The sequence below is a fragment of the Phyllobates terribilis genome, unplaced genomic scaffold (assembly GCF_046119375.1).
Source record: "Phyllobates terribilis strain yellow unplaced genomic scaffold, ASM4611937v1 Scaffold_7__3_contigs__length_470593459, whole genome shotgun sequence".
Classification (NCBI taxonomy): Eukaryota; Metazoa; Chordata; class Amphibia; order Anura; family Dendrobatidae; genus Phyllobates; species Phyllobates terribilis.
This window is the reverse complement of record NW_027362767.1, coordinates 17,281,292-17,569,649: the sequence shown is the minus strand read 5'-3', so window position 1 is coordinate 17,569,649 and position 288,358 is coordinate 17,281,292. Positions and strand designations below refer to the sequence as shown.

General features: G+C 50.0%; 3 protein-coding genes and 1 long non-coding RNA gene across 9 annotated transcripts; all 4 read right to left on the bottom strand.

Moving 5' to 3' along the window:
* Positions 1 to 51,873: 51,873 nt before the first annotated feature.
* On the bottom strand, positions 51,874 to 175,743 carry LOC141152825 (exosome complex component RRP41-like). Of its 6 annotated transcripts, none has more exons than XR_012247157.1 (3): positions 175,143 to 175,743; positions 58,477 to 58,748; positions 51,874 to 52,402 (listed from the first exon to the last, which is right to left on the bottom strand). XR_012247157.1 is itself a non-coding variant. In XM_073637475.1 (2 exons), the coding sequence occupies exons 1-2, from the start codon at positions 175,230 to 175,232 to the stop codon at positions 52,028 to 52,030; spliced, it is 465 nt and encodes a 154-aa protein (XP_073493576.1). In that variant the 5' UTR covers positions 175,233 to 175,720; the 3' UTR covers positions 51,874 to 52,027. The 6 variants fall into 6 exon arrangements, 1 of the variants encoding a protein (XP_073493576.1); XR_012247158.1 differs by having other exon boundaries at positions 58,477 to 58,685; positions 175,280 to 175,742; XR_012247156.1 differs by having other exon boundaries at positions 58,477 to 58,685; positions 175,143 to 175,741.
* A 70,858-nt stretch (positions 175,744 to 246,601) lies between these two features.
* Positions 246,602 to 249,002, bottom strand: LOC141152824 (uncharacterized). Its single transcript, XM_073637473.1, has 7 exons — positions 248,884 to 249,002; positions 248,537 to 248,741; positions 248,337 to 248,462; positions 247,569 to 247,699; positions 247,328 to 247,493; positions 247,129 to 247,245; positions 246,602 to 246,715 (listed from the first exon to the last, which is right to left on the bottom strand). Exons 1-5 carry the CDS (start codon positions 248,961 to 248,963, stop codon positions 247,424 to 247,426), a joined length of 612 nt encoding a protein of 203 aa, XP_073493574.1. The 5' UTR covers positions 248,964 to 249,002; the 3' UTR covers positions 246,602 to 246,715; positions 247,129 to 247,245; positions 247,328 to 247,423.
* LOC141155340 (uncharacterized) lies at positions 248,980 to 262,075 on the bottom strand. The gene is made up of 5 exons (XM_073642222.1): positions 262,037 to 262,075; positions 258,274 to 258,557; positions 257,923 to 258,114; positions 256,855 to 257,178; positions 248,980 to 249,025 (listed from the first exon to the last, which is right to left on the bottom strand). The coding sequence occupies exons 1-5, from the start codon at positions 262,073 to 262,075 to the stop codon at positions 248,980 to 248,982; spliced, it is 885 nt and encodes a 294-aa protein (XP_073498323.1).
* A 425-nt stretch (positions 262,076 to 262,500) lies between these two features.
* Positions 262,501 to 269,868, bottom strand: LOC141152823 (uncharacterized). The gene is made up of 3 exons (XR_012247155.1): positions 269,657 to 269,868; positions 269,014 to 269,078; positions 262,501 to 262,889 (listed from the first exon to the last, which is right to left on the bottom strand). It is a non-coding gene; the product is annotated as an uncharacterized lncRNA (long non-coding RNA).
* Between the last annotated feature and the right edge of the window lie 18,490 nt (positions 269,869 to 288,358).

Sequence of the window (288,358 nt, the reverse complement as noted above, 5' to 3'; positions counted from 1 at the left end):
GAAAAACTTTGGGGCCTGATCCTAGCTCGGAGTAATCCTGAACTTTGTGGCCAGAGCTGGATCAGGGGTGGCGGGATAGTTAGTGTAGGTCTGTGTTTTATATATATATTAAAAAATTACAAAATTAAAAAATAAATAAATTTAAAAAAAAAATGCAAAAAAAAAAATTGTTCATGTCACTATTGTATATATTGTTATTTTTGGTTTTCTGTGGTGTGAATGAGGTGCGGTAAGGGTGTGACTAAGGTCAGGCAGTGGGGCCAGTAGGTTAGTGTTAGTTCCCGGTTGTATATACGTTATATTAGGTTTAGTGTTTTATTGTATGTAATCTTGTATATAGGACGGTGTTTTATGTGTATATAGGACGGTGTGAGCGTTGTGTGGGATTGTATATAGTAGTATGAATGAAGCTGGGCCGGGGGTTTATAGGTTTTATAATATTTATTTCTTCTCTATGTATATATTCCTGGGGGGATTTATTTTGTTTCTATTTTCTGTGATTTGTCGTCTTGTTTTGTTCTTATGTTCGGTGTCCTGTAATGTATTATTGTTCTGTCATGTACTGTACTTATTCTATCAATAAAAAAAAGACCTGCAGTGTATATATACAGGACAGGAGGAGTGGTACTGTGCAGTGTATATATACAGGACAGGAGGAGTGGTACTGTGCAGTGTATATATACAGGACAGGAGGAGTGGTACTGTGCAGTGTATATATACAGGAGGAGTGGTACTGTGCAGTGTATATATACAGGAGGAGCGGTACTGTGCAGTGTATATATACCGGAGGAGCGGTACTGTGCAGTGTATATATAAAGGAGAAGTGGTACTGTGCAGGGTATATATACAGGAGGAGTGGTACTGTGCAGTGTATATATACAGGAGAGGAGGAGTGGTACTGTGCAGTGCATATATACAGGACAGGAGGAGTGGTGCTGTGCAGTGTATATATACAGGACAGGAGGAGTGGTACTGTGCAGTGTATATATACAGGACAGGAGGAGTGGTACTGTGCAGTGTATATATACAGGACAGGAGGAGTGGTACTGTGCAGTGTATATATACAGGACAGGAGGAGTGGTACTGTGCAGTGTATATATACAGGACAGGAGGAGTGGTGCTGTGCAGTGTATATATACAGGACAGGAGGAGTGGTGCTGTGCAGTGTATATATACAGGACAGGAGGAGCGGTACTGTGCAGTGTATATACAGGACAGGAGGAGTGGTACCGTGCAGTGTATATATACAGGACAGGAGGAGTGGTACTGTGCAGTGTATATACAGGACAGGAGGAGTGGTACCGTGCAGTGTATATATACAGGACAGGAGGAGTGGGACCGTGCAGTGTATATATACAGGACAGGAGGAGTGGGACTGTGCAGTGTATATACAGTTACAGGAGGAGTGGTACCGAGCAGTGTATATATACAGGACAGGAGGAGTGGTACTGTGCAGTGTATATATACAGGACAGGAGGAGTGGTACTGTGCAGTGTATATATACAGGACAGGAGGAGTGGTACTGTGCAGTGTATATATACAGGACAGTAGGAGTGGTACTGTGCAGTGTATATACAGGACAGGAGAAGTGGTACTGTGCAGTGTATATATACAGGACAGGAGGAGTAGTGCTGTGCAGTGTATATATACAGGACAGGAGGAGTGGTACTGTGCAGTGTATATATACAGGACAGGAGGAGTGGTACTGTGCAGTGTATATACAGGACAGGAGAAGTGGTACTGTAGCGCCCCGAGGGTTTGGCCGCTACAGGGGTATTGCACCTCAGACCAGAGGTGTGATATTCCACTCCCAGGTAAGGATGGAGTATGGACCAGGGCTCAGTTAGCTGCATAGAGCACACACACCCCATTTCTGAGGGACAGCTCAACGGTGCTCCCACTAGACAGAAGTGCAGGCACGACCGACTATGTCCCTGGCTGGAGTGGGGAGGGGGGTGGAATACCCAGTGCTGTAGGGGCAGATAGGGGTTGGTTCCTGAGCGTAGGAAGGAGCCCATTGGTTGCTGGTCACCTGGGCTCATGGTCAGAGGGAGGTATAAAAGGTGGGCACCATCTTAGATCTAGGTTCTGTCCAGAGAGAAGAAGACAGGGAGTAGAGGCTCCGTAGGAGCTCTACTCCAGGAGGGCCTAGTGAGAGTCCGAGGAGGAGGTGAAGGAGAGCTGTGGTGCCACCTGAGCCCAGCTCCACGAGAAGGGAGGATAAGAAGGAACAGGAAAGACGGAGGAGAGACAGAGAAACAGAAGGGCTCAGGAACAAAAAGGTGGAAGGGACCCTAAGAACCCACGAGAATCCAGGGTGAAGGGTCAGGCAGATTAAGGGTACCGGATCCCAAGTTGGTGGAGGAGAAACTACCCTCAGCCAAAGACCGGACGTCGTGATCATTTATTGGTGCGACACCTCATCAAACCTGCTAGGAAGGCACCATATAGGACAGCGGAGGACGGGGCCCACGTTTAACCGCACAAGTCCGCGGCAGCTGGACAAAAGTGGGTCACTGGTGAGGCAGGCCAGAGAAAGGACAAAAGGGGGTCCTGAGCCATACTCCTGAACTGCCTGGGAGTTGACCGAGCCCCACACCAGGTGGACGCAGCGCGGCTCGGGATGTCACTACGTGTACAGAAGTGACCCGGAGTACCTGAACTGTGAGTAAAAGACATTGGACTGCAGTACGTTGTCTGTGTGCTCTTTCGCTCCTCCAGCACTAACGGTACTGGGACTCTCACCACCATCAGTCCCACCATCCACCACACTGCCCTGGGGCCGCACTCTTCCCGTGGGGAGTCACACCATCCCAGCTGCGCACATTATCGGCCCCAGCGGTCTGCCCTGCAGCGGCGGTTCCTAATAACCGCAATCCACGGGTGGCGTAGTCGGACATTATCTGAAACATCTAAAAGGCTGCCACTGGTCTGACCACCCTGAGCCACGGGACCGGGTCGCCACTACTACCCCCATCGTCTCCCTATCGCCCGGTTCCGAGTGCCCCACGGCCCAGGGGGCGAGTCAGTACTGTGCAGTGTATATACAGGACAGGAGGAGTGGTACTGTGCAGTGTATATATACAGGACAGGAGGAGTGGTACTGTGCAGTGTATATATACAGGACAGGAGGAGTGGTACTGTGCAGTGTATATATACAGGACAGGAGGAGTGGTACTGTGCAGTGTATATATACAGGACAGGAGGAGTGGTACCGTGCAGTGTATATATACAGGACAGGAGGAGCGGTACTATGCAGTGTATATATACAGGACAGGAGGAATGGTACCGTGCAGTGTATATATACAGGACAGGAGGAGTGGTACCGTGCAGTGTATATATACAGGACAGGAGGAGCGGTACTATGCAGTGTATATATACAGGACAGGAGGAGTGGTACTGTGCAGTGTATATATACAGGAGGAGTGGTACTGTGCAGTGTAAATACACAGGACAGGAGGAGTGGTACTGTGCAGTGTATATATACAGGACAGGAGGAGTGGTACCGTGCAGTGTATATATACAGGACAGGAGGAGTGGTACTGTGCAGTGTATATATACAGGACAGGAGGAGTGGTACTGTGCAGTGTATATATACAGGACAGGAGGAGTGGTACCGTGCAGTGTATATATATAGGACAGGAGGAATGGTACCGTGCAGTGTATTTATACAGGACAGGAGGAGTGGTACCGTGCAGTGTATATATACAGGACAGGAGGAGCGGTACTATGCAGTGTATATATACAGGACAGGAGGAGTGGTACTGTGCAGTGTATATATACAGGAGGAGTGGTACTGTGCAGTGTATATATACAAGACAGGAGGAGTGGTACCGTGCAGTGTATATATACAGGACAGGGGGAGTGATACTGTGCAGTGTATATATACAGGAGAGGAGGAGTGGTACTGTGCAGTGTATATATACAGGACAGGAGGAGTGGTACTGTGCAGTGTATATATACAGGACAGGAGAAGTGGTACCGTGCAGTGTATATATACAGTACAGGAGGAGTGGTACTGTGCAGTGTATATATACAGGACAGGAGGAGTGGTACCGTGCAGTGTATATATACAGGACAGGAGGAGTGGTACCGTGCAGTGTATATATACAGGACAGGAGGAGTGGTACCGTGCAGTGTATATACAGGACAGGAGGAGTGGTACTGTGCAGTGTATATATACAGGACAGGAGGAGTGGTACTGTGCAGTGTATATATACAGGACAGGAGAAGTGGTACCGTGCAGTGTATATATACAGTACAGGAGAAGTGGTACTGTGCAGTGTATATATACAGGGCAGGAGGAGTGGTACTGTACAGTGTATATACAGGACAGGAGGAGTGGTACTCTGCAGTGTATATATACAGGACAGGAGGAGTGGTACTGTGCAGTGTATATATACAGGACAGGAGAAGTGGTACCGTGCAGTGTATATATACAGTACAGGAGGAGTGGTACTGTGCAGTGTATATATACAGGACAGGAGGAGTGGTACTGTGCAGTGTATATATACAGGACAGGAGGAGTGGTACTGTGCAGTGTATATATACAGGACAGGAGGAGTGGTACTGTGCAGTGTATATATACAGGACAGGAGGAGTGATACCATGCAGTGTATATATACAGGACAGGAGGAGTGGTACCGTGCAGTGTATATATACAGGACAGGAGGAGTGGTACCGTGCAGTGTATATATACAGGACAGGAGGAGTGGTACCGTGCAGTGTATATATACAGGACAGGGGGAGTGATACCGTGCAGTGTATATATACAGGAGGAGCTGTACTGTGCAGTGTATTTATACAGGAGGAGTGGTACTGTGCAGTGTATATATACAGGACAGGAGGAGTGGTACTGTGCAGTGTATATATACAGGACAGGAGGAGTGGTACTGTGCAGTGTATATATACAGGAGGAGTGGTACTGTGCAGTGTATATATACAGGACAGGAGGAGTGGTACTGTGCAGTGTATATATACAGGACAGGAGGAGTGGTACCGTGCAGTGTATATATACAGGACAGGAGGAGTGGTACCGTGCAGTGTATATATACAGGACAGGAGGAGTGGTACTGTGCAGTGTATATATACAGGACAGGAGGAGTGGTACCGTGCAGTGTATATATACAGGACAGGAGGAGTGGTACTGTGCAGTGTCTATATACAGGACAGGAGGAGTGGTACTGTGCAGTGTATATATACAGGACAGGAGGAGTGGTACTGTGCAGTGTATATATATGTGACACCCCAGGGGTCTGGTTGCCACAGTGATAGAGATATTACGTCTGAGAGCAGGTGGGAGGTCTCTTGGTCAGGAATCCTATGCATGCCACACCTCCTGCCCAGTCCTGGGAGGGGAAGAACTTCCCCTATATAAACCTAGGGCTGAGGCAGGGTTAGTGAGTAGAGAAGAAGTAGAGACAGAGAAAAGAAGCAAATATAGGAACAGAACATCAGGAGCTCTGTGGGAGCAGTGTTACAAGGAGTCAGGGGCTGGCAGCTGCAGAGCTCGCCCTGACTGAGAAGATTTCTTACCGGACCCGGAGTCCGAGGCTGTGGGGACTAACTCCTACCCAGCAGCAGAATCCGTCAGGCAGGGGATTCCAGGTCCTCTGGCCAAGAAACCCGAAGGCACGGTCACACGCATGGGACCAGCACCGCCGTCGTGGAGCGGAAGCTACTAGAAGGCCCCGAGTCACCGGCCATACGGGTGAGCACCACACGGTACACTCAGGGACGTGGGCTACTTATACCCGCCTCTAGCAAGGTAGCCAGAAGAGTACAGTTAGTTTGGGAGGCCTACAACTCCGCCTGGCCAGGGGAGATCCCATCTGTTCAAGGACTGACCAGGCCCCAATCGCTAGCCAGTACTCCGGGAGGGTCTATCTTTGTCACCAGTAAAGACCCTGAACTACTCCGTACCGTCTCCGAGTGGTTCCTGCTACCCCCATCATCCACGTCGGCTGCCCTGAGGCCATACCCCTCCCGTTGGGGGTTATACTATCACGCTGCACAATCCTACCACCGTCCTCAGCGGTCTGCCCTGCAGCAGCAGCTCCTTAGCTGTACTCAACGGGTGGCGTAGTCGTCCAACATCTACCGCTGATACATCGCCGCTCAGTTTGACTCCCTGGGCACGGACCGGGTCACCGCCACGAGACTACAACCCTCAACAGATCCGGCTCCGGGTAAGCTCCCGCGTGCGCAACGCAGCGCGACACAGGCCCAGGGGCGCGTCAACTTTTGGCGTAGTCGGCAGGATTTCGTGCCCGCAACCACCGGGTACTGCGTGCCTGAAAAAGACTGTTCAAACTTACCTGTGGTGAAGATTCCCGCCATCCGGCGCCATCTTCAGCCTTCTTCCCGCCATCGGTGAAGATTCCCGCCATCCGGCGCCATTTTCAGCCTTCTTCCCGCCTTCCGTGGAGTTTTTCCGCCGTTGGACGCCATCTTGAAGACGTCGCGCGGGAAGAAGAGGGGCGTGGACTCCGAAAGCGCGCGAGAACTGAAGCCCCGCCTCACGTCCGGACGTCGCGTAAGGTCCTGGAAGGAGCCCAGCAGACGCCGACGTCACAGGAGCGCGACGGAAGGTCCTCAACCCTGACGATCTACTGCGGAGCCGCGGCCTACGGAAGAGGATCATCGCAAGGTAGGCCACGGTCCACTAGGGGGGAGGAGGATGTCGGATACGGAGGAGAGCTTCACTGCCTCAACCCCCGCCAGCGCCACCGCTGCTGCAGTCATGCCTTTCACCATGCCCTATATCCCGGGAGCGGCCTGGCTACCCCAGTACTCAGGGGAGTCACATACCCTGCATGACTTTAGAGAAAAGCTGGATAGCCTCTTCCAGGTGTACCCCCTCACAGAAGAGCAAAAAGTGAGCATCCTGGTGGCCCAATTAACTGGGGCAGCCCGAAGGGAGGTAAAGTCCTGGCCACCTGGGGGGAGGACTGTCGCAGGGATACTAACCCGGCTGAGGGACACCTTTGATACCCGCACCTCAGCCGAGATCAAGCTTAGATTCTACGGGTGCAAACAGCGGGCACATGAGAGTATAAGGGACTATACATTAAACCTACAAGAAGCCCTGAGAGCCATTAAGCAGACCGACCCTGACGGCGTGGGAGACGAGGACAGGCTGTTGACTGAACAATTTATAGAGGGTTTATATTGCAATGCCCACCGAACCCAGTTGCGGGCAATGGCCTTACAGGACCCTCATCTGGGATTTGCACAGTTCAAGGACAGAGCCATCCGGGTGCTCCGAGAACCGGCACCAGGTGGCGTTGTGACCCACAGACGCCCCACTACTACTTACCACCAGGAGGCGGCGCCCTTGTCGGCAGGGCCTGTGGGAGCTGATGCGCAGGCTTTGAGCAATGACCCGGCTCCAGACCTGCACCATCAGGTCCAAGAGCTAGCTAAAAGCGTTGCTGCGCTAACCCGAACTGTGCAGTCTTTACAGGTTTCTACTCCAGGGAAGATCCAGCTGGCATCCGGACCGGAGGACATCCCGTGGCGTCGACCAAGGAGGACCCCACCGGCCAGAGGAAGACCCAGCGACCGATACAACGAGGACGGACGACCCATCTGCCGCCGCTGTAATCAACCCGGACATATGGCAAGGTACTGTCCTTTAAACTGGCACAACCTAGGGTAGAGGGCCAACCCCTAGGAAAAGGATCATCAGGCCCATCGAACTGGCGCGACAAATATGTGGGAGGACGCCCAGTCTTGCCTGTGGTACTGGATGGCATTCCTATGAGTGCCCTACTGGACACCGGGTCACAGGTCACCACCATCCCGTACGTGCTCTTCAAGCAGTACTGGAATGACTCGGATATTACCCGCTACCCTGACGACGACTTGAGTATCATCGCCAGCAATGGTCAGCCTGTGCCACAGATCGGATTTAAAGAGGTGACCATTAAAATTGGTAGAGTTGAACTGGCAGCACAGGGACTGATCATTGTAGACATTGACAAACACGAGAGTCACCCAAAGATAACTCTAGGAACTAATGTAAATGAAAATTGTCTTGCAGAGGTGATTTTCCATTTACAGCAGGTTGCCAAGAACGCCAGCTCCGGCGAGCAGCGAGTGCTCCAAAAAGAGATCCGGGCACTGATGCGACGGCAACAGGTGGAACTCTCCGGCGGTGAGATTGGTAGCGTGAGAATGTGTGACCCTTTCCCTATTGCCATGCCCCCAAAAAGTGAAATGATGATTTGGTGCCGGGCAGCTATTGGTCTGAGAGGTAGAGATTACCAGGCAATGGTAGAACCAGTTTACTCAGACAGTAGGCCCACCATCTTGACAGCACGGGGGGTGGTTAATGTACGCCATGGGAGGGTGCCCGTTCGCATAATCAATATCGGGAAGAGGGAAGTGTACCTGCCCCGGTATGCCACGCTAGCCAAATTATATACCATTAACCAAAATGCTATACAATCTGTGGAACCCTTGCCTCCATCTCACCCGGAGGAAGGTAACGGCTCTAAGAAAACAATGGAGGACTGGTGTCAGCAACTACATTTGGGTACTGACTCCACTCCCTCACACCAGAAACAGGGAGTCTATCGGGTGGTTCAAGAGTACGAGAGAGTGTTTAGTAAACACCCGTTAGACTTCGGGCGAGTCAAGGGGGTAGAACACCACATCCCCACGGGAGACCATCCTCCCATAAAAGAGAGGTATCGACCCGTACCCCCTGCACACTACCAACACGCCAAGGGGATGCTTAGAGACATGAAGGAGGCTGGGGTGATCAGGGATAGCTGTAGCCCCTGGGCAGCTCCACTAGTCTTAGTCAAAAAGAAAGACATCACCATGAGGATGTGTGTAGATTACCGGAAAATCAACCGTATCACACACAAGGATGCGTACCCCTTACCAAGGATAGAGGAGTCTTTGGCTGCTTTAAGATCTGCTAACTTCTTCTCTACCTTGGATCTCACTAGTGGGTACTGGCAGGTTCCTGTAGCAGAGGCGGACCGGGAGAAGACCGCATTCACCACCCCGATGGGACTTAGCGAGTTTACCTGTATGCCGTTCGGACTCTGCAACGCACCAGGAACCTTCCAACGATTAATGGAGTGCTGTCTGGGCCACAGAAACTTCGAGACGGTCCTGTTGTACCTGGACGATGTCATCGTATATTCTAAGACTTATGAGGACCACCTGAAACACCTGGCGGAAGTGTTCGAAGCTCTGGCAAGCTACGGCCTAAAGGTGAAACCCTCCAAGTGTCACCTCCTGAAACCAAAGGTGCAGTACCTGGGACACGTGGTGAGCGCTGACGGAGTGGCTCCCGACCCTGATAAGATCACCGCAATTAAGGAATGGCCAAGTCCCTCCAGTGTAAAGGAAGTGCGGCAGTTCCTCGGGTTGGTAGGCTACTACCGCAGGTTCATCCCCGGTTTCACCAAAAAGGCAGCTCCTATGCAGGACCTCCTGATAGGCCAGTCCCGGAAGGCCAAGAACCAGAAGCCGCCCTTCAGATGGGAGCAGTTGGAAGAAGAGTCCTTCCGCCAGCTGAAGATGGCCCTCACGGGGGATGAAATCCTGGCGTACCCGGATTACAGCCAGCCCTTTATCCTCTACACCGACGCAAGTAACATCGGGCTAGGAGCCGTGCTGTCCCAGATCCAGCAGGGGAAAGAGCGAGTAATCGCTTACGCCAGCCGAAAACTGCGACCCACCGAAAGAAACCCTGAGCATTACAGCTCATTTAAGCTAGAGTTCCTGGCAGTGGTGTGGGCAGTCACCGAACGCTTTAAGCACTACCTCGCTTCTTCCCGGTTCGTCGTGTACACGGATAACAACCCGTTGACACACCTGGACACGGCAAGACTCGGTGCCCTAGAGCAGAGATGGATGGCCCGCCTGTCCAACTACGAGTTCACCATCAAATACCGGGCAGGACGCTCCAATACCAACGCGGACGCCCTGTCCAGGATGCCAAACCTACCGGACGTAGGAGAAGATCCAGAGGGACTGGAAGAAGTCGAACTCCCCGCGTTTCACCGTCATGGGACTATCCAGTATTCCCATCGGGTAAGGAGTAAGCAAGGCGCTACGCTTAACCCCTTACCTCACTACAACTGGGCGGAAACGCAAGACAGTGACCCTGCCGTCCGGCTGGTGAAGGAGATGCTGACTCGGCCAGAGGCTCGCCTTGACCCAGACGCTCCGGAGGAAGCCAAGCAACTGTGGGCAGAAAAGAGTAGACTGTTCCTTTACAAGGGGAAGTTGTGCCGCAGGATGGTTAACTCCCGGACGCATGAACTAATCTGGCAAGTAGTGGTGCCACGACGAGACGCAGCCATGGTGATGGAGGCATACCACGATGGAGCTGGGCATTTCGGATGGAAGAAGCTGGAGTTCCTGCTGCGCGGGCGGTTCCATTGGGTAGGCATGAGGGGAACCATCGAGAGGTGGTGCAGAGACTGTGGCCCGTGCAACCTGAGGAGGAAGGACCGTGCCAGCCAGAAGACTCCCCTGCAGTCCATCGTCACCCGGCAGCCGTTGGAACTGGTAGCCTTGGATCATGTAAAACTGACCCCAAGCAGAAGTGGCTACGTCTACGCGTTAACCATCGTGGATCATTACTCCCGGTTCTTGGTTGTCGTCCCCGTCAAGGACTTAACGGCTCAAACAGCAGCTAGAGCCTTCCAGCAGCACTTCTGCCGTCCACACGGGTACCCGGACCAAGTGCTGACGGACCAGGGACCTGCCTTTGAAGCGGAGGTCTTCCAGGAATTCTGCAATCTGTATGGCTGCCGGAAGATAAGGACGACACCCTATCATCCGCAAACTAATGGACTTTGTGAGAAAATGAACCAGGTGGTAATGGATCTTCTGAAAACGTTGCCCCTGGAAGAACGCAGTCTGTGGCCTGAGAAGCTGCCCGATCTGGTGGACCTATACAACCACATCCCGGTAGGTTCCACCAACTGTACCCCGGCTTACCTAATGAGGGCGAGACCTGGTAAGTTACCTGTTGACCTGGAAATGGGAGTCCTGACACCCGAGGACACTTCACCAGAAGCAGACTGGGACACAGAGAGGCAGCAGCAGTACCGGAAAGTACAGGAGAGCGTGGAGCGAAGTCTCTGTCAGGCTAGGGAGAGACAAGAGAAAACTTACAACCAGTATGCTCCCACTGTTCCCCTGGTGCCCGGAGAGCAGGTCTTGAAGAGGAAAAGACGGCTCCACAAGTTGGACGACCAGTGGGAGAAGGACCCGTACACCGTACTGCCCTCAAGCCACGAGAACCCGAAGGTCTGTACCATCAGTAAAGACGGAGGGGAGACCACAGCCATTGTATCCCGGGATCACCTGAAGAAGTGTCCTGAACAGCTACGGAACCCTGAAGAGGAACAAGAAGACCATCGACCCGTAGAGGAAAGGGAAGATATGGTTAGTACTGTGCTCGGAGACTTCCCTCGGTCTTGGACTCAAGTCAATGGTGCAGTTGTGGTACCCGTACTCACCTTCCTCCAACCAGCATCCCAAGCACCTACGGAGCAACAGGTAGAGCTGGAAGAACAGCCGGTCCAGGAGGCAGAAGACCCCACACCAGCAGATCAGGAGGATCAACCCTCTGCTTATAGTGAGCCTGCCGTACCCCTAGTGAGCCAAAGAGCCGGTAGACAGCTGCCCAGTTTACCCTTGACAGCTCCTACACCCTGTAGTTCAGGGCTAGACAGTCAGCTCCGTAGGTCCACTAGGGCCACTAGAGGCCAGTTACCCGCACGTTGGAGGATTTGAAGTGTATAAATTGTTTTATTTGTGGTTACCTGTTTTTCTTGTTGCTTGTGTATAATTATGTGTTTCTAGTTGTTTATAGGAGTCTTTGGTGGATTTACCGGGAATCCTGTGTACATAATTGGAGCGTAACCCAGGACGGACTAAAGACTGTTAAGGACTCGGGGCAGGACAGACCCCTACCTGGTTACGTCTCCCTGTTTTGGTGAAATGGACACCTTGCTTTCTTCAAAGACTGCACCCGGTTACGTACATGCCGTGACCACCTTTATGTGTTTCTTTATTGTATTGTTATTGTTATATCTTGTTATGTTTTTCTAAAATATGTTTAGTCCCGGAGTACTAAATTTCACTAGGGGGGAATGTGACACCCCAGGGGTCTGGTTGCCACAGTGATAGAGATATTACGTCTGAGAGCAGGTGGGAGGTCTCTTGGTCAGGAATCCTATGCATGCCACACCTCCTGCCCAGTCCTGGGAGGGGAAGAACTTCCCCTATATAAACCTAGGGCTGAGGCAGGGTTAGTGAGTAGAGAAGAAGTAGAGACAGAGAAAAGAAGCAAATATAGGAACAGAACATCAGGAGCTCTGTGGGAGCAGTGTTACAAGGAGTCAGGGGCTGGCAGCTGCAGAGCTCGCCCTGACTGAGAAGATTTCTTACCGGACCCGGAGTCCGAGGCTGTGGGGACTAACTCCTACCCAGCAGCAGAATCCGTCAGGCAGGGGATTCCAGGTCCTCTGGCCAAGAAACCCGAAGGCACGGTCACACGCATGGGACCAGCACCGCCGTCGTGGAGCGGAAGCTACTAGAAGGCCCCGAGTCACCGGCCATACGGGTGAGCACCACACGGTACACTCAGGGACGTGGGCTACTTATACCCGCCTCTAGCAAGGTAGCCAGAAGAGTACAGTTAGTTTGGGAGGCCTACAACTCCGCCTGGCCAGGGGAGATCCCATCTGCTCAAGGACTGACCAGGCCCCAATCGCTAGCCAGTACTCCGGGAGGGTCTATCTTTGTCACCAGTAAAGACCCTGAACTACACCGTACCGTCTCCGAGTGGTTCCTGCTACCCCCATCATCCACGTCGGCTGCCCTGAGGCCATACCCCTCCCGTTGGGGGTTATACTATCACGCTGCACAATCCTACCACCGGCCTCAGCGGTCTGCCCTGCAGCAGCAGCTCCTTAGCTGTACTCAACGGGTGGCGTAGTCGTCCAACATCTACCGCTGATACATTGCCGCTCAGTTTGACTCCCTGGGCACGGACCGGGTCACCGCCACGAGACTACAACCCTCAACAGATCCGGCTCCGGGTAAGCTCCCGCGTGCGCAACGCAGCGCGACACAGGCCCAGGGGCGCGTCATATATACAGGACAGGAGGAGCTGTACTGTGCAGTGTATATATACAGGACAGGAGGAGTGGTACTGTGCAGTGTATATATATACAGGACAGGAGGAGTGGTACTGTGCAGTGTATATACAGGACAGGAGGAGTGGTACCGTGCAGTGTATATATACAGGACAGGAGGAGTGGTACCGTGCAGTGTATATATACAGGACAGGAGGAGTGGTACCGTGCAGTGTATATATACAGGGCAGGAGGAGTGGTACTGCGCAGTCTGTATATATACAGGACAGGAGGAGTGATACTGTGCAGTGTATATATACAGGACAGGGGGAGTTGTACTGTGCAGTGTATATATACAGGACAGGAGGAGTGGTACTATACAGTGTATATATATACAGGACAGGAGGAGTGGTACTGTACAGTGTATATATACAGTACAGGAGGAGTGGTACTGTGCAGTGTATATATACAGGACAGGAGGGGTGGTACCGTGCAGTGTATATACAGGACAGGAGGAGTGGTACCGTGCAGTGTATATATACAGGACAGGAGGAGTGGTACCGTGCAGTGTATATATACAGGACAGGAGGAGTGGTACTGTGCAGTGTATATACAGGACAGGAGGAGTGGTACCGTGCAGTGTATATACAGGACAGGAGGAGTGGTACCGTGCAGTGTATATATACAGGACAGGAGGAGTGGTACCGTGCAGTGTATATATACAGGACAGGAGGAGTGGTACTGTGCAGTGTATATACAGGACAGGAGGATTGGTACCGTGCAGTGTATATACAGGACAGGAGGAGTGGTACCGTGCAGTGTATAAATACAGGACAGGAGGAGTGGTACCGTGCAGTGTATATATACAGGACAGGAGGAGTGGTACCGTGCAGTGTATATATACAGGACAGGAGGAGTGGTACTGTGCAGTGTATATATACAGGACAGGAGGAGTGGTACCGTGCAGTGTATATATACAGGACAGGAGGAGTGGTACCGTGCAGTGTATATATACAGGACAGGAGGAGTGGTACCGTGCAGTGTATATATACAGGACAGGAGGAGTGTTACCGTGCAATGTATATATACAGGACAGGAGGAGTGGTACCGTGCAGTGTATATATACAGGACAGGAGGAGTGGTACCGTGCAGTGTATATATACAGGAGAGGAGGAGTGGTACCGTGCAGTGTATATATACAGGACAGGAGGAGTGGTACCGTGCAGTGTATATATACAGGACAGGAGGAGTGGTACTGTGCAGTGTATATACAGGACAGGAGGAGTGGTACCGTGCAGTGTATATACAGGACAGGAGGAGTGGTACCGTGCAGTGTATATATACAGGACAGGAGGAGTGGTACCGTGCAGTGTATATATACAGGACAGGAGGAGTGGTACCGTGCAGTGTATATATACAGGACAGGAGGAGTGGTACTGTGCAGTGTATATACAGGACAGGAGGAGTGGTACCGTGCAGTGTATATACAGGACAGGAGGAGTGGTACCGTGCAGTGTATATATACAGGACAGGAGGAGTGGTACCGTGCAGTGTATATATACAGGACAGGAGGAGTGGTACCGTGCAGTGTATATATACAGGACAGGAGGAGTGGTACTGTGCAGTGTATATATACAGGACAGGAGGAATGGTACCGTGCAGTGTATATATACAGGACAGGAGGAGTGGTACCGTGCAGTGTATATATACAGGACAGGAGGAGTGGTACCGTGCAGTGTATATATACAGGACAGGAGGAGTGGTACCGTGCAATGTATATATACAGGACAGGAGGAGTGGTACTGTGCAGTGTATATATACAGGACAGGAGGAGTGGTACCGTGCAGTGTATATATACAGGAGAGGAGGAGTGGTACCGTGCAGTGTATATATACAGGACAGGAGGAGTGGTACCGTGCAATGTATATATACAGGACAGGAGGAGTGGTACTGTGCAGTGTATATATACAGGACAGGAGGAGTGGTACCGTGCAGTGTATATATACAGGACAGGAGGAGTGGTACCGTGCAGTGTATATATACAGGACAGGAGGAGTGGTACCGTGCAGTGTATATATACAGGAGAGGAGGAGTGGTACTGTGCAGTGTATATATACAGGACAGGAGGAGTGGTACCGTGCAGTGTATATATACAGGACAGGAGGAGTGGTACTGTGCAGTGTATATATACAGGAGGAGTGGTACTGTGCAGTGTATATATACAGGACAGGAGGAGTGGTACTGTGCAGTGTATATATACAGGACAGGAGGAGTGGTACTGTGCAGTGTATATATACAGGACAGGAGGAGTGGTACTGTGCAGTGTATATATACAGGAGGAGTGGTACTGTGCAGTGTATATATACAGGACAGGAGGAGGGGTACTGTGCAGTGTATATATACAGGACAGGAGGAGTGGTACTGTGCAGTGTATATATACAGGACAGGAGGAGTGGTACCGTGCAGTGTATATATACAGGACAGGAGGAGTGGTACCGTGCAGTGTATATATACAGGACAGGAGGAGTGGTACCGTGCAGTGTATATACAGGAGGAGTGGTACTGTGCAGTGTATATATACAGGACAGGAGGAGTGGTGCTGTGCAGTGTATATATACAGGACAGGAGGAGTGGTACTGTGCAGTGTATATATACAGGACAGGAGGAGTGGTACTGTGCAGTGTATATATACAGGACAGGAGGAGTGGTACTGTGCAGTGTATATATACAGGACAGGAGGAGTGGTGCTGTGCAGTGTATATATACAGGACAGGAGGAGTGGTACTGTGCAGTGTATATATACAGGACAGGAGGAGTGGTACTGTGCAGTGTATATATACAGGACAGGAGGAGTGGTACTGTGCAGTGTATATATACAGGACAGGAGGAGTGGTACTGTGCAGTGTATATATACAGGACAGAAGGAGCGGTACCGTGCAGTGTATATATACAGGACAGGAGGAGTGGTACCGTGCAGTGTATATATACAGGACAGAAGGAGCGGTACCGTGCAGTGTATATATACAGGACAGGAGGAGTGGTACCGTGCAGTGTATATATACAGGACAGGAGGAGTGGTACTGTGCAGTGTATATATACAGGACAGGAGGAGTAGTACCGTGCAGTGTATATATACAGGACAGGAGGAGTGGTACCGTGCAGTGTATATATACAGGACAGGAGGAATGGTACCGTGCAGTGTATATATACAGGACAGGAGGAGTGGTGCTGTGCAGTGTATATATACAGGACAGGAGGAGTGGTACCATGCAGTGTATATATACAGGAGGAGTGGTACTGTGCAGTGTATATATACAGGACAGGAGGAGTGGTACTGTGCAGTGTATATATACAGGAGGAGTGGTACTGTGCAGTGTATATATACAGGACAGGAGGAGTGGGACTGTGCAGTGTATATATACAGGACAGGAGGAGTGGTACTTTGCAGTGTATATATACAGGACAGGAGGAGTGGTACTGTGCAGTGTATATATACAGGACAGGAGGAGTGGGACTGTGCAGTGTATATATACAGGACAGGAGGAGTGGTACTGTGCAGTGTATATATACAGGACAGGAGGAGTGGTACCGTGCAGTGTATATATACAGGGCAGGAGGAGTGGGACTGTGCAGTGTATATATACAGGACAGGAGGAGTGGTACTGTGCAGTGTATATATACAGGACACGAGGAGTGGTACTGTGCCGTGTATATATACAGGACAGGAGAAGTGGTACTGTGCAGTGTATATATACAGGACAGGAGGAGTGGTACTGTGCAGTGTATATATACAGGACAGGAGGAGTGGGACTGTGCAGTGTATATATACAGGACAGGAGGAGTGGTACTGTGCAGTGTATATATACAGGACAGGGGGTGTGGTGCTGTGCAGTGTATATATACAGGACAAGAGGAGTGGTACTGTGCAGTGTATATATACAGGACAGGAGGAGTGGTACTGTGCAGTGTATGTATATACAGGACTAGAGATGAGCGTTGTTCTACTCGAACTGTTCACCAATCTCAAAGGATAGGGATCTGGGGGGGCCATGCGTACGATGATTGGTGGGTGAGGAGACCATGCATACCAGGAATGGGGGGATGAGAGGTACCATGCATACCAGGATTGGGAGGGTGAGGGGGCCACACATACCAGGATTGGGGGAGGGGGGGCCACACATAACAGGATTGGGGGATGAGGGGGCCACACAAAACAGGATTGGTGGGATGAGGGGGCCACATATACCAGGATTGGGGGGATGAGGGGACCATGCATACCAGGAATGGGGGATGAGGGGTACCATGCATACCAGGATTGGGGGATGAGGAGTACCATGCATACCAGGATTGGGGGGATGAGGGGTGCCATGCATACCAGGATTGGGGGAAGAGGGGTGCCATGCATACCAGGATTGAGGGGTGAGGGGTACCATACATACCAGGATTGGGTGATGAGGGGTACCATACATACCAGGATTGGGGGATGAGGGGTACCATGCATACCAGGATTGAGGATGAGGTGTGCCATGCATACCAGGATTGGGGGATGAGGGGTACCATGCATACCAGAATTGGGGGATGAGGGGTACCATGCATCCCAGGTGACCGGACTGACAGCCAAGGCAGGTGACAGGCAGGTAACAGGTGAACGCTCCAGGTGAGCAGGCTGGCAGGCTCGGCAGGTAACGGGCAGATTACAGGCTGACAGGCAGTATGAGGAGTCAGGCTAGCAGCAGGACCTAAGGGCTGAAGCAAAGATCAGACACAGTGCAAACAACTTTGCTCGGGCACCACGCAGGAATAAAGAAGGTCACGGAAGATGTCGTTGACCAGTTCTTGGAAGACGGCGGGAGCATTGCAGAGGCCGAAGGACATCACATGGTACTCATAGTGTCCGTCCCCGGTATTAAATGCCGTTTTCCACTCGTCTCCTTGACGGATACGGACCAGGTTATACGCTCCACGTAGATCCAGCTTGGAGAAGATCCTGGCACCTTTAAGGCGATCAAATAACTCGGAGATGAGCGGAAGGGGGTATTTATTTTTAACCGTGATCTGATTGAGTCCTCTATAGTCAATACAGGGGCGTAGCGAGCCATCCTTTTTTTGACAAAGAAGAATCCGGCTCCAGCCGGGGAAGTAGACTTCCGGATGAATCCCCTAGCCAAATTCTCCTCTACGTACTCGGACATGGCCCGGGTTTCAGCCGCAGACAACGGATAAATACGCCCACAGGGGGGAGTGGCGCCAGGTACCAGGTCGATCGGGCAATCATATGGCCTATGAGGTGGCAAGGTCTCTGCTTCCTTTTTACCAAAGACGTCAGCATATGGCCAGTAAGGAGCCGGAAGACCGGGTAAATTAGCTGGGGTAGGTGGTGGACGAACCGAAACCAGGCAGGTCTTATGGCAGGCCGGCGCCCACCGGAGTACTTCACCGGAATGCCAGTTCAACACGGGTTCATGTGTCTGGAGCCAAGGTAGGCCTAGCAATAGGGTGTGGGAGAGTCCGGGTAGCACATGGAAGGAGATTACCTCAGAGTGCAGCATTCCCACCTGCAGGGTTGTGGGTTCCATGACGAGCAGGATGGTCACCGGAAGGAGTATTCCATCCACGGAGGCGACTGACAATGGTTCAGCAAGAGACTTGGTGGGAATACGGTATTTCTCAACCAGAGACTGGGAGATGAGGTTTCCAGCGGATCCAAAATCCAGGTGGGCGAGTTCAAAGTGACGGTTCTATCCCCAGAGAAAGAGACAGACAAAGTCAGGGTTGGAGAGGACTTACTTTTGTCTAGGGCGACCTCTCTGAGTGGTCCTAGACACTGGAGTTTCCCGGCCTCTCCGGACAGGAACGGATCAGGTGCTCCTTACTGCCACAATAGAAACAGCTCCCCTTGGCTCGGCGTGACTCTTGGCGAGATTTGACCATCTTGGTCTGGTCGATCTGCATGGGCTCGGGTGAGTGCGCCCGGGGAATGACAGAAGAGGAGACAGGTCTCTGGAAAGTAGGAGCAAGGCGGGGAAACTTTCTCTCACGGGTGGTCTCTTTGGTGTTCTCTTGAAACCGGATGTCAATCCGGGTAGCCAGCGACACCAGGTCATCCAGGGTGGTAGGAATGTCCCGACCGGCGAGCTCATCTTTAATCCGACCGGAAAGACCCTCCCAGAAGACGGACACCAGGGCCTCGTTATCCCAGGCAAGCTCAGAAGTGAGGTTGCGGAACCATATGGCATATTGGCCCACGGTGAGACTCCCTTGGCGGAGACGTAGCAGGGAGGAGGCAGATGAGATCTTACGTCCCGGTTCATCGAAGACTCTCCGGAAAGCAGTGAGGAAAGACGACAGGTCGGACACCAGGGGGTCCCCTCTCTCCCACAGGGGGTTAAGCCATGCCAGTGCCTCCCCAGTGAGATGGGACATGATGAATGCCACTTTGGCCCGGTCGGAGATAAACTGATGAGCCAAGAGTTCAAAGTGCAGGGTGCACTGGTTTATGAAGCCCCGAGCTTGAGCGGGGTCGCCTCCGAAACGAGGAGGTGCAGAAAGCCGGGGTCCGGGGCAGGATGCCATGGTATTGGTGGGCAGCGGAGCTGCCGGGGTGCGAGTTGTGCAACTAGCGGTGGTTGCTGGTTGAGCAGTCAGTGTGTCCAGGCGGGAGTTGACATTCCGCAGGTGGTTCAGGATGGACTCTTGCTGGGATCTCTGATGGGAGACTTCATGGTATAGGTTAGAAAGCGAGGGAGCTTGGGTGCCACCGCGTTCCATGGCCCGAGCAAACTGTTACGGGTCCGGGTGGTGGAACCTCTGTGCCGAGGTGCAAGGAGGGACCCAGAGGGGCGTGACTAAGTATCCACCCGAACCGACCCTGGTCGTACGGCAGCTAACGACACCGTGACCAGGGAGGATCCGGGCTGAGGGACCAGGTGCTACTCTGGGGACGACCTTGTAAGAGTGCAGGTGGCTCCCACGAGTCAGATGGCTGGGACTGACCGGTATGGCGGATGGACACGGCAAGCAGGCGGAAGTCTCTGGTAGTTGACAGGTGGTTACAGTTCGAGAAAGCCGGGCAAGTAGCAGTCTTTAGGTTTACCAGGAACGTGGTCACAGCAAGTGACGGCAGGGTCTCCAGGCAGGCTGGCAGGAAACAGGTGGGTGCTCCCAGGTGAGCGGGCAGACAGACGAGGCAGGTAACTGGTAGGTAACTGGTGGGCGCTCCCAGGTGAGCGGGCTGACGGACACAGCAGGTAACAGGCGGGTGCTCCCAGGTGAGCGGTCTGACGGACACAGCAGATAACAGGCGGGTGCTCCCAGGTGAGCGGTCTGACGGACACAGCAGATAACAGGCGGGTGCTCCCAGGTGACCGGACTGACAGCCAAGGCAGGTAACAGGTGAGCTCTCCAGGTGAGCAGGCTGGCAGGCTCGGCAGGTAACGGGCAGATAACAGGCTGACAGGCAGGACGAGGAGTCAGGCTAGCAGCGGGACCTGAGGGCTGAAGCAAAGATCAGACACAGTGCAAACAACTTTGCTCGGGCACCTCCATTTTGGAGGAGGTGCCTTATATACGGGAGGTCCTCCAGCAATTGGCCGGGGACTCCTTATGATGGCGCGTGCGGTCCCATTAAGAAAGGGGGAGCGCGCGCCCTAAGCACACTGCCGGGGAAGGAGCGCGCGCCGGCAGCAGCGGGGTGAGAAGCGCTGGAGGACGCCGTGCCAGGAGCGGGGAGGTGAGAGGGACGGCGTCTCTGCCTAGCAAGGGGCAGAGACGCCGATGCTACAGATATTAGTCCTCAGAAGGACTGTTTGTTTGATTTTGCAGGCTTTAGAGACCCTACACTACCTATTTCGCAGTATAAATCTCTCCCTAGCTCAGCAGCACTCTCCCTACACTGTCTGATCCGGAGCGACTGTTTCCAAGATGGCGGCACCCAGTTTTAAATACTCGAGGTGACGTTGTGCGGCCAGCCAATCATCGTAATGCCCACAACCAACATGGCTGCGGCATTACAGTGACTGGCTGGCGATCCCTGCATGTTCATTGACTCTGTAAAGAGCGCCAAACATGCAGGGCGGAGACCCGAGCTCCCGTCCGAGTAACCCGCAAATGCTCAGTGCTCGCCGAACATCCCGAGTAGTGAGATGCTCGGACGAGTACCGAGCAGTGTCGAGCATGCTCGCTCAACACTAGTGACTATGTAAGACAGCTGTCTTTAATGCAGGTAATGAGTCGATTAGGAGTGTCTAACGGTCTGTAGGAGCCAGAACTCATAATGGTTTGTAGGGAATCAAATACTTATTTCTCACTGCAAAATGCAAATAAATGTATCTAATTTATACAATGTGATTTTCTTGATTTTTTTGGGATATTCTATCTCTCAATGTTAAAATTAACCTACCCGTAAAATTATAGACTGTTCATGTCTTTGTCAGTGGGCAAACGTACAAAAACAGCAAGGTGTCAAATAATTATTTCCTTCACTGTATATACATATAAGGGTTATATACAAGGGTGATACATATATATATATGTATATATCTATAATATAATCGGCTAAGCATCCCTCTGTCTGAAGCCACTATAGACTGCGCATGCGCGAAGCGCAGTCTGGCTCCATACAGAAGAACACATGGAGCCGTTACAGGAAAGAGGAGTGTATGGCGCCGTAGATCTCAGTATGCGTAGACACTGAACGCATACCGCGATCTCCGGCGTCATACTTACATACTTACCTGACCGGGAGGAGCGTTGCCACGACGCCTCTCTTCTGGTCGGAGACCGGGGGCGGAATGAAGACCTCGGAATCGGCGCATGCGCATAGCGCTATCTGGCACCATTTTACCGAAGACACATTTACAGTGTGTCTTCAGAAAAATAGTGCCGGACAGCACGTTGCTCCAACACCGCACTCCTCCCCCGGCCTCCGGCAGAACAGGACACCGCAGCGCTGGAGCACAGGGAAGAAAAGTGAGTATAAGTGTTTATTTTATTTGCATGTGTGCAGCGTGAAAGGGATGAGGGGTGCCATACACACCAGGATTGGGGGATGAGGGGTACCATGCATACCAGGATTGCGGGATGAGGGGTACCATGCATACCAGGATTGGGGGATGAGGGGTACCATGCATACCAGGATTGGGGGATGAGGGGTACCATGCATACCAGGATTGGGGGATGAGGGGTATCATGCATACCAGGATTGGGGGATGAGGGATGCCATGCATAAAAGGATTGGGGGATGAGGGGTACCATGCAAACCAGGATTGGGGGATGAGGGGTACCATGCATACCAGGATTGAGGGATGAGGGGTTCTACGTATACAAGGATTGGGGGATGAGGGATACCATGCATACCAGGATAGGGATCTGGGGGGGCCATGCATACGAGGATTGGTGGGTGAGGGGACCATGCATACCAGGAATGGGGGATGAGGGGTACCACGCATACCAGGATTGGGGGGATGAGAGGTACCATGCATAAAAAGATTGGGGGGTGAGGGGGCCACACATACCAGGATTGGGGGATGAGGGGGCCACACATAACAGGATTGGGGGGATGAGGGGACCATGCATACCAGGAATGGGGGAAGAGGGTTACCATGCATACCAGGATTGGGGGATGAGGAGTACCAAGCATACCAGGATTGGGGGGATGAGGGGTGCCATGCATACCAGGATTGGGGGAAGAGGGGTGCCATACATACCAGGATTGGGGTATAAGGGGTACCATGCATACCAGGATTGAGGATGAGGGGTGCCATGCATACCAGGATTGGGGGATGAGGGGTACCATGCAAACCAGAATTGGGGGATGAGGGGTACCATGCATACCAGAATAGGGATCTGGGGGGACCATGCATACCAGGATTTGGATGAGGGGCCATGCATACCAGGATAGGGATGAGGGGTACCATGTATACCAGGATAGGGATGAGGGGTACCATGCATACCAGGATTGGGGGTGAGGGGTGTCATGCATACCAGGATTGGAGGTGAGGGGTGCCATGCATACCAGGATTGGAGGTAAGGGGTGCCATGCATACTAGGATAGGGATGAGGGGTGCCATGCATACCAGGATAGAGATGATGGGTACCATGTATACCAGAATAGGGATGAGGGGTGCCATGCATACCAGGTAGGGATGAGGGGTACCATGCATACCAGGAAAGGGATGAGGGGTACCATGTATACTAGGATGGGGATGAGGGGTACCATGCACACCAGGATTGGGGGTGAGGGGTGTCATGCATACCAGGATTGGAGGTGAGGGGTGCCATGCATACCAGGATTGGAGGTGAGGGGTACCATGCATACCAGGATTGGGGGATGAGGGGTATCATGCATACCAGGATTGGGGGATGAGGGGTACCATACATACCAGGATTGAGGATGAGGGGTGCCATGCATACCAGGATTGGGGGATGAGGGGTACCATGCATACCAGAATTGGGGGATAAGGGGTATCATGCATACCAGGATGGAGGATGAGGGGTGCCATGCATACCAGGATTGGGGGATGAGGGGTACCATGCAAACCAGAATTGGAGGATGAGGGGTACCATGCATACCAGGATTGAGGATGAGGGGTGCCATGCATACCAGTATTGGGGGATGAGGGGTACCATGCAAACCAGAATTGGTGGATGAGGGGTACCATGCATACCAGGATAGGGATCTGGGGGGACCATGCATACCAGGATTCGGATGAGGGGCCATGCATAACAGGATAGGGATGAGGGGTACCATGTATACCAGAATAGGGATGAGGGGTGCCATGCCTACCAGGATAGGGGTGAGGGGTACCATGCATACCAGGAAAGGGATGAGGGGTACCATGTATTCCAGGATGGGGATGAGGGGTGCCATGCATATCAGGATTGGGGGTGAGGGGTGTCATGCATACCAGGATTGGAGGTGAGGGGTGCCATGCATACCAGGATTGGAGGTGAGGGGTACCATGCATACCAGGATTGGGGGATGAGGGGATTCATGCATACCAGGATTGGGGGATGAGGGGTACCATGCATACCAGGATTGAGGATGAGGCATGCCATGCATACCAGGATTGGGGGATGAGGGGTACCATGCATACCAGAATTGGGGGATGAGGGGTACCATGCATACCAGGATAGGGATCTGGGGGGACCATGTATCCCAGGATTCGGATGAGGGGCCATGCATACCAGGATAGGGATGAGGGGTACCATGCATACCAGGATTGGGGGTGAGGGGTGTCATGCATACCAGTATTGGAGGTGAGGGGTGCCATGCATACCAGGATTGGGGGTGAGGGGTGTCATGCATACCAGTATTGGAGGTGAGGGGTGCCATGCATACCAGGATTGGAGGTGAGGGGTGCCATGCATATTAGGTTAGGGATGAGGGGTGCCATGCATACCAGGATAGGGATGAGGGGTACCATGTATACCAGAATAGGGATGAGGGGTGCCATGCATACCAGGATTGGGGGATGAGGGGTACCATGCATACCAAAATTGGAGGATGAGGGGTACCATGCCTACCAGGATTGAGGATGAGGGGTGCCATGCATACCAGGATTGCGGGATGAGGGGTACCATGCAAACCAGAATTGGGGGATAAGGGGTACCATGCATACCAGGATACGGATCTGGGGGGATCATGCATACCAGGATTCGGATGAGGGGCCATGCATACCAGGATAGGGATGAGGGGTACCATGTATACCAGGATAGGGATGAGGGGTACCATGCATACCAGGATTGGGGGTGAGGGGTGTCATGCATACCAGGATTGGAGGTGAGGGGTGCCATGCATACTAGGATAGGGATGAGAGGTGCCATGCATACCAGGATAGGGATGAGGGGTACCATGTATACCAGAATAGGGATGAGGGGTGCCATGCATACCAGGAAGGGATGAGGGGTACCATGCATACCAGGAAAGGGATGAGCGGTACCATGTATACTAGGATGGAGATGAGGGGTACCATGCACACCAGGATTGGGGGTGAGTGGTGTCATGCATACCAGGATTGGAGGTGAGGGGTGCCATGCATACCAGGATTGGAGGTGAGGGGTACCATGCATACCAGGATTGGGGGATGAGGGGTATCATGCATACCAGGATTGGGGGATGAGGGGTACCATACATACCAGGATTGAGGATGAGGGGTGCCATGCATACCAGGATTGGGGGATGAGGGGTACCATGCATACCAGAATTGGGGGATGAGGGGTACCATGCATACCAGGATAGGGATCTGGGGGGACCATGCATTCCAGGATTCAGATGAGGGGCCATGCATACCAGGATAGGCATGAGGGGTACCATGCATACCAGGATTGGGGGTGAGGGGTGTCATGCATACCAGGATTGGAGGTGAGGGGTGCCATGCATACCAGGATTGGAGGTGAGGGGTGCCACGCATATTAGGATAGGGATGAGGGGTGCCATGCATACCAGGATAGGGATGAGGGGTACCATGTATACCAGAATAGGGATGAGGGGTGCCATGCATACAAGGATTGGGGGATGAGGGGTACCATGCATACCAGGATTGGGGGATGAGGGGTATCATGCATACCAGGATTGGGGGATGAGGGGTGCCATGCATAAAAGGATTGGGGGATGAGGGGTACCATGCAAACCAGGATTGGTGGATGAGGGGTACCATGCATATCAAGATTGAGGGATGAGGGATACCATGCATACCAGGATAGGGATCTGGGGGGGCCATGCATACGAGGATTGGTGGGTGAGGGGACTATGCATAGCAGGATTGGGGGATGAGGGGTACCACGCATACCGTGACTGGGGGGATGAGAGGTACCATGCATACCAGGATTGGGGGGTGAGGGGGCCACACATACCAGGATTGGGGGATGAGGAGGCCACACATAACAGGATTGGGGGGATGAGGGGGCCACACATACCAGGATTGGGGGGATGAGGGGACCATGCATGCCAGGAATGGGGGATGAGGGTTACCATGCATACCAGGATTGGGGGATGAGGAGTAGCATGTATACCAGGAATGGGGGGATGAGGGGTGCCATGCATACCAGGATTGGGGGAAGAGGGGTGCCATGCATACCAGGATTGGAGGTGAGGGGTACCATGCATACCAGGATTGGGGGATGAGGGGTATCATGCATACCAGGAATGGGGGATGAGTGGTACCATACATACCAGGATTGAGGATGAGGGGAGCCATGCATACCAGGATTGGGGGATGAGGGGTACCATGCATACCAGAATTGGGGGATAAGGGGTACCATGCATACCAGGATTGAGGATGAGGGGTGCCATGCATACCAGGATTGGGGGATGAGGGGTACCATGCAAACCAGAATTGGAGGATGAGAGGTACCATGCCTACCAGGATTGAGGATGAGGGATGCCATGCATACCAGGATTGGGGGATGAGGGGTACCATGCAAACCAGAATTGGGGGATAAGGGGTACCATGCATACCAGGATACAGATCTGGGGGGACCATGCATACCAGGATTCGGATGAGGGGCCATGCATACCAGGATAGGGATGAGGGGTACCATGTATACCAGGATACGGATGAGGGGTACCATGCATACCAGGATTGGGGGTGAGGGGTGTCATGCATACCAGGATTGGAGGTGAGGGGTGCCATGCATACCAGGATTGGAGGTGAGGGGTGCCATGCATACTAGGATAGGGATGAGGGGTGCCATGCATACCAGGATAGGGATGAGGGGTACCATGTATACCAGAATAGGGATGAGGGGTACCATGCACACCAGGATTGGGGGTGAGGGGTGTCATGCATACCAGGATTGGAGGTGAGGGGTGCCATGCATACCAGGATTGGAGGTGAGGGGTACCATGCATACCAGGATTGGGGGATGAGGGGTATCATGCATACCAGGATTGGGGGATGAGGGGTACCATACATACCAGGATTGAGGATGAGGGGTGCCATGCATACCAGGATTGGGGGATGAGGGGTACCATGCATACCAGAATTGGGGGATAAGGGGTACCATGCATACCAGGATGGAGGATGAGGGGTGCCATGCATACCAGGATTGGGGGATGAGGGGTACCATGCAAACCAGAATTGGAGGATGAGGGGTACCATGCATACCAGGATTGAGGATGAGGGGTGCCATGCATACCAGGATTGGGGGATGAGGGGTACCATGCAAACCAGAATTGGTGGATGAGGGGTACCATGCATACCAGGATAGGGATCTGGGGAGACCATGCATACCAGTATTCAGATGAGGGGCCATGCATACCACGATAGGGATGAGGGGTACCATGTATACCAGAATAGGGATGAGGGGTGCCATGTATACCAGGATAGGGGTGAGGGGTACCATGCATACCAGGAAAGGGATGAGGGGTACCATGTATAGCAGGATGGGGATGAGGGGTACCATGCATATCAGGATTGGGGGTGAGGGGTGTCATGCATACCAGGATTGGAGGTGAGTGGTGCCATGCATACCAGGATTGGAGGTGAGGGGTACCATGCATAACAGGATTGGGGGATGAGGGGTTTCATGCATACCAGGATTGGGGGATGAGGGGTACCATGCATACCAGGATTGAGGATGAGGGGTGCCATGCATACCAGGATTGGGGGATGAGGGGTACCATGCATACCAGAATTGGGGGATGAGGGGTACCATGCATACCAGGATAGGGATCTGGGGGGACCATGCATTCCAGGATTCGGATGAGGGGCCATGCATACCAGGATAGGGATGAGGGGTACCATGCATACCAGGGTTGGGGTTGAGGGGTGTCATGCATACCAGTATTGGAGGTGACGGGGTGCCATGCATACCAGGATTGGAGGTGAGGGGTGCCACGCATATTAGGATAGGGATGAGGGGTGCCATGCATACCAGGATAGGGATGAGAGGTACCATGTATACCAGAATAGGGATGAGGGGTGCCATGCATACCAGGATTGGGGGATGAGGGGTACCATGCATACCAGGATTGGGGGATGAGGGGTATCATGCATACCAGGATTGGGGGATGAGGGGTGCCATGCATAAAAGGATTGGGGGATGATTGGTACCATGCAAACCAGGATTGGCGGATGAGGGGTACCATGCATATCAAGATTGAGGCATGAGGGATACCATGCATACCAGGATAGGGATCTGGGGGGGCCATGCATACGAGGATTGGTGGGTGAAGGGACTATGCATAGCAGGATTGGGGGATGAGGGGTACCACGCATACCATGACTGGGGGGATGAGAGGTACCATGCATACCAGGATTGGGGGGTGAGGGGGCCACACATACCAGGATTGGGGGATGAGGGGGCCACACATAACAGGATTGGGGGATGAGGGGGCCACACAAAACAGGATTGGGGGGATGAGGGGGGCACACATACCAGGATTGGGGGGATGAGGGGACAATGCATACCAGGAATGGGGGATGAGGGTTACCATGCATACCAGGATTGGGGGATGAGGAGTAGCATGTATACCAGGATTGGGGGGATGAGAGGTGCCATGCATACCAGGATTGGGGGAAGAGGGGTGCGTTGCATACCAGGATTGGAGGTGAGGGGTATCATGCATACCAGGATTGGGGGATGAGGGGTATCATGCATACCAGGAATGGGGGATGAGGGGTACCATACATACCAGGATTGAGGATGAGGGGAGCAATGCATACCAGGATTGGGGGATGAGGGGTACCATGCATACCAGAATTGGGGGATAAGGGGTACCATGCATACCAGGATTGAGGATGAGGGGTGCCATGCATACCAGGATTGGGGGATGAGGGGTACCATGCAAACCAGAATTGGAGGATGAGGGGTACCATGCCTACCAGGATTGAGGATGAGGGGTGCCATGCATACCAGGATTGGGGGATGAGGGGTACCATGCAAACCAGAATTGGGGGATAAGGGGTACCATGCATACCAGGATACGGATCTGGGGAGACCATGCATACCAGGATTCGGATGAGGGGCCATGCATACCAGGATAGGGATGAGGGGTACCATGTATACCAGGATAGGGATGAGGGGTACCATGCATACCAGGTTTGGGGGTGAGGGGTGTCATGCATACCAGGATTGGAGGTGAGGGGTGCCATGCATACCAGGATTGGAGGTGAGGGGTGCCATGCATACTAGGATAGGGATGAGGGGTGCCATGCATACCAGGATTGGAGTTGAGTGGTGCCACGCATATTAGGATAGGGATGAGGGGTGCCATGCATACCAGGATAGGAATGAGAGGTACCATGTATACCAGAATAGGGATGAGGGGTGCCATGCATACCAGGATTGGGGGATGAGGGGTACCATGCATACCAGGATTGGGGGATGAGGGGTATCATGCATACCAGGATTGGGGGATGAGGGGTGCCATGCATAAAAGGATTGGGGGATGAGGGGTACCATGCAAACCAGGATTGGCGGATGAGGGGTACCATGCATATCAAGATTGAGGCATGAGGGATACCATGCATACCAGGATAGGGATCTGGGGGGGCCATGCATACGAGGATTGGTGGGTGAAGGGACTATGCAAAGCAGGATTGGGGGATGAGGGGTACCACGCATACCATGACTGGGGGGATGAGAGGTACCATGCATACCAGGATTGGGGGGTGAGGGGCCACACATACCAGGATTGGGGGATGAGGGGGCCACACATAACAGGATTGGGGGATGAGGGGGCCACACAAAACAGGATTGGGGGGATGAGGGGGCCACACATACCAGGATTGGGGGGATGAGGGGACAATGCATACCAGGAATGGGGGATGAGGGTTATCATGCATACCAGGATTGGGGGATGAGGAGTAGCATGTATACCAGGATTGGGGGGATGAGGGGTGCCATGCATACCAGGATTGGGGGAAGAGGGGTGCCATGCATACCAGGATTGGAGGTGAGGGGTATCATGCATACCAGGATTGGGGGGATGAGGGGTGCCTTGCATACCAGGATTGGGGGAAGAGGGGTGCCATGCATACCAGGATTGGAGGTGAGGGGTATCATGCATACCAGGATTGGGGGATGAGGGGTATCATGCATACCAGGAGTGGGGGATGAGGGGTACCATACATACCAGGGTTGAGGATGAGGGGAGCCATGCATACCAGGATTGGGGGATGAGGGGTACCATGCATACCAGAATTGGGGGATAAGGGGTACCATGCATACCAGGATTGAGGATGAGGGGTGCCATGCATACCAGGATTGGGGGATGAGGGGTACCATGCAAACAAGAATTGGAGGATGAGGGGTACCATGCATACCAGGATTGGGGGATGAGGGTTACCATGCAAACCAGAATTGGGGGATAAGGGGTACCATGCATACCAGGATACGGATCTGGGGGGACCATGCATACCAGGATTCGGATGAGGGGCCATGCATACCAGGATAGGGATGAGGGGTACCATGTATACCAGGATAGGGATGAGGGGTACCATGCATACCAGGATTGGGGGTGAGGGGTGTCATGCATACCAGGATTGGAGGTGAGGGGTGCCATGCATACCAGGATTGGAGGTGAGGGGTGCCATGCATACTAGGATAGGGATGAGGGGTGCCATGCATACCAGGATAGGGATGAGGGGTACCATGTATACCAGAATAGGGATGAGGGGTGCCATGCATACCAGGATAGGGATGAGGGGTACCATGCATACCAGGAAAGTGATGAGGGGTACCATGTATACCAGGATGGGGATGAGGGGTACCATGCATACCAGGATTGGGGGTGAGGGGTGTCATGCATACCAGGATTGGAGGTGAGGGGTGCCATGCATACCAGGATTGGAGGTGAGGGGTACCATGCATACCAGGATTGGGGGATGAGGGGTTTCATGCATACCAGGATTGGAGGATGAGGGGTACCATGCATACCAGAAATGAGGATGAGGGGTGCCATGCATACCAGGATTGGGGGATGAGGGGTACCATGCATACCAGAATTGGGGGATGAGGGGTACCATGCATACCAGGATAGGGATCTGGGGGGACCATGCATACCAGGGTTCGGAAGAGGGGCCATGCATACCAGGATAGGGATGAGGGGTACCATGCATACCAGGATTGGGGGTGAGGGGTGTCATGCATACCAGTAATGGAGGTGAGGGGTGCCATGCATACCAGGATTGCAGGTGAGGGGTGCCACGCATATTAGGATAGGGATGAGGGGTGCCATGCATACCAGGATAGGGATGAGGGGTACCATGTATACCAGAATAGGGATGAGGGGTGCCATGCATACCAGAATTGGGGGATGAGGGGTATCATGCATACCAGGATTGGGGGATGAGGGGTATCATGCATACCAGGATTGGGGGATGAGGGGTGCCATGCATAAAAGGATTGGGGGATGAGGGGTACCATGCAAACCAGGATTGGCGGATGAGGGGTACCATGCATACCAGGATTGAGGGATGAGTTATACCATGCATACCAGGATAGGGATCTGGGGGGGCCATGCATACGAGGATTGGTGGGTGAGGGGACCATGCATAGCAGGATTGGGGGATGAGGGGTACCACGCATACCAGGATTGGGGCGATGAGAGGTACCATGCATACCAGGATTGCGGGGTGAGGGGGCCACACATAACAGGATTGGGGGATGAGGGGGCCACACAAAACAGGATTGGGGGGATGAGGGGGCCACACATACCAGGATTGGGGTTATGAGGGGACCATGCATACCAGGAATGGGGGATGAGGGGTGTCATGCATACCAGGATTGGAGGTGAGGGGTGCCATGCATACCAGGATTGGAGGTGAGGGGTACCATGCATACCAGGATTGGGGGATGAGGGGTTTCATGCATACCAGGATTGGAGGATGAGGGGTACCATGCATACCAGGAATGAGGATGAGGGGTGCCATGCATACCAGGATTCAGGGATGAGGGGTACCATGCATACCAGAATTGGGGGATGAGGGGTACCATGCATACCAGGATAGGGATCTGGGGGGACCATGCATACCAGGGTTCGGAAGAGGGGCCATGCATACCAGGATAGGGATGAGGGGTACCATGCATACCAGGATTGGGGGTGAGGGGTGTCATGCATACCAGTATTGGAGGTGAGGGGTGCCATGCATACCAGGATTGCAGGTGAGGGGTGCCACGCATATTAGGATAGGGATGAGGGGTGCCATGCATACCAGGATAGGGATGAGGGGTACCATGTATACCAGAATAGGGATGAGGGGTGCCATGCATACCAGAATTGGGGGATGAGGGGTACCATGCATACCAGGATTGGGGGATGAGGGGTATCATGCATACCAGGATTGGGGGATGAGGGGTGCCATGCATAAAAGGATTGGGGGATGAGGGGTACCATGCAAACCAGGATTGGCGGATGAGGGGTACCATGCATACCAGGATTGAGGGATGAGGGATACCATGCATACCAGGATAGGGATCTGGGGGGGCCATGCATACGAGGATTGGTGGGTGAGGGGACCGTGCATAGCAGGATTGGGGGATGAGGGGTACCACGCATACAAGGATTGGGGGGATGAGAGGTACCATGCATACCAGGATTGCGGGGTGAGGGGGCCACACATAACAGGATTGGGGGATGAGGGGGCCACACAAAACAGGATTGGGGGGATGAGGGGGCCACACATACCAGGATTGGGGTTATGAGGGGACCATGCATACCAGGAATGGGGGATGAGGGGTACCATGCATACCAGGATTGGGGGATGAGGAGTAGCATGCATACCAGGATTGGGGTGATGAGGGGTGCCATGCATACCAGGATTGGGGGAAGAGGGGTGCCATGCCTACCAGGATTGAGGGGTGAGGGGTACCATACATACCAGGATTGGGGGATGAAGGGTACCATACATACCAGGATTGGGGGATGAGGGGTACCATGCATACCAGGATAGGGATCTGGGGGGACCATGCATACCATGATTCGGATGAGGGGCCATGCATACCACGATAGGGATGAGGGGTACCATGTGTACCAGGATAGGGATGAGGGGTACCATGCATACCAGGATTGGGGGTGAGGGGTGTCATGCATAGCAGGATTGGAGGTGAGGGGTGCCATGCATACCAGGATTAGAGGTGAGGGGTGCCATGCATACTAGGATAGGGATGAGGGGTGCCATGCATACCAGGATAGGGATGAGGGGTACCATGTATACCAGAATAGGGATGAGGGGTGCCATTCATGCCAGGATAGGGATGAGGGGTACCATGCATACCAGGAAAGGGATGAGGGGTACCATGTATACCATTATAGGGATGAGGGGTACCATGCATACCTGGATTGGGGGTGAGGGGTGTCATGCATACCAGGATTGGAGGTGAGGGGTGCCATGCATACCAGGATTGGAGGTGAGGGGTAACATGCATACCAGGATTGGGGGATGAGGGGTATCATGCATACAAGGTTTGGGGGATGAGGGATACCATGCAATCCAGGATTGAGGATGAGGGGTGCCATGCATACCAGGATTGGGGGATGAGGGGTACCATGCATACCAGAATTGGGGGATGAGGGGTACCATTCATACCAGGATAGGGATCTGGGGGGACCATGCATATCAGGATTCGGATGAGGGGCCATGCATACCAGGATAGGGAAATGGGTACCATGTATACCAGGATAGGGATGAGGGGTACCATGCATACCAGGATTGGGGGTGAGGGGTGTCATGCATACCAGGATTGGAGGTGAGGGGTGCCATGCATACCAGGATTGGAGGTGAGGGGTGCCATGCATACTAGGATAGGGATGAGGGGTGCCATGCATACCAGGATAGGGATGATGGGTGCCATGTATACCAGAATAGGGATGAGGGGTGCCATGCATTCCAGGATAGGGATGAGGGGTACCATGCATACCAGAAAAGGGATGAGGGGTACCATGTATACCAGGATAGGGATGAGGGGTACCATGCATACCAGGATTAGGGGTGAGGGGTGTCATGCATACCAGGATTGGAGGTGAGGGGTGCCATGCATACAAGGATTGGAGGTGAGGGGTACCATGCATACCAGGATTGGGGGATGAGGGGTATCATGCATACCAGGATTGGGGGATGAGGGATGCCATGCATAAAAGGATTGGGGGATGAGGGGTACCATGCAAACCAGGATTGGGGGATGAGGGGTACCATGCATACCAGGATTGAGGGATGAGGGGTGTAACGTATACCAGGATTGGGGGATGAGGGATACCTTGCATACCAGGATAGGGATCTGGGGGGGCCATGCATACGAGGATTGGTGGGTGAGGGGACCATGCATACCAGGAATGGGGGGATGAGAGGTACCATGCATACCAGGATTGGGGGGTGAGGGGGCCACACATACCAGGATTGGGGAATGAGGGGGCCACACATAACAGGATTGGGGGATGAGGGGGCCACAAAAAACAGGATTGGAGGGATGAGGGGGCCACATATACCAGGATTGGGGGATGAGGGGACCATGCATACCAGGAATGGGGGATGAGGGGTACCATGCATACCAGGATTGGGGGATGAGGAGTTCCATGCATACCAGGATTGGGGGGATGAGGGGTGCCATGCATACAAGGATTGAGGGAAGAGGGGTGCCATGCATACCAGGATTGAGGGGTGAGGGGTACGATACATACCAGGATTGAGTGATGAGGGGTACCATACATACCAGGATTGGGGGATGAGGGGTACCATGCATACCAGGATGGAGGATGAGGGGTGCCATGCATACCAGGATTGGGGATGAGGGGTACCATGCATACCAGAATTGGGGGATGAGGGGTACCATGCATACGAGGATAGGGATTTGGGGGGACAATGCATACCAGGATTCGGATGAAGGGCCATGCATACCAGGATAGGGATGAGGGGTACTATGTATACCAGGATAGGGATAAGGGGTACCATGCATACCAGGATTGGGGGTGAGGAGTGTCATTCATACCAGGATTGGAGGTGAGGGGTGCCATGCATACCAGGATTGGAGGTGAGGGGTGCCATGCATACTAGGATAGGGATGAGGGGTGCCATGCATACTAGGATAGGGATGAGGGGTACCATGTATACCAGAATAGGGATGAGGGGTGCCATGCATACCAGGATAGGGATGAGGGGTACCATGCATACCAGGAAATGGTTGAGGGGTACCATGTATACCAGGATAGGGATGAGGGGTACCATGCATACCAGGATTGGGGGTGAGGGGTGTCATGCATACCAGGATTGGAGGTGAGGGGTGCCATGCATACCAGGATTGGAGGTGAGGGGTACCATGCATACCAGGATTGGGGGATGAGGGGTACCATGCATACCAGGATTGAGGATGAGGGGTGCCATGCATACCAGGATTGAGGGATGAGCGGTACCATACATACCAGAATTGGGGGATGAGGGGTACCATGCATACCAGGATAGGGATCTGGGGGACCATGCATACCAGGATTCGGATAAGGGGCCATGCATACCAGGATAGGGATGAGGGATACCATGTATACCAGGATAGGGATGAGGGGTACCATGCATACCAGGATTGGGGGTGAGGGGTGTCATGCATACCAGGATTGGAGGTGAGGGGTGCCATGCATACCAGGATTGGAGGTGAGGGGTACCATGCATACCAGGATGGGGGATGAAGGGTACCATGCATACCAGGATTGGGGGTGAGGGGTGTCATGCATACCAGGATTGGAGGTGAGGGGTGCCATGCATACCAGGATTGCAGGTGAGGGGTGCCATGCATACTAGGATAGGGATGAGGGGTGCCATGCATACCAGAATAGGGATGAGGGGTGCCATGTATACCAGAATAGGGATGAGGGGTGCCATGCATACCAGGAAAGGGATGAGGGGCACCATGTATACCAGGAAAGGGATGAGGGGCACCATGCATACCAGGATAGGGATGAGGGGTACCATGTATACCATGATAGGGATGAGGGGTACCATGCATACCAGGATTGGAGGTGAGGAGTGCCATGCATACTAGGATAGGGATGAGGGGTGCCATGCATACCAGGATAGGGATGAGGGGTGCCATGCATTTCAAGATAGGGATGAGGGGTACCATGCATACCAGAATAGGGATGAGGGGTACCATGCATACCAGGATTGGAGGTGAGGGGTGCCATGCATACTAGGATAGGGATGAGGGGTGCCATTCATACCAGGATAGGGATGAGGGGTGCCATGCATACCAGGATAGGGATGAGGGGTACCATGTATACCAGAATAGGGATGAGGGGTGCCATGCATACCAGGATAGGGATGAGGGGTACCATGCATACCAGGAAAGGAATGAGGGGTACCATGTATACCAGGATAGGGATGAGGGTTACCATGCATACCAGGATTGGAGGTGAGGGGTGCCATGCATACCAGGATTGGAGGTGAGGGGTACCATGCATACCAGGATTGGGGGATGATGGGTACCATGCATACCAGGATTGTGGGATGAGGGGTACCATGCATACCAGGATTGAGGATGAGGGGTGCCATGCATACCAGGATTGGGGGATGAGGGGTACCATGCATACCAGAATTGGGGGATGAGGGTTACCATGCATACCAGGATAGGGATCTGTGGGGACCATGCATACCAGGATTCGGTTGAGGGGCCATGCATACCAGGATAGGGATGAGGGGTGCCATGCATGCCAGGATAGGGATGAGGGGTACCATGCATATCAGGAAAGGGATGAGGGGTACCATGTATACCAGGATAGGGATGAGGGGTACCATGCATACCAGGATTGGGGGTGAGGGGTGTCATGCATACCAGGATTGGAGGTGAGGGGTGCCATGCATACCAGGATTGGAGGTGAGGGGTACCATGCATACCAGGATGGGGGATGAGGGGTATCATGCAAACCAGGATGGGGGGATGACGGATACCATGCAAATCAGGATTGAGGATGAGGGGTGCCATGCATACCAGGATTGGGGGATGAGGGGTACCATGCATACCAGAATTGGGGGATGAGGGGTACCATGCATACCAGGATAGGGATCTGGGGGGACCATGCATACCAGGATTCGGATGAGGGGCCATGCATACTAGGATAGGGATGAGGGGTACCATGTATACCAGGATAGGGATGAGGGGTACCATGCATACCAGGATTGGGGGTGAGGGGTGTCATGCATGCCAGGATTGGAGGTGAGGGGTGCCATGCATACCAGGATTGGAGGTGAGGGGTGCCATGCATACCAGGATTGGAGGTGAGGGGTGCCATGCATATTAGGATAGGGATGATGGGTGCCATGCATACCAGGATAGGGATGAGGGGTACCATGTATACCAGAATAGGGATGAGGGGTGCCATGCATACCAGGATAGGGATGAGGGGTACCATGCATACCAAGAAAGGGATGAGGGGTACCATGTATATCAGGATAGGGATGAGGGGTACCATGCATACCAGTATTAGGGGTGAGGGGTGTCATGCATACCAGGATTGGAGGTGAGGGGTGCCATGCATACAAGGATTGGAGGTGAGGGGTACCATGCATACCAGGATTGGGGGATGAGGGGTATCATGCATACCAGGATTGGGGGATGAGGGATGCCATGCATAAAAGGATTCGGGGATGAGGGGTACCATGCAAACCAGGGTTGGGGGATGAGGGGTACCATGCATACCAGGATTGAGGGATGAGGGGTGTAACGTATACCAGGATTGGGGGATGAGGGATACCTTGCATACCAGGATAGGGATCTGGGGGGGCCATGCATACGAGGATTGGTGGGTGAGGGGACCATGCATACCAGGATTGGGGGGATGAGAGGTACCATGCATACCAGGATTGGGGGGTGAGGGGGCCACACATACCAGGATTGTGGAATGAGGGGGCCACACATAACAGGATTGGGGGATGAGGGGGCCACAAAAAACAGGATTGGAGGGATGAGGGGGTCACATATACCAGGATTGGGGGATGAGGGGACCATGCATACCAGGAATGGGGGATGAGGGGTACCATGCATACCAGGATTGGGGGATGAGGAGTTCCATGCATACCAGGATTGGGGGGATGAGGGGTGCCATGCATACAAGGATTGGGGGAAGAGGGGTGCCATGCATACCAGGATTGAGGGGTGAGGGGTACCATACATACCAGGATTGGGTGATGAGGGGTACCATACATACCAGGATTGGGGGATGAGGGGTACCATGCATACCAGGATTGAGGATGAGGGGTGCCATGCATACCAGGATTGGGGGATGAGGGGTACCATGCATACCAGAATTGGGGGATGAGGGGTACCATGCATACGAGGATAGGGATCTGGGGGGACAATGCATACCAGGATTCGGATGAGGGGCCATGCATACCAGGATAGGGATGAGGGGTACTATGTATACCAGGATAGGGATAAGGGGTACCATGCATACCAGGATTGGGGGTGAGGAGTGTCATTCATACCAGGATTGGAGGTGAGGGGTGCCATGCATACCAGGATTGAAGGTGAGGGGTGCCATGCATACTAGGATAGGGATGAGGGGTGCCATGCATACTAGGATAGGGATGAGGGGTACCATGTATACCAGAATAGGGATGAGGGGTGCCATGCATACCAGGATAGGGATGAGGGGTACCATGCATACCAGGAAATGGTTGAGCAGTACCATGTATATCAGGATAGGGATGAGGGGTACCATGCATACCAGGATTGGGGGTGAGGGGTGTCATGCATACCAGGATTGGAGGTGAGGGGTGCCATGCATACCAGGATTGGAGGTGAGGGGTACCATGCATACCAGGATTGGGGGATGAGGGGTACTATGCATACCAGGATTGAGGATGAGGGGTGCCATGCATACTAGGATTGAGGGATGAGCGGTACCATACATACCAGAATTGGGGGATGAGGGGTACCATGCATACCAGGATAGGGATCTGGGGGACCATGCATACCAGGATTCGGATAAGGGGCCATGCATACCAGGATAGGGATGAGGGATACCATGTATACCAGGATAGGGATGAGGGGTACCATGCATACCAGGATTGGGGGTGAGGGGTGTCATGCATACCAGGATTGGAGGTGAGGGGTGCCATGCATACCAGGATTGGAGGTGAGGGGTACCATGCATACCAGGATGGGGGATGAGGGGTACCATGCATACCAGGATTGGGGGTGAGGGGTGTCATGCATACCAGGATTGGAGGTGAGGGGTGCCATGCATACCAGGATTGCAGGTGAGGGGTGCCATGCATACTAGGATAGGGATGAGGGGTGCCATGCATACCAGAATAGGGATGAGGGGTGCCATGTATACCAGAATAGGGATGAGGGGTGCCATGCATACCAGGAAAGGGATGAGGGGCACCATGTATACCAGGAAAGGGATGAGGGGCACCATGCATACCAGGATAGGGATGAGGGGTACCATGTATACCAGGATAGGGATGAGGGGTACCATGCATACCAGGATTGGAGGTGAGGAGTGCCATGCATACTAGGATAGGGATGAGGGGTGCCATGCATACCAGGATAGGGATGAGGGGTGCCATGCATTCCAAGATAGGGATGAGGGGTACCATGCATACCAGAATAGGGATGAGGGGTACCATGCATACCAGGATTGGAGGTGAGGGGTGCCATGCATACTAGGATAGGGATGAGGGGTGCCATGCATACCAGGATAGGGATGAGGGGTGACATGCATACCAGGATAGGGATGAGGGGTACCATGTATACCAGAATAGGGATGAGGGGTGCCATGCATACCAGGATAGGGATGAGGGGTACCATGCATACCAGGAAAGGAATGAGGGGTACCATGTATACCAGGATAGGGATGAGGGTTACCATGCATACCAGGATTGGAGGTGAGGGGTGCCATGCATACCAGGATTGGAGGTGAGGGGTACCATGCATACCAGGATTGGGGGATGATGGGTACCATGCATACCAGGATTGTGGGATGAGGGGTACCATGCATACCAGGATTGAGGATGAGGGGTGCCATGCATACCAGGATTGGGGGATGAGGGGTACCATGCATACCAGAATTGGGGGATGAGGGTTACCATGCATACCAGGATAGGGATCTGTGGGGACCATGCATACCAGGATTCGGTTGAGGGGCCATGCATACCAGGAAAGGGATGAGGGATGCCATGCATGCCAGGATAGGGATGAGGGGTACCATGCATACCAGGAAAGGGATGAGGGGTACCATGTATACCAGGATAGGGATGAGGGGTACCATGCATACCAGGATTGGGGGTGAGGGGTGTCATGCATACCAGGATTGGAGGTGAGGGGTGCCATGCATACCAGGATTGGAGGTGAGGGGTACCATGCATACCAGGATGGGGGATGAGGTCTATCATGCAAACCAGGATGGGGGGATGACGGATACCATGCAAATCAGGATTGAGGATGAGGGGTGCCATGCATACCAGGATTGGGGGATGAGGGGTACCATGCATACCAGAATTGGGGGATGAGGGGTACCATGCATACCAGGATAGGGATCTGGGGGGACCATGCATACCAGGATTCGGATGAGGGGCCATGCATACTAGGATAGGGATGAGGGGTACCATGTATACCAGGATAGGGATGAGGGGTACCATGCATACCAGGATTGGGGGTGAGGGGTGTCATGCATACCAGGATTGGAGGTGAGGGGTGCCATGCATACCAGGATTGGAGGTGAGGGGTACCATGCATACCAGGATGGGGGATGAGGGGTATCATGCAAACCAGGATGGGGGGATGACGGATACCATGCAAATCAGGATTGAGGATGAGGGGTGCCATGCATACCAGGATTGGGGGATGAGGGGTACCATGCATACCAGAATTGGGGGATGAGGGGTACCATGCATACCAGGATAGGGATCTGGGGGGACCATGCATACCAGGATTCGGATGAGGGGCCATGCATACTAGGATAGGGATGAGGGGTACCATGTATACCAGGATAGGGATGAGGGGTACCATGCATACCAGGATTGGGGGTGAGGGGTGTCATGCATACCAGGATTGGAGGTGAGGGGTGCCATGCATACCAGGATTGGAGGTGAGGGGTGCCATGCATACCAGGATTTCAGGTGAGGGGTGCCATGCATACTAGGATAGGGATGAGGGGTGCCATGCATACCAGGATAGGGATGAGGGGTACCATGTATACCAGAATAGGGATGAGGGGTGCCATGCATACCAGGATAGGGATGAGGGGTACCATGCATACCAAGAAAGGGATGAGGGGTACCATGTATATCAGGATAGGGATGAGGGGTACCATGCATACCAGTATTAGGGGTGAGGGGTGTCATGCATACCAGGATTGGAGGTGAGGGGTGCCATGCATACAAGGATTGGAGGTGAGGGGTACCATGCATACCAGGATTGGGGGATGAGGGGTATCATGCATACCAGGATTGGGGGATGAGGGATGCCATGCATAAAAGGATTGGGGGATGAGGGGTACCATGCAAACCAGGATTGGGGGATGAGGGGTACCATGCATACCAGGATTGAGGGATGAGGGGTGTAACGTATACCAGGATTGGGGGATGAGGGATACCTTGCATACCAGGATAGGGATCTGGGGGGGCCATGCATACGAGGATTTGTGGGTGAGGGGACCATGCATACCAGGATTGGGGGGATGAGAGGTACCATGCATACCAGGATTGGGGGGTGAGGGGGCCACACATACCAGGATTGGGGAATGAGGGGGCCACACATAACAGGATTTGGGGATGAGGGGGCCACAAAAAACAGGATTGGAGGGATGAGGGGGCCACATATACCAGGATTGGGGGATGAGGGGACCATGCATACCAGGAATGGGGGATGAGGGGTACCATGCATACCAGGATTGGGGGATGAGGAGTTCCATGCATACCAGGATTGGGGGGATGAGGGGTGCCATGCATACAAGGATTGGGGGAAGAGGGGTGCCATGCATATCAGGATTGAGGGGTGAGGGGTACCATACATACCAGGATTGGGTGATGAGGGGTACCATACATACCAGGATTGGGGGATGAGGGGTACCATGCATACCAGGATTGAGGATGAGGGGTGCCATGCATACCAGGATTGGGGGATGAGGGGTACCATGCATACCAGAATTGGGGGATGAGGGGTACCATGCATACGAGGATAGGGATCTGGGGGGACAATGCATACCAGGATTCGGATGAGGGGCCATGCATACCAGGATAGGGATGAGGGGTACTATGTATACCAGGATAGGGATAAGGGGTACCATGCATACCAGGATTGGGGGTGAGGAGTGTCATTCATACCAGGATTGGAGGTGAGGGGTGCCATGCATACCAGGATTGAAGGTGAGGGGTGCCATGCATACTAGGATAGGGATGAGGGGTGCCATGCATACTAGGATAGGGATGAGGGGTACCATGTATACCAGAATAGGGATGAGGGGTGCCATGCATACCAGGATAGGGATGAGGGGTACCATGCATACCAGGAAATGGTTGAGGAGTACCATGTATATCAGGATAGGGATGAGGGGTACCATGCATACCAGGATTGGGGGTGAGGGGTGTCATGCATACCAGGATTGGAGGTGAGGGGTGCCATGCATACCAGGATTGGAGGTGAGGGGTACCATGCATACCAGGATTGGGGGATGAGGGGTACCATGCATACCAGGATTGAGGATGAGGGGTGCCATGCATACTAGGATTGAGGGATGAGCGGTACCATACATACCAGAATTGTGGGATGAGGGGTACCATGCATACCAGGATAGGGATCTGGGGGACCATGCATACCAGGATTCGGATAAGGGGCCATGCATACCAGGATAGGGATGAGGGATACCATGTATACCAGGATAGGGATGAGGGGTACCATGCATACCAGGATTGGGGGTGAGGGGTGTCATGCATACCAGGATTGGAGGTGAGGGGTGCCATGCATACCAGGATTGGAGGTGAGGGGTACCATGCATACCAGGATGGGGGATGAGGGGTACCATGCATACCAGGATTGGGGGTGAGGGGTGTCATGCATACCAGGATTGGAGGTGAGGGGTGCCATGCATACCAGGATTGCAGGTGAGGGGTGCCATGCATACTAGGATAGGGATGAGGGGTGCCATGCATACCAGAATAGGGATGAGGGGTGCCATGTATACCAGAATAGGGATGAGGGGTGCCATGCATACCAGGAAAGGGATGAGGGGCACCATGTATACCAGGAAAGGGATGAGGGGCACCATGCATACCAGGATAGGGATGAGGGGTACCATGTATACCAGGATAGGGATGAGGGGTACCATGCATACCAGGATTGGAGGTGAGGAGTGCCATGCATACTAGGATAGGGATGAGGGGTGCCATGCATACCAGGATAGGGATGAGGGGTGCCATGCATTCCAAGATAGGGATGAGGGGTACCATGCATACCAGAATAGGGATGAGGGGTACCATGCATACCAGGATTGGAGGTGAGGGGTGCCATGCATACTAGGATAGGGATGAGGGGTGCCATGCATACCAGGATAGGGATGAGGGGTGACATGCATACCAGGATAGGGATGAGGGGTACCATGTATACCAGAATAGGGATGAGGGGTGCCATGCATACCAGGATAGGGATGAGGGGTACCATGCATACCAGGAAAGGAATGAGGGGTACCATGTATACCAGGATAGGGATGAGGGTTACCATGCATACCAGGATTGGAGGTGAGGGGTGCCATGCATACCAGGATTGGAGGTGAGGGGTACCATGCATACCAGGATTGGGGGATGATGGGTACCATGCATACCAGGATTGTGGGATGAGGGGTACCATGCATACCAGGATTGAGGATGAGGGGTGCCATGCATACCAGGATTGGGGGATGAGGGGTACCATGCATACCAGAATTGGAGGATGAGGGTTACCATGCATACCAGGATAGGGATCTGTGGGGACCATGCATACCAGGATTCGATTGAGGGGCCATGCATACCAGGATAGGGATGAGGGATGCCATGCATGCCAGGATAGGGATGAGGGGTACCATGCATACCAGGAAAGGGATGAGGGGTACCATGTATACCAGGATAGGGATGAGGGGTACCATGCATACCAGGATTGGGGGTGAGGGGTGTCATGCATACCAGGATTGGAGGTGAGGGGTGCCATGCATACCAGGATTGGAGGTGAGGGGTACCATGCATACCAGGATGGGGGATGAGGTCTATCATGCAAACCAGGATGGGGGGATGACGGATACCATGCAAATCAGGATTGAGGATGAGGGATGCCATGCATACCAGGATTGGGGGATGAGGGGTACCATGCATACCAGAATTGGGGGATGAGGGGTACCATGCATACCAGGATAGGGATCTGGGGGGACCATGCATACCAGGATTCGGATGAGGGGCCATGCATACTAGGATAGGGATGAGGGGTACCATGTATACCAGGATAGGGATGAGGGGTACCATGCATACCAGGATTGGGGGTGAGGGGTGTCATGCATACCAGGATTGGAGGTGAGGGGTGCCATGCATACCAGGATTGGAGGTGAGGGGTGCCATGCATACTAGGATAGGGATGAGGGGTGCCATGCATACCAGGATAGGGATGAGGGGTACCATGTATACCAGAATAGGGATGAGGGGTGCCATGCATACCAGGATAGGGATGAGGGGTACCATGCATACCAAGAAAGGGATGAGGGGTACCATGTATATCAGGATAGGGATGAGGGGTACCATGCATACCAGGATTGGGGGTGAGGGGTGTCATGCATACCAGGATTGGAGGTGAGGGGTGCCATGCATACAAGGATTGGAGGGGAGGGGTACCATGCATACCAGGATTGGAGGATGAGGGGTATCATGCATACCAGGATTGGGGGATGGGGGATGCCATGCATAAAAGGATTGGGGGATGAGGGGTACCATGCAAACCAGGATTGGGGGATGAGGAGTACCATGCATACCAGGATTGAGGGATGAGTGGTGCCACGTATACCAGGATTGGGGGATGAGGGATACCTTGCATACCAGGATAGGCATCTGGGGGGGCCATGCATACGATGATTGGTGGGTGAGGAGACCATGCATACCAGGAATGGGGGGATGAGAGGTATCATGCATACCAGGATTGGGGGGGTGAGGGGGCCACACATACCAGGATTGGGGAATGGGGGGGCACACATAACAGGATTGGGGGATGAGGGGACCACACAAAACAGGATTGGGGGGATGAGGGGGCCACATATACCAGGATTGGTGGGATGAGGGGACCATGCATACCAGGAATGGGGGATGAGGGGTACCATGCATACCAGGATTGGGGGATGAGGAGTACCATGCATACCAGGATTGGGGGGATGAGGGGTGCCATGCATACCAGGATTGGGGGAAGAGGGGTGCCATGCATACCAGGATTGAGGGGTGAGGGGTACCATACATACCAGGATTGGGTGATGAGGGGTACCATACATACCGGGATTGGGGGATGAGGGGTACCATGCATACCAGGATTGAGGATGAGGGGTGCCATGCATACCAGGATTGGGGGATGAGGGGTACCATGCATACCAGAATTGGGGGATGAGGGGTACCATGCATACCAGGATAGGGATCTGGGGGGACCATGCATACCAGGATTCGGATGAGGGGCCATGCATACCAGGATAGGGATGAGGGGTACCATGTATACCAGGATAGGGATGAGGGGTACCATGCATACCAGGATTGGGGGTGAGGGGTGTCATTCATACCAGGATTGGAGGTGAGGGGTGCCATGCATACCAGGATTGGAGGTGAGGGGTATCATGCATACTAGGATAGTGATGAGGGGTGTCATGCATACCAGGATAGGGATGAGGGGTACCATGTATACCAGAATAGGGATGAGGGGTGCCATGCATACCAGGATAGGGATGAGGGGTACCATGCATACCAGGAAATGGATGAGGGGTACCATGTATACCAGAATAGGGATGAGGGGTACCATGCATACCAGGATTGGGGGTGAGGGGTGTCATGCATAGCAGTATTGGAGGTGAGGGGTGCCATGCATACCAGGATTGGAGGTGAGGGGCACCATGCATACTAGGATTGGGGGATGAGGGGTACCATGCATAACAGGATTGAGGATGAGGGGTGCCATGCATACCAGGATTGGGGGTGAGGGTTGTCATGCATAGCAGTATTGGAGGTGAGGGGTGCCATGCATACCAGGATTGGGGTGAGGGGTACCACGCATACCAAGATTGGAGGTGTGGGGTGCTATGCATACCAGGATTGGCGGGTGAGGGGTGCCATGCATACCAGGATTGGGGGTGAGGGGTGCCATGCATACCAGGATTGGGGTGAGTGGTGCCATGCACACCAAGATTGGGGGTGAGGGATGCCATGCATACCAGGATTGGGGGTGAGGCGTGCCATGCATACCAGTATTGGGGGTGAGGGGTGCCATGCATACCAGGATAGGGATGGGGGAGCCATGCATACCAGGATAGGGATGAGGGGTGCCATGCATACCAGGATTGGGGGTGAGGGGTGCCACGCATACCAGAATTGGGTGTGAGGAGTGCCACGCATACCAGGATTGGGGGTGAGGGATGCCATGCATACCAGGATTGAGGGTGAGGGATGCCACGCATACCAGGATTGGGGGGATGAGGGGTGCCACGCATACCAGGATTGGGGGGATGAGGGGTGCCACACATACCAGAATTGGGGGTGAGGGGTGCTACGCATACCAGGATTGGGGGTGAGGGGTGCCATGAATATCAGGATGAGGATGAGGGGTGCCATGCATACCAGGATTGGGGGTGAGGGGTGCCATGAATACCAGGATGAGGATGAGGGGTGCCATGCATACCAGGATTGGGGGTGAGGGATGCCATGCATACCAGTATTGGGGGTGAGGGGTGCCATGCATACCAGGATTGGGGGTGAGGGGTGCCATGCATACCAGGATAGGGATGAGGGAGCCATGCATACCAGGATAGGGATGAGGGGTGACATGCATACCAGGATTGGGGGTGAGGGGTGCCACGCATACCAGGATTGGGGGTGAGGGGTGCCACGCATACCAGAATTGGGAGTGAGGGGTGCCACGCATACCAGGATTGGGGGTGAGGGGTGCCATGCATACCAGGATTGGGGGTGAGGGGTGCCATGCATACCAGTATAAGGTGGTGGGGACCGGATGGGGGCAGCACAAATACCAGGAGGGGGGCAGCACATACCAGCATGGGAAACCATATAACAATAAAAATGCTCGCCAACCGGGGATAGAACGGGTTCAATAGCTAGTATATATATATATATATATATATATATATATATATATATATATATATATATATATACATACATATACAGTACAGACCAAAAGTTTGGACACACCTTCTCATTTAATGATTTTTCTGTATTTTCATGACTATGAAAATTGTACATTCACGCCGAAGGCATCAAAACTATGAAATAACACATGTGGAATTATATACTTAACAAAAAAGTGTGAAACAACTGAAAGTATGTCTTATATTCTAGGTTCTTCAAAGTAACGACCTTTTGCTTTGATGACTGCTTTGCACACTCTTGGCATTCTCTTATTGAGCTTCAACAGGTAGTCACCGGAAATGGTTTTCACTTCACAGGGCCCTGTCAGGTTTAATAAGTGGGATTTCTTGCCTTATAAATGGGGTTGGGACCATCAGTTGTGTTGTGCAGAAGTCTGGTGGATACACAACTGATAGTACTACTGAATAGACTGTTAGAATTTGTATTATCGCAAGAAAAAAGCAGCTAAGGGACGAAAAATTAGTGGCCATCATTACTTTAAGAAATGAAAGTCAGTCAGTCCGAAAAATTGGGCAAACTTTGAAAGTGTCCCCAAGTGCAGTTTAAAAACCATCAAGCGCTACGAAGAAATTGGCTCACATGAGGACCGCCCCAGGAAAGGAAGACCATGAGTCACCTCTGCTTCTGAGTATAAGTTTATCTGAGTCACCAGCCTCAGAAATCGCAGGTTAACAGCAGCTCAGATTAGAGACCAAGTCAATACCACACAGAGTTCTAGCAGCAGACACATCTCTTCAACAACTGTTAAGAGGAGACTTTGTGTAGCAGGCCTTCATGGTAAAATAGCTGCTAGGAAACCACTGCTAAGGACAGGCAACAAGCAGAAGAGACTTGTTTGGGCTAAAGAACACAAGGAATGGACATTAGACCAGTGGAAATCTGTGCTTTGGTCTGATGAGTCCAAATTTGAGATCTTTGGTTCCAACCACCGTGTCTTTGTGCGACCCAGAAAAGGTGAACGGATGGACTCTACATGCCATCCGTGAAGCATGGAGGAGGAGGTGTGATGGTGTGGGGGTGCTTTGCTGGTGACACTGTTGGGGATTTATTCAAAATTGAAGGCATACTGAACCAGCATGGCTACCACAGCATCCTGCAGCGGCATGCTATTCCATCCGGTTTGCGTTTAGTTGGACTATCATTTATTTTTCAACAGGACAATGACCCCAAACACACCTCTAGGCTGTGTAAGGGCTATTTGACCAAGAAGGAGAGTGATGGGGTGCTACGCCAGATGACCTGGCCTCCACAGTCACCAGACCTGAACCAAATCGAGATGGTTTGGGGTGAGCTGGACCTCAGAGTGAAGGCAAAAGGGCCAACAAGTGCTAAGCATCTCTGGGAACTCCTTCAAGATTGTTGGAAGACCATTTCTGGTGACTACCTCTTGAAGCTCATCAAGAGAATGCCAGGAGTGTGCAAAGCAGTCATCAAAGCAAAAGGTGGCTACTTTGAAGAACCTAGAATATAAGACATATTTTCAGTTGTTTCACACTTTTTTGTTAAGTATATAATTCCACATGTGGTAATTCATAGTTTTGATGCCTTCAGTGTGAATGTACAATTTTCATAGTCATGAAAATACAGAAAAATCTTTAAATGAGGTGTGTCCAAACTTTTGGTCTGTACTGTACATGTACACGTGTATATGACGCGCCCCCTGGGCCGCGCATGTGAGAGGATACCCGGAACCGGACCCATTGCGGAAGCTGGGGGTTGTAGTCCTCGTGTGGCGGGGACCCCGTCCCGTGGCTCAGGGTGGTCAACTCAAATGGCGGTCTATTTATGTAGTTTTTATGATATTAAATATCAGACTACGCCACCCGTGGATTCCGGTCAGGATGAACCACCGCTGCAGGGCAGACCGCTGAGGCTGGTGTTGTGGGTGCAGCAGAGTGTAATACAACTCCCCACAGGAGGAGTATAGCCTCAGGGCAGTGTACGCGGAGGATGGGGGTGATGGTGCAGGGGTAGCAGTAACAACACAGAGTCAGTGATGCAGTCCAGGGCCTTTACTCACAGTTCTTATTATCCAGACCACTTCTGCAGGTAACGGCTGCCCACGTCGTACTGTGCTCACCAGGTGAGGGGCTCGGCCGACTCCCAGGTATCTCCAGAGTCTTTCACAGGACCCCCTTTGTGTGTCCTTTCTCTGGCCTGTCATACCCCGCCAGTGACCTCGCTTCTGTCCAGCTGCCTCAGGCCTTCTCTTGGTAAACTTGGCGCCAGTTTCCCTGACCCTATATGGTGCCTTCCTAGCGGGTGTAGCGAGGGGCTGCGCCACGTGAAATGTCACAGCCTCCCGTTTCTAGCTGAGGGTAGTTCCCCGCCTCCACTAGTTTAGGGAACCGGTCTCCCCCTTTTGCCTGACCCTTCTACGCAGGTAGATTTGGGCGTGCGGTGGCTACTCGCCGGTCCACACCCCTGGGGTCCCTTCGTTCCTTGTTCCTGGAGCCTCCTCCGCTCCTCTTCCTTCCTTCTCCTTCCTTCTGCTTCCTCCAGGCTCCGGCCTCTCTCTTAGGCCTGCCTGCGGAGCAGAGCCCATGCAGAGGCTCTGCTCCCTGTCTTCTCCTCTCACTCTGAGCTGAACTCCCCCTGATCTAAGATGGTGCCCACCTTTTATACCTCCCTCTAGGTGCACCCAGGAACTGCTCTCTCCCTGCTCCTGCACTATAGGGTTCCCCCTTCCTCGGTGTTCCCTCCCCCCACTCCAGCAAGGGACAGGGACTGTCGCACTCTGCTTGGAGCATATCGGTCGCTCTGCCCCCCGGAAATGTGGTGTAATGCATGCAGGTGTCGGTGTCCTGATCCACTCTCCATCCTTACCTGGAAGTGAGATATCGCACATCTGGTTGAGATGCAATACCTCTGTAGAAACCGAGCCCTCGGGGTGCTACATATACATATATACAATATGGTTCCTAACTATCAGGATGTTGGGAGGAAGTGGGGAGCAAACCTTATTGTTGCGCACGCCGGAGGTCACTGGAGCGGAAGTCACAGTGACTCCCCGGTGCCTGCGCACTAGAGCACTGTAGGGATCTGCAAAATGAAACTGCACGTCACAGGGCACTGTGGAGGGGAGGGGGGGGGGATATTGAAATGAAGTAAGTAGGCGGGGATTTCTTCGCGTTCCCCAGATGGCAAGAGTGAAAAAAATGATTTAATAAAAAGACTTTTCAAAGCAATCAAACCTCTAATACCATATTAGAGGTCTGACAAGTCCCAGGGGGTGAGAGATTCCCTTTAATTTATTTTATGTTTTGATAGTTTGTGCGTTTCTGAATGCAAATATGTGTATGTTTTATTTTTTTAATTGTTTTATTTTTAATGGGACAAAAAGTGGGGTGATTTAAACTTTTGTGTGTGTATATTTTTTCATATTTTTAAACTTTTTTTTACTTTTTCCTATATTTAATATTGCTCTCAGGGGACTTGAAGATGCGATTGATCATTTGTGTTATACATAGCTGTACATCAGCGCGTAGCAAAAATCACGATCTCCTATGAACGGGCCATGAGCCTACGTTGACAGGAGTATCGTAATGATAGGTACGGCAGTCATCAACAGACCCCCATCAGCAGACCCATCAGCGCCCCGCGAACATGCCACATCATGGGCACGCTGATGGGAGCGTGGAATGACACGCCCCCTTGTTTGCACATGTTAAATGCCGCAGCCATGTAAGGCCACGTTCAGTATTTGGTCAGAATTTTCCATCAGTATTTGTATGCCAAAACCAGGAGTGGAACAATCAGAGGAAAAGTATAATAGAAACACGTCACCACTTCTGCAGTTTTTACTCACTCCTGGTTTACAAACACTGATGTAAAATACTCATCAAATACTCAGCGTGCGCACGTGGCCTTAGAGGAACATGATGGCTGATTAAGTCGGCCGTCATGTGTGGGGATCAAAGGCAGAGACACAACTTTTCACTTGCGAGTACATCAAAGGCCGTGAAGGGGTTAATAACATGTAGATATCCATTTAGTAGCAATCACTTTCACCAAAAGCCGCATGCGGAAATGCATGTGAAGAACGCTTCACATCGGCATTTCCACGGCAGAAAAAACGCATGTACAATCCGCACGCACAATCCGCACGTACAATCCGCACGTACAATCCGCATGCGTTTTTTCTGCCAGAGAGATGCAGAAACGCTCAGGAAAAAATCCTGAGCATTTCTGCATGGTGGGCACATAGCCTTAGTGTGCGCTGCTGCTGAGCTCAGTTATAGCCCCGACTGACACACTGTCACTAACCCTCAGCTCTGCGGGCAGGAGACCTGGACAACTTCACATCCTTTAAATGTAAATCAGATCATTTCCAATCACTTACAGAAAGCAGAAATAGAATACTGCAGAGAAAATAGCTTTTCATTAGTAAAGGGCTTTTCCATTTTACCACATAAGGCATTTCCCTTTTTTGCGCAACATAAAAAACTTGAATATAAAAAACAAAAACGTTTCTTATTTATTAAAGCAAAACATAGAATATATCCCTGTGTGTCCTCAGCTCCATCCCCTCAGCCCACGCTTCTCTGCGGAGATCCAGCTTTTATGGCTCCTCTCTCCACGACTGTCCACACACAGCTCCATAGAGTCTCATCTATGCTGCCCCCCGATCTCCGACCAGCGCCGACACCTCCTGTAAGTGGTCGCCACCACCTGCTCCAGCACCGCGTACATGTCCTTACACGCCTTGCTGGCCGCATCCATCACTCGCTCCAGGTGATCCTCGTGCAGCCGCGAGTTCATCTCCAGCAGCGCGATCTGCTCAGACTTGGGTAACAGAGCTAAAGACAAGTGGGGTCCCCCTGCCGATTCCTCCACGTAGCTGAGATCCGCCAGCGGCGTGTCCTCGATGAAGCCGGCTGAGCTGGCGCACACGTAGTCCCGCATGGGGATGCCGGTGTCTATCAACGCCAGGGTGGCTGCGTTCACACACATGCAGTAATTACCATCATCTGCTTGCAGGATCTAAAAGGGATAAAAAAAATAAATCATATAATTACATTATAACCTAAAATTATGCTACACGGCCCATCCCCAGTGACAGACGGCTGACAACAGAGAGCGACAGATGACAGTCCTAGCTTGATACAAGAGGTGATTGTATTTATCTGCAAAGGAAACAAGCAGATATCAAAGGTACCGTTATTGTGTTTGGCCGATAATAGAGAACAATAGAAGTACAGCAAACAGTGGTAGGATAAAGGCCCCGTCACACTTAGCGACGCTGCAACGATCCCGACAACGATACGACCTGTCAGGGATCGCTGGTGCGTCGCTATGTGGTCGCTGGTGAGCTGTCAAACAGGCAGGCTCACCAGCGATCAGCGACATCGTGGAAAGAATCTTTCCACGATGTTCTGCTCCTGGTTACCAGCCTGCTAAAGCAGGAGCAGGCTGGTAACTATTGTAAACATCGGGTTACTAGGGGCACACGAGCACCGCAGAGTCAGCTCTGCAGTCCGCCTCCACACTCTGCGGTCCGCCTTCACGCGCTCTGCGGTCCGCCTCCACGCGCTCTGCGGTCCGCCTCCACGCGCTCTGCAGTCCGCCTCCACGCGCTCTGCAGTCCGCCTCCACGCGCTCTGCAGTCCGCCTCCACGCACTCTGCAGTCCGCCTCCTCTGCCTCCACACACTCTGCCTCCGCACACTCTGCAGTCTGCCTCCGCACACTCTGCAGTCTGCCTCCGCACACTCTGCAGTCTGCCTCCGCACACTCTGCATCCACACACTCTGCAGTCGGCCTCCACGTACTCTGCAGTCCGCCTCCTCTACAGTCTGCCTCCACACATTCTGCCTCCACACACTCTGCCTCCACACACTCTGCAGTCCGCCTCCACGCACTCTGCAGTCCGCCTCCACGCACTCTGCAGTCCGCCTCCTCTGCACTCTGCCTCCACACACTCTGCCTCCACACACTCTGCAGTCTGCCTGCTCTGCAGTCAGCCTCCACACACTCTGCCTCCACACACTCTGCAGTCCGCCTGCGGTCCGCCTCCACACACTCTGCAGTCCGCCTCCACGCACTCTGCAGTCCGCCTCCACGCACTCTGCAGTCCGCATCCACGCACTCTGCAGTCCGCATCCACGCACTCTGCAGTCCGCCTCCTCTGCACTCTGCCTCCACACACTCTGCAGTCCGCCTCCACACACTCTGCAGTCTGCCTCCTCTGCAGTCAGCCTCCACACACTCTGCCTCCACACACACTGCCTCCACACACTCTGCCTCCACACACTCTGCCTCCACACACTCTGCCTCCACACACTCTGCCTCCACACACTCTGCAGTCTGCCTCCACACACTCTGCAGTCTGCCTCCACACAGTCTGCCTCCGCACACTCTGCCTCCGCACACTCTGCCTCCGCACACTCTGCAGTCCGCACACTCTGCAGTCAGCCTCCACACACTCTGCAGTCTGCCTCCACGCACTCTGCAGTCCGCCTCCACGCACTCTGCAGTCCGCCTCCACGCACTCTGCAGTCTGCCTCCACGCACTCTGCAGTCCGCCTCCACGCACTCTGCAGTCCGCCTCCTCTGCAGTCTGCCTCCACACGCTCTGCCTCCACACGCTCTGCGGTCCGCCTCCACACGCTCGGCGGTCCGCCTCCACACGCTCTGCGGTCTGCCTCCACACGCTCTGCATCCACACACTCTGCAGTCTGCCTCCACACACTTTGCCTCCGCACACTCTGCAGTCGGCCTCCGCACGCTCTGCGGTCCGCCTCCGCACACTCTGCAGTCCGCCTCCACACCCTCGGCAGTCCGCCTCCGCACACTCTGCAGTACGCCTCCGCACGCTCGGCGGTTCGCCTCCGCACGCTCGGCGGTCCGCCTCCGCACGCTCGACGGTCCGCCTCCGCACGCTCGGCGGTCCGCCTCCGCACGCTCTGCGGTCCGCCTCCGCACACTCTGCGGTACGCCTCCGCACACTCTGCCTCCGCACGCTCTGCGGTCCGCCTCCACACACTCTGCGGTCCGCCTCCACACACTCTGCGGTCCGCCTCCACACACTCTGCGGTCCGCCTCCACACACTCTGCGGTCTGCCTCCGCACACTCTGCGGTCCGCCTCCACACACTCTGCGGTCCGCCTCCACACACTCTGCGGTCCGCCTCCACACACTCTGCCTCCACACACTCTACCTCCACACACTCTGCGGTCCGCCTCCGCACACTCTGCCTCCACACACTCTGCATCCGCACACTCTGCGGTCCGCCTCCAAACACTCTGCAGTCTGCCTGCGGTCCGCCTCCACACACTCAGCTCTGCTACATCCACACACTCTGCGGTCCGCCTCCACACACTCAGCTCTGCTACATCCACACACTCTGCGGTCCGCCTCCACACACTCTGCAGTCTGTGCCTCCACACACTCTGCGGTCTGCCTCCACACACTCTGCGGTCTGCCTCCGCACACTCTGCGGTCCGCCTCCGCACACTCTGCGGTCCGCCTCCGCACACTCTGCGGTCCGCCTCCACACACTCTGCGGTCCGCCTCCACACACTCTGCGGTCCGCCTCCACACACTCTGCGGTCCGCCTCCACACACTCTGCCTCCACACACTCTGCGGTCCGCCTCCACACACTCTGCCTCCACACACTCTGCGGTCCGCCTCCGCACACTCTGCCTCCACACACTCTGCATCCGCACACTCTGCGGTCCGCCTCCAAACACTCTGCAGTCTGCCTGCGGTCCGCCTCCACACACTCTGCGGTCCGCCTCCACACACTCAGCTCTGCTACATCCACACACTCTGCGGTCCGCCTCCGCACGCTCTGCGGTCCGCCTCCACACACTCAGCTCTGCTACATCCACACACTCTGCGGTCCGCCTCCACACACTCAGCTCTGCTACATCCACACACTCTGCGGTCCGCCTCCACACACTCTGCAGTCTGTGCCTCCACACACTCTGCGGTCCGCCTCCACACACTCTGCGGTCCGCCTCCGCACACTCTGCGGTCCGCCTCCACACACTCTGCGGTCCGCCTCCACACACTCTGCGGTCCGCCTCCACACACTCTGCCTCCACACACTCTGCGGTCCGCCTCCACACACTCTGCCTCCACACACTCTGCATCCGCACACTCTGCGGTCCGCCTCCACACACTCTGCGGTCCGCCTCCGCACACTCTGCCTCCACACACTCTGCATCCGCACACTCTGCGGTCCGCCTCCAAACACTCTGCAGTCTGCCTGCGGTCCGCCTCCACACACTCTGCGGTCCGCCTCCACACACTCAGCTCTGCTACATCCACACACTCTGCGGTCCGCCTCCGCACGCTCTGCGGTCCGCCTCCACACACTCAGCTCTGCTACATCCACACACTCTGCGGTCCGCCTCCGCACGCTCTGCGGTCCGCCTCCACACACTCAGCTCTGCTACATCCACACACTCTGCGGTCCGCCTCCACACACTCAGCTCTGCTACATCCACACACTCTGCGGTCCGCCTCCACACACTCTGCAGTCTGTGCCTCCACACACTCTGCAGTCTGTGCCTCCACACACTCTGCGGTCCGCCTCCACACACTCTGCGGTCTGCCTCCACACACTCTGCGGTCCGCCTCCGCACACTCTGCGGTCCGCCTCCGCACACTCTGCGGTCCGCCTCCGCACACTCTGCGGTCCGCCTCCACACACTCTGCGGTCTGCCTCCACACACTCTGCGGTCCGCCTCCACACACTCTGCCTCCACACACTCTGCGGTCCGCCTCCACACACTCTGCCTCCACACACTCTGCGGTCCGCCTCCGCACACTCTGCCTCCACACACTCTGCATCCGCACACTCTGCGGTCCGCCTCCAAACACTCTGCAGTCTGCCTGCGGTCCGCCTCCACACACTCTGCGGTCCGCCTCCACACACTCTGCGGTCCGCCTCCACACACTCAGCTCTGCTACATCCACACACTCTGCGGTCCGCCTCCACACACTCAGCTCTGCTACATCCACACACTCTGCGGTCCGCCTCCACACACTCTGCGGTCCGCCTCCACACACTCTGCGGTCCGCCTCCACACACTCTGCGGTCCGCCTCCGCACACTCTGCGGTCCGCCTCCGCACACTCTGCGGTCCGCCTCCACACACTCTGCCTCCACACACTCTGCGGTCCGCCTCCGCACACTCTGCGGTCCGCCTCCACACACTCTGCATCCGCACACTCTGCGGTCCGCCTCCAAACACTCTGCAGTCTACCTGCGGTCCGCCTCCACACACTCTGCGGTAGTAATGGGTAAAATGCGATTTTTTGGTGAGCCGGCTCTTTTGGATCGGCTCACCAAAAAGAGCCGGCTCTTTTGGCTCCGAAAATGGCTCTTCATTTCCTATTACCTTTGGCTTTAAATTTGAAGCCAAATTCTGGTATGTTTTAACCCATGATTGTATACCTTTTAGTAAAAATCTACACATGTGCCAATTTATGACATAAAACAGAATAGTTTCCAGAATAACCAGATTTTATATTATTTGCTGTAAAAACTTTAACAAACACAAAATGAACATGCAAAATACCAACAAGATACTAATTATCAGTGCCACATTTTAAAGCTACCTTCACACTTGGCGAGTTCGCTGTGGGCTGTCTGCTGCAAACAGTCTGCAGCAAAACTGCAGTGTCAAATGTCGCATCTGCATCCAGGCGGATTTAGATAAGGAATTTGCTGCGGAATTCACCCGTCCATTGACTGCAATGAATTTCGCATATCGGATATTCTGCACATACTGACATGCTGCTGCTGAAGCCAATTTCACACCTCATGTCAGATTCTGAATTTTTCCACGAAGTGAGAATGTGTTTTGGATAAAAACCATTGCCACTGTTGGCTTCTGTAAATGCCATGGAATTTCCACGCTGATGATCTGCATGGAAACTCCGCTGCAAATCCACAAAGTGTGAAGGCCGCCTAAAATTGTCTTTAGGGCCCATTGGATAGATAAACTAAGTGCCATAGCTTGGATGGACTGATTCAGTTTATTTCTTCTGTTATTATCTGTTTTGGAAAAGACTGTTTTTTTGGTGTCCCATCAAGGACCAATGTCTTTTGCCATCACTAATATAATGTCATTAAAGGGGTTGGATCACGTGGGCATTAGTGCCATTAATTGAAGAGAACTTTTTAAAATAGGTTTATTCTCCATATACTTATTTTAAAAATTCTGCTTCAATCCTGCTGGTATTCCATAAAAACCTATGGAACTGTTTACATGGGTTTCCATGGAAGTTGTCCTGTGCCGGAGCCCTATTCAGCAAAAGACACACAGGATGCGACCATGTTGTCGGCCAGCGCTCGCTGACTGACCGCATGGACCATGCAGCACCCGAGCCTGCGATCCAGTGATGCTCAATCCAGCGATGGTATGTCTGCAGAGGAGATCCTTATCTGCCCTGCCCATATGCATCGCTGGATCATTTGTTCTCTTCCATTCAAGTGAATGAGAGAACAAGGGACGCACATTTACATCCGCTGTTTCTCCCTCGCTCAGCGAGGATTTACAAGCTGGCGGTAAATAACTATAATCAGGCTAAATCCAGATGTCAGTGTTCCTTTAATAAAGTGCCTGCCTGCTGCTTGTCACAGATTGGAGGAGGGCGGGGCTGTGAGTCAGTGCTATGTGCAGCAGCAGGAGGAGCAGGCATTCTCAGGATCAGAGTGACTACTGCCGGGAGGGAGGGGCGGGGTCAGAGGGGACTGACTGTGGAACGTGAACTGGCAAAGAGCCGTTTAAATTTCAATTGGCTCCCTGCCAGGAGCCGACTCATATGATTCACTATAAAGAGCCGGCTCGTTCAGGAGCTACCCATCACTACTCTGCGGTCCGCCTCCAAACACTCAGCTCTGCTACATCCACACACTCTGCGGTCCGCCTCCACACACTCAGCTCTGCTACATCCACACACTCTGCGGTCCGCCTCCGCACACTCCGCAGTCTGCCTCCAGTGTCACACAACTTTATTTATACAATGTCTCTGCATACAAGACTTCACAGCAGCTGGAAGAGCAGCCCTGATACCAGGAGGGACGCGCATGCGTATACTCACATGGGCATGACGTCATTGAAGGTCCTGACACAGCAGGTAACGCAGCTAGGAGTCTGGTCACATGGGCGTGACGTCATGGAAGGTCCTGTAACACAGCAGGGAACGCAGCTAGGAGTCTGGTCACATGGGAGTGACGTCATGGAAGATCCTGTAACAGCAGGGAGCGCAGCTAGGAGTCTGGTCACATGGGCGTGACGTCATGGAAGGTCCTGTAACACAGCAGGGAACGCAGCTAGGAGTCTGGTCACATGGGAGTGACGTCATGGAAGGTCCTGTAACACAGCAGGTAACGCAGCTAGGAGTCTGGTCACATGGGCGTGACGTCAAGGAAGGTCCTATAGCACAGTGTAATATCAACTACCAATCCGTCCTCCCACCACTAGGTGTCGCTGACTATCTAGCCTACGACGCTCTGTCCACAGAGGGTATAAAAGCAGCGATGCGAGGGTGACGGCGCCATTTTAATCACATGTGCGATGCTGAGACGAGAGTTCATGAGCTCTGTGAGGGCAGGAAACTTGTGTATGGCGCAATTACACAGCAAAGCTCTGATAGTTACACTGCAGACAGCTCCTCGCTGTAAATGGCCTCAGTGTGAATAGGTTCTAGCGATTTAGTGATTCCATGAGGGAAAATGACCTCACAAAAGATGGTTCCTGTGAAGAAAGTCAGTCAGAGCAGTGGCTGAGCTCTATCTATAGATACTGGTCATGTCAGTAACTGTAGCGGGAAGTCAGGAGTGTAAAATAGCAGAAGCCTCCAGAATCTCCATTTATAAATATCTGAATAATCCATGAGCTGTTATCAATGAGGGAGAAACTGCTGCAGAGAAGGAAAGTGATGGTAAATGATCGATAGCGACAGCAAACGAGGCACAAAACCCACTAAAATACCCCCGAGACCCTCAGAGCCAAGAGACCATAACTGAGGGGAAAGCAGGAAAACCGGCCAATTCTGTGTAAATTCCATCAAAAAAAGACATTGCTGAAGCCACAAAGCACAAAAATGCTGAAACCGAAGCTCAGTAATAGGTTTATAGATATAAATAACGGGGACGAGCGAGAAAACACTGCGCAGAGCTCAGAAAGGAGCCGACAATCACATTCAGTATAAATAACGGGGGCGAGCGAGAAAACGCCGCGCAGAGCTCAGAAAGGAGCTGACAATCACAGTCAGTATAAATAACGGGGACGAGCGAGAAAACGCCGCGCAGAGCTCAGAAAGGAGCTGACAATCACAGTCACTATAAATAACGGGGACGAGCGAGAAAACGCCGCGCAGAGCTCAGAAAGGAGCCGACAATCACATTCAGTATAAATAACGGGGACGAGCGAGAAAACGCCACGCAGAGCTCAGAAAGGAGCCGACAACCACAGTCAGTATAAATAACGGGGGCGAGCGAGAAAACGCCGCGCAGAGCTCAGAAAGGAGCCGACAATCACAGTCAGTATAAATAACGGGGGCGAGCGAGAAAACGCCGCGCAGAGCTCAGAAAGGAGCCGACAACCACAGTCAGTATAAATAACGGGGACGAGCGAGAAAACGCCGCGCAGAGCTCAGAAAGGAGCCGACAATCACAGTCAGCATAAATAACGGGGACGAGCGAGAAAACGCCGCGCAGAGCTCAGAAAGGAGCCGACAATCACAGTCAGTATAAATAACGGGGACGAGCGAGAAAACGCCGCGCAGAGCTCAGAAAGCCGACAACCACAGTCAGTATAAATAACGGGGACGAGCGAGAAAACGCCGCTCAGAGCTCAGAAAGCCGACAACCACAGTCAGTATAAATAACGGGGACGAGCGAGAAAACGCCACGCAGAGCTCAGAAAGGAGCTGACAATCACAGTCACTATAAATAACGGGGACGAGCGAGAAAACGCCGCGCAGAGCTCAGAAAGGAGCCGACAGTCACATTCAGTATAAATAACGGGGACGAGCGAGAAAACGCCGCGCAGAGCTCAGAAAGGAGCCGACAACCACAGTCAGTATAAATAACGGGGACGAGCGAGAAAACGCCGCGCAGAGCTCAGAAAGGAGCCGACAATCACAGTCAGTATAAATAACGGGGGCGAGCGAGAAAACGCCGCGCAGAGTTCAGAAAGGAGCCGACAATCACAGTCACTATAAATAACGGGGGCGAGCGAGAAAACGCCGCGCAGAGCTCAGAAAGGAGCCGACTACCACAGTCAGTATAAATAACGGGGACGAGCGAGAAAACGCCGCACAGAGCTCAGAAAGGAGCCGACAATCACAGTCAGTATAAATAACGGGGACGAGCGAGAAAACGCCACGCAGAGCTCAGAAAGGAGCCGACAATCACATTCAGTATAAATAACGGGGGCGAGCAAGAAAACGCTGCGCAGAGCTCAGAAAGGAGCCGACAACCACAGTCAGTATAAATAACGGGGGCGAGCAAGAAAACGCCGCGCAGAGCTCAGAAAGGAGCCGACAATCACATTCAGTATAAATAACGGGGACGAGCGAGAAAACGCCGCGCAGAGCTCAGAAAGGAGCCGACAATCACATTCAGTATAAATAGCGGGGACGAGCGAGAAAACGCCGCCAGAGCTCAGAAAGGAGCCGACAATCACATTCAGTATAAATAACGGGGACGAGCGAGAAAACGCCGCGCAGAGCTCAGAAAGGAGCCGACAACCACAGTCAGTATAAATAACGGGGGCGAGCGAGAAAACGTCGCGCGCAGAGCTCAGAAAGGAGCCGACAATCACATTCAGTATAAATAACGGGGACGAGCGAGAAAACGCCGCGCAGAGCTCAGAAAGGAGCCGACAATCACAGTCAGTATAAATAACGGGGACGAGCGAGAAAACGCCGCGCAGAGCTCAGTAAGGAGCCGACAATCACATTCAGTATAAATAACGGGGACGAGCGAGAAAACGCCGCACAGAGCTCAGAAAGGAGCCGACAATCACATTCAGTATAAATAACGGGGACGAGCGAGAAAACGCCGAGCGCAGAGCTCAGAAAGGAGCCGACAATCACAGTCACTATAAATAACGGGGGAGAGCGAGAAAACGCCGCGCAGAGCTCAGAAAGGAGCCGACTACCACAGTGAGTATAAATAACGGGGACGAGCGAGAAAACGCCGCACAGAGCTCAGAAAGGAGCCGACAATCACAGTCAGTATAAATAACGGGGACGAGCGAGAAAACGCCACGCAGAGCTCAGAAAGGAGCCGACAATCACATTCAGTATAAATAACGGGGGCGAGCAAGAAAACGCTGCGCAGAGCTCAGAAAGGAGCCGACAACCACAGTCAGTATAAATAACGGGGGCGAGCGAGAAAACGCCGCGCAGAGCTCAGAAAGGAGCCGACAATCACATTCAGTATAAATAACGGGGACGAGCGAGAAAACGCCGCGCAGAGCTCAGAAAGGAGCCGACAATCACATTCAGTATAAATAACGGGGGCAAGCGAGAACGCCACGCAGAGCTCAGAAAGGACCCGACAATCACATTCAGTATAAATAACGGGGACAAGCGAGAAAACACCGCGCAGAGCTCAGAAAGGAGCCGACAATCACAGTCACTATAAATAACGGGGGCGAGCGAGAAAACGCCGCGCAGAGCTCAGAAAGGAGCCGACAACCACAGTCAGTATAAATAACGGGGGCGAGCGAGAAAACGCCTTGCAGAGCTCAGAAAGGAGCCGACAATCACATTCAGTATAAGTAACGGGAGCGAGCGAGAAAACGCCGCGCAGAGCTCAGAAAGGAGCCGACAATCACATTCAGTATAAATAACGGGGACGAGCGAGAAAACGCCGCGCAGAGCTCAGAAAGGAGCAGACAATCACATTCAGTATAAATAACGGGGGCAAGCGAGAAAACGCCACGCAGAGCTCAGAAAGGACCCGACAATCACATTCAGTATAAATAACGGGGACGAGCGAGAAAACACCGCACAGAGCTCAGAAAGGAGCCGACAATCACAGTCACTATAAATAACGGGGGCGAGTGAGAAAACGCCGCGCAGAGCTCAGAAAGGAGCCGACAACCACAGTCAGTATAAATAACGGGGGCGAGCGAGAAAACGCCGCGCAGAGCTCAGAAAGGAGACGACAATCACAGTCAGTATAAATAACGGGTACGAGAGAGAAAACGCCGCGCAGAGCTCAGAAAGGAGCCGACAACCACAGTCAGTATAAATAACGGGGGCGAGTGAGAAAACGCCGCGCAGAGGTCAGAAAGGAGCCGACAATCACATTCAGTATAAATAACGGGCACGAGCGAGAAAACGCCGCGCAGAGCTCAGAAAGGAGCCGACAATCACATTCAGTATAAATAACGGGGACGAGCAAGAAAACGCCGCGCAGAGCTCAGAAAGGAGCCGACAATCACATTCAATATAAATAATGGGGACGAGCGAGAAAACGCCGCGCAGAGCTCAGAAAGGAGCCGACAATCACAGTCAGTATAAATAACGAGGACGAGCGAGAAAACGCCGCGCAGAGCTCAGAAAGGAGCCGACAATCACAGTCAGTATAAATAACGAGGACGAGCGAGAAAACGCCGCCAGAGCTCAGAAAGGAGCCGACAATCACATTCAGTATAAATAACGGGGACGAGCGAGAAAACGCCGCGCAGAGCTCAGAAAGGAGCCGACAACCACAGTCAGTATAAATAACGGGGGCGAGCGAGAAAACGCCGCGCGCAGAGCTCAGAAAGGAGCCGACAATCTCATTCAGTATAAATAACGGGGACGAGCGAGAAAACGCCGCGCAGAGCTCAGAAAGGAGCCGACAATCACATTCAGTATAAATAACTGGGGGGAGCGAGAAAACGCCGCGCGCAGAGCTCAGAAAGGAGCCGACAATCACAGTCAGTATAAATAACGGGGACGAGCGAGAAAACGCCGCGCGGAGCTCAGTAAGGATCCGACAATCACATTCAGTATAAATAACGGGGACGAGCGAGAAAACGCCGCGCAGAGCTCAGAAAGGAGCCGACAATCACATTCAGTATAAATAACGGGGACGAGCGAGAAAACGCCGCGCGCAGAGCTCAGAAAGGAGCCGACAATCACAGTCAGTATAAATAACGGGGGCGAGCGAGAAAACGCCGCGCAGAGCTCAGAAAGGAGCCGACAACCACAGTCAGTATAAATAATTGGGGGGAGCGAGAAAACGCCGCGCAGAGCTCAGAAAGGAGCCGACAATCACAGTCAGTATAAATAACGGGGGCGAGCGAGAAAACGCCGCGCAGAGCTCAGAAAGGAGCCGACAATCACATTCAGTATAAATAACTGGGGGGAGCGAGAAAACGCCGCGCAGAGCTCAGAAAGGAGCCGACAATCACAGACAGTAAAAATAACTGGGGGGAGCGAGAAAACGCTGCGCGCAGAGCTCAGAAAGGAGCCGACAATCACAGTCAGTATAAATAACGGGGACGAGAGAGAAAACGCCGCGCAGAGCTCAGAAAGGAGCCGACAATCACATTCAGTATAAATAACGGGGACGAGCGAGAAAATGCCGCGCAGAGCTCAGAAAGGAGCCGACAATCACATTCAGTATAAATAACGGGGACGAGCGAGAAAACACCGCGCGCAGAGCTCAGAAAGGAGCCGACAACCACAGTCAGTATAAATAACTGGGGGGAGCGAGAAAACCCCGCGCAGAGCTCAGAAAGGAGCCGACAACCACAGTCAGTATAAATAACTGGGGGGAGCGAGAAAACGCCGCGCAGAGCTCAGAAAGGAGCCGACAATCACAGTCAGTATAAATAACGGGGGCGAGCGAGAAAACGCCGCGCAGAGCTCAGAAAGGAGCCGACAATCACAGTCAGTATAAATAACGGGGGCAAGCGAGAAAACGCCGCGCAGAGCTCAGAAAGGAGCCGACAATCACATTCAGTATAAATAACGGGGACAAGCGGGAAAACTCCGCGCAGAGCTCAGAAAGGAGCCGACAATCACAGTCAGTATAAATAACGGGGGCGAGCGAGAAAACGCCGCGCAGAGCTCAGAAAGGAGCCGACAACTACAGTCAGTATAAATAACGGGGGCGAGCGAGAAAACGCCGCGCGCATAGCTCAGAAAGGAGCCGACAATCACATTCAGTATAAATAACGGGGACGAGCGAGAAAACGCCGCGCAGAGCTCAGAAAGGAGCCGACAATCACATTCAGTATAAATAACTGGGGGGAGCGAGAAAACGCCACGCAGAGCTCAGAAAGGAGCCGACAACCACAGTCAGTATAAATAATTGGGGGGAGCGAGAAAACGCCGCGCAGAGCTCAGAAAGGAGCCGACAATCACAGTCAGTATAAATAACGGGGACGAGCGAGAAAACGCCGCGCAGAGCTCAGAAAGGAGCCGACAACCACAGTCAGTATAAATAACGGGGGCGAGCGAGAAAACGCCGCGCAGAGCTCAGAAAGGAGCCGACAATCACAGTCAGTATAAATAACGGGGGCGAGCGAGAAAACGCCTCGCAGAGCTCAGAAAGGAGCCGACAATCACAGTCAGTATAAATAACGAGGACGAGCGAGAAAATGCCGCGCAGAGCTCAGAAAGGAGCCGACAATCACATTCAGTATAAATAACGGGGACGAGCGAGAAAACGCCGCGCAGAGCTCAGAAAGGAGCCGACAACCACAGTTAGTATAAATAACTGGGGGGAGCGAGAAAACGCCGCGCAGAGCTCAGAAAGGAGCCGACAATCACAGTCAGTATAAATAACGGGGGCGAGCGAGAAAACGCCGCGCAGAGCTCAGAAAGGAGCCGACAATCACATTCAGTATAAATAACGGGGGCGAGCGAGAAAACGCTGCGCAGAGCTCAGAAAGGAGCTGACAATCACATTCAGTATAAATAACGGGGACGAGCGAGAAAACGCCGCGCAGAGCTCAGAAAGGAGCCGACAATCACAGTCAGTATAAATAACGGGGGCGAGCGAGAAAACGCTGCACAGAGCTCAGAAAGGAGCCGACAACCACAGTCAGTATAAATAACGGGGAAGAGCGAGAAAACGCCGCGCAGAGCTCAGAAAGGAGCCGACAATCACAATCAGTATAAATAACGGGGGCAAGCGAGAAAACGCTGCGCAGAGCTCAGAAAGGAGCCAATGATCACAGGCAGTATAAATAACGGGGACGAGCGAGAAAACGCCGCGCAGAGCTCAGAAAGGAGCCAACAACCACATTCAGTATAAATAACGGGGGCGAGCGAGAAAACGCTGCGCAGAGCTCAGAAAGGAGCCGACAATCACAGTCAGTATAAATAACGGGGGCGAGCGAGAAAACGCTGCGCAGAGCTCAGAAAGGAGCCGACAATCACAGTCAGTATAAATAACGGGGGCGAGCGAGAAAACGCTGCGCAGAGCTCAGAAAGGAGCTGACAACCACAGTCAGTATAAATAACGGGGGCGAGCGAGAAAATGCCGCGCAGAGCTAAGAAAGGAGCCGACAACCACAGTCAGTATAAATAACGGGGGCGAGCGAGAAAACGCTGCGCAGAGCTCAGAAAGGAGCCGACAACCACAGTCAGTATAAATAACGAGGGCGAGCGAGAAAACGCCGCGCAGAGCTCAGAAAGGATCCGACAACCACAGTCAGTATAAATAACGGGGATGAGCGAGAAAACGCCGCGCAGAGCTCAGAAAGGAGCCGACAATCACAGTCAGTATAAATAACGAGGACGAGCGAGAAAATGCCGCGCAGAGCTCAGAAAGGAGCCGACAATCACATTCAGTATAAATAACGGGGACGAGCGAGAAAACGCCGCGCAGAGCTCAGAAAGGAGCCGACAACCACAGTCAGTATAAATAACGGGGGCGAGCGAGAAAACGCCCGTCAGAGCTCAGAAAGGAGCCGACAATCACAGTCAGTATAAATAACGGGGGCGAGCGAGAAAACGCCGGTCAGAGCTCAGAAAGGAGCCGACAATCACAGTCAGTATAAATAACGGGGGCAAGCGAGAAAACGCCGCGCAGAGCTCAGAAAGGAGCCGACAGCCACAGTCAGTATAAATAACTGGGGGGAGCGAGAAAACGCCGCGCAGAGCTCAGAAAGGAGCTGACAATCACAGTCACTATAAATAACGGGGGCAAGCGAGAAAACGCCGCGCAGAGCTCAGGAAGGAGCTGACAATCACAGTCACTATAAATAACGGGGACGAGCGAGAAAACGCCGCGCAGAGCTCAGAAAGGAGCCGACAGTCACATTCAGTATAAATAACGGGGACGAGCGAGAAAACGCCGCGCAGAGCTCAGAAAGGAGCCGACAACCACAGTCAGTATAAATAATGGGGACGAGCGAGAAAACGCCGCGCAGAGCTCAGAAAGGAGCCGACAATCACAGTCAGTATAAATAACGGGGGCGAGCGAGAAAACGCCGCGCAGAGTTCAGAAAGGAGCCGACAATCACAGTCACTATAAATAACGGGGGCGAGCGAGAAAACGCCGTGCAGAGCTCAGAAAGGAGCCGACTACCACAGTCAGTATAAATAACGGGGACGAGCGAGAAAACGCCGCACAGAGCTCAGAAAGTAGCCGACAATCGCAGTCAGTATAAATAACGGGGACGAGCGAGAAAACGCCGCGCAGAGCTCAGAAAGGAGCCGACAATCACATTCAGTATAAATAACGGGGACGAGCGAGAAAACACCGCGCAGAGCTCAGAAAGGAGCCGACAATCACAGTCACTATAAATAACAGGGGCGAGCGAGAAAACGCCGCGCAGAGCTCAGAAAGGAGCCGACAACCACAGTCAGTATAAATAACGGGGGCGAGCGAGAAAACGCCGCGCAGAGCTCAGAAAGGAGCCGACAATCACATTCAGTATAAATAACGGGAGCGAGCGAGAAAACGCCGCGCAGAGCTCAGAAAGGAGCCGACAATCACATTCAGTATAAATAACAGGGACGAGTGAGAAAACGCCGCGCAGAGCTCAGAAAGGAGCCGACAATCACATTCAGTATAAATAACGGGGGCAAGCGAGAAAACGCCACGCAGAGCTCAGAAAGGACCCGACAATCACATTCAGTATAAATAACGGGGACGAGCGAGAAAACGCTGCGCAGAGCTCAGAAAGGAGCCGACAACCACAGTCAGTATAAATAACGGGGGCGAGCGAGAAAACACCGCGCAGAGCTCAGAAAGGAGACGACAATCACAGTCAGTATAAATAACGGGGACGAGCGAGAAAACGCCGCGCAGAGCTCAGAAAGGAGCCGACAACCACAGTCAGTATAAATAACGGGGGCGAGCGAGAAAACGCCGCGCAGAGCTCAGAAAGGAGCCGACAATCACATTCAGTATAAATAACGGGGACGAGCGAGAAAACGCCGCGCAGAGCTCAGAAAGGAGTCGACAATCACATTCAGTATAAATAACGGGGACGAGCGAGAAAACGCCGCGCAGAGCTCAGAAAGGAGCCGACAATCACATTCAGTATAAATAACGGGGACGAGCGAGAAAACGCCGCGCAGAGCTCAGAAAGGAGCCGACAATCACAGTCAGTATAAATAACGAGGACGAGCGAGAAAACGCCGCCAGAGCTCAGAAACGAGCCGACAATCACATTCAGTATAAATAACGGGGACGAGCGAGAAAACGCCGCGCAGAGCTCAGAAAGGAGCCGACAACCACAGTCAGTATAAATAACGGGGGCGAGCGAGAAAACGCCGCGCGCAGAGCTCAGAAAGGAGCCGACAATTACATTCAGTATAAATAACGGGGACGAGCGAGAAAACGCCGCGCAGAGCTCAGAAAGGAGCCGACAATCACATTCAGTATAAATAACTGGGGGAGCGAGAAAACGCCGCGCGCAGAGCTCAGAAAGGAGCCGACAATCACAGTCAGTATAAATAACAGGGGCGAGCGAGAAAACGCCGCGCAGAGCTCAGAAAGGAGCCGACAACCACAGTCAGTATAAATATCGGGGGCGAGCGAGAAAACGCCGCGCAGAGCTCAGAAAGGAGCCGACAACCACATTCAGTATAAATAACAGGGGCGTGCGAGAAAACGCCGCGCTGAGCTCAGAAAGGAGCCGACAATCACATTCAGTATAAATAACGGGGACGAGCGAGAAAACGCCGCGCAGAGCTCAGAAAGGAGCCGACAATCACAGTCAGTATAAATAACGGGGACGAGCGAGAAAACGCCGCGCAGAGCTCAGAAAGGAGCCGACAACCACAGTCAGTATAAATAACGGGGGCGAGCGAGAAAACGCCGCGCAGAGCTCAGAAAGGAGCCGACAATCACAGTCAGTATAAATAACGGGGGCGAGCGAGAAAACGCCGCGCAGAGCTCAGAAAGGAGCCGACAACCACAGTCAGTATAAATAACTGGGGGGAGCGAGAAAACGCCGCGCAGAGCTCAGAAAGGAGCCGACAATCACAGTCAGTATAAATAACGGGGGCGAGCGAGAAAACGCCACGCAGAGCTCAGAAAGGAGCCGACAATCACATTCAGTATAAATAACGGGAACGAGCGAGAAAACGCCGCGCAGAGCTCAGAAAGGAGCCGACAATCACATTCAGTATAAATAACGGGGACGAGCGAGAAAACGCCGCGCAGAGCTCAGAAAGGAGCCGACAACCACAGTCAGTATAAATAACGGGGGCGAGCGAGAAAACGCCGCGCAGAGCTCAGAAAGGAGCCGACAATCACAGTCAGTATAAATAACGGGGGCGAGCGAGAAAACGCCGCGCAGAGCTCAGAAAGGAGCCGACAACCACAGTCAGTATAAATAACTGGGGGGAGCGAGAAAACGCCGCGCAGAGCTCAGAAAGGAGCCGACAATCACAGTCAGTATAAATAACGGGGGCGAGCGAGAAAACGCCGCGCAGAGCTCAGAAAGGAGCCGACAATCACATTCAGTATAAATAACGGGGGCGAGCGAGAAAACGCTGCGCAGAGCTCAGAAAGGAGCTGACAATCACATTCAGTATAAATAACGGGGACGAGCGAGAAAACGCCGCGCAGAGCTCAGAAAGGAGCCGACAATCACAGTCAGTATAAATAACGGGGGCGAGCGAGAAAACGCTGCACAGAGCTCAGAAATGAGCCGACAACCACAGTCAGTATAAATAACGGGGAAGAGCGAGAAAACGCCGCGCAGAGCTCAGAAAGGAGCCGACAATCACAATCAGTATAAATAACGGGGGCAAGCGAGAAAACGCCGCGCAGAGCTCAGGAAGGAGCTGACAATCACAGTCACTATAAATAACGGGGACGAGCGAGAAAACGCCGCGCAGAGCTCAGAAAGGAGCCGACAGTCACATTCAGTATAAATAACGGGGACGAGCGAGAAAACGCCGCGCAGAGCTCAGAAAGGAGCCGACAACCACAGTCAGTATAAATAATGGGGACGAGCGAGAAAACGCCGCGCAGAGCTCAGAAAGGAGCCGACAATCACAGTCAGTATAAATAACGGGGGCGAGCGAGAAAACGCCGCGCAGAGTTCAGAAAGGAGCCGACAATCACAGTCACTATAAATAACGGGGGCGAGCGAGAAAACGCCGTGCAGAGCTCAGAAAGGAGCCGACTACCACAGTCAGTATAAATAACGGGGACGAGCGAGAAAACGCCGCACAGAGCTCAGAAAGTAGCCGACAATCGCAGTCAGTATAAATAACGGGGACGAGCGAGAAAACGCCGCGCAGAGCTCAGAAAGGAGCCGACAATCACATTCAGTATAAATAACGGGGACGAGCGAGAAAACACCGCGCAGAGCTCAGAAAGGAGCCGACAATCACAGTCACTATAAATAACAGGGGCGAGCGAGAAAACGCCGCGCAGAGCTCAGAAAGGAGCCGACAACCACAGTCAGTATAAATAACGGGGGCGAGCGAGAAAACGCCGCGCAGAGCTCAGAAAGGAGCCGACAATCACATTCAGTATAAATAACGGGAGCGAGCGAGAAAACGCCGCGCAGAGCTCAGAAAGGAGCCGACAATCACATTCAGTATAAATAACAGGGACGAGTGAGAAAACGCCGCGCAGAGCTCAGAAAGGAGCCGACAATCACATTCAGTATAAATAACGGGGGCAAGCGAGAAAACGCCACGCAGAGCTCAGAAAGGACCCGACAATCACATTCAGTATAAATAACGGGGACGAGCGAGAAAACGCTGCGCAGAGCTCAGAAAGGAGCCGACAACCACAGTCAGTATAAATAACGGGGGCGAGCGAGAAAACACCGCGCAGAGCTCAGAAAGGAGACGACAATCACAGTCAGTATAAATAACGGGGACGAGCGAGAAAACGCCGCGCAGAGCTCAGAAAGGAGCCGACAACCACAGTCAGTATAAATAACGGGGGCGAGCGAGAAAACGCCGCGCAGAGCTCAGAAAGGAGCCGACAATCACATTCAGTATAAATAACGGGGACGAGCGAGAAAACGCCGCGCAGAGCTCAGAAAGGAGTCGACAATCACATTCAGTATAAATAACGGGGACGAGCGAGAAAACGCCGCGCAGAGCTCAGAAAGGAGCCGACAATCACATTCAGTATAAATAACGGGGACGAGCGAGAAAACGCCGCGCAGAGCTCAGAAAGGAGCCGACAATCACAGTCAGTATAAATAACGAGGACGAGCGAGAAAACGCCGCCAGAGCTCAGAAACGAGCCGACAATCACATTCAGTATAAATAACGGGGACGAGCGAGAAAACGCCGCGCAGAGCTCAGAAAGGAGCCGACAACCACAGTCAGTATAAATAACGGGGGCGAGCGAGAAAACGCCGCGCGCAGAGCTCAGAAAGGAGCCGACAATTACATTCAGTATAAATAACGGGGACGAGCGAGAAAACGCCGCGCAGAGCTCAGAAAGGAGCCGACAATCACATTCAGTATAAATAACTGGGGGAGCGAGAAAACGCCGCGCGCAGAGCTCAGAAAGGAGCCGACAATCACAGTCAGTATAAATAACGGGGACGAGCGAGAAAACGCCGCGCAGAGCTCAGTAAGGAGCCGACAATCACATTCAGTATAAATAACGGGGACGAGCGAGAAAACGCCGCGCAGAGCTCAGAAAGGAGCCGACAATCACATTCAGTATAAATAACTGGGGGGAGCGAGAAAACGCCGCGCGCAGAGCTCAGAAAGGAGCCGACAATCACAGTCAGTATAAATAACGGGGGCGAGCGAGAAAACGCCGCGCAGAGCTCAGAAAGAAGCCGACAATCACATTCAGTATAAATAACGGGGACGAGCGAGAAAACGCCGCGCAGAGCTCAGAAAGGAGCCGACAATCACAGTCAGTATAAATAACGAGGACGAGCGAGAAAACGCCGCCAGAGCTCAGAAAGGAGCCGACAATCACATTCAGTATAAATAACGGGGACGAGCGAGAAAACGCCGCGCAGAGCTCAGAAAGGAGCCGACAACCACAGTCAGTATAAATAACGGGGGCGAGCGAGAAAACGCCGCGCAGAGCTCAGAAAGGAGCCGACAATCACATTCAGTATAAATAACTGGGGGGAGCGAGAAAACGCCGCGCGCAGAGCTTAGAAAGGAGCCGACAATCACAGTCAGTATAAATAACGGGGACGAGCGAGAAAACGCCGCGCAGAGCTCAGTAAGGAGCCGACAATCACATTCAGTATAAATAACGAGGACGAGCGAGAAAACGCCGCGCAGAGCTCAGAAAGGAGCCGACAATCACATTCAGTATAAATAACGGGAACGAGCGAGAAAACGCCGCGCGCAGAGCTCAGAAAGGAGCCGACAATCACATTCAGTATAAATAACGGGGGCGAGCGAGAAAACGCTGCGCAGAGCTCAGAAAGGAGCTGACAATCACATTCAGTATAAATAACGGGGACGAGCGAGAAAACGCCGCGCAGAGCTCAGAAAGGAGCCGACAATCACAGTCAGTATAAATAACGGGGGCGAGCGAGAAAACGCTGCACAGAGCTCAGAAATGAGCCGACAACCACAGTCAGTATAAATAACGGGGAAGAGCGAGAAAACGCCGCGCAGAGCTCAGAAAGGAGCCGACAATCACAATCAGTATAAATAACGGGGGCAAGCGAGAAAACGCCGCGCAGAGCTCAGGAAGGAGCTGACAATCACAGTCACTATAAATAACGGGGACGAGCGAGAAAACGCCGCGCAGAGCTCAGAAAGGAGCCGACAGTCACATTCAGTATAAATAACGGGGACGAGCGAGAAAACGCCGCGCAGAGCTCAGAAAGGAGCCGACAACCACAGTCAGTATAAATAATGGGGACGAGCGAGAAAACGCCGCGCAGAGCTCAGAAAGGAGCCGACAATCACAGTCAGTATAAATAACGGGGGCGAGCGAGAAAACGCCGCGCAGAGTTCAGAAAGGAGCCGACAATCACAGTCACTATAAATAACGGGGGCGAGCGAGAAAACGCCGTGCAGAGCTCAGAAAGGAGCCGACTACCACAGTCAGTATAAATAACGGGGACGAGCGAGAAAACGCCGCACAGAGCTCAGAAAGTAGCCGACAATCACAGTCAGTATAAATAACGGGGACGAGCGAGAAAACGCCGCGCAGAGCTCAGAAAGGAGCCGACAATCACATTCAGTATAAATAACGGGGACGAGCGAGAAAACACCGCGCAGAGCTCAGAAAGGAGCCGACAATCACAGTCACTATAAATAACAGGGGCGAGCGAGAAAACGCCGCGCAGAGCTCAGAAAGGAGCCGACAACCACAGTCAGTATAAATAACGGGGGCGAGCGAGAAAACGCCGCGCAGAGCTCAGAAAGGAGCCGACAATCACATTCAGTATAAATAACGGGAGCGAGCGAGAAAACGCCGCGCAGAGCTCAGAAAGGAGCCGACAATCACATTCAGTATAAATAACAGGGACGAGTGAGAAAACGCCGCGCAGAGCTCAGAAAGGAGCCGACAATCACATTCAGTATAAATAACGGGGGCAAGCGAGAAAACGCCACGCAGAGCTCAGAAAGGACCCGACAATCACATTCAGTATAAATAACGGGGACGAGCGAGAAAACGCTGCGCAGAGCTCAGAAAGGAGCCGACAACCACAGTCAGTATAAATAACGGGGGCGAGCGAGAAAACACCGCGCAGAGCTCAGAAAGGAGACGACAATCACAGTCAGTATAAATAACGGGGACGAGCGAGAAAACGCCGCGCAGAGCTCAGAAAGGAGCCGACAACCACAGTCAGTATAAATAACGGGGGCGAGCGAGAAAACGCCGCGCAGAGCTCAGAAAGGAGCCGACAATCACATTCAGTATAAATAACGGGGACGAGCGAGAAAACGCCGCGCAGAGCTCAGAAAGGAGTCGACAATCACATTCAGTATAAATAACGGGGACGAGCGAGAAAACGCCGCGCAGAGCTCAGAAAGGAGCCGACAATCACATTCAGTATAAATAACGGGGACGAGCGAGAAAACGCCGCGCAGAGCTCAGAAAGGAGCCGACAATCACAGTCAGTATAAATAACGAGGACGAGCGAGAAAACGCCGCCAGAGCTCAGAAACGAGCCGACAATCACATTCAGTATAAATAACGGGGACGAGCGAGAAAACGCCGCGCAGAGCTCAGAAAGGAGCCGACAACCACAGTCAGTATAAATAACGGGGGCGAGCGAGAAAACGCCGCGCGCAGAGCTCAGAAAGGAGCCGACAATTACATTCAGTATAAATAACGGGGACGAGCGAGAAAACGCCGCGCAGAGCTCAGAAAGGAGCCGACAATCACATTCAGTATAAATAACTGGGGGGAGCGAGAAAACGCCGCGCGCAGAGCTCAGAAAGGAGCCGACAATCACAGTCAGTATAAATAACGGGGACGAGCGAGAAAACGCCGCGCAGAGCTCAGTAAGGAGCCGACAATCACATTCAGTATAAATAACGGGGACGAGCGAGAAAACGCCGCGCAGAGCTCAGAAAGGAGCCGACAATCACATTCAGTATAAATAACTGGGGGGAGCGAGAAAACGCCGCGCGCAGAGCTCAGAAAGGAGCCGACAATCACAGTCAGTATAAATAATGGGGGCGAGCGAGAAAACGCCGCGCAGAGCTCAGAAAGAAGCCGACAATCACATTCAGTATAAATAACGGGGACGAGCGAGAAAACGCCGCGCAGAGCTCAGAAAGGAGCCGACAATCACAGTCAGTATAAATAACGAGGACGAGCGAGAAAACGCCGCCAGAGCTCAGAAAGGAGCCGACAATCACATTCAGTATAAATAACGGGGACGAGCGAGAAAACGCCGCGCAGAGCTCAGAAAGGAGCCGACAACCACAGTCAGTATAAATAACGGGGACGAGCGAGAAAACACCGCGCAGAGCTCAGAAAGGAGCCGACAATCACAGTCACTATAAATAACAGGGGCGAGCGAGAAAACGCCGCGCAGAGCTCAGAAAGGAGCCGACAACCACAGTCAGTATAAATAACGGGGGCGAGCGAGAAAACGCCGCGCAGAGCTCAGAAAGGAGCCGACAATCACATTCAGTATAAATAACGGGAGCGAGCGAGAAAACGCCGCGCAGAGCTCAGAAAGGAGCCGACAATCACATTCAGTATAAATAACAGGGACGAGTGAGAAAACGCCGCGCAGAGCTCAGAAAGGAGCCGACAATCACATTCAGTATAAATAACGGGGGCAAGCGAGAAAACGCCACGCAGAGCTCAGAAAGGACCCGACAATCACATTCAGTATAAATAACGGGGACGAGCGAGAAAACGCTGCGCAGAGCTCAGAAAGGAGCCGACAACCACAGTCAGTATAAATAACGGGGGCGAGCGAGAAAACACCGCGCAGAGCTCAGAAAGGAGACGACAATCACAGTCAGTATAAATAACGGGGACGAGCGAGAAAACGCCGCGCAGAGCTCAGAAAGGAGCCGACAACCACAGTCAGTATAAATAACGGGGGCGAGCGAGAAAACGCCGCGCAGAGCTCAGAAAGGAGCCGACAATCACATTCAGTATAAATAACGGGGACGAGCGAGAAAACGCCGCGCAGAGCTCAGAAAGGAGTCGACAATCACATTCAGTATAAATAACGGGGACGAGCGAGAAAACGCCGCGCAGAGCTCAGAAAGGAGCCGACAATCACATTCAGTATAAATAACGGGGACGAGCGAGAAAACGCCGCGCAGAGCTCAGAAAGGAGCCGACAATCACAGTCAGTATAAATAACGAGGACGAGCGAGAAAACGCCGCCAGAGCTCAGAAACGAGCCGACAATCACATTCAGTATAAATAACGGGGACGAGCGAGAAAACGCCGCGCAGAGCTCAGAAAGGAGCCGACAACCACAGTCAGTATAAATAACGGGGGCGAGCGAGAAAACGCCGCGCGCAGAGCTCAGAAAGGAGCCGACAATTACATTCAGTATAAATAACGGGGACGAGCGAGAAAACGCCGCGCAGAGCTCAGAAAGGAGCCGACAATCACATTCAGTATAAATAACTGGGGGGAGCGAGAAAACGCCGCGCGCAGAGCTCAGAAAGGAGCCGACAATCACAGTCAGTATAAATAACGGGGACGAGCGAGAAAACGCCGCGCAGAGCTCAGTAAGGAGCCGACAATCACATTCAGTATAAATAACGGGGACGAGCGAGAAAACGCCGCGCAGAGCTCAGAAAGGAGCCGACAATCACATTCAGTATAAATAACTGGGGGGAGCGAGAAAACGCCGCGCGCAGAGCTCAGAAAGGAGCCGACAATCACAGTCAGTATAAATAACGGGGGCGAGCGAGAAAACGCCGCGCAGAGCTCAGAAAGAAGCCGACAATCACATTCAGTATAAATAACGGGGACGAGCGAGAAAACGCCGCGCAGAGCTCAGAAAGGAGCCGACAATCACAGTCAGTATAAATAACGAGGACGAGCGAGAAAACGCCGCCAGAGCTCAGAAAGGAGCCGACAATCACATTCAGTATAAATAACGGGGACGAGCGAGAAAACGCCGCGCAGAGCTCAGAAAGGAGCCGACAACCACAGTCAGTATAAATAACGGGGGCGAGCGAGAAAACGCCGCGCAGAGCTCAGAAAGGAGCCGACAATCACATTCAGTATAAATAACTGGGGGGAGCGAGAAAACGCCGCGCGCAGAGCTTAGAAAGGAGCCGACAATCACAGTCAGTATAAATAACGGGGACGAGCGAGAAAACGCCGCGCAGAGCTCAGTAAGGAGCCGACAATCACATTCAGTATAAATAACGAGGACGAGCGAGAAAACGCCGCGCAGAGCTCAGAAAGGAGCCGACAATCACATTCAGTATAAATAACGGGAACGAGCGAGAAAACGCCGCGCGCAGAGCTCAGAAAGGAGCCGACAATCACATTCAGTATAAATAACGGGGGCGAGCGAGAAAACGCTGCGCAGAGCTCAGAAAGGAGCTGACAATCACATTCAGTATAAATAACGGGGACGAGCGAGAAAACGCCGCGCAGAGCTCAGAAAGGAGCCGACAATCACAGTCAGTATAAATAACGGGGGCGAGCGAGAAAACGCTGCACAGAGCTCAGAAATGAGCCGACAACCACAGTCAGTATAAATAACGGGGAAGAGCGAGAAAACGCCGCGCAGAGCTCAGAAAGGAGCCGACAATCACAATCAGTATAAATAACGGGGGCAAGCGAGAAAACGCCGCGCAGAGCTCAGGAAGGAGCTGACAATCACAGTCACTATAAATAACGGGGACGAGCGAGAAAACGCCGCGCAGAGCTCAGAAAGGAGCCGACAGTCACATTCAGTATAAATAACGGGGACGAGCGAGAAAACGCCGCGCAGAGCTCAGAAAGGAGCCGACAACCACAGTCAGTATAAATAATGGGGACGAGCGAGAAAACGCCGCGCAGAGCTCAGAAAGGAGCCGACAATCACAGTCAGTATAAATAACGGGGGCGAGCGAGAAAACGCCGCGCAGAGTTCAGAAAGGAGCCGACAATCACAGTCACTATAAATAACGGGGGCGAGCGAGAAAACGCCGTGCAGAGCTCAGAAAGGAGCCGACTACCACAGTCAGTATAAATAACGGGGACGAGCGAGAAAACGCCGCACAGAGCTCAGAAAGTAGCCGACAATCACAGTCAGTATAAATAACGGGGATGAGCGAGAAAACGCCGCGCAGAGCTCAGAAAGGAGCCGACAATCACATTCAGTATAAATAACGGGGACGAGCGAGAAAACACCGCGCAGAGCTCAGAAAGGAGCCGACAATCACAGTCACTATAAATAACAGGGGCGAGCGAGAAAACGCCGCGCAGAGCTCAGAAAGGAGCCGACAACCACAGTCAGTATAAATAACGGGGGCGAGCGAGAAAACGCCGCGCAGAGCTCAGAAAGGAGCCGACAATCACATTCAGTATAAATAACGGGAGCGAGCGAGAAAACGCCGCGCAGAGCTCAGAAAGGAGCCGACAATCACATTCAGTATAAATAACAGGGACGAGTGAGAAAACGCCGCGCAGAGCTCAGAAAGGAGCCGACAATCACATTCAGTATAAATAACGGGGGCAAGCGAGAAAACGCCACGCAGAGCTCAGAAAGGACCCGACAATCACATTCAGTATAAATAACGGGGACGAGCGAGAAAACGCTGCGCAGAGCTCAGAAAGGAGCCGACAACCACAGTCAGTATAAATAACGGGGGCGAGCGAGAAAACACCGCGCAGAGCTCAGAAAGGAGACGACAATCACAGTCAGTATAAATAACGGGGACGAGCGAGAAAACGCCGCGCAGAGCTCAGAAAGGAGCCGACAACCACAGTCAGTATAAATAACGGGGGCGAGCGAGAAAACGCCGCGCAGAGCTCAGAAAGGAGCCGACAATCACATTCAGTATAAATAACGGGGACGAGCGAGAAAACGCCGCGCAGAGCTCAGAAAGGAGTCGACAATCACATTCAGTATAAATAACGGGGACGAGCGAGAAAACGCCGCGCAGAGCTCAGAAAGGAGCCGACAATCACATTCAGTATAAATAACGGGGACGAGCGAGAAAACGCCGCGCAGAGCTCAGAAAGGAGCCGACAATCACAGTCAGTATAAATAACGGGGACGAGCGAGAAAACGCCGCGCAGAGCTCAGAAAGGAGCCGACAATCACAGTCAGTATAAATAACGGGGACGAGCGAGAAAACGCCGCGCAGAGCTCAGTAAGGAGCCGACAATCACATTCAGTATAAATAACGGGGACGAGCGAGAAAACGCCGCACAGAGCTCAGAAAGGAGCCGACAATCACATTCAGTATAAATAACGGGGACGAGCGAGAAAACGCCGAGCGCAGAGCTCAGAAAGGAGCCGACAATCACAGTCACTATAAATAACGGGGGAGAGCGAGAAAACGCCGCGCAGAGCTCAGAAAGGAGCCGACTACCACAGTGAGTATAAATAACGGGGACGAGCGAGAAAACGCCGCACAGAGCTCAGAAAGGAGCCGACAATCACAGTCAGTATAAATAACGGGGACGAGCGAGAAAACGCCACGCAGAGCTCAGAAAGGAGCCGACAATCACATTCAGTATAAATAACGGGGGCGAGCAAGAAAACGCTGCGCAGAGCTCAGAAAGGAGCCGACAACCACAGTCAGTATAAATAACGGGGGCGAGCGAGAAAACGCCGCGCAGAGCTCAGAAAGGAGCCGACAATCACATTCAGTATAAATAACGGGGACGAGCGAGAAAACGCCGCGCAGAGCTCAGAAAGGAGCCGACAATCACATTCAGTATAAATAACGGGGGCAAGCGAGAACGCCACGCAGAGCTCAGAAAGGACCCGACAATCACATTCAGTATAAATAACGGGGACAAGCGAGAAAACACCGCGCAGAGCTCAGAAAGGAGCCGACAATCACAGTCACTATAAATAACGGGGGCGAGCGAGAAAACGCCGCGCAGAGCTCAGAAAGGAGCCGACAACCACAGTCAGTATAAATAACGGGGGCGAGCGAGAAAACGCCTTGCAGAGCTCAGAAAGGAGCCGACAATCACATTCAGTATAAGTAACGGGAGCGAGCGAGAAAACGCCGCGCAGAGCTCAGAAAGGAGCCGACAATCACATTCAGTATAAATAACGGGGACGAGCGAGAAAACGCCGCGCAGAGCTCAGAAAGGAGCAGACAATCACATTCAGTATAAATAACGGGGGCAAGCGAGAAAACGCCACGCAGAGCTCAGAAAGGACCCGACAATCACATTCAGTATAAATAACGGGGACGAGCGAGAAAACACCGCACAGAGCTCAGAAAGGAGCCGACAATCACAGTCACTATAAATAACGGGGGCGAGTGAGAAAACGCCGCGCAGAGCTCAGAAAGGAGCCGACAACCACAGTCAGTATAAATAACGGGGGCGAGCGAGAAAACGCCGCGCAGAGCTCAGAAAGGAGACGACAATCACAGTCAGTATAAATAACGGGTACGAGAGAGAAAACGCCGCGCAGAGCTCAGAAAGGAGCCGACAACCACAGTCAGTATAAATAACGGGGGCGAGTGAGAAAACGCCGCGCAGAGGTCAGAAAGGAGCCGACAATCACATTCAGTATAAATAACGGGAACGAGCGAGAAAACGCCGCGCAGAGCTCAGAAAGGAGCCGACAATCACATTCAGTATAAATAACGGGGACGAGCGAGAAAACGCCGCGCAGAGCTCAGAAAGGAGCCGACAACCACAGTCAGTATAAATAACGGGGGCGAGCGAGAAAACGCCGCGCAGAGCTCAGAAAGGAGCCGACAATCACAGTCAGTATAAATAACGGGGGCGAGCGAGAAAACGCCTCGCAGAGCTCAGAAAGGAGCCGACAACCACAGTTAGTATAAATAACTGGGGGGAGCGAGAAAACGCCGCGCAGAGCTCAGAAAGGAGCCGACAATCACAGTCAGTATAAATAACGGGGGCGAGCGAGAAAACGCCGCGCAGAGCTCAGAAAGGAGCCGACAATCACATTCAGTATAAATAACGGGGGCGAGCGAGAAAACGCTGCGCAGAGCTCAGAAAGGAGCTGACAATCACATTCAGTATAAATAACGGGGACGAGCGAGAAAACGCCGCGCAGAGCTCAGAAAGGAGCCGACAATCACAGTCAGTATAAATAACGGGGGCGAGCGAGAAAACGCTGCACAGAGCTCAGAAAGGAGCCGACAACCACAGTCAGTATAAATAACGGGGAAGAGCGAGAAAACGCCGCGCAGAGCTCAGAAAGGAGCCGACAATCACAATCAGTATAAATAACGGGGGCAAGCGAGAAAACGCTGCGCAGAGCTCAGAAAGGAGCCAATGATCACAGGCAGTATAAATAACGGGGACGAGCGAGAAAACGCCGCGCAGAGCTCAGAAAGGAGCCAACAACCACATTCAGTATAAATAACGGGGGCGAGCGAGAAAACGCTGCGCAGAGCTCAGAAAGGAGCCGACAATCACAGTCAGTATAAATAACGGGGGCGAGCGAGAAAACGCTGCGCAGAGCTCAGAAAGGAGCCGACAATCACAGTCAGTATAAATAACGGGGGCGAGCGAGAAAACGCTGCGCAGAGCTCAGAAAGGAGCTGACAACCACAGTCAGTATAAATAACGGGGGCGAGCGAGAAAATGCCGCGCAGAGCTAAGAAAGGAGCCGACAACCACAGTCAGTATAAATAACGGGGGCGAGCGAGAAAACGCTGCGCAGAGCTCAGAAAGGAGCCGACAACCACAGTCAGTATAAATAACGAGGGCGAGCGAGAAAACGCCGCGCAGAGCTCAGAAAGGATCCGACAACCACAGTCAGTATAAATAACGGGGATGAGCGAGAAAACGCCGCGCAGAGCTCAGAAAGGAGCCGACAATCACAGTCAGTATAAATAACGAGGACGAGCGAGAAAATGCCGCGCAGAGCTCAGAAAGGAGCCGACAATCACATTCAGTATAAATAACGGGGACGAGCGAGAAAACGCCGCGCAGAGCTCAGAAAGGAGCCGACAACCACAGTCAGTATAAATAACGGGGGCGAGCGAGAAAACGCCCGTCAGAGCTCAGAAAGGAGCCGACAATCACAGTCAGTATAAATAACGGGGGCGAGCGAGAAAACGCCGGTCAGAGCTCAGAAAGGAGCCGACAATCACAGTCAGTATAAATAACGGGGGCAAGCGAGAAAACGCCGCGCAGAGCTCAGAAAGGAGCCGACAGCCACAGTCAGTATAAATAACTGGGGGGAGCGAGAAAACGCCGCGCAGAGCTCAGAAAGGAGCTGACAATCACAGTCACTATAAATAACGGGGGCGAGCGAGAAAACACCGCGCAGAGCTCAGAAAGGAGCCGACAACCACAGTCAGTATAAATAACGGGGGCGAGCGAGAAAACGCCGCGCAGAGCTCAGAAAGGAGCCGACAATCACATTCAGTATAAATAACGGGAGCGAGCGAGAAAACGCCGCGCAGAGCTCAGAAAGGAGCCGACAATCACATTCAGTATAAATAACGGGGACGAGTGAGAAAACGCCGCGCAGAGCTCAGAAAGTAGCCGACAATCACATTCAGTATAAATAACGGGGGCAAGCGAGAAAACGCCACGCAGAGCTCAGAAAGGACCCGACAATCACATTCAGTATAAATAACGGGGACGAGCGAGAAAACACCGCGCAGAGCTCAGAAAGGAGCTGACAATCACAGTCACTATAAATAACGGGGGCGAGCGAGAAAACGCCGCGCAGAGCTCAGAAAGGAGCCGACAACCACAGTCAGTATAAATAACGGGGGCGAGCGAGAAAACGCCGCGCAGAGCTCAGAAAGGAGCCGACAATCACATTCAGTATAAATAACGGGGGCGAGCGAGAAAACGCCGCCAGAGCTCAGAAAGGAGCCGACAATCACATTCAGTATAAATAACGGGGACGAGCGAGAAAACGCCGTGCAGAGCTCAGAAAGGAGCCGACAACCACAGTCAGTATAAATAACGGGGGCGAGCGAGAAAACGCCGCGCGCAGAGCTCAGAAAGGAGCCGACAATCACATTCAGTATAAATAACGGGGACGAGCGAGAAAACTCCGCGCAGAGCTCAGAAAGGAGCCGACAATCACATTCAGTATAAATAACTGGGGGGAGCGAGAAAACGCCGCGCGCAGAGCTCAGAAAGGAGCCGACAATCACAGTCAGTATAAATAACGGGGACGAGCGAGAAAACGCCGCGCAGAGCTCAGAAAGGAGCCGACAATCACATTCAGTATAAATAACGGGAACGAGCGAGAAAACGCCGCGCAGAGCTCAGAAAGGAGCCGACAATCACATTCAGTATAAATAACGGGAACGAGCGAGAAAACGCCGCGCGCAGAGCTCAGAAAGGAGCCGACAATCACAGTCAGTATAAATAACGGGGGCGAGCGAGAAAACGCCGCGCAGAGCTCAGAAAGGAGCCGACAACCACAGTCAGTATAAATAACTGGGGGGACCGAGAAAACGCCGCGCAGAGCTCAGAAAGGAGCCGACAATCACAGTCAGTATAAATAACGGGGCGAGCGAGAAAACGCCGCGCAGAGCTCAGAAAGGAGCCGACAATCACAGTCAGTATAAATAACGGGGGCAAGCGAGAAAACGCCACGCAGAGCTCAGAAAGGAGCCGACAATCACATTCAGTATAAATAACGGGGACAAGCGAGAAAACTCCGCGCAGAGCTCAGAAAGGAGCCGACAATCACAGTCAGTATAACTAACGGGGGCGAGCAAGAAAACGCCGCGCAGAGCTCAGAAAGGAGCCGACAACCACAGTCAGTATAAATAACGGGGGCGAGCGAGAAAACGCCGCGCAGAGCTCAGAAAGGAGCCGACAACCACATTCAGTATAAATAACGGGCGAGCGAGAAAACGCCACGCAGAGCTCAGAAAGGAGCCGACAATCAAATTCAGTATAAATAACGGGGACAAGCGAGAAAACTCCGCGCAAAGCTCAGAAAGGAGCCGACAATCACAGTCAGTATAAATAACGGGCGAGCGAGAAAACGCCGCGCAGAGCTCAGAAAGGAGCCGACAACCACAATCAGTATAAATAACGGGGGCGACCGAGAAAACGCCGCGCAGAGCTCAGAAAGGAGCCGACAACCACATTCAGTATAAATAACGGGCGAGCGAGAAAACGCCACGCAGAGCTCAGAAAGGAGCCGACAATCACATTCAGTATAATTAACGGGGACGAGCGAGAAAACGCCGCGCAGAGCTCAGAAAGGAGCCGACAATCACAGTCAGTATAAATAACGAGGACGAGCGAGAAAACGCCGCGCAGAGCTCAGAAAGGAGCCGACAACCACAGTCAGTATAAATAACGGGGACGAGCGAGAAAACGCCGCACAGAGCTCAGAAAGGAGCCGACAATCACATTCAGTATAAATAACTGGGTTGAGCGAGAAAACGCCGCGCGCACTGCTCAGAAAGGAGCCGACAATCACAGTCAGTATAAATAACGGGGACGAGCGAGAAAATGCCGCGCAGAGCTCAGAAAGGAGCCGACAATCACATTCAGTATAAATAACGGGGACGAGCGAGAAAACGCCGCGCAGAGCTCAGAAAGGAGCCGACAACCACATTCAGTATAAATAACAGGGGCGAGCGAGAAAACGCCGCGTGCAGAGCTCAGAAAGGAGCCGACAATCACAGTCAGTATAAATAACTGGGGGGAGCGAGAAAACGCCGCGCAGAGCTCAGAAAGGAGCCGACAATCACAGTCAGTATAAATAACGGGGGCGACCGAGAAAACGCCGCGCAGAGCTCAGAAAGGAGCCGACAACCACATTCAGTATAAATAACAGGGGCGAGCGAGAAAACGCCACGCAGAGCTCAGAAAGGAGCCGACAATCACATTCAGTATAATTAACGGGGACGAGCGAGAAAACGCCGCGCAGAGCTCAGAAAGGAGCCGACAATCACATTCAGTATAAATAACGAGGACGAGCGAGAAAACGCCGCGCAGAGCTCAGAAAGGAGCCGACAACCACAGTCAGTATAAATAACGGGGACGAGCGAGAAAACGCCGCACAGAGCTCAGAAAGGAGCCAACAATCACATTCAGTATAAATAACTGGGTTGAGCGAGAAAACGCCGCGCGCACTGCTCAGAAAGGAGCCGACAATCACAGTCAGTATAAATAACGGGGACGAGCGAGAAAATGCCGCGCAGAGCTCAGAAAGGAGCCGACAATCACATTCAGTATAAATAACGGGGACGAGCGAGAAAACGCCGCGCAGAGCTCAGAAAGGAGCCGCCAATCACATTCAGTATAAATAACGGGGACGAGCGAGAAAACGCCGCGTGCAGAGCTCAGAAAGGAGCCGACAATCACAGTCAGTATAAATAACTGGGGGGAGCGAGAAAACGCCGCGCAGAGCTCAGAAAGGAGCCGACAATCACAGTCAGTATAAATAACGGGGGCGAGCGAGAAAACGCCGCGCAGAGCTCAGAAAGGAGCATACAATCACAGTCAGTATAAATAATGGGGGCAAGCGAGAAAACGCCGCGCAGAGCTCAGAAAGGAGCCGACAATCACATTCAGTATAAATAACGGGAACAAGCGAGAAAACTCCGCGCAGAGCTCAGAAAGGAGCCGACAATCACAGTCAGTATAAATAACAGGGGCGAGCGAGAAAACGCCGCGCAGAGCTCAGAAAGGAGCCGACAGCCACAGTCAGTATAAATAACGGGGGCGAGCGAGAAAACGCCGCGCAGAGCTCAGAAAGGAGCCGACAACCACATTCAGTATAAATAACAGGGGCGAGCGAGAAAACGCCACGCAGAGCTCAGAAAGGAGCCGACAATCACATTCAGTATAAATAACGGAGACGAGCGAGAAAACGCCGCGCAGAGCTCAGAAAGGAGCCGACAATCACAGTCAGTATAAATAACGAGGACGAGCGAGAAAACGCCGCCAGAGCTCAGAAAGGAGCCGACAATCACATTCATTATAAATAACGGGACGAGCGAGAAAACGCCGCGCAGAGCTCAGAAAGGAGCCGACAACCACAGTCAGTATAAAAGACGGGGGCGAGCGAGAAAACGCCGCGCGCATAGCTCAGAAAGGAGCCGACAATCACATTCAGTATAAATAACGGGGACGAGCGAGAAAACGCCGCGCAGAGCTCAGAAAGGAGCCGACAATCACATTCAGTATAAATAACTGGGGGGAGCGAGAAAACGCTGCGCCCAGAGCTCAGAAAGGAGCCGACAATCACAGTCAGTATAAATAACGGTGACGAGCGAGAAAACGCCGCGCAGAGCTCAGAAAGGAGCCGACAATCACATTCAGTATAAATAACGGGGACGAGCGAGAAAACGCCGCGCAGAGCTCAGAAAGGAGCCGACAATCACATTCAGTATAAATAACGGGGACGAGCGAGAAAACACCGCGCGCAGAGCTCAGAAAGGAGCCGACAACCACAGTCAGTATAAATAACTGGGGGGAGCGAGAAAACGCTGCGCAGAGCTCAGAAAGGAGCCGACAATCACAGTCAGTATAAATAACGGGGGCGAGCGAGAAAACGCCGCGCAGAGCTCAGAAAGGAGCCGACAATCACAGTCAGTATAAATAACGGGGGCAAGCGAGAAAACGCCGCGCAGAGCTCAGAAAGGAGCCGACAATCACATTCAGTATAAATAACGGGGACAAGCGAGAAAACTCCGCGCAGAGCTCAGAAAGGAGCCGACAATCACAGTCAGTATAAATAACGGGGGCGAGCGAGAAAACGCCGCGCAGAGCTCAGAAAGGAGCCGACAACCACAGTCAGTATAAATAACGGGGGCAAGCGAGAAAACGCCGCGCAGAGCTCAGAAAGGAGCCGACAATCACAGTCAGTATAAATAACGGGGGCGAGCGAGAAAACGCCGCGCAGAGCTCAGAAAGGAGCCGACAACCACAGTCAGTATAAATAACGGGGGCGAGCGAGAAAACGCCGCGCAGAGCTCAGAAAGGAGCCGACAACCACAGTCAGTATAAATAACGGGGGCGAGCGAGAAAACGCCGCGCAGAGCTCAGAAAGGAGCCGACAATCACAGTCAGTATAAATAACGGGGGCGAGCGAGAAAACGCCGCGCAGAGCTCAGAAAGGAGCCGACAACCACAGTCAGTATAAATAACGGGGACGAGCGAGAAAACGACGCGCAGAGCTCAGAAAGGAGCCGACAATCACAGTCAGTATAAATAACGAGGACGAGCGAGAAAACGCCGCCAGAGCTCAGAAAGGAGCCGACAATCACATTCAGTATAAATAACGGGGACGAGCGAGAAAACGCCGCGCAGAGCTCAGAAAGGAGCCGACAACCACAGTCAGTATAAATAGCGGGGGCGAGCGAGAAAACGCCGCGCGCAGAGCTCAGAAATGAGCCGACAATCACATTCAGTATAAATAACTGGGGGGAGCGAGAAAACGCCGCGCGCAGAGCTCAGAAAGGAGCCGACAATCACAGTCAGTATAAATAACGGGGACGAGCGAGAAAACGCCGCGCAGAGCTCAGAAAGGAGCCGACAATCACAGTCAGTATAAATAACGGGGGCGAGCGAGAAAACGCCGCGCAGAGCTCAGAAAGGAGCCGACAACCACAGTCAGTATAAATAACGGGGACGAGCGAGAAAACGACGCGCAGAGCTCAGAAAGGAGCCGACAATCACAGTCAGTATAAATAACGAGGACGAGCGAGAAAACGCCGCCAGAGCTCAGAAAGGAGCCGACAATCACATTCAGTATAAATAACGGGGACGAGCGAGAAAACGCCGCGCAGAGCTCAGAAAGGAGCCGACAACCACAGTCAGTATAAATAGCGGGGGCGAGCGAGAAAACGCCGCGCGCAGAGCTCAGAAATGAGCCGACAATCACATTCAGTATAAATAACTGGGGGGAGCGAGAAAACGCCGCGCGCAGAGCTCAGAAAGGAGCCGACAATCACAGTCAGTATAAATAACGGGGACGAGCGAGAAAACGCCGCGCGGAGCTCAGTAAGGAGCCGACAATCACATTCAGTATAAATAACGGGGACGAGCGAGAAAACGCCGCGCAGAGCTCAGAAAGGAGCCGACAATCACATTCAGTATAAATAACGGGGACGAGCGAGAAAACGCCGCGCGCAGAGCTCAGAAAGGAGCCGACAATCACAGTCAGTATAAATAACGGGGGCGAGCGAGAAAACGCCGCGCAGAGCTCAGAAAGGAGCCGACAACCACAGTCAGTATAAATAATTGGGGGGAGCGAGAAAACGCCGCGCAGAGCTCAGAAAGGAGCCGACAATCACAGTCAGTATAAATAACGGGGGCGAGCGAGAAAACGCCGCGCAGAGCTCAGAAAGGAGCCGACAATCACAGTCAGTATAAATAACGGGGGCGAGCGAGAAAACGCCGCGCAGAGCTCAGAAAGGAGCCGACAACCACAGTCAGTATAAATAACGGGGGCGAGCGAGAAAACGCCGCGCAGAGCTCAGAAAGGAGCCGACAACCACATTCAGTATAAATATCGGGCGAGCGAGAAAACGCCACGCAGAGCTCAGAAAGGAGCCGACAATCACATTCAGTATAAATAACGGGGACAAGCGAGAAAACTCCGCGCAGAGCTCAGAAAGGAGCCGACAATCACAGTCAGTATAAATAACGGGGCGAGCGAGAAAACGCCGCGCAGAGCTCAGAAAGGAGCCGACAACCACAGTCAGTATAAATAACGGGGGCGAGCGAGAAAACGCCGCGCAGAGCTCAGAAAGGAGCCGACAACCACATTCAGTATAAATAACAGGGGCGAGCGAGAAAACGCCACGCAGAGCTCAGAAAGGAGCCGACAATCACATTCAGTATAAATAACGGAGACGAGCGAGAAAACGCCGCGCAGAGCTCAGAAAGGAGCCGACAATCACAGTCAGTATAAATAACGAGGACGAGCGAGAAAACGCCGCCAGAGCTCAGAAAGGAGCCGACAATCACATTCAGTATAAATAACGGGGACGAGCGAGAAAACGCCGCGCAGAGCTCAGAAAGGAGCCGACAATCACAGTCAGTATAAATAACGGGGGCGAGCGAGAAAACGCCGCGCGCATAGCTCAGAAAGGAGCCGACAATCACAATCAGTATAAATAACGGGGACGAGCGAGAAAACGCCGCGCAGAGCTCAGAAAGGAGCCGACAATCACATTCAGTATAAATAACTGGGGGGAGCGAGAAAACGCCGCACAGAGCTCAGAAAGGAGCCGACAATCACAGTCAGCATAAATAACGGGGGCGAGCGAGAAAACGCCGCGCGCATAGCTCAGAAAGGAGCCGACAATCACATTCAGTATAAATAACGGGGACGAGCGAGAAAACGCCGCGAAGAGCTCAGAAAGGAGCCGACAATCACATTCAGTATTAATAACTGGGGGGAGCGAGAAAACGCTGCGCGCAGAGCTCAGAAAGGAGCCGACAATCACAGTCAGTATAAATAACGGGAACGAGCGAGAAAACGCCGCGCAGAGCTCAGAAAGGAGCCGACAATCACATTCAGTATAAATAACGGGGACGAGCGAGAAAATGCCGCGCAGAGCTCAGAAAGGAGCCGACAATCACATTCAGTATAAATAACGGGGACGAGCGAGAAAACACCGCGCGCAGAGCTCAGAAAGGAGCCGACAACTACAGTCAGTATAAATAACGGGGGCGAGCGAGAAAACGCCGCGCAGAGCTCAGAAAGGAGCCGACAACCACATTCAGTATAAATAACAGGGGCGAGCGAGAAAACGCCACGCAGAGCTCAGAAAGGAGCCGACAATCACATTCAGTATAAATAACGGGGGCAAGCGAGAAAACACCGCGCAGAGCTCAGAAAGGAGCCGACAATCACATTCAGTATAAATAACGGGGACGAGCGAGAAAACACCGCGCGCAGAGCTCAGAAAGGAGCCGACAATCACATTCAGTATAAATAACGGGGACAAGCGACAAAACTCCGCGCAGAGCTCAGAAAGGAACTGACAATCACAGTCAGTATAAATAACGGGGGCGAGCGAGAAAACGCCGCGCAGAGCTCAGAAAGGAGCCGACAACCACAGTCAGTATAAATAACGGGGGCGAGCGAGAAAACGCTGCGCAGAGCTCAGAAAGGAGCAGACAACCACATTCAGTATAAATAACAGGGGCGAGCGAGAAAACGCCACGCAGAGCTCAGAAAGGAGCCGACAATCACATTCAGTATAAATAACGGGGACAAGCGAGAAAACTCCGCGCAGAGCTCAGAAAGGAGCCGACAATCACAGTCAGTATAAATAACAGGGGCGAGCGAGAAAACGCCGCGCAGAGCTCAGAAAGGAGCCGACAACCACAGTCAGTATAAATATCGGGGGCGAGCGAGAAAACGCCGCGCAGAGCTCAGAAAGGAGCCGACAACCACATTCAGTATAAATAACAGGGGCGTGCGAGAAAACGCCGCGCTGAGCTCAGAAAGGAGCCGACAATCACATTCAGTATAAATAACGGGGACGAGCGAGAAAACGCCGCGCAGAGCTCAGAAAGGAGCCGACAATCACAGTCAGTATAAATAACGGGGACGAGCGAGAAAACGCCGCGCAGAGCTCAGAAAGGAGCCGACAACCACAGTCAGTATAAATAACGGGGGCGAGCGAGAAAACGCCGCGCAGAGCTCAGAAAGGAGCCGACAATCACAGTCAGTATAAATAACGGGGGCGAGCGAGAAAACGCCGCGCAGAGCTCAGAAAGGAGCCGACAACCACAGTCAGTATAAATAACTGGGGGGAGCGAGAAAACGCAGCGCAGAGCTCAGAAAGGAGCCGACAATCACAGTCAGTATAAATAACGGGGGCGAGCGAGAAAACGCCACGCAGAGCTCAGAAAGGAGCCGACAATCACATTCAGTATAAATAACGGGAACGAGCGAGAAAACGCCGCGCAGAGCTCAGAAAGGAGCCGACAATCACATTCAGTATAAATAACGGGGACGAGCGAGAAAACGCCGCGCAGAGCTCAGAAAGGAGCCGACAACCACAGTCAGTATAAATAACGGGGGCGAGCGAGAAAACGCCGCGCAGAGCTCAGAAAGGAGCCGACAATCACAGTCAGTATAAATAACGGGGGCGAGCGAGAAAACGCCGCGCAGAGCTCAGAAAGGAGCCGACAACCACAGTCAGTATAAATAACTGGGGGGAGCGAGAAAACGCCGCGCAGAGCTCAGAAAGGAGCCGACAATCACAGTCAGTATAAATAACGGGGGCGAGCGAGAAAACGCCGCGCAGAGCTCAGAAAGGAGCCGACAATCACATTCAGTATAAATAACGGGGGCGAGCGAGAAAACGCTGCGCAGAGCTCAGAAAGGAGCTGACAATCACATTCAGTATAAATAACGGGGACGAGCGAGAAAACGCCGCGCAGAGCTCAGAAAGGAGCCGACAATCACAGTCAGTATAAATAACGGGGGCGAGCGAGAAAACGCTGCACAGAGCTCAGAAATGAGCCGACAACCACAGTCAGTATAAATAACGGGGAAGAGCGAGAAAACGCCGCGCAGAGCTCAGAAAGGAGCCGACAATCACAATCAGTATAAATAACGGGGGCAAGCGAGAAAACGCCGCGCAGAGCTCAGGAAGGAGCTGACAATCACAGTCACTATAAATAACGGGGACGAGCGAGAAAACGCCGCGCAGAGCTCAGAAAGGAGCCGACAGTCACATTCAGTATAAATAACGGGGACGAGCGAGAAAACGCCGCGCAGAGCTCAGAAAGGAGCCGACAACCACAGTCAGTATAAATAATGGGGACGAGCGAGAAAACGCCGCGCAGAGCTCAGAAAGGAGCCGACAATCACAGTCAGTATAAATAACGGGGGCGAGCGAGAAAACGCCGCGCAGAGTTCAGAAAGGAGCCGACAATCACAGTCACTATAAATAACGGGGGCGAGCGAGAAAACGCCGTGCAGAGCTCAGAAAGGAGCCGACTACCACAGTCAGTATAAATAACGGGGACGAGCGAGAAAACGCCGCACAGAGCTCAGAAAGTAGCCGACAATCGCAGTCAGTATAAATAACGGGGACGAGCGAGAAAACGCCGCGCAGAGCTCAGAAAGGAGCCGACAATCACATTCAGTATAAATAACGGGGACGAGCGAGAAAACACCGCGCAGAGCTCAGAAAGGAGCCGACAATCACAGTCACTATAAATAACAGGGGCGAGCGAGAAAACGCCGCGCAGAGCTCAGAAAGGAGCCGACAACCACAGTCAGTATAAATAACGGGGGCGAGCGAGAAAACGCCGCGCAGAGCTCAGAAAGGAGCCGACAATCACATTCAGTATAAATAACGGGAGCGAGCGAGAAAACGCCGCGCAGAGCTCAGAAAGGAGCCGACAATCACATTCAGTATAAATAACAGGGACGAGTGAGAAAACGCCGCGCAGAGCTCAGAAAGGAGCCGACAATCACATTCAGTATAAATAACGGGGGCAAGCGAGAAAACGCCACGCAGAGCTCAGAAAGGACCCGACAATCACATTCAGTATAAATAACGGGGACGAGCGAGAAAACGCTGCGCAGAGCTCAGAAAGGAGCCGACAACCACAGTCAGTATAAATAACGGGGGCGAGCGAGAAAACACCGCGCAGAGCTCAGAAAGGAGACGACAATCACAGTCAGTATAAATAACGGGGACGAGCGAGAAAACGCCGCGCAGAGCTCAGAAAGGAGCCGACAACCACAGTCAGTATAAATAACGGGGGCGAGCGAGAAAACGCCGCGCAGAGCTCAGAAAGGAGCCGACAATCACATTCAGTATAAATAACGGGGACGAGCGAGAAAACGCCGCGCAGAGCTCAGAAAGGAGTCGACAATCACATTCAGTATAAATAACGGGGACGAGCGAGAAAACGCCGCGCAGAGCTCAGAAAGGAGCCGACAATCACATTCAGTATAAATAACGGGGACGAGCGAGAAAACGCCGCGCAGAGCTCAGAAAGGAGCCGACAATCACAGTCAGTATAAATAACGAGGACGAGCGAGAAAACGCCGCCAGAGCTCAGAAACGAGCCGACAATCACATTCAGTATAAATAACGGGGACGAGCGAGAAAACGCCGCGCAGAGCTCAGAAAGGAGCCGACAACCACAGTCAGTATAAATAACGGGGGCGAGCGAGAAAACGCCGCGCGCAGAGCTCAGAAAGGAGCCGACAATTACATTCAGTATAAATAACGGGGACGAGCGAGAAAACGCCGCGCAGAGCTCAGAAAGGAGCCGACAATCACATTCAGTATAAATAACTGGGGGAGCGAGAAAACGCCGCGCGCAGAGCTCAGAAAGGAGCCGACAATCACAGTCAGTATAAATAACAGGGGCGAGCGAGAAAACGCCGCGCAGAGCTCAGAAAGGAGCCGACAACCACAGTCAGTATAAATATCGGGGGCGAGCGAGAAAACGCCGCGCAGAGCTCAGAAAGGAGCCGACAACCACATTCAGTATAAATAACAGGGGCGTGCGAGAAAACGCCGCGCTGAGCTCAGAAAGGAGCCGACAATCACATTCAGTATAAATAACGGGGACGAGCGAGAAAACGCCGCGCAGAGCTCAGAAAGGAGCCGACAATCACAGTCAGTATAAATAACGGGGACGAGCGAGAAAACGCCGCGCAGAGCTCAGAAAGGAGCCGACAACCACAGTCAGTATAAATAACGGGGGCGAGCGAGAAAACGCCGCGCAGAGCTCAGAAAGGAGCCGACAATCACAGTCAGTATAAATAACGGGGGCGAGCGAGAAAACGCCGCGCAGAGCTCAGAAAGGAGCCGACAACCACAGTCAGTATAAATAACTGGGGGGAGCGAGAAAACGCCGCGCAGAGCTCAGAAAGGAGCCGACAATCACAGTCAGTATAAATAACGGGGGCGAGCGAGAAAACGCCACGCAGAGCTCAGAAAGGAGCCGACAATCACATTCAGTATAAATAACGGGAACGAGCGAGAAAACGCCGCGCAGAGCTCAGAAAGGAGCCGACAATCACATTCAGTATAAATAACGGGGACGAGCGAGAAAACGCCGCGCAGAGCTCAGAAAGGAGCCGACAACCACAGTCAGTATAAATAACGGGGGCGAGCGAGAAAACGCCGCGCAGAGCTCAGAAAGGAGCCGACAATCACAGTCAGTATAAATAACGGGGGCGAGCGAGAAAACGCCGCGCAGAGCTCAGAAAGGAGCCGACAACCACAGTCAGTATAAATAACTGGGGGGAGCGAGAAAACGCCGCGCAGAGCTCAGAAAGGAGCCGACAATCACAGTCAGTATAAATAACGGGGGCGAGCGAGAAAACGCTGCGCAGAGCTCAGAAAGGAGCTGACAATCACATTCAGTATAAATAACGGGGACGAGCGAGAAAACGCCGCGCAGAGCTCAGAAAGGAGCCGACAATCACAGTCAGTATAAATAACGGGGGCGAGCGAGAAAACGCTGCACAGAGCTCAGAAATGAGCCGACAACCACAGTCAGTATAAATAACGGGGAAGAGCGAGAAAACGCCGCGCAGAGCTCAGAAAGGAGCCGACAATCACAATCAGTATAAATAACGGGGGCAAGCGAGAAAACGCCGCGCAGAGCTCAGGAAGGAGCTGACAATCACAGTCACTATAAATAACGGGGACGAGCGAGAAAACGCCGCGCAGAGCTCAGAAAGGAGCCGACAGTCACATTCAGTATAAATAACGGGGACGAGCGAGAAAACGCCGCGCAGAGCTCAGAAAGGAGCCGACAACCACAGTCAGTATAAATAATGGGGACGAGCGAGAAAACGCCGCGCAGAGCTCAGAAAGGAGCCGACAATCACAGTCAGTATAAATAACGGGGGCGAGCGAGAAAACGCCGCGCAGAGTTCAGAAAGGAGCCGACAATCACAGTCACTATAAATAACGGGGGCGAGCGAGAAAACGCCGTGCAGAGCTCAGAAAGGAGCCGACTACCACAGTCAGTATAAATAACGGGGACGAGCGAGAAAACGCCGCACAGAGCTCAGAAAGTAGCCGACAATCGCAGTCAGTATAAATAACGGGGACGAGCGAGAAAACGCCGCGCAGAGCTCAGAAAGGAGCCGACAATCACATTCAGTATAAATAACGGGGACGAGCGAGAAAACACCGCGCAGAGCTCAGAAAGGAGCCGACAATCACAGTCACTATAAATAACAGGGGCGAGCGAGAAAACGCCGCGCAGAGCTCAGAAAGGAGCCGACAACCACAGTCAGTATAAATAACGGGGGCGAGCGAGAAAACGCCGCGCAGAGCTCAGAAAGGAGCCGACAATCACATTCAGTATAAATAACGGGAGCGAGCGAGAAAACGCCGCGCAGAGCTCAGAAAGGAGCCGACAATCACATTCAGTATAAATAACAGGGACGAGTGAGAAAACGCCGCGCAGAGCTCAGAAAGGAGCCGACAATCACATTCAGTATAAATAACGGGGGCAAGCGAGAAAACGCCACGCAGAGCTCAGAAAGGACCCGACAATCACATTCAGTATAAATAACGGGGACGAGCGAGAAAACGCTGCGCAGAGCTCAGAAAGGAGCCGACAACCACAGTCAGTATAAATAACGGGGGCGAGCGAGAAAACACCGCGCAGAGCTCAGAAAGGAGACGACAATCACAGTCAGTATAAATAACGGGGACGAGCGAGAAAACGCCGCGCAGAGCTCAGAAAGGAGCCGACAACCACAGTCAGTATAAATAACGGGGGCGAGCGAGAAAACGCCGCGCAGAGCTCAGAAAGGAGCCGACAATCACATTCAGTATAAATAACGGGGACGAGCGAGAAAACGCCGCGCAGAGCTCAGAAAGGAGTCGACAATCACATTCAGTATAAATAACGGGGACGAGCGAGAAAACGCCGCGCAGAGCTCAGAAAGGAGCCGACAATCACATTCAGTATAAATAACGGGGACGAGCGAGAAAACGCCGCGCAGAGCTCAGAAAGGAGCCGACAATCACAGTCAGTATAAATAACGAGGACGAGCGAGAAAACGCCGCCAGAGCTCAGAAACGAGCCGACAATCACATTCAGTATAAATAACGGGGACGAGCGAGAAAACGCCGCGCAGAGCTCAGAAAGGAGCCGACAACCACAGTCAGTATAAATAACGGGGGCGAGCGAGAAAACGCCGCGCGCAGAGCTCAGAAAGGAGCCGACAATTACATTCAGTATAAATAACGGGGACGAGCGAGAAAACGCCGCGCAGAGCTCAGAAAGGAGCCGACAATCACATTCAGTATAAATAACTGGGGGAGCGAGAAAACGCCGCGCGCAGAGCTCAGAAAGGAGCCGACAATCACAGTCAGTATAAATAACGGGGACGAGCGAGAAAACGCCGCGCAGAGCTCAGTAAGGAGCCGACAATCACATTCAGTATAAATAACGGGGACGAGCGAGAAAACGCCGCGCAGAGCTCAGAAAGGAGCCGACAATCACATTCAGTATAAATAACTGGGGGGAGCGAGAAAACGCCGCGCGCAGAGCTCAGAAAGGAGCCGACAATCACAGTCAGTATAAATAACGGGGGCGAGCGAGAAAACGCCGCGCAGAGCTCAGAAAGAAGCCGACAATCACATTCAGTATAAATAACGGGGACGAGCGAGAAAACGCCGCGCAGAGCTCAGAAAGGAGCCGACAATCACAGTCAGTATAAATAACGAGGACGAGCGAGAAAACGCCGCCAGAGCTCAGAAAGGAGCCGACAATCACATTCAGTATAAATAACGGGGACGAGCGAGAAAACGCCGCGCAGAGCTCAGAAAGGAGCCGACAACCACAGTCAGTATAAATAACGGGGGCGAGCGAGAAAACGCCGCGCAGAGCTCAGAAAGGAGCCGACAATCACATTCAGTATAAATAACTGGGGGGAGCGAGAAAACGCCGCGCGCAGAGCTTAGAAAGGAGCCGACAATCACAGTCAGTATAAATAACGGGGACGAGCGAGAAAACGCCGCGCAGAGCTCAGTAAGGAGCCGACAATCACATTCAGTATAAATAACGAGGACGAGCGAGAAAACGCCGCGCAGAGCTCAGAAAGGAGCCGACAATCACATTCAGTATAAATAACGGGAACGAGCGAGAAAACGCCGCGCGCAGAGCTCAGAAAGGAGCCGACAATCACATTCAGTATAAATAACGGGGGCGAGCGAGAAAACGCTGCGCAGAGCTCAGAAAGGAGCTGACAATCACATTCAGTATAAATAACGGGGACGAGCGAGAAAACGCCGCGCAGAGCTCAGAAAGGAGCCGACAATCACAGTCAGTATAAATAACGGGGGCGAGCGAGAAAACGCTGCACAGAGCTCAGAAATGAGCCGACAACCACAGTCAGTATAAATAACGGGGAAGAGCGAGAAAACGCCGCGCAGAGCTCAGAAAGGAGCCGACAATCACAATCAGTATAAATAACGGGGGCAAGCGAGAAAACGCCGCGCAGAGCTCAGGAAGGAGCTGACAATCACAGTCACTATAAATAACGGGGACGAGCGAGAAAACGCCGCGCAGAGCTCAGAAAGGAGCCGACAGTCACATTCAGTATAAATAACGGGGACGAGCGAGAAAACGCCGCGCAGAGCTCAGAAAGGAGCCGACAACCACAGTCAGTATAAATAATGGGGACGAGCGAGAAAACGCCGCGCAGAGCTCAGAAAGGAGCCGACAATCACAGTCAGTATAAATAACGGGGGCGAGCGAGAAAACGCCGCGCAGAGTTCAGAAAGGAGCCGACAATCACAGTCACTATAAATAACGGGGGCGAGCGAGAAAACGCCGTGCAGAGCTCAGAAAGGAGCCGACTACCACAGTCAGTATAAATAACGGGGACGAGCGAGAAAACGCCGCACAGAGCTCAGAAAGTAGCCGACAATCACAGTCAGTATAAATAACGGGGACGAGCGAGAAAACGCCGCGCAGAGCTCAGAAAGGAGCCGACAATCACATTCAGTATAAATAACGGGGACGAGCGAGAAAACACCGCGCAGAGCTCAGAAAGGAGCCGACAATCACAGTCACTATAAATAACAGGGGCGAGCGAGAAAACGCCGCGCAGAGCTCAGAAAGGAGCCGACAACCACAGTCAGTATAAATAACGGGGGCGAGCGAGAAAACGCCGCGCAGAGCTCAGAAAGGAGCCGACAATCACATTCAGTATAAATAACGGGAGCGAGCGAGAAAACGCCGCGCAGAGCTCAGAAAGGAGCCGACAATCACATTCAGTATAAATAACAGGGACGAGTGAGAAAACGCCGCGCAGAGCTCAGAAAGGAGCCGACAATCACATTCAGTATAAATAACGGGGGCAAGCGAGAAAACGCCACGCAGAGCTCAGAAAGGACCCGACAATCACATTCAGTATAAATAACGGGGACGAGCGAGAAAACGCTGCGCAGAGCTCAGAAAGGAGCCGACAACCACAGTCAGTATAAATAACGGGGGCGAGCGAGAAAACACCGCGCAGAGCTCAGAAAGGAGACGACAATCACAGTCAGTATAAATAACGGGGACGAGCGAGAAAACGCCGCGCAGAGCTCAGAAAGGAGCCGACAACCACAGTCAGTATAAATAACGGGGGCGAGCGAGAAAACGCCGCGCAGAGCTCAGAAAGGAGCCGACAATCACATTCAGTATAAATAACGGGGACGAGCGAGAAAACGCCGCGCAGAGCTCAGAAAGGAGTCGACAATCACATTCAGTATAAATAACGGGGACGAGCGAGAAAACGCCGCGCAGAGCTCAGAAAGGAGCCGACAATCACATTCAGTATAAATAACGGGGACGAGCGAGAAAACGCCGCGCAGAGCTCAGAAAGGAGCCGACAATCACAGTCAGTATAAATAACGAGGACGAGCGAGAAAACGCCGCCAGAGCTCAGAAACGAGCCGACAATCACATTCAGTATAAATAACGGGGACGAGCGAGAAAACGCCGCGCAGAGCTCAGAAAGGAGCCGACAACCACAGTCAGTATAAATAACGGGGGCGAGCGAGAAAACGCCGCGCGCAGAGCTCAGAAAGGAGCCGACAATTACATTCAGTATAAATAACGGGGACGAGCGAGAAAACGCCGCGCAGAGCTCAGAAAGGAGCCGACAATCACATTCAGTATAAATAACTGGGGGGAGCGAGAAAACGCCGCGCGCAGAGCTCAGAAAGGAGCCGACAATCACAGTCAGTATAAATAACGGGGACGAGCGAGAAAACGCCGCGCAGAGCTCAGTAAGGAGCCGACAATCACATTCAGTATAAATAACGGGGACGAGCGAGAAAACGCCGCGCAGAGCTCAGAAAGGAGCCGACAATCACATTCAGTATAAATAACTGGGGGGAGCGAGAAAACGCCGCGCGCAGAGCTCAGAAAGGAGCCGACAATCACAGTCAGTATAAATAATGGGGGCGAGCGAGAAAACGCCGCGCAGAGCTCAGAAAGAAGCCGACAATCACATTCAGTATAAATAACGGGGACGAGCGAGAAAACGCCGCGCAGAGCTCAGAAAGGAGCCGACAATCACAGTCAGTATAAATAACGAGGACGAGCGAGAAAACGCCGCCAGAGCTCAGAAAGGAGCCGACAATCACATTCAGTATAAATAACGGGGACGAGCGAGAAAACGCCGCGCAGAGCTCAGAAAGGAGCCGACAACCACAGTCAGTATAAATAACGGGGACGAGCGAGAAAACACCGCGCAGAGCTCAGAAAGGAGCCGACAATCACAGTCACTATAAATAACAGGGGCGAGCGAGAAAACGCCGCGCAGAGCTCAGAAAGGAGCCGACAACCACAGTCAGTATAAATAACGGGGGCGAGCGAGAAAACGCCGCGCAGAGCTCAGAAAGGAGCCGACAATCACATTCAGTAGAAATAACGGGAGCGAGCGAGAAAACGCCGCGCAGAGCTCAGAAAGGAGCCGACAATCACATTCAGTATAAATAACAGGGACGAGTGAGAAAACGCCGCGCAGAGCTCAGAAAGGAGCCGACAATCACATTCAGTATAAATAACGGGGGCAAGCGAGAAAACGCCACGCAGAGCTCAGAAAGGACCCGACAATCACATTCAGTATAAATAACGGGGACGAGCGAGAAAACGCTGCGCAGAGCTCAGAAAGGAGCCGACAACCACAGTCAGTATAAATAACGGGGGCGAGCGAGAAAACACCGCGCAGAGCTCAGAAAGGAGACGACAATCACAGTCAGTATAAATAACGGGGACGAGCGAGAAAACGCCGCGCAGAGCTCAGAAAGGAGCCGACAACCACAGTCAGTATAAATAACGGGGGCGAGCGAGAAAACGCCGCGCAGAGCTCAGAAAGGAGCCGACAATCACATTCAGTATAAATAACGGGGACGAGCGAGAAAACGCCGCGCAGAGCTCAGAAAGGAGTCGACAATCACATTCAGTATAAATAACGGGGACGAGCGAGAAAACGCCGCGCAGAGCTCAGAAAGGAGCCGACAATCACATTCAGTATAAATAACGGGGACGAGCGAGAAAACGCCGCGCAGAGCTCAGAAAGGAGCCGACAATCACAGTCAGTATAAATAACGAGGACGAGCGAGAAAACGCCGCCAGAGCTCAGAAACGAGCCGACAATCACATTCAGTATAAATAACGGGGACGAGCGAGAAAACGCCGCGCAGAGCTCAGAAAGGAGCCGACAACCACAGTCAGTATAAATAACGGGGGCGAGCGAGAAAACGCCGCGCGCAGAGCTCAGAAAGGAGCCGACAATTACATTCAGTATAAATAACGGGGACGAGCGAGAAAACGCCGCGCAGAGCTCAGAAAGGAGCCGACAATCACATTCAGTATAAATAACTGGGGGGAGCGAGAAAACGCCGCGCGCAGAGCTCAGAAAGGAGCCGACAATCACAGTCAGTATAAATAACGGGGACGAGCGAGAAAACGCCGCGCAGAGCTCAGTAAGGAGCCGACAATCACATTCAGTATAAATAACGGGGACGAGCGAGAAAACGCCGCGCAGAGCTCAGAAAGGAGCCGACAATCACATTCAGTATAAATAACTGGGGGGAGCGAGAAAACGCCGCGCGCAGAGCTCAGAAAGGAGCCGACAATCACAGTCAGTATAAATAACGGGGGCGAGCGAGAAAACGCCGCGCAGAGCTCAGAAAGAAGCCGACAATCACATTCAGTATAAATAACGGGGACGAGCGAGAAAACGCCGCGCAGAGCTCAGAAAGGAGCCGACAATCACAGTCAGTATAAATAACGAGGACGAGCGAGAAAACGCCGCCAGAGCTCAGAAAGGAGCCGACAATCACATTCAGTATAAATAACGGGGACGAGCGAGAAAACGCCGCGCAGAGCTCAGAAAGGAGCCGACAACCACAGTCAGTATAAATAACGGGGGCGAGCGAGAAAACGCCGCGCAGAGCTCAGAAAGGAGCCGACAATCACATTCAGTATAAATAACTGGGGGGAGCGAGAAAACGCCGCGCGCAGAGCTTAGAAAGGAGCCGACAATCACAGTCAGTATAAATAACGGGGACGAGCGAGAAAACGCCGCGCAGAGCTCAGTAAGGAGCCGACAATCACATTCAGTATAAATAACGAGGACGAGCGAGAAAACGCCGCGCAGAGCTCAGAAAGGAGCCGACAATCACATTCAGTATAAATAACGGGAACGAGCGAGAAAACGCCGCGCGCAGAGCTCAGAAAGGAGCCGACAATCACATTCAGTATAAATAACGGGGGCGAGCGAGAAAACGCTGCGCAGAGCTCAGAAAGGAGCTGACAATCACATTCAGTATAAATAACGGGGACGAGCGAGAAAACGCCGCGCAGAGCTCAGAAAGGAGCCGACAATCACAGTCAGTATAAATAACGGGGGCGAGCGAGAAAACGCTGCACAGAGCTCAGAAATGAGCCGACAACCACAGTCAGTATAAATAACGGGGAAGAGCGAGAAAACGCCGCGCAGAGCTCAGAAAGGAGCCGACAATCACAATCAGTATAAATAACGGGGGCAAGCGAGAAAACGCCGCGCAGAGCTCAGGAAGGAGCTGACAATCACAGTCACTATAAATAACGGGGACGAGCGAGAAAACGCCGCGCAGAGCTCAGAAAGGAGCCGACAGTCACATTCAGTATAAATAACGGGGACGAGCGAGAAAACGCCGCGCAGAGCTCAGAAAGGAGCCGACAACCACAGTCAGTATAAATAATGGGGACGAGCGAGAAAACGCCGCGCAGAGCTCAGAAAGGAGCCGACAATCACAGTCAGTATAAATAACGGGGGCGAGCGAGAAAACGCCGCGCAGAGTTCAGAAAGGAGCCGACAATCACAGTCACTATAAATAACGGGGGCGAGCGAGAAAACGCCGTGCAGAGCTCAGAAAGGAGCCGACTACCACAGTCAGTATAAATAACGGGGACGAGCGAGAAAACGCCGCACAGAGCTCAGAAAGTAGCCGACAATCACAGTCAGTATAAATAACGGGGATGAGCGAGAAAACGCCGCGCAGAGCTCAGAAAGGAGCCGACAATCACATTCAGTATAAATAACGGGGACGAGCGAGAAAACACCGCGCAGAGCTCAGAAAGGAGCCGACAATCACAGTCACTATAAATAACAGGGGCGAGCGAGAAAACGCCGCGCAGAGCTCAGAAAGGAGCCGACAACCACAGTCAGTATAAATAACGGGGGCGAGCGAGAAAACGCCGCGCAGAGCTCAGAAAGGAGCCGACAATCACATTCAGTATAAATAACGGGAGCGAGCGAGAAAACGCCGCGCAGAGCTCAGAAAGGAGCCGACAATCACATTCAGTATAAATAACAGGGACGAGTGAGAAAACGCCGCGCAGAGCTCAGAAAGGAGCCGACAACCACAGTCAGTATAAATAACGGGGGCGAGCGAGAAAACACCGCGCAGAGCTCAGAAAGGAGACGACAATCACAGTCAGTATAAATAACGGGGACGAGCGAGAAAACGCCGCGCAGAGCTCAGAAAGGAGCCGACAACCACAGTCAGTATAAATAACGGGGGCGAGCGAGAAAACGCCGCGCAGAGCTCAGAAAGGAGCCGACAATCACATTCAGTATAAATAACGGGGACGAGCGAGAAAACGCCGCGCAGAGCTCAGAAAGGAGTCGACAATCACATTCAGTATAAATAACGGGGACGAGCGAGAAAACGCCGCGCAGAGCTCAGAAAGGAGCCGACAATCACATTCAGTATAAATAACGGGGACGAGCGAGAAAACGCCGCGCAGAGCTCAGAAAGGAGCCGACAATCACAGTCAGTATAAATAACGAGGACGAGCGAGAAAACGCCGCCAGAGCTCAGAAACGAGCCGACAATCACATTCAGTATAAATAACGGGGACGAGCGAGAAAACGCCGCGCAGAGCTCAGAAAGGAGCCGACAACCACAGTCAGTATAAATAACGGGGGCGAGCGAGAAAACGCCGCGCGCAGAGCTCAGAAAGGAGCCGACAATTACATTCAGTATAAATAACGGGGACGAGCGAGAAAACGCCGCGCAGAGCTCAGAAAGGAGCCGACAATCACATTCAGTATAAATAACTGGGGGGAGCGAGAAAACGCCGCGCGCAGAGCTCAGAAAGGAGCCGACAATCACAGTCAGTATAAATAACGGGGACGAGCGAGAAAACGCCGCGCAGAGCTCAGTAAGGAGCCGACAATCACATTCAGTATAAATAACGGGGACGAGCGAGAAAACGCCGCGCAGAGCTCAGAAAGGAGCCGACAATCACATTCAGTATAAATAACTGGGGGGAGCGAGAAAACGCCGCGCGCAGAGCTCAGAAAGGAGCCGACAATCACAGTCAGTATAAATAATGGGGGCGAGCGAGAAAACGCCGCGCAGAGCTCAGAAAGAAGCCGACAATCACATTCAGTATAAATAACGGGGACGAGCGAGAAAACGCCGCGCAGAGCTCAGAAAGGAGCCGACAATCACAGTCAGTATAAATAACGAGGACGAGCGAGAAAACGCCGCCAGAGCTCAGAAAGGAGCCGACAATCACATTCAGTATAAATAACGGGGACGAGCGAGAAAACGCCGCGCAGAGCTCAGAAAGGAGCCGACAACCACAGTCAGTATAAATAACGGGGGCGAGCGAGAAAACGCCGCGCAGAGCTCAGAAAGGAGCCGACAATCACATTCAGTATAAATAACTGGGGGGAGCGAGAAAACGCCGCGCGCAGAGCTTAGAAAGGAGCCGACAATCACAGTCAGTATAAATAACGGGGACGAGCGAGAAAACGCCGCGCAGAGCTCAGTAAGGAGCCGACAATCACATTCAGTATAAATAACGAGGACGAGCGAGAAAACGCCGCGCAGAGCTCAGAAAGGAGCCGACAATCACATTCAGTATAAATAACGGGAACGAGCGAGAAAACGCCGCGCGCAGAGCTCAGAAAGGAGCCGACAATCACAGTCAGTATAAATAACGGGGGCGAGCGAGAAAACTCCGCGCAGAGCTCAGAAAGGAGCCGACAACCACAGTCAGTATAAATAACTGGGGGGAGCGAGAAAACGCCGCGCAGAGCTCAGAAAGGAGCCGACAATCACAGTCAGTATAAATAACGGGGCGAGCGAGAAAACGCCGCGCAGAGCTCAGAAAGGAGCCGACAATCACAGTCAGTATAAATAACGGGGACAAGCGAGAAAACTCCGCGCAGAGCTCAGAAAGGAGCCGACATTCACAGTCATTATAAATAACGGGGGCGAGCAAGAAAACGCCGCGCAGAGCTCAGAAAGGAGCCGACAACCACAGTCAGTATAAATAACGGGGGCGAGCGAGAAAACACCGCGCAGAGCTCAGAAAGGAGCCGACAACCACATTCAGTATAAATAACGGGCGAGCGAGAAAACGCCACGCAGAGCTCAGAAAGGAGCCGACAATCACATTCAGTATAAATAACGGGGACAAGCGAGAAAACTCCGCGCAAAGCTCAGAAAGGAGCCGACAATCACAGTCAGTATAAATAACGGGCGCGCAAGAAAACGCCGCGCAGAGCTCAGAAAGGAGCCGACAACCACAGTCATTATAAATAACGGGGGCGCACTGCGCAGAGCTCAGAAAGGAGCCGACAATCACAGTCAGTATAAATAACGGGGACGAGCGAGAAAACGCTGCGCAGAGCTCAGCAAGGAGCCGACAACCACAGTCAGTATAAATAACGGGGGCGAGCGAGAAAATGCCGCGCAGAGCTCAGAAAGGAGCCGACAACCACAGTCAGTATAAATAACGGGGGCGAGCGAGAAAACGCTGCGCAGAGCTCAGAAAGGAGCCGACAACCACAGTCAGTATAAATAACGGGGGCGAGCGAGAAAACGCCGCGCAGAGCTCAGAAAGGAGCCGACAACCACAGTCAGTATAAATAACGGGGATGAGCGAGAAAACGCCGCGCAGAGCTCAGAAAGGAGCCGACAATCACAGTCAGTATAAATAACGAGGACGAGCGAGAAAATGCCGCGCAGAACTCAGAAAGGAGCCGACAATCACATTCAGTATAAATAACGGGGACGAGCGAGAAAACGCCGCGCAGAGCTCAGAAAGGAGCCGACAACTACAGTCAGTATAAATAACGGGGGCGAGCGAGAAAACGCCGGTCAGAGCTCAGAAAGGAGCCGACAATCACAGTCAGTATAAATAACGGGGGCAAGCGAGAAAACACCGCGCAGAGCTCAGAAAGGAGCCGAAAACCACAGTCAGTATAAATAACTGGGGGGAGCGAGAAAACGCCGCGCAGAGCTCAGAAAGGAGCTGACAATCACAGTCACTATAAATAACGGGGACGAGCGAGAAAACGCCGCGCAGAGCTCAGAAAGGAGCCGACAATCACAGTCAGTATAAATAACGGGGCGAGCGAGAAAACGCCGCGCAGAGCTCAGAAAGGAGCCGACAATCACATTCAGTATAAATAACGGGGACGAGCGAGAAAACGCCGCGCAGAGCTCAGAAAGGAGCCGACAATCACATTCAGTATAAATAACGGGGACGAGCGAGAAAATGCCGCGCAGAGCTCAGAAAGGAGCCGACAATCACAGTCAGTATAAATAACGAGGACGAGCGAGAAAACGCCGCCAGAGCTCAGAAACGAGCCGACAATCACATTCAGTATAAATAACGGGGACGAGCGAGAAAACGCCGCGCAGAGCTCAGAAAGGAGCCGACAACCACAGTCAGTATAAATAACGGGGGCGAGCGAGAAAACACCGCGCGCAGAGCTCAGAAAGGAGCCGACAATTACATTCAGTATAAATAACGGGGACGAGCGAGAAAACGCCGCGCAGAGCTCAGAAAGGAGCCGACAATCACAGTCAGTATAAATAACGGGGCGAGCGAGAAAACGCCGCGCAGAGCTCAGAAAGGAGCCGACAATCACATTCAGTATAAATAACGGGGACGAGCGAGAAAACGCCGCGCAGAGCTCAGAAAGGAGCCGACAATCACATTCAGTATAAATAACGAGGACGAGCGAGAAAATGCCGCGCAGAGCTCAGAAAGGAGCCGACAATCACAGTCAGTATAAATAACGAGGACGAGCGAGAAAACGCCGCCAGAGCTCAGAAACGAGCCGACAATCACATTCAGTATAAATAACGGGGACGAGCGAGAAAACGCCGCGCAGAGCTCAGAAAGGAGCCGACAATCACATTCAGTATAAATAACGGGGACGAGCGAGAAAATGCCGCGCAGAGCTCAGAAAGGAGCCGACAATCACAGTCAGTATAAATAACGAGGACGAGCGAGAAAACGCCGCGCAGAGCTCAGAAAGGAGCTGACAATCACAGTCACTATAAATAACGGGGACGAGCGAGAAAACGCCGCACAGAGCTCTGAAAGGAGCCGACAATCACAGTCAGTATAAATAACGGGGCGAGCGAGAAAACGCCGCGCAGAGCTCAGAAAGGAGCCGACAATCACATTCAGTATAAATAACGGGGACGAGCGAGAAAACGCCGCGCAGAGCTCAGAAAGAAGCCGACAATCACATTCAGTATAAATAACGGGGACGAGCGAGAAAATGCCGCGCAGAGCTCAGAAAGGAGCCGACAATCACAGTCAGTATAAATAACGAGGACGAGCGAGAAAACGCCGCCAGAGCTCAGAAACGAGCCGACAATCACATTCAGTATAAATAACGGGGACGAGCGAGAAAACGCCGCGCAGAGCTCAGAAAGGAGCCGACAACCACAGTCAGTATAAATAACGGGGGCGAGCGAGAAAACGCCGCGCGCAGAGCTCAGAAAGGAGCCGACAATTACATTCAGTATAAATAACGGGGACGAGCGAGAAAACGCCGCGCAGAGCTCAGAAAGGAGCCGACAATCACATTCAGTATAAATAACTGGGGGGAGCGAGAAAACGCCGCGCGCAGAGCTCAGAAAGGAGCCGACAATCACAGTCAGTATAAATAACGGGGACGAGCGAGAAAACGCCGCGCAGAGCTCAGTAAGGAGCCGACAATCACATTCAGTATAAATAACGGGGACGAGCGAGAAAACGCCGCGCAGAGCTCAGAAAGGAGCCGACAATCACATTCAGTATAAATAACGGGGGCGAGCGAGAAAACGCTGCGCAGAGCTCAGAAAGGAGCTGACAATCACATTCAGTATAAATAACGGGGACGAGCGAGAAAACGCCGCGCAGAGCTCAGAAAGGAGCCGACAATCAGTCAGTATAAATAACGGGGGCGAGCGAGAAAACGCTGCACAGAGCTCAGAAATGAGCCGACAACCACAGTCAGTATAAATAACGGGGAAGAGCGAGAAAACGCCGCGCAGAGCTCAGAAAGGAGCCGACAATCACAATCAGTATAAATAACGGGGGCAAGCGAGAAAACGCCGCGCAGAGCTCAGGAAGGAGCTGACAATCACAGTCACTATAAATAACGGGGACGAGCGAGAAAACGCCGCGCAGAGCTCAGAAAGGAGCCGACAGTCACATTCAGTATAAATAACGGGGACGAGCGAGAAAACGCCGCGCAGAGCTCAGAAAGGAGCCGACAACCACAGTCAGTATAAATAATGGGGACGAGCGAGAAAACGCCGCGCAGAGCTCAGAAAGGAGCCGACAATCACAGTCAGTATAAATAACGGGGGCGAGCGAGAAAACGCCGCGCAGAGTTCAGAAAGGAGCCGACAATCACAGTCACTATAAATAACGGGGGCGAGCGAGAAAACGCCGTGCAGAGCTCAGAAAGGAGCCGACTACCACAGTCAGTATAAATAACGGGGACGAGCGAGAAAACGCCGCACAGAGCTCAGAAAGTAGCCGACAATCACAGTCAGTATAAATAACGGGGACGAGCGAGAAAACGCCGCGCAGAGCTCAGAAAGGAGCCGACAATCACATTCAGTATAAATAACGGGGACGAGCGAGAAAACACCGCGCAGAGCTCAGAAAGGAGCCGACAATCACAGTCACTATAAATAACAGGGGCGAGCGAGAAAACGCCGCGCAGAGCTCAGAAAGGAGCCGACAACCACAGTCAGTATAAATAACGGGGGCGAGCGAGAAAACGCCGCGCAGAGCTCAGAAAGGAGCCGACAATCACATTCAGTATAAATAACGGGAGCGAGCGAGAAAACGCCGCGCAGAGCTCAGAAAGGAGCCGACAATCACATTCAGTATAAATAACAGGGACGAGTGAGAAAACGCCGCGCAGAGCTCAGAAAGGAGCCGACAATCACATTCAGTATAAATAACGGGGGCAAGCGAGAAAACGCCACGCAGAGCTCAGAAAGGACCCGACAATCACATTCAGTATAAATAACGGGGACGAGCGAGAAAACACCGCGCAGAGCTCAGAAAGAAGCCGATAATCACAGTCACTATAAATAACAGGGGCGAGCGAGAAAACGCCGCGCAGAGCTCAGAAAGGAGCCGACAACCACAGTCAGTATAAATAACGGGGGCGAGCGAGAAAACACCGCGCAGAGCTCAGAAAGGAGACGACAATCACAGTCAGTATAAATAACGGGGACGAGCGAGAAAACGCCGCGCAGAGCTCAGAAAGGAGCCGACAACCACAGTCAGTATAAATAACGGGGGCGAGCGAGAAAACGCCGCGCAGAGCTCAGAAAGGAGCCGACAATCACATTCAGTATAAATAACGGGGACGAGCGAGAAAACGCCGCGCAGAGCTCAGAAAGGAGTCGACAATCACATTCAGTATAAATAACGGGGACGAGCGAGAAAACGCCGCGCAGAGCTCAGAAAGGAGCCGACAATCACATTCAGTATAAATAACGGGGACGAGCGAGAAAACGCCGCGCAGAGCTCAGAAAGGAGCCGACAATCACAGTCAGTATAAATAACGAGGACGAGCGAGAAAACGCCGCCAGAGCTCAGAAACGAGCCGACAATCACATTCAGTATAAATAACGGGGACGAGCGAGAAAACACCGCGCAGAGCTCAGAAAGGAGCCGACAACCACAGTCAGTATAAATAACGGGGGCGAGCGAGAAAACGCCGCGCGCAGAGCTCAGAAAGGAGCCGACAATTACATTCAGTATAAATAACGGGGACGAGCGAGAAAACGCCGCGCAGAGCTCAGAAAGGAGCCGACAATCACATTCAGTATAAATAACTGGGGGGAGCGAGAAAACGCCGCGCGCAGAGCTCAGAAAGGAGCCGACAATCACAGTCAGTATAAATAACGGGGACGAGCGAGAAAACGCCGCGCAGAGCTCAGTAAGGAGCCGACAATCACATTCAGTATAAATAACGGGGACGAGCGAGAAAACGCCGCGCAGAGCTCAGAAAGGAGCCGACAATCACATTCAGTATAAATAACTGGGGGGAGCGAGAAAACGCCGCGCGCAGAGCTCAGAAAGGAGCCGACAATCACAGTCAGTATAAATAACGGGGGCGAGCGAGAAAACGCCGCGCAGAGCTCAGAAAGAAGCCGACAATCACATTCAGTATAAATAACGGGGACGAGCGAGAAAACGCCGCGCAGAGCTCAGAAAGGAGCCGACAATCACAGTCAGTATAAATAACGGGGACGAGCGAGAAAACGCCGCGCAGAGCTCAGAAAGGAGCCGACAACCACAGTCAGTATAAATAACGGGGGCGAGCGAGAAAACGCCGCGCAGAGCTCAGAAAGGAGCCGACAATCACATTCAGTATAAATAACTGGGGGGAGCGAGAAAACGCCGCGCGCAGAGCTCAGAAAGGAGCCGACAATCACAGTCAGTATAAATAACGGGGACGAGCGAGAAAACGCCGCGCAGAGCTCAGTAAGGAGCCGACAATCACATTCAGTATAAATAACGAGGACGAGCGAGAAAACGCCGCGCAGAGCTCAGAAAGGAGCCGACAATCACATTCAGTATAAATAACGGGGGCGAGCGAGAAAACTCCGCGCAGAGCTCAGAAAGGAGCCGACAACCACAGTCAGTATAAATAACTGGGGGGAGCGAGAAAACGCCGCGCAGAGCTCAGAAAGGAGCCGACAATCACAGTCAGTATAAATAACGGGGCGAGCGAGAAAACGCCGCGCAGAGCTCAGAAAGGAGCCGACAATCACAGTCAGTATAAATAACGGGGACAAGCGAGAAAACTCCGCGCAGAGCTCAGAAAGGAGCCGACATTCACAGTCATTATAAATAACGGGGGCGAGCAAGAAAACGCCGCGCAGAGCTCAGAAAGGAGCCGACAACCACAGTCAGTATAAATAACGGGGGCGAGCGAGAAAACACCGCGCAGAGCTCAGAAAGGAGCCGACAACCACATTCAGTATAAATAACGGGCGAGCGAGAAAACGCCACGCAGAGCTCAGAAAGGAGCCGACAATCACATTCAGTATAAATAACGGGGACAAGCGAGAAAACTCCGCGCAAAGCTCAGAAAGGAGCCGACAATCACAGTCAGTATAAATAACGGGGACGAGCGAGAAAACGCTGCGCAGAGCTCAGCAAGGAGCCGACAACCACAGTCAGTATAAATAACGGGGGCGAGCGAGAAAATGCCGCGCAGAGCTCAGAAAGGAGCCGACAACCACAGTCAGTATAAATAACGGGGGCGAGCGAGAAAACGCTGCGCAGAGCTCAGAAAGGAGCCGACAACCACAGTCAGTATAAATAACGGGGGCGAGCGAGAAAACGCCGCGCAGAGCTCAGAAAGGAGCCGACAACCACAGTCAGTATAAATAACGGGGATGAGCGAGAAAACGCCGCGCAGAGCTCAGAAAGGAGCCGACAATCACAGTCAGTATAAATAACGAGGACGAGCGAGAAAATGCCGCGCAGAACTCAGAAAGGAGCCGACAATCACATTCAGTATAAATAACGGGGACGAGCGAGAAAACGCCGCGCAGAGCTCAGAAAGGAGCCGACAACTACAGTCAGTATAAATAACGGGGGCGAGCGAGAAAACGCCGGTCAGAGCTCAGAAAGGAGCCGACAATCACAGTCAGTATAAATAACGGGGGCAAGCGAGAAAACACCGCGCAGAGCTCAGAAAGGAGCCGAAAACCACAGTCAGTATAAATAACTGGGGGGAGCGAGAAAACGCCGCGCAGAGCTCAGAAAGGAGCTGACAATCACAGTCACTATAAATAACGGGGACGAGCGAGAAAACGCCGCGCAGAGCTCAGAAAGGAGCCGACAATCACAGTCAGTATAAATAACGGGGCGAGCGAGAAAACGCCGCGCAGAGCTCAGAAAGGAGCCGACAATCACATTCAGTATAAATAACGGGGACGAGCGAGAAAACGCCGCGCAGAGCTCAGAAAGGAGCCGACAATCACATTCAGTATAAATAACGGGGACGAGCGAGAAAATGCCGCGCAGAGCTCAGAAAGGAGCCGACAATCACAGTCAGTATAAATAACGAGGACGAGCGAGAAAACGCCGCCAGAGCTCAGAAACGAGCCGACAATCACATTCAGTATAAATAACGGGGACGAGCGAGAAAACGCCGCGCAGAGCTCAGAAAGGAGCCGACAACCACAGTCAGTATAAATAACGGGGGCGAGCGAGAAAACACCGCGCGCAGAGCTCAGAAAGGAGCCGACAATTACATTCAGTATAAATAACGGGGACGAGCGAGAAAACGCCGCGCAGAGCTCAGAAAGGAGCCGACAATCACAGTCAGTATAAATAACGGGGCGAGCGAGAAAACGCCGCGCAGAGCTCAGAAAGGAGCCGACAATCACATTCAGTATAAATAACGGGGACGAGCGAGAAAACGCCGCGCAGAGCTCAGAAAGGAGCCGACAATCACATTCAGTATAAATAACGGGGACGAGCGAGAAAATGCCGCGCAGAGCTCAGAAAGGAGCCGACAATCACAGTCAGTATAAATAACGAGGACGAGCGAGAAAACGCCGCCAGAGCTCAGAAACGAGCCGACAATCACATTCAGTATAAATAACGGGGACGAGCGAGAAAACGCCGCGCAGAGCTCAGAAAGGAGCCGACAATCACATTCAGTATAAATAACGGGGACGAGCGAGAAAATGCCGCGCAGAGCTCAGAAAGGAGCCGACAATCACAGTCAGTATAAATAACGAGGACGAGCGAGAAAACGCCGCGCAGAGCTCAGAAAGGAGCTGACAATCACAGTCACTATAAATAACGGGGACGAGCGAGAAAACGCCGCACAGAGCTCTGAAAGGAGCCGACAATCACAGTCAGTATAAATAACGGGGCGAGCGAGAAAACGCCGCGCAGAGCTCAGAAAGGAGCCGACAATCACATTCAGTATAAATAACGGGGACGAGCGAGAAAACGCCGCGCAGAGCTCAGAAAGAAGCCGACAATCACATTCAGTATAAATAACGGGGACGAGCGAGAAAATGCCGCGCAGAGCTCAGAAAGGAGCCGACAATCACAGTCAGTATAAATAACGAGGACGAGCGAGAAAACGCCGCCAGAGCTCAGAAACGAGCCGACAATCACATTCAGTATAAATAACGGGGACGAGCGAGAAAACGCCGCGCAGAGCTCAGAAAGGAGCCGACAACCACAGTCAGTATAAATAACGGGGGCGAGCGAGAAAACGCCGCGCGCAGAGCTCAGAAAGGAGCCGACAATTACATTCAGTATAAATAACGGGGACGAGCGAGAAAACGCCGCGCAGAGCTCAGAAAGGAGCCGACAATCACATTCAGTATAAATAACTGGGGGGAGCGAGAAAACGCCGCGCGCAGAGCTCAGAAAGGAGCCGACAATCACAGTCAGTATAAATAACGGGGACGAGCGAGAAAACGCCGCGCAGAGCTCAGTAAGGAGCCGACAATCACATTCAGTATAAATAACGGGGACGAGCGAGAAAACGCCGCGCAGAGCTCAGAAAGGAGCCGACAATCACATTCAGTATAAATAACTGGGGGGAGCGAGAAAACGCCACGCGCAGAGCTCAGAAAGGAGCCGACAATCACAGTCAGTATAAATAACGGGGGCGAGCGAGAAAACACCGCGCAGAGCTCAGAAAGGAGACGACAATCACAGTCAGTATAAATAACGGGGACGAGCGAGAAAGCGCCGCGCAGAGCTCAGAAAGGAGCCGACAACCACAGTCAGTATAAATAACGGGGGCGAGCGAGAAAACGCCGCGCAGAGCTCAGAAAGGAGCCGACAATCACATTCAGTATAAATAACGGGGACGAGCGAGAAAACGCCGCGCAGAGCTCAGAAAGGAGCCGACAATCACATTCAGTATAAATAACGGGGACGAGCGAGAAAACGCCGCGCAGAGCTCAGAAAGGAGCCGACAATCACAGTCAGTATAAATAACGAGGACGAGCGAGAAAACGCCGCCAGAGGTCAGAAACGAGCCGACAATCACATTCAGTATAAATAACGGGGACGAGCGAGAAAACGCCGCGCAGAGCTCAGAAAGGAGCCGACAACCACAGTCAGTATAAATAACGGGGGCGAGCGAGAAAACGCCGCGCGCAGAGCTCAGAAAGGAGCCGACAATCACATTCAGTATAAATAACGGGGACGAGCGAGAAAACGCCGCGCGCAGAGCTCAGAAAGGAGCCGACAATCACATTCAGTATAAATAACTGGGGGGAGCGAGAAAACGCCGCGCGCAGAGCTCAGAAAGGAGCCGACAATCACAGTCAGTACAAATAACGGGGACGAGCGAGAAAACGCCGCGCAGAGCTCAGTAAGGAGCCGACAATCACATTCAGTATAAATAACGGGGACGAGCGAGAAAACGCCGCGAAGAGCTCAGAAAGGAGCCGACAATCACATTCAGTATAAATAACGGGAACGAGCGAGAAAACGCCGCGCGCAGAGCTCAGAAAGGAGCCGACAATCACAGTCAGTATAAATAACGGGGGCGAGCGAGAAAACTCCGCGCAGAGCTCAGAAAGGAGCCGACAACCACAGTCAGTATAAATAACTGGGGGGAGCGAGAAAACGCCGCGCAGAGCTCAGAAAGGAGCCGACAATCACAGTCAGTATAAATAACGGGGCGAGCGAGAAAACGCCGCGCAGAGCTCAGAAAGGAGCCGACAATCACAGTCAGTATAAATAACGGGGGCAAGCGAGAAAACGCCACGCAGAGCTCAGAAAGGAGCCGACAATCACATTCAGTATAAATAACGGGGACAAGCGAGAAAACTCCGCGCAGAGCTCAGAAAGGAGCCGACATTCACAGTCATTATAAATAACGGGGGCGAGCAAGAAAACGCCGCGCAGAGCTCAGAAAGGAGCCGACAACCACAGTCAGTATAAATAACGGGGGCGAGCGAGAAAACGCCGCGCAGAGCTCAGAAAGGAGCCGACAACCACATTCAGTATAAATAACGGGCGAGCGAGAAAACGCCACGCAGAGCTCAGAAAGGAGCCGACAATCACATTCAGTATAAATAACGGGGACAAGCGAGAAAACTCCGCGCAAAGCTCAGAAAGGAGCCGACAATCACAGTCAGTATAAATAACGGGCGAGCGAGAAAACGCCACGCAGAGCTCAGAAAGGAGCCGACAACCACAGTCAGTATAAATAACGGGGGCGCACTGCGCAGAGCTCAGAAAGGAGCCGACAATCACAGTCAGTATAAATAACGGGGACGAGCGAGAAAACGCTGCGCAGAGCTCAGCAAGGAGCCGACAACCACCGTCAGTATAAATAACGGGGGCGAGCGAGAAAATGCCGCGCAGAGCTCAGAAAGGAGCCGACAACCACAGTCAGTATAAATAACGGGGGCGAGCGAGAAAACGCTGCGCAGAGCTCAGAAAGGAGCCGACAACCACAGTCAGTATAAATAACGGGGGCGAGCGAGAAAACGCCGCGCAGAGCTCAGAAAGGAGCCGACAACCACAGTCAGTATAAATAACGGGGATGAGCGAGAAAACGCCGCGCAGAGCTCAGAAAGGAGCCGACAATCACAGTCAGTATAAATAACGAGGACGAGCGAGAAAATGCCGCGCAGAGCTCAGAAAGTAGCCGACAATCACATTCAGTATAAATAACGGGGACGAGTGAGAAAACGCCGCGCAGAGCTCAGAAAGGAGCCGACAACTACAGTCAGTATAAATAACGGGGGCGAGAGAGAAAACGCCGGTCAGAGCTCAGAAAGGAGCCGACAATCACAGTCAGTATAAATAACGGGGGCAAGCGAGAAAACGCCGCGCAGAGCTCAGAAAGGAGCCGACAACCACAGTCAGTATAAATAACTGGGGGGAGCGAGAAAACGCCGCGCAGAGCTCAGAAAGGAGCTGACAATCACAGTCACTATAAATAACGGGGACGAGCGAGAAAACGCCGCGCAGAGCTCAGAAATTTGCCGACAGTCACATTCAATATAAATAACGGGGACGAGCGAGAAAGCGCCGCGCAGAGCTCAGAAAGGAGCCGACAACCACAGTCAGTATAAATAACGGGGACGAGCGAGAAAACGCCGCGCAGAGCTCAGAAAGGAGCCGACAATCACAGTCAGTATAAATAACGGGGGCGAGCGAGAAAACGCCGCGCAGAGTTCAGAAAGGAGCCGACAATCACAGTCACTATAAATAACGGGGGCGAGCGAGAAAACGCCGCGCAGAGCTCAGAAAGGAGCCGACTACCACAGTCAGTATAAATAACGGGGACGAGCGAGAAAACGCCGCACAGAGCTCAGAAAGGAGCCGACAATCACAGTCAGTATAAATAACGGGGACGAGCGAGAAAACGCCGCGCAGAGCTCAGAATGGAGCCGACAATCACATTCAGTATAAATAACGGGGACGAGCGAGAAAACACCGCGCAAAGCTCAGAAAGGAGCCGACAATCACAGTCACTATAAATAACGGGGGCGAGCGAGAAAACGCCGCGCAGAGCTCAGAAAGGAGCCGACAACCACATTCAGTATAAATAACGGGGGCGAGCGAGAAAACGCCGCGCAGAGCTCAGAAAGGAGCCGACAATCACATTCAGAATAAATAACGGGGACGAGTGAGAAAACGCCGCGCAGAGCTCAGAAAGGAGCCGACAATCACATTCAGTATAAATAACGGGGGAAAGCGAGAAAACGCCACGCAGAGCTCAGAAAGGACCCGACAATCACATTCAGTATAAATAACGGGGACGAGCGAGAAAACACCGCGCAGAGCTCAGAAAGGAGCCGACAACCACAGTCACTATAAATAACGGGGGCGAGCGAGAAAACGCCGCGCAGAGCTCAGAAAGGAGCCGACAACCACAGTCAGTATAAATAACAGGGGCGAGCGAGAAAACACCGCGCAGAGCTTAGAAAGGAGACGACAATCACAGTCAGTATAAATAACGGGGACGAGCGAGAAAACGCCGCGCAGAGCTCAGAAAAGAGCCGACAACCACAGTCAGTATAAATAACGGGGGCGAGCGAGAAAACGCCGCGCAGAGCTCAGAAAGGAGCCGACAATCACATTCAGTATAAATAACGGGGACGAGCGAGAAAACGCCGCGCAGAGCTCAGAAAGGAGCCGACAATCACATTCAGTATAAATAACGGGGACGAGCGAGAAAACGCCGCGCAGAGCTCAGAAAGGAACCGACAATCACATTCAGTATAAATAACGGGGACGAGCGAGAAAACGCCGCGCAGAGCTCAGAAAGGAGCCGACAATCACAGTTAGTATAAATAACGAGGACGAGCGAGAAAACGCCGCCAGAGCTCAGAAACGAGCCGACAATCACATTCAGTATAAATAACGGGGACGAGCGAGAAAACGCCGTGCAGAGCTCAGAAAGGAGCCGACAACCACAGTCAGTATAAATAACGGGGGCGAGCGAAAAAAAAGTAGCGCGCAGAGCTCAGAAAGGAGCCGACAATCACATTCAGTATAAATAACGGGGACGAGCAAGAAAACGCCGCGCAGAGCTCAGAAAGGAGCCGACAATCACATTCAGTATAAATAACTGGGGGGAGCGAGAAAACGCCGCGCGCAGAGCTCAGAAAGGAGCCGACAATCACAGTCTATAAATAACGGGGACGAGCGAGAAAACGCCGCGCAGAGCTCAGTAAGGAGCCGACAATCACATTCAGTATAAATAACGGGGACGAGCGAGAAAACGCCGCGCAGAGCTCAGAAAGGAGCCGACAATCACATTCAGTATAAATAACGGGAACGAGCGAGAAAACGCCGCGCGCAGAGCTCAGAAAGGAGCCGACAATCACAGTCTATAAATAACGGGGACGAGCGAGAAAACGCCGCGCAGAGCTCAGTAAGGAGCCGACAATCACATTCAGTATAAATAACGGGAACGAGCGAGAAAACGCCGCGCGCAGAGCTCAGAAAGGAGCCGACAATCACAGTCTATAAATAACGGGGACGAGCGAGAAAACGCCGCGCAGAGCTCAGTAAGGAGCCGACAATCACAGTCAGTATAAATAACGGGGCGAGCGAGAAAACGCCGCGCAGAGCTCAGAAAGGAGCCGACAACCACAGTCAGTATAAATAACGGAGGCGAGCGAGAAAACGCCGCGCAGAGCTCAGAAAGGAGCCGACAATCACATTCAGTATAAATAACGGGGGAAAGCGAGAAAACGCCACGCAGAGCTCAGAAAGGACCCGACAATCACATTCAGCATAAATAACGGGGACGAGCGAGAAAACACCGCGCAGAGCTCAGAAAGGAGCCGACAATCACAGTCACTATAAATAACGGGGGCGAGCGAGAAAACGCCGCGCAGAGCTCAGAAAGGAGACGACAAACACAGTCAGTATAAATAACGGGGACGAGCGAGAAAACGCCGCGCAGAACTCAGAAAGGAGCCGACAACCACAGTCAGTATAAATAACGGGGGCGAGCGAGAAAACGCCGCGCAGAGCTCAGAAAGGAGCCGACAATCACATTCAGTATAAATAACGGGGACGAGCGAGAAAACGCCGCGCAGAGCTCAGTAAGGAGCCGACAATCACAGTCAGTATAAATAACGAGGACGAGCGAGAAAACGCCGCCAGAGCTCAGAAACGAGCCGACAATCACAGTCAGTATAAATAAGGGGGACGAGCGAGAAAACGCCACGCAGAGCTCAGAAAGGAGCCGACAACCACAGTCAGTATAAATAACGGGGGCGAGCGAGAAAACGCCGCGCGCAGAGCTCAGAAAGGAGCCGACAATCACATTCAGTATAAATAACGGGGACGAGCGAGAAAACGCCGCGCAGAGCTCAGAAAGGAGCCGACAATCACATTCAGTATAAATAACTGGGGGGAGCGAGAAAACGCCGCGCGCAGAGCTCAGAAAGGAGCCGACAATCACAGTCAGTATAAATAACGGGGACGAGCGAGAAAACGCCGCGCAGAGCTCAGAAAGGAGCCGACAATCACATTCATTATAAATAACGGGGATGAGCGAGAAAACGCCGCGCAGAGCTCAGAAAGGAGCCGACAATCACAGTATAAATAACGAGTACGAGCGAGAAAACGCCGCCAGAGCTCAGAAAGGAGCCGACAATCACATTCAGTATAAATAACGGGGACGAGTGAGAAAACGCCGCGCAGAGCTCAGAAAGGAGCCGACAATCACATTCAGTATAAATAACGGGGGCAAGCGAGAAAACGCCACGCAGAGCTCAGAAAGGACCCGACAATCACATTCAGCATAAATAACGGGGACGAGCGAGAAAACACCGCGCAGAGCTCAGAAAGGAGCCGACAATCACAGTCACTATAAATAACGGGGGCGAGCGAGAAAACGCCGCGCAGAGCTCAGAAAGGAGACGACAATCACAGTCAGTATAAATAACGGGGACGAGCGAGAAAACGCCGCGCAGAACTCAGAAAGGAGCCGACAACCACAGTCAGTATAAATAACGGGGGCGAGCGAGAAAACGCCGCGCAGGGCTCAGAAAGGAGCCGACAATCACATTCAGTATAAATAACGGGGACGAGCGAGAAAACGCCGCGCAGAGCTCAGAAAGGAGCCGACAATCACATTCAGTATAAATAACGGGGACGAGCGAGAAAACGCCGCGCAGAGCTCAGAAAGGAGCCGACAATAACAGTCAGTATAAATAACGAGGACGAGCGAGAAAACGCCGCCAGAGCTCAGAAACGAGCCGACAATCACATTCAGTATAAATAACGGGGACGAGCGAGAAAACGCCGCGCAGAGCTCAGAAAGGAGCCGACAATCACAGTCACTATAAATAACGGGGACGAGCGAGAAAACGCCGCACAGAGCTCTGAAAGGAGCCGACAATCACAGTCAGTATAAATAACGGGGCGAGCGAGAAAACGCCGCGCAGAGCTCAGAAAGGAGCCGACAATCACATTCAGTATAAATAACGGGGACGAGCGAGAAAACGCCGCGCAGAGCTCAGAAAGAAGCCGACAATCACATTCAGTATAAATAACGGGGACGAGCGAGAAAATGCCGCGCAGAGCTCAGAAAGGAGCCGACAATCACAGTCAGTATAAATAACGAGGACGAGCGAGAAAACGCCGCCAGAGCTCAGAAACGAGCCGACAATCACATTCAGTATAAATAACGGGGACGAGCGAGAAAACGCCGCGCAGAGCTCAGAAAGGAGCCGACAACCACAGTCAGTATAAATAACGGGGGCGAGCGAGAAAACGCCGCGCGCAGAGCTCAGAAAGGAGCCGACAATTACATTCAGTATAAATAACGGGGACGAGCGAGAAAACGCCGCGCAGAGCTCAGAAAGGAGCCGACAATCACATTCAGTATAAATAACTGGGGGGAGCGAGAAAACGCCGCGCGCAGAGCTCAGAAAGGAGCCGACAATCACAGTCAGTATAAATAACGGGGACGAGCGAGAAAACGCCGCGCAGAGCTCAGTAAGGAGCCGACAATCACATTCAGTATAAATAACGGGGACGAGCGAGAAAACGCCGCGCAGAGCTCAGAAAGGAGCCGACAATCACATTCAGTATAAATAACGGGGGCGAGCGAGAAAACGCTGCGCAGAGCTCAGAAAGGAGCTGACAATCACATTCAGTATAAATAACGGGGACGAGCGAGAAAACGCCGCGCAGAGCTCAGAAAGGAGCCGACAATCACAGTCAGTATAAATAACGGGGGCGAGCGAGAAAACGCTGCACAGAGCTCAGAAATGAGCCGACAACCACAGTCAGTATAAATAACGGGGAAGAGCGAGAAAACGCCGCGCAGAGCTCAGAAAGGAGCCGACAATCACAATCAGTATAAATAACGGGGGCAAGCGAGAAAACGCCGCGCAGAGCTCAGGAAGGAGCTGACAATCACAGTCACTATAAATAACGGGGACGAGCGAGACAACGCCGCGCAGAGCTCAGAAAGGAGCCGACAGTCACATTCAGTATAAATAACGGGGACGAGCGAGAAAACGCCGCGCAGAGCTCAGAAAGGAGCCGACAACCACAGTCAGTATAAATAATGGGGACGAGCGAGAAAACGCCGCGCAGAGCTCAGAAAGGAGCCGACAATCACAGTCAGTATAAATAACGGGGGCGAGCGAGAAAACGCCGCGCAGAGCTCAGAAAGGAGCCGACAATCACAGTCACTATAAATAACGGGGGCGAGCGAGAAAACGCCGTGCAGAGCTCAGAAAGGAGCCGACTACCACAGTCAGTATAAATAACGGGGACGAGCGAGAAAACGCCGCACAGAGCTCAGAAAGTAGCCGACAATCACAGTCAGTATAAATAACGGGGACGAGCGAGAAAACGCCGCGCAGAGCTCAGAAAGGAGCCGACAATCACATTCAGTATAAATAACGGGGACGAGCGAGAAAACACCGCGCAGAGCTCAGAAAGGAGCCGACAATCACAGTCACTGTAAATAACAGGGGCGAGCGAGAAAACGCCGCGCAGAGCTCAGAAAGGAGCCGACAACCACAGTCAGTATAAATAACGGGGGCGAGCGAGAAAACGCCGCGCAGAGCTCAGAAAGGAGCCGACAATCACATTCAGTATAAATAACGGGAGCGAGCGAGAAAACGCCGCGCAGAGCTCAGAAAGGAGCCGACAATCACATTCAGTATAAATAACAGGGACGAGTGAGAAAACGCCGCGCAGAGCTCAGAAAGGAGCCGACAATCACATTCAGTATAAATAACGGGGGCAAGCGAGAAAACGCCACGCAGAGCTAGAAAGGACCCGACAATCACATTCAGTATAAATAACGGGGACGAGCGAGAAAACACCGCGCAGAGCTCAGAAAGAAGCCGATAATCACAGTCAGTATAAATAACGGGGGCGAGCGAGAAAACACCGCGCAGAGCTCAGAAAGGAGACGACAATCACAGTCAGTATAAATAACGGGGACGAGCGAGAAAACGCCGCGCAGAGCTCAGAAAGGAGCCGACAACCACAGTCAGTATAAATAACGGGGGCGAGCGAGAAAACGCCGCGCAGAGCTCAGAAAGGAGCCGACAATCACATTCAGTATAAATAACGGGGACGAGCGAGAAAACGCCGCGCAGAGCTCAGAAAGGAGTCGACAATCACATTCAGTATAAATAACGGGGACGAGCGAGAAAACGCCGCGCAGAGCTCAGAAAGGAGCCGACAATCACATTCAGTATAAATAACGGGGACGAGCGAGAAAACGCCGCGCAGAGCTCAGAAAGGAGCCGACAATCACAGTCAGTATAAATAACGAGGACGAGCGAGAAAACGCCGCCAGAGCTCAGAAACGAGCCGACAATCACATTCAGTATAAATAACGGGGACGAGCGAGAAAACGCCGCGCAGAGCTCAGAAAGGAGCCGACAACCACAGTCAGTATAAATAACGGGGGCGAGCGAGAAAACGCCGCGCGCAGAGCTCAGAAAGGAGCCGACAATTACATTCAGTATAAATAACGGGGACGAGCGAGAAAACGCCGCGCAGAGCTCAGAAAGGAGCCGACAATCACATTCAGTATAAATAACTGGGGGGAGCGAGAAAACGCCGCGCGCAGAGCTCAGAAAGGAGCCGACAATCACAGTCAGTATAAATAACGGGGGCGAGCGAGAAAACGCCGCGCAGAGCTCAGAAAGAAGCCGACAATCACATTCAGTATAAATAACGGGGACGAGCGAGAAAACGCCGCGCAGAGCTCAGAAAGGAGCCGACAATCACAGTCAGTATAAATAACGAGGACGAGCGAGAAAACGCCGCCAGAGCTCAGAAAGGAGCCGACAATCACATTCAGTATAAATAACGGGGACGAGCGAGAAAACGCCGCGCAGAGCTCAGAAAGGAGCCGACAACCACAGTCAGTATAAATAACGGGGGCGAGCGAGAAAACGCCGCGCAGAGCTCAGAAAGGAGCCGACAATCACATTCAGTATAAATAACTGGGGGGAGCGAGAAAACGCCGCGCGCAGAGCTCAGAAAGGAGCCGACAATCACAGTCAGTATAAATAACGGGGACGAGCGAGAAAACGCCGCGCAGAGCTCAGTAAGGAGCCGACAATCACATTCAGTATAAATAACGAGGACGAGCGAGAAAACGCCGCGCAGAGCTCAGAAAGGAGCCGACAATCACATTCAGTATAAATAACGGGGGCGAGCGAGAAAACTCCGCGCAGAGCTCAGAAAGGAGCCGACAACCACAGTCAGTATAAATAACTGGGGGGAGCGAGAAAACGCCGCGCAGAGCTCAGAAAGGAGCCGACAATCACAGTCAGTATAAATAACGGGGCGAGCGAGAAAACGCCGCGCAGAGCTCAGAAAGGAGCCGACAATCACAGTCAGTATAAATAACGGGGACAAGCGAGAAAACTCCGCGCAGAGCTCAGAAAGGAGCCGACATTCACAGTCATTATAAATAACGGGGGCGAGCAAGAAAACGCCGCGCAGAGCTCAGAAAGGAGCCGACAACCACAGTCAGTATAAATAACGGGGGCGAGCGAGAAAACACCGCGCAGAGCTCAGAAAGGAGCCGACAACCACATTCAGTATAAATAACGGGCGAGCGAGAAAACGCCACGCAGAGCTCAGAAAGGAGCCGACAATCACATTCAGTATAAATAACGGGGACAAGCGAGAAAACTCCGCGCAAAGCTCAGAAAGGAGCCGACAATCACAGTCAGTATAAATAACGGGGACGAGCGAGAAAACGCTGCGCAGAGCTCAGCAAGGAGCCGACAACCACAGTCAGTATAAATAACGGGGGCGAGCGAGAAAATGCCGCGCAGAGCTCAGAAAGGAGCCGACAACCACAGTCAGTATAAATAACGGGGGCGAGCGAGAAAACGCTGCGCAGAGCTCAGAAAGGAGCCGACAACCACAGTCAGTATAAATAACGGGGGCGAGCGAGAAAACGCCGCGCAGAGCTCAGAAAGGAGCCGACAACCACAGTCAGTATAAATAACGGGGATGAGCGAGAAAACGCCGCGCAGAGCTCAGAAAGGAGCCGACAATCACAGTCAGTATAAATAACGAGGACGAGCGAGAAAATGCCGCGCAGAACTCAGAAAGGAGCCGACAATCACATTCAGTATAAATAACGGGGACGAGCGAGAAAACGCCGCGCAGAGCTCAGAAAGGAGCCGACAACTACAGTCAGTATAAATAACGGGGGCGAGCGAGAAAACGCCGGTCAGAGCTCAGAAAGGAGCCGACAATCACAGTCAGTATAAATAACGGGGGCAAGCGAGAAAACACCGCGCAGAGCTCAGAAAGGAGCCGAAAACCACAGTCAGTATAAATAACTGGGGGGAGCGAGAAAACGCCGCGCAGAGCTCAGAAAGGAGCTGACAATCACAGTCACTATAAATAACGGGGACGAGCGAGAAAACGCCGCGCAGAGCTCAGAAAGGAGCCGACAATCACAGTCAGTATAAATAACGGGGCGAGCGAGAAAACGCCGCGCAGAGCTCAGAAAGGAGCCGACAATCACATTCAGTATAAATAACGGGGACGAGCGAGAAAACGCCGCGCAGAGCTCAGAAAGGAGCCGACAATCACATTCAGTATAAATAACGGGGACGAGCGAGAAAATGCCGCGCAGAGCTCAGAAAGGAGCCGACAATCACAGTCAGTATAAATAACGAGGACGAGCGAGAAAACGCCGCCAGAGCTCAGAAACGAGCCGACAATCACATTCAGTATAAATAACGGGGACGAGCGAGAAAACGCCGCGCAGAGCTCAGAAAGGAGCCGACAACCACAGTCAGTATAAATAACGGGGGCGAGCGAGAAAACACCGCGCGCAGAGCTCAGAAAGGAGCCGACAATTACATTCAGTATAAATAACGGGGACGAGCGAGAAAACGCCGCGCAGAGCTCAGAAAGGAGCCGACAATCACAGTCAGTATAAATAACGGGGCGAGCGAGAAAACGCCGCGCAGAGCTCAGAAAGGAGCCGACAATCACATTCAGTATAAATAACGGGGACGAGCGAGAAAACGCCGCGCAGAGCTCAGAAAGGAGCCGACAATCACATTCAGTATAAATAACGGGGACGAGCGAGAAAATGCCGCGCAGAGCTCAGAAAGGAGCCGACAATCACAGTCAGTATAAATAACGAGGACGAGCGAGAAAACGCCGCCAGAGCTCAGAAACGAGCCGACAATCACATTCAGTATAAATAACGGGGACGAGCGAGAAAACGCCGCGCAGAGCTCAGTAAGGAGCCGACAATCACATTCAGTATAAATAACGGGGACGAGCGAGAAAATGCCGCGCAGAGCTCAGAAAGGAGCCGACAATCACAGTCAGTATAAATAACGAGGACGAGCGAGAAAACGCCGCGCAGAGCTCAGAAAGGAGCTGACAATCACAGTCACTATAAATAACGGGGACGAGCGAGAAAACGCCGCACAGAGCTCTGAAAGGAGCCGACAATCACAGTCAGTATAAATAACGGGGCGAGCGAGAAAACGCCGCGCAGAGCTCAGAAAGGAGCCGACAATCACATTCAGTATAAATAACGGGGACGAGCGAGAAAACGCCGCGCAGAGCTCAGAAAGAAGCCGACAATCACATTCAGTATAAATAACGGGGACGAGCGAGAAAATGCCGCGCAGAGCTCAGAAAGGAGCCGACAATCACAGTCAGTATAAATAACGAGGACGAGCGAGAAAACGCCGCCAGAGCTCAGAAACGAGCCGACAATCACATTCAGTATAAATAACGGGGACGAGCGAGAAAACGCCGCGCAGAGCTCAGAAAGGAGCCGACAACCACAGTCAGTATAAATAACGGGGGCGAGCGAGAAAACGCCGCGCGCAGAGCTCAGAAAGGAGCCGACAATTACATTCAGTATAAATAACGGGGACGAGCGAGAAAACGCCGCGCAGAGCTCAGAAAGGAGCCGACAATCACATTCAGTATAAATAACTGGGGGGAGCGAGAAAACGCCGCGCGCAGAGCTCAGAAAGGAGCCGACAATCACAGTCAGTATAAATAACGGGGGCGAGCGAGAAAACACCGCGCAGAGCTCAGAAAGGAGACGACAATCACAGTCAGTATAAATAACGGGGACGAGCGAGAAAGCGCCGCGCAGAGCTCAGAAAGGAGCCGACAACCACAGTCAGTATAAATAACGGGGGCGAGCGAGAAAACGCCGCGCAGAGCTCAGAAAGGAGCCGACAATCACATTCAGTATAAATAACGGGGACGAGCGAGAAAACGCCGCGCAGAGCTCAGAAAGGAGCCGACAATCACATTCAGTATAAATAACGGGGACGAGCGAGAAAACGCCGCGCAGAGCTCAGAAAGGAGCCGACAATCACAGTCAGTATAAATAACGAGGACGAGCGAGAAAACGCCGCCAGAGCTCAGAAACGAGCCGACAATCACATTCAGTATAAATAACGGGGACGAGCGAGAAAACGCCGCGCAGAGCTCAGAAAGGAGCCGACAACCACAGTCAGTATAAATAACGGGGGCGAGCGAGAAAACGCCGCGCGCAGAGCTCAGAAAGGAGCCGACAATCACATTCAGTATAAATAACGGGGACGAGCGAGAAAACGCCGCGCGCAGAGCTCAGAAAGGAGCCGACAATCACATTCAGTATAAATAACTGGGGGGAGCGAGAAAACGCCGCGCGCAGAGCTCAGAAAGGAGCCGACAATCACAGTCAGTACAAATAACGGGGACGAGCGAGAAAACGCCGCGCAGAGCTCAGTAAGGAGCCGACAATCACATTCAGTATAAATAACGGGGACGAGCGAGAAAACGCCGCGAAGAGCTCAGAAAGGAGCCGACAATCACATTCAGTATAAATAACGGGAACGAGCGAGAAAACGCCGCGCGCAGAGCTCAGAAAGGAGCCGACAATCACAGTCAGTATAAATAACGGGGGCGAGCGAGAAAACTCCGCGCAGAGCTCAGAAAGGAGCCGACAACCACAGTCAGTATAAATAACTTGGGGGAGCGAGAAAACGCCGCGCAGAGCTCAGAAAGGAGCCGACAATCACAGTCAGTATAAATAACGGGGCGAGCGAGAAAACGCCGCGCAGAGCTCAGAAAGGAGCCGACAATCACAGTCAGTATAAATAACGGGGGCAAGCGAGAAAACGCCACGCAGAGCTCAGAAAGGAGCCGACAATCACATTCAGTATAAATAACGGGGACAAGCGAGAAAACTCCGCGCAGAGCTCAGAAAGGAGCCGACATTCACAGTCATTATAAATAACGGGGGCGAGCAAGAAAACGCCGCGCAGAGCTCAGAAAGGAGCCGACAACCACAGTCAGTATAAATAACGGGGGCGCACTGCGCAGAGCTCAGAAAGGAGCCGACAATCACAGTCAGTATAAATAACGGGGACGAGCGAGAAAACGCTGCGCAGAGCTCAGCAAGGAGCCGACAACCACCGTCAGTATAAATAACGGGGGCGAGCGAGAAAATGCCGCGCAGAGCTCAGAAAGGAGCCGACAACCACAGTCAGTATAAATAACGGGGGCGAGCGAGAAAACGCTGCGCAGAGCTCAGAAAGGAGCCGACAACCACAGTCAGTATAAATAACGGGGGCGAGCGAGAAAACGCCGCGCAGAGCTCAGAAAGGAGCCGACAACCACAGTCAGTATAAATAACGGGGATGAGCGAGAAAACGCCGCGCAGAGCTCAGAAAGGAGCCGACAATCACAGTCAGTATAAATAACGAGGACGAGCGAGAAAATGCCGCGCAGAGCTCAGAAAGTAGCCGACAATCACATTCAGTATAAATAACGGGGACGAGTGAGAAAACGCCGCGCAGAGCTCAGAAAGGAGCCGACAACTACAGTCAGTATAAATAACGGGGGCGAGAGAGAAAACGCCGGTCAGAGCTCAGAAAGGAGCCGACAATCACAGTCAGTATAAATAACGGGGGCAAGCGAGAAAACGCCGCGCAGAGCTCAGAAAGGAGCCGACAACCACAGTCAGTATAAATAACTGGGGGGAGCGAGAAAACGCCGCGCAGAGCTCAGAAAGGAGCTGACAATCACAGTCACTATAAATAACGGGGACGAGCGAGAAAACGCCGCGCAGAGCTCAGAAATTTGCCGACAGTCACATTCAATATAAATAACGGGGACGAGCGAGAAAGCGCCGCGCAGAGCTCAGAAAGGAGCCGACAACCACAGTCAGTATAAATAACGGGGACGAGCGAGAAAACGCCGCGCAGAGCTCAGAAAGGAGCCGACAATCACAGTCAGTATAAATAACGGGGGCGAGCGAGAAAACGCCGCGCAGAGTTCAGAAAGGAGCCGACAATCACAGTCACTATAAATAACGGGGGCGAGCGAGAAAACGCCGCGCAGAGCTCAGAAAGGAGCCGACTACCACAGTCAGTATAAATAACGGGGACGAGCGAGAAAACGCCGCACAGAGCTCAGAAAGGAGCCGACAATCACAGTCAGTATAAATAACGGGGACGAGCGAGAAAACGCCGCGCAGAGCTCAGAATGGAGCCGACAATCACATTCAGTATAAATAACGGGGACGAGCGAGAAAACACCGCGCAGAGCTCAGAAAGGAGCCGACAATCACAGTCACTATAAATAACGGGGGCGAGCGAGAAAACGCCGCGCAGAGCTCAGAAAGGAGCCGACAACCACATTCAGTATAAATAACGGGGGCGAGCGAGAAAACGCCGCGCAGAGCTCAGAAAGGAGCCGACAATCACATTCAGAATAAATAACGGGGACGAGTGAGAAAACGCCACGCAGAGCTCAGAAAGGAGCCGACAATCACATTCAGTATAAATAACGGGGACGAGCGAGAAAACACCGCGCAGAGCTCAGAAAGGAGCCGACAATCACAGTCACTATAAATAACGGGGGCGAGCGAGAAAACGCCGCGCAGAGCTCAGAAAGGAGCCGACAACCACAGTCAGTATAAATAACGGGGGCGAGCGAGAAAACACCGCGCAGAGCTTAGAAAGGAGACGACAATCACAGTCAGTATAAATAACGGGGACGAGCGAGAAAACGCCGCGCAGAGCTCAGAAAAGAGCCGACAACCACAGTCAGTATAAATAACGGGGGCGAGCGAGAAAACGCCGCGCAGAGCTCAGAAAGGAGCCGACAATCACATTCAGTATAAATAACGGGGACGAGCGAGAAAACGCCGCGCAGAGCTCAGAAAGGAGCCGACAATCACATTCAGTATAAATAACGGGGACGAGCGAGAAAACGCCGCGCAGAGCTCAGAAAGGAACCGACAATCACATTCAGTATAAATAACGGGGACGAGCGAGAAAACGCCGCGCAGAGCTCAGAAAGGAGCCGACAATCACAGTATAAATAACGAGGACGAGCGAGAAAACGCCGCCAGAGCTCAGAAACGAGCCGACAATCACATTCAGTATAAATAACGGGGACGAGCGAGAAAACGCCGCGCAGAGCTCAGAAAGGAGCCGACAACCACAGTCAGTATAAATAACGGGGGCGAGCGAAAAAAAAGTAGCGCGCAGAGCTCAGAAAGGAGCCGACAATCACATTCAGTATAAATAACGGGGACGAGCAAGAAAACGCCGCGCAGAGCTCAGAAAGGAGCCGACAATCACATTCAGTATAAATAACTGGGGGGAGCGAGAAAACGCCGCGCGCAGAGCTCAGAAAGGAGCCGACAATCACAGTCTATAAATAACGGGGACGAGCGAGAAAACGCCGCGCAGAGCTCAGTAAGGAGCCGACAATCACATTCAGTATAAATAACGGGGACGAGCGAGAAAACGCCGCGCAGAGCTCAGAAAGGAGCCGACAATCACATTCAGTATAAATAACGGGAACGAGCGAGAAAACGCCGCGCGCAGAGCTCAGAAAGGAGCCGACAATCACAGTCTATAAATAACGGGGACGAGCGAGAAAACGCCACGCAGAGCTCAGTAAGGAGCCGACAATCACATTCAGTATAAATAACGGGAACGAGCGAGAAAACGCCGCGCGCAGAGCTCAGAAAGGAGCCGACAATCACAGTCTATAAATAACGGGGACGAGCGAGAAAACGCCGCGCAGAGCTCAGTAAGGAGCCGACAATCACAGTCAGTATAAATAACGGGGCGAGCGAGAAAACGCCGCGCAGAGCTCAGAAAGGAGCCGACAACCACAGTCAGTATAAATAACGGAGGCGAGCGAGAAAACGCCGCGCAGAGCTCAGAAAGGAGCCGACAATCACATTCAGTATAAATAACGGGGGAAAGCGAGAAAACGCCACGCAGAGCTCAGAAAGGACCCGACAATCACATTCAGCATAAATAACGGGGACGAGCGAGAAAACACCGCGCAGAGCTCAGAAAGGAGCCGACAATCACAGTCACTATAAATAACGGGGGCGAGCGAGAAAACGCCGCGCAGAGCTCAGAAAGGAGACGACAAACACAGTCAGTATAAATAACGGGGACGAGCGAGAAAACGCCGCGCAGAACTCAGAAAGGAGCCGACAACCACAGTCAGTATAAATAACGGGGGCGAGCGAGAAAACGCCGCGCAGAGCTCAGAAAGGAGCCGACAATCACATTCAGTATAAATAACGGGGACGAGCGAGAAAACGCCGCGCAGAGCTCAGTAAGGAGCCGACAATCACAGTCAGTATAAATAACGAGGACGAGCGAGAAAACGCCGCCAGAGCTCAGAAACGAGCCGACAATCACAGTCAGTATAAATAAGGGGGACGAGCGAGAAAACGCCACGCAGAGCTCAGAAAGGAGCCGACAACCACAGTCAGTATAAATAACGGGGGCGAGCGAGAAAACGCCGCGCGCAGAGCTCAGAAAGGAGCCGACAATCACATTCAGTATAAATAACGGGGACGAGCGAGAAAACGCCGCGCAGAGCTCAGAAAGGAGCCGACAATCACATTCAGTATAAATAACTGGGGGGAGCGAGAAAACGCCGCGCGCAGAGCTCAGAAAGGAGCCGACAATCACAGTCAGTATAAATAACGGGGACGAGCGAGAAAACGCCGCGCAGAGCTCAGAAAGGAGCCGACAATCACATTCATTATAAATAACGGGGATGAGCGAGAAAACGCCGCGCAGAGCTCAGAAAGGAGCCGACAATCACAGTATAAATAACGAGTACGAGCGAGAAAACGCCGCCAGAGCTCAGAAAGGAGCCGACAATCACATTCAGTATAAATAAAGGGGACGAGTGAGAAAACACCGCGCAGAGCTCAGAAAGGAGCCGACAATCACATTCAGTATAAATAACGGGGGCAAGCGAGAAAACGCCACGCAGAGCTCAGAAAGGACCCGACAATCACATTCAGCATAAATAACGGGGACGAGCGAGAAAACACCGCGCAGAGCTCAGAAAGGAGCCGACAATCACAGTCACTATAAATAACGGGGGCGAGCGAGAAAACGCCGCGCAGAGCTCAGAAAGGAGACGACAATCACAGTCAGTATAAATAACGGGGACGAGCGAGAAAACGCCGCGCAGAACTCAGAAAGGAGCCGACAACCACAGTCAGTATAAATAACGGGGGCGAGCGAGAAAACGCCGCGCAGGGCTCAGAAAGGAGCCGACAATCACATTCAGTATAAATAACGGGGACGAGCGAGAAAACGCCGCGCAGAGCTCAGAAAGGAGCCGACAATCACATTCAGTATAAATAACGGGGACGAGCGAGAAAACGCCGCGCAGAGCTCAGAAAGGAGCCGACAATCACAGTCAGTATAAATAACGAGGACGAGCGAGAAAACGCCGCCAGAGCTCAGAAACGAGCCGACAATCACATTCAGTATAAATAACGGGGACGAGCGAGAAAACGCCGCGCAGAGCTCAGAAAGGAGCCGACAATCACATTCAGTATAAATAACTGGGGGGAGCGAGAAAACGCCGCGCGCAGAGCTCAGAAAGGAGCCGACAATCACAGTCAGTATAAATAACGGGGACGAGCGAGAAAACGCCGCGCAGAGCTCAGAATGGAGCCGACAATCACATTCAGTATAAATAACGGGGACGAGCGAGAAAACGCCGCGCAGAGCTCAGTAAGGAGCCGACAATCACATTCAGTATAAATAACGGGGACGAGCGAGAAAACGCCGCGCAGAGCTCAGAAAGGAGCCGACAATCACATTCAGTATAAATAACGGGAACGAGCGAGAAAACGCCGCGCGCAGAGCTCAGAAAGGAGCCGACAATCACAGTCAGTATAAATAACGGGGGCGAGCGAGAAAACGCCGCGCAGAGCTCAGAAAGGAGCAGACAACCACAGTCAGTATAAATAACTGGGGGGAGCGAGAAAACGCCGCGCAGAGCTCAGAAAGGAGCCGACAATCACAGTCAGTATAAATAACGGGGCGAGGGAGAAAACGCCGCGCAGAGCTCAGAAAGGAGCCGACAATCACAGTCAGTATAAATAATGGGGGCAAGCGAGAAAACGCCACGCAGAGCTCAGAAAGGAGCCGACAATCACATTCAGTATAAATAATGGGGACAAGCGAGAAAACTCCGCGCAGAGCTCAGAAAGGAGCCGACAATCACAGTCAGTATAAATAACGGGGGCGAGCAAGAAAACGCCGCGCAGAGCTCAGAAAGGAGCCGACAACCACAGTCAGTATAAATAACGGGGGCGAGCGAGAAAACGCCGCGCAGAGCTCAGAAAGGAGCCGACAACCACATTCAGTATAAATAACGGGCGAGCGAGAAAACGCCACGCAGAGCTCAGAAAGGAGCCGACAATCACATTCAGTATAAATAACGGGGACAAGCGAGAAAACTCCGCGCAAAGCTCAGAAAGGAGCCGACAATCACAGTCAGTATAAATAACGGGCGAGCGAGAAAACGCCGCGCAGAGCTCAGAAAGGAGCCGACAACCACAGTCAGTATAAATAACGGGGGCGAGCGAGAAAACGCCGCGCAGAGCTCAGAAAGCAGCCGACAACCACATTCAGTATAAATAACGGGCGAGCGAGAAAACGCCACGCAGAGCTCAGAAAGGAGCCGACAATCACATTCAGTATAAATAACGGGGACGAGCGAGAAAACGCCGCGCAGAGCTCAGAAAGGAGCCGACAATCACAGTCAGTATAAATAACGAGTACGAGCGAGAAAACGCCGCCAGAGCTCAGAAAGGAGCCGACAATCACATTCAGTATAAATAACGGGGACGAGCGAGAAAACGCCGCGCAGAGCTCAGAAAGGAGCCGACAACCACAGTCAGTATAAATAACGGGGACGAGCGAGAAAACGCCGCGCAGAGCTCAGAAAGGAGCCGACAATCACATTCAGTATAAATAACTGGGGGGAGCGAGAAAACGCCGCGCGCAGAGCTCAGAAAGGAGCCGACAATCACAGTCAGTATAAATAACGGGGACGAGCGAGAAAACGCCGCGCAGAGCTCAGAAAGGAGCCGACAATCACATTCAGTATAAATAACGGGGACGAGCGAGAAAACGCCGCGCACAGCTCAGAAAGGAGCCGCCAATCACATTCAGTATAAATAACGGGGACGAGCGAGAAAACGCCGCGCGCAGAGCTCAGAAAGGAGCCGACAATCACAGTCAGTATAAATAACTGGGGGGAGCGAGAAAACGCCGCGCAGAGCTCAGAAAGGAGCCGACAATCACAGTCAGTATAAATAACGGGGGCGAGCGAGAAAACGCCGCGCAGAGCTCAGAAAGGAGCATACAATCACAGTCAGTATAAATAATGGGGGCAAGCGAGAAAACGCTGCGCAGAGCTCAGAAAGGAGCCAACAATCACATTCAGTATAAATAACGGGGACAAGCTAGAAAACTCCGCGCAGAGCTCAGAAAGGTGCCGACAATCACAGTCAGTATAAATAACGGAGGCGAGCGAAAAAACGCCGCGCAGAGCTCAGAAAGGAGCCGACAACCACAGTCAGTATAAATAACGGGGGCGAGCGAGAAAACGCCACGCAGAGCTCAGAAAGGAGCCGACAACCACATTCAGTATAAATAACAGGGGCGAGCGAGAAAACGCCACGCAGAGCTCAGAAAGGAGCCGACAATCACATTCAGTATAAATAACGGGGACAAGCGAGAAAACTCCGCGCAGAGCTCAGAAAGGAGCCGACAATCACATTCAGTATAAATAACGGGGACAAGCGAGAAAACTCCGCGCAGAGCTCAGAAAGGAGCCGACAATCACAGTCAGTATAAATAACGGGGACGAGCGAGAAAACGCCGCGCAGAGCTCAGAAAGGAGCCGACAACCACAGTCAGTATAAATAACGGGGGCGAGCGAGAAAACGCCGCGCAGAGCTCAGAAAGGAGCCGACAACCACATTCAGTATAAATAACAGGGGCGAGCGTAAAAACGCCACGCAGAGCTCAGAAAGGAGCCGACAATCACATTCAGTATAAATAACGGGGACGAGCGAGAAAACGCCACGCAGAGCTCAGAAAGGAGCCGACAATCACAGTCAGTATAAATAACGAGGACGAGCGAGAAAACGCCGCCAGAGCTCAGAAAGGAGCCGACAATCACATTCAGTATAAATAACGGGGACGAGCGAGAAAACGCCGCGCAGAGCTCAGAAAGGAGCCGACAACCACAGTCAGTATAAATAGCAGGGACGAGCGAGAAAACGCCGCGCAGAGCTCAGAAAGGAGCCGACAATCACATTCAGTATAAATAACGGGGACGAGCGAGAAAACGCCGCGCAGAGCTCAGAAAGGAGCCGACAATCACATTCAGTATAAATAACGGGGACGAGCGAGAAAACGCCGCGCGCAGAGCTCAGAAAGGAGCCGACAATCACAGTCAGTATAAATAACTGGGGGGAGCGAGAAAACGCCGCGCAGAGCTCAGAAAGGAGCCGACAATCACAGTCAGTATAAATAACGGGGGCGAGCGAGATAACGCCGCGCAGAGCTCAGAAAGGAGCCGACAATCACAGTCAGTATAAATAACGGGGGCAAGCGAGAAAACGCCGCGCAGAGCTCAGAAAGGAGCCGACAATCACATTCAGTATAAATAACGGGGACAAGCGATAAAACTCCGCGCAGAGCTCAGAAAGGAGCCGACAATCAGTCAGTATAAATAACGGAGGCGAGCGAGAAAACGCCGCGCAGTGCTCAGAAAGGAGCCGACAACCACAGTCAGTATAAATAACGGGGGCGAGCGAGAAAACGCCGCGCAGAGCTCAGAAAGGAGCCGACAACCACATTCAGTATAAATAACGGGGACAAGCGAGAAAACTCCGCGCAGAGCTCAGAAAGGAGCCGACAATCACAGTCAGTATAAATAACAGGGGCGAGCGAGAAAACGCCGCGCAGAGCTCAGAAAGGAGCCGACAACCACAGTCAGTATAAATAACGGGGACGAGCGAGAAAACGCCGCGCAGAGCTCAGAAAGGAGCCGACAATCACATTCAGTATAAATAACTGGGGAGAGCGAGAAAACGCCGCGCGCAGAGCTCAGAAAGGAGCCGACAATCACAGTCAGTATAAATAACGGGGACGAGCGAGAAAACGCCGCGCAGAGCTCAGAAAGGAGCCGACAATCACATTCAGTATAAATAACGGGGACGAGCGAGAAAACGCCGCGCACAGCTCAGAAAGGAGCCGACAATCACATTCAGTATAAATAACGGGGACGAGCGAGAAAACGCCGCGCGCAGAGCTCAGAAAGGAGCCGACAATCACAGTCAGTATAAATAACTGGGGGGAGCGAGAAAACGCCGCGCAGAGCTCAGAAAGGAGCCGACAATCACATTCAGTATAAATAACGGGGACGAGCGAGAAAACGCCGCGCAGAGCTCAGAAAGGAGCCAACAATCACAGTCAGTATAAATAACGAGTACGAGCGAGAAAACGCCGCCAGAGCTCAGAAAGGAGCCGACAATCACAGTCAGTATAAATAACGGGCGAGCGAGAAAACGCCGCGCAGAGCTCAGAAAGGAGCCGACAACCACAGTCAGTATAAATAACGGGGGCGAGCGAGAAAACGCCGCGCAGAGCTCAGAAAGGAGCCGACAACCACATTCAGTATAAATAACAGGGGCGAGCGAGAAAACGCCACGCAGAGCTCAGAAAGGAGCCGACAATCACATTCAGTATAAATAACGGGGACGAGTGAGAAAACGCCGCGCAGAGCTCAGAAAGGAGCCGACAACCACAGTCAGTATATATAACGGGGGCGAGCGAGAAAACTCCGCGCAGAGCTCAGAAAGGAGCCGACAACCACATTCAGTATAAATAACAGGGGCGAGCGAGAAAACGCCACGCAGAGCTCAGAAAGGAGCCGACAATCACATTCAGTATAAATAACGGGGACGAGCGAGAAAACGCCGCGCAGAGCTCAGAAAGGAGCCGACAATCACAGTCAGTATAAATAAAGAGTACGAGCGAGAAAACGCCGCCAGAGCTCAGAAAGGAGCCGACAACCACAGTCAGTATAAATAACGGGGACGAGCGAGAAAACGCCGCGCAGAGCTCAGAAAGGAGCCGACAATCACATTCAGTATAAATAACTGGGGGGAGCGAGAAAACGCCGCGCGCAGAGCTGAGAAAGGAGCCGACAATCACAGTCAGTATAAATAACGGGGACGAGCGAGAAATCGCCGCGCAGAGCTCAGAAAGGAGCCGACAATCACATTTAGTATAAATAACGGGGACGAGCGAGAAAACGCCGCGCACAGCTCAGAAAGGAGCCGCCAATCACATTCAGTATAAATAACGGGGACGAGCGAGAAAACGCCGCGCGCAGAGCTCAGAAAGGAGCCGACAATCACAGTCAGTATAAATAACTGGGGGGAGCGAGAAAACGCCGCGCAGAGCTCAGAAAGGAGCCGACAATCACAGTCAGTATAAATAACGGGGGCGAGCGAGAAAACGCCGCGCAGAGCTCAGAAAGGAGCATACAATCACATTCAGTATAAATAATGGGGGCAAGCGAGAAAACGCCGCGCAGAGCTCAGAAAGGAGCCAACAATCACATTCAGTATAAATAACGGGGACAAGCTAGAAAACTCCGCGCAGAGCTCAGAAAGGTGCCAACAATCACAGTCAGTATAAATAACGGAGGCGAGCAAAAAAACGCTGCGCAGAGCTCAGAAAGGAGCCGACAACCACAGTCAGAATAAATAACGGGGGCGAGCGAGAAAACGCCACGCAGAGCTCAGAAAGGAGCCGACAACCACATTCAGTATAAATAACAGGGGCGAGCGAGAAAACGCCACGCAGAGCTCAGAAAGGAGCCGACAATCACATTCAGTATAAATAACGGGGACAAGCGAGAAAACTCCGCGCAGAGCTCAGAAAGGAGCCGACAATCACATTCAGTATAAATAACGGGGACAAGCGAGAAAACTCCGCGCAGAGCTCAGAAAGGAGCCGACAATCACAGTCAGTATAAATAACGGGGACGAGCGAGAAAACGCCGCGCAGAGCTCAGAAAGGAGCCGAGAACCACAGTCAGTATAAATAACGGGGGCGAGCGAGAAAACGCCGCGCAGAGCTCAGAAAGGAGCCGACAACCACATTCAGTATAAATAACAGGGGCGAGCGAAAAAACGCCACGCAGAGCTCAGAAAGGAGCCGACAATCACATTCAGTATAAATAACGGGGACGAGCGAGAAAACGCCGCGCAGAGCTCAGAAAGGAGCCGACAATCACAGTCAGTATAAATAACGAGGACGAGCGAGAAAACGCCGCCAGAACTCAGAAAGGAGCCGACAATCACATTCAGTATAAATAACGGGGACGAGCGAGAAAACGCCGCGCAGAGCTCAGAAAGGAGCCGACAACCACAGTCAGTATAAATAGCAGGGATGAGCGAGAAAACGCCGCGCAGAGCTCAGAAAGGAGCCGACAATCACATTCAGTATAAATAACGGGGACGAGCGAGAAAACGCCGCGCAGAGCTCAGAAAGGAGCCGACAATCACATTCAGTATAAATAACGGGGACGAGCGAGAAAACGCCGCGCGCAGAGCTCAGAAAGGAGCCGACAATCACAGTCAGTATAAATAACTGGGGGGAGCGAGAAAACGCCGCGCAGAGCTCAGAAAGGAGCCGACAATCACAGTCAGTATAAATAACGGGGGCGAGCGAGAAAACGCCGCGCAGAGCTCAGAAAGGAGCCGACAATCACAGTCAGTATAAATAACGGGGACAAGCGAGAAAACTCCGCGCAGAGCTCAGAAAGGAGCCGACAATCAGTCAGTATAAATAACGGAGGCGAGCGAGAAAACGCCGCGCAGTGCTCAGAAAGGAGCCGACGACCACAGTCAGTATAAATAACGGGGGCGAGCGAGAAAACGCCGCGCAGAGCTCAGAAAGGAGCCGACAACCACATTCAGTATAAATAACAGGGGCTAGCGAGAAAACGCCACGCAGAGCTCAGAAAGGAGCCGACAATCACATTCAGTATAAATAACGGGGACAAGCGAGAAAACTCCGCGCAGAGCTCAGAAAGGATCCGACAATCACAGTCAGTATAAATAACAGGGGCGAGCGAGAAAACGCCGCGCAGAGCTCAGAAAGGAGCCGACAACCACAGTCAGTATAAATAACGGGGACGAGCGAGAAGACGCCGCACAGAGGTCAGAAAGGAGCCGACAATCACAGTCAGTATAAATAACGGGGGCGAGCGAGAAAACGCTGCGCAGAGCTCAGAAAGGAGCCGACAACCACAGTCAGTATAAATAACGGGGAAGAGCGAGAAAACGCCGCGCAGAGCTCAGAAAGGAGCCGACAATCACATTCAGTATAAATAACGGGGGCAAGCGAGAAAACGCTGCGCAGAGCTCAGAAAGGAGCCGACAATCACATTCAGTATAAATAACAGGGGCGAGCGAGAAAACGCCACGCAGAGCTCAGAAAGGAGCCGACAATCACATTCAGTATAAATAACGGGGACGAGCGAGAAAACGCCGCGCAGAGCTCAGAAAGGAGCCGACAATCACAGTCAGTATAAATAAAGAGTACGAGCGAGAAAACGCCGCCAGAGCTCAGAAAGGAGCCGACAATCACATTCAGTATAAATAACGGGGACGAGCGAGAAAACGCCGCGCAGAGCTCAGAAAGGAGCCGACAACCACAGTCAGTATAAATAACGGGGACGAGCGAGAAAACGCCGCGCAGAGCTCAGAAAGGAGCCGACAATCACATTCAGTATAAATAACTGGGGGGAGCGAGAAAACGCCGCGCGCAGAGCTGAGAAAGGAGCCGACAATCACAGTCAGTATAAATAACGGGGACGAGCGAGAAATCGCCGCGCAGAGCTCAGAAAGGAGCCGACAATCACATTTAGTATAAATAACGGGGACGAGCGAGAAAACGCCGCGCACAGCTCAGAAAGGAGCCGCCAATCACATTCAGTATAAATAACGGGGACGAGCGAGAAAACGCCGCGCGCAGAGCTCAGAAAGGAGCCGACAATCACAGTCAGTATAAATAACTGGGGGGAGCGAGAAAACGCCGCGCAGAGCTCAGAAAGGAGCCGACAATCACAGTCAGTATAAATAACGGGGGCGAGCGAGAAAACGCCGCGCAGAGCTCAGAAAGGAGCATACAATCACATTCAGTATAAATAATGGGGGCAAGCGAGAAAACGCCGCGCAGAGCTCAGAAAGGAGCCAACAATCACATTCAGTATAAATAACGGGGACAAGCTAGAAAACTCCGCGCAGAGCTCAGAAAGGTGCCAACAATCACAGTCAGTATAAATAACGGAGGCGAGCAAAAAAACGCCGCGCAGAGCTCAGAAAGGAGCCGACAACCACAGTCAGAATAAATAACGGGGGCGAGCGAGAAAACGCCACGCAGAGCTCAGAAAGGAGCCGACAACCACATTCAGTATAAATAACAGGGGCGAGCGAGAAAACGCCACGCAGAGCTCAGAAAGGAGCCGACAATCACATTCAGTATAAATAACGGGGACAAGCGAGAAAACTCCGCGCAGAGCTCAGAAAGGAGCCGACAATCACATTCAGTATAAATAACGGGGACAAGCGAGAAAACTCCGCGCAGAGCTCAGAAAGGAGCCGACAATCACAGTCAGTATAAATAACGGGGACGAGCGAGAAAACGCCGCGCAGAGCTCAGAAAGGAGCCGAGAACCACAGTCAGTATAAATAACGGGGGCGAGCGAGAAAACGCCGCGCAGAGCTCAGAAAGGAGCCGACAACCACATTCAGTATAAATAACAGGGGCGAGCGAAAAAACGCCACGCAGAGCTCAGAAAGGAGCCGACAATCACATTCAGTATAAATAACGGGGACGAGCGAGAAAACGCCGCGCAGAGCTCAGAAAGGAGCCGACAATCACAGTCAGTATAAATAACGAGGACGAGCGAGAAAACGCCGCCAGAACTCAGAAAGGAGCCGACAATCACATTCAGTATAAATAACGGGGACGAGCGAGAAAACGCCGCGCAGAGCTCAGAAAGGAGCCGACAACCACAGTCAGTATAAATAGCAGGGATGAGCGAGAAAACGCCGCGCAGAGCTCAGAAAGGAGCCGACAATCACATTCAGTATAAATAACGGGGACGAGCGAGAAAACGCCGCGCAGAGCTCAGAAAGGAGCCGACAATCACATTCAGTATAAATAACGGGGACGAGCGAGAAAACGCCGCGCGCAGAGCTCAGAAAGGAGCCGACAATCACAGTCAGTATAAATAACTGGGGGGAGCGAGAAAACGCCGCGCAGAGCTCAGAAAGGAGCCGACAATCACAGTCAGTATAAATAACGGGGGCGAGCGAGAAAACGCCGCGCAGAGCTCAGAAAGGAGCCGACAATCACAGTCAGTATAAATAACGGGGACAAGCGAGAAAACTCCGCGCAGAGCTCAGAAAGGAGCCGACAATCAGTCAGTATAAATAACGGAGGCGAGCGAGAAAACGCCGCGCAGTGCTCAGAAAGGAGCCGACGACCACAGTCAGTATAAATAACGGGGGCGAGCGAGAAAACGCCGCGCAGAGCTCAGAAAGGAGCCGACAACCACATTCAGTATAAATAACAGGGGCTAGCGAGAAAACGCCACGCAGAGCTCAGAAAGGAGCCGACAATCACATTCAGTATAAATAACGGGGACAAGCGAGAAAACTCCGCGCAGAGCTCAGAAAGGATCCGACAATCACAGTCAGTATAAATAACAGGGGCGAGCGAGAAAACGCCGCGCAGAGCTCAGAAAGGAGCCGACAACCACAGTCAGTATAAATAACGGGGACGAGCGAGAAGACGCCGCACAGAGGTCAGAAAGGAGCCGACAATCACAGTCAGTATAAATAACGGGGGCGAGCGAGAAAACGCTGCGCAGAGCTCAGAAAGGAGCCGACAACCACAGTCAGTATAAATAACGGGGAAGAGCGAGAAAACGCCGCGCAGAGCTCAGAAAGGAGCCGACAATCACATTCAGTATAAATAACGGGGGCAAGCGAGAAAACGCTGCGCAGAGCTCAGAAAGGAGCCGACAATCACAGTCAGTATAAATAACGGGGGCGAGCGAGAAAACGCTGTGCAGGGCTCAGAAAGGAGCCGACAATCACAGTCAGTATAAATAATGGGGACGAGCGAGAAAACGCTGCGCAGAGCTCAGAAAGGAGCCGACAACCACAGTCAGTATAAATAACGGGGGCGAGCGAGAAAACGCCGCGCAGAGCTCAGAAAGGAGCCGACAATCACAGTCAGTATAAATAACGGGGGCAAGCGAGAAAACGCCGCGCAGAGCTCAGAAAGGAGCCGACAATCACATTCAGTATAAATAACGGGGACAAGCGAGAAAACTCCGCGCAGAGCTCAGAAAGGAGCCGACAATCACAGTCAGTATAAATAACGGGGACGAGCGAGAAAACGCCGCGCAGAGCTCAGAAAGGAGCCGACAATCACATTCAGTATAAATAACGGGGACGAGCGAGATAACGCCGCGCAAAGCTCAGAAAGAAGCCGACAATCACAGTCAGTATAAATAACGGAGGCGAGCGAGAAAACGCCGCGTAGAGCTCAGAAAGGAGCCGACAATCACATTCAGTATAAATAACAGGGACAAGTGAGAAAACGCCGCGCAGAGCACAGAAAGGAACCGACAATCACAGTCAGTATAAATAACGGGGGCGAGCGAGAAAACGCCGCGCAGAGCTCAGAAAGGAGCCGACAATCACATTCAGTATAAATAACGGGGACGAGCGAGAAAACGCCGCGCGTGGCTCAGAAAGGAGCCGACAATCACAGTCAGTATAAATAACGGGGGCGAGCGAGAAAACGCTGCGCAGAGCTCAGAAAGGAACCGACAATCACAGTCAGTATAAATAACGGGGGCGAGCGAGAAAACGCCGGTCAGAGCTCAGAAAGGAGCCGACAATCACAGTCAGCATAAATAACGGGGGCGAGCGAGAAAACGCCGCGCAGAGCTCAGAAAGGAGCCGACAACCACAGTCAGTATAAATAACTGGGGGGAGCGAGAAAACGCCGCGCAGAGCTCAGAAAGGAGCTGACAATCACAGTCAGTATAAATAACGGGGGCGAGCGAGAAAACGCCGCGCAGAGCTCAGAAAGGAACCGACATTCACAGTCAGTAAAAATAACGGGGGCAAGCGAGAAAACGCCGCGCAGAGCTCAGAAAGGAGCCGACAATCACATTCAGTATAAATAACGGGGACAAGCGAGAAAACTCCACGCAGAGCTCAGAAAGGAGCCGACAATCACAGTCAGTATAAATAACAGGGACGAGCGAGAAAACGTCGCGCAAAGCTCAGAAAGAAGCCGACAATCACAGTCAGTATAAATAACGGGGGCGAGCGAGAAAACGCCGCGCAGAGCTCAGAAAGGAGCCGACAATCACATTCAGTATAAATAACAGGGACGAGTGAGAAAACGCCGCGCAGAGCTCAGAAAGGAGCCGACAATCACAGTGAGTATAAATAACGGGGGCGAGCGAGAAAACGCCGCGCAGAGCTCAGAAAGTAGCCGACAATCACATTCAGTATAAATAACGGGGGCGAGCGAGAAAACGCTGCGCAGAGCTCAGAAAGGAGCCGACAATCACATTCAGTATAAATAACGGGGACGAGCGAGAAAACGCCGCGCAGAGCTCAGAAAGGAGCCGACAATCACAGTCAGTATAAATAACGGGGGCGAGCGATAAAACGCTGCACAGAGCTCATAAAGGAGCCGACAACCACAGTCAGTATAAATAACGGGGAAGAGCGAGAAAACGCCGCGCAGAGCTCAGAAAGGAGCCGACAATCACATTCAGTATAAATAACGGGGGCAAGCAAGAAAACGCTGCGCAGAGCTCAGAAAGGACCCGACGATCACAGTCAGTATAAATAACGGGGACGAGCGAGAAAACGCCACGCAGAGCTCAGTAAGGAGCCGACAACCACAGTCAGTATAAATAACGGGGACGAGCGAGAAAGCGCTGCGCAGAGCTCAGAAAGGAGCCGACAATCACATTCAGTATAAATAACGGGGGCAAGCGAGAAAACGCTGCGCAGAGCTCAGAAAGGAGCCGACGATCACAGTCAGTATAAATAACGGGGAGGAGCGAGAAAACTCCGCACAGAGCTCAGAAAGGAGCCAACAACGACAGTCAGTATAAATAACGGGGGCGAGCGAGAAAACGCTGCGCAGAGCTCAGAAAGGAGCCGACAACCACAGTCAGTATAAATAACGGGGGCGAGCGAGAAAACGCTGCGCAGAGATCAGAAAGGAGCCGACAACCACAGTCAGTATAAATAACGGGGACGAGCGAGAAAGCGCTGCGCAGAGCTCAGAAAGGAGCCGACAACCACAGTCAGTATAAATACCGGGGGCGAGCGAGAAAACGCTGCGCAGAGCTCAGAAAGGAGCCGACAATCACAGTCAGTATAAATAACGGGGAAGAGCGAGAAAACGCCGCGCAGAGCTCAGAAAGGAGCCGACAATCACAGTCAGTATAAATAACGGGGGCGAGCGAGAAAACGCCGCGCAGAGCTCAGAAAGGAGCCGACAATCACAGTCAGTATAAATAACGGGGGCAAGCGAGAAAACGCCGTGCAGAGCTCAGAAAGGAGCCGACAATCACATTCAGTATAAATAACGGGGACAAGCGAGAAAACTCTGCGCAGAGCTCAGAAAGGAGCCGACAATCACAGTCAGTATAAATAACGGGGACGAGCGAGAAAACGCCGCGCAGAGCTCAGAAAGGAGCCGACAATCACATTCAGTATAAATAACGGGGACGAGCGATATAACGCTGCGCAAAGCTCAGAAAGAAGCCGACAATCACAGTCAGTATAAATAACGGGGCGAGCGAGAAAACACCACGCAGAGCTCAGAAAGGAGCCGACAATCACATTCAGTATAAATAACAGGGACGAGTGAGAAAACGCCGCGCAGAGCACAGAAAGGAACCGACAATCACAGTCAGTATAAATAACGGGGGCGAGCGAGAAAACGCCGCGCAGAGCTCAGAAAGGAGCCGACAATCACATTCAGTATAAATAACGGGGGCGAGCGAGAAAACGCTGCGCAGAGCTCAGAAAGGAGCCGACAATCACATTCAGTATAAATAACGGGGGCGAGCGAGAAAATGCTGCGCAGAGCTCAGAAAGGAGCCGACAATCACATTCAGTATAAATAACGGGGGCGAGCGAGAAAACGCTGCGCAGAGCTCAGAAAGGAGCCGACAATCACATTCAGTATAAATAACGGGGACGAGCGAGAAAACGCCGTGCGTGGCTCAGAAAGGAGCCGACAATCACAGTCAGTATAAATAACGGGGGCGAGCGAGAAAACGCTGCGCAGAGCTCAGAAAGGAGCCGACAATCACAGTCAGTATAAATAACGAGGATGAGCGAGAAAACGCCGCGCAGAGCTCAGAAAGGAGCCGACAATCACATTCAGTATAAATAACGGGGACGAGCGAGAAAACGCCGCGCAGAGCTCAGAAAGGAGCCGACAACCACAGTCAGTATAAATAACGGGGGCGAGCGAGAAAACGCCGGTCAGAGCTCAGAAAGGAGCCGACAATCACAGTCAGTATAAATAACTGGGGGGAGCGAGAAAACGCCGCGCAGAGCTCAGAAAGGAGCTGACAATCAAAGTCAGTATAAATAACGGGGGCGAGCGAGAAAACGCCGCGCAGAGCTCAGAAAGGAGCCGACAATCACAGTCAGTATAAATAACGGGGGCAAGCGAGAAAACGCCGCGCAGAGCTCAGAAAGGAGCCGACAATCACACTCAGTATAAATAACGGGGACAAGCGAGAAAACTCCGCGCAGAGCTCAGAAAGTAGCCGACAATCACAGTCAGTATAAATAACGGGGACGAGCGAGAAAACGCCGCGCAGAGCTCAGAAAGGAGCCGACAATCACATTCAGTATAAATAACGGGGACGAGCGAGATAACGCCGCGCAAAGCTCAGAAAGAAGCCGACAATCACAGTCAGAATAAATAACGGGGGCGAGCGAGAAAACGCCGCGCAGAGCTCAGAAAGGAGCCGACAATCACATTCAGTATAAATAACAGAGAAGAGTGAGAAAACGCCGCGCAGAGCTCAGAAAGGAGCCGACAATCACAGTCAGTATAAATAACGGGGACGAGCGAGAAAACGCCGCGCAGAGCTCAGAAAGGAGCCGACAATCACAGTCAGTATAAATAACGGGGGCGAGCGAGAAAACGCTGCGCAGAGCTCAGAAAGGAGCCGACAATCACATTCAGTATAAATAACGGGGGCAAGCGAGAAAACGCTGCGCAGAGCTCAGAAAGGAGCCGACGATCACAGTCAGTATAAATAACGGGGACGAGCGAGAAAACGCCGCGCAGAGCTCAGTAAGGAGCCAACAACCACACTCAGTATAAATAACGGGGGCGAGCGAGAAAGCGCTGCGCACAGCTCAGAAAGGAGCCGACAACCACAGTCAGTATAAATAACTGGGGCGAGCGAGAAAATGCTGCGCAGAACTCAGAAAGGAGCCGACAACCACAGTCAGTATAAATAACGGGGACGAGCGAGAAAGCGCTGCGCAGAGCGCAGAAAGGAGCCGACAATCACAGTCAGTATAAATAACGGGGACGAGCGAGAAAACGCTGCGCAGAGCTCAGAAAGGAGCCGACAATCACAGTCAGTATAAATAACGGGGACGAGCGACAAAACGCTGCGCAGAGCTCAGAAAGGAGCCGACAACCACAGTCAGTATAAATAACGGGGGCGAGCGAGAAAACGCCGCGCAGAGCTCAGAAAGGAGCCGACAACCACAGTCAGTATAAATAACGGGGGCGAGCGAGAAAACGCTGCGCAGAGCTCAGAAAGGAGCCGACAATCACATTCAGTATAAATAACGGGGACGAGCGAGAAAACGCCGCGCAGAGCTCAGAAAGGAGCCGACAACCACAGTCAGTATAAATAACGGGGTCGAGCGAGAAAATGCTGCGCAGAGCTCAGAAAGGAGCCGACAACCACAGTCAGTATAAATAACGGGGACGAGCGAGAAAGCACTGCGCAGAGCGCAGAAAGGAGCCGACAATCACAGTCAGTATAAATAACGGGGGCGAGCGAGAAATCGCCGCGCAGAGCTCAGAAAGGAGCCGACAATCACATTCAGTATAAATAACGGGGGCGAGCGAGAAAACGCCGCACAGAGCTCAGAAAGGAGCCGACAACCACAGTCAGTATAAATAACGGGGGCGAGCGAGAAAATGCTGCGCAGAGCTCAGAAAGGAGCCGACAACCACAATCAGTATAAATAACGGCGACGAGCGAGAAAGCGCTGCGCAGAGCGCAGAAAGGAGCCGACAATCACAGTCAGTATAAATAACGGGGACGAGCGAGAAAACGCCGCGCAGAGCTCAGAAAGGAGCCGACAACCACAGTCAGTATAAATAACGGGGGCGAGCGAGAAAACGCTGCGCAGAGCTCAGAAAGGAGCCCACAATCACAGTCAGTATAAATAACGGGGACGAGCGAGAAAACGCCGCGCAGAGCTCAGAAAGGAGCCGACAACCACAGTCAGTATAAATAACGGGGGCGAGCGAGAAAACGCCGCGCAGAGCTCAGAAAGGAGCCGACAACCACAGTCAGTATAAATAACTGGGGGGAGCGAGAAAACGCCGCGCAGAGCTCAGAAAGGAGCCGACAACCACAGTCAGTATAAATAACTGGGGGGAGCGAGAAAACGCCGCGCAGAGCTCAGAAAGGAGCCGACAATCACAGTCAGTATAAATAACGGGGGCGAGCGAGAAAACGCCGCGCAGAGCTCAGAAAGGAGCCGACAATCACAGTCAGTATAAATAACGGGGGCAAGCGAGAAAACGCCGCGCAGAGCTCAGAAAGGAGCCGACAATCACATTCAGTATAAATAACGGGGACAAGCGAGAAAACTCCGCGCAGAGCTCAGAAAGGAGCCGACAACCACAGTCAGTATAAATAACGGGGACGAGCGAGAAAACGCTGCGCAGAGCTCAGAAAGGAGCCGACAATCACAGTCAGTATAAATAACGGGGACGAGCGAGAAAACGCTGCGCAGAGCTCAGAAAGGAGCCGACAACCACAGTCAGTATAAATAACGGGGGCGAGCGAGAAAACGCCGCGCAGAGCTCAGAAAGGAGCCGACAACCACAGTCAGTATAAATAATGGGGGCGAGCGAGAAAACGCTGCGCAGAGCTCAGAAAGGAGCCGACAATCACAGTCAGTATAAATAACGGGGAAGAGCGAGAAAACGCCGCGCAGAGCTCAGAAAGGAGCCGACAATCACAGTCAGTATAAATAACGGGGGCGAGCGAGAAAACGCCGCGCAGAGTTCAGAAAGGAGCAGACAATCACAGTCAGTATAAATAACGGGGGCGAGCGAGAAAACGCCGCGCAGAGCTCAGAAAGGAGCCGACAATCACATTCAGTATAAATAACGGGGACAAGCGAGAAAACTCCGCGCAGAGCTCAGAAAGGAGCCGACAATCACAGTCAGTATAAATAACGGGGACGAGCGAGAAAACGCCGCGCAGAGCTCAGAAAGGAGCCGACAATCACATTCAGTATAAATAACGGGGACGAGCGATATAACGCTGCGCAAAGCTCAGAAAGAAGCCGACAATCACAGTCAGTATAAATAACGGGGGCGAGCGAGAAAACGCCGCGCAGAGCTCAGAAAGGAGCCGACAATCACATTCAGTATAAATAACGGGGACGAGCGAGATAACGCCGCGCAAAGCTCAGAAAGAAGCCGACAATCACAGTCAGTATAAATAACGGGGGCGAGTGAGAAAACGCCGCGCAGAGCTCAGAAATAAGCCGACAATCACATTCAGTATAAATAACAGAGACGAGTGAGAAAACGCCGCGCAGAGCTCAGAAAGGAGCCGACAATCACAGTCAGTATAAATAACGGGGGCAAGCGAGAAAACGCTGCGCAGAGCTCAGAAAGGAGCCGACGATCACAGTCAGTATAAATAACGGGGACGAGCGAGAAAACGCCGCGCAGAGCTCAGTAAGGAGCCAACAACCACACTCAGTATAAATAACGGGGGCGAGCGAGAAAACACTGCACAGAGCTCAGAAAGGAGCCGACAACCACAGTCAGTATAAATAACGGGGGCGAGCGAGAAAACGCTGCGCAGAGCTCAGAAAGGAGCCGACTACCACAGTCAGTATAAATAACGGGGATGAGCGAGAAAGCGCTGCGCAGAGCGCAGAAAGGAGCCGACAATCACAGTCAGTATAAATAACGGGGACGAGCGAGAAAACGCTGCGCAGAGCTCAGAAAGGAGCCGACAAGCACAGTCAGTATAAATAACGGGGACGAGCGAGAAAACGCTGCGCAGAGCTCAGAAAGGAGCCGACAACCACAGTCAGTATAAATAACGGGGGCGAGCGAGAAAACGCCGCGCAGAGCTCAGAAAGGAGCCGACAACCACAGTCAGTATAAATAACGGGGGCGAGCGAGAAAACGCCGCGCAGAGCTCAGAAAGGAGCCGACAATCACAGTCAGTATAAATAACGGGGGCGAACGAGAAAACGCCGCGCAGAGCTCAGAAAGGAGCCGACAACCACAGTCAGTATAAATAACTGGGGGGAGCGAGAAAACGCCGCGCAGAGCTCAGAAAGGAGCCGACAATCACATTCAGTATAAATAACCGGGACAAGCGAGAAAACTCTGCGCAGAGCTCAGAAAGGAGCCGACAATCACAGTCAGTATAAATAACGGGGACGAGCGAGAAAACGCCGCGCAAAGCTCAGAAAGAAGCCGACAATCACAGTCAGTATAAATAACGGGGGCGAGCGAGAAAACGCCGCGCAGAGCTCAGAAAGGAGCCGACAATCACATTCAGTATAAATAACGGGGACGAGTGAGAAAACGCCGCGCAGAGCACAGAAAGGAGCCGACAATCACAGCATAAATAACGGGGGCGAGCGAAAAAACGCCGCGCAGAGCTCAGAATGGAGCCGACAATCACATTCAGTATAAATAACGGGGGCGAGCGAGAAAACGCTGCGCAGAGCTCAGAAAGGAGCCGACAATCACATTCAGTATAAATAACGGGGACGAGCGAGAAAACGCCGCGCAGAGCTCAGAAAGGAGCCGACAATCACAGTCAGTATAAATAACGGGGGCGAGCGAGAAAACGCTGCGCAGAGCTCAGAAAGGAGCCGACAACCACAGTCAGTATAAATAACGGGGAAGAGCGAGAAAACGCCGCGCAGAGCTCAGAAAGGAGCCGACAATCACATTCAGTATAAATAACGGGGGCAAGCGAGAAAACGCTGCGCAGAGCTCAGAAAGGAACCGACGATCACAGTCAGTATAAATAACGGGGACAAGCGAGAAAACTCCGCGCAGAGCTCAGAAAGAAGCCGACAATAACATTCAGTATAAATAACGGGGACAAGCGAGAAAATTCCGCGCAGAGCTCAGAAAGGAGCCGACAACCACAGTCAATATAAATAACGGGGACGAGCGAGAAAACGCCGCGCAGAGCTCAGAAAGGAGCCGACAATCACATTCAGTATAAATAACGGGGGCAAGCGAGAAAAAGCTGCGCAGAGCTCAGAAAGGAGCCGACGATCACAGTCAGTATAAATAACGGGGACGAGCGAGAAAACGCCGCGCAGAGCTCAGAAAGGAGCCGACAATCACATTCAGTATAAATAACGGGGACGAGCGAGATAACGCCGCGCAAAGCTCAGAAAGAAGCCGACAATCACAGTCAGTATAAATAACGGGGGCGAGCGAGAAAACGCCGCGCTGAGCTCAGAAAGGAGCCGACAATCACATTCAGTATAAATAACAGGGACGAGTGAGAAAACTCCGCGCAGAGCACAGAAAGGAGCCGACAATCACAGTCAGCATAAATAACGGGGGCGAGCGAGAAAACGCTGCGCAGAGCTCAGAAAGGAGCCGACAACCACAGTCAGTATAAATAACGGGGGCGAGCGAGAAAACGCCGCGCAGAGCTCAGAAAGGAGCCGACAATCACAGTCAGTATAAATAACGGGGGCAAGCGAGAAAACGCCGCGCAGAGCTCAGAAAGGAGCCGACAATCACATTCAGTATAAATAACGGGGACAAGCGAGAAAACTCCGCGCAGAGCTCAGAAAGGAGCCGACAATCACAGTCAGTATAAATAACGGGGACGAGCGAGAAAACGCCGCGCAGAGCTCAGAAAGGAGCCGACAATCACATTCAGTATAAATAACGGGGACGAGCGAGATAACGCCGCGCAAAGCTCAGAAAGAAGCCGACAATCACAGTCAGTATAAATAACGGGGGCGAGCGAGAAAACGCCGCGTAGAGCTCAGAAAGGAGCCGACAATCACATTCAGTATAAATAACAGGGACAAGTGAGAAAACGCCGCGCAGAGCACAGAAAGGAACCGACAATCACAGTCAGTATAAATAACGGGGGCGAGCGAGAAAACGCCGCGCAGAGCTCAGAAAGGAGCCGACAATCACATTCAGTATAAATAACGGGGACGAGCGAGAAAACGCCGCGCGTGGCTCAGAAAGGAGCCGACAATCACAGTCAGTATAAATAACGGGGGCGAGCGAGAAAACGCTGCGCAGAGCTCAGAAAGGAACCGACAATCACAGTCAGTATAAATAACGGGGGCGAGCGAGAAAACGCCGGTCAGAGCTCAGAAAGGAGCCGACAATCACAGTCAGTATAAATAACGGGGGCGAGCGAGAAAACGCCGCGCAGAGCTCAGAAAGGAGCCGACAACCACAGTCAGTATAAATAACTGGGGGGAGCGAGAAAACGCCGCGCAGAGCTCAGAAAGGAGCTGACAATCACAGTCAGTATAAATAACGGGGGCGAGCGAGAAAACGCCGCGCAGAGCTCAGAAAGGAACCGACATTCACAGTCAGTAAAAATAACGGGGGCAAGCGAGAAAACGCCGCGCAGAGCTCAGAAAGGAGCCGACAATCACATTCAGTATAAATAACGGGGACAAGCGAGAAAACTCCGCGCAGAGCTCAGAAAGGAGCCGACAATCACAGTCAGTATAAATAACAGGGACGAGCGAGAAAACGTCGCGCAAAGCTCAGAAAGAAGCCGACAATCACAGTCAGTATAAATAACGGGGGCGAGCGAGAAAACGCCGCGCAGAGCTCAGAAAGGAGCCGACAATCACATTCAGTATAAATAACAGGGACGAGTGAGAAAACGCCGCGCAGAGCTCAGAAAGGAGCCGACAATCACAGTCAGTATAAATAACGGGGGCGAGCGAGAAAACGCCGCGCAGAGCTCAGAAAGTAGCCGACAATCACATTCAGTATAAATAACGGGGGCGAGCGAGAAAACGCTGCGCAGAGCTCAGAAAGGAGCCGACAATCACATTCAGTATAAATAACGGGGACGAGCGAGAAAACGCCGCGCAGAGCTCAGAAAGGAGCCGACAATCACAGTCAGTATAAATAACGGAGGCGAGCGATAAAACGCTGCACAGAGCTCATAAAGGAGCCGACAACCACAGTCAGTATAAATAACGGGGAAGAGCGAGAAAACGCCGCGCAGAGCTCAGAAAGGAGCCGACAATCACATTCAGTATAAATAACGGGGGCAAGCAAGAAAACGCTGCGCAGAGCTCAGAAAGGACCCGACGATCACAGTCAGTATAAATAACGGGGACGAGCGAGAAAACGCCACGCAGAGCTCAGTAAGGAGCCGACAACCACAGTCAGTATAAATAACGGGGACGAGCGAGAAAGCGCTGCGCAGAGCTCAGAAAGGAGCCGACAATCACATTCAGTATAAATAACGGGGGCAAGCGAGAAAACGCTGCGCAGAGCTCAGAAAGGAGCCGACGATCACAGTCAGTATAAATAACGGGGAGGAGCGAGAAAACTCCGCGCAGAGCTCAGAAAGGAGCCAACAACGACAGTCAGTATAAATAACGGGGGCGAGCGAGAAAACGCTGCGCAGAGCTCAGAAAGGAGCCGACAACCACAGTCAGTATAAATAACGGGGGCGAGCGAGAAAACGCTGCGCAGAGATCAGAAAGGAGCCGACAACCACAGTCAGTATAAATAACGGGGACGAGCGAGAAAGCGCTGCGCAGAGCTCAGAAAGGAGCCGACAACCACAGTCAGTATAAATACCGGGGGCGAGCGAGAAAACGCTGCGCAGAGCTCAGAAAGGAGCCGACAATCACAGTCAGTATAAATAACGGGGAAGAGCGAGAAAACGCCGCGCAGAGCTCAGAAAGGAGCCGACAATCACAGTCAGTATAAATAACGGGGGCGAGCGAGAAAACGCCGCACAGAGCTCAGAAAGGAGCCGACAATCACAGTCAGTATAAATAACGGGGGCAAGCGAGAAAACGCCGTGCAGAGCTCAGAAAGGAGCCGACAATCACATTCAGTATAAATAACGGGGACAAGCGAGAAAACTCTGCGCAGAGCTCAGAAAGGAGCCGACAATCACAGTCAGTATAAATAACGGGGACGAGCGAGAAAACGCCGCGCAGAGCTCAGAAAGGAGCCGACAATCACATTCAGTATAAATAACGGGGACGAGCGATATAACGCTGCGCAAAGCTCAGAAAGAAGCCGACAATCACAGTCAGTATAAATAACGGGGCGAGCGAGAAAACACCACGCAGAGCTCAGAAAGGAGCCGACAATCACATTCAGTATAAATAACAGGGACGAGTGAGAAAACGCCGCGCAGAGCACAGAAAGGAACCGACAATCACAGTCAGTATAAATAACGGGGGCGAGCGAGAAAACGCCGCGCAGAGCTCAGAAAGGAGCCGACAATCACATTCAGTATAAATAACGGGGGCGAGCGAGAAAATGCTGCGCAGAGCTCAGAAAGGAGCCGACAATCACATTCAGTATAAATAACGGGGACGAGCGAGAAAACGCCGTGCGTGGCTCAGAAAGGAGCCGACAATCACAGTCAGTATAAATAACGGGGGCGAGCGAGAAAACGCTGCGCAGAGCTCAGAAAGGAGCCGACAATCACAGTCAGTATAAATAACGAGGATGAGCGAGAAAACGCCGCGCAGAGCTCAGAAAGGAGCCGACAATCACATTCAGTATAAATAACGGGGACGAGCGAGAAAACGCCGCGCAGAGCTCAGAAAGGAGCCGACAACCACAGTCAGTATAAATAACGGGGGCGAGCGAGAAAACGCCGGTCAGAGCTCAGAAAGGAGCCGACAATCACAGTCAGTATAAATAACTGGGGGGAGCGAGAAAACGCCGCGCAGAGCTCAGAAAGGAGCTGACAATCAAAGTCAGTATAAATAACGGGGGCGAGCGAGAAAACGCCGCGCAGAGCTCAGAAAGGAGCCGACAATCACAGTCAGTATAAATAACGGGGGCAAGCGAGAAAACGCCGCGCAGAGCTCAGAAAGGAGCCGACAATCACACTCAGTATAAATAACGGGGACAAGCGAGAAAACTCCGCGCAGAGCTCAGAAAGTAGCCGACAATCACAGTCAGTATAAATAACGGGGACGAGCGAGAAAACGCCGCGCAGAGCTCAGAAAGGAGCCGACAATCACATTCAGTATAAATAACAGAGAAGAGTGAGAAAACGCCGCGCAGAGCTCAGAAAGGAGCCGACAATCACAGTCAGTATAAATAACGGGGACGAGCGAGAAAACGCCGCGCAGAGCTCAGAAAGGAGCCGACAATCACAGTCAGTATAAATAACGGGGGCGAGCGAGAAAACGCTGCGCAGAGCTCAGAAAGGAGCCGACAATCACATTCAGTATAAATAACGGGGGCAAGCGAGAAAACGCTGCGCAGAGCTCAGAAAGGAGCCGACGATCACAGTCAGTATAAATAACGGGGACGAGCGAGAAAACGCCGCGCAGAGCTCAGTAAGGAGCCAACAACCACACTCAGTATAAATAACGGGGGCGAGCGAGAAAGCGCTGCGCACAGCTCAGAAAGGAGCCGACAACCACAGTCAGTATAAATAACTGGGGCGAGCGAGAAAATGCTGCGCAGAACTCAGAAAGGAGCCGACAACCACAGTCAGTATAAATAACGGGGACGAGCGAGAAAGCGCTGCGCAGAGCGCAGAAAGGAGCCGACAATCACAGTCAGTATAAATAACGGGGACGAGCGAGAAAACGCTGCGCAGAGCTCAGAAAGGAGCCGACAATCACAGTCATTATAAATAACGGGGACGAGCGACAAAACGCTGCGCAGAGCTCAGAAAGGAGCCGACAACCACAGTCAGTATAAATAACGGGGGCGAGCGAGAAAACGCCGCGCAGAGCTCAGAAAGGAGCCGACAACCACAGTCAGTATAAATAACGGGGGCGAGCGAGAAAACGCTGCGCAGAGCTCAGAAAGGAGCCGACAATCACATTCAGTATAAATAACGGGGACTAGCGAGAAAACGCCGCGCAGAGCTCAGAAAGGAGCCGACAACCACAGTCAGTATAAATAACGGGGTCGAGCGAGAAAATGCTGCGCAGAGCTCAGAAAGGAGCCGACAACCACAGTCAGTATAAATAACGGGGACGAGCGAGAAAGCACTGCGCAGAGCGCAGAAAGGAGCCGACAATCACAGTCAGTATAAATAACGGGGGCGAGCGAGAAAACGCCGCGCAGAGCTCAGAAAGGAGCCGACAATCACATTCAGTATAAATAACGGGGGCGAGCGAGAAAACGCCGCACAGAGCTCAGAAAGGAGCCGACAACCACAGTCAGTATAAATAACGGGGGCGAGCGAGAAAATGCTGCGCAGAGCTCAGAAAGGAGCCGACAACCACAATCAGTATAAATAACGGCGACGAGCGAGAAAGCGCTGCGCAGAGCGCAGAAAGGAGCCGACAATCACAGTCAGTATAAATAACGGTGACGAGCGAGAAAACGCCGCGCAGAGCTCAGAAAGGAGCCGACAACCACAGTCAGTATAAATAACGGGGGCGAGCGAGAAAACGCTGCGCAGAGCTCAGAAAGGAGCCCACAATCACAGTCAGTATAAATAACGGGGACGAGCGAGAAAACGCCGCGCAGAGCTCAGAAAGGAGCCGACAATCACAGTCAGTATAAATAACGAGGATGAGCGAGAAAACGCCGCGCAGAGCTCAGAAACGAGCCGACAATCACATTCAGTATAAATAACGGGGACGAGCGAGAAAACGCCGCGCAGAGCTCAGAAAGGAGCCGACAACCACAGTCAGTATAAATAACGGGGGCGAGCGAGAAAACGCCGGTCAGAGCTCAGAAAGGAGCCGACAATCACAGTCAGTATAAATAACTGGGGGGAGCGAGAAAACGCCGCGCAGAGCTCAGAAAGGAGCTGACAATCAAAGTCAGTATAAATAACGGGGGCGAGCGAGAAAACGCCGCGCAGAGCTCAGAAAGGAGCCGACAATCACAGTCAGTATAAATAACGGGGGCAAGCGAGAAAACGCCGCGCAGAGCTCAGAAAGGAGCCGACAATCACACTCAGTATAAATAACGGGGACAAGCGAGAAAACTCCGCGCAGAGCTCAGAAAGTAGCCGACAATCACAGTCAGTATAAATAACGGGGACGAGCGAGAAAACGCCGCGCAGAGCTCAGAAAGGAGCCGACAATCACATTCAGTATAAATAACGGGGACGAGCGAGATAACGCCGCGCAAAGCTCAGAAAGAAGCCGACAATCACAGTCAGAATAAATAACGGGGGCGAGCGAGAAAACGCCGCGCAGAGCTCAGAAAGGAGCCGACAATCACATTCAGTATAAATAACAGAGAAGAGTGAGAAAACGCCGCGCAGAGCTCAGAAAGGAGCCGACAATCACAGTCAGTATAAATAACGGGGACGAGCGAGAAAACGCCGCGCAGAGCTCAGAAAGGAGCCGACAATCACAGTCAGTATAAATAACGGGGGCGAGCGAGAAAACGCTGCGCAGAGCTCAGAAAGGAGCCGACAATCACATTCAGTATAAATAACGGGGGCAAGCGAGAAAACGCTGCGCAGAGCTCAGAAAGGAGCCGACGATCACAGTCAGTATAAATAACGGGGACGAGCGAGAAAACGCCGCGCAGAGCTCAGTAAGGAGCCAACAACCACACTCAGTATAAATAACGGGGGCGAGCGAGAAAGCGCTGCGCACAGCTCAGAAAGGAGCCGACAACCACAGTCAGTATAAATAACTGGGGCGAGCGAGAAAATGCTGCGCAGAACTCAGAAAGGAGCCGACAACCACAGTCAGTATAAATAACGGGGACGAGCGAGAAAGCGCTGCGCAGAGCGCAGAAAGGAGCCGACAATCACAGTCAGTATAAATAACGGGGACGAGCGAGAAAACGCTGCGCAGAGCTCAGAAAGGAGCCTACAATCACAGTCAGTATAAATAACGGGGACGAGCGACAAAACGCTGCGCAGAGCTCAGAAAGGAGCCGACAACCACAGTCAGTATAAATAACGGGGGCGAGCGAGAAAACGCCGCGCAGAGCTCAGAAAGGAGCCGACAACCACAGTCAGTATAAATAACGGGGGCGAGCGAGAAAACGCTGCGCAGAGCTCAGAAAGGAGCCGACAATCACATTCAGTATAAATAACGGGGACTAGCGAGAAAACGCCGCGCAGAGCTCAGAAAGGAGCCGACAACCACAGTCAGTATAAATAACGGGGTCGAGCGAGAAAATGCTGCGCAGAGCTCAGAAAGGAGCCGACAACCACAGTCAGTATAAATAACGGGGACGAGCGAGAAAGCACTGCGCAGAGCGCAGAAAGGAGCCGACAATCACAGTCAGTATAAATAACGGGGGCGAGCGAGAAAACGCCGCGCAGAGCTCAGAAAGGAGCCGACAATCACATTCAGTATAAATAACGGGGGCGAGCGAGAAAACGCCGCACAGAGCTCAGAAAGGAGCCGACAACCACAGTCAGTATAAATAACGGGGGCGAGCGAGAAAATGCTGCGCAGAGCTCAGAAAGGAGCCGACAACCACAATCAGTATAAATAACGGCGACGAGCGAGAAAGCGCTGCGCAGAGCGCAGAAAGGAGCCGACAATCACAGTCAGTATAAATAACGGGGACGAGCGAGAAAACGCCGCGCAGAGCTCAGAAAGGAGCCGACAACCACAGTCAGTATAAATAACGGGGGCGAGCGAGAAAACGCTGCGCAGAGCTCAGAAAGGAGCCCACAATCACAGTCAGTATAAATAACGGGGACGAGCGAGAAAACGCCGCGCAGAGCTCAGAAAGGAGCCGACAACCACAGTCAGTATAAATAACGGGGGCGAGCGAGAAAACGCCGCGCAGAGCTCAGAAAGGAGCCGACAACCACAGTCAGTATAAATAACTGGGGGGAGCGAGAAAACGCCGCGCAGAGCTCAGAAAGGAGCCGACAACCACAGTCAGTATAAATAACTGGGTGGAGCGAGAAAACGCCGCGCAGAGCTCAGAAAGGAGCCGACAATCACAGTCAGTATAAATAACGGGGGCGAGCGAGAAAACGCCGCGCAGAGCTCAGAAAGGAGCCGACAATCACAGTCAGTATAAATAACGGGGGCAAGCGAGAAAACGCCGCGCAGAGCTCAGAAAGGAGCCGACAATCACATTCAGTATAAATAACGGGGACAAGCGAGAAAACTCCGCGCAGAGCTCAGAAAGGAGCCGACAACCACAGTCAGTATAAATAACGGGGACGAGCGAGAAAACGCTGCGCAGAGCTCAGAAAGGAGCCGACAATCACAGTCAGTATAAATAACGGGGACGAGCGAGAAAACGCTGCGCAGAGCTCAGAAAGGAGCCGACAACCACAGTCAGTATAAATAACGGGGGCGAGCGAGAAAACGCCGCGCAGAGCTCAGAAAGGAGCCGACAACCACAGTCAGTATAAATAATGGGGGCGAGCGAGAAAACGCTGCGCAGAGCTCAGAAAGGAGCCGACAATCACAGTCAGTATAAATAACGGGGAAGAGCGAGAAAACGCCGCGCAGAGCTCAGAAAGGAGCCGACAATCACAGTCAGTATAAATAACGGGGGCGAGCGAGAAAACGCCGCGCAGAGTTCAGAAAGGAGCAGACAATCACAGTCAGTATAAATAACGGGGGCGAGCGAGAAAACGCCGCGCAGAGCTCAGAAAGGAGCCGACAATCACATTCAGTATAAATAACGGGGACAAGCGAGAAAACTCCGCGCAGAGCTCAGAAAGGAGCCGACAATCACAGTCAGTATAAATAACGGGGACGAGCGAGAAAACGCCGCGCAGAGCTCAGAAAGGAGCCGACAATCACATTCAGTATAAATAACGGGGACGAGCGATATAACGCTGCGCAAAGCTCAGAAAGAAGCCGACAATCACAGTCAGTATAAATAACGGGGGCGAGCGAGAAAACGCCGCGCAGAGCTCAGAAAGGAGCCGACAATCACATTCAGTATAAATAACGGGGACGAGCGAGATAACGCCGCGCAAAGCTCAGAAAGAAGCCGACAATCACAGTCAGTATAAATAACGGGGGCGAGTGAGAAAACGCCGCGCAGAGCTCAGAAATAAGCCGACAATCACATTCAGTATAAATAACAGAGACGAGTGAGAAAACGCCGCGCAGAGCTCAGAAAGGAGCCGACAATCACAGTCAGTATAAATAACGGGGGCAAGCGAGAAAACGCTGCGCAGAGCTCAGAAAGGAGCCGACGATCACAGTCAGTATAAATAACGGGGACGAGCGAGAAAACGCCGCGCAGAGCTCAGTAAGGAGCCAACAACCACACTCAGTATAAATAACGGGGGCGAGCGAGAAAACACTGCACAGAGCTCAGAAAGGAGCCGACAACCACAGTCAGTATAAATAACGGGGGCGAGCGAGAAAACGCTGCGCAGAGCTCAGAAAGGAGCCGACTACCACAGTCAGTATAAATAACGGGGACGAGCGAGAAAGCGCTGCGCAGAGCGCAGAAAGGAGCCGACAATCACAGTCAGTATAAATAACGGGGACGAGCGAGAAAACGCTGCGCAGAGCTCAGAAAGGAGCCGACAAGCACAGTCAGTATAAATAACGGGGACGAGCGAGAAAACGCTGCGCAGAGCTCAGAAAGGAGCCGACAACCACAGTCAGTATAAATAACGGGGGCGAGCGAGAAAACGCCGCGCAGAGCTCAGAAAGGAGCCGACAACCACAGTCAGTATAAATAACGGGGGCGAGCGAGAAAACGCCGCGCAGAGCTCAGAAAGGAGCCGACAATCACAGTCAGTATAAATAACGGGGGCGAACGAGAAAACGCCGCGCAGAGCTCAGAAAGGAGCCGACAACCACAGTCAGTATAAATAACTGGGGGGAGCGAGAAAACGCCGCGCAGAGCTCAGAAAGGAGCCGACAATCACATTCAGTATAAATAACCGGGACAAGCGAGAAAACTCTGCGCAGAGCTCAGAAAGGAGCCGACAATCACAGTCAGTATAAATAACGGGGACGAGCGAGAAAACGCCGCGCAAAGCTCAGAAAGAAGCCGACAATCACAGTCAGTATAAATAACGGGGGCGAGCGAGAAAACGCCGCGCAGAGCTCAGAAAGGAGCCGACAATCACATTCAGTATAAATAACGGGGACGAGTGAGAAAACGCCGCGCAGAGCACAGAAAGGAGCCGACAATCACAGCATAAATAACGGGGGCGAGCGAGAAAACGCCGCGCAGAGCTCAGAATGGAGCCAACAATCACATTCAGTATAAATAACGGGGGCGAGCGAGAAAACGCTGCGCAGAGCTCAGAAAGGAGCCGACAATCACATTCAGTATAAATAACGGGGACGAGCGAGAAAACGCCGCGCAGAGCTCAGAAAGGAGCCGACAATCACAGTCAGTATAAATAACGGGGGCGAGCGAGAAAACGCTGCGCAGAGCTCAGAAAGGAGCCGACAACCACAGTCAGTATAAATAACGGGGAAGAGCGAGAAAACGCCGCGCAGAGCTCAGAAAGGAGCCGACAATCACATTCAGTATAAATAACGGGGGCAAGCGAGAAAACGCTGCGCAGAGCTCAGAAAGGAACCGACGATCACAGTCAGTATAAATAACGGGGACAAGCGAGAAAACTCCGCGCAGAGCTCAGAAAGAAGCCGACAATAACATTCAGTATAAATAACGGGGACAAGCGAGAAAATTCCGCGCAGAGCTCAGAAAGGAGCCGACAACCACAGTCAATATAAATAACGGGGAAGAGCGAGAAAACGCCGCGCAGAGCTCAGAAAGGAGCCGACAATCACATTCAGTATAAATAACGGTGGCAAGCGAGAAAAAGCTGCGCAGAGCTCAGAAAGGAGCCGACGATCACAGTCAGTATAAATAACGGGGACGAGCGAGAAAACGCCGCGCAGAGCTCAGAAAGGAGCCGACAATCACATTCAGTATAAATAACGGGGACGAGCGAGATAACGCCGCGCAAAGCTCAGAAAGAAGCCGACAATCACAGTCAGTATAAATAACGGGGGCGAGCGAGAAAACGCCGCGCTGAGCTCAGAAAGGAGCCGACAATCACATTCAGTATAAATAACAGGGACGAGTGAGAAAACTCCGCGCAGAGCACAGAAAGGAGCCGACAATCACAGTCAGCATAAATAACGGGGGCGAGCGAGAAAACGCCGCGCAGAGCTCAGAAAGGAGCCGACAATCACATTCAGTATAAATAACGGGGGCGAGCGAGAAAACGCTGCGCAGAGCTCAGAAAGGAGCCGACAATCACATTCAGTATAAATAACGGGGACGAGCGAGAAAACGCCGCGCAGAGCTCAGAAAGGAGCCGACAATCACATTCAGTATAAATAACGGGGGCGAGCGAGATAACGCCGCGCAAAGCTCAGAAAGAAGCCGACAATCACAGTCAGTATAAATAACGGGGGCGAGCGAGAAAACGCTGCGCAGAGCTCAGAAAGGAGCCGACAACCACAGTCAGTATAAATAACGGGGAAAAGCGAGAAAACGCCGCGCAGAGCTCAGAAAGGAGCCGACAATCGCATTCAGTATAAATAACGGGGGCAAGCGAGAAAACGCTGCGCAGAGCTCAGAAAGGAGCCAACAACCACAGTCAGTATAAATAACGGGGGCGAGCGAGAAAACGCTGCGCAAAGCTCAGAAAGGAGCCGACAACCACAGTCAGTATAAATAACGGGGGCGAGCGAGAAAACGCTGCGCAGAGCTCAGAAAGGAGCCGACAATCACAGTCAGTATAAATAACGGGGACGAGCGAGAAAACGCCGCGCAGAGCTCAGTAAGGAGCCAACAACCACACTCAGTATAAATAACGGGGGCGAGCGAGAAAACGCTGCACAGAGCTCAGAAAGGAGCCGACAACCACAGTCAGTATAAATAACGGGGGCGAGCGAGAAAGCGCTGCGCAGAGCGCAGAAAGGAGCCGACAATCACAGTCAGTATAAATGACGGGGACGAGCGAGAAAACGCTGCGCAGAGCTCAGAAAGGAGCCGACAAGCACAGTCAGTATAAATAACGGGGACGAGCGAGAAAACGCTGCGCAGAGCTCAGAAAGGAGCCGACAACCACAGTCAGTATAAATAACGGGGGCGAGCGAGAAAACGCCGCGCAGAGCTCAGAAAGGAGCCGACAACCACAGTCAGTATAAATAACGGGGGCGAGCGAGAAAACGCTGCGCAGAGCTCAGAAAGGAGCCAACAATCACAGTCAGTATAAATAACGGGGACGAGCGAGAAAACGGCGCGCAGAGCTCAGAAAGGAGCCGACAACCACAGTCAGTATAAATAACGGGGGCGAGCGAGAAAACGCCGCGCAGAGCTCAGAAAGGAGCCGACAATCAGTCAGTATAAATAACGGGGGCGAGCGAGAAAACGCCGCGCAGAGCTCAGAAAGGAGCCGACAACCACAGTCAGTATAAATAACTGGGACGAGCGAGAAAACGCCGCGCAGAGCTCAGAAAGGAGCCGACAATCACATTCAGTATAAATAACGGGGACGAGCGAGATAACGCCGCGCAAAGCTCAGAAAGAAGCCGACAATCACAGTCAGTATAAATAACGGGGGCGAGCGAGAAAACGCCGCGCAGAGCTCAGAAAGGAGCCGACAATCACATTCAGTATAAATAACTGGGACGAGTGAGAAAACGCCGCGCAGAGCACAGAAAGGAGCCGACAATCACAGCATAAATAACGGGGGCGAGCGGGAAAACGCCGCGCAGAGCTCAGAATGGAGCCGACAATCACATTCAGTATAAATAACGGGGGCGAGCGAGAAAACGCTGCGCAGAGCTCATAAAGGAGCCGACAATCACATTCAGTATAAATAACGGGGGCGAGCGAGAAAACGCCGCGCAGAGCTCAGAAAGGAGCCGACAATCACAGTCAGTATAAATAACGGGGGCAAGCGAGAAAAAGCTGCGCAGAGCTCAGAAAGGAGCCGACGATCACAGTCAGTATAAATAACGGGGACGAGCGAGAAAACGCCGCGCAGAGCTCAGAAAGGAGCCGACAATCACATTCAGTATAAATAACGGGGACGAGCGAGATAACGCCGCGCAAAGCTCAGAAAGAAGCCGACAATCACAGTCAGTATAAATAACGGGGGCGAGCGAGAAAACGCCGCGCTGAGCTCAGAAAGGAGCCGACAATCACATTCAGTATAAATAACAGGGACGAGTGAGAAAACGCCGCGCAGAGCACAGAAAGGAGCCGACAATCACAGTCAGCATAAATAACGGGGGCGAGCGAGAAAGCGCCGCGCAGAGCTCAGAAAGGAGCCGACAATCACATTCAGTATAAATAACGGGGGCGAGCGAGAAAACGCTGCGCAGAGCTCAGAAAGGAGCCGACAATCACATTCAGTATAAATAACGGGGACGAGCGAGAAAACGCCGCGCAGAGCTCAGAAAGGAGCCGACAATCACATTCAGTATAAATAACGGGGGCGAGCGAGATAACGCCGCGCAAAGCTCAGAAAGAAGCCGACAATCACAGTCAGTATAAATAACGGGGGCGAGCGAGAAAACGCTGCGCAGAGCTCAGAAAGGAGCCGACAACCACAGTCAGTATAAATAACGGGGAAGAGCGAGAAAACGCCGCGCAGAGCTCAGAAAGGAGCCGACAATCGCATTCAGTATAAATAACGGGGGCAAGCGAGAAAACGCTGCGCAGAGCTCAGAAAGGAGCCAACAACCACAGTCAGTATAAATAACGGGGGCGAGCGAGAAAACGCTGCGCAAAGCTCAGAAAGGAGCCGACAACCACAGTCAGTATAAATAACGGGGGCGAGCGAGAAAACGCTGCGCAGAGCTCAGAAAGGAGCCGACAATCACAGTCAGTATAAATAACGGGGACGAGCGAGAAAACGCCGCGCAGAGCTCAGAAATGAGCCAACAACCACAGTCAGTATAAATAACGGGGGCAAGCGAGAAAACGCTGCGCAAAGCTCAGAAAGGAGCCGACAACCACAGTCAGTATAAATAATGGGGGCGAGCGAGAAAACGCTGCGCAGTGCTCAGAAAGGAGCCGACAATCACAGTCAGTATAAATAACGGGGACGAGCGAGAAAACGCCGCGCAGAGCTCAGAAAGGAGCCGACAACCACAGTCAGTATAAATAACGGGGGCGAGCGAGAAAACGCCGCGCAGAGCTCAGAAAGGAGCCGACAATCACAGTCAGTATAAATAACGGGGGCGAGTGAGAAAACGCCGCGCAGAGCTCAGAAAGGAGCCGACAACCACAGTCAGTATAAATAACTGGGGGGAGCGAGAAAACGCCGCGCAGAGCTCAGAAAGGAGCCGACAATCACAGTCAGTATAAATAACGGGGGCGAGCGAGAAAACGCCGCGCAGAGCTCAGAAAGGAGCCGACAATCACAGTCAGTATAAATAACGGGGGCAAGCGAGAAAACGCCGCGCAGAGCTCAGAAAGGAGCCGACAATCACATTCAGTATAAATAACTGGGACAAGCGAGAAATCTCCGCGCAGAGCTCAGAAAGCAGCCGACAATCACAGTCAGTATAAATAACAGGGACGAGCGAGAAAACGCCGCGCAGAGCTCAGAAAGGAGCCGACAATCACATTCAGTATAAATAACGGGGACGAGCGAGATAACGCCGCGCAAAGCTTAGAAAGAAGCCGACAATCACAGTCAGTATAAATAACGGGGGCGAGCGAGAAAACGCCGCGCAGAGCTCAGAAAGGAGCCGACAATCACATTCAGTATAAATAACAGGGACGAGTGAGAAAACGCCGCGCAGAGCACAGAAAGGAGCCGACAATCACAGCATAAATAACGGGGGCGAGCGAGAAAACGCCGCGCAGAGCTCAGAAAGGAGCCGACAATCACATTCAGTATAAATAACGGGGGCGAGCGAGAAAACGCTGCGCAGAGCTCAGAAAGGAGCCGACAATCACATTCAGTATAAATAACGGGGACGAGCGAGAAAACGCCGCGCAGAGCTCAGAAAGGAGCCGACAATCACAGTCAGTATAAATAACGGGGGCGAGCGAGAAAACGCTGCGCAGAGCTCAGAAAGGAGCCGACAACCACAGTCAGTATAAATAACGGGGAAGAGCGAGAAAACGCCGCGCAGAGCTCAGAAAGGAGCCGACAATCACATTCAGTATAAATAACGGGGGCAAGCGAGAAAACGCTGCGCAGAGCTCAGAAAGGAGCCGACGATCACATTAAGTATAAATAACGGGGACAAGCGAGAAAACTCCGCGCAGAGCTCAGAAAGAAGCCGACAATCACATTCAGTATAAATAACGGGGACAAGCGAGAAAATTCCGCGCAGAGCTCAGAAAGGAGCCGACAACCACAGTCAGTATAAATAACGGGGAAGAGCGAGAAAACGCCGCGCAGAGCTCAGAAAGGAGCCAACAATCACATTCAGTATAAATATCGGGGGCAAGCGAGAAAAAGCTGCGCAGAGCTCAGAAAGGAGCCGACGATCACAGTCAGTATAAATAACGGGGACGAGCGAGAAAACGCCGCGCAGAGCTCAGAAAGGAGCCGACAATCACATTCAGTATAAATAACGGGGACGAGCGAGATAACGCCGCGCAAAGCTCAGAAAGAAGCCGACAATCACAGTCAGTATAAATAACGGGGGCGAGCGAGAAAACGCCGCGCTGAGCTCAGAAAGGAGCCGACAATCACATTCAGTATAAATAACAGGGACGAGTGAGAAAACGGCGCGCAGAGCACAGAAAGGAGCCGACAATCACAGTCAGCATAAATAACGGGGGCGAGCGAGAAAACGCCGCGCAGAGCTCAGAAAGGAGCCGACAATCACATTCAGTATAAATAACGGCGAGCGAGAAAACGCTGCGCAGAGCTCAGAAAGGAGCCGACAATCACATTCAGTATAAATAACGGGGGCGAGTGAGAAAACGCTGCGCAGAGCTCAGAAAGGAGCCGACAATCACAGTCAGTATAAATAACGGGGACAAGCGAGAAAACTCCGCGCAGAGCTCAGAAAGGAGCCGACAATCACATTCAGTATAAATAACGGGGACAAGCGAGAAAACTCCGCGCAGAGCTCAGAAAGGAGCCGACAATCACAGTCAGTATAAATAACGGGGAAGAGCGAGAAAACGCCGCGCAGAGCTCAGAAAGGAGCCGACAATCACATTCAGTATAAATAACGGGGGCGAGCGAGAAAACGCTGCGCAGAGCTCAGAAAGGAGCCGACAATCACAGTCAGTATAAATAACGGGGACGAGCGAGAAAACGCCGCGCAGAGCTCAGAAAGGAGCCGACAACCACAGTCAGTATAAATAACGGGGACGAGCGAGAAAATGCGGCGCAGAGCTCAGAAAGGAGCCGACAATCACATTCAGTATAAATAACGGGGGCGAGCGAGAAAACGCCGCGCAGAGCTCAGAAAGGAGCCGACAATCACATTCAGTATAAATAACGGGGGCGAGCGAGAAAACGCCGCGCAGAGCTCAGAAAGGAGCCGACAATCGCAGTCAGTATAAATAACGGGAGCGAGCGAGAAAACGCTGCGCAGTGCTCAGAAAGGAGCCGACAACCACAGTCAGTAGAAATAACGGGGACGAGCGAGAAAACGCTGCGCAGAGCTCAGAAAGGAGCCGACAATCACATTCAGTATAAATAACGGGGACGAGCGAGAAAACGCTGTGCAGAGCTCAGAAAGGAGCCGACAATCACAGTCAGTATAAATAACGGGGACGAGCGAGAAAACGCCGCGCAGAGCTCAGAAATGAGCCAACAACCACAGTCAGTATAAATAACGGGGGCAAGCGAGAAAACGCTGCGCAAAGCTCAGAAAGGAGCCGACAACCACAGTCAGTATAAATAACGGGGGCGAGCGAGAAAACGCTGCGCAGAGCTCAGAAAGGAGCCGACAATCACAGTCAGTATAAATAACGGGGACGAGCGAGAAAACGCCGCGCAGAGCTCAGAAAGGAGCCGACAACCACAGTCAGTATAAATAACGGGGGCGAGCGAGAAAACGCCGCGCAGAGCTCAGAAAGGAGCCGACAATCACAGTCAGTATAAATAACGGGGGCGAGCGAGAAAACGCCGCGCAGAGCTCAGAAAGGAGCCGACAACCACAGTCAGTATAAATAACTGGGGGGAGCGAGAAAACGCCGCGCAGAGCTCAGAAAGGAGCCGACAATCACAGTCAGTATAAATAACGGGGGCGAGCGAGAAAACGCCGCGCAGAGCTCAGAAAAGAGCCGACAATCACAGTCAGTATAAATAACGGGGGCAAGCGAGAAAACGCCGCGCAGAGCTCAGAAAGGAGCCGACAATCACATTCAGTATAAATAACTGGGACAAGCGAGAAATCTCCGCGCAGAGCTCAGAAAGCAGCCGACAATCACAGTCAGTATAAATAACGGGGACGAGCGAGAAAACGCCGCGCAGAGCTCAGAAAGGAGCCGACAATCACATTCAGTATAAATAACGGGGACGAGCGAGATAACGCCGCGCAAAGCTTAGAAAGAAGCCGACAATCACAGTCAGTATAAATAACGGGGGCGAGCGAGAAAACGCCGCGCAGAGCTCAGAAAGGAGCCGACAATCACATTCAGTATAAATAACAGGGACGAGTGAGAAAACGCCGCGCAGAGCACAGAAAGGAGCCGACAATCACAGCATAAATAACGGGGGCGAGCGAGAAAACGCCGCGCAGAGCTCAGAAAGGAGCCGACAATCACATTCAGTATAAATAACGGGGGCGAGCGAGAAAACGCTGCGCAGAGCTCAGAAAGGAGCCGACAATCACATTCAGTATAAATAACGGGGACGAGCGAGAAAACGCCGCGCAGAGCTCAGAAAGGAGCCGACAATCACAGTCAGTATAAATAACGGGGGCGAGCGAGAAAACGCTGCGCAGAGCTCAGAAAGGAGCCGACAACCACAGTCAGTATAAATAACGGGGAAGAGCGAGAAAACGCCGCGCAGAGCTCAGAAAGGAGCCGACAATCACATTCAGTATAAATAACGGGGGCAAGCGAGAAAACGCTGCGCAGAGCTCAGAAAGGAGCCGACGATCACATTAAGTATAAATAACGGGGACAAGCGAGAAAATTCCGCGCAGAGCTCAGAAAGGAGCCGACAACCACAGTCAGTATAAATAACGGGGAAGAGCGAGAAAACGCCGCGCAGAGCTCAGAAAGGAGCCAACAATCACATTCAGTATAAATAACGGGGGCAAGCGAGAAAAAGCTGCGCAGAGCTCAGAAAGGAGCCGACGATCACAGTCAGTATAAATAACGGGGACGAGCGAGAAAACGCCGCGCAGAGCTCAGAAAGGAGCCGACAATCACATTCAGTATAAATAACGGGGACGAGCGAGATAACGCCGCGCAAAGCTCAGAAAGAAGCCGACAATCACAGTCAGTATAAATAACGGGGGCGAGCGAGAAAACGCCGCGCTGAGCTCAGAAAGGAGCCGACAATCACATTCAGTATAAATAACAGGGACGAGTGAGAAAACGGCGCGCAGAGCACAGAAAGGAGCCGACAATCACAGTCAGCATAAATAACGGGGGCGAGCGAGAAAACGCCGCGCAGAGCTCAGAAAGGAGCCGACAATCACATTCAGTATAAATAACGGGGGCGAGTGAGAAAACGCTGCGCAGAGCTCAGAAAGGAGCCGACAATCACAGTCAGTATAAATAACGGGGACAAGCGAGAAAACTCCGCGCAGAGCTCAGAAAGGAGCCGACAATCACATTCAGTATAAATAACGGGGACAAGCGAGAAAACTCCGCGCAGAGCTCAGAAAGGAGCCGACAATCACAGTCAGTATAAATAACGGGGAAGAGCGAGAAAACGCCGCGCAGAGCTCAGAAAGGAGCCGACAATCACATTCAGTATAAATAACGGGGGCGAGCAAGAAAACGCTGCGCAGAGCTCAGAAAGGAGCCGACAATCACAGTCAGTATAAATAACGGGGACGAGCGAGAAAACGCCGCGCAGAGCTCAGAAAGGAGCCGACAACCACAGTCAGTATAAATAACGGGGACGAGCGAGAAAACGCCGCGCAGAGCTCAGAAAGGAGCCGACAATCACATTCAGTATAAATAACGGGGGCGAGCGAGAAAACGCCGCGCAGAGCTCAGAAAGGAGCCGACAATCACATTCAGTATAAATAACGGGGGCGAGCGAGAAAACGCCGCGCAGAGCTCAGAAAGGAGCCGACAATCGCAGTCAGTATAAATAACGGGAGCGAGCGAGAAAACGCTGCGCAGTGCTCAGAAAGGAGCCGACAACCACAGTCAGTAGAAATAACGGGGACGAGCGAGAAAACGCTGCGCAGAGCTCAGAAAGGAGCCGACAATCACATTCAGTATAAATAACGGGGACGAGCGAGAAAACGCTGCGCAGAGCTCAGAAAGGAGCCGACAATCACAGTCAGTATAAATAACGGGGACGAGCGAGAAAACGCCGCGCAGAGCTCAGAAAGGAGCCGACAATCACAGTCAGTATAAATAACTTGGACGAGCGAGAAAACGCCGCGCAGAGCTCAGAAAGGAGCCGACAACCAGTCAGTATAAATAACGGGGACGAGCGAGAAAACACCGCGCAGAGCTCAGGAAGGAGCCGACAATCACAGTCAGTATAAATAACGGGGGCGAGCGAGAAAACGCTGCGCAGAGCTCAGAAAGGAGCCGACAATCACATTCAGTATAAATAACGGAGGCGAGCGAGAAAACGCCGCGCAGAGCTCAGAAAGGAGCCGACAAGCACAGTCAGTATAAATAACTGGGGGGAGCGAGAAAACGCCGCGCAGAGCTCAGAAAGGAGCCGACAATCACAGTCAGTATAAATAACGGGGGCGAGCGAGAAAACGCCGCGCAGAGCTCAGAAAGGAGCCGACAATCACAGTCAGTATAAATAACGGGGGCAAGCGAGAAAACGCCGCGCAGAGCTCAGAAAGGAGCCGACAATCACATTCAGTATAAATAACGGGGACAATCGAGAAAACTCCGCGCAGAGCTCAGAAAGGAGCCGACAATCACAGTCAGTATAAATAACGGGGACGAGCGAGAAAACGCCGCGCAGAGCTCAGAAAGGAGCCGACAATCACATTCAGTATAAATAACGGGGACGAGCGAGATAACGCCGCGCAAAGCTCAGAAAGAAGCCGACAATCACAGTCAGTATAAATAACGGGGGCGAGCGAGAAAACGCCGCGCAGAGCTCAGAAAGGAGCCGACAATCACATTCAGTATAAATAACAGGGACGAGTGAGAAAACGCCGCACAGAGCACAGAAAGGAGCCAACAATCACAGTCAGCATAAATAACGGGGGCGAGCGAGAAAACGCCGCGCAGAGCTCAGAAAGGAGCCGACAATCACATTCAGTATAAATAACGGGGGCGAGCGAGAAAACGCTGCGCAGAGCTCAGAAAGCAGCCGACAATCACATTCAGTATAAATAACGGGGACGAGCGAGAAAACGCCGCGCAGAGCTCAGAAAGGAGCCGACAATCACAGTATAAATAACGGGGGCGAGCGAGAAAACGCTGCGCAGAGCTCAGAAAGGAGCCGACAACCACAGTCAGTATAAATAACGCGGAAGAGCGAGAAAACGCAGCGCAGAGCTCAGAAAGGAGCCGACAATCACATTCAGTATAAATAACGGGGGCAAGCGAGAAAACGCTGCGCAGAGCTCAGAAAGGAGCCGACAATCACAGTCAGTATAAATAACGGGGACAAGCGAGAAAACTCCGCGCAGAGCTCAGAAAGGAGCCGACAATCACATTCAGTATAAATAACGGGCACAAGCGAGAAAACTCCACGCAGAGCTCAGAAAGGAGCCGACAATCACAGTCAGTATAAATAACGGGGACGAGCGAGAAAACGCCGCGCAGAGCTCAGAAAGGAGCCGACAATCACATTCAGTATAAATAACGGGGAAGAGCGAGGAAACGCCGCGCAGAGCTCAGAAAGGAGCCGACAATCACATTCAGTATAAATAACGGGGGCAAGCGAGAAAACGCTGCGCAGAGCTCAGAAAGGAGCCGACAATCACAGTCAGTATAAATAACGGGGACAAGCTAGAAAACTCCGCGCAGAGCTCAGAAAGGAGCCGACAATCACATTCAGTATAAATAACGGGCACAAGCGAGAAAACTCCGCGCAGAGCTCAGAAAGGAGCCGACAATCACATTCAGTATAAATAACGGGGGCGAGCGAGAAAACGCTGCACAGAGCTCAGAAAGGAGCCGACAATCACAGTTAGTATAAATAACGGGGACGAGCGAGAAAACGCCGCGCAGAGCTCAGAAAGGAGCCGACAACCACAGTCAGTATAAATAACGGGGACGAGCGAGAAAACGCCGCGCAGAGCTCAGAAAGGAGCCGACAATCACATTCAGTATAAATAACGGGGGCGAGCGAGAAAACGCCGCGCAGAGCTCAGAAAGGAGCCGACAATCACATTCAGTATAAATAACGGGGGCGAGCGAGAAAACGCTGCGCAGAGCTCAGATAGGAGCCGACGATCACAGTCAGTATAAATAACGGGGACGAGCGAGAAAACGCCGCGCAGAGCTCAGAAAGGAGCCGACAATCGCAGTCAGTATAAAGGGAGCGAGCGAGAAAACGCTGCGCAGAGCTCAGAAAGGAGCCGACAACCACAGTCAGTATAAATAACGGGGGCGAGCGAGAAAACGCTGCGCAGAGCTCAGAAAGGAGCCGACAATCACAGTCAGTATAAATAACGGGGACAGCGAGAAAACGCCGCGCAGAGCTCAGAAAGGAGCCGACAACCACACTCAGTATAAATAACGGGGACGAGCGAGAAAACGCCGCGCAGAGCTCAGAAAGGAGCCGACAATCACATTCAGTATAAATAACGGGGGCGAGCGAGAAAACGCCGCGCAGAGCTCAGAAAGGAGCCGACAATGGCAGTCAGTATAAATAACGGGGGCGAGCGAGAAAACGCTGCGCAGAGCTCAGAAAGGAGCCGACAACCACAGTCAGTAGAAATAATGGGGGCGAGCGAGAAAACGCTGCGCAGAGCTCAGAAAGGAGCCGACAATCACATTCAGTATAAATAACTGGGGCGAGCGAGAAAACGTCGCGCAGAGCTCAGAAAGGAGCCGACAATCGCAGTCAGTATAAATAACGGGAGCGAGCGAGAAAACGCTGCGCAGTGCTCAGAAAGGAGCCGACAACCACAGTCAGTAGAAATAACGGGGACGAGCGAGAAAACGCTGCGCAGAGCTCAGAAAGGAGCCGACAATCACATTCAGTATAAATAACGGGGACGAGCGAGAAAACGCTGCGCAGAGCTCAGAAAGGAGCCGACAATCACAGTCAGTATAAATAACGGGGACGAGCGAGAAAACGCCGCGCAGAGCTCAGAAAGGAGCCGACAATCACAGTCAGTATAAATAACTTGGACGAGCGAGAAAACGCCGCGCAGAGCTCAGAAAGGAGCCGACAACCAGTCAGTATAAATAACGGGGACGAGCGAGAAAACACCGCGCAGAGCTCAGAAAGGAGCCGACAATCACAGTCAGTATAAATAACGGGGGCGAGCGAGAAAACGCTGCGCAGAGCTCAGAAAGGAGCCGACAATCACATTCAGTATAAATAACGGAGGCGAGCGAGAAAACGCCGCGCAGAGCTCAGAAAGGAGCCGACAACCACAGTCAGTATAAATAACTGGGGGGAGCGAGAAAACGCCGCGCAGAGCTCAGAAAGGAGCCGACAATCACAGTCAGTATAAATAACGGGGGCGAGCGAGAAAACGCCGCGCAGAGCTCAGAAAGGAGCCGACAATCACAGTCAGTATAAATAACGGGGGCAAGCGAGAAAACGCCGCCCAGAGCTCAGAAAGGAGCCGACAATCACATTCAGTATAAATAACGGGGACAATCGAGAAAACTCCGCGCAGAGCTCAGAAAGGAGCCGACAATCACAGTCAGTATAAATAACGGGGACGAGCGAGAAAACGCCGCGCAGAGCTCAGAAAGGAGCCGACAATCACATTCAGTATAAATAACGGGGACGAGCGAGATAACGCCGCGCAAAGCTCAGAAAGAAGCCGACAATCACAGTCAGTATAAATAACGGGGGCGAGCGAGAAAACGCCGCGCAGAGCTCAGAAAGGAGCCGACAATCACATTCAGTATAAATAACAGGGACGAGTGAGAAAACGCCGCACAGAGCACAGAAAGGAGCCGACAATCACAGTCAGCATAAATAACGGGGGCGAGCGAGAAAACGCCGCGCAGAGCTGAGAAAGGAGCCGACAATCACATTCAGTATAAATAACGGGGGCGAGCGAGAAAACGCTGCGCAGAGCTCAGAAAGCAGCCGACAATCACATTCAGTATAAATAACGGGGACGAGCGAGAAAACGCCGCGCAGAGCTCAGAAAGGAGCCGACAATCACAGTATAAATAACGGGGGCGAGCGAGAAAACGCTGCGCAGAGCTCAGAAAGGAGCCGACAACCACAGTCAGTATAAATAACGCGGAAGAGCGAGAAAACGCAGCGCAGAGCTCAGAAAGGAGCCGACAATCACATTCAGTATAAATAACGGGGGCAAGCGAGAAAACGCTGCGCAGAGCTCAGAAAGGAGCCGACAATCACAGTCAGTATAAATAACGGGGACAAGCGAGAAAACTCTGCGCAGAGCTCAGAAAGGAGCCGACAATCACATTCAGTATAAATAACGGGCACAAGCGAGAAAACTCCGCGCAGAGCTCAGAAAGGAGCCGACAATCACAGTCAGTATAAATAACGGGGACGAGCGAGAAAACGCCGCGCAGAGCTCAGAAAGGAGCCGACAATCACATTCAGTATAAATAACGGGGAAGAGCGAGGAAACGCCGCGCAGAGCTCAGAAAGGAGCCGACAATCACATTCAGTATAAATAACGGGGGCAAGCGAGAAAACGCTGCGCAGAGCTCAGAAAGGAGCCGAGAATCACTGTCAGTATAAATAACGGGGACAAGCTAGAAAACTCCGCACAGAGCTCAGAAAGGAGCCGACAATCACATTCAGTATAAATAACGGGCACAAGCGAGAAAACTCCGCGCAGAGCTCAGAAAGGAGCCGACAATCACATTCAGTATAAATAACGGGGGCGAGCGAGAAAACGCTGCACAGAGCTCAGAAAGGAGCCGACAATCACAGTTAGTATAAATAACGGGGACGAGCGAGAAAACGCCGCGCAGAGCTCAGAAAGGAGCCGACAACCACAGTCAGTATAAATAACGGGGACGAGCGAGAAAACGCCGCGCAGAGCTCAGAAAGGAGCCGACAATCACATTCAGTATAAATAACGGGGGCGAGCGAGAAAACGCCGCGCAGAGCTCAGAAAGGAGCCGACAATCACATTCAGTATAAATAACGGGGGCGAGCGAGAAAACGCTGCGCAGAGCTCAGAAAGGAGCCGACGATCACATTCAGTATAAATAACGGGGGCGAGCGAGAAAACGCCGCGCAGAGCTCAGAAAGGAGCCGACAATCGCAGTCAGTATAAAGGGGGCGAGCGAGAAAACGCTGCGCAGAGCTCAGAAAGGAGCCGACAACCACAGTCAGTATAAATAACGGGGGCGAGCGAGAAAACGCTGCGCAGAGCTCAGAAAGGAGCCGACAATCACAGTCAGTATAAATAACGGGGACAGCGAGAAAACGCCGCGCAGAGCTCAGAAAGGAGCCGACAACCACACTCAGTATAAATAACGGGGACGAGCGAGAAAACGCCGCGCAGAGCTCAGAAAGGAGCCGACAATCACATTCAGTATAAATAACGGGGGCGAGCGAGAAAACGCCGCGCAGAGCTCAGAAAGGAGCCGACAATGGCAGTCAGTATAAATAACGGGGGCGAGCGAGAAAACGCTGCGCAGAGCTCAGAAAGGAGCCGACAACCACAGTCAGTAGAAATAATGGGGGCGAGCGAGAAAACGCTGCGCAGAGCTCAGAAAGGAGCCGACAATCACATTCAGTATAAATAACGGGGACGAGCGAGAAAACGCTGCGCAGAGCTCAGAAAGGAGCCGACAACCAGTCAGTATAAATAACGGGGACGAGCGAGAAAACACCGCGCAGAGCTCAGAAAGGAGCCGACAATCACAGTCAGTATAAATAACGGGGGCGAGCGAGAAAACGCCGCGCAGAGCTCAGAAAGGAGCCGGCAATCACATTCAGTATAAATAACGGAGGCGAGCGAGAAAACGCCGCGCAGAGCTCAGAAAGGAGTCGACTATCACATTCAGTATAAATAACGGGGACGAGCGAGAAAACGCCACGCAGAGCTCAGAAAGGAGCCGACAACCACAGTCAGTATAAATAACGGGGACGAGCGAGAAAACGCCGCGCAGAGCTCAAAAAGGAGCCGACAATCACAGTCAGTATAAATAACAGGGACGAGCGAGAAAACGCCGCGCAGAGCTCAGAAAGGAGCCGACAATCACATTCAGTATAAATAACGGGGGGCAAGCGAGAAAACGCCGCGCAGAGCTCAGAAAGGAGCCGACAATCACAGTCAGTATAAATAACGGGGGCGAGCGAGAAAATTCCGCGCAGAGCTCAGAAAGGAGCTGACAATCACAGTCAGTATAAATAACGGGGACGAGCGAGAAAACGCCGCGCAGAGCTCAGAAAGGAGCCGACAATCACATTCAGTATAAATAACGGGGACGAGCGAGAAATCGCCGCGCAGAGCTCAGAAAGGAGCCGACAATCACATTCAGTATAAATAACGGGGACGAGCGAGAAAACAGCACGCAGAGCTCAGAAAGGAGGCGACAATCACATTCAGTGTAAATAACGAGGACGAGCGAGAAAACGCCGCGCAGAGCTCAGAAAGGAGCCGACAATCACATTCAGTATAAATAACGGGGACGAGCGAGAAAACGCCGCGCAGAGGTCAGAAAGGAGCCGACAATCACAGTCAGTATAAATAACATGGACGAGCGAGAAAACGCCGCGCAGAGCTCAGAAAGGAGCCGACAATCACAGTCAGTATAAATAAGACACAGACCCGGCTGGAAAATGATGTTACAGCAAAACATAAAATAAAAAGCAGCGTAATAATGACGTCAGGAAAAGGAGGTAAAAAGTCACATTGTTAGATGCAAAAAGAAAAAAACTACATTTATTCAAGCATTTTACTTTCACTCAGAGGCTGAAAACACAAAAAAACATTGCAGAATATAGAGAGGGAAGAAATGAAACATAATAAGAATACCTGTGAAGCCGACATGTCACGAGGCGAAACTTGCAGTAAGTCGTGTATATACGTCCTGTGTATATACCCTCTATGTATATAATCAGGCATTACTACTGACACCTCAGGCCTCGTTCACACCTCCGGTTTTCTCTTACCAGATTCATGTTTTTCACATTCGCATCTATAAGTGAACGGGGCTATTCCTATGTCTGACCGAGACGTCCGCCAAAATGGTGGAGACATCCGATATTGACCCAAGTGTCTGATATAAATCAGCAATGCGAGTCTACAGGTCCAGGAATAAATCATCGGTCTGCACTTGGATGCCGTCCGTGCGCCGTCCGTTCTTCATTAACGGACAGAGAAACGTTTTCTTCAAATCTGAGAACAAAGAATGAAACTCGGACAAACGTTGATGGTAAAAATTGCCACCCGACCAAACTCTCATATAAATAAATCACTGATGAAACTTGGACTGATTTTTTTAGTTGGAGAAAGTCACTGACGTCTGAATGAGGCCTAACATCAGGGTAGTTAGAAACGTACAGACTCCATCGCTAAAAACAAATCTACACCATGAGACCGGATCATTTACCCCCCACCCTCTCCCCCTTTCCTGACTCAAGGACATTAGAGGGTTTTATGGCGCGTGCACTTTTATTGCCTCTGATATGGCAGCATAAAAGGCTTAATATTTAAGCTATTCTTATATTCCTTTTTTCATGATATCGGGAGGGGGAAGTTATAATGAAAAATGGGAAATACTTGTCTTTTTTTTTCACTTTATTTGCAACCTGAAAGAGCCGCTAAAAACCTTTACAATGAACCTGCAGATATAGGGTTAATGCAGTGCATTAGTGCGGAGCGTGCTGCGCTTACAGCCGCCGTTCACAGTGTTTTCAGCAGTGATGTAGCCGCGCCGGCGTCTCCTGTGTGGGATAAAGGTCACTTTTTACCCCCGAAGCCGCACTTTCAGTACATCGGCCGGGCAACTCTCTAACGCTATTAACCTGCAGATTCGCCCTAACAGCGTTATCTGACCCCACAGGTTCCTATTAATGATAAACACAAACTGTCCTTACACAATTGCTGGTCTCGATGTACAGTGCGGGCAGTGATTGGTTTATGGAGTATTGTTCTAGGTTTATTCAGGGGGTCTTTAGATTTCTGCAAGTCTTCGGTAACATTTATTTCTGGCAGAAATGTCATTATTATTATTTCTCATAACTGCACTGGTGTAACAGCTATTTTAGCATTATTTTTAGGCTTCACACAAGTCATCTTCATCTCTTTATCACCAGGGTGTTACTTTTATATTCAGTCTTTTTTTTTTTAAATGAACAGCCAAGAATCCAGTGAAAGCCATAATATATAGTAATCTGTCACCTATCAGCTCTGAATGACAATAGGATTTATCGTCACATATTACTGATCACTCAACTCTGGATCTTCATTTTGAAAAAAATTAGGGTCCAAAAAACTTTTTTTTTTTTAATTTCACAGTCAGGTGATTATCCATATCCTTTTATATCCTTTTGAGGATAAGTTGTATTTTTCTTTGGCATAATTATGAGGTACAGATAACATTAATTTACACATAATCACTTTTATTACTGCTGGAAATAAAATAGCTGATGCCTGTAAAGGGCTGTGGAATTAATGGCGCTATATAAGCGGGTACAATAAATAAACAGTGATTCCAGTGGTTATCACTGAAGACTTGCAGCACTGGGGTCCTGGGTTCAAATCCCACCAAGGACAACATCTGCAAGGAGTTTGTATGTTCTCCCCGTGTTTGCGTGGGTTTCCTCTGGGTTCTCCGGTTTCCTCCCACATTCCAAAGACATACTTATAAGGAGCTTAGATTGTGAGCCCCAATGGGGACAGTGCCCATAATGTCTGTAAAGTGCTGTCGAATTAATGGTTCTATATAAGTGAATAAAATAAATACATTTTGTGTTTTCAGTTTCCGTCTGTGTGTGGGGTGTTTGTGATGCCCATAATGTGAGGGTAGTGGCTGCATCTGAGGTGGTGGTGGTGATGCCGTCTGCCCTTCTTCCATGACCATGGGGTGGTTTTGGTTGTCTGGAAAGCTACCACCTCTCCGAAAACTCAAACACCGCCATAACATTGTTGAGTGGTGTGGAGGCGTTCATAACAATTTGAATGGCGGCCCTCCTCCGCAGCTTTATAGGTCATGTATGTCCTGGAAGTACATAAGTATGGGCACCTCACCAGAAAAGTTACATTAATATTTAGTAGATCCTCCTTTTGCAAAAATAACAGCCTCTAGTCGCTTCCCGTAGCTTTTAATGAGTTCCTGGATCCTGGATGAAGGTATTTTTGACCATTCCTCTTTACAAAACAATTCCAGTTCAGTTAAGTTTGATGGTCGCCGAGCATGGACAGCCCTCTTCAAATGATCCCACAGATGTTCAATGATATTCAGGTCTGGGGACTGGGATGGCCATTCCAGAACATTGTAATTGTTCCTCTGCATGAATGCCTGAGTAGATTTGGAGCGGTGTTTTGGTTCATTGTCTTGCTGAAAGATCCATCCCCTGCGTAACTTCAACTTTGTCACTGATTCTTGAACATTATTGTCAAGAATCTGCTGATACTGAGTGGTATCCATGTGTCCCTCAACTTTAACAAGATTCCCGGTGCCGGCATTGGCCCAAAACATGATGGAACCTCCACCAAATTTTACTGTGGGTAGCAAGTGTTTTTCATGGAATGCTGTGCTTTTTTGCCGCCATGTATAACGCCTTTTTGTATGACCAAACAACTCAATCTTGGTTTCATCAGTCCACAGGAACTTCTTCCAAAAAGAAATTGGCTTCTCCAAATGTGCTTTTGCCTACCTCAGCCGACTCTGTTTGTGGCGTGCTTGCAGAAATGGCTTCTTTCGCATCACTCTCCCATACAGCTTCTCCTTGTGCAAAGTGCGTTGTATAGTTGACCGATGCACAGTGACACCATCTGCAGCAAGTTGATGCTGCAGCTCTCTGGAGGTGGTCTGAGGATTGTCCTTGACTGATCTCACCATTCTTCTTCTCTGCCTTTCTGATGTTTTTCTTGGCCTGCCACTTCTGGCCTTAACAAGAACTGCCCCTGTGTTCTTCCATTTCCTTACTATGTTCCTCACAGTGGAAACTGGCAGGTTAAATCTCTGAGACAGCTTTTTGTATCCTTCCCCTGAACAACTATGTTGAATAATCTTTGTTTTCAGATCATTTGACAGTTGTTTTGAGGAGCCCATGATGCCACTCTTCAGAGGAGATTCAAACAGGAGAACAACTTGCAAGTGGCCACTTTAAGTAGCTTTTCTCATGATTGCATACACCTGGCTATGAAGTTCAAAGCTCAATGAGGTTACAAAGCCAAAAAAAGTGCTTTAGTAAGTCAGTAAAAAGTAGATAGGAGTATTTAAAACAAGAAAATGATAAGGGTGCCCATACTTATGCACCTGTCAAATTTTGTTTGAATGCAGATTGCACATTTTCTGTTAGTACAATAAACCTCATTTCAAGGCAGAAACATTACTGTGTCCAACAGATATTACATATATCAAACTGAAATAGCTGTTGCAAAAACACCAATTTTTATAAAACATTAAGCTTAAGATTAATAGGGGTGCCCAAACTTTTTCATATAACTGTAATTAGTAGACATCTATGGTTTGATTTCTTTGCCTGTATGGATTGGGTGGGTAGTGACCGACATCTGGTGGGAATTTCGTGTTAATAGCACCTTTAAACATAGATCTCTTAATAATCTCTCAGATTAGTGTCTCCAAGATAATGACAAATGTAGACTTTGGCCTATGAAAATATCAATAAAGATGGAGGTAGTTTCCTCAGTTTCAGTCCTAGTCAGGTCACTGTGCTCAATGCCGATATGTCACATGTTTAGTAATCGCTGGTTCTCCGGTGACTCCCCTCACTGACTTATTCCTGATAAATTGTACAGTATAAAGATTTCCTTGATGTTTTGTATAATGGATCAGGCTTTTTCCTTACTGATAACAGATGGGATGTTGCTCTGTCTGCTGTTATCTGCTTTCTTTTCCATGTTGCTGCCCTTGTTTTCCTTCATGTATTTCTTCAAGCTTCCTGATTTAGTGTCTTTTGTTCTCTCTGTGCAGTTACTCTGCCACTGCTGTCTTTTAGAATAATTTAGGGATCAAGATCTCTAATCCAATCAGAGGCTTCTCAGTGTCATCAAGCTCACAACCATTCCCAATAAAAATGGTTCCTCAGCCAGCTGCCATGTTGTCCCTTCTTTCTGCATCACCAACTGCACTGGCCACAAGATAGAAGGTTTACATTTATATATGGGGACCCTATGGATTACAGTTGCTCTTATATTGGAGGCATGGAGCAATTAAATGAACAGAAAGAAAGGATAATCATACCATTAGCAAAAAACATCAAATCTTAGTGGAGGTGTAGACCGGTACTGGGTGAGATGAGGCATATGGAAGAATGAGGGCAGTTGAGTTGAGGTATGATGCTAATAGCATCCTGATAGTTACTGCAGCTGCCGTAACATTGATGAGTTGGCTGAGGAGCTGAAGAGGGGATCTATTGAAATATGAGTGGCGAGCGGAAGTGGCTGCTCGTGTTATGGCGTGTGACTGCACGTGTTATGTTATGGAGCGTGGCCAGTGCTGGTGAAGGTAGTTATAGAAGTGTGATAGAGGAGAGAGTCCCAGCGAGTGACCCGAGCGTTGCGTCAGCCGGGGGCTTGTATAAGTGAGCCCATGCCAATGACACAGCACGTTAGAAGGGTTGTGTCTGAAGAGATTCGCGAGCGACGCATCAACAGGAAAGCATGTAGGAGCCTGTGGGAATAGATGAAGGGACAGGAGATAAAGGGGTATGGGATGGGTAGAGAAGGATGGTATAAAAGATAGAGGGAAAAAGATAAATGGGAAAGACGAGTGAAGAGTGTAGATGAAAAGCTGAAGTATTCATGTTGGGAATAAAGAGCAGAATGAGGCTAATCTTGGGAAGGAGGATAAATGTCAGGAACAGAAGAGAATAAAATGTAGTCAGAAGTGTCACTGGATACTAGTGTACTTGCCAATCCAGTAGTGGTACATTTCAGCGTGTCTAGAAGGAAGTAAAAAAATACATAGAAATAACCCTGTGATGTAGCAGATCAACATATCAAAGATAGTATCATATCAACAGAAAAAAGACTTTCATTCACTAGAGTTATCACAATAGGTCATATTCCCTTGCTAGTGTAAAATCCATTGATCCGATAGGCTATAGCCATATGTGGATGTAGAAAATGATGCGGCTTGATTGCATTAGAATAGCTGAAGCAATGTAAGCAAAGTAATGTTCCTTTCCTGCTAGTGCCTAATAATTGTTGTGTAGGTTGGCAATGTCCGATTTCACAAAGTGGAGGTTATGTAGCGGCGTCCAAAGAACACAGCAAGGCTGGTCTCAAATACGGTACAGTACATGAGACAGAAACAAAACACCGGCTTTATCGAGAGACAGAGGATTATATGCCGCAAAATAAGACTAACAGTTGTAATGAAAAATACAATAGTGGCAATACAAGAAGAGTTAGCTGGAGCGCGTCACACAAGCCGTGCTCCAGCTATAGCAAAGCAAATTACAGTACAAACAGTAAAAACAATTTCTATCAGCTACTCTCTGCTAATTTCCTATCTGGCTTCTGATAATCAGGCTACAGCGCCCTAACTACAGAAACCTACTCTACACCCTGAAACAGTTTGACACCGGTGTCACTCACAGCTTTGTAGTCTTAGAAGATGATCTTATAACTGCTATTTGGTCCTGATTCGATGATGCAGACTTTGTTGTGTTGAGCTCTTCCTTCAGGTTAATAGATCCGTCCTCTTCCGGAAAAGAGCAAGTTTCGTTCCCACTTTCAATGTTTAAGGATTACTGGTACCACAGAGAATGGCATAGAAGGGAGGAGGGGAGAGGAAATGTAGAAAGCTTACCACGTTGTCGATTTCAAAACCATATGTCAGCCGGAATCCATCCTGAGGGTGCCGCACCCATTTGTGATCACAAGCAAAGAAGAAGAAAAGGGAAATTCACTGGCACATCCAACAGAAAATAATTAAAAAGTTCTTTATTGAAGAAAAAACTAAAACATGCTAAAATGAAACCATAGAAACCTGACGCGTTTCTGATGTATACAACACCCTTATTCATAGTGTAAGGAGCCCCGGCGACGTAGTCGTGGGCGGGCTGTAGCCCCCTCTCGCTCTGGCACCCTACAGACAATTCGTGTCCTCCCTCTGATGTGTGGCTGTGTATGTGGGACTCTCCACTTACTTCAAACCATCCGATCGCGGCTGTCTCCAGGCACTTCTCTTCTGGGACCAGGGCAGCAATAAATTCAGAGGACACGAGGTTCTTAACCATAACTTGGACTTTACTTGGGGAAGAGGAATATGTACAATATTTACAGGCAGATATAATGGATAAGGCCCGACAGGTTATTATCTCCCTCACAGGCACTGGCAGCATCTTCAGCCCTGGTTCCCTCTTTAGGTGAAGCATCTCTGTGACTCTAATCTCTAGCCCAAGAGACTCTTCTGCAATACCAGCCGTGTTCCGGATCCAATATCTCCCCCACGTCTTAGCCTGGAGTCCTATTTATCTTCCTCTGCTACCTGCAGACTAGAAGTGCCCTGGGTTCTCAATGCCTCCGTTGAGCTTCTCCGGCCGGCTAACAGGACTCTTGCGCAGGGAAATCTTTACACTGATGATCCCACTATCTGAGGGTATGGAGCTCCGGTCTACCCTAGCAGCCACCATATACTCAGGCTGCCCGTATGGTTCACTGTCCTAACCTTTACTGACCCATCACTTTCTGTTGCTGGAAGCTAAGCAGAGATTCCTAATCTGCCCACCCTCTGAGGGCTGTCATCACACAACATTAACCCCATCACTATCTGGTAGACTCTTTTCCATTAACCCCATCACTATCTGGTAACACTGCTGGTAGACTCAACCTGGCATCTGCACCCGGGACAGTGGCATCTTGTGGCTGGTTATAAGTACTGCAGCCCACAAGGAATTATGTCAGGAACAAACTCTATAAACACTCGAGGCTTGATCAGGGCACTAAGTTCCCTCTTAGCTTGGCCTAACAACAGTTCAGAGAGGTCTAACTCCGGGAACATTCTTTTCTTTTTTTCTTTTTTTTTTTAACTACATCAGTGCCAAAGGAAGGCTAGGTCCTTCCCCATTATTACAATAGGACGACTGAGGCAACATGTAACAGACCAGACTTTATACCAAACTTGCAATAAATGAGCAAAAACAATAGGTGGAGCTCAAATCAGTGCTGCAGGGGAAGTTGCAAACAATACAGATGACAAGCATAAGATAATAAATGTAGTGCAATGAATAATAAATTAATCATAAAGCATACCCAATATGGCAATAATATTCTGAATGGACAAATATAATTGCAATAATAATTCACATAATGGCAATTAATGGAAGCAGCAATTCAGCAGTCATTGTCACAGAGGATGAAATCAGATACGCAGCCAGGCAGCCAGTAACACAAAGAATGGAATCAGGTACAAAAATCGACAAACGGCATTACACAGCCTAGCAATCAGTGTCTCAACATCGCTATTAAACAAGCAGTATCAAAAAAAAAAATATCACAATCACTAATAAATAAAAAATAGGTTATTTATGAAATTCATGCCCCGGGGATGTTTAGTGTCCAAGGTGAATATCCAGTAGGCTTCTCTTATAGCTAATTGTTTCTGCCAGCTGCCCCCCGAATGGAATGATCAACTTTTTCAATCCCCAAAAAAGACAAACAGGAAAGGTCTCCTCTATGTAATGTGCTAAAATGTTTAGCTGCCCCAGAATAACCAGAGTTACCACTGCTGATGTTACCAATCTGCTCATTTATCCTTTTTTTGAGTTTACTTGTGGTGTAACCTACATATTGTAAATTGCAGATTTTGCAATATATTCAGTAGATTACATGACTGGTTTCACAATTAATAAATGTTTTGATATAATATTACACCCTCAGAGGAACTGAAAGTGTGTTTCTTATTATCCGCATACTGACATACATTGCATCTGCTCAATGCACATTTGTAAAAACCTGTAGCTGAAACCCAAGATGAGGGGGGTTTTACATTGCGTGTCAGGCTGGGTGATAGCATATCCCCAAGTGATCGGCCTCTTTTAGCTACCACTTGACAACCACCATCTAGAATTGTACAATAGCATATCCCCAAGTGATCGGCCTCTTTTAGCTACCACCTGACAACCACCATCTAGAATTGTACGAAGGCGGTTGTCTTGATTTGGTAGGGGGAGAAGCCGATTTTAGTGTTTTCCCTGTACCATATCAAAATTAACACGTGAAATATTATGCACTTTTTCAAATGCTTGATTCACTCTGGACCTATTATATCCCCTATCTTTCAGCCTGTTCTTAATAGTTTTACTTTCCTTAACAAAAACCTCTTCGCTAGAACAAATCCTTCTAGCTCTAATAAATTCCCCCTTAGGGATAGCATTCGTAACATGCCTAGGGTGTGAACTGGAGGCTAAAAGAATGGTATTTCCAGCAGTGTCTTTCCTATATACTGATGAATCAACTCTATTGGTGGTAAGGTTGCCATGTAACATAATATCCAAAAAAGGAGTATTAGTAGTTAGATGACTACATGTGAACCGAACATTGCAATTGTTAGAATTCAAACATAGAATAAAATCAGAATATGTGGACTCGCTCCCCTTCCAAACCAGGAGTACGTCATCCACATATCTACCAAACCATACCAAAGATGAAATAAAAGGATTGTTAGTAGAAAAAATATATATTTCCTCCCACCAAGCCATGAAGAGAATAGCTAATGAAGGTGAGAATTTCGAACCCATTGGGGTTCCCAACTTCGGAAGAAAAAATTTTGACTGAAACATGAAAAAATTATGCTGAAGTAAATAATCAAGTGACAATAAAATGAACTGCTTGAGAGGTAATGAATAAGCACTATAATAGTCCAAATGATATTTCACGGCTACCATGGCTGTGGTGTGAGGCATAGAAGAATACAAGTTTATTAAATCATATGTTGCAAAGGAATAATCTGAATGCCAAGCAAAGTTGTCAAAAACCTTCCAAACTGTGGAGGCATCTTTCAAATAACCCGGAGTCCTGGCTATAAGGGGCTGGAGATAGCTATCAATCCATTAACTAAGATTTTCATTTAGGTACCCTATGCCCGCTATTATGGGTCTTAAAGGGGGTGGAAAAACCCCTTTATGAGTCTTGGGCAAACCATGAAAAATAGGAATAATAGAAAATTCAATGATTAGCCGTTTAAATAGCTTAGAATTAAAGATACCAAGCCTGATGCACTCATTTAAACACTCAGACAATGCAGATTTAAAAGCAATTGTGGGATCAGACTTTAACCTCAAATAAGTGTCAGTATCATTTAGAATAGAAAAAACATTGTACAATATAGATCCATATCCAGCACAACAACACATCCTCCGATGTCAGACTGGCGTATGGTCAGGTGTGGATTGTTGTTGTAGATCTTCGACAGAATCAGACTGGGATTTATCAAAATTACTAATGAAGTGGATTTCACGAGTATCAGTATATAACTTCCTAAGATCTCTTTCAACCAAAGATTGAAAAAGGTCCAAGGAGGGAATTCTCGATTGTAACGGATAATATGATGGATTAGACGAAGTGACGCAAATATCCTCATCTGCTGGTTTATCCGAAAGCTGGTTAGTGTCCTGTAATGAAGACAAGGTTAATAGGGCAATTTGTTCCGAAGCTGTAAGAGATGCATCATGAGTTTGTTCATGAATGGTATCAGTCTCATCAGTAGGTGAAAAATAATGTTGCTCATTGAAAAAATGTCTGTTGACCGTAAGTAGACGTGTAAAACGATTAACATCCCTGATGGTTTGTAATAAATTGAAATTTTGTGACGGAACAAAATTTAATCCTTTAGTTAGGACATCAATTTGCACAGATGACAACACAAACGGAGTCAAAACAATAACGCTCTGGAGATTTTTATCTAGCGATGATGTCGGTGTTTTCTGTCTCTCATGGGGTAGTGTCTCCAATCTTCTGTTCCTAGCTCTCCTGCCTCCCCTCCTCCTGCGACGTTTTTTGGAAACCGTTGGCCACGTTCCTGTCTGATACTTGTGCCGGATGCAGAGGTATCAGAACCACTATCACATGAGTTAAAGTCCGATGATGAAAAAGAAACGGACCTTCTATTTGGCTCCTGGTGCGAATAGTGACCAGAGCGATTTTTCAAAATAGACCTGAATGGCCTTTTGGAGGGGTCTCTGTTCCATGTATAGATCTTATCATTATTGTAGTCTGATACAGTATATCTCTATTAAACTTGGATTGTTGGATATTGTCCTCCAAGGCATTGAGATTATCAGACATCTTTTTCTTTAATTGATTATATTCTGAAGTTTCTGAAATTTTGTTGAGCTCAACATTAATTAAATCAATGTCCACTTTTAGAGTTTGCAACCTAGTTTCTTCATATGAGGTGATTAGACCCATCAATTTTAGAGAACATTCAGAAAGTACCACAGAGTAGTTTTCCTCCATCAGATTACCGGCACTCGGGGAGGATTACCCTGGATAAGCAATGCGCCTTTCTCCTTCTGACACAGTCCTGGAGATCGATCCTGTGGTAGACGGGTACTCTCTTTTCTCTTGTTAGGACAGACTTAATGTCTTGCCTGTCTCTTTCTCAGGGCGGCAGTCGGCTCACCATGGCAAAAGTCTCCCACAGCATCCATGAGTCCCCCTCATCCATTGCTCAACCAACCAACTGCCCCACATCCCAACCAACACACCACAGGCTGCAGGGGGGGGAGGACTAGTCCACGTACACACTAATCAGAGGGGAGTATTGTCTCTTAAAGTGACAGTGTAATTCAGTTGGTAGGCTGTTTAGAAGCCGACCCCCTACAGTTACTTGGTCTTTTGAGACACAAATGGTCGTGTTTGGAATTCCCTAATGTGTGGCTATGCTTGGCCTAGTAAGGGCCAATGTTTGCATATAGTATGCTGTATTGTTGGTAGGCAAAAAACCTAGGCATCGAAATTATAATAAAGATCTAGATGCAATAAGTGAGTTATTTTGATCCGGCAAGAAAAGGTCCACTGTTTCAATCAACAACGGTCTTTATCAAGGACATAATGGGCATAAATCATATCAGAACTACTAACAAGCCAGCAGAATTATCAAAGGATATTGTGTAGACAAATGCATTGAGATAGAGGTTGTGGAGCTAGATGTGGCTGTGTGCAGGCTGTTGGAGTTGCATGTAGATGACCATTGAGTGTTGAGATTTCTCTTGGTATTCTCTAGTAAGTGTGAGGGATAACCTCTTGTCAGGAATTTGTTAGACATTTCTGTAATCCTTGCTAGTCTCAAGGTGCCATCTGAAACTATTCTGCTGATTCTTTTAAATTGTGAACGTTGTAGGGAGTTTAGTGGCTTTGGGATGGCAGCTAGAATAATGCAGGAGGCCGTTTGTCAGTGGGTTTAGACTATTAAGTCGGTGTGTAGTGTACCATCATCCTTTATGATGAGTCGATATTGTAAAGTTGCCATATAGCATTGAGAAATTGCTTACATTCTAAAACCTTCAGGGGAATTTGTGCAATAAAGGATTTTGGCATATGAGATGTTCTGGAAGTTAAAATATTCCTAGAATGTTAAGCTGCTTTAGTTAAAAATGGAGCGTTATACGGATGATACACATTTGTATTTAATCTGGAAAGAGATCTGTAAAGATCCATCTTTTGGTGAATTTAATTAAACAAGCCAGTTGATGGATTGGTAAGTGAGAAATACCCATCCCTAAAAAGAATAGTCATGGCCGAAAGTGTTGGCACGCTTGAAATTGTTCCAGAAAATGAAGTATTTCTCCCAGAAAATTATTGTACAGTTATATGAAAAAGTTTCGGCACCCCTATTAATCTAAGCTTAATGTATTATAAAAATTGGTGTTTTTGCAACAGCTATTTCAGTTTGATATATGTAATAACTGTTGGACACAGTAATGTTTCTGCCTTGAAATGAGGTTTATTGTACTAACAGAAAATGTGCAATCTGCATTCAAACAAAATTTGACATGTGCATAAGTATGGGCACCCTTATCATTTTCTTGTTTTAAATACTCCTACCTACTTTTTACTGACTTACTAAAGCACTTTTTTTGGTTTTGTAACCTCATTGAGCTTTGAACTTCAGAGCCAGGTGTATGCAATCATGAGAAAAGCTACTTAAAGTGGCCACTTGCAAGTTGTTCTCCTATTTGAATCTCCTCTGAAGAGTGGCATCATGGGCTCCTCAAAACAACTGTCAAATGATCTGAAAACAAAGATTATTCAACATAGTTGTTCAGGGGAAGGATACAAAAAGCTGTCTCAGAGATTTAACCTGTCAGTTTCCACTGTGAGGAACATAGTAAGGAAATGGAAGAACACAGGACAGTTCTTGTTAAGGCCAGAAGTGGCAGGCCAAGAAAAACATCAGAAAGGCAGAGAAGAAGAATGGTGAGATCAGTCAAGGACAATCCTCAGACCACCTCCAGAGAGCTGCAGCATCAACTTGCTGCAGATGGTGTCACTGTGCATCGGTCAACTATACAACGCACTTTGCTCAAGGAGAAGCTGTATGGGAGAGTGATGCGAAAGAAGCCGTTTCTGCAAGCACGCCACAAACAGAATCGGCTGAGGTATGCAAAAGCACATTTGGAGAAGCCAATTTCTTTTTGGAAGAAGGTCCTGTGGACTGATGAAACCAAGATTGAGTTGTTTGGTCATACAAAAAGGCGTTATGCATGGCGGCAAAAAAACACAGCATTCCAAGAAAAACACTTGCTACCCACAGTAAAATTTGGTGGAGGTTCCATCATGCTTTGGGGCTGTGTGGCCAATGCCGGCACCAGGAATCTTGTTAAAGTTGAGGGACGCATGGATTCCACTCAGTATCAGCAGATTCTTGACAATAATGTTCAAGAATCAGTGATAAAGTTGAAGTTACGCAGGGGATGGATCTTTCAGCAAGACAATGATCCAAAACACCGCTCCAAATCTACTCAGCCATTCATGCAGAGGAACAATTACAATGTTCTGGAATGGCCATCCCAGTCCCCAGACCTGAATATCATTGAACATCTGTGGGATCATTTGAAGAGGGCTGTCCATGCTCGGCGACCATCAAACTTAACTGAACTGGAATTGTTTTGTAAAGAGGAATGGTCAAAAATACCTTCATCCAGGATCCAGGAACTCATTAAAAGCTACAGGAAGCGACTAGAGGCTGTTATTTTTGCAAAAGGAGGATCTACTAAATATTAATGTCACTTTTCTGGTGAGGTGCCCATACTTATGCACCTGTCAAATTTTGTTTGAATGCAGATTGCACATTTTCTGTTAGTACAATAAACCTCATTTCAAGGCAGAAACATTACTTTGTCCAACAGTTATTACATATATCAAACTGAAATAGCTGTTGCAAAAACACCAATTTTTATAAAACAATAAGCTTAAGATTAATAGGGGTGCCCAAACTTTAACATATAACTGTAATTACACGTTTTGTTATGTACATATTTATTTCCTTTGTGTGTATTGAAACAACATAAAAAATAGAGGAAAGCTGTTCCAACAGGGATTTTATGGAGAAAAGTGCTGTTTTGGACATTATTATCTCCCAAAACGCAACAGGAGCCTTTATATACCATTTGGAACTGTTATCCGTGGAAAAATATTTGCTCCTGGCTATATTAAGCAGTGTGGAGCTAAGTGCGTGGGAGTCGGAGGCTGCGACGGTGCGCCATCTTCCCGCTTTGGTCCCCTGGGGAGGACGACTGGGAGAAATTCCCGGCAACCACCGCTACAATACCTGAGGTAGGAAGCCCCTGGATCCCTCTCCTGCCCCACGTTGCCTCCGTGTGCGGCCGACCGCCACTCCCTGGTGTCTGGGACCCCCCTCGCAGGATTCCCCCACAAGACGTCGCCCCCCACAAGACATCTCCCCCCCATCTTCCTCACAATGGCTTTCTGACCTGAGCGGCGAAGATCGCAGGGTGAGAGATCCCTCTGGGCTGGAGCGCGCATGAGCTGCTGATTCCCCCCCCCCCGCATCTTCCCCTCCGACATCCTGTGGGAAAAAACAGGCTTACCTAGTGCTGAATCGCGGCTGTGGTCCAGGTCCTCGTGGCTCCTCCTGCGGTGCAGGTCCTCGTGGCTCCTCCTGCGGTGCAGGTCCTCATGGCTCCTCCTGCAGTCAAGGTCCTCGTGGCTCCTCCTGCGGTCCAGGTCCTCGTGGCTCCTCCTGCGGTCCAGGTCCTCGTGGCTCCTCCTGCCAGCCAGCGCCATTTTTGGGTCTTGTCCTCCGTTACATGTCTGTTGCTTCAGGGTGCGGTGGGGGTGCTTTCTTGTTGGATTGTGTGTCTGCTCGCTGGGAGCTCTGACCTTGCTGAGGAGAATAGGAGCCGGCTCCTGCTCGGGCAAAATCGGTGGTTCCAGGAGAGGAGGGAGAAGGTGAATCAGCTGGAGATGGGGAGTGGGTGAATGGACAACTGTGAAGTCTTCCTGTTCAAGCGCCGACCATGTGATTTAAGATTACATTCAAATGTTCTCCCCCTGTTCATTCCACTCTACAACCTGAACTTTGATCTCTGCATCCTCTCTATCCTTGTAGCTGTCACTGAATTACAGGTGACACATAAATAATATCTACTTATATGGACCCTTACCTCTTACGTAGTGGGCAAAAACAAACTATCTCTTCCTGTCTGGTTGACGGCTCTGTCAACTCCAAGATGGCTCCCCCTCCTGATCTGACTGAGCAATTCTCCCAAATTGAGGACAATGTGGAAAACGGATCTTATACTTAAACCACCTCATACATTTACTTCAGGGAAAGGGGTGACGCAGATTGACCTGGCGGCTGAGGTTACAGCTAAACTGCTATCTGAAATTAAAACCATAATTCAGTCCACACTTAACAATGCCCTAAAGGATCTTCAAGATAGACAGGATGAGCAAGCCGAGCAGCTGACAGAGCTAGAAACACGAATATCGTCCATTGAGGATGATCTAAAGAATGACCACGTCAAAATGTCAGTTTTAACCCGCGAAAATTTGACCCTGAGAGACCGCATCGATGATCTTAAGAACCGCTCACGCAGAACCAATCTATGTATAGTGGGGCTACCAGAGTCATATCTACAAATCTTTGTGAAAATGATGTACCAAGAGACCTGAAACTATCAGAAGGTAGTAGGGTGAAGAGAGTCCATAAAATTGGTCCTCCTCCTTCTACATCCACAGATATACTTCCAGACTGCGACAGGTCATCATGAAATTTCTGGACTTAAGTGATAAATCGGATATCATCCGGGCTTATAAACAGCTGAACCACCTGCTGAATTATTCAAGGTCATAAAATCCTGTTGTTTGAGGACTATTTAATTGAGTTCACTAGAAAACGTAAGACCTTCAGCTCCATCTGCACCAAACTTCATAAAGAGAAGATCCGCTTTCAAATACGGTACCCCGCTACTTTACGTCTGCTGATGGTTCATTTTGAGTGTTTATCTCACCTGGCAAAGCGGAGATTTTTGTTAACAATCTTCTATGCCCAAGGGACAGCCCCATTCAGGCCCCTGAAGCCGAAGGCGAATCGTACGTCTTGCGAACCTCATGGAATTTGGAGAAGTGGATCGGCAAGGATGTACAGAAACGTAACAAAAATACGGTAAAAAATGCTAGATAGGAAGTGTTCTCCTCACACAGAGATGCTAATGTGGAATGTCATTTGAATTCCAGAACTTCTGACCTCTTTCCTCTCTGGTTTCTTGTATCCTTTTAACAGTAACTATGCCCCGTGGGGTTGAGAGAGTGGAGGATCAGGGGGAAAAGAATGGATAAAGAAAAGAAAATGAAAATAACTTATAATAGGGGTTTAATTAATGGTTTTACGTGCATTGTCGGGCAGAAGTGAAGCCCAGAGGAAGGTTACCTAGCGAGGCGGGACGTAATGCCCAAGCTCATGCTAGAAATACTAGTTTTGTATGTTATATTTTGTTTAAGTTTAAATTTTATTGTTGGTTTTAATTTTGTGTTACATTATCAGCAAAATTGATAAACAATGCAAAGAGATTCCCAGTCTGCGTACGGGCATTTGATTATTATGTTAATGCTGGATTGTTAATTGTTTTTTTTTGTACTATTAAAATTCTAATAAAAATGATTTTTTTTAAAAAAAACAGGAAAAAATGGCAAATTGTACATAATTTCACTCAACTCCCAAAAATGTGCCTTCAACTTAATATTTACTTGCACACCATTTGGAATCAATAACTGCAATCAGTCACTTTCTATAACCATCAACAAGCTTCTTGCACCTCTCCCCTATTATCGACCCTTCTTCCTTTGTAAACTGCTCCAGGTCTCTCATACTTGAAGGGTGTCTAATCCTAACTGAAATTTTAAGATGTCTCCACAGGTGTTCAGTGGGATTTAGATCTGAACTCATTGCTACCACTTCAGAACTGTTCAGCGCTATGTTTCCATCCATTTCGGGTGCTTCTTAAGGTATGTTTTGGGTCATTGTCCTACTGATAAACCCATGACCTAGAACGCCATCCCAGCTTTTCTGACACTGGACAATACATAGCAACCCAATATCCTTTGGTAATCTTTGTGTTCCTTTCTTTGTAGACCTCATTTCTTTTCTTGATAAAAAGTAGAATGATGTGCTTTACCAAAAAGCTCTATCTTGGTCTCATTTGTCCACAAGATGCTTTCCCAGAAGGATTTGTCTGAGTCGTGTACATTTTGGCAATCTTCAGTCAATCTTTATGTCTGTCAGCAGTGGGGTCCTCCTGGGTCTCCTGACATAGCATTTCATTTCATTCAAATGTCAATAGATAGTTTGTGTTGAACCTGATGCACCCTGAGCCTGCAGAACAGCTGATCTTCTTTACAACTTGATTGGGACTGGGATCCTCCTGGGTCTCCTGACATAGCATTTCATTTCATTTCATTCAAATGTCAATGGATAGTTTGTGTTGAAACTGATGCACCCTGAGCCTGCAGGACAGCTGATCTTCTTTACAACTTGACTGCCTATCCACCATCAAAATTATCCTGCTTTGCAACCTTTCATCAAGTTTCTCTGTTGTCCACGTCTAGTGAGATTTAGCTAAAGTGCCATGGATTGTAAACTTCTTGATTATGCTGCGCACTGTGGACAAGGGAAAATTAAGATCTTTGTTGATGGACTTGTGAGCTGTGCAACAATTTTGGTTCTCAAGTCCTCAGACAGTTCTCTTCTCTTTCTGTTCTCCATGTTTAGTGTGGCACGCACAGACACACAATGCAAAGATTGAGTCAACTTCTCCCCTTTTTTATCTGTTTTCAGGTGTGATTTTCATATTGCCCACACCTATTACTTGGCTCAAGTGAGTTTGAACGAACATCACTTGCTTGAAACAAAGTTGTTTACCCACAATTTTGAAAAGGTGCCAAATAAAGTTCATAAGTTGCTGTTGTAAATTGTGGAGCCAGTGTTTCGTCATTCAAACTGAGTGGTTCTATACTTGCCCTTAGAAACGGTTTGACACCTCTCACCCTGCCAAACCAGAACTCACACTTTCACTGACTAGGGGCAGTACCCCGAAACACAGTGTCTGCAAATTGAGTTTCTGATTCTGGCTTGTATTCTAAGTCATGTGATAAGGCTCGTTAAAGGGTCACTATTGACTTTTAGGATTGCTACTTCCTGTAGGTGGCACTAGAGTTCTGGTCTGCTTCCTCTTTGAAGAGACAATTTGCATATTTCCCAGAGGAGCATTGTGGCTTTAAAAGTCTCCTCACCGTGACATGATTAACATGTCGCTCTCCACAAGGAGAAATGTTACCCCTTAAAAATATACAAGTTTTGGTAGTGTAAGCATTTTGTAGGTGACTACTCTACCAGTCCACGAAGAATATGATTTTAAAAATGTTTTAATAACTTTTATGTAGAATATTAAATGTGCAGCATATTAGAATCTTAGAAGATTGTTATGAATTGATGTCAAGGAGATTTTGGTAGACAAGTCTATATTAAAGCTAAGGACATAAGCCTACTATGTAATATAAAGTGCCTTATAAAAAATGTATTCATACTGCGTGAATTTTTCCACATTATTTCACTTTACATCCACAAACTTTAAATGTTTTTTATTGGAATTTTCTATGATATGCGAACACAAAATAGCAAATATTTGTGAAGTGTAAAGGAAATGATAAATGGTTTTCTAAATATAAAAATATAAAATGAAAAATTGTGATGAGTATTTGTATTAAGCCTGAGTCAATACTTTGAAGGATTACCTTTTGCTGAAATTACGGCTTCCAGTCTTTTGGGGTCTTTTTCTACACATGTCTTTGCTCATCTAGAAGTGACAGATTTGCCCTTTGTACTTTGCACACTCGCTGTCGCTCAGTGAGATTGGATGGAGACATCTGTAATCAGCAATTTTCATGTCTTGCCAAAGCTTCTGAATGGGATTTTGGTCTGGAATGTGACTGACCGTTCATACACATGAATATTCTTTAATCTAAATCCTCCATTGTAGCTCAGGCAGGATGTTTAGGGTCGTTGTCTTGCTGGAAGGTGAATCTATGCCCCAGTCTCAAGTTTTCTGAAACCTTGTAACAGGTTTTCCTCCAGGATTGCCCTGTATTTAGCTCCATCTATCTTCCCATCAACTCTGACCAGCATTCCTACCCCGCTAAAATAAAGCATCTCCGCAACATGATGCTGCCACCATACGTGAAATGGGGATGGTGTTTTCAGAGTTATATGCAGTGTTATCTTTGAGCCACACGCAGCGTTTTACATTTAGCCCCAAAAAATTGAGTTTGGTCTCATGTGACCAGAGCACCTTCTTTTTATGGCTTTGCTTTAAAAAATTGCTGCTTTCTTCTTGCCACTGTTCCATAGCGGCTAGATTTGTGGAGTATATGACTCAGATTCTCCCACCTGAGCTGGAGATCTGCAGCTTCTCCAGAGTGATTATGGGCCTCTTGGCTGCTTCTCTTATTAGCGCTCTCCTTGCTTGGGATGTCAGTTTAGGTGGACGACCTTACAGCATGCGGATTGCAAATGATTCTTTTTGTGAAGGAAAACATTCCACTGGCTGTTTTTAAGCAATGTTTTACCTCATAGATCAGCTGTGGATCACAGATTATTCTTTCTGTATAAGCTTTTGCTTCGTTCCCTACCCAGGAGATGTGGTATGATCAGACCTTGTTCCAGCCATTACACAGTTCACAGCAGGGGCACATTTATAAGATCTCCGCGCAGGAACATTTTTTTTAAACACATCCAATTGTGGAACTTGACAAAGTATGAAAAAACTCACAACAGTTACTAAAATAACTTAAAATGACAAAAGTTATTTGCTGCGTAAATTTACTGAATATCAACTAATGAAAATCATACATTACTTATGACTCATGGGTTCAACAGAAAAACAAAAAACTGAATCCTAATGTCTCGGTAAAGTAGGAATGGACTGGCCGCGTAGAAATATTTCTAGACTTGTCTTTAAAAGATCTACATGCTAACACAAAGTTTGAGGTGTGAAACCCTGCTTGCATTCCCTTTAAGATCATTTACATGAAGTGCTTCAATGATGGTTAAAGACTTGTATTAAAACATCCCGTTGAGGACAGAAAAAGAATAAATATTTACCAGTGGGATTTTGTTAACCATTGACTATTTTGTCCATTAACCAGCACAGGAACAGATTGACATATGTTTTGGGTTATGGATTTATTTGACAACTATTCTTTAATTCAGCTGAGGGGTGTGCAGACTCAAAGACTTACTCTATGTAAACGACATGCAACATTAAGTCATCTCTTAATCATCGTATTGGCAACAGATGACAGCATGACCCAAAACAGTCATTTCTGGATAAAGGAAGAGCTTCAGTTTTAAGATGTTGAGTATTCATTGCCTGTAGGGTTGTCCAAGAGCACCAGTCATGGTAGAATTTGGTCGTTGTAGGACTCCTAACGATGCGGAGGAGTGGCCGGTGGGGCTGGAGTCCTGGGTCATAAAGGCATTCCTGCTAGTGATCTGGCAACTGCTGCCAAACATTATGCTTGCACTGGCCTTGCCGTCCCCGCCTGGTCTTCATCAGTTGGCCTCTCCACTTTAAGAGCACGACTACTTAGTCTAACTTGCTGCAGTTCATCTAGCTGGGCAGGGAAAACTCGAAAATTTCCAGATGACCTGGAAAGGTGACATTTAATTTTCATTAGATATTTAAATGATTGACGGTTGGCTTTGCATCGTTGAGTACAGAGTTAATTCTTCACACAAGGATGTATTGGTAAAGAAGTTTATTACATGTTTTGGAATTCTTGCAGACAATTCTTTTACAATTAGTGTCATTTAACAGTAGGAATGTCTTCTGGGTGTGTTTAGAGGTATGATTTAAAAAAAACAACTTAAATCAAAAAGCTATAAATTACGTAAAAACAACATAAATGTCTATATAGCATCTATATTCAATCGATGTATAGAAGTAGTTAAAAGAGTGGTCTGAAACTAAAATTTTAAACCTAAATGTCTATTTAATGTCATAATCTAATCTCCTAATATACCATAATTAAAATGTCCCTATGGTTCCTTCACTGCTGTAAATGCTTTATATTTTGCTTCCTGTTTAATGACGCTTGGTTTGAGGATCCCAGTGCATGGGGTGGCATTCTGCTTTATAGACCTGCATCACAAACATGTTTTAATATTACACTTGAAGCAGCCAGGTTTCTGAATAAAGTGTCTGTTGTATCAGGTTAAGTCTGCCAGAAGGTATTCGGTTATGAAGAGTGGGGGCTCGGCGGAAGGTGACGTGTGGTCTGTCAGATAGTAAGGGGCCTAGAAAAGGGTCATTTTTCTGAATGGAGCAATGTTTCTGCAGGATGTTCTTAAAGGCTGTGTGAATGAGGTTATGGGTGGTGATGAAATTCACATCATAATGTCCTATCACAATACCGTTCAGGATAGCACTAAGTTATAGGTAGGTTTAAAGTCTTTTTTTATGTTTAGGTTAAAAAATCCATCCCTAGTATGAGTTTGCTGAATGAAGTCGGCATCATTGTGACAGTTTCCTTTGATGTGTTTATCATGGCTATATAGTAAATTTTTAAGCCTTTTTTTTTTAATGGCTGCTATTACAATTTATGAAGCTATTAGCATATACTTGTTTAAAGAAAGTTTTAGTTGCTAATTTATGTTTTGGGAAGATAAATATCTAAAACTTCGATGTGAAGTTTGTTGTTTGGGGTAATTTTTTTCTCCCATTTATTGGCATTGAGCTGTAATACTAAAAGGCCAATATCTTCAAAGGGACCTCGCCAGATAAGAAAAACGTTGTCAGTGAATCGTCTATATAACAAAATGTTGGTAGCTATGAATGGTAGACATAATATATTTGAAGCTGAGTGAGGAAGAGGGGACACATGGCCTTTTAAAGTTGAGGAAACAATCAGATTACGTCTGGCGAACGAACATGGAGGAAACATTTGGTGGCTGCCGCTCCATCCTCCCTCACATCTCTATTGCAAAGACAAATCTACTGGATTTTTAGTCTTCAAATTAATTTGTCCAATATATAGAATGGAGATTATATTCCAGTTCACTAAATCAACAATTGTACTTTCCAGCTTCATATTTACAGTTTCCTAAAAATCTCAGGTTTGATCCCAATACTTTTCAGTGTATAGAGCGACTCGTCCCTAATCAGTCCCTGAGGCTCCACCGTATTCTTAATGATATCTGGGGTTACAGTTGGCAAAAGATCAGACAATTCACACAGGAGAGAAGTCATTGTCCTGTTTGGAAATTTTTTAATTCAGATACAAGATCTTCTATGGAGATACAGATTTATTTTCAAACCCAAATCGCTAGTAAAGCTTACCACAAAAGTTTTATTTCACAAAAATTTAAAACAAATTGAATTTCTTTTGCAAATTTTGCTACTTAAATCTTTCTGCAGAATCATTGAATCATCTGGTAGCAGACTTGGTTGTTCTAGAATTCATCCATATTCTGCAAATCAGGGTTCAAGGAGCAATTGATTCTTTGATTTAAATGAAATTATGGAGGGTGACGGAATCTTTAATCATCGCTCCATCACCTGCTTCAGGTTTTAGCTGATTGGGGGCTACTGGATATACTGAATTTTGCAGTCAAAATTCAAATCTGCTCTCTGGAGTCAGATGTTTGGCCGTCTGTGGTTAAATTGTCCACTGATAATAAAATTCCTTTGAAACACACAAAGACACAGTAAAACAAACTTATAAACAAACGTATAAAAAAAACTCTTTTGTAAAAAAGTAACAGTAAACAGCAAGTACTAGTAAAAAGGTGATAAAAATCAGGGTATTTGGTTGACACGTTTTTTTTGCAAAAAATGTATACTAAGCCGCTCTACCAACATCAACGTAACTCAGATCAGAGCAGTCCCTAACTGATGTATTTAAAAACTGATCATGTGTATAGTACCTATATGAGCAGATCTGACAGGTAATGTCCATGTGGACATGCTGCAGAGGACGGCATTTATGTTTATGGCCCACAAGGGAGAGGTGGAGACCTCCCTAATCTTGCAAAAGCAAGAATCAAATTGAATACAAACACATGGGCCATGCACATGGTGAACAAGTCTGTAGGACAGTGTTCACACCACCTAAAGACTGAAACACACAAGGACACAGTAAAACAAATGTGTCACCCAGGGGGAATATAGGGGACTCGGTACCCAGGCCTTTTACCTTGTTTAGGAGGTCACGGCAGTCGGCTCCCGGGCCCGTACTCTGGGTCTCTCTTTAAAAAGGGGTTTTAGTGTACAGTTTGTCTCGTGACGCCACCTGTGGTTTCCGGTAATGGTTACCGGCGCTGCTGCAGATCTCCGGGAGGTGATGGGACGGCAGCTGGGATGTTTCTGCTCCCCACAGTCGGAGCGGGCCCCCGGGCCAGTGTAGGTGCTAATGGTGGTGATGCTGGGGCTTGCAGTGCAGGAGAGATGGCGCAGCAGAAATAACTGATGGAGACAGTGCAGTGCAGTCATCCAAGTTTTACTCACAGTTTTTGTTCAAGTTTCTCAGGTACACTGAACGGGTGTCAGCCTCCCGCGTCGCACTGCGTCTACCAGATAAGAGGTCCAGCACTTTCTCAAGTATATCAGGAGCGCTTGACGGAACCCCACTTTCTTTATGTTCCTTACTAGACCGACTTCTCGCGCCGGGTCTTCTCCCTCCTGCCCTGCTTTTTCCCACACACAGTCCCGATTGGGTGCTCTGAAGTCCCTCTGGGCAACCTGGAGTTCCCGGACCTACTTGATGCCCTTCACGGTGACTAGGGTGAGACTGTGGCAACTGCACCATGAAAGTGCAGAAGCCTCTGGTTCGAGACCTGGAGTAACATGGCTGGTCCAGGGACCGGTTCCCTCTCTGCGGCCTGATCCCTCCCTGCGGCCTGATCCCTCCGACACCTGGCAGATTCGGGCGTACGGGTGCCATCCTGCACTCACCGTACCCCCACTCACCGTCCTGCACTCACCGTACCCCCACTCACCGTACCCCCTGGGATCCCTTCTGTTACCGGAGCCTTTCTCCTCTGCTCCCCTCCTGGGCCTCTGTTACTAGGCCCCACTTGTGGAGCAGAGCTCCTGAAGAGACTCTGCTCCCCTCCTCTCCTTACTGAATCCACACTGACTAACCTTCTGCCACCCTAAGATGGCTTCCCTTTATATACCTCCTATAATGGGGCTCATCCTCCACCCACACCCACTACTGGTTCCCCCTCTCTTTGGTTCCCCCCACTCCAGCCAGGGACAGGGCTCAGCAGAAACACAGTGCATCTTGCCCTTCCGGCCGGCCTGGAGCAGTGTAGTGTTGAATGCGGGTGTTATTGTTCTGGGCAGCACTCCCTCCTTACCTGAGAGAAGGAGACACCACACCTCTGGGTGAGTTGCATTACCTCTGTGGCGACAGAACCCTCAGGGGCGCCACACAAACATATAAAAATACTCTTGTAAAAAAGTCACAGTAAACAGCAAGTGCTAGTTAAAAGATGAAAAAAAACATCGTGTTTGTAAGAAAATTCCTTTGTTGCAGGCACCAAACACTCCGAAGTACAGGGTGGGCCATTTATATGGATACAACTAAATAAAATGGGAATGGTTGGTGATATCAACTTCCTGTTTGTGGCACATTAGTATATGGGAGGGGGAAAACTTTTCCAGATGGGTGGTGACCATGACGGCCATTTTGAAGTTGGCCATTTTGGATCCAAATTTATTTTTTTCAATGGGAAGAGGGTCATGTGACACATCAAACTTATTAATGATTTCATGAAAAAGACAATGGCGTGCTTGGTTTTAACGTAACTTTATTCTTTCATGAGTTTTTTTACAAGTTTATGACCACTTATAAAATGTATTCAAAGTGCTGCCCATTGTGTTGGATTGTCAATGCAACCCTCTTCTCCCACTCTTGACACACTGATAGCAACACCACAGAAGAAATGCTAGCACAGGCTTCCAGTATCCGTTGTTTCAGATGCTGCACATCTCGTATCTTCACAGCATAGACAATTGCCTTCAGATGACCCCAAAGATAAAAGTCTAAGGGTGTCAGATTGGAAGACCTTGGTGGCCATTCAACTGGCCCACGACGACCAATCCACTTTCCAGGAAACTGTTCATGTAGGAATGCTCGGACCTGACACCCATAATGTGGTGGTGGACCATCTTGTTGGAAAACCTCAGGGAATGTGCCATCTTCAGTGCATAAAGAGGACAACATATCATCATGTAGCAATTTCAGATATCCAGTGGCATTGAGGTTTCCATTGATGAAGAATGGCCCCACTATCTTTGTACCCCATATACCACACCATACCATCAGTTTTTGTTTTCCAACAGTCTTGGAGGGATTTATCCACTGTGGGTTAGTGTCAGACCAATAGTGGTGGTTTTGTTTAACTTCACCATTCACAAAAAAGTTTGCCTCATCACTGAATATAATATTCTGTGTAAACTGAGTGTCCTGTTCCAATTTTTGTTTTGCCCATTCTGCAAATTCAGTGCGCCAATCTGGGTCATTCTCGTTGAGATGCTGCAGCAGCAGCTGGATTTTGTAAGGTGCCATTTGTGAGTAGCTAATATCCGCCGAAGGGATGTCCGACTGATGCCACTCTCCAGTGACATTCGGTGAGTGCAACCCTGTGGGCTCTTGCTGAATGAAGCTAGGACAGCCATTGATGTTTCTTCATTAGTGACAGTTTTCTTGCGTCCACATTTTGGCAAATCCAACACTGAACCTGTTTCACGAAATTTAGCAAGCAGTTTGCTAACTGTAGCATAAGGGATGGGTGGTCTCGTAGGGTGTCTTGCATTGAAATCTGCTGCAATGACCCGGGTACTGCGTTCACCAGACATCAACACAATTTCTATCCGCTTCTCACGTGTTAACCTCTGTGACATGTCAATGGCTGTAAACAGAGAGAAACTTGTAAATAACTCATGAAAGAATAAAGTTACGTTAAAACCAAGCACACCATTGGTTTTCTTATGAAATTCTCAATAAGTTTGATGTGTCACATGACCCTCTTCCCATTGAAAAAAATTAAGTTGGATCCAGAATGGCTGCCTTCAAAATGGCCGCCATGGTCAACATCCATCTGCCATCTGGAAAAGTTTTCCCCCTCCCTAATGTGCCACAAACAGGAAGTTGATATCACCAACCATTCCCATTTTATTTAGGTGTATCCATATAAATGGCCCACCCTATTCAATACTTGCATATCCAAAACATCAGCTGGAGAACCTGATTAATTTGAAAACTTGTTTTATAATATATATATAACTTTTGTCTCCAAATTTTCCTAAAGCTTTTCGATAAATTGTGCGGTTTCAAAGGCCAATTTCTATTAATACCACATTGCTCCCTTATCAGAAAGTTTGATGACTTATTTCTTACCTTTCTGGAGTAAATGAAGCGACTTCTGTGGTTTTCAGGTCCTCTGATGGTTCCCTCCATTATTTATAGCTAGAACTGCTGTGTATAATTGATGTTAATTGTTGGTGTTTTAGTGCTTTTTGGGAAGTCACTGGTTTATAGACTCGTAACTTCCACAGTGAACAGACATTGTCACATGGAGATTGACGCGCCCCTGGGCCTGTGTCGCGCTGCGTTGCGCACGCGGGAGCTTACCCGGAGCCGGATCTGTGGAGGGTTGTAGTCTCGTGGCGGTGACCCGGTCCGTGCCCAGGGAGTCAAACTGGACGGCAGTCTGTTAGCGGTAGAAAATGGTTGATGACTACGCCACCCGTTGAATGCAGCCAGGGGGCTGCTGCTGCAGGGCAGTCCGCTGAGGCAGGTGGAAGGATGGTGCAGCGTGGATGGTATAACCCCCAACGGGAGGGGTATGGCCTCAGGGCAGCCGACGTGGATGATGGGGGTAGCAGGAACCACTCAGAGACGGTATGGTAGCGTTCAGGGTCTTTACTGGTAACAACGATAGACCCTCCCGGAGTACTTGCTAGCGAACGGGGCCTGGTCAGTCCTTGAGCAGATGGGATCTCCCCTGGCCAGGCGTAGTTGTAGGCCTCCCAAGCTGACTGTACTCTTCTGGCTACCTTGCTAGAAGCTGATGTAAGTAGCCCACGTCCCTGAGTGTACCGTGTGGTGCTCACCCGTATGGCCGGTGACTCGGGGCCTTCTAATGGCTTCCGCTCCACGATGGCGGTGCTGGTCCCACGCGTGTGACCGGGCCTTCGGGCTTCTGGGCCAGGGGACCTGAAATCCCCTGCCTGACGGATTCTGCTGCTGGGTAGAAGTTAGTCCCCACAGCCTCGGACTCCGGGTCCGGTAAAGAATCTTCTTAGTCAGGGCGAGCTCTTTAGCTGCCAGCCCCTGACTCCTTGTGACTCTGCTGCTTCCTATGCTGCTCTTGTCTCTACTCTTCCTCGACTCACTAACTCTGCCTCAGCCCCGGGTTTATACAGGGGAAGTTCTTCCCCTCCCAAGGCTGGGCAGGAGGTGTGGCATGCACAGGATCCCTGACCAAAGGACCTCCCACCTGCTCTCAGACGTAATATCTCTATCACTGTGACAACCAGACCCCTGGGGTGTCACACTCCCCCCTAGTGAAATTTAGTACTCCGGGACTAAACACTTTTTAGAAAAATATAACAAGGTATATCAAAGAACAATAAAATACAATAAGGAAACACAATAAGATGGTCACGGATGTCCGCAACCGGGTGCAGTCTTTGAAGAAAAGCAAAGGTGTCCATTTCACCAACACAGGGAGACGTAACCAGGTAGGGGTCTGTCCTACCCCGAGTCCTTAACAGTCTCTAGTCCATCCTGGGTTACGCTCCAACTATATACAAAGGATTCCCGGTAAATCCACCGAAGACTCCTAAAAACAACTAGAAAACACAAAATTACACACAAGCAACAATAAACAGGTAAACATTGTAAAACAACTTAAACATTTAGATCCTCCAACGTGCGGGTAACTGGCCTCTAGTGGCCCTAGTGGACCTACGGAGCTGACTGTCTGGCCCTGAACTACAGGGTGTAGGAGCTGTCAAGGGTAAACTGGGCAGCTGTCTACCGGCTCTTTGTCTCACTAGGGGTACGGCAGGCTCACTATAAGCAGAGGGTGGATTCTCCTGTTCCGCTTGGGTGGAGTCTTCTGCCTCCTGGACCGGCTGCTCTTCCAGCTCTACCCGTTGCTCCGTAGGTTTTTGGGATGATGGTTGGAGGAAGGTGAGTACGGGTACCACAACTGCACCATTGACTTGAGTCCAAGACCGAGGGAAGTCCCCGAGCACGGTACTAACCATATCTTCCCTTTCTTCCACGGGTCGATGGTCTTCCTGTTCCTCCTCAGGGTTCCTCAGTTGTTCGGGGCACTTCTTCAGGTGGTCCCGGGATACAATGGCTGTGGTTTCCCCTCCGTCTTTACTGATGGTACAGACCTTCGGGTTCTCGTGGCTTGAGGGCAGTATGGTGTACGGGTCCTTCTCCCACTGGTCGTCCAACTTGTGGAGCCGTCTCTTCCTCTTCAAGACCTGCTCTCCGGGTACCAGGGGAACAGCGGGAGCATACTGGTTGTAAGTCTTCTCTTGTCTTTCCCTAGCCTGACAGAGACTTCGCTCCACGCTCTCCTGTAATTTCCGGTACTGCTGCTGCCTCTCTGTGTCCCAGTCTGTTTCTGGTGAAGTGTCCTCGGGCGTCAGGACTCCCATTTCCAGGTCAACAGGTAACTTACCAGGTCTTGCCCTCATTAGGTAAGCCGGGGTACAGTTGGTGGAACCTACCGGGATGTGGTTGTATAGGTCCACCAGATCGGGCAACTTCTCAGGCCACAGACTGCGTTCTTCCAGGGGCAACGTTTTTAGAAGATCCATTACCACCTGGTTCATTTTCTCACAAAGTCCATTAGTTTGCGGATGGTAGGGTGTCGTCCTTATCTTCCGGCAGCCATACAGATTGCAGAATTCCTGGAAGACCTCCGCTTCAAAGGCAGGTCCCTGGTCCGTCAGCACTTGGTCCGGGTACCCGTGTGGACGGCAAAAGTGCTGCTGGAAGGCTCTAGCTGCTGTTCGAGCCGTTAAGTCCTTGACGGGGACGACAACCAGAAACCGGGAGTAATGATCCACGATGGTTAACGCGTAGACGTAGCCACTTCTGCTGGGGGTCAGTTTTACATGATCCAAGGCTACCAGTTCCAACGGTTGCCGGGTGACGATGGACTGCAGGGGAGTCTTCTGGCTGGCCCGGTCCTTCCTTCTCAGATTGCACGGGCCACAGTCTCTGCACCACTTCTCGATGGTTCCCCTCATGCCTACCCAGTGGAACCGCTCGCGCAGCAGGAACTCCAGCTTTTTCCACCCGAAGTGTCCAGCTCCGTCGTGGTATGCCTCCATCACCATGGCTGCGTCTCTTCGTGGCACCACTACTTGCCAGAGTAGTTCATGCGTCCTGGAGTTAACCATTCTGCGGCACAACTTCCCCTTGTAAAGGAACAGTCGACTCTTCTCTGCCCATAGTTGTTTGGCTTCCTCTGGAGCGTCTGATTCCAGGCTAGCCTCCGGGCGAGTCAGCATCTCCTTCACCAGTCGGACGGCAGGGTCGCTGTCTTGCGTTTCCGCCCAGTTGTAGTGAGGTAAGGGGTTCAACGTAGCAGCCTGCTTACTCCTTACCTGGTGGGAATACTGGATAGTCCCATGACGGTGGAACGCAGGGAGTTCAACTTCTTCCAGTCCCTCCGGATCTTCTCCTCCGTCCGGCAGGTTGGGCATCCTGGACAGGGCGTCCGCGTTGGTATTGGAGCGCCCTGCCCGGTATTTAATTGTGAACTCGTAGTTGGACAGACGGGCCATCCACCTCTGCTCCAGGGCACCGAGTCTTGCCGTGTCCAGGTGTGTCAGCGGGTTGTTATCCGTGTATACGGTGAACCGGGAAGAAGCGAGGTAATGCCTAAAGCGCTCGGTGACTGCCCATACCACGGCCAGGAACTCTAGCTTAAATGAGCTGTAATTTTCGGGGTTCCTTTCAGTGGGTCGCAGTTTTCGGCTGGCATAGGAGATTACTCGTTCTCTCCCCTGCTGAATCTGGGACAGTACGGCTCCTAGCCCGATGTTACTGGCGTCGGTGTAGAGGATGAAGGGCTGGCTATAGTCCGGGTACGCCAAGATTTCATCCCCCGTGAGGGCCATCTTCAGCTGGCGGAAGGACTCTTCTTCTAGCTTTTCCCATTTGAAGGGCGGCTTCTGGTTCTTGGCCTTCCGGGACTGGCCTATCAGGAGGTCCTGCATAGGTGCTGCCTTTTTGGTGAAACCGGGAATAAACCTTCGGTAGTAGCCTACCAACCCTAGGAACTGCCGCACTTCTTTTACGCTGGAGGGGCTTGGCCATCCCTTAATTGCGGTGATCTTATCGGGGTCGGGAGCCACTCCGTCAGCGCTCACCACGTGTCCCAGGTATTGCACCTTTGGTTTCAGGAGGTGACACTTGGAGGGTTTCACCTTTAGGCCGTAACTCGCCAGAGCTTCGAACACCTCCACCAGGTGTTTCAGGTGGTCCTCATAAGTTTTGGAGTATACGATGACATCGTCCAGGTACAACAGGACCGTCTCGAAGTTTCTGTGGCCCAGACAGCACTCCATTAATCGTTGGAAGGTTCCTGGGGCGTTGCAGAGTCCGAACGGCATGCAGGTGAACTCGCTAAGTCCCATCGGGGTGGTGAATGCGGTCTTCTCCCGGTCCGCCTCTGCTACAGGAACCTGCCAGTACCCGCTAGTGAGATCCAAGGTAGAGAAGAAGTTAGCAGACCTTAAAGCAGCCAATGACTCCTCTATCCTTGGTAAGGGGTACGCATCCTTGTGTGTGATACGGTTGATTTTCCGGTAATCTACACACATCCTCATGGTGTTGTCTTTCTTTTTGACTAAAACTAGTGGGGCTGCCCAGGGGCTACAGCTATCCCGGATTACCCCAGCCTCCTTCATGTCTCTAAGCATCCCCTTGGCGTGTTGGTAATGTGCAGGGGGTACGGGTCGATACCTCTCTTTTATGGGAGGATGATCTCCCGTGGGGATGCGGTGTTCTACCCCCTTGACTCGCCCGAAGTCTAACGGGTGTTTACTAAACACTCTCTCATACTCTTGAACCACCCGATAGACTCCTTGTTTCTGGTGTGAGGGAGTGGAGTCAGTACCCAGATGTAGTTGCTGACACCAGTCCTCCATGTCTTTCTTAGAGCCGTTACCTTCCTCCGGGTGAGATGGAGGCAAGGGTTCCACAGATTGTATAGAATTTTGATTAGTGGTATATAATTTGGCTAGCGTGGCATACCGGGGCAGGTACACTTCCCTCTCCCCGATATTTATTATGCGAACGGGCACCCTCCCATGGCGTACATTGACCACCCCCCGTGCTGTCAAAATGGTGGGCCTACTGTCTGAGTAAACTGGTTCTACCATTGCCTGGTAATCTCTACCTCTCAGACCAATAGCTGCCCGGCACCAAATCATCATTTCACTTTTTGGGGGCATGGCAATAGGAAAAGGGTCACACATTCTTACGCTACCAATCTCACCGCCGGAGAGTTCCACTTGTTGCCGTTGCATCAGTGCCCGGATCTCTTTCTGGAGCACCCGCTGCTCGCCGGAGCTGGCATTCTTGGCAACCTGCTGTAAAAGGAAAATCACCTCTGCAAGACAATTTTCAATTACATTAGTTCCTAGAGTTATTTTTGGATGACTCTCATGTTTGTCAATATCTACAATGATCAGTCCCTGTGCGGCCAGTTCGACTCTACCAATTTTGATGGTCACCTCTTTAAATCCGATCTGTGGCACGGGCTGACCATTGCTGGCGATGATACTCAAGTCGTCGTCAGGGTAGCGGGTAATATCCGAGTCATTCCAGTACTGCTTGAAGAGCACGTACGGGATGGTGGTGACCTGTGACCCGGTGTCCAGTAGGGCACTCATGGGAATGCCATCCAGTACCACAGGCAAGACTGGACGTCCTCCCACATATCTGTCGCGCCAGTTCGATGGGCCTGGTGATCTTTTTCCTGGGGGTTGGCCCTCTACCCCAGGTTGTGCCCGTTTAAAGAACAGTACCTTTCCATATGTCCGGGTTGATTGCAGCGGCGGCAGATGGGTCGTCCGTCCTCGCTGTATCGGTCACTGGGTCTTCCTCTGGCCGGTGGGGTCCTCCTTGGTTGACGCCACGGGATGTCCTCCGGTCCGGATGCCAGCTGGATCTTCCCTGGAGTGGAAACCTGTAAAGACTGCACAGTTCGGGTTAGCGCAGCAACGCTTTTAGCTAGCTCTTGGACCTGATGGTGTAGGTCTGGAGCCGGGTCATTGTCCAAAGCCTGCGCATCAGCTCCCACAGGCCCTGCTGACAAGGGCGCCGCCTCCTGGTAGTAAGTGGTAGTGGGGCGTCTGTGGGTCACAACGCCACCTGGTGCCGGTTCTCGGAGCACCCGGATGGCTCTGTCCTTGAACTGTGCAAATTCTAGATGAGGGTCCTGTAAGGCCATTGCCCGCAACTGGGTGCGGTGGGCATTGCAATATAAACCCTCTATAAATTGTTCGGTCAACAGCCTGTCCTCGTTTCCCACTCCATTAGGGTCGGTCTGCTTAATGGCCCTCAGGGCCTCTTGTAGGTTGAGTGCATAGTCCCTTATACTCTCATGCGCTCGCTGCTTGCACCCGTAGAATCTAAGTTTAATCTCGGCTGAGGTGCGGGTATCAAAGGTGTCCTTCAGCCGGGTTAGTATCCCTGCGACAGTCTTCCTCCCAGGTGGCCAGGATTTTACTTCCCTTTTGGCTGCCCCAGTTAGTTGGGCCACCAGGATGCTCACTTTTTGCTCTTCTGTGAGGGGGTACACCTGGAAGAGGCTATCCAGCTTTTCTCTAAAGTCATGCAGGGTATGTGACTCCCCTGAGTACTGGGGTAGCCAAGCTGCTCCCGGGATATAGGGCATGGTGAAGGGCATAACTGCAACAGCGGTAGCGCTGGCGGGGGTTGAGGCAATGGAGCTCTCCTCCGTATCCGACATCTTCCTCCCCCCTAGTGGACCGTGGCCTACCTTGCGATGATCCTGTTCCGTAGGCCGCGGCTCCGCAGTGGATCGTCAGGGTTGAGGACCTTCCGTCGCGCTCCTGTGACGTCGGCGTCTGCTGGGCTCCTTCCAGGACCTTACGCAACGTCCGGACGTGAGGCGGGGCTTCAGTTCTCGCGCGCTTTCGGAGTCCACGCCCCTCTTCTTCCCGCGCGGCGTCCTCAAGATGGCGTCCAATGGCGGGAAAACTCCACGGATGGCGGGAAGAAGGCTGAAGATGGCGCCGGATGGCGGGAAACTTCACCGATGGCGGGAAGAAGGCTGAAGATGGCGCCGGATGGCGGGAATCTTCACCGATGGCGGGAATCTTCACCACTGGTAAGTTTGAACAGTCTTTGCTTTTCAGGCACGCAGTACCCGGTGGTTGCGGGCACGTGATCCTGCCGACTACGCCAAAATTGACGCGCCCCTGGGCCTGTGTCGCGCTGCGTTGCGCACGCGGGAGCTTACCCGGAGCCGGATCTGTGGAGGGTTGTAGTCTCGTGGCGGTGACCCGGTCCGTGCCCAGGGAGTCAAACTGGACGGCAGTCTGTTAGCGGTAGAAAATGGTTGATGACTACGCCACCCGTTGAATGCAGCCAGGGGGCTGCTGCTGCAGGGCAGTCCGCTGAGGCAGGTGGAAGGATGGTGCAGCGTGGATGGTATAACCCCCAACGGGAGGGGTATGGCCTCAGGGCAGCCGACGTGGATGATGGGGGTAGCAGGAACCACTCAGAGACGGTATGGTAGCGTTCAGGGTCTTTACTGGTAACAACGATAGACCCTCCCGGAGTACTTGCTAGCGAACGGGGCCTGGTCAGTCCTTGAGCAGATGGGATCTCCCCTGGCCAGGCGTAGTTGTAGGCCTCCCAAGCTGACTGTACTCTTCTGGCTACCTTGCTAGAAGCTGATGTAAGTAGCCCACGTCCCTGAGTGTACCGTGTGGTGCTCACCCGTATGGCCGGTGACTCGGGGCCTTCTAATGGCTTCCGCTCCACGATGGCGGTGCTGGTCCCACGCGTGTGACCGGGCCTTCGGGCTTCTGGGCCAGGGGACCTGAAATCCCCTGCCTGACGGATTCTGCTGCTGGGTAGAAGTTAGTCCCCACAGCCTCGGACTCCGGGTCCGGTAAAGAATCTTCTTAGTCAGGGCGAGCTCTTTAGCTGCCAGCCCCTGACTCCTTGTGACTCTGCTGCTTCCTATGCTGCTCTTGTCTCTACTCTTCCTCGACTCACTAACTCTGCCTCAGCCCCGGGTTTATACAGGGGAAGTTCTTCCCCTCCCAAGGCTGGGCAGGAGGTGTGGCATGCACAGGATCCCTGACCAAAGGACCTCCCACCTGCTCTCAGACGTAATATCTCTATCACTGTGACAACCAGACCCCTGGGGTGTCACAGAGATTTCTATGTGTAATACAGTCTGCACCTCTTCTGTGTTCTTCGCTTCCTTGCAGTTTTGCGCTGGTATAATAAAGGCAGCTCTATTTATACTTGTGCCCTCATATTTCTGACTTTCAAATATTACGGCCTTTATCCATTACCTCCTAAAATTGTTGGAATGTGCTAGAAAGAGGATAAGCGTTATACATTGCCATCTGTACGATGTGCACGGTAAGGCTGAAGGACTTGATCGGGGAGATCGGCTTCCCCTAGTCTGGTTTAGGGATCTGTGTAGCGGTACGAGGTAGAGGTGCCGCCATTTACATGTTTTGTGGTCAAGATAAGGACTTAAAAAGCAACAGTTTGTCTATACATTGGACTCTGCAGTTGCCCAGTTAAAGACCTTGAGGGACCTCTAGTTCCTGCGCACAGTATCGCACATGCTGCGTTGGCTCTGGCAGAGAAGAATTTGAAGAATGGGACGCTGGTGTAGAAGTTATCCGCGTAGAGGTGATAGCCCTGATTCAGCAGTGGCTGCACAAATTCCCTAACAAATTTTCTCACTCCAAGGACAGAGGAGCATCAGGGGCTGATTCAATCTGTGTCCCTCTTTTAGTAAACCCTAAATCTGTGAGGTGCTCTCATAAAGTTAGTTCTTTATGATTTTGTACCTTGGTCAGTATTGCCTCAAGTTAAGCCTCCTGAAGTGGGTTCAGGTCTGAACTACTCGGATGTCTTTTTGGACAATGTGCAACTCAGCAAGTTTGTTGCTGAAGTGATCAATGACCGGCCTAACTATGAAAAGCTAATGTGTTAAGGTTTTAACACAGCAATTGTTAGATTAACGATGGCGACACCTAATGAAATTGTCAGGTGTGAATATTCCCCTGACCACTCCTCATACAGCAGTGATCCTGGCATTAGCTGCCCCTACACTACTTACATTAATATATTAAAACTCCCTTCTATATTAACAGCAATGTCATTCGCCCATCCTGGAGAATATATTAATTTCTACTTTTGTGCGGCAGCAACTGAAGTGTTCTGCAGAGCCTAAAATCAGACTTGGTCCGTTAACTACGGTTGACACAGAAATGTCCGGCAAAAAGTCCAAAGCACAAATGCATTTCAAAGCAATCAGCTGCAGGCACAGCATTGTTGGTGGCAGCTGAGATGGTTGTGATGGTGTTGATGTCTGCTGTTCTTCCATCACTATGGGGTCATTTCTGTTCTGGGAGGAAAGCTGCCACTTCTCCAAACACTTGAACACTGCCATTAGGTTGTTGGGTGGTGTGGAGGCTTTCATAATTTAAATTGTGTCCCTGCTCTGCAGCTTTATGGACCACGTTTGTCCCGGAAGTAGCGTACAAGGCTGTGGCATAAAGCCTCCTCCCCAACATCACTGACAGTTCGAGCTAGACAGTAAATACCTCAGCTATCTAACTCGTGTCTGCCAGTGGTGATAGGGAGTACCTCCTTCAGCTGGCTCTTTGCCGGATATGTGCTGCGTGTGGGGATGTGTTTAAGAGCAACATAGGGCTGCTCTCTGGCCTGGATCCTCCTGATATGGGACCACAGAAGGTTGGATAAACTCTCCAGCCTCCACTTCAGGATCCCCAACCAACCGGATCCCCAACCTCCGAACTAAAATACATTTCGCGCTGTTTTATGTTGGATTCCAAAGTGCAATTATTCGTATTGCCAAAAAATGAAATACAATACATTCCTCCATAAAGTATTCACTTTTGTACGCCGATCCAGAAAGGGAGCTAATTATCTAATTACAACAAAACCTAGATGTGCCATTGAAATATGACAGGTTGGGAGACTTTTCAGATGTTATAAATAACACAATTTTACCCACTTATATATTAGATGTTTTTTAATCTATAAGCTTCTGTATGTTAGAATTAGATTAAAGACGTACTCTGAATGCCCTGTTTTTGATTCTAGGTAGAAATCCTCCCCCCCTCCTCCGGATAGTTGTCTTGTGATTAAGTATAAACTATGAACAATTAATAATTCTTTTATGACTTGAAAATCATTCCGTGGTGCAATTTTGAGTGGCTCGTAGGTGGGATTTTTTTCCACTTGTTGCTGCACGAGACTTTTTGAGAACTGTAAAAGCTTTCTTTTCTCTTTGTTCTTAGTTCTCTCCTCATCTGTTACGAGTCTGAGACAATAACGCCACAGCTCGGGATCTGGAATCTTCCCTTCCGTGTCCAGTTCAGGAGCTTGTTGCTGCATGTGGTCACTGATCTATGAAGATAATGTAACAACTGATGACCTCTTTATGGGATTATACTGATACAAGATGTAGTAGACACCATGGGTTCTCTGGACTGAAGTAATGAGATACTTGTAACTCGGTGGTAATGTTACTTGTTACTGTATTATACTGTGAAGATAGGTAAGTTACTAGTAATCAAATTGATACCTGAAATAATGTGTCTCTCAGGCTGGAATCTCAGGTTTCATCCAATTCTTGACTTTTAGTGCATAGAGCGACTCGTCCCTAATCAGTCCCTGAGGCTCCACCTTATTCCTAATGATATCTGGGGTTACAGTTGGTAAAAGATCAGAGAATTCACACAGGAGAGAAGTCATTGCCCTGTTTGGAATTTTTTTTAATTCAGATACAAGATCTTCTATGGAGATACAGATTTATTTGCAGCCCCAATTCAGGTGCTAGTAATGCTTTCCACACAAGTTTTATTTCACTATAGTTATGTTTAATCAAATTTGCAATTTTTTTTGCAAATCTTGTTGCTTAAGTAATTCTGCAAAATCGTTCATCTGGTGAACGAGCACGGATGAAACATTTGGTGGCAGCAGCAGCTCCAGCCTCCCTCACATCTCTCCTGCACAGACAAATATACAGGAATTTTACTCTTCAAATTAATTGGTCCAATATATAGAATGGAGATTATAACCCAATTCACTTCATCAGCAGTTGTACTTCCCAGCTACATACTTAAAGCTACCTAGAGATGTCAGGTTTTATCCCAATACTTTATGGGATGATTATGCAGATAGAAGATGTAGTAGACACCGTGGGTTCTCCTGACTGAAGTAATGACATACTTGTTTCTGTAGTTTACTGTGTAGAAAGATAGTTACTAGTAATTGAATTGATACCTGAAATAATGACTCTTCCAGGCCGCTCGATAAGAGATTTCATGTGTAGTTGTATACCTTGTAATCTCAGGATTTTAGTGCATAGAGCGATTCTTCACTAATCAGTCCCGGAGGCTCCACCTTATTCTTAATCATGTCTGTGGTTACAGTTGGCAAAATATCATAGAATTCGCACAGGAGAGAAGCCATTGTCCTGTTTAGACAATTTTGAATCCAGATACAAGATCTAACATGAAGTTACTGAAATACTTTCAAACCCAAATCTGGTGCTAGTAAAGCTTACCACTCAAGTTTTATTTCACAAAAATTTAAATTACGATTTCTTTTGCAAGTTTTGCTACTAAATCTTTCTGCAGAATCATTGTTCATCTGGTAGCAGACTTGGTTGTTCTAGAATTTATTCATATTTTGCAAATAAGGGTCCAAGGAGCAATTGATTCTTTGATTTAAATGAAATTAAGGAAGGTGACGGAATATTTAATCATCGCTCCATCACCTGCTTCAGGTTTTAGCTGATTGGGGGCTACTGGATATACTGAATTTTGCAGTCAAAATGCAAATCTGCACTCTGGAGTCAGATATTTGATCGTCTGTGGTTAAATTGTCCACTGATAAATGATTGTAACTATTTTCTATCCACATTAATAAGATTTTATCACCAACTACAATAAATATCATATGAGGCGCATCGGTCTGAGAAAATTCCTTTGGTACAGGCACTAAACACTCCGAACTACAATACTTCTATGTCCAAATCATCAGCTGGAGAACCTGATTAATCTGTAAACTTGTTTTTTAATATACATATAACTTATGAATAAATTGTGTGGTTTCAAAGATCAATTTCCATTAATACCACATTGCTCCCTTATCAGAAAGTTTGATGACTTATTTCTTACCTTTCTGGAGTAAATCAAGCGACTTCTGTGGTTTTCAGGTCCTCTGATGGTTCCCTTTATTATTTAAAGCTAGAACTGCTATGTATAATTAATGTTAATTGTTGGAGCTTCAGCGGTGGGGGTGCTGCCATTTACACGTATTGTGGTCAAGATAATGACTTAAATAGCAACAGTTTGTCGGTATTATGATCTGCAACATAAACTAAAGAAAGATAGGGGAAAGCTGTCCCTACAGTAAGACTAAGCTGAATCCCTACGATGTAGCGGGCTGCCTGTTCCTTGTGAACAGACCTGCCTTCGTCCTCGGCTAGTCTGAACGGAGACCTATAGAATAAAGGGAGGGGTCCCTAAAAGAACTAAGGACTGGGACAAAAATGGGACACCTCCTAACAGAAGTTGTTGCAGAGCAAAAGACAAACTGACAAGAAGTACTAGAGGTCCCAGAGGACCAAGGAAACTGACAGAGATAGGCACCGAAGCACCTGGCTAGATAGAGAGTCTAGAAAACACTGAAGTCCAGCAAAGCCAGAAGGGCGGAGCTGGAATATATAGGCAGCTGGTCACGTGACCGCAAAACACAAGATAGCCAAAACTAACAGGAGGGTTCTAACAGTCGGTACATCGGACTCTGCAGTTGCCCAGTTAAAAACCTCGGCGGGGTTCTCTGGTTCCTGCGCACAGTATCGCATGCTGCTTTAGCTCTGGCAGAGGGATTTAAAGAATAGGACGTTGGTGTAGAAGTTACCACGTAGAGGTGATAGCTCTGATCCAGCAGTGGGTGCACAAACTAACAAATTTTCTCACTCCAAGGACAGAGGAGCATCAGGAGGTGATTCATTCTGTGTCCCTCTTTTAACCCTAAGTCTGTGGGTGTACCCTGAGGTGCTCTCTCACAGTTTGTTCTTTTTAATTGTGTACCTTTCCCTCTTACTTGGCCAGTATTGCCTCAAGTTAAGCCTCTCCATGAAGTGGGTTCGGGTCTGATCTACTCAGATGTCCCTTTGGGGAATGTACACCTCAACAAATTTTTTGCTGAAGTGATCAATGACTGGCTTAACTATGAAAAGTTAGTGAAAGTTGGAGTCATCTTGGGGTGGACACTGCATTGTCGTTATAATGCAAAAACATAAGAATGGCCTCAAAGTGTATCCGGATCATCACCATGCCGAAAACTGGAAGGTACATATCAAACACACACTCCAATCCTGCAAAAGTTCTGTCTTATCCACTCTCCCCATGTGAAGCAAAAAGCCCCTAATTTCTTCATATGTACGTCATCTACGGGGGTCCAATTAGTAGCTGAGGAGTGGAGCTTTTTGGAAAACAATTGTTGGGCTTATAAATTAGTTTAGGTCACCTCGTGGTTTACTCAATTCTCAAGAGAAAAAGACTTGGAAATAGATGATTTCTGTGAAGCCGACATTAACAAATTGTATCACTGATCAGGCCACAAAATCCAGAATCTGAGGCTCAATGTTCAGGGGTTGGGGTCTATAAGGGGTCACTAACTGTGGGAGCCGCGTCATTTTATAGTCTTGAACGGCTACTTGGGGTTTCATTCTCACTAGAGGAAATGGCTAAAAAAGAAAGAATTAGAATACAAAAATGTGGCATTTATTGTCGGAGTAGAAGGCAAGGAAAGTGTACATCGCCTCTGCTGAATACTCTGGGAAGAGCAGGCAGCATATGTTTTACGGCGCCATTCTCAATATTCTGGATATAATAGAATTCATTATACAAAATGTTTTGGTCCTGACAGAGATCTGCTAAGAATGTGGATTAAAATGGATAGAAATGCAATGCAGAGAAGATCAGCAGAAGTTTGCCTATTGCATTTGCTTAACAGAATGTCCGGGTCACCAGATCAAGAGATCACAATGATATAATTGCAAAAGAAAGCAATTCTTATAGCTTGTCCTTTTTAAGAATGATCTTTTTTTTCCAAAAAATTTTTATAAACACAATTGCTTTTATTTTTATAAAAGATAACTCCCAACAGAACATGAACCTAGTTACTGTATAGAGTATTGTATGTAGACTGCAGGGAATTCTTAATTCAGTAAGGATCATCTTCATGTCTGGTTCCTATACTTTATGAATACATCATTGGGCGTTCATACTGTATATTAATGAGCCATTCAGATATTCATAATTTTATTTTTGCAGGATCCAGTGAAATTCAGAGCCAAGTAAGATTTTATTTGATTATTAGTTGTATCCATTTATCAATTATAAATGAGTCATTGTATCATTCATGGGGAAATCCACTATTTCAGGCTGGATATCCAGTATCTATAATATATATTTATCCTATTTACCCACTTACAGTATTGCAGTCTGATGACTGGCTGTTATCAAATTTTGGTAATTCATTAAAGAAATATAAGTTAATCAACATTTTACAATGTATGGCCTTGTCACACCTCTTATAAATAGTGTTGAGTGAGCACTAAGGTGCTCGGGTGCTCGACCCGAGCAACGAGCCCAATGTTAGTCTATGGGAGACCCGAGCATTTTTGTGGCGGCACTCCCGGCAGTCTGTAGAAAGCCTAAAGTGCCCAAAACGGTAGTGACAGTGCTCAAATGACATGGGGATCACCCCAGGAAGCATTTCTGACCCCCAGGTCACTGCTGTCAACAACGTGGTCAGAGGTATTAAGCCACTTTTACGGGCTCACAATAAAACGAAACTGAAACGGTTTACGGTTTTCCTGTGAAATATGTTAAGGAACATCCTTTCCAGGGTAAACACTTGTGTATAAGGTAAAATAAATAACCAAAAACAAAAATACTCCTCCACACCTTGGGCTATGTTCACAAGTAGTATTTTTTATGTGTTTTTGCACTTTTGTAATGCTTTCAACCGTGACAAATGCATTCACCGAGAAATGTCATTTTAACATTTTACAACCTTATCTGGCCCTGTGCTGTGTGACACATGCATGCAGTGCTGAAAAGACATGGGAACAGCATGGGGAAGACCCCTGGAAGCATCTCTGACACCCAGGTCACTGCCTAAAAGTGTGCCCATCAGAAGTGATCCTTGCCGCATCAGAAGATGGAGACTTGCAACTATCCCCGTGCAAGTCCTTGTCCCAGGACAGTGTTCAATTGTACCTCCCCCATTCCTTGCAATGCAAGCGCAAATATGCAGCCAACCACCCACCCGCAGGCTGCAATACTATACTGCTAGCTTGCACTTGAAATGGGGCCTTTTAGTTTGGAGGAGGCCGAAGCTGGCCACTACCTCATGGCTGCTTCGGCAGCGAGGTCTCCATACTCAGTCCCCATACTCAGTCCCCAGCCGCCACTATTTGTCCCGGTAACCTTCCGAACACTTTTCTTAGCCTGGCTTCTTAGCCTGGCCTGCTTTAGGGCAGCTTTGGATGAGCCCACCAGACAACCAGACTCCTCCGGTAGGCCCTGTCTTCTCCATCAGGGGAGTTGAGAGTGCCAAGGTGAGGAGCATGATGATGATAATAGAAGTTAGCATCTGCTTTGTTTTCTTGGAATGCAATTGTAAGTGTGCAGCATGCCATCCACCCACCCCCAGGCTGCAATACCATACTGCTAGCTTGCTTGCACTTGAAATGAGGCCTTTTAGGCCTGGGGAGACTGACGCCGGCCATCATGTCATGGCTGCCTGGTGTCCACACTCGGTCCCCAGCCGCCAGGAGGCGGCCGGGTGTCCACACTCGGTCCCCAGGGGGCGGCCGGGTGTCCATACTCGGTCCCCAGCCGCCCCTATTTGTCCCGGTGCGCCTTATACACAAGCGCGCATACCAAAACATTACCTGTGCCCTCCCCAGTGCATTTAGTGGGAAGGACAGCCTAACCACAAACACGTGGACAAGTGAATGTGGCCAGGAATGGTCCATCTCACTGACGCCTTCACACTGGGTTAATATTGTGGAAGCCGGGACACAGTTGGACACTGGGATGCAACACGTCCTCCAGACATAGAGGATTGCGGGTCCTGGGTCAATCAGGCTTCAACACAAAGTTCAGAAGGTAGACAGCAGCAGTGGTCGGCCTCCTACACAACGAGTAAATTATTCATGATCATGAGGCCATCCATCTCCTTAGCTTTCTGTTCCTTGGAAATCAAGCGCATGTATGTAGTAGCGGCTAGGCCTGAGGTGGTCAGCGTTTTGGCGCATATCCTACCTCCTCCGAAGATTGCTGGATGTTTTCCTGCTACTATCACAGTTCTATGACTCCCGTTAAAACAAAGCTTCAGGTGATGAATGATGGATGAGGTAATGGCAAAGGAGAAAAAGCAGGAGGAACAGGGACCATTCACATCAATATCAGGCCAGTCAACCACACATGTCTTGTAGGATATGTTTCTGTACCAAAAAGAGCAGTTTGGCTACAGTTATAGGGCATACAGTGAGTGCAATGCCTACCAAACATTTAGATGCACTCCAATGCCCCTTGGAAGTGACATGGAGGTCAGAGGGCCTTAACTAAACAGTTTTTTCCATTTATAGCAACTAGGTTTCCTTTACACTGTTAGCCTAAGCAGTGATTGGAAGGCTTTCCAAAAATTATGAGGAACTGCAATGCCCCTTGAAACAGACGTGGATTACAGCGTACTAAAAACCTTCTACCCATTATTGGGGAGTGGGTCTCCCTTAGTTTTCACCTTTGCATTGAAAAGCAAAAGCTGACTAAAATTAGGAGGAAATGCAATGCCCGTTGCAAGAGTCGTGGAGGTTAGAGGTAATTAAAAACAACATTTCAATGCCCCTTGGAAGAGCTGTTCAGTTCAGAGTGGTTTAGCAAGATGGTTTTAATGCCCCTTGGAAGAGACGTGGAGGTCACAGTAGCTTAACAATACGGTTTTAATGCCCCTTGGAAGAGTGGTGGAGGTTACAGTGGAATAAAAAGACAATATCAATGCCCCGTGGAAGAGACGTGGAGGTCACAGTAGCTTAACAAGACGATTTTAATGCCCCTTACAAGAGCCATGCATTACAGCATATTAAAAACATTATTCCCATTATTGGGGAGTTGGTCTCCCATAGTCTTTGCCTATGCCTTCCAAGCAAAAGCTGCCAAAAATTAGGACGGAGGAGCTTGCAGTGCCCCTTACAGAAGCCATGCAGTACAGCATATTAAAAACATTATTCCCATTATTGGGGAGTGGGTCTCCCATAGTCTTTGCCTATGCCTTCCAAGCAAAAGCTGCCAAAAATGAGGACGGAGGAACTTGCAATGCTGGCAACACAGACCACGGTCACCCTGGTGGTATAGTGGTGGTGGAGGCTGAGGATGAGGAGAAGAGCAAAAAAACAGCCGAAGTGAGGAAGCGTATACCCATGTGTGGGTATGAAGTGGTGCGTGGGAATACACCACCCGAAATAACACAGTGGATTTGACTATGTTACTCTGCTGTCATTTGGTGGTGATGAGAAGTCTGGCCCAATTCAGCCCTTGTTCATTTTGATAAGGGTCAGCTTGTCAGCATTGTCAGTTGACAGGCGAGTGCGCTTATCAGTTATAATTCCCCCAGCGGCACTAAAAACACGCTCCGATAACACGCTCCGATAACACACTAGCGGCAGGCCAGGCCAGGACCTCCAAGGCGTACAGAGCGAGTTCATTCCAAGTGTCCAGCTTGGATACCCAATAATTAAAACGCACAGAGGAATCACGGAGGATGCTGGTACGGTCAGCAAGGTACTCCCTCACCATCTTTTGAAACTTTCCACTCCTTGTGAGAGTACCCCGTGCCTCAGGGCCTTTAAGTTGGGCAGGTCTCAGAAAACTGTCCCAGAACGTTGACAGTGTTCCCCTGCCTCTGCTGGATTGGAGTTGCATCTCTCTCGCCTGTATACCTTGGTTGGGCAACGAACTGTGACTTCTGCCGCTAGCGTGTTCAGATGGGAATTTTTTTAACAGTTCTGCGGCAAGGGCCTTCTGGTACTGCCCATTTTTGTAGACCTCTCCACCTCAGGAATAAAAGAGTGTAAGTTCTCCTTGTAGCGGGGGTCTAAAAATGTCACCAACCAGTAATGACTGTCACCTAACATTTTGACTATCACGGTTAAGGCAGCGTAACATAAAGTCAGCCATGCGTCCCAGACTGGTAACGGGCGAGACTTCCGTGTCCTCACCAAGATGACGACTGCCAAGCTCCCCCCCCCCCATCCGGCCGCCCCCAGAGAGCTGGGGACCGTGTGTGGACATCCGGCCGCCCCCAGGCGGCTGGGGACCGTGTGTGGACATCCGGCCGCCCCCAGGCGGCTGGGGACCGTGTGTGGACATCCGGCCGCCCCCAGGCGGCTGGGGACCGTGTGTGGACATCCGGCCGCCCCCAGGCGGCTGGGGACCGTGTGTGGACATCGCGGCTGGGGACCGGGTGTGGACATCTGGCCGCCCCCAGGCGGCTGGGGACCGTGCGTGGACACCCGGCCGCGGTGAGGCTGGGGACCGAGCGTGAACACCCGGCCGCTGGGCGGCTGGGGAACGAGCGTGAACACCTAGCAGCTGGGGAACGAGCGTGAACACCCGGCGTCTGGGGAACGAGCGTGAACACCCGGCCGCCTGGCGGCTGAGGAACAAGCGTGAACACCCGGGCGGCTGGGGACTGAGTATGGATACCTCGCTGCCGAAGCAGCCATGAGGTAGTGGCCAGCTTCGGCCTACTCCAAACTAAAAGGCCCCATTTCGAGTGAAAGCTAGCAGTATGGTATTGTAGCCTGCGGGTGGGTGGGTGGTTGGCTGCATATTTGCGCTTGCATTGCAAGGAATGGGGGAGGTACAATTGAACACTGCCCTGGGACAAGGACTTGCACGGGGATAGTTGCAAGTCTGCATCTTCTCATGCGGCAAGGATCACTTCTGATGGGCACACTTTTAGGCAGTGACCTGGGTGTCAGAGATGCTTCCAGGGGTCTTCCCCATGCTGTTCCCATGTCTTTTCAGCACTATATGCATGTGTCACACAGCACATTGCCAGATAAGGTTGTAAAATGTTAAAATGACATTTCCCGGTGAATGCATTTGTCACGGTTGAAGGCAATACAAAAGTGCAAAAACGCATGAAAAATGCTACTTGTGAACATAGCCCAAGGAGGAGTATTTTTGTTTTTGGTTATTAATTTTACCTTATATACAAGTCTTTACCCTGGAAAGGAAATTCCTTAACATATTTCACAGGAATACTGTTTGTTTCGTTTTTGAACGTTTTATTGTGAGCCCGTAAAAGTGGCTTAATACCTCTGACCACGTTGTTGACAGCAGTGACCTGGGGGTCAGAAATGCTTCCTGGGGCGATCCCCATGCTGCCCCCATGTCTTTTGAGCACTGTCACTATCGTTTTGGGCACTTTTTAGGCGTTCTACAGACAGCTGGGGGTGCCGCTGCAAAAATTCTCGTGTCTCCCATATACTATCATTGGGCTCGTTGCTCGGCCCGAGCACCCGAGCATCACGGTGAGCTCGGCCCGAACACCCGAGCATCACGGTGAGCTCGGCCCGAACACCCGAGCATCACGGTGAGCTCGGCCCGAGCATCACGGTGAGCTCGGCCCGAGCATCACGGTGAGCTCGGCCCGAGCATCACGGTGAGCTCGGCCCGAGCATCACGGTGAGCTCGGCCCGAGCATCACGGTGAGCTCGGCCCGAGCATCACGGTGAGCTCGGCCCGAGCATCACGGTGAGCTCGGCCCGAGCATCACGGTGAGCTCGGCCCGAGCATCACGGTGAGCTCGGCCCGAGCATCACGGTGAGCTCGGCCCGAGCATCACGGTGAGCTCGGGCCGAGCATCACGGTGAGCTCGGCCCGAACACCCGAGCATCACGGTAAACTCGACCCGAACACCCGAGCATCACGGTAAACTCGACCCGAACACCCGAGCATCACGGTGAGCTCGGCCCGAACACCCGAGCATCACGGTGAGCTCGGCCCGAACACCCGAGCATCACGGTGAGCTCGGCCCGAACACCCGAGCATCATGGTGAGCTCCGCCCGAGCATCGCGGCGAGCACGGCCCGAGCATCGCGGCGAGCTCGGCCCGAGCATCGCGGCGAGCTCGGCCCGAGCATCGCGGCGAGCTCGGCCCGAGCATCGCGGCGAGCTCGGCCCGAGCATCGCGGCGAGCTCGGCCCGAGCATCGCGGCGAGCTCGGCCCGAGCATCGCGGCGAGCTCGGCCCGAGCTTACAGCACCCGAGCATCGCGGTGAGCTCGGCCCGAGCTTACAGCACCCGAGCATCACGGTCTGCTCGGCACGAGCTTCCAGCATCCGAGCATTTTAGTGCTCGCTCAACACTAATCCTAACACTATCCATACACAGGGACATCCCTGCCGCATGACCAGTGATAAGGTGAGGACTTCCCACTCACCAAAAGCACCCCACCTTGTTTGGCCAGAGAACCACCCCTCCCCCCCCAGCACCCATCACTACACAAAAAAAGCGCTTGTCAGGTTTCTGAGGCTGCATGGAGCCGGCTGCAGGACCCCCTCCACCCCCCCCCCTCCCAGCACCCATCACTACACAAATAAAGCGCTTGTCAGGTTTCTGAGGCTCCATGGAGCCGGCTGCAGGACCCCCTCCCAGCACCCATCACTACACAAAAAAAGCGCTTGTCAGGTTTCTGAGGCTCCATGGAGCCGGCTACAGGACCCCCTCCACCCCCCCACGCTCCTGGTTGAGTCACAGCATATGCACACAGTGTGGAGACCCAGAAGAGATTCACTGGCCTGATGTATAGCACACATTGTGTGTATATGTAACACTACTCAACCAGGAGGAGAAGAGGACATGAGGCCGGCCTCCAGGACCACCCTGCATACCTGCTCAGTGACTAGTGGGTAGTAATCATCTAATAATGCATGCAACATACATTGAGTAGGCATGTGTATATCCACCGGACACATGATCCACACAGCCTCTGTGCACCCTGTTATCCCATTAAATAACTGATATACACAGATATATCTGCACATGCTTACTTATATTTCATCTGTTACTAATACAGTACTTGGACCTGATGGTAACTAGAACTTACGTAGATGGTTCACCGCTGCTGCCGGCAGCTTCACAATCTGGCAGCCTAAGGAGATGAATTTATGCATTATGCATTGATACTTTCTACAGACCTTCATATCTGCCGCTTGGCTTTCCACCCCCAGCCCCTCACATCTACTTCCCAGCATCTTATCATTACAGTAACTTGCTGCGTACAGGTCACCTGTCATGGAGCAGGAGTTAAGATTTATTTATTTTTTCTTCATTGCACAAATCTGTCTTTATTGAAATGTGATGCAGCTTTTGCATGTTTCCTGGCACAGATTCTGGTACAGAAAAAGCAATGTGAACATACCCTAACAAATTTAATACAGTAAACACTTTTAATTCAGTTTAAAAAATAAAAATAAAAAAAGGTCTGTTCACACTGCTTTTTAGTGCGTTAGAATTTGTGCTGGAGAACGCTTTTTTTAAGAACGCGGTTTTTTATGTACAACGATGGGGGACATATATATCCCCCCCAACCTGGTTTATATGTCCCCCATTCTAGTGTATATATATCCTCCTTCCTAGTATATATAACCCCCAACCTGGTATATACTAGAATGGGGGACATATGGTATATACATTCCCCAACCTAGTATATATAACCCCCAACCTCTATATACCCTATGTCCCCCATCCTAGTATATATCCTATGTCCCCCATCCTAGTATATATATCCCCAACTATTATAAGACAGACACTGGTATTATAAGACGGACCCCATTTAATAATAAAAATTATTTTTTTTCTCTTTTCCATCACCAAATTTGGGGTGCGTCTTGTAATCCGGTGTGTCTTATAAAGCTAAAAATACGGTACTAAAAAGACCTAAGTCACCCGGGGTAAAGATGCCTCCAACACTGCCACTCCATGTATCGTGGATCTATATCTGCTACCCCGATAACCACCCAGATTCACATAAAGATAGAAGTAACGATATAATTACCTTGTAGATGGTTTATTGTAGACTGTGCACCCACGTTTCTCCAAGAAATCAGCAAAAAAGTCACTGGCATTTTCACATTTGCTTTTCTTATAGTCCAGTGTGTTGTATGGAACAGCCGTCAGGAAGTTGGTCACTTTTCTTTGCTTCCTTTTTGCTTCCTTAAAAACTTCAAGCTGCTCATTGGGAGAAGTTGTAGCCATACAAGATTTCTTCAGATGAGAATGTAGGTTGAGCTGGAAAGATTTGCATAGCTTGCAAAAACTTTTAACACATTTTTTTTTGTGAAGACATATTAGCTAGAATCAGTAGATACAGTTGCTCAGGACCACTAGCTAAGTGAGGAGCTTGCAAACCAGCTGCCTTCTTATCTTGTTTCTTATCTGTAGTCTAGCTAATTAGAGAAGGAGCCCACTTGGTAGATGTAAATTTTGTTACATGACAGCCAGTGGGGGCTCTGATAAGGAGGGAGTCATCTGCACCTACCTGAATTGATTTCCAAACAAAGGGAGTTTAAAGCAAATTATACTGATTTCTACACTTAAGCCCCCCCCCCCATCTCACATAGCGAGATCGCTAGCGAGATTGCTGCTGAGTCACGGTTTTGGTGACGCAACAGTGACCTCACCAGCGATGTCGCTGTGTGTGACACTTTGCAGCGATCATGCCCCTGCTGTGAGGTCGCTGATCGCTGCAAAGTGTCTTGGACCATTTTTTGGTCCTTGCCCTCCCGCTGGTCAGCACACATCGCTGTGTGTGACCAGCGATCAGGCTGGTAACCATGATAAACAGCAGGTTACTAAGTGCGCGTGTGCCCCTAGTAACCCGATGTTTACCATGTTTACCAGCCTGCTCCTGCTTCAGCAGCAGGCTGGTAACCAGGAGCAGGACATCGTGGAAAGATTCTTTCCATGATGTTGCTGCTCCCCGGATCGCTGGTGATCCTGCCGGTTTGACAGCTCACCAGCGATCACTTAGCGACGCACCAGCGATACTGGACAGGTCACATCGTTGTCGGGATCGCTGGTGCGTCGTTATGTGAGACGGTACCCTAAGTAATGCAAATTTTAGAAATGGACATTGTCTTATATCTATCGATTTTTTTTTTTGTATTTACAAGTAAATACCTTGATATGCTGGCTTGAGCTTCCTGCATTTCTTCCCATAATCGTAGGACCAGAGTGATGGCAAATGTTTTGTTTATTTTTTCGGGCATCAGACACCTGAATGCCCGCACCTCTGACAGTGGAAGTGACCCAGGGTCTAAAAAACGACAAAGTCCCTTCATTTTGAGTAATTCCGGTTAAGTAGTAGCATATAGTGCAGTCGTTCACCGGAATAGGGTAAATAAACTTTGGGTAAATCCGGTTAAGTAGTATCATATAGTGCAGTTGTTCACCGGATTAGGGAAAAATGGACTTCGGGTACCGACTGCGCTATATGCTACAAATTAACTGGATTTACCCAGTTTAAGGAAAATGGACTTTTGGTAAATCCGGTTAACTATGGCCTGTGATTGGCTGAGGCAGTCACATTTTCTGGTCAGAAGCAACCAGGATGGACAGAGTAGCTGAGAAGCAATTATAAGTGATAGTACAAACACTTCAACAGTAAAATACCAACTTTATTATTGAAAAAATGAATTACAATAATATAACAGTCAACTGTCCCTTTGTCCACCCATAAACCTAATATATAAAGTACACAGATATAAAGAGCGGCGGGTCAGATGCATGGATAGAACCCATGTAAAATATTAATCGTCTATCCAGTCTAATTCCGCCCCTTTTCCAAAATCATTTTTTCGGACACCGTAATCAAAGAAGATTTCTGTTCCTGGCTTCAGATCTTGATTTGCATAAAATAGAATTGTTGGTGACCCATCTCCATATGACCAAACTTTTGTGTTAAGATTGAAATTGGTGGGCCTATGATTGATCAGCCTTCCAAAAGTGGACTCTATATCTGGATGGCAATCGCAAGGCGCTTTGGAGCCTGTTCTGGTTAGAAGCAACCAGGACTGACAGATTAGTTGAGAAGCAATTATAAGTGATAGTACAAACACTTCAACAGTAAAATAACTTTATTATAGAATAAAATAACAATATAACTCACAAACTTTTAATATATAAAGTGCAGACATATAAAGAACGGTGGGTCAGCTGCATGGATAGAGCCCATGTAAAAGTGTCAAGCTTTCAAGCCTGAACATTCCCCCCTTCTCCATACTCCATACTCGTTTCTTCAGAGTCCATAGTCAAACAAAACAGTTCTGTCCCTTTTATAAATTAGGGAAACGCTTGAGCGGGACCACGGGGTTCATCCTCTGACGAGAAGTGCTGGGTCCTTCAGTGCTTTAAAGGAAAACAAATACTGAGTGTTCGTATGCATTACATTCTTTTTATGTCTTTATTAGAGATGAGCGTTGTTCTACTCGAACTGTTCGCCAATCTCAAATTCGAGCTGTTTTGGGCGGTGTTCGAGCCGGTCGGCGAACACGAACAATTTGAGAAAAATTCGGCTGTTCGAGGTTATGTTCGATAACTGTTCGTGCACCAAAATCATAACTGGATTTTTTCTCAGTAATGATGAAAATTAATGTTAATACGCAGTTTGAGTGTACAGCGGGGCGGGGGGAGGGGCAGGGGATGGATCTCTGCAGGAACAATGAAGATCTCCATTTTTTTTTCTCTTTCCCGCATTTGCAGTGGGGAGGTGCAATCTGTCAGCCTATCAGCAGCGCACACACGGAGCGAAGTGCTTTTTTTCACACAAGCAAGGGCATGTGTGATTGGCAGTGTATGTCACATGTCCTTGCCCTATAAGACCAAGCCATTTTCCCCGTCGCCACGATTTTCTCACTGCTGCAGCTGCGTGTTAGACGGCACCGCTGTTGCTGTGTGCGCTATACCTTGTTAATTTCAAGCCAATTTTCGCACAAATATACAGATAGCTTGGGAGTAGGGAATAGTTGTGATTGCAGTCCTTTTAAGGACTAGGTTACAGCATTTCCTACGACTTTTATCAGGCAGGTCTGTGCTCTTAAATAGATAGATTGTGGGAGTAAAGACTAATTGTAATTGGAGTCCTTTTCAGGACTAGGTTACATCAGTTCCTATCAGTTTTTGCCAGGCAGGTCTGTGCCAGTGCTGTGCAAGTTTTTTTCACAGCATTTGGCTGAATCTAGCAAAGCTAATCCTTTTTGGCCTATTGCAGAGTGTGTTAGTCAGTGGAGTAGCCTATCTGTGTTGCAAGATATACCACCTGTGTATAGAATACCAATTTTTTTACTGCACCTAGTGAAGTAAAATCTTTTGGGCATAGCATCATTCTATTAGTCCATCTATACTGACCTCCATCAGGTTGCGAACTGAATATAATTTTTTTCTGCATCTAGCTCTGAAAAAGTATTTGGGCTTCTAGCAGTGTGTGGGACTTGGTCTATTAGTCCATCTATACTGACCTCCATCAGGTTGCAAATTAAAAATAATTTTTTTCTTCATTTAGCTCTGAAAAAATATTTGGGCTTCTAGCAGTGTGTGGGACTTGTTCTATTAGTCCTTCTATACTGACCTCCAGCAGGTTGCAAATTGAATATAATTTTTTTCTGCATCTAGCTCTGAAAAAATATTTGGGCTTCTAGCGGTGTGTGGGACTTGGTCTATTAGTCCATCTATACTGACCTCCATCAGGTTGCAAATTAAAAATAATTTTTTTCTGCATCTAGCGCTGAAAAAATATTTGGGCTTCTAGCAGTGTGTGGGACTTGTTCTATTAGTCCTTCTATACTGACGTCCAGCAGGTTGCAAATTGAATATAATTTTTTTCTGCATCTAGCTCTGAAAAAATATTTGGGCTTCTAGCGGTGTGTGGGACTTGGTCTATTAGTCCATCTATACTGACCTCCATCAGGTTGCAAATTAAAAATATTTTTTTTCTGCATCTAGCTCTGAAAAAATATTTGGGCTTCTAGCAGTGTGTGGGACTTGGTCTATTAGTCCATCTATACTGACCTCCATCAGGTTGCAAATTAAAAATAATTTTTTTCTTCATTTAGCTCTGAAAAAATATTTGGGCTTCTAGCAGTGTGTGGGACTTGTTCTATTAGTCCTTCTATACTGACCTCCAGCAGGTTGCAAATTGAATATAATTTTTTTCTGCATCTAGCTCTGAAAAAATATTTGGGCTTCTAGCGGTGTGTGGGACTTGGTCTATTAGTCCATCTATACTGACCTCCATCAGGTTGCAAATTAAAAATAATTTTTTTCTGCATCTAGCGCTGAAAAAATATTTGGGCTTCTAGCAGTGTGTGGGACTTGTTCTATTAGTCCTTCTATACTGACGTCCAGCAGGTTGCAAATTGAATATAATTTTTTTCTGCATCTAGCTCTGAAAAAATATTTGGGCTTCTAGCGGTGTGTGGGACTTGGTCTATTAGTCCATCTATACTGACCTCCATCAGGTTGCAAATTAAAAATAATTTTTTTCTGCATCTAGCTCTGAAAAAATATTTGGGCTTCTAGCAGTGTGTGGGACTTGGTCTATTAGTCCATCTATACTGACCTCCATCAGGTTGCAAATTAAAAATAATTTTTTTCTGCATCTAGCTCTGAAAAAATATTTGGGCTTCTAGCAGTGTGTGGGACTTGGTCTATTAGTCCATCTATACTGACCTCCATCAGGTTGCAAATTAAAAATAATTTTTTTCTTCATTTAGCTCTGAAAAAATATTTGGGCTTCTAGCAGTGTGTGGGACTTGGTCTATTAGTCCATCTATACTGACCTCCATCAGGTTGCAAATTGAATAAAAAAATTTTCTGCATCTAGCTCTGAAAAAATATTTGGGCTTCTAGCGGTGTGTGGGACTTGGTCTATTAGTCCATCTATACTGACCTCCATCAGGTTGCAAATTAAAAATAATTTTTTTCTGCATCTAACCCAGCCAATAGTTTTGGCCTAATACCACAGTTTGGCCACTCAGCTCTGCTCGGTTACCATCCATTGTTTTTTTGTGCAAACAACTCCAGAGTTGTGAATTAGTTAACCACCAAAATGAGTGGAAAAAGGCCTGCTGCTGGTGGAAAGGGGAATAGGCGTGTTGGGAAGGGGAAAAAAGGTTGTGTCCGTGGGGTAGGTGCAGAAGAAAGACCATCTTCCAGCCAAACTAAAATGTCTACTTCTTTTAGCGGACAATGTGATAAGATCCCTTTCTTACGGCCACGCCAATCGCTACAAATTCCAGATGAGGCACAAAAACAGCAGGTGCTTCAACGGATATCAAGTGCTCCTTTAAGTGGGCTCTCCTCCACATCAACTTCAACATCACAAATACTCCAGTCCTCAAAGGTGTCACCCAAATCGCACTTGCTTCCTCACAGCTCCCAAATCTCCAGCTGCCCGTCTGAGTATGAGGTAGAACAGATGGTTGAGTCTGCAGAGCTGTTTACTCATACTATAGCCTGGGAATCAGAGGTCGACTCCAGCGCTTCTGTGAATCCAGACGAGGAAATGATCTGCACTGATGCCCAGAATCTTTATGAGTCGGATCCAGGACCAGACGCAGAAGGTTCTGACCATAATGTAGACCCTCATTCCCAAACTGTAACTCCTGTTGGTGGAGACAATGAGGAAGACGATGATAAGACTCAAATACCTGATTGGAGCGACAACTTTAGTTTTTTGTCAGGGCAGGAACAGGTTGGCTCTGAGGACGACGGGTGTGATAACGCACAGGGTGATGATGATGAGGTCGGAGATCCCACTTACTGTCAACCCACAGTCAGCCAAGAGATGAGGTCAGCAGAGGAGGTGGAGGAAGATGCTAGTGACGACGAGGTCAGGTTGCGCCTTCCTGGACAGAGACGTAGTACTGGAAGCACGTCAACAACTGCATCCTCAAACACAACTCTGCCTCTCACCACAAGTCGTGGTGGCTCTTCAGGTCGCATGGGTGCTAAGCCTTGCATAGCCTGGGCATTTTTTCAGATCGATAAAGATGACCCAACTCGTGTTATCTGTAACATTTGTCAGCAAAAGCTAAGTAGAGGCCAAAAAATACATAGTTTGAGTACTTCATGCATGAACCGGCACATGGACATGAAGCAAAAGTTGCAGTGGGAAGCTCAGTGTGCTACAATGCGGTCTAGCCGGCCGGGCCAACCACCGTCTGCCATATCTTGTGCATCCGCGGCCTCTTCATCCTCTGTGACTGGGGGGACAGCAGTCACACCTGTTTTGGGGCGCAGACCTGCCACCTCTTTACCCGCAACAGCCAGCGTGATTGGCAGGTCATCATTTTCTTTGGAGGTGGTAACACCAGCTGGTCTTGAGCGCTGTCCGACATCGATAGCACCACCTTTGGATCAAGGCAACCTAACATGTCCGCCTGCATCTTCCTCACAGACCGGCAGTTTGCCGGGGACACCCTTATCAACCCCGTCTAAGCACAATAGCCAGCCCTCGGTCCCTCAGATGTGGACAAGTAAAAGACCATTTCCTCCTAGCCATGAGAAAGCTAAGAGGTTGAATTTCACCATCTGCAAGCTCTTGGCTACAGAAATGCTGCCTTTCCGCCTGGTGGACACAGAGGATTTTCGAGACCTTATGTCCGTCGCAGTGCCCCAGTACCAGATGCCCAGTCGGCACTACTTCTCAAAGAAAGGTGTGCCTGCGCTCCACCAGCATGTCGCACACAACATCACCGCTTCTTTGAGAAACTCTGTGTGTGACAGGGTGCATTTCACCACAGACACTTGGACGAGTAGGCATGGACAGGGGCGTTACATGTCGCTGACTGGGCACTGGGTAACTATGGTGACAGCAGGACAAGGGGCTGCTGTCCAAGTCTTGCCGTCCCCACGAGTTGTGCGTCAATCCTCTTTATGTCATTTTTCCTCCACTGCTTCTGCCTCCTCAACCTCCTCTCGGTCTTCCACCTGCACCCAAAGCCTGTCTGGTCATGCCACAAGCTTTCTAACTGCGCAGAAGGGATCCTGCACACCTCCTTACTATGCTGGCAGTAGGGCTCAACGTCATCAGGCGGTTTTTACATTGAAATGTCTGGGAAATGTGAGTCACACAGCTGAGGAGTTGTGGTCAGCTCTGGAGAACCAATTTCATGAATGGTTGTCTCCACTGGACCTGAAACCAGGGAAGGCCGTGTGCGACAATGCTGCAAACCTGGGTGCGGCCCTTCGCCGGGGCAATGTCACACACGTGCCTTGTATGGCTCACGTGTTGAACCTGGTTGTCCAGCAATTTTTAGCCCACTATCCCAGACTAGATGGCCTTCTGCAGAGGGCACGGTCGCTGTGTGCTCACTTCCGCCGTTCGCATCCCGCAGCTCAGCGACTTACATCTCTACAGAAGTCGTTGGGCCTGCCACTTCACCGGCTAAAATGCGATGTGCCTACCCGGTGGAATTCAACTCTGCACATGTTGCAGCGACTGTGGCAGCACCGACAAGCCCTGGTGCAATACGTTCTGACGTATAGCCTGGGCCAACGAGATTCAGAGGTGGGGCAAATCACGCTGGAGGAGTGGTCTCAGATCAGGGACCTATGCACCCTTCTGCACAGTTTTGAAATGGCGACGAAGATGTTTAGTGCTGACGATGCCATTATCAGCATGACTATTCCGGTGATTTACATGCTGGAGCACATGTTAAACAGAATTCGGAGTCAGGTGGTGGCACAAGAGGAGGTGGAGGAAGTAGAGGAGGAGGAGTTGTATGCGGAAGGGCTAACATCTGCAAGGTCCAGACGGTCGGCAGCACCAAGGCGGCAGGCATGTGAGGGTGGGGGAGATGATTTTACCAGGGCGCATGGTAGCAGCCAAACTAGTGAGGAAGGTGCAGGAGCCCAGGAAGAAGTGGAGGACGAACTGATGGAAGACTCATCAGATGAGGGAGACCTTGATCACATTTCTGTTGTGCGAGGTTGGGGGGAGAGGACAGAGGAAGGAAGCATGATTGCTACCTCGCCACCAACACAACAGGGACTTGGTGCTCCTGGATGCGCAACACACATGAGTGCCTTCTTGCTGCACTACCTGCAACATGACCCTCGAATTGTGAGAATTAGAAATAATCCTGACTACTGGGTTGCCACACTGTTAGATCCTCGGTACAAAAGTAAATTTGCAGAAATTATTCCTGCCATAGAAAGGGATGCACGCATGCAGGAGTATCAGCAGAGACTGTTGCAGAATCTTACATGTGCTTTTCCACAAAATACCAGTGGTGCACGTAGTGAATCTCACAGTTCCAACTTGCCAACCGTGGGACCGTCAAGTGTTCAGCACTCAAACCGTAACAGAACCACAGTATCTGCTGGTAACATCAATTTTGCGGAATCATTTCACCACTTTTTTAGCCCATCCTTTGCAAGGCCACAGGAGACAAGAAGTCTGACACATAGTCAACGCCTAGAGACGATGGTACAGGAGTATCTCCAAGTAAACATTGAAGCCACGACTGTGTCACTGGACCCTTGCTCTTTTTGGGCTTCCAATCTGGATAAATGGCCGGAGCTAGCCACTGACGCCTTGGAGATCTTGTCATGCCCCGCAGCCAGCGTTCTGTCTGAACGTGTGTTCAGCGCTGCTGGTGGTGTGCTGACAGATAAGCGCACGCGGCTCTCCACTGATAATGTAGACAGACTCACGTTCATAAAGATGAACAAATCATGGATCCGAAACGACTTTTCTACCCCTGTGTCATCCTGGGGAGAGTAAAAGCTTGATGATTGGTTAAAATCACCCTACCAACCGTTTTAAACTTTCAAATTACTAATCATGTTTATCTGTATCTTGACTGAAAAATAATTTGGGCTTTGTAGCAGTGTGCAACACTGATCCTATTAGGCCATCTATAATAAGCTTCACCAGATTTAAAATTAAAAATAATTTTTAGCTGCATCTAGCCCGGAAAATAATTTTGGGGCTCCGAGATGCGCAAGACACATAAGTGCCTTCTTGCTGCACTACCTGCAGCATGACCCTCATATTGTCAGAATTCGAAGTAATCATGACTACTGGGTTGCCACACTCTTAGATCCCCCAAACTTTTCGATCAACCTTTTCATTTTAATAAAGACCAAAAAAATGGTCATTTTTGAAATTATAAGCATTAGCAGGTTGTTAGAAACTGAAATCAAACAGTTTTCAACTCAAAACTTTATTCTAGGTGATGTTACATTTTCACATAGGACCCCTTGTTCGAAAGGAGCTTCTGAACTCTCTCGTCCATTGAATTTGTCAGGTTTTGGATGGTTTCTGCTTCAATTGTTTTGCATGAGGACAGAATACCCTCCCAGAGCTGTTGCTTAGATGTGAACTGCCTCCCGCCATCATAGACACTCCTTTTAATGATGCTCCAAAGGTTCTGAATGGGGTAGAGGTCAGGGGAGCATGGGGGTCACACCATAAGTTTGTCCCCTTTTATGCCCATATCAGCCAGAGATGCAGATGTTTTATGTGCAGAAAAATGATCTTGCTGTGAAATACACGGTTCTTCTTCTTGAACCATGGCAGGAAGTGCTGTTTGAGAAAATCCACATACATTATGGAGTTCATCTTTAGCGCCTTCAGGGATCCTAAAGGGGCCGACAATCTCTCTCCCCATGATTCCAGCCCAAAACATTACTCCACCTCCTCCTTGTTGGCGCTGTAGCCGTGTTTGCGTGGGGTGTCCATCAACCAGCCATCCTCCACTCCATTCATCTGGACCATCGAGCGCTGCATGGCACTCATCCGTGAACAAAACAGTTTTGAAATCAGTCTTCATGTAATGTTTGGCCCACTGGAGCCGTTTCTGCTTGTGTGAAGTGGATAGAGGAGGTCGACAGGATGGCATATGCACAGCTGCAAACCTCTGAAGGACCCTGCATCTTGTTGTTCGGGGGACGTTGGAGGCACAAGCAGCTTCAAAAACTTGTCTGCTGCTATGACAAGGCTTTTTTGCCGCTGCTGTTTCAACCTGACGTAATTGCCTGTAGGAAAGAGTCCTCAATTTGCCCTTATCAGCACGCACACGTGTGTACTGTGAATCAGCTACATACTTCTTGATTGCCAAGACACTTCATCCTGATCATCGCACAATGTTGATTGTAGTCATGCCTTGACCTAAACACTCCACAATTTGTTGCTTCTCAGCAGCCGACACATCCTTTTTCTTTCCCATTTTGGCAGAAAATGTAGGCTGCTTAATAATGTGAGAGAGCCTTCTTAAGTAGTCTTGCCTTTCATTGGACACACCTGCCAAACTAATTAGCACAGGTGTCTGCAATTGCTTACAGTGATATAAAGAGCCCTGACACACATCACCATCAATGAGTTTAACTGACAAACAAACAAATTCTTCCCTTATCACTCCTAAACACTTTTTGCATAATAATTTGGAACGCGGTGTACATGTGCTTTTCCACAAAACACCAGTGGTTCACGTAGTGAATCTTACAGTTCTAACTTGCCAACCGTGGTCTGTATGGAATTGTTCAATAAAGGGCCCAAAATTAAGATAACATAGATGGGAGAGGTCTCTATGAATAGGAATTCCTAAGTATTTGATACCCTGTGAGGGCCAGGCAAAGGGAAAGTTGGACTGGATGGAATCCTATATGGATTTAGGGAGGGAGACATCGAGGGCCTCAGACTTCGCTGCATTGATTTTAAAATTTTACCATGTAACAAAGTGATCTATTTCAGCCATAACAGCAGGGATGGATATATGTGATTGAGTGATATATACTAGGACATCATCAGCAAATAGAGAGCACTTGTACTCGGTGCCTCCCACCTCAATCCACCTAATATTGGGGTTATGGCGAATTGATGAGAGCAGGTGCTCCGTCACTAGGATGTATAAGAGAGGGGACAGAGGACATCCCTGCCTTGTCCCATTGGTGATTGTGAAAGGTGATGAAAATGTTCTGACGCACCCCCTGGGCCTTGGGACACCCGGAGCCGGACCCTTTTTGGTGGATGCTGGTGGTTGTAGTCTTCGTGGCGGCGATCCGGTTCCGTGGCTCAGGGCGGTCAAACCAGTGGCGGAACTATTTATGTGGTTTTGATGTTTAAATGTCCGACTACGCCACCCGTGGATTGCGGTCAGAGTGAACCGCCGCTACAGGGCAGACCGCTAAGGCTGGTGTTGTGGGTGCAGCAGAGCGTAGCATAACTCCCCACGGGAGGAGTATAGCCTCAGGGCAGTGTATGCGGAGGATGGGGGTGATGGTGCAGGGCAGCAGCAGTAACGACACGGAGTCAGTGATGCAGTTCAGGGCCTTTACTCACAGTTCTTATTATCCAGACCACGTCTGCAGGTAACGGCTGCCCACGTCGTACTGTGCTCACCAGGTGAGGGGCTCAGACAACTCCCAGATAACTTTGGAGCGCTTCACAGGACCCCCTTTGTGTGTCCTTTGTCTGGCCTTTCTTACCAACACTTCTGTCCGGCTGCCTCGGGCCTCCTCTTGGTAAACTTGGCGCCAGTTTCCCTGACCCTATGTGGTGCCTTCCTAGCGGGTGGAGCAAGGGGCTGCGCCACATAAAATGTCAGAGCCTCCGGTTTCTAGCTGAGGGTCGTTTCCTGCCTCCACTAGTTCGGGGACCGGTCTCCCCCTTTGGCCTGACCCCTCCACGCAGGTGGATTCGGGCGTGCGGTGGCGACTCGCCCGTCCGCACCCCTGGGATCCCTTCATTCCTCGTTCCTGGAGCCTTCTCCGCTCCTCTTCCTTCCTTCTCCCTCTTGCAGGCCTGGGCCTCTGTTACTAGGCCCGCCTCCGGAGCAGAGCTCATGCAGAGCCCCTGCTCCCTGCCACTTCTGCTCAGACTTCTCTGCACTGAACTAAGATGGTGCCCACCTTTTATACTCCCTTCTCAATGCACCCAGGAACTGCTTCCTCCCTGCTCCTGCACTGCAGGGTTCCCCTTCCTCAGTGTTCCCTCCCCCCACTCCAGCCAGGGACAGGGACTGTCGTGCCCATCTCAGGGGCATATTGGTCACCCTGCCCCACGGCAATGTGGTGTAATGCATGCAGGTGTCGGGTCCTGATCCACACTCCATCCTTATCTGAGAGTGAGATATCACACCTCTGGGTGAGGTGCAATACGTCTGTAGCAACCGAGCCCTCGGTGCTACAGTTCCATTTATCTTCAGCCTAGGTGACGTATTGTGATACAGGGCCGTGATTTTGGCTATAAAAGGGTCCCCTAGACCCCTACCCCAAGCTTTTTAAGAGAATCATATATGGCGTGCCAGGAGACTCTATGGAATGCTTTCTCAGCATCCAACGAGAGTATCTACTTACAAATTTTTAACTGCATCTAGCCCAGGAAATACTTTGTGCCTAGTAGCAGTGTCTGCTAGTCAGCGGATTATCCCAGCTGTTAAGCAAGCTACACCACCTGTAGTTTGGACACTTAATTTTTTCAAAGGAAATGCTTCGGGACCACGGGATACTTAGTGAAGAGCATCAGGAGGCACCCCAAGGCATAGGGACTGGGACTGGCACTAGGATGCCTTGCGGTGGACAGCCGAGCTCGATCCTTATAAAAGCTTTTTAACTGCAGCAGCTTTAGTGGACGCTACTGGAGCTGGAATTACGCGGCTGCTGGCATGAGACTTGCCCTCCAATAGATCCTTGTAAATGGATTTAAAGTGTATTCATTCAAATTAGAGGGACAATTTAAATTAAAAAGCTTAGAGCTGCCTCCACCACAGGGGGGCTCTCTCGACCCACCAGCGGACAGGCACCAGTATTGGGAGAGGGGGGCTGGCCGTCAGGGTTCACCGCGGCTCTGGCACAAACCCGGCGACACGGAGGTGGCACGGGCAGGAGCGGACTGGCCGTCTCGGCTTCTCACTTTTTGGATTTTAGAAGGGCATGACATGCCTATATCTGTGTCTCCCCCTCCTTTTACTCCTCCACCTCTTTTCTTTTCGCATGACTATATGTACTTGTCACTTTTCCATGTGTTAGTTGTGTCTTCTGAGCAGTTTGTCAGCTTTTGGACACCTTTGAAGGTGTTTTCTATGTGTTTCTATGTGTTTTTGTTTGCCTGCCATTGGTTTTAACGGTGTTCGAAGGTGTTCGACGAACAGTTCGACGAACAGTTCGGCGAACACACGGGTGTTCGACGAACCGAACTCGAACACTACGGGGGTGGCTCAACACTAGTCTTTATTTTAACATGAGGGTACCCTTACATGCAGCAACAGTTGGCAGGTATGTGATACCTGTCGGCGGTGAATCAGTGTCAGGCCGTTTGAGCGACCCAACGGACTGGGCACTGAGCGAGCGCTTGGTCTGTCAGGCAGATGCTGCAGGAGCGTGACTCAGACATTGATGGGGCCAGGACATGTTTGTTTCTGAAAACTGTAAAGCATAAAGACACTTCCCATCATTTAGAGCAGGGATCTCAAGCCCCAGGCCTCGAGGGCCGCAAACTGCAGGTTTTCATGATTTCCTTAATCGTCACCTGTGCAATGCTAAGGAAATCCTGAAAACCTGCACGGTTTGCGGCCCTCGAGGCCTGGAGTTAGAGATCCCTGCTCTAAATGATGGGAAGTGTCTTAATGCTTTACAGCTTTCATAAACAAACATGCCCTGGCTATCACATTAAATGGCTGTACTTTAACCCCAGTTCTCTCAATGTACATAAGCATGTACCAGAATTACCTGGAGGAACTCCTTTTTAGCGACTGGCCCGCCCTTGACATTGTTTCACTGCTGGGTGAAGAGCCTAAACCTGCCCTGAAATAAAAACATGAGTATTAGAGCTCTTACGGAGCGCACCCATTAGATTGGGTTCACAGTATTGAACTCATTTTAACCCTCCGTCAGGGGCAATATGTTTCATAACGAGTTTAGGGGCATTGCGCCTGTCTTGCACAGGCTAGAAAATTGGCTATATTTTCCTTTTTTTAAAATTTCAGTGCTCTTAAAAGTGATCAGTTACCTTAATAGGAATGTAATAAATGAGAATACACATAATCAGGTGGAAAAAAAATGTTTACTAACCAGAAAAGTAATATGTTTCAAAGTGCACACATTTTACTACTTGCAAAAAAAACCCGACAGTTTTCTTCAAAAACTATTAGTAAACATAAAATTTAGATAAGCAAAATAAATGATAAGGTTGCTGAAATAGTACTGTACTCAAAATCAGTCACTATCAGATGTTAGCAGTTCACCTGTAAAAGTACACTTGCAGAGCAATGAGCATGATTTGCAGATCATTTCTGCATGAGACAGGCAAATAGCATTTTTGCAATTTTTACATGCATAATTTGAGAGTCTCCTGAGTCCTGTTTCTACAGTGCAGGTGTTGCATCTCTGTCTTTTGGGTGGTGGGGAGCTGGTGATTCTTCGCGTTCATGTTCTGTGTGAAATTTTCTCAGCCGCATTTGCATGCTAGAGGGTATTCCAATTGTTTTCACACTTCTTCTGCGAAGCTCTGCAATGACCAGTTCATGAGCCAATGTTTTTAGATAGAGTCTTCTACGCTGTGATCCCAGCTGGTTTCCTATGTAAATAACTTGAGAATTTATTCCTGCCACATTTAGCATAGTGAAAAAAATTACCACTGGCCAGCGCCTGACATTTCTGCACACGCTGAAAGTAGCACACATCTGATCTGCAGTGTCTACACCATCCTTGGTTTCCTTGTAAAACGTTATCATTTCCGGCTTATTTTGTGCTTCAGACCGAGGATCGATCGCATCATCATCATGAAGCGAGGATAGAAAAATAACATTTTTGTTCTTGCGTGGGACATAGGACACTAAAACTTTGCCATCACTAAATCCAAACATACTGTGGTATTGTTCTCTCCCTTTCACATTGATAAACTGTGGCAGCAATTGTGTTTTATTTTTTCGCACAGTACCCACATATGATATTTTTTGGGATTTCAAAAAATCAATCAAACCCACATCAGTAAACCAGTTATCTGCAGTTATATTTCTCCCCGAACCATACAAAGGCTCAGCCATTCGCTTTACCACCTCACTCGGTGTGTTGCTTACACAATATGGACCTGCTGGCTGTTTCCCCGCATAAACTTCCATATTGTAGGTATAACTAATCCTGGAGTCAGCAAGGGAAACATTTTTTAGCCCATATTTGTTTGGTTTAGATGGGATATATTGCCGAAAGCCACATCTACCACGAAATCCCAGGAGCATTTCATCAATAGTGACATTTTGACCTAGACAATAGCTTTTTTGACAGGTTTGCACAAATTTTTCAAATATCTCACGAATCGCAGCAAGCCGGTCATATTTTTTTCGCTCAGTTCTGGTACTTCTGTCGTCAAAACGAAGACACCGCATTATAATTTTGAATCTCTTTATATTCATTACCAAGGAAAATTTCTCAATGCCATCCCCATCTCTACCCCAGAGCTCCTCCACACTCTGTCGGTTTGCCCTATAGGCGCCTGCAAGATATAGCAAACCAATAAACGCCCTCAGTTCAATTACATCAATAGGGTTGACATCTCGCTTTCTAATGAAACTGTCCCTTATGGTGTCCATGTACTGATTTGTATATGTCACAATTGTGACCAGAATGTCATCAGTGAATAAACCGTTCCAGCATTCCATTTCATTTTTAGCATTCCTTGCAGTTCCTATGACACCAGGAAGGTGGCTCAAAATGTTATGCGAGCGTGTGCGGGAGCGTTTAGGGGGTGGCTTTTTTATCCATTTAGTTGTTTTATCTTTGCCCAAATAATATGTTTCTATGTCTAGAGCATCCTCCTCACTCTCTCCATCTTGATCTGTATCAGACACATCTGGACATTCTTCCACATCTGGACATTCTTCCACATCATCTTCTGAATCAATGTCACTTTCTTCCCCTAAATCTTCTAGCTGTAAGGGGTCTGTCTCATCATCATCAAGCAGTATATTTTGCACTTGCTCAACATGATGGGCATTTGACAAGTCAAATATTCTCCTCGTCATTTCAGAAGAAAAGCTGAAGCAAGAGAGAGAATATGTGTTAGGGCGCAATGTGCCTGAGAAGCACACTCTTATTTCTAACAAAACCTTCTATGACAAATCCACAAATTTAGCACTAGCTATTCATAAAACAAGCTAAAAAAACAATTGGGATGAATAAAAACAGCAAATACTAACCATCAAAGGTGTGACGCATTCAGGGGCAATGAGCCTGAGAAGCCAAAACACTGATATCTGATCTCCTGAAGCTCTGCAGCACAAGAGGCTTCTCAGGCTTCACACAGCCTTTAAAGTTAGGAAGGTACTGGGAGGAGGGTGTTTCCCAGACAAACCACTGAAGATAGAGAAATGAAACTAAGGGAGCTGCGCCTGTCAGATCAGTTGCCCCTGACGGAGGAGTTAAAGGTTTTCTTTGTTACTTTGCAGTTACATATAAAAACCCTTTACTGAGGGTGGGGACAGCATAGGAATTTAGTGCCACTTTTGGGGGAATTGCCAGGCTATCCCCTCCGATGATTGTGGTGTCCCAAGGCTTCCTTAACCGCAGTAAGCAGAGAATCCTGGGCGACATCACTTGCAGCAATGGTGAGCCAAGCATGTTGCTCAAATACTGCTATTACTGAATCAATTAGCAAGCAGTCACAAGCATGCTCAGTCATACCTAATGGTGGGCAGGAACACTGGGAACACCCCTGCAAGTGACACAATTGTGGTTATTCCTGGGCTGTTCTTGCCCATCCATATAAGATGGGTCTCTACACCCACATTTACAACATGCAAGGATGTTCTTGCCCATCTGCATGCAGCGACACATGCTTTAGGGTGGGAAACTCTGGGGACACCCCCACATGCATCACTGTTGGTGGGGACAAACAGACAGGTGTGACTGCTGCAGGTGTTTGGGGAGTCTTCCAATTATTTCCCTGCATTATCGTGGATGCTAATTTGCAGCATCTGTGTTCAGGATAGTGTATTCTCCTAACAAGAATGTATGTTGCGACAGCCTCCAAGATGCATCATCAGTAGCAATAGATATATTCGGATGCTGAGCATGCCCAAATATAGCTGACAACAGTACACCCCACCACTAGACAAGAGGTAAAAAAAATTGTCAAACACTTTATTACTGAAACAAATTAGATTTATGCCAAAAATAACAATGTAAGGAAACTTATATAGGAGCTTGGCGTAGGGTACACTTATCTTTTCCAGCCTTCAACCTGTGGTGAGAGAGGAAAAAATATTGAACAGTGCAGTATACTATACAAGGTGCCTTTTCACAAGGTGATTAGCAGTTGCTAATTCGCTCAAAGGAGCCCTTTTGACCAAATCTTGGTCACTGTAAAAAAGCTTTACTGCCAGGGTGCTGAGCAAGAAGATCATTGTTCATTGGCTTTTTTTTTTTAAAGCTAAAACCACACTGACAATCTAATTGTGTAAATGTAGAGACCAATTGCATCAGATTGGTCAGATGTGTGATAGCTTGACAAATTATCCCATGCATGTAAAATAATTCTTACTGTGTAGCTTTGTGCTTACTTACACTTTCAGCTTCTCTGCTGCAGCTTGAGCTTGCAGGGCATCCCTTATTTTTCTCAACAGCAAATAGTACTTCACATCTTTGACCTACAAAAAGAGGTGTCTAATTAAAGCACTGTGCATTTGTGCTGCGGTAGTAATCCACTTTTGGTGCGTTTTTTGATCAGTCACTGCATTTGCCAGCAAAGTGAATGTAGCTATTAAATGCTGTTGTGTTATGACATTAGTGTTTTCTACTGCTGCATTGGAGGTGGAGAAAGCGCATCCAGAAAATGAACATGTAAATTATTGCTCTTTTCTGCAGCACTTTAGTCATCAACTCCACTCTAATACAAATATAGCATCACAAATGGATTGGTATTCAGTCCATTTGGTGTGTGTGTGTTTTTTTTCTGCAAAAAGATGCATTTTAGCTGCAGAAAATGCAAATTCAATTAGGTCTTCTTCACAATGTGAATGTGGGCAGGAACTTAGTTGCAAGAAATATGTTTCCTCTTTTCCCTCCATCTTGGTTTGGTTCTCTTTACCCTTTTGCCCACTCTCTATCCGCACCTTTTTTCCTGGTGTCTCCTCTTTTCTTTATGAAAAGCAGCTGGAACCCTGAAATATCAAATTGTTAGTGAATATTTTGTTGCATCACAACCTCATGTTTAGGACTCTTCCTACCTCTCTTCTGGCTCACGGGAATCGCAGACTCCTGAGATGAGGATGCAGAATCCTAGAGGAAAGAGACACACACTTATAAATGGCAATGAGTCTGCTGATTCACTTTAATTAGGGATGAGCAGATTTATTCCAGCAGATCCTTTATCTGCTCAGCATACAGAGTGTATTCTTGGATATCTCCTGCTCACTAAGGCTATGTGCCCACGATGCAGAAATGCTGCATATTTTTTACGCTTCTCCCTGGCAGGAAAAACACATGCGGTTTTTACATGCCGTTTTCCCGCCAGGTAGAAGCGTTTGTGAAACGTCTTTGCTTGCATTTCTGCATGCGGGTTATCAAGCGCTTTTCCAAGTGATTTTAGCATCACTTGGAAAAGTGCTTGACAACTTGTTCACACTATATAAATCCATGCAAAAGGCATTGATTTATAGTAGTGTGACCAAGTTAGTTAAAAAAAAGAATAAAAATGCTGAAAAATAAAAAAAATAAAGTTTTATACTCACCTTCCGATGTCTTCCCGGTGTTTTGTCTGCGCCATCCGGTGTCTTGCACTTCTCGCGGTGGTGTGAAGGACCTGCGGTGACGTCATTGAGCCATGTGATGGGTCACATGACTCAGTGACGTCATGGCAGGTCATTCGCATCAACGCGAACATTGCAAGACACTGGACGGAGCAGACAAAACATCGGGCAGACATCGGAAGGTGAGTATAAACTTTATTTTTTATTTTAAATTCTTTTTTTACAGTTTCTATGGTACCCAGGTCTGGAGGAGAGTCCCCTCTCCTCCAGACTTGGGTACTATCCGCGCATTGAAACGCATATAATCCGTAAGTACAAATGTACTGACACGGATTATGTGCATCTCAATGCAAGTCAATGGCGGCGATTACGCTACGCTTCCACAAAATTAATGGACATGCTGCGGATTTTTGAGCGCAGCATAAACGCTGCGGAAAAATCCGCAGCATGGGCATTGACAATGCGGCTTGTCATTGGGGACCATGGGGGGCGGATTACCATGCGTTTTTCAAGTGTTTACGCTGCGGAAATTCCGCAGCATAAACGCTTGAAAAACACTTCGTGGACACTTAGCCAAACTTGTACAGAAATCTAGCATGTCATTTTACAGTATGTGTATTATATCAGCATATGTGCAATCATTTCTCTTACTATACAGCACTAAAAAAAGGATTATAAAGTTATCCCATATACCAAACTGTTGCAATCACACACTGTGTAATTAGAAAAATGGTAAATCATCCCTCTAAGCAGGCCAACAAACTGTAGAAAATAATTTGAACTTACCATTTTACTAGGTGAAAGGGCATGTCTTAACTGCAGGAAACAGGAACAGCGTATATAGACATGCCTCACAGGCATGTCCTCTCCTCAACCTACTCCCCTCTCATGATTGGCTCTTCTCACTGCTACTGGAGTTTAAGGACACACCCCCTTTAAAAACAAACTCTAAGTAACTTTATTAGCACCAACGCTCATTACTCAAATGGACCAACTGTCAAAGTGCTTTTAAAAAAGTCCAGCGATCTCATCTGGGTTTACAAATTGAAGAAGCAGAGAATGTACTGTCTACATCAAATACATGCAAACTGAATATCCTACGGAAGAAAACCAAAATCTGCAATAATTTGTCAAGTATTTTGATGGGTTTTTCAAGGCCCTTTAGCACCTTCTTAATAGTTAATTGGGCTGGTTTCAAGATGGCTGCTACATGTTGGCCATGTGTGGTTTGTCCACTGTCAAACCTTTTGCCACAATAAGCCATGGTGAGAGGTTTGTCTCCAACCTGGGGGGATAAATAATATTTACTCCTCCAGCCACAGGGCCGGTCTCCACTGGGCAGGGAGATCGGTGCCCAGCAAATGGCTCCGTACTGACTGCCCAGATTCTGTGCTCTCTTCCATATAGGTTCCTCACCCAGTCCACAGGCAACCTCTTTGTAGTGCCACTGAAGTCCAGGAATTCCCAGCCTACCTTGAAAAACTGTGAGATAATGGAAGCCAACAAACTGTCGTACCTTTGTATTTTATGTTTTCTTAGCATTTATCATGTTTCCATCGATTTGACCCTTTGTGGTTTTTTTTTGCTGTTTATTTAGGGCTTCCTTTATGGGATGAGAGGTTGGAACCTTGATGCATTTGTGAGAATCACCTAATTGTAGCAAGTTAACGTGTGTTTTTTTTTATTTTTTATGGCATGGGAATAGGGGATTTGCATGATGAGCTAAACATTACTTTGTTCCAGCCTTGGATGGCGGAAATCCAGTATTTCTGATGATCCACCTTTCCCATGTTTTTATGGCACTATCCGTCCCCATGATGGTAAAGATTTAAATTGCAGCTGCAGTGTAAACTTGAGCTACTTGACCCTTCCCTCAACCTGTGAGTGATTTAAAAGTAGTTATTTTCATGCCTCCGGCCATGGGGCTAGTCTCCACTGGGCAGTCAGATTAGTGCAGAGCACTTGGCTTTATACAGTCTAATCAGCTGTGTTCTCTCCAGTTCAGGTTCCTCACCTGACCCACCATCCAGCGATACCACCAGGCTCCATGCCTGCATCCTTTTCTGCCAAGAATGTATGGTCACTGAGGAGTGTTTCCAGGACCTTCCTTAAAACGGCAGCTGAAAGTGCATCTCAGACAATTGCTGAGAGGCAAAGTATATATCGGGCACCCTTTCTGTAAGGAAGGTGCTTAAACATTTTGTGTCCTCCTAGTTCATTGCTTGATCTCAAGTCATTTTCCTTGTACTTTCCACTTGCCTTGTGCTTTGCACTTGCTTTTGCTAATACTCTCTTTCCTTAGTGCCTGTCTCAAGGGAGCCTGCTTCATGAGTTGGTCTGCACCTGCCTCTGATCGGTGAACCTGTACCATCTTCTATCCATCTGCATTGAACTCTGCTCTTGCTGATTCCTGTCAACATCAGAATCTATGTAGGTAGGTGTCACATGTCGATCGGAGCCACGTGCCCCTGATCCTTCCTCACAACTTCTGTGAGTTCCGGGTTTAGGATAATGTGAAGCGAGCTTATAAATTTTATATATTTATTTACTCAAAAGAGCAATGCTAGGTACAGTATATACAAGCGGTTACAAGATATATATATATATACAGTAGTCAGACAAGTACAATAAGGAAGCAGTAATACGATACATTAAAATTAAAAGGAATAAAAGTGAATATACCACATTTTCATCAAAGGTCTCTGGATACGGCAGGAAGGGTGCTGTCATGGGTCCAGGGCGGTTCCTTGGTCTTTCTGCACATCTGTAGCGACAGGTGACCCTCAACAGAAGATGCCTCCTCTCTCTCAGAGGGACACATTTATTCGGAACTTGGGCAGGGCAGAAAATAGAAGATTTACATGTAATCTCCTCTTCCCTTCTATCAGACATTTCATAATCCATTTCCCAGCAATATTCTCATTGTAAGGTGCGCATGGTAATTAATCTAACACAGGAGCTTCCCCTGACTTCATAGGTAATTCAATTAGCTATTCTTCATTGCCATGATTCAATTAGCTCCCCCATGCTCTTGTCAGGAATAGGCTTTTGCACTACAAAGGTATATATCCTAGCTGACCTGTATTCAGTTCTCTCCTGGCTTGTCACCCTGGTGTGAACGGAGGCTCCCAGGGGTTGATGTATTGAAGGGAAACAAATGCTGATGTAAATACTTTGTCCTCTCGGAGGTGAGACTGCAGGCCCAGGTACCCATTGGGTTATTGCTGATTACCTGGAAGCAGCAGGAAGAAGGGGGGAACACATGGCCCTCCAACCCCCTGAGGTCCTTTGAAGTCAGACAGACTAGCATTCCTGCTGAGACCTTCATAACTGGGAATATGAATTTCCAGTCCCTGGCCTCACCACAGTAGGGAAGATCACACCTTTTTGGCTGCAAAACACTCAGATGTGTAAATCCGTATGAACATTTGCGTGGTCAAAAAATACATGGCAAAATTGCAAGCTTTTTTTACGCACGCGCATGCTTACACTGGTTTTGCACAACTTTAAGTGGTTTGCAGCATGTCCACAATCTGAGTCACAAAAGTGAATATTTTTCATGGTCTAGCCTGACTATTTGAAAGCCTTAAGGGCACTTCACACACTGCGACATCGCTAGCGATGTCGCTGAAACGTCACAGGTTTTGTGACATAACAGCGACCTCTCCAGCAAAGTTTCAGTGTGTGACATACACCAGTGACCTGGCCCCCGCTTTGAGGTTGCTGATCGCTACAAATCGTTCAGGACCACTTTTTGGTCCTTGGTCTCCCGCTGGTCAGCACGTATCCGCGTGTGTGATACCGAGAGACCAGCGATCAAGCGACCTCCCAGCCAGTGCCCAGAGTGTGCTGCCCCCATATTTATCCTGGCTACCAGCGATCTCACGGGTGTAAAGGGGCCCTAAATGTGATGTGAAAATATAATGTTTATACTACACCATCCCCCACCACAGCCTTGCAACCAAAGTAACAACTTGCAGAGGTCATGGAAGGGACATAGATAATCTTGGGTTCATTCATCCGGACAAATGCCCGCTTTGCATTAGTGAGGCAGCCCTCATCTTGGGCTCATTCAGTCAGCTATGATGACATATTACCCCCATTGTGATGTCCTAACACCTCACTTTCATATCATAACACCCAACTATAATGTCCAAATGCCTCACTTTGCTCTAATACTACCCCATTGTGATGTCATAATATCTCGGTGAGAGCTGGCTACAGGGTAATCTAGAACCCTCAGTAGCCAGCTTTCGCCCTTGGAATAGGTGCCAGCTGGCTACAGGTCTTCTAGGAGCATCCATAGCAAGCCATCACCCTCACAATGTTTTTAAATAATATCCCACTATGAGGTCTAATACCCCCCATTTTGATGTCATTGTACCCCATTGTGATGTCATAATATCCCAATATGATGCCATACCTCATTTTGATGTCATGATACCCCACTATGATGTCATAATACCCAAAGTGATTTAATACCTTTGATCTCATGATACCTCACTATGATCTAATATTTAACTATGATGTCGTAATACCCCATTTTTCTGTAATACCCCATTATCTTGTCAAAATACTCCATTGTGATGTCATAATACCCCACAACTATAAAAGAGAGTCAAAAAAGTGAAACATTTATCACTTTTGTTTATTGAAAGAATTAAGGTTTAGGCCAAAAATAACATGTCATGCAAGAAAACCTGTTATAAAGGAGTTTGGCATAGGTGAGACTTCTTTGGCACCATTCAACCTGTGTAGAGAAAAAATAACAATATTAAACAGTGCGGTATGCTATATCAGGTGCCTTTTACTCGAGCTGACCAATGGTCAATAGGTCACTCAAATGAGCCCTTTTGATTTGAGGACAGAGTCTCCTTCTGCAGCACAGAAACAGAAGTCAGAATAACATGAAAAAATGTGTTACCGAAAAATGACCACAAGATACCACCATTAAATGATTTCACGGTATTGGGCTGTTACTCTTGGTGGGGAAAAGTCTTCGACCACAAATGCATAGGGTGTTTAGAGGAATTTTACGACTACAAGAACTACCTTGCAACCTTTGACTCAGACTTGGAGCCGGAGTTACCGGAACCTACTGACACCCACACACCGGCAGTTTTCCAACTCCTACTAGCTTGCTTGATTTAATGATATACCCACCTTTGAGTCCTACTATTTAAATTTGACACACCGAGGTCCTCTGTTTCACCCTGGGCACTGTAGTCTTCAGCTACCTGGACCATTTGCTCCTCTTCTCCATTGCTCCCTTCTGCTTCTCTTTAGGGGAGATAGAAAACAGAATATTACATTTTATCAACAGTTTGGTGAAATAGATCATAAGTGCTTTGCAATAAATTACCTTGAGCTGCTGGGTTGAGGTTGATTTTCCGATGCTTTCCCTGCTGCCAAGACCAGTGTGTATGCTTGGCAGAGGTCTCCTAACGTTCTTTCTCTGTTAAATGTGACACGGTCCATGTCTGACAAGTTTTCTTGCCACCTGACTAGAGATGGATTTAAGTTTGTACCTAGATAAATATAGAGTAGATCATAAATACATGGCACAGCATCATTAATGTAAGATTTTTACTTTTAAGACTTACTTCTTCTGGTAGCGGTCAAGGTCATTGGATATATTATGTATGTGTTTTCCGGTAGTCGATAAGAAGAATCTATCCGGACTGTCTTGTTTGGCCAGCACTGGTCTCACTTTTTCAAAGTAGACGTTAAACCACTGAAGCAAAAAAAAAATAAACAAAACAAAAACAGTAAACCATTTGATGAAGACTGAGTTGGGCTCTTCTTTCTTAAGGTATAAAATGTGAAAAAAAAAACTAAATTAATTGCTGGTGTCAGACAGCACCAAAGTCACAGAGGGACGTGCCTGACAAGGAGAGGGAAACCTACAGACTAAATGGGCGGTATCTCTCCTCCGCCTCAGTTCTATTCAGAGCATGAGAGGGACTACACAATATAAATATATAGAAAAGTCACCTCACACCAAACATATGTCAGAATATAAACTGCCCACCATTCATTAAGAGTGCATAACATCTGTGATAACGGAGAGCATATCTATTATTACTGATAAAGCATCTTGGAAGCTGCTGCAACATACATTCTTGTTAAGAAAATGCACTATCCTGGACACAGATGCTGTAATTTTGCATCCAGGATACTGCGGGGAAATAAGGGAAAGACTCCCAACACACCTGCAGGAGGATGTAGCACCAAGTTGTCCTGTAAAACCTGCATAAAGGGAGGATCTATTGAAAGGGACTGAATGTTGCTTATACTATTTGGCTGAAGTCATGACAACTAACAGATCCCTCTCTAATGTGGGTGCCGTCGTAGTGACAGGAACATCTTACCATTTCTTCTTCAGTAAGCACAAAACAGGCTACTTGGTGGGCAGCAGTTTTATGGGATTTATCTCCAACAATTATTAGCTGTTCATTTTGATAGATGTGACGCATCCTCTCTGTCCACTCAGAAACCTGTGAGTCAAGACATGGGAAAGTTAGATAGACATGTGGCTTTAAATAAGGATAATGAGTAGGTTGTTACTTACCGTCATGTTTCTGACAACTCCTGGTCTTAGTAAGTGTTTTAGTATGATTAAGGCCTCAAGGTAATAGAGAATCTCCAACTGATGCACTTCATTTCGGGATCCTCCTTGGACATCCTCGATGGCTTGCAGGAAAGCTGGCTTTGCGACGGTCAGGATCTCCCGGCATTGCTGAGGTGTTTTGTCCAATTTATGCAACTCCAGGTACCTAAGAGAAAGATTAATAAATGTGACTGATAGGTGAGGCCTCTAGCTAAAGTATGTGTGGGAAACCCAGGAGCAACGGAGAGAGAAATTACAAAAAAAAATATTACTTGTACATCTGTATGAATAAATATTAGCTGACATACCTTTTGCCGACTACCTCTTTAGCAATCTCCTTGGACAATGTCTTCTGAATGTCCGCAGTCACATTCCTGAAATACTTCATGGCCTTGAAGAGGTTTTCATTTTGATTTTTTAAACCGGTCGCAAATGTGACACCCCAGGGGTCTGGTTGCCACAGTGATAAGAGATATTATGTCTGAGAGCAGGTGGGAGGTCCTTTGGTCAGGGATCCTGTGCATGCCACACCTCCTGCCCAGTCTTGGGAGGGGAAGAACTTCCCATGTATAAACCCGGGGCTGAGGCAGGGTGAGTCAGACAAGGAGAGTGGAGAAGAGAAGCAGCATAGGAAACAGCAGAGTTACAAGGAGTCAGGGGCTGGCAGCTACAGAGCTCGCCCTGACTAAGAAGATTCTTTACCGGACCCGGAGTCCGAGGCTGTGGGGACTAACTCCTACCCAGCAGCAGAATCCGTCGGGCAGGGGATTTCAGGTCCTCTGGCCCAGAAGCCCGAAGGCACGGTCACACGCGTGGGACCAGCACCGCCATCGTGGAGCGGAAGCCATTAGAAGGCCCCGAGTCACCGGCCATACGGGTGAGCACCACACGGTACACTCAGGGACGTGGGCTACTTACATCAGCTTCTAGCAAGGTAGCCAGAAGAGTACAGTCAGTTTGGGAGGCCTACAACTACGCCTGGCCAGGGGAGATCCCATCTGCTCAAAGACTGACCAGGCCCCGTTTGCTAGCAAGTACTCCGGGAAGGTCTGTCGTTGTTACCAGTGAAGACCCTGAACTACACCGTACCGTCTCTGAGTGGTTCCTGCTACCCCCATCATCCACGTCGGCTGCCCTGAGGCCATACCCCTCCCGTTGGGGGTTATACTATCACGCTGCACAATCCTACCACCGGCATCAGCGTTCTGCCCTGCAGCAGCAGCTTCCTGGCTGCACTCAACGGGTGGCGTAGTCATCAACTATTTACTACTAATAGACTGCCGTCTAGTTTGACTCCCTGGGCACGGACCGGGTCACCGCCACGAGATTACAACCCTCCACGGATCCGGCTCCGGGTAAGCTCCCGCGTGCGCACCGCAGCGCGACACAGGCCCAGGGGCGCGTCAACTTTGGCGTAGTCGGCAGGATTTCGTGCCCGCAACCACCGGGTACTGCGTGCCTGAAAAGCAAAGACTGTTCAAACTTACCAGTGGTGAAGGTTTCCCGCCATCCGGCGCCATCTTCTACCTTCTTCCCGCCATCCGCGAAGTTTTCCCGCCATCCGGCGCCATCTTCGACCTTCTTCCCGCCATCCGTGGAGTTTTCCCGCCATTGGACGCCATCTTGAGGACGCCGCGCGGGAAGAAGAGGGGCGTGGACTCCGAAAGCGCGCGAGAACTGAAGCCCCGCCTCACGTCCGGACGTTGCGTAAGGTCCTGGAAGGAGCCCAGCAGACGCCGACGTCACAGGAGCGCGACGGAAGGTCCTCAACCCTGACGATCCACTGCGGAGCCGCGGCCTACGGAAGAGGATCATCGCAAGGTAGGCCACGGTCCACTAGGGGGGAGGAAGATGTCGGATACGGAGGAGAGCTTCACTGCCTCAACCCCCGCCAGCGCTACCGCTGCTGCAGTTATGCCCTTCACCATGCCCTATATCCCGGGAGCAGCTTGGCTACCCCAGTACTCAGGGGAGTCACATACCCTGCATGACTTTAGAGAAAAGCTGGATATCCTCTTCCAGGTGTACCCCCTCACAGAAGAGCAAAAAGTGAGCATCCTGGTGGCCCAACTAACCGGGGCAGCCAAAAGGGAAGTAAAATCCTGGCCACCTTGGAGGATGACTGTCGCAGGGATACTAACCCGGCTGAAGGACACCTTTGATACCCGCACCTCAGCCGAGATTAAGCTTAGATTCTACGGGTGCAAGCAGCGAGCGCATGAGAGTATAAGGGACTATGCACTAAACCTACAAGAGGCCCTGAGGGCCATAAAGCAGACCGACCCTGATGGGGTGGGAAACGAGGACAGGCTGTTGACTGAACAATTTATAGAGGGTTTATATTGCAATGCCCACCGAACCCAGTTGCGGGCAATGGCCTTACAGGATCCCCATCTGGACTTTGCACAGTTCAAGGACAGAGCCATCCGGGTGCTCCGAGAACCGGCACCAGGTGGCGTTGTGACCCACAGACGCCCCACTACCACTTACTACCAGGAGGCGGCGCCCTTGTCAGCAGGGCCTGTGGGAGCTGATGCGCAGGCTTTGGACAATGACCCGGCTCCAGACCTACACCATCAGGTCCAAGAGCTAGCTAAGAGCGTTGCTGCGCTAACCCGAACTGTGCAGTCTTTACAGGCTTCCACCCCAGGGAAGATCCAGCTGGCATCCGGACCGGAGGACATCCCGTGGCGTCGACCAAGGAGGACCCCACCGGCCAGAGGAAGACCCAGTGACCGATACAGTGAGGACGGACGACCCATCTGCCGCCGCTGCAATCAACCCGGACATATGGCAAGGTACTGTTCTTTAAACGGGCACAACCTGGGGTAGAGGGCCAACCCCCAGGAAAAAGATCACCAGGCCCATCGAACTGGCGCGACAGATATGTGGGAGGACGTCCAGTCTTGCCTGTGGTACTGGATGGCATTCCCATGAGTGCCCTACTGGACACCGGGTCACAGGTCACCACCATCCCGTACGTGCTCTTCAAGCAGTACTGGAATGACTCGGATATTACCCGCTACCCCGACGACGACTTGAGTATCATCGCCAGCAATGGTCAGCCCGTGCCACAGATCGGATTTAAAGAGGTGACCATCAAAATTGGTAGAGTCGAACTGGCCGCACAGGGACTGATCATTGTAGATATCGATAAACATGAGAGTCACCCAAAAATAACTCTAGGAACTAATGTAATTGAAAATTGTCTTGCAGAGGTGATTTTCCTTTTACAGCAGGTTGCCAAGAATGCCAGCTCCGGCGAGCAGCGGGTGCTCCAGAAAGAGATCCGGGCACTGATGCAACGGCAACAAGTGGAACTCTCCGGCGGTGAGATTGGTAGCGTAAGAATGTGTGACCCTTTTCCTATTGCCATGCCCCCAAAAAGTGAAATGATGATTTGGTGCCGGGCAGCTATTGGTCTGAGAGGTAGAGATTACCAGGCAATGGTAGAACCAGTTTACTCAGACAGTAGGCCCACCATTTTGACAGCACGGGGGGTGGTCAATGTACGCCATGGGAGGGTGCCCATTCGCATAATAAATATCGGGGAGAGGGAAGTGTACCTGCCCCGGTATGCCACGCTAGCCAAATTATATACCACTAATCAAAGTTCTATACAATCTGTGGAACCCTTGCCTCCATCTCACCCGGAGGAAGGTAACGGCTCTAAGAAAGACATGGAGGACTGGTGTCAGCAACTACATTTGGGTACTGACTCCACTCCCTCACATCAGAAACAAGGAGTCTATCGGGTGGTTCAAGAGTATGAGAGAGTGTTTAGTAAACACCCGTTAGACTTCGGGCGAGTCAAGGGGGTAGAACATCGCATCCCCACGGGAGATCATCCTCCCATAAAAGAGAGGTATCGACCCGTACCCCCTGCACATTACCAACACGCCAAGGGGATGCTTAGAGATATGAAGGAGGCTGGGGTAATCCGGGATAGTTGTAGCCCCTGGGCAGCCCCATTAGTTTTAGTCAAAAAGAAAGACAACACCATGAGGATGTGTGTAGATTACCGGAAAATCAACCGTATCACACACAAGGATGCGTACCCCTTACCAAGGATAGAGGAGTCATTGGCTGCTTTAAGATCTGCTAACTTCTTCTCTACCTTGGATCTCACTAGCGGGTACTGGCAGGTTCCTGTAGCAGAGGCGGACCGGGAGAAGACCGCATTCACCACCCCGATGGGACTTAGCGAGTTCACCTGCATGCCGTTCGGACTCTGCAACGCACCAGGAACCTTCCAACGCCTAATGGAGTGTTGTCTGGGCCACAGAAACTTCGAGACGGTCCTGTTGTACCTGGACGATGTCATCGTATATTCCAAGACGTATGAGGACCACCTGAAACACCTGGCGGAAGTGTTCGAGGCTCTGGCGAGTTACGGCCTAAAGGTGAAACCCTCCAAGTGTCACCTCCTGAAACCAAAGGTGCAGTACCTGGGACACGTGGTGAGCGCTGACGGAGTGGCTCCCGACCCCGATAAGATCACCGCAATTAAGGGATGGCCAAGCCCCTCCAGCGTAAAAGAAGTGCGGCAGTTCCTCGGGTTGGTAGGCTACTACCGAAGGTTTATTCCCGGTTTCACCAAAAAGGCAGCACCTATGCAGGACCTCCTGATAGGCCAGTCCCGGAAGGCCAAGAACCAGAAGCCGCCCTTCAAATGGGAAGAGCTGGAAGAAGAGTCCTTCCGCCAGCTGAAGATGGCCCTCACGGGGGACGAAATCCTGGCGTACCCGGATTATAGCCAGCCCTTTATCCTCTACACCGACGCCAGTAACATCGGGCTAGGAGCCGTACTGTCCCAGATCCAGCAGGGGAAGGAACGAGTAATCGCCTACGCCAGCCGAAAACTGCGACCCACCGAAAGGAACCCCGAGAATTACAGCTCATTTAAGTTAGAGTTCCTGGCCGTAGTATGGGCAATCACTGAGCGCTTTAAGCATTACCTCGCTTCTTCCCAGTTCACCGTGTACACGGATAACAACCCGCTGACACACCTGGACACGGCAAGACTCGGTGCCCTGGAGCAGAGGTGGATGGCCCGTCTGTCCAACTACGAGTTCACAATTAAATACCGGGCAGGACGCTCCAATACCAACGCGGACGCCCTGTCCAGGATGCCCAACCTGCCGGACGGAGGAGAAGATCCGGAGGGACTGGAAGAAGTTGAACTCCCTGCGTTCCACCGTCATGGGACTATTCAGTATTCCCACCGGGTAAGGAGTAAGCAGGCTGCTACGTTGAACCCCTTACCCCACTACAACTGGGCGGAAACGCAAGACAGCGACCCTGCCGTCCGACTGGTGAAGGAGATGCTGACTCGGCCGGAGGCTCGCCTTGAACCAGACGCTCCGGAGGAAGCCAAACAACTATGGGCAGAGAAGAGTCGACTGTTCCTTTACAAAGGGAAGTTGTGCCGCAGAATGGTTAACTCCCGGACGCATGAATTACTCTGGCAAGTAGTGGTGCCACGAAGAGACGCAGCCATGGTGATGGAGGCATACCACGACGGAGCTGGACACTTTGGGTGGAAAAAGCTGGAGTTCCTGCTGCGCGAGCGGTTCCACTGGGTAGGCATGAGGGGAACCATCGAGAAGTGGTGCAGAGATTGTGGCCCGTGCAACCTGAGAAGGAAGGACCGAGCCAGCCAGAAGACTCCCCTGCAGTCCATCGTCACCCGGCAACCGTTGGAACTGGTAGCCTTGGATCATGTAAAACTGACCCCAAGCAGAAGTGGCTACGTCTACGCGTTAACCATCGTGGATCATTACTCCCGGTTCTTGGTTGTCGTCCCCGTCAAGGACTTAACGGCTCAAACAGCAGCTAGAGCCTTCCAGCAGCACTTCTGCCGTCCACACGGGTACCCGGACCAAGTGCTGACGGACCAGGGACCTGCCTTTGAAGCGGAGGTCTTTCAGGAATTCTGCAATCTGTATGGCTGCCGGAAGATAAGGACGACACCCTACCATCCGCAGACTAATGGACTTTGTGAAAAAATGAACCAGGTGGTAATGGATCTTCTAAAAACGTTGCCCCTGGAAGAACGCAGTCTGTGGCCTGAAAAGTTGCCCGATCTGGTGGACCTATACAACCACATCCCGGTAGGTTCCACCAACTGTACCCCGGCTTACCTAATGAGGGCAAGACCTGGTAAGTTACCTGTTGACCTGGAAATGGGAGTCCTGACCCCCGAGGACACTTCACCAGAAACAGACTGGGACACAGAGAGGCAGCAGCAGTACCGGAGAGTACAGGAGAGCGTGGAGCGAAGTCTCTGTCAGGCTAGGGAAAGACAAGAGAAAACTTACAACCAGTATGCTCCCGCTGTTCCCCTGGTACCCGGAGAGCAGGTCTTGAAGAGGAAGAGACGGCTCCACAAGTTGGATGACCAGTGGGAGAAGGACCCGTACACCGTACTGCCCTCAAGCCACGAGAACCCGAAGGTCTGTACCATCAGTAAAGACGGAGGGGAAACCACAGCCATTGTATCCCGGGACCACCTGAAGAAGTGTCCCGAACAACTGAGGAACCCTGAAGAGGAACAAGAAGACCATCGACCCGTGGAAGAAAGGGAAGATATGGTTAGTACCGTGCTCGGGGACTTTCCTCAGTCTTGGACTCAAGTCAATGGTGCAGTTGTGGTACCCGTACTCACCTTCCTCCAACCATCATCCCAAGAACCTACGGAGCAACGGGTAGAGCTGGAAGAACAGCCGGTCCAGGAGGCAGAAGACTCCACACAAGCAGAACAGGAGAATCAACCCTCTGCTTATAGTGAGCCTGCCGTACCCCTAGTGAGACAAAGAGCCGGTAGACAGCTGCCCAGTTTACCCTTGACAGCTCCTACACCCTGTAGTTCAGGGCCAGACAGTCAGCTCCGTAGGTCCACTCGGGCCACTAGAGGCCAGTTACCCGCACGCTGGAGAATTTAAAGTGTATAAATTGTTTTATTTATGTTTTTCTGTGTCTTGTTGCTTGTGTATAATTTTGTGTTTCTAGTTATTTTTAGGAAACCTTGGTGGATTTACCGGGAATCCTTGTATATAGTTGGAGCGTAACCCAGGATGGACTAGAGACTGTTAAGGACTCGGGGTAGGACAGACCCCTACCTGGTTACGTCTCCCTGTGTTGGTGAAATGGACACCTTTGCTTTTCTTCAAAGACTGCATCCGGTTGCGGACACGCCGTAACCATCTTATGTGTTTTTCTTATAGTATTGTTATTGTTATACTTTGTTATGTTTTTCTAAATGTGTTTAGTCCCGGAGTACTAAATTTCACTAGGGGGGAATGTGACACCCCAGGGGTCTGGTTGCCACAGTGATAGAGATATTATGTCTGAGAGCAGGTGGGAGGTCCTTTGGTCAGGGATCCTGTGCATGCCACACCTCCTGCCCAGTCTTGGGAGGGGAAGAACTTCCCCTGTATAAACCCGGGGCTGAGGCAGGGTGAGTCAGACAAGGAGAGTGGAGAAGAGAAGCAGCATAGGAAACAGCAGAGTTACAAGGAGTCAGGGGCTGGCAGCTACAGAGCTCGCCCTGACTAAGAAGATTCTTTACCGGACCCGGAGTCCGAGGCTGTGGGGACTAACTCCTACCCAGCAGCAGAATCCGTCGGGCAGGGGATTTCAGGTCCTCTGGCCCAGAAGCCCGAAGGCACGGTCACACGCATGGGACCAGCACCGCCATCGTGGAGCGGAAGCCATTAGAAGGCCCCGAGTCACCGGCCATACGGGTGAGCACCACACGGTACACTCAGGGACGTGGGCTACTTACATCAGCTTCTAGCAAGGTAGCCAGAAGAGTACAGTCAGTTTGGGAGGCCTACAACTACGCCTGGCCAGGGGAGATCCCATCTGCTCAAAGACTGACCAGGCCCCGTTTGCTAGCAAGTACTCCGGGAGGGTCTGTCGTTGTTACCAGTAAAGACCCTGAACTACACCGTACCGTCTCTGAGTGGTTCCTGCTACCCCCATCATCCACGTCGGCTGCCCTGAGGCCATACCCCTCCCGTTGGGGGTTATACTATCACGCTGCACAATCCTACCACCGGCCTCAGCGGTCTGCCCTGCAGCAGCAGCTTCCTGGCTGCACTCAACGGGTGGCGTAGTCATCAACTATTTACTACTAATAGACTGCCGTCTAGTTTGACTCCCTGGGCACGGACCGGGTCACCGCCACGAGATTACAACCCTCCACGGATCCGGCTCCGGGTAAGCTCCCGCGTGCGCACCGCAGCGCGACACAGGCCCAGGGGCGCGTCACAAACAGTAGACAGTGGACAAGTCTCCGGACGTGCTTTAGGTAGTTGGTGACAGTTTGGTTGCACAGGCCGAGATCTTGAAGGTTTTTGAAAAATAAGCGGGTCTTTTCAATCTCCGTCACAAAGTTGAGGCTCACACGACGATTGTTGATGAAGTTTAGAAACCTTGACTCATCTTCAACATTTTGTTTGTATCTTTCCAGCTTGCAATGGTTCTGCAAATAAGAGGAAAAACCTTTTAATATTGGATGAGACAGAGAATGGCGATCATAAATACCTGCATCTTTCATTTTGATCCTCTTCTCAGCTCTCCAATTTTGGCTTGGAAATCTAAAAATTTGGAAGAAAGAACAACAGGTCAGAGTAGAAACAAATTACAACTTTGAGAAAAATACTATGTATGTATATATACAGTGGCGTCCTGTCAATGGTAGCAGACCATGTGGCCACTGCGGGGCCCGTGAGTCCAGGGGTCCCTGTGCCAGCGCATTTACTGGGCTCCCACCCACCACTGGTAGAATCTGGGTAAATATCGGGCCTCTGGTCAGCTGGGGGTACCACTCATCATTGTCAGTGGTAGTAATCTTTTCTGTGTCCCGGGGCAAGATTTATATGGACCGCAGTGCTCTGATTGGCAGCAGCACTTAGGTGGCTGCCTGCCCTTTATACGGCGCATCCACTGCTGAATGCTGCATGTATTGAAGTTCATTTGTGGAACTAGCGCATGATGCTCTCCTGTTCCACTGATGAAGATAGGAGTGGCAGCGCAAGTCAGTATGCCCCGCCAAAGCTGTGTATTTCTGGGGCACACTTTTGGCATCCTGCTTTATGGCTGCAAAGGAAGGGGAGTAGAGGGCCTGAAATAGGAGAAAAACTACTTTGTAAGGCCTGAAAAGATGTGGCATATGCTATTATGTGACCCAGATGAATATTATTTTTTTTGCGGGAGGGGGAATTATAAACTTTAATATGGGAACTAACTATTTCCATTTACACCCCTGTATGGATTTGTATAAAAAAAACTCATATTTTATATACACACACACACACACACACACAGTGAGGGACACTGACCTCGGCCTGTCTTCATCTGTTTGGCTGGTATTTTCCTCCCTTTCTCTAGTCTCTGGTTGTTGATCGGCTTCACTGTCGGATGTTTCAGAGGATGTAGAGTCTTCTGCAGCTGGAAGATGCACCAATTCAGGATTTGATATGGCTGGGTGCGTTGATGTGCCAGTTGATGTAGATGGCTCCTCATCAACAGTCCTGTAAATTATAAAAATCCTTAGTACGTGAAGTACAAACTTGAGTAGGCCAGCAGTGTTGACAATTTTTTAAAGTGGCCTAAAAGCCAGGATGTGCTGAGGCCAAGGCAATGTTTGAACAAGAGATTAAAGTAAATTCCTTGTATAAATTTACACTGACCTGTAGACATCATAATCCTCTGTGACGGGCGGCTCCTCCTCCGTGACGGGCAGCTCCTCCTCCGTGACGGGCTTCTCCTCCTCCGTGATGGGCGGCTCCTCCTCCTCCGTGACGGGCGGCTCCTCCTCCGTGACGGGCGGCTCCTCCTCCGTGATGGGCGGCTCCTCCGTGACGGGCGGCTCCTCCTCCGTGACTGGCGGCTCCTCTGTGATGGGTGGCTCCTCCGTGATGGGCGGCTCCTCCTCCGTGATGGGCGGCTCCTCCTCCGTGATGTGCGGCTCCTCCTACGTGATGGGCGGCTCCTCCTCCGTGGTGGGCGGCTCCTCCTCCGTGACGGGCGGCTCCTCCTGCGTGACGGGCGGCTCCTCCTATGTGATGGGCGGCTCCTCCTACGTGATGTGCGGCTCCTCCTACGTGATGGGCGGCTCCTCCTCCGTGATGGGCGGCTCCTTCTCCATGATGGGCGGCTCCTCTGTGATGGGCAGCTCCTCCTCTGTGACGGGCGGCTCCTCAACAGGTAGCACTTCCTCATCGTTGGGCTGCTCTTGCTCACTGGCTGGCAGCTCATCCTGCACAGGTGATGCCCCCTCATCTTCAAACAATCCTGTAAATATAAAATACACGTGATTTTTTGGCTTACTTCAGAACATAAATGCAAACCTATAAAGCTTACACAAGTATGAACATCAGTATTGAAAGAATAAGATGTTAGTGGGGCATACCTGGCCATAGTTGGTTTCTCGGTTACGATAAATCCTCTGTCCTCCATGAAGGAGATGAGATCGTCCTTTGTAGTGATCTCTGGAATCTTGTCATAAGTGATATATGTTTCTTTTGTTGCAATTGCTATCAGTGAGTTTTTAGATTCTTTCACTAGCGCATCCTTCTCCTCTTGTGTACAGTATCTAAGGCATTGTCGTGTAAGATGCTGTGCAGTTGAGTAAATGTTTTGTAACATAGTGGACATGTCTTCGGCATCCTAAAGTGGCTGTAAAATAGAAAATTGTAAGATCAGGAACAATATCACTGTTAAGGTACAGTCAGACACATAGATATTGAATGCGATATCGAGTAAAAAGTCACGTGGTACACATCACACATGCGATCTGTCAATCATCGCAGGTGCTGTGTCTCACGCTATTATATCGTATACGTTGTCCATCTGAGGAGGCGATGCTGCAGGGTAGATACGATCACTCGATTCTACAAATTCAATGTAAAGTATATGGGGATCGTATGGTTACACACTACGACGCTGCTGTGTGCATGATGCTAAATTACACGATGTTGACAGATTTCAGCTCACTGAAATATCATATCGTTCCGTCACACGCAACGACGCACATACGATGTCGATCTTGCGATTTGACCTCCGTGACGTTTAAGCGATATCGTATACGATATCGCCGTGTCTGACGGTACCTTTAATCTAGCTTGTCCACCGACTAATATCGACCTGCATTTGTTTTTGTTTTCAGCTGGAAACTTGTATATTTTGCATTATAGTTAGCCAATTATCATCTTGGAACATTATTTTAATGCTTCTTGTCATCCGTTTGCACCCCCCATGCATAATATAGCACTTTATCTGTACTTGCACAGACCCCGACTAGTGACTGGTTCATGCAGCGTTACATGAATCCCCTATTTATTATATTGATGGCTGGACCTTATATGATGGCACTTCATACCATTTACCTTTTGTACCTCCCCTACTTCCTCATAGATTGTAAGCTTGTGAGCAGGGACCTCACGCCGCATGGTTTTTGAATTGTTTGTTGCTCTGTATTGTCAGTGCTGCATAATATGTTGGCGCTATATAAATACAATTATTATTAATACAAAATGTGCTATTGTCTGGCTCAATTTAGTTAGCTGACTCATATTTTTGGTTAAACTGGACAAAATCGTGCACTGCTCTTGAACAAGCGAGTACACATACGGTTTAGCTCAAATCTGAGGGGTTTTATAGCATATTACACATTGTGGCAAAAGCACAAAAACATTGGGTTTTAACACCTGTATGCCCATATCTGATTATTTGCAACAATTATGCAGATTGACAAATTACCATGCAAAAAATGCATGTGGTGTTGACCATGCAAATGCTCATACAGTTTTGCATAGGACAGTCACTAATTTTTCATTAAAAACGGAACAAAAACAAGCGAGCAAGTACATATACGGTTTAAAGCCTCTTCACTGCAAACATTGAAAGATGCAAAAAGACCGCGCCAAAAAAACGTACACAATTACTGTGACTGAGCCTGAACAATTGCAAGCCCTAACATTATTTTAAAATACACTTTAACAAAGCAATCCTTAGTTAAATTCGGCTTAGGCCAAAAATAACATGTCATGCTTTCTTTGCCAGCATTCAACCTCTGTAAAGAAAAATATTAAAAAGTGCAGTATACTATATCAGGCACATTTACTCGCGCTGACCAATGGTCGATAAGTCACTCAAATGAGCCCTTTTGACTGAGTAAAGGGGGGGTGGAGGAGGCTATGGCCCTGATGAAAGAGCTGAAAGGGGTTGTAGCCTTGTAGAAGGAGCCTGTGGTCCTGTGGAGAGAGCTGAAGGAAGTTTTGGCCTTATGAAAAGGCCTTCAACCCTGTAGACGGGTCTGTTGCCCTGTAAACGGAGCCTGTGTCTTTGTTGAGAGAACTGGAGGGGGTTGTGGCACACGATAGCCAGCCCTCATGGTTTAGTGTTATTTAAAAACAAATAAAAAAAAACCTTGAGGGCTGGCTGGAGACAGCCGTGGGCACGCGGATAGCCAGCCTTCATGGTGATGTTATTTATAAAAAAAATATATAAACCTTGAGGGCTGGCTGGCGAGAGCCGTGGGCACACGATAGTAAGCCCTCATGGTGTTAGTGTTATTAAAAAAAATATATAAACCTTGAGGGCTGGCTGGCGAGAGCCGTGGGCACGTGGATAGCCAGCCTTCATGGTGATGTTATTTATAAAAAAAATATATAAACCTTGAGCGCTGGCTGGCGAGAGCCGTGTGCACGCGGATAGCCAGCCTTCTTTGTGTTAGTGTTATTAAATAAATATATAAACCTTGAGGGCTGGCTGGAGACAGCCATGGGCACACGATAGCCAGCCCTCATGGTGTTAGTGTTATTAAAGGAAAAAAAAAAACTTGCTGGCTGGCGAGAGCCATAGGCACACGATAGCCAGCCTTCATGGTGTTAGTGTTATTAAAAAAAATATAAACCTTGAGGACTGGCTGGCGAGAGCCGTGGGTACGCGGATAGCCAGTCATAAGCTCACCATTCCTCTCTATCGCTCTGTATCGCTCGCCATTGCTCTGTATCGCTCTCTATTGCTCGCCATTGCTCTCTACTGCTTGCCATTGCTCTCTATCGCTCTATTGCTTGCAAATGCTCTCTATTGCTCTCCATTTCTCTCTATCGCTCGCCATCACACTATACTGCTCGCCATCACTCTACTGCTCACCATCGCTCTCTAGCTGTCTATTGCTCACCATTTCTGTCTATCGCTCGCCATTCCTCTCTATTGCTCGCCATTCCTCTATCACTCTATATCGCTCGCCGTTGCTCTCTATCGGTCTCTATAGCGCTCTATTGCTCACCATTGCTCTCTATCGCTCACCATTGCTCTGTATCGCTCTTTTGCTTGCCATTGCTCTCTACTGCTTGCCATTGCTCTCTACTGCTTGCCATTGCTCTCTACTGCTTGCCATTGCTCTCCATCGCTCTCTATTGCTCACCATTGCTCTCTATCTCTCACCATTGCTCTTTTGCTCGCCATTGCTCTGTCGCTCACCATCGCTCACCTTCGCTCTCTATCACTATCGCTCCCTCTCGTCAATGCTCTCTATTGCTCGCCAATGCTCTCTATTGCTCGCCAATGCTCTCTATTGCTCGCCAATGCGCTCTATTGCTCGCCAATGCTCTCTGTTGCTCTCTATCACTCATCATCAGAAAAGATCAAAAAACAGTGAGTGCCAGCTATCCAGGTGCCTTTGACTTTTTCTAGCCAGCTTTCTCCCTCTTTATTTCTTTATAACGATGAGGGCTGCTACAGGGACTTACAGGAGGGCAACCCATAGCAAGCCTTCTCCTTCAGGATAGGGGAGAGCTGGCTACAGGTCTTCTAGGACAAACTGTAGCAAGCCCTCACCATCAGAATAGTTTAAAAAAGTGAGGGCTGGCTAAAGGGACTTCAAGGACCATCAATAGCCTGCTGTTACCCTCAGAATGTTTTTAAATAATATTCCACTATGAGGTCCTAATACCCCGTTTTATTTATTCCATTTTATTTATTGAAAGAAATTAGGCTTAGACCAAAAATAACATGATGGGGCGGATTGCCTGTAAAGATGCCTTCTTTTTAATGTATTGATCTTCATGGAATAAAGTAAAATTCATCATATGGAAACTGGGGCCAGCATTCCTTTTTTCATGTTTGGCTTTCAGGTGGTGGCCTACCGCCACTGAGCACCTGACTGGATCCACTGATTGGAAGGAGGGGGGAGCTTTCCATTTCCCAATTTTCTCATTTGGCTCCAAAAATAACATGTCAATCAAGAAAACTGTTATAAAAGCATGGCATAGGTGACATTTCTTTGCCAGCATTCAACCTGTGTAAAGAAAAAAAGAATATTAAACAGTGCAGTATACTATATCAGGTGCCTTTACTCGAGCTGACCAATGGTCAATAGGTCACTCAAATGAGCCCTTTTAACTGATTAAAGGTGGTTGGAGGAGGCTGTGGCTCTGATGAAAGAGCTGAAAGGGGTTGTAGCCTTGTAGAAGGAGCCTGTGGAGAGAGCTGGAGGGGGTTATTGCCTTGGGGAAATGCCTATGGCCCTGCGGAAGGGACCTGTGGCCCTTTGAAAAAGGCCTTTGGCCTTGTGGAGGGGGCTGTTGCCAAAGGCCTTGTGGAGGGGGCTGTTGTCTTGTAAAGGGAGCATCTGTCCTTTTTGAGAGAGACAGAGGGGGTTGTGGCCTTATGGAATGGCCTATGACACAGTGAAAAGGCCCTGTGGAGAGAGGTGAAGGCGGTTGTGGCCCTGTATAAATGCCTGTAAACCTGTAGAAGGAGCCTGTGGTTCTGTGGAGAGAGCTTGAGGGGGTTATGGCCCTATGTAAGTGACTATGGCCCTGTGGAATGGACCTATGGCCCTTTGCAAAGGGCCTTTGGCCTTGTGGAGGGGGCTGTTGCCCTGTTGAGAGAGCCAGAGGGGGTTGTGGCCCTATTTAAAGGCCAGTGGCCCTGTAGAAAGGCCCCTTGGCCTTGATGAAGGGGCTTGTGCCCTGCAGACGGGCACTGTGACTCTGTGGAGAGAGCTGGAGAGGGTTGTGGCCGTGTGGAAAGTGCATTTGGCCCTGTGGAGGGGAGCTATGGCCCTGTAAAGCGAGCTTGTTGTCCTGTGGAGAGAGCTGGAGGGTGTTGGGGCCCTGAGGAAAGGTCTGAGGCCCTATGGATAGGCCCTTTAGCCTTGTGGAAGGGGCTGTGGCCCTGTGGTGAGAGCTGGAGGGAGTTGTGGGCTGTGGAAAAGCCTGTGGTCCTGTGGAGAGAGCTGAAGGGGTTGAGGCCCTGTGGAAAGGCCTGTGACACTGTATAGGGGTCTGTTGCCCCTCAGAGGGGCATGTGGCGATGTAAAGAGAGCTGGAGGGAGTTGTGGCCTGTGGAAAAGGCCATGTGGAGCGGGCTGGAGAGGCCTGTGGAAGGCTCCGAAGTAAGATGGGGGCCTATGAAGTCCTTTGCAGTAAACATCTAAATTTTCAAGCTTCGTGTCCGAACTGCAACAGGGTTGACCCTAATGTTGCCGAACTGCAACACAGATTGACTCTTTTGTTGCAAAAGTGCAACATGATTGCCTGTGGAGAGAGCTGGATGGGGCTTGTGGCACTGTGGAAAGGCCTGTGGCTCGGTAGTAGCCTGTGGTCCTGTGGAGAGAGCTGAAGTTGTTTTGGCCCTGTGGAAAGGCCTGTGACCCTGTATAGGGGTCTATTGCCCTGTGGAGAGAGCTGGAGGGGCTTGTGCCCTATGGAAATGACTATGGCCCTGTAGAAAGGCCCTTTGGCCCTGAAGAGGGGGCTTGTGCCCTGCAGACGGGCCCTGTGTCTCTGTGGAGAGAGCTAAAGGGGGCTGTGGCCGTGCAGAAAGTGCATTTGGCCCTGTAAAGAGTGCCTGTTGTCCTGTGGAGAGAGCTGGAGGGGGTTGTGGCCCTGAGGAAAGGTCTGTGGCCCTATGGATAGGCCATTTTGCCTTGTGGAAGGGGCTGTGGCCCTGTGGAGAGAGCTTGAAAGGTGTTGGTGTTATTTAAAAAATAAAAAACCTTGAGGGCTGGCTGGAGAGAGCCGTGAGCACCCGGTAGCCAACCCTCATGGTTAAAAAAACATAAACCTTGAGGGCTGGCTGGCGAGAGCCGTGGGCACGTGGACCCCCTCGCCATACATGTACAATTGTCTGAGAAGGACAAGGCTCCAAGTCCAAAGGACTAGCCAGTTCAATTCTCTGGAGCTGTTTTGCGGTACTGCCACCATGATTTGCCCCTCTCAGTACATGGAGCTCTTCTCCAGGGGGCCATTCAGCCATACTGTCTGGAGTTTTTTTTTGGGTACTGCCACCATGATTTGCCCCTCTTATAGCATGGAGCTCTGCCCCAGGGGCCACCCAGCTCCAATGTCTGGAGCTGTTTTGGGGCAACTGCACCATGATTTGCCCCTCTGAGAGCATGGAGCTCTGACAAAGGGGCCACCCAGCTCCCCTGTCTGGAGCTGTTTTGGGGCAACTGCACCATGATTTGCTCCTCTGAGAGCATGGAGCTCTGCCCCATGGTCCACCCAGCTCCCCTGTCTGGAGCTGTTTTGGGGCACTGCACCATGATTTGCCCCTCTGAGAGCATAGAGCTCTGCCCCAGGGGCCACCCAGCTCCCCTGTCTGAAGCTGTTTTGGGGCAACTGCACCATGATTTGCCCCTGTCAGAGCATGGAGCTCTGCCCCAGGGGCCATTCAACCATACTGTCTGGTGATGTTTTGGGGCACTGCACCATGATTTGCCCCTCTCAGAGCATGGAGCTCTGCCCCAGGGGCCATTGAGCTCCCCTGTCTGGAGCTGTTTTGCGTCACTGCACCATGATTTGCCCCCCTCATAGCATGGAGCTCTGCCACAGGGGGGCCATTCAGCTCAAATGCCTGGAGCTGTTTTGGGGCACTGCACCATGATTTGCCCCTCTCAGAGCATGGAGCTCTGCCCCAGGAGCCATTGAGCTCCCCTGTCTGGAGCTGTTTTGCAGCTCTGCACCATGATTTGCCCCTCTCAGAGCATGGAGATCTGCCCCAGGGGCCATTCAGCCATACTGTCTGAAGCTGGTTTGGGGCATTGCACCACGATCTGCCCCTCTCATAGCATGGAACTCTGCGCCGGTGGTGTTATTTATAACAAAGCATAAACCTTGAGGGCTGGCTGGAGAGAGCCGTGGGCACGTGGATAGCTAGCCTTCATGGTGGCGTTACTTATAACAAAACATAAACCTTGAGGGCTGGCTGGCGAGAGCCATGGGCATGTGGATAGCCAGCCTTCATGGTGGCGTTACTTATAACAAAACATAAACCTTGAGGGCTGGTTGGCGAGAGCCGTGGGCACCTGGATAGCCAGCCTTCATGGTGGCGTTATTTATAACAAAACATAAACCTTGAGGGCTGGCTGGCGAGAGCCGTGGGCACATGGATAGCCAGCCTTCATGGTGGCGTTATTTATAACAAAACATAAACCTTGAGGGCTGGTTGGCGAGAGCCGTGGGCACATGGACCCCCTCGCCATGCATGGAGCCCAGTCCTTCTCAGACAATTGTACAAGTCCAAAGGACTAGCCAGTTCAATTCTCTGGAGCTCTTTTGGGGCACTGCACCATGATTTTCCCCTCTCAGAGCATGGAGCTCTGCCCCAGGGGTCACTCGGCTCCCCTGTCTGGAGCTGTTTTGGGGCACTGACACCATGATTTGCCCCTCTCATAGCATGGAGCTCTGCCCCAGGGGCCATTCAGCCCAACTGTCTTGAGCTGTTTTGGGGTACTGCCACCAAATTTACCCCCTCATCATAGATGGAGCCCAGTCCTTCTCAGACAATTGTACAAATACAAAGGACTAGCCAGTACAATTCTCTGGAGCTGTTTTGGGGCACTGCACCACGATCTGCCCCTCTCAGTACATGGAGCACTGCCCCAGGGGCCATTCAGACCAACTGTCTGGAGCTTTTTTGGGGTACTGCCACCTGATTTGCCCCTCTCAGAGCATGGAGCTCTGCCACAGGGGCCACTCAGCTCCCCTGTCTGAAGCTGTTTTGAGGCACTGCACCCCCTCTCAGTACATGGAGCTTTGCCCCAGGGGCCATTCAGCCATACTGTCTGGAGCTGTTTTGGGGCATTGCACCATGATCTGCCCTTCTCAGAGCATGGAGCTCTGCCCCAGGAGCCATTCAGCCATACTGTCTGGAGCTGTTTTGGGGCACTGCACCATGAGTTGCCCCTCTTATAGCATGGAACTCTGCCACAAGGGGCCATTCAGCTCAAATGCCTGGAGCTGTTTTGGGGCACTGCACCATGATTTGCCCCTCTCAGAGCATGGAGCTCTGCCCCAGGTACCATTGAGCTCCCCTGTCTGGAGCTATTTTGGGGCACTGCACCATGATCTGCCCCTCTCAGAGCATGGAGCTCTGCCCCAGGGGCCATTGAGCTCCACTGTCTGGAGCTGTTTTGCGGCACTGCACCATGATTTGCCCCTCTCATAGCATGGAGCTCTGCCACAGGGGCCATTGAGCTCCCCTGTCTGGAGCTGTTTTGCGGCACTGCACCATGATTTGCCCCTCTCATAGCATGGAGCTCTGCCACAGGGGGGCCATTCAGCTCAAATGCCTGGAGCTGTTTTGGGGCACTGCACCATGATTTGCCCCTCTCAGAGCATGGAGCTCTGCCCCAGGTGCCATTGAGCTCCCCTGTCTGGAGCTGTTTTGGGGCACTGCACCATGATCTGCCCTTCTCAGTACATGGAGCTCTTCCCCAGGGGCCATTCAGCCCAATTGTCTGGAGCTTTTTTGGGGTACTGCCACCTGATCTGCCCCTCTCAGAGCATGGAGCTCTGCCCCAGGGGGGGCCACTCAGCTCAAATACCTAGAGCTGTTTTGAGGCACTGCACCATGGTTTGCCCCTCTCAGAGCATGGAGCTCTGCCCCAGGGGGCCATTCAGCTCCCCTGCCTGGAGCCCTTTTGGGGCACTGCCACCATGATTTGCCCCTCTCATAGCATGGAGCTCTGACCCAGGAGCCACTCGGCTTGAATGCTGGGAGCTGTTTTGGGGCACTGCACCATGATTTGCCCCTCTCAGAGCATGGAGCTCTGCCCCAGTGGCCACTCAGCTCCCCTGTCTGGAGCTGTTTTGGGGTACTGCCACCATATTTACCCCCTCGCCATACATGGAGACTAGTCCTTCTCAGACAATTGTACAAGTCCAAACGACTAGCCAGTTCAATTCTCTGGAGCTGTTTGGGGGCACTGCACCACGATCTGCCCCTCTCATAGCATGGCGCTCTGTGCCGGTGGTGTTATTTATAATAAAACATAAACCTTGAGGGCTGGCTTGCGAGCCAGCCTTCATGGTGTTAGTGTTATTTAAAAGACAAAAACCTTGAGGGGGTTATGGCCCTATGGAAATGACTATGGCCCTGCAGAAAGGACCTATGGTCCTTTGCAAAGGGCCTTTGGCCTTGGGGAGGGGTTGTTTCCCTGTAGAAGGAGCTTGTGGCCCTGTTGAGAGAGCCGGAGGGGCTTGAGGCCCTATTTAAAGGCCTGTGGCCCTGTTGAAAGCTCCTTTGGCCTTGATGAAGGGGCTTGTGCCCTGCAGACAGGCACTGTGACTCTGTGGAGAGAGCTGGAGGGGGTTGTGGCCGTGTGGAAAGTGCATTTGGCCCTGTGGAGGGGAGCTATGGCCCTGTAAAGAGAGCCTGTTGTCCTGTGGAGAAGAGTTGGAGGGGATTGTGGCCCTGTGGAAAGGCTTGCGGCCTGGCAGAAGGAGCCTATGGTCCTGTGGAGAGAGCTGAAGGGGTTGAAGCCCTGTGGAAAGGCCTGTGACCCTGTATAGGGGTCTGTTGCCCCGCAGAGGGGCATGTGGTGATGTAAAGAGAGCTGGAGGGAGTTTTGCTCTGCTGAAAAGGCAGGCTGGAGGGGCCTGTGAAAGGCTCTGGAGTATGATTGGTGCCTATGAAGTCCTTTGCAGTAAATAACATGCAACATGATTGCCTGTGGAGAGAGCTGGTGGGGCTTTTGGCACTGTGGAAAGGCCTGTGGCCCGGTAGGAGCCTGTGGAGAGAGCTGAAGGGGCTTGTGGCCCTGTGGAAAGGCCTGTGACCCTGTAGAGGGATCTGTGGCCCTTCAAATGGGCCTGGTGCCCTGTGGAGAGAGCTGGAGGGGGTTATGGCCCTGTGGAAATGCCTATGGACCTGCGGAAAGGGACCTCTGGCCCTTTGCAAAGGGTCATTGGCCTTGTGGAGTTGGCTATTGCCCTGTTGACGGGCCTGTGGCCCTGTGTGATTGTTGATAGCCTGACAAATCATCCCATAAAAACTTGCATATTTTTCAAGGATCCTGTAGCTTAAAGATGTTTCCTGACCATTCACTTTAATGTTCAGGAAGCATCCTACAGCAACAAGATTCTTAAAAAATACACAAGTGTTAAACACTGTGTAGCTTTGTGGTTACTTACCTATTCATCTTCTCTGCTGCAACTTGAGCTTCCAGGGCATTCCTGATTTGCTTCTTACCTTTGACCTACAGAAAGAGGTGTGCGCGTGAGAGAGTCATTGAGAGGCACATAGAGGCAAAGAGGGAAACAAAGGGGCAAAGGGAGGCACATAGAGGCATACAAAAGGTAAATAGAAGCACAGGGAGGGACAGAGAGGCACAGAGAACGATAGAGAGCCACAGATGGGCAAAGACAGAGATTGAGAGGCTCGTGAAGGCACAGAGACAAAAAAAGGCACTTTGGATGGAAAGAGCACCAGAGAGAGCATGCGAGAGAGTGGTGCAATGGGGAGAGATCAAAAGCGAGCGCCAGTGATGCCCTGGAGAGTGGGAGAGCACAAAAGAGAGCTGTGCACTATAAAGACAGAGGAGTGCCAGAGAGCGGTGCAGTAGGGAGAAAGAGAACACGTCAGAGAGTGGTGCACTGGAGAGAGAGTGAAAGAGCACCAGAGAGCATTGCACTGGAGAGAGAAAGAGAGAGAGAGACAGAAAGCAGTGTGCCAGTGAAAAAGGGCACCAGAGAGTGATGCACTGACTGGACAAATGGTCATTTTTATAGGCAGTTCTACATGTTGGGTTGCTGGACAACTGGGGGTCATGCTTACCGTTGTTAGGGATGGTAATATATTCTGCTTCCCTAGGCCTGATTTCCAGGGACTGCAGTGCTCTGACTGGCAGGAGCACTTTTATGGCTACCTGACCTTTAAATTATTATGGATTCTAGTAATACTGACAAAACATTAGACTAAACGGCTCAGAAACCTGACGGTAGTAAATGATTGTGCCATTTGAACAACTGTCAGAATTGTTTCATCATAGCCATATGACTTCCACTTTATTTTTATCTGTAAAATAGTTATTAAAGGGACTCTGTCACCAGGTTTTTGACATCCCATCTGACAGCAGCATAATGTAGAGATAGAAATCCTGATCCAGCAATGTTTCACTTACTGAGCTCCTTGCTGTCATTTTGATAAAATTACTGTTTTCTCTGTTGCAGATTTGGCAGCTCCTAAGTATGACTGGACTACTTGAGTATTGCTCTAATGATAATCTCCAGATGATTTAACAGTGTTTTAATGCAAACTACACTGAGCTGCCTAGTAAGTGATACATCGCTGGAATAAAGATGTCTGAGTCCACATTATGGTGCGCTCTGATGAGATGGCTAAAACCTGGTGACAGAATCCCTTTAACACTAATACAAACAGTACAAATGTTTCTAATAAAGAAAATCTTCTCCCATTGCTTCGAGGGCCCCGTTCACATGGAATTGTAGAACAACCTAGAACAGAAAAGAAACAAATAAAACATGAATTCAAAAACTTTAACAAGACCGGAACTTTAGTCTCCGAAACGCCTCATTCTTTCTTGGGAGCTGATCACTGCCGTCTTCTTAATCTCTTTAAAGGAAAGAAGGGGAATACATATGTTAAAACAGAAATGTTTATTGTTCAAGGACAATGTGAATGAGTATATTGACCAATTACCCTGGGTGTTTCCTTTTCCTCAACTGCGACCCTAGGGTGGTATAAGGATATCTTCTATTCATCCTAAAAGTTTAGGCATCGAGGCTATTTCTGCGATGGAGATGTCATCAATAAACGCCTGTAATATACCATTCTGCATACTGTCTACAAGTGGCCGCTACTGAGAGCACTTTGCCTAGGTATAGGGCTGAGGATGCTCGGAAGAACAAGTCATTGTCCATAACATCACAAGCTATGTATAGGACTTTCAGGGCTATGAGAGCTACTTTTCAGCATTGGAATAAGACCTATGGTACCGGAGCAATCGGTACTGGAGTTTGGTCAATGCTGGTGCCCAAACTCTTGGTGAATATAGAAGTGCTGCATATCTCCATGTCGGCGTGGAAGTCCTCTATTTACCCTGAAAGTTCGGGGACAGAGGCTCCTTTTGCACCATAGAAACAGGTGTCAGAATGATAACATAAAAAAAATGTGTTACCGAAAAATGGCCACAAGATACCACCACTGAATGGTTTCACGGTTTTTGGGCTGTTACTCTTCGTGGGGAAAAGCCATCAACCCCAAATGCATAGTGTGTTTAGAGATATTTTACGACTACAAGAACTACCTTGCAACTTTTCAATCAGATTTACAGACCCGGAGTTACCGGAACCTACTGACACCCACACACCGGCAGTTTCCCAACTCCTACTAGCTTGCTTGATTTAATGATATACCCACCTTTCAGTCCTACTATTTAAATTTGACACACCGAGGTCCTCTGTTTCACCCTGGGCACTGTAGTCTTCAGCTTCCTGGACCATTTGCTCCTCTTCTCCATTGCTCCCTTCTGCTTCTCTTTAGGGGAGATAGAAAACAGAATATTACATTTTATCAACAGTTTGGTGAAATAGATCATAACTGCTTTTCAATAAATTACCTTGAGCTGCTGGGTTGAGGTTGATTATCCGATGCTTTCCCTGCTGCCAAGACCAGCGTGTATGCTTGGCAGAGGTCTCCTAACGTTCTTTCTCTGTAATTCCTCTCTGCTGTCATGTTGGAATGACTGAGATATTTAGAGAAAAGATACCTGACTAGAGATGGATTTACGTTTGTATCTAAATAGGAATAGAGTAGATCATAAATACATGGCACAACATCTAAAATGTAGGAGTTTTAACTTTTAAGACTTACTTCTTCTGGTAGCGATGAAGGTCGGTGGATACATTATATATCTGTCTTCCTGTAGTCGATAAGAAGAATTTATCTGGACTGTCTTTTTTGGCCAGCACCCGTCTCACTTTTTTAAAGTAGACGTTAAACCACAGTAAACAAACAAAACAAAAAACAGTAAACCACTTAATAAAAATTGAGTTGGGCCCTTCAATATTAAGGTAAGAAAATTTGAAATTGACCAAATTAATTACTGGAGTCAATGACAGCACCAACGTGAGGGAGGGACGTGCCTGACAAGGAGAGGGAAACCTACAGACTAAAAGGGCGGTATCTCTCCTCCGCCTCAGTTGGATTTCAGAGCATGATAGGGACTACACAATCTAAATATATAGAAAAGTCACCTCACACCAAACATATGTCAGAATATAAACTGCCCACCATTCATTTAAAGTGCAGAACATCTGTGATAAGGGAGAGCATATCTGTTCCTACTAATAATGCAATTATTGTTAAGAAAATGCACTATCCTGGACACCGATACTATAATTTAGCATCCTGGATACTGCAGGGAAATAAGGGAAAGACTCCCAACACACCTGCAGGAGGATGTAGCACCAAGTTGTCCTGTAAAATCTGGTTAAAGGGAGGATCTACTGAAAGGGACTGAATGCCACTAATCCTACGGGTTGAAGTCATGACAACTAACAGATCCCTCTCTAATGTGGGTGCCGTCGTAGTGACAGGAACATCTTACCATTTCTTCTTCAGTAAGCACAAAACAGGCTACTTGGTGGGCAGCAGTGTTATGGGATTTATCTCCGACAATTATTAGCTGTTCATTTTGATAGATGTGACGCATCCTCTCTGTCCACTCAGAAACCTGTAAGTCAAGACATGGGAAAGTTAGATAGACATGTGGCTTTAAATAAGGATAATGAGTAGGTTGTTACTTACCGTCATGTTTCTGACAACTCCTGGTCTTTGTAAGTGTTTTAGTATGATTAAGGCCTCAAGGTAATAGAGAATCTCCAACTGATGCACTTCATTTCGGGATCCTCCTTGGACATCCTCAATGGCTTGCAGGAAAGCTGGCTTTGCGACGGTCAGGATCTCCCGGCATTGCTGAGGTGTTTTGTCCAATTTATGCAACTCCAGGTACCTAAGAGAAAGATTAATAAATGTGACTGATAGGTGAGGCTTATTTTTAAGTCATGTGTGAAAAATCCTGGAGGGAGACAGAAAAGAAAAAAAATAATAATTGTGCATACATCTGAAAGGATAAAAATTAGCTGACATACCTTTTGCTGACAACATCTTTTTCAACTCCCTTGGAAAATTTCTTCTGGATATCCGCAGTCACATACTGGAAATACTTCATTGCCTTGAAGAGTTTTTCATTTTTATCTCGTAAACTGGCTGCAAATAGTTGATAATGTACAAATTTCTGGACATTCTTAATATAGTTGGTGACAGTTTGGTTGCACAGACCGAGATTTTGAAGGTTTTTGAAAAATAAATGGTCGTTTTCAATCTTTGCCGCAAAGTTGAGGCTCACACGGCATTTGTTCATAAAGTATAGAAACCTTGACACATCTTCAACAATTTGTTTATATCTTTCCAGCTTGCAATGGTTCTGCAAATAAGAGGAAAAACCTTTTAATATTGGATGAGACAGAGAATGGCGATCATAAAAACCTGCATCTTTCATTTTGATCCTCTTGTCAACAGTCCATTTCTGGCTTGTGATCCTACAAATTTGGAGGAAAGAACAACAGATCAAAGTAGAAACAAATTACAACTTTGAGAAAAATACTGTGTAAGCATATACGGCATATATATATAGTGACATCCTGCCAATGGCAGCAGACTATGCGGCCGCTATGGGGCCTGTGAGTCCAGGGTTCCCTGTAACGACGCATTCACGGGGCCCTCACCCAGTGGAAGAATCTGGGGAAATGTCGGGGACCTTGACAGCTGGGGGTTCCACTCACCGTTGTCAGGGGTGGTAAACATTTCTGTGTCCCCAGGCCCGATTTCTGTGGACCCCAGTGCTCTGACTGGCAGCAGCAGTTTGCTGGCTGCCTGCCCTTTATACGCAGCATCCACTGCTGAACACTGCGTGTTCAGAAGTTCATCTGTGGGTAAAGCTAGTACATCATCCTCTACTGGCCCACAGATGAAAATCGTAATGGCAGTGCCTTTTAGTATGCCCTGCCAAAGCTGTGTGCCCCACAGAGCTGTCTGTTTGTAGGGCACTTTTTTGGCATCCTGTTTTATGGCTGCAATGGAAGGGAAATCTATGGCCTAAAATAGGAGAAAAAACTACTTTGTAAGGGCTGTAAAGTTGTGGGATATGCTATTAAGTGTCCCAGATAAACATTATTGGTATTGTTTTTCTGCTTTTATATATATATATAAGCATGATGAGAGAGAAAGTTACACACACTAACTGACCTCGGCCTGTCTTTATCTGTTTGGCTGATATTTTCCTCTCTTTCTCTGGTCTCTGGTTGTTGATCGGCTTCACTGTCGGATGTTTCAGAGGATGTAGAGTCTTCTGCAGCTGGAAGATGCACCAATTCAGGATTTGATATGGCTGGGTGCGTTGATGTGCCAGTTGATGTAGATGGCTCCTCATCAACAGCCCTGTAAATTATAAAAATCCTTAGTAATAACGTGAAGTACAAACTTGAGTAGGCCAGCAGTGTTGACAATTTTTTAAAGTGGCCTAAAAGCCAGGATGTGCTGAGGCCAAGGCAATGTTTGAACAAGTGGTTAAAGTAAATTCCTTGTATGAATTTACACTGACATGTAGCCAACATGATCCTCTGTGACGGGCGGCTCTTCCTTTGTGATGGGCGGCTCTTCCTCTGTGACGGGCGGCTCTTTCTCTGTGACGGGCGGCTCTTCCTCTGTGACGGGCAGCTCTTCCTCTGTGACGGGCGTCTCCTCCTCTGTGACGGGCGTCTCCTCCTCTGTGACGGGCGTCTCCTCCTCTGTGACGGGCTGCTCTTCCTCTGTGACGGGCGGCTCTTCCTCGATGACTCTAGACATTTCCTCCTCAACAGGTAGCACTTCCTCCTCATTGGGCAGCTCTTGCTCACTGGCTGGCAGCTCATCCTGCACAGTTGATGCCCCCTCATCTTCAAACAATCCTGTAAATATAAAATACACGTGATTTTTTGGCTTACTTCAGAACATAAATGCAAACCTATAAAGCTTACACAAGTATGAACATCAGTATTCAAAGAATAAGATGCTAGTGGGGCATACCTGGCCATAGTTGGTTGCTCGGTTACGATAAATCCTCTGTCCTCCATGAAGGAGATAAGATCGTCCTTTGTAGTGATCTCTGGAATCTTGTCATAAGGGATATATGTTCCTTTTGTTGCAATTGCTATCAGTGAGTTTCTAGATTCTTTCACTAGCGCATCCTTCTCCTCTTGTGTACAGCATCTAAGGCATTGTCGTGTAAGATGCTGTGGCAGTTGAGTAACTGTTTTGTAACATAGTGGACATGTCTTTGGCATCCTGAAGCCGCTGTAAAAAAGAAAAATGTAAGATCAGGAACAATATCAGTGAGAATCTAGCTTGTCGACCCACTAATATCAACCAGCATTTTTTATGTTTCAGCAGGATAATTGGATTTCAAAAATCTGAATTTTTTTTACAACAAATACACAGCTCATGAGACTCTTTTGATTTCGAAAAGGCACGTGTCATCATTGCCATATATTTTTTTTTAAAAAAAGATAAGGGCTGGCTCTAGAGTGTATTTTGACCACCAACAGCCAGCCCTCATTTTTGGTCAAGACCGCGCCAAAAACATAAACCCTTTCTGTGACTGAGCCTGAACAATTGCAAGCCCTAACATGATGTTATAATACACTTTCACACCGCAATCCCGCCCCCCCCCCCCCACCACAGTACTATAACCAAGCTAAAAAATTTGCAGAGGTCACAGAGAGGACATCAGATAATGCTGAAGTATAGTTATACACCCTATTCCAGTACAAGCTATATGATATAACCTCTTCTACAAATACTCCCATGGTCTGAGTGTACCCCTGAATGCATTCTGCAATGGTGTCCAGAACGGATCTTCCTGGAAGCAACACATACCTCTGCAGATTCACATTTCCCTCTCACTCACTGTCCCACCAGGTGCACTTACCTTCTTTTGGGCGGCATGGTTGTAATTGGCTTAGGCTAGGCCAAAGCTTTTCCCTTGTGCACTAATCACCGTTGTTGCTCCTGAGCACTGGATGAAATTGAACTTCCCTCCAAAACTCCTTTTCCTAAAATGATGAACTTGCCAGTGATTGGTTTATTTGAATGCAAGTCATGAGTCTGCTGCGATTGGTTAATGCAACTTAGTAGGCATAGCTTTTTCTTGATGAGGGCTGGCCAAAGACTCTATTTTGATGTTCCATAGCCAGCTGTCAATTATTTCCAATTTTTTTATGTGACTGCTGGCTACTGGGTCGCTTATGACTTCCTTGAGCCAGCTGTCATTGTCAGGATATTTGAGAGCTGGCTACAGGGACAAGTAGGACAACCTCTAGCATGCCCTCACCCTTTGAATAGTTCAATGAGGGTGAGTGCTGGCTACAGGTACTTCACAGACCACCCGCAGCCAGCAGTCAGCCTTGGAATAATCAAGGGCTGTCTACAGGGACAAGTAGGACCACCTCTAGCCAGCCCGTGCTGGCTACAGGTACTTCACGGACGACCCGCAGCCAGCAGTCAGCCTTGGAATAATAAAGGGCTGTCTTCAGGGACAAGTAGGACCACCTCTAGCAAGCCCTTGGAATAGTTCAATGAGGGTAAGGGCTGGCTACAGGTACTTACAGAACCACCAGTAGCCAGCAGTCAGCCTTGGAATAATCAAGGGCTGTCTACAGGGACAAGTAGGACCACCTCTAGCAAGCCCTCACCCTTGGATTAGTTCAATGAGGGTGAGGGCTGGCTACAGGTACTTCCAGGACCACCCGCAGCCAGCGCTCAGCCTAGGAATATACGTACGTGCGCATTATTGTGGAAAGACTGGGGAAAAAGGCATGCTTTTTTTGCCATCACGGTTTGCACGCAAGCCTTAGCATTTTTACAGAAAAACCGCTGTATTAACACACAGTTTTTTTGACAATGCAAATGCTCATACGGATTTACACATCTGAGCGTTTCAGCCAAAATTGCGCCAAAGACATGTTCCTTTACCCACATGAATGCTCATACGTTTTTGCACATGTGTAAGTTTTTGGGTGAAAAAAAACGTGGCAAAACGATGGCAAAGTCGCAAGCTGTTTTTGTACATGTATGTATATGACGCCACGGTTTTTGCACAACTTTAAGTGTTTTGCAACATGGTCACAATCTGTGTTAAAAGAGTTAATGTTTTACACAGTCAGGCAGCAGCACTTTGAAAGTCCTAATCTCATGTGAAACAACAGAGACAGAAATACTACACCATCATCCCCTCCCCCCATCACAGCCTTTCCACCGAAGATCATGAAAGGGACAAGTGAAAAATCTCACTGCGTGTTTCCTCTGAGGGTCTATCATGAATGAGTGAATGGCTTTTAAAGCACAGCTGCCATCCAGTGTTCAATTTGCAGAAATGCAGCTGAATTCTGGCTGACAAGTAATGAATGATTTTTAAAGCACAGATGCCATCCGGTGGTCATTTCCAAGTGGTGAAATTTTGTTAGGGCTGGCTAAATGGTGCGTTTTTCGGACCAGGCACAGATGAGGTTTTTGCAAACCTTTTTTCGGAGCCTTAATGACGTCGGATCGACCCGGGGCGACGTTCAGAGCACCTCCCGGGCTGGATCTGCAAAATGGCGAGCTTTGCGTCGTCCGGAGGCAAAGTTTTTCGTGAGGGCTGGCTATTTTTGGAGAGGGCTGGCTATTAAAGAAGATGGCAGAGAGGATTTGTTGCAAAAAAATTTTTCGTCTCGAAACGTTACAAAGATTTTACAGCGCGTCCGGCATGTGATAAGAGTGCAGCACGCCGAATAGTGGCGTCCAGCTCTAAACAGCGTGCGTTCCAGAGCCAGAAAACAGTAGCGCGGACGCCGAGGCTTAATCGCAAATTCCGGAGATGCTCGTCCCCTCAGGACGAGTATGGGAGCGCCTGACGCGAATCTGGGCAAAAAGTGCAAACATTGCCAAAATACAAAGGTCCAGCTGTTGAGCTGTACACTGTGGGGGCAACTCTAACTGACATAGGGCCCGCAATCCTCGCTGTGGGGAGGATGTGTTCCATCCCAAGGTCCGACTGGGTCCCTGCTTCCACTATGTTTAAGTGGCGCCCCTGAGGGTTCGGTCGCCACAGAGGTATTGCATCTCATCCAGAGGTGTGGTATCTCACTCTCAGGTAAGGAAGGAGTATGGCTCAGGAATCTAACACTACATCCACTACACCACATTTCCGGGGGACAGGGCGATAATGCTCCTACGGGAGAGCAAAAGTGTCCCTGATCCCTGGCTGGAGTGGGGAGGAACCACTTAGAGAGGGGGAAATAAGTAGTGGGTGGGTGGAGGACATAGATACTGGGAGCACTGGAGTAGGAAGTATAAAAATAGGAACCATCTTGGTTCAGGGGAGGGAGTTCGTGCAGTGGAAAGAGTGAAAGTGACAGGGAGCAGAGGCTCTGTATGAGCTCTGCTACACAGGCAGGCCCAGCCAGGAGGCATGAGCCTGAGAGAAGAGAGGGAGCAGGAGGGCTCCAGGACAGGAACCGAAGGGACCCCAGGGGTACGGGCCGTGGAGCCGCCACCCGTACGCCCACCGCTGCCAGGAGGTAGGGGGGTCAGGCCAAAGAAGGGGAACCGGGTCCCCCAGCCAGCAGAGACTACAGGACTCAACTGGGAACTGGAGGCTGCAGCACTTCAAGTACAGCTGGCCGTCCACACCAGCCACTAGGAAAGTAGCCACATAGGGTCAGGGGACGGAACACACGTCACCCGCTAAGGCCCAAGGACACTGGACAGAGGTGCCGCTAGGTGTGAGGTACAAGGAGAGAGGCCAGAGAGGACACACAGAAGGGGTCCTGCTAAATGCTCCAGAGATACCTGAGGGTCGACCGAGCCCCTTACTGCATGAGCACAGAACACCGTGGGCTCTTACACTGGCCCTGTAACTGGAACTGCTTAAACCATGAGTAAAGGATCTGGGACTGCCTCATCTGGACTCTGTAATTCTGATTGCACCGCGACACCTTTCACCATCACCACCACCATCATCCATACACACTACCCTGAAGCTACACTCTTCCTGTGGGGAGTTACATCACCTTGCTGAACATACTACCAGCTTCAGCTGACTGCCCCGCAGCGGCGGTTACCAATAACCACAATCCACAGGTGGAGTAGTAGGACTATATATAACCTATACACATAGACTACCCTGGCTTGACAGCCCTGGGTCACGGACCGGGTCGCCGCCACGGTGACTACAACCCCCAGCATCTACAAGGCCCGGCTCCAGGTACCCCACGGCCCAGGGGGCGCGTCATTTACCCAGTGTGCCGTCAGGGAGTTGTACATTCCCTGGCCACAAGCACTTGTCCACGTGTCCGTTGTCAGGTGTACTCTCCCAGTAACTGCGTTGTTGAGGGCACAGCAGATGTTTTGGGACACGTGCTTGTGTAGTGCGGGGATGGCACACCGGGCAAAATAGTGTCGGCTGGGGACCGAGTACCGAGGGACGACCACCGCCATAAGGTTGTGGAAGGATTCCGTCTCCACCAGCCTAAAAGGCAGCATTTCCAACGCAAGCAGTCATGAAATGTGCGAATTTAGGACTGTGGCCTGTGGGGCGTTGGCTGCGAATTTCCGCTTTCGTTCAAAGGTCTGAGATATCGACAATTGAACGCTGTGGTGGGACGTGGATGCTGTTTCTTGAGAAACTGCCATAACAAGTGAAGACTGAGAGGAGAGGGCATCTTTGCATGCAGTATGGACAGGGGATTGCCTTGCACACACAACAGGGGGTTCTATTGCACGCACAACAGCGGAAGAAGCAGTGGTAACACCCGCTGACACTGGTCGTGGACCCTGGGGTTCACACCACAAAGTCGGGTGCTTTGCTGCCATGTGCCTGATCATGCTGGTGGTGGTCAGGCAGGTAGCTTTGTCACCCCTGCTGGCATGGCAGGTGGTACAAATGGCCTTTTTGGGGTTATCAGCAGAGTCTTTAAAAAAATTCCAGATTCTGGAAGACCTACAGGTTGTACTCGCAACGTCCCTCTTGTTGGTGTTACGGGGAACTGTTGCCTGCCTTCTGTGTGCGGCCACCACACTGCTTCTTCCTGCCTGTTGGGGTACTCTGCCTCCCTCACCCCTTGTGCTGCTGGTCTCGCTCTGCATGTCTTCCTGCCACGTTGGGTCAGTTACTAGATCATCCACCACCTCCTCCTCTTCCACTTGCGCACCACGATCCTCCTCCTCACTTCCTGGCAATTGTGTCTCGTCATCGTCCACCTCTTGTGACAAATTGCCAGCGTCGACTTCCTGTGGCCGTGGCTGTTCAAATATTTGGGCATCGCTACATGGGATCTCCTCTTCCACCACTTCAAGCGGAGCAGGCGAGGGGCACAAATCTGGAAATGGACCAGTGAACAGCTCTTCAGAGTGTCCAAGTGTGGGATCAGTTGCTGTCTGACGACACTCGGCTTGGTGGGAGGAAGGAGCATCAGGGTGAGGAGGAATATGCGGTCAAGACTCACGGCTACTAAGATTTGACCGTGTGGAAGACAGACCGGAGGTGGTGGTGCCCAGGTAACTGGAAGTATTATCCGCTATCCAATTAATAACCTGTTCACATTGATTAGTTCGCAATACTGATGTTGTTCTGTGCTTCCCTAGTAATTGGGTCAAGAAGTGGGAGTGAGAAGATGTGGCTGTTGGTTGTGGCACATTTTCACCTTGGCCACGGCCCAGTCCTCTGCACGCACCATCACCAGAACGTCCAGTTCCACTTCCCTTGCCACGCGCCTTGCCCATTGTAAAAGAAGTAAAATAGCTTACACTCGCACTATCAATGGAAAAAGGATAATAAAAAGCAGATTAGAACCGTGGAAGAGGAAAACCACAGTTCTATTTCTCTGGCCTACACCCGACTCTTAAACAATCTGAACAATCAGGGAGAATCTATGAATAACAGAGATTTTTTACCGTGGAATGGCAAAACCACAGTTATTGTTTACTAGGGTATACCAGACTATTTAAAATAGATATATTTGCGGCTGAACAGTGAGCGACACACTCAAAACTGTTTTTTTTTAGGTAAATATGGCCCAAAAGTGGATAATACAGATGTTTCAACCGTGGAACTGCAAAACCACACTACTATTTCTCAGGCCTACACCAGACTATTTTCAACAAATATATTTGTGTCTGAACAATCAGGAGACACTATTACTGTTTTTCTTTACGGAAAAAATACCAAAAGCTGGATAAGAGAGATTTTTTTACCGTGGAACTGCAAATCCACAGTTCTATTTCTCGGGCCTACACCAGACTATTTTAAACAGATATATTGGTGTCTGAACAATCAGAAGACACTATTACTGTTTTACATTACGGAAAAAATACCAAAAGCAGGATAATAGAGATTTTTTACCGTGGGACGGCAAAACCACAGTTATAATTTACTGGTGTATACCAGACTCTTTTAAACAGATATATTTGTGTCTGAACAATCAGGAGACACTCTTACTGTTTTTCTTTACGGCAAAAAATGCCAAAAGCAGGATAATAGAGATTTTTCACCGTGGAACGGCAAAACCACAGTTCTATTTTTCGGGCCTACACCAGACTATTTTCAACAGATATATTTGTGTCTGAACAATCAGGAGACACTATTACTGTTTTTCTTTACAGCAAAGAATGCCAAAAGCAGGATAATAGAGATTTTTCACCGTGGAACGGCAAAACCACAGTTCTATTTCTCGGGCCTACACCAGACTATTTTAAACATATATTGGTGTCTGAACAATCAGGAGACACTATTACTGTTTTTATTTATGGAAAAAATACCAAAAGCTGGATAATAGAGTTTTTTTACCGTGGGACGGCAAAACCACAGTTATAATTTACTGGTGTATACCAGACTCTTTTAAACAGATATATTTGTGTCTGAACAATGTGATAAGAATAATATATCCAGCTTCTAATAATGTGCGAAATTTATTGACGGGAGTAGAATAAAATATACATGAAATAATGCTCTGAAGCCATGTGTTCAAATATTCATTCTCATGGCGTATATATCCTTTAAATATTGAATAAATATCAAAGATTAACATTTTTTGGTCATAAAATAAGCTTCAGCTAAACAATTGATTTTGATAAATTTACATTAGAGTGTACATAGTGATTTGTATATATCTATCTGTATACAGGGGGCTGTATACACGGGGGTCTGTATATATACAATGAATATGCTTGCAAACACTGTATTAATAAAAGCCCTCAGTCTTGCTTCCTCACCCCCTGCAGCGTGATGAGGTCTCATGGTGCCGCAGTGACATCAGCAGCGTGCGCACGCCACAGCCCGAGGGCTCAGGGAGCTGGTCTCCACTAACCCCGAAACTACCGGCGCACACCGACTTTCATTTGAAATAGCGTCTTAAAGACACTAATAAGAATAAGTACAGGGATAACCGCCCACCCCCACATGCCGGCGAAACCTCCGGTTTTGTTATGGAGTCTGGGGAAGGGAGGGGAAATTTTAAAAAATATATATATTTATTTTTTTAAATCCTGAGCCTAGCTCCACCCCCACGACCCACCACCCTAGGCACCGGACCTAGAGCTATAGATAGATAGATATATAGAGAGATATGAGATATATATAGATAGATATGCTTTTTTGTAAATCCCAAGCCTGGTTCCACCCCCTGTCTTAGATAATCCTCTTGGCTTCAATATGCACTATGCAGCTTTTTCTTTGATCCCTCCTGCGGTTTCTGGTGGCTCGGGGAAGAGGGCACCAAGCACCATGTTACATCAATGGTAGGAATCAATGGCGTTTCCCTATCTCACTTTAACCTGGATTTCTCCAGAACCGTGGGTCCGATAAACAATCCAAGATATACGTTCTGTAGACTGGACCGTCAGCTTTCCAGGGATTCATCTCCTGAGTGAGAGGCACCTTGTACCAAGGAGCAGCACCCAGAGAGCTGTGATCCCCCTCTTACCAGGCGGCCCATGTCTACTAAATGAGGTTACCCACTTTACAGTGCTGATCTCTCGGCTTGTGAAGGTCCAAGATGGCTCAAACTTGCAGTGTGTACAGAGCTCAAGTAGACCTACACAATGAGTGGTGGCAATAGTAAGAGTGGTTCCAGTACCAGACATGTCTAAAATCGGTACTGTTTGCTCCGGTTCCGAAGGTCCAATCAAAAATCAGCAACATACACTTTGTAGCACTCGCTCTCCCCTTACAAGGGACTCGTCACATGTGTATGTATGCCATTTCCCTGAGGAGCAGCGCCCCAAGAAGCAAGGCACCCCTACCTGGTTAATGCTAAGTGTGAGACTGTGAGAGTGAGTGCCGTATATGGCACATACTATCAAAGTCTCACACTAAGGATCTGCATCTGAAAATGCTCCTCCGACTTTGGGGCTCAGATCTCAGCCGCTGGGGGAGCAGACTGCAAACGGACAGAGATGTATTTAGATAATCCTCTTGGCTTCAATATTCACTATGCAGCTTTTTTATTGAACCCTCCTGCGGTTTTTGGTGGCTCGGAGAAGAGGGCACCCCCAGCACCATGATAAGTCAATGGGAGGAATGAATGGGGTTTCCCTATCTCACTTTAACCTGGATTTTTCTGGAACCATGGGTCCGATAAACAATCCAAGATATACATTCTGTAGATTGGACCATCAGCTTTCCAGGGATTCATATCCTGAGAGAGATGCACCTTGTACCGAGGAGCAGCACCCCGAGAGCCGTGACCCCCTTCTGACCATGCGGCCCATGTCTACTGATGTGGTTACCCACTTTCCAGTGCTGATATCTCGGCTTCTGAAGGTCCAAGATGGCCCAAACTTGTAGAGTGTACAGAGCTGAAGTAGACCTACACAATGAGTGGTGGCACCTGGTAATAGTCAAAGTGGTTTCAGTACCAGACATGTCTAAATTCTGTACCGCTAGCTCCGGTTTCGAAGGTCCAATCGAAAATTGGAGATATACACTTTGCAGCACTCGCTCTCCCCTTTCAAGGGACTCCTCACATGTGCATGTATGCCATTTCCCTGAGGAGCAGCGCCCCAAGAAGCAAGGCACCCCTACCTGGTTAATGCTAAGTGTGAGACTGTGAGAGTGAGTGCCGTATATGGCACATACTATCAAAGTCTCACACTAAAGATCTGCATCTGAAAATGCACCTCTGACTTTGGGGGCTCAGATCTCAGCCGCTGGGGGAGCAGACTGCAAACGGACAGAGATGTTTATAGATATTCCTCTTGGCTTCAATATGTGACTAGCGGAAAATACAAATTTCAAAAAGAACTTCGGCACTCCATACATGAATACATAAGAAATATTGCATCTAGACTGATGCCACTTTACAAAATGAAGGTTTTTTGCGCATAATTTGGCCAATTCATGTGTGCTCATCAACCACGACAAGGTAACCTTCATATGATGGGTAACTACGCTAAACTACCACTGGATATGCCACTCTTGGGCTGTAAGACTGTATGGACAATATGTCTCTGCTTGCGCTTTAAACCTACATTGTATGGGCTGGTAGAGAAAGTTAAAACCACCTGTGAATGAATAGAAGGAATTAGTGGGAGTGACGCATGGTCAGAAAAAAGGCTATCAAACTTCTAATAGTGTGAACACGTACCTGCTGCAATGTCTCAGGAGCGGGATCCCAAAAATGATTAATAGAAAAGAGAGGGGTCGCTCACTGGTCTATTCGGGTGCTCTGAAGAAAAAAGTAATCTAAATTGCAAAAAGAACTTCGGCACTAGCGGAAAATACAGGCCTGGATAAGGATATACCCTTTAAATAATAGAATAAATATTATCAAATGTTAATCATTTTTGGTCATAACATAAGCTTCAGCTAAACCATTGATCTTGATAAATTTACATTAGAGTGCACATAGTGATTTCTATCTATCTGTATACAGGGGGCTGTATACAGGGGAGTCGGTTCTATACAGTACAGACCAAAAGTTTGGACACAGCTTCTCATTTAAAGATTTTTCTGTATTTTCATGACTTTGAAAATTGTACATTCACACTGAAGGCATCAAAACTATGAATTAACACATGTGGAATTATATACTTAACAAAAAAGTGTGAAACAACTGAAAATATGTCTTTTATTCTAGCTTCTTCAAAGTAGCCACCTTTTGCTTTGATGACTGCTTTGCACACTCTTGGCATCAAAGCAAAAGGTGGCTACTTTGAAGAACCTAGAATATAAGAGATATTTTCAGTTGTTTCACACTTTTTTGTTAAGTATATAATTCCACATGTGTTAATTCATAGTTTTGATGCCTTCAGTGTGAATGTACAATTTTCAAAGTCATGAAAATACAGAAAAATCTTTAAATGAGAAGCTGTGTCCAAACTTTTGGTCTGTACTGTACATATAATATATATATATATATATATATATATATATATATATATATATATATATAATGTATATGCTTGCAAACACTTTATTAACAAAAAACCCTCAGTCTTGCATCCTCACCCACTGCTGAGCTGATAACACCTAATGGACGGGGTGGGGAGAGCCATTCTTTTTCAAAATGTACAGTCACAATCCTTACCACCCCTACCCTGCCTACCTATGAAGCAAATACAAACTGGGACACTTGAAACCATTGTGCCAGGCGAGCTGAAAAGCCAGTGATTACTTATCTTGGATGTCACTTTTGCCATTTTCCTAATATTGCTTTTTTCGCTTTTTTTTCAGTTTCAAGCATGAATTCTGCTAAAGTGTAAGTTCAAATATCTATTCTCATGGAGGATATATCCAGGGCCGTATTTGATATTCATGCTGTCTTAGGCACTTTAAGTGGGCACACCCCCTACAACATCACCCTCCCCTCCCCAGGTTCTCCATATTGCTTCTCCCCCCTCCCCAGGTTCTCACTCTGCACTGATGTCGGCAGCGTGATGAGGTCTCATGGTGCCGCAGTGACATCAGGAACGTGCACACGCCACAGCCCGAGGGCTCAGGGAGCTGATTGGAGCTGCACTAACCCCGAAACTACCGGCGCACACCGACTTTCATTTGAAATAGCGTCTTAAAGAAACTAATAAGAATAAGTACAGGGATAACCTCCCACCCCCACATGCCGGCGAAGTCTCCGGTTTTGTTATGGAGTCTGGGGAAGGGAGGGGAAATTTAAAAAAATATATATAATTATTTTTTAAAATCCTGAGCCTAGCTCCGCCCCCACGACCCACCACCCTAGGCACCGGACCTAGAGATATAGATAGATAGATAGATAGAGAGATAGATAGAGATATATAGAGAGATATAGATAGAAAGATATATATTTTATTTTAAATCCCGAACATGGTTCCACCCCCCGCCCTAGGTACAGGACCCCTGGTGCCTAGCGGAAGATACAGGCCTGGATATATCCTTTAAATAATTGAATAAATATTATCAAATGTTAATCATTTTTGGTCATAAAATAAGCTTCAGCTAAACAATTGCTTTTGGTAAATTTTCATTAGAGTGTACATAGTGATTTTGGTGTAATTGTGTACTTTCATACTTTCATGAGATGCTTTTCTTATGGATAAGCTTTGGACCATCAGAAATGGAGCATTTAGTAACTATTTTCTCTGCCTTTTTAACAGTCACAACTGAAGTCCGAAGACTTGCCCATTATGCTTCAGGCCACAGAAAATCCTCTCTACCCATTTAAAGCGGACATGTATGAGGCTGAACAGTAAAGATGAGAGAGAAGCTACTCTGGAATCGGCCAAAAAGACTCTGGTCAACATTGCATCCAGCTATCGATTATGAAGAGATCCTGTCTCTTGGATCCCTGGAGAATGTTGTCCCCTTCTTGGAAGAAAGAGGGTTTTAAATATTCAACAAACCGTCTACCTCTACACCACCTACACCTGGTGCTTCATCTGAGCAACCAACTGCTGCTGAAACTGAGATGCTAGAAGAGAAGGTGTACTGCTCCCAGAGGAGACAGAAGAAGAAATGGAGGTTACACCGGCACATGAAGAGCGTGAAGATGATGTTGAAAATGTACCCACCCTATTGGAGCCTGAAGAGCCTACAGAATACTGGCATGCTGATGATGAAGAAGAAGAAGAAAGAAGACTGGAAGAAGGTCACAGAGATGTTGAACTTACACTGGCACCTGAGGAAGGTCACAATGAAGAAAATGTGGAGGAAGCGGGTTTCGATCAAACCACACAGAGGTCAGTATGTATAGATGGCCTATATCCTCTTAGCACTGCTAAACTCTTTTTATGACACAAAATGTGCACCCTTCTGTATGTCCTTGTATACCCTGGCTTTCCCTACCCCATCCTCCTTCTCCCCCATCCTCCTTCTGTTACCTATGAAACCTCTGGCCTTAAGGAGGCCATATGCTTCTTATGTTTATCAAGCAAAATCAAAATGGGAGGAAGTCCATCAATGGTCAGATGGAAGGAGGAGAAATATTGGATATTTTTTATTTTTCATCTCCTCCTTCCATCTGACCATTGCTGGACTTCCTCCTATTTTGATATTGCTTGTTAAGCCTGGGTGTAGGCCCAAGATCTGTCCGTCCACCGCACCTACTCCTCTTGGACCTTGTGCACCTTGTCTACTAACTGGTGAGCTGATCCACCCATTTTATTTGACTCTTATATTTATACATGAAACACTATGTAATTAATCTACAAGCTGACATCATTTTGCTTATGTCTTTATATTGCAAGCCTGACTGTGGCTGATGGTCGATCATACAGGTTTGCTAGTTCGCTATATGTTATGTTCTGTGATAAAAAGTAGTAAAGGGAGAATTGGTTAAAAAGTGTCTAATGCCTGAGCTGTTTCTTTATTTCTCACCAATTACAGAGCCTTGCAGACAAAATGGACAGCAGATCCAAGAAAGAAGATGCTGGCAGCTGGACTCTACAAACGCCACTCTCTGCAGGACCCACTGTTGGTGGGCTGCACCAACTATTTACTGCACACCTTGGGGGTGAGACACTTCAGACAGGAAGTTGAGGATGTCGCCAGGTTCCTCTTTTACATGAACCCCAAGGTTGCCAATCTGGACTTTGTAAAAGATGTAGAAAAAGTCAACTCCTTCTTTACAAAGCTGCGGGACCTGAATCTGGCAAATCAGACCATTTTCATCTACCTAAAACATGTGCGTAGGTTCATGACTTACAATGTGAGAGCCGCCAACCTCTTTGAAAAAAACCGCGCACTGTTTAGGTCATGTGAATTTTTTATGACCGTGACCGAGGACATACAAAAGAGGTTGTCAAAGGGAATATCAAGAGAAGTTGTCAGCAGGTGGGTTATGAGATAATATTTATATTGAAGTAATAGGAAATTATGGATAATGTAAAATCTAAATGTATATATCTTCTCTATATAATTTCCCTCAACCTTAAAACACTGCTTGGTAATTACCAAGGAATGCAATA

Bases quoted from the DNA above. Each gene is read 5' to 3' on its own strand.
- LOC141152825 (XM_073637475.1), bottom strand. From the start codon at position 175,232: ATGCCTGATTATATACATAGAGGGTATATACACAGGACGTATATACAC. The intron at 52,403-175,142 runs GTATTCTTATTA...TATCCCTTTTAG, and splicing joins GTGACATGTCGGCTTCACAG to ATCCTGCAAGCAGATGATGG.
- LOC141155340 (XM_073642222.1), bottom strand. From the start codon at position 262,075: ATGGTGAGCGACAGAGCAATGGCGAGCAAAAGAGCAATG. The intron at 258,558-262,036 runs GTGAGAGATAGA...CCCATCACGTAG, and splicing joins TGGCGAGCAAAAGAGCAATG to GAGGAGCCGCACATCACGGA. The intron at 249,026-256,854 runs GTTTGTGACGCG...TGTGGCAACCAG, and splicing joins AGACTTGTCCACTGTCTACT to ACCCCTGGGGTGTCACATTT.
- LOC141152824 (XM_073637473.1), bottom strand. From the start codon at position 248,963: ATGAAGTATTTCAGGAATGTGACTGCGGACATTCAGAAGACATTGTCC. The intron at 248,463-248,536 runs GTAAGTAACAAC...CTTGACTCACAG, and splicing joins GAGTTGTCAGAAACATGACG to GTTTCTGAGTGGACAGAGAG. The intron at 247,494-247,568 runs GTAAGTCTTAAA...ATATTTATCTAG, and splicing joins CTTGACCGCTACCAGAAGAA to GTACAAACTTAAATCCATCT.